General features: G+C 41.0%; 6 protein-coding genes, 1 long non-coding RNA gene and 4 other non-coding genes across 28 annotated transcripts; 9 read left to right on the top strand and 2 right to left on the bottom strand.

Annotated features, from left to right (window-relative positions):
• Window positions 1–21,094: 21,094 nt before the first annotated feature.
• On the bottom strand, window positions 21,095–31,399 carry SUMO1 (small ubiquitin like modifier 1). The gene is made up of 5 exons (XM_059853307.1): window positions 31,243–31,399; window positions 26,152–26,226; window positions 24,860–24,937; window positions 23,158–23,229; window positions 21,095–22,328 (listed from the first exon to the last, which is right to left on the bottom strand). The coding sequence occupies exons 1-5, from the start codon at window positions 31,252–31,254 to the stop codon at window positions 22,260–22,262; spliced, it is 306 nt and encodes a 101-aa protein (XP_059709290.1). The 5' UTR covers window positions 31,255–31,399; the 3' UTR covers window positions 21,095–22,259.
• A 4,046-nt stretch (window positions 31,400–35,445) lies between these two features.
• On the top strand, window positions 35,446–58,997 carry NOP58 (NOP58 ribonucleoprotein). Its single transcript, XM_059853306.1, has 15 exons — window positions 35,446–35,602; window positions 37,836–37,912; window positions 39,639–39,691; window positions 41,492–41,616; window positions 42,614–42,750; window positions 43,919–43,983; window positions 45,258–45,392; window positions 46,260–46,405; window positions 47,374–47,500; window positions 48,143–48,306; window positions 49,023–49,157; window positions 50,323–50,384; window positions 52,874–53,007; window positions 57,860–57,981; window positions 58,669–58,997. Exons 1-15 carry the CDS (start codon window positions 35,558–35,560, stop codon window positions 58,723–58,725), a joined length of 1,584 nt encoding a protein of 527 aa, XP_059709289.1. The 5' UTR covers window positions 35,446–35,557; the 3' UTR covers window positions 58,726–58,997.
• On the top strand, window positions 39,954–40,042 carry LOC132330756 (small nucleolar RNA SNORD70). The gene has a single exon (XR_009487414.1). It is a non-coding gene; the product is annotated as a small nucleolar RNA SNORD70 (small nucleolar RNA).
• LOC132330757 (small nucleolar RNA SNORD70) lies at window positions 44,567–44,654 on the top strand. Its single transcript, XR_009487415.1, has one exon. It is a non-coding gene; the product is annotated as a small nucleolar RNA SNORD70 (small nucleolar RNA).
• On the top strand, window positions 46,501–46,584 carry LOC132330754 (small nucleolar RNA SNORD11B). The gene has a single exon (XR_009487412.1). It is a non-coding gene; the product is annotated as a small nucleolar RNA SNORD11B (small nucleolar RNA).
• Window positions 47,668–47,752, top strand: LOC132330753 (small nucleolar RNA SNORD11). The gene has a single exon (XR_009487411.1). It is a non-coding gene; the product is annotated as a small nucleolar RNA SNORD11 (small nucleolar RNA).
• Window positions 58,998–83,774: 24,777 nt separating the features above from the next.
• On the top strand, window positions 83,775–189,126 carry BMPR2 (bone morphogenetic protein receptor type 2). Its single transcript, XM_059853303.1, has 13 exons — window positions 83,775–84,711; window positions 135,782–135,955; window positions 137,225–137,404; window positions 163,399–163,509; window positions 164,033–164,124; window positions 166,133–166,363; window positions 169,711–169,825; window positions 171,322–171,482; window positions 172,653–172,800; window positions 173,755–173,891; window positions 177,479–177,651; window positions 178,714–179,975; window positions 181,673–189,126. Exons 1-13 carry the CDS (start codon window positions 84,636–84,638, stop codon window positions 181,921–181,923), a joined length of 3,111 nt encoding a protein of 1,036 aa, XP_059709286.1. The 5' UTR covers window positions 83,775–84,635; the 3' UTR covers window positions 181,924–189,126.
• Window positions 189,127–198,927: 9,801 nt separating this feature from the next.
• On the top strand, window positions 198,928–227,372 carry FAM117B (family with sequence similarity 117 member B). Its single transcript, XM_059853302.1, has 8 exons — window positions 198,928–199,595; window positions 206,319–206,467; window positions 210,909–211,001; window positions 211,512–211,625; window positions 217,174–217,317; window positions 218,318–218,543; window positions 219,139–219,259; window positions 221,476–227,372. The coding sequence occupies exons 1-8, from the start codon at window positions 199,067–199,069 to the stop codon at window positions 221,792–221,794; spliced, it is 1,695 nt and encodes a 564-aa protein (XP_059709285.1). The 5' UTR covers window positions 198,928–199,066; the 3' UTR covers window positions 221,795–227,372.
• Window positions 227,373–241,047: 13,675 nt separating this feature from the next.
• On the top strand, window positions 241,048–243,822 carry LOC132330664 (uncharacterized). Its single transcript, XR_009487387.1, has 3 exons — window positions 241,048–241,251; window positions 242,248–242,454; window positions 243,228–243,822. It is a non-coding gene; the product is annotated as an uncharacterized LOC132330664 (long non-coding RNA).
• A 440-nt stretch (window positions 243,823–244,262) lies between these two features.
• Window positions 244,263–252,191, bottom strand: WDR12 (WD repeat domain 12). Its single transcript, XM_059853305.1, has 13 exons — window positions 252,035–252,191; window positions 251,859–251,953; window positions 250,755–250,849; window positions 250,008–250,114; window positions 249,060–249,175; window positions 248,467–248,621; window positions 247,753–247,798; window positions 247,477–247,562; window positions 247,170–247,310; window positions 246,953–247,058; window positions 246,031–246,163; window positions 245,432–245,504; window positions 244,263–244,730 (listed from the first exon to the last, which is right to left on the bottom strand). The coding sequence occupies exons 1-13, from the start codon at window positions 252,073–252,075 to the stop codon at window positions 244,653–244,655; spliced, it is 1,272 nt and encodes a 423-aa protein (XP_059709288.1). The 5' UTR covers window positions 252,076–252,191; the 3' UTR covers window positions 244,263–244,652.
• Window positions 252,192–252,293: 102 nt separating this feature from the next.
• On the top strand, window positions 252,294–286,726 carry CARF (calcium responsive transcription factor). 18 transcript variants are annotated; one of them, XR_009487378.1, is made up of 21 exons: window positions 252,351–252,712; window positions 255,992–256,113; window positions 257,642–257,914; window positions 258,884–259,004; window positions 261,042–261,171; window positions 261,557–261,641; window positions 265,553–265,742; window positions 267,935–268,055; window positions 268,946–269,089; window positions 269,514–269,747; window positions 270,142–270,304; window positions 271,316–271,391; window positions 273,352–273,482; window positions 274,482–274,848; window positions 275,310–276,014; window positions 279,578–279,709; window positions 280,322–280,364; window positions 281,660–281,698; window positions 282,212–282,265; window positions 283,303–283,466; window positions 283,583–286,726. XR_009487378.1 is itself a non-coding variant. In XM_059853304.1 (15 exons), the coding sequence occupies exons 3-15, from the start codon at window positions 257,705–257,707 to the stop codon at window positions 275,426–275,428; spliced, it is 2,091 nt and encodes a 696-aa protein (XP_059709287.1). In that variant the 5' UTR covers window positions 252,351–252,712; window positions 255,992–256,113; window positions 257,642–257,704; the 3' UTR covers window positions 275,429–278,496. The 18 variants fall into 18 exon arrangements, 1 of the variants encoding a protein (XP_059709287.1); XR_009487381.1 differs by having other exon boundaries at window positions 279,578–279,719; XR_009487374.1 differs by lacking the exons at window positions 252,351–252,712; window positions 281,660–281,698 and adding an exon at window positions 252,294–252,312.
• Window positions 286,727–287,260: the final 534 nt, after the last annotated feature.

The raw sequence follows: 287,260 nt of genomic DNA, 5'->3' as shown, positions 1-287,260 counted from the left end.
AATAGATATTTGAGCTATTTAAATAGCACCAAGGATAAAGGTCATGCCTCTGATGTGATTTATCTTCACAGGAACCCTACCAAATCTTGGAAACTACGGCCTTGGAGATAGGAGATTCTGGAGGCCGTATAGATAAGGGGCTGGTGTATTCAAACTACAGATAGCTTTTTCCAGAGTGTATTTAAATAGCTTAGAGCAAGGTCTTAGGTAAAAACAAACAAACAAAAAAACCCCACAAAACTTTCCAACAATGTGATATACTCTGGCAAGTGCCCATGAAGTTGCAGAGAATTCCTCTCACCTGTACTGGCTGACAGACTGCTGTTTTCCCAAGTACTACACAGCAAAGGAAATCAACAGTCAGGTCCTCCAGCAACCACTGTTTCATGGCAGCTGCAAGCTAGCCCAGCAAAACAAACAAAAGAATGGGTACAAAATAATAATAATAGTAGTAGTAATAATAAAAATCCTCCAACAGAGTAGCAAACTGGATCACTCAGATGTCAGTCAAACATAAGAACTGATGTGACTGAGAAAAGGGAGCAGGGAAAGCCTGGAGCTCCCCATAAATATCTCAAGGCACCAGTTCCTAAAGAGGGAGCAGAAATAGGCAACTCCAACACCACAACTGCACAACATCATGTAAACGTGTCAGCAGATAATTTGGTAAATGTTTTTTAAAAGTAGTGAAACCAGATAAACAGAGAGGAAAGCCAGTTTCTCCCTGAATTTCTGTGCACATTACTGTACACGTGTGGAAAAGCTGCTCACATGACTTTTTAAAGTTTGACCAGTCCTGTGAATTCTGCTACAAAAAAATCTAATTTTTGCTTCAAATTTACTCTATGAAACAGAACTCCATCTTGTGTAACAGACAGCAATAGCACAATTAAAAAATTCCACCTGAGGCCAACTCTGTTCAGCAGCCAGAGAGGAAGAGAACTAATTAAAACCATGTTCTCTAAAATCAGAAGTGGTTAGCTGCACATACCAAATAGAACATAGTATCTGTCACAGGCAACTGACCTCAAAACAGGGAAGGGAGGCAGGGAGGTGAATGTAGTTACAACAAAACACACAGTCTGAAGGAAAAAGTGATTTAAGAGCTACTAGAATCACCAGTATTTGTGTTTGGGTGAAAAGAACAGCAGATGTGGAGCTAAAGTAGATACTAAGGGCACATTCATGCAATCTTGGCAGAGATAAACTTGATGATATAATTGGGAGTTCTGCCTATTTTCTTTGGGATCAGTGTCTCAGTAATTTATTAAGCTCTGTTGACCAGTAAGTCCAGGTAGGAAGGATTTCAGATTAATTAACTACAGGTTTAAACCTGCAAAGGGGCATTCTGCATCTCAGAGACCACCTCACACCCATGCAGAAGGGGAGGTATCTTTTGAGAACAAACATGGAGGCCATTACTGACCAATTTTGAAATTTTCCCTGCATTGCCAAAATCTCTGTAGACTGCAGCAAGTACCATTTTTTCTTCTATGGTAGTCAGAAAGCTCTTGAATCATTAACATGGGAAAAACAGCATTGCTATTACTCCCAGACATTTCTTTCTTCACTTTTCAATGTTTTCTCTGTGCTATCTATCATTACCTTGTTCTCTCATTTTCCTTTTCATTAACAATTATCATTCAAAGGAGGAAATGTAGCACAGACTGAGAACTCATTCAGCATGAATGGACAGAGACATTTGTTCTAGCCACTTCAGCAGAGGATCAGGGTCAGGCTGCTTGCAAGACCCAGCCCAACAGTCTCCCTTCTTGGTCTTTGTGCAAGCCATTTAAGGTCAAGTATTTTTTCTTCCACACAGACACAACTTCAGTAGGGGGTCAATTCCTTTGCATAAAAGAAAGGGTTAACTATACTAACCCTGAAGCTCCTACCTGTAGCTACATATTCTTTGCATGAAGAGCAGATACTTCCTTTAGGTTTATCCTCACCACAGTTACAACACAGGAGACCATGAGCTCAAATATTTCATGATCACACCCATGCATACCACAGCTTTAAAAACACCACAGGCAGGGAAAAGCTGTGTGCACTACATCAGCTGGTCAAGGCACAGTTTGACTTGGATGAGAGCCTTCTCCCAGCATGACTGAAATAAAGGACATGGGGGTTTTTTCTGATCTTTTCTAGCTGCAAACTTGTGTTTGCAAACATCACACGCACCAGTCCCCAGCAATAACTAGTGTTGACTGCTTCACCACAGCCAGCCCATGAAGGGTTGACATTCAAGTCACATTTCTTCTCCTTTGGTCTTAGGGTGTTGGGAGTAAGAAGGAACTCCCACAGAAAGGGTCTCTGCAGTCAACAACCAGTGTGGACTCCAGGTACAGTTCCCCAGTGAGGATCCCAGCCCCCCATCAGATTGCTGTATCTTCTCTGCACACACATATGACAAACAAAGCAGCAATGCTGCTTTCAGCCTGCTTTAGTTCTCCAACTGGATGGAATAATTTTCACTTGTTTAACAATAGAGTTGGGAAAAAGACAATATTTCACTTCAGCATTAATGTGTTTGTGTTTCTTTTTACCATACAGAAGAGCAGAACCTGACAAAATAGATCCTTGTCAGGAAATGAGCCAGTTGAAAAGAAGTTGTGTGAAATTTAGCCTAATTCATGTGGCACCATTTGTTAGGTGCATGGACCTATAACTTGCTTCTCCTTCATTTTTCTTCTAGGAAACAAGAGTACTGATGCTGAATTCAGAGAGCCTCGAAGTCAGGATTGTCTCTCTCTGAGAGTTTCAGATTAATGCAGGATAAAGAGATTAAGGACTTTGGTTCTCTACTGCATTCCTCTGACATACCATGGATACCTGAGGCAGAACAACAAGGTAGCATCAATTCTGTGAAAGGTGCAAGATTTTCCATCAGTTCCAAAAGTTTATATGCAAACTGGCACATTTTCTAACTAATAAGGGTGAAGGAATTTACTTTGTAAGGTAAATTGATCAAGTACAGATTAGACTGAATTATAAGAGTTTTGTCTCCTATTCCCCTTTTCCCTCAAAACCAGATATTATCTTGAGGGTCATTGCTGCACTTTTCTTTCCGGGTTAAAAGAAAAAACAAACAATACCCCATCTTTCAAAGTTTCACCAACAGTCAGGTTTCCTTGCCAAATTTTCATTACAAGAACTGTGAGCAAACTGAGGGTTCTCCAGGTGCCTTACACCTTCCACTGATGGTTTCAAAACACAGCAAACTGCAGCACTACCAAAAAAAACCTGAACAAAACCCAGAGATTAGTGCCTATGTGTCCATCCTCCCTCGTTTATTCCTCTTCCATGTTCTCACTCTGATATTGCCTCATCAAGATATGCCAGCAAATGTGTTTACTTGAATGGGTTTGAGCTTAAAATTAACCAAGTAAAAAAGTAAAGCAAACCTCAAGTAAACCTCAATGTAACCTCATTGAAAAGCCATACGTACCTTTTGGCTGGGCAAAGGATGCAGTTATTTAGTGTCAGTTGCAAAACATTAATGAAAATAACTCTCAAAGAGTTCTACTGGAACCCTCTGATCTTATCTGTTACATTCTCAAAGCTTTATTGAGAGCTGATGTACAGGGACTTTTGAAACCATGCTATTTTTCTCCCTTCTGGAAGAGCAGAATCCCACTTATCTTCCTGGCCAAAGTCAGAACCCCACTGAACATCACCCTTAGTACTAGCACCTCTTCTCAACTAGTACTTCATATCAAGTACTAGTTGAGAGGAGGAAGTTCAGGTACAAGTTTGGAGGGCATTGGCTATTTGGCATTCACTCACCACACAAGCATTAAGCAGAATGTGATTTATTTTATTTTCAAAGCTGAATGAACTGCCATGAAGAAAAGCACCATTACTGTGTGCTAAAAATATCCAAGCACAGGGGGAGCACAGAGGAGTTGGTGCACTGTAATTCATATTCCAACATATTGCACACTAACTTTCCTGTACAGACAAGCCCTTAGACTAATAGGCACCTGGGAGTCTTCAAGTCTGAGTGCCCAATAAATAAAAAGCTTATTTTTTTTTTTTTTTACTAGTGCTCTGGAACCAAGCTCTGATGTCCCTACTCAGACAATGCTTCCATTGAAATCAAGTCTTGGTCTATTATTAAATACTATTCCTTTTTCAGCTGCAAGCTTTCCAGGTTAGAGGATAGGGATTTCATATCAAGTCAAATCGTTAATCTGTCCAAGGGAATTGTGCAGACATTTATTTTGATTTTATATAGGTACCTCGATACTGCTTGATTCAACAGACTTGTGCTGATGCCTGCTGAAGCAACTCCCTGCATATCCACCAACTTCCAACTCAGATGAAAAAAACAAAGCAAAACAAGCAAAAAAATTTCAAAGTTGATCTCCTTTTAAAAACTGTTCCAGACTCAGATTTGTTTGGGACAAAGTCAAGGACTATGTTCGAAAATTATTAACACAGCTTTCAATTCTATTCTCTCAAGCTATTAGAACACAGTGAACACTCAGAGCAGAAAATGGTGTGTGTTTGAAGGCTCCACTGCACTGAGTTCAAAGTACCTTGAGGCTCAGTTGTGTGAGCTGCTTCACCCAACCACAGCAATCTCCCATACTGACAGACAAGCTTGCGTAGAGCCCACTGAACTCAGTGAAACAGCCTGACAAGAAGTTAACTCGCTGCCAAAAGTTCACAACCTGATGTATCAGTTTCCCAATCCCAGTGAGCAGTCCTGTTTCAGCAGACCTGGCTACCCATAGCCAGGCACTTCCCAGAATGATCTGCAATTATCTGCAATTCTGCGCAGCTGCAGGGAAGTGACTGCAGAGGTGAGGCTTAGGCTAACAAAGCAGACCTGTCCAGCATCTGAGTGTTAGCTTAGCTGCAAGAAGCTGCTCAGATTTTGACACAAGAACTCCTTGAGTTACCCAGGCAGCACACAAAGGAAACAATCACATCCATGGTATTTTAACTTCCTGCTTTTTTAGAATGATGGGTCAATGACAAACATTTTCCTTCTAGGCAGTTCACTCATTTATAGTAGTGTTCATGGTAAGTTTGACAGCTTTATCTTTTCTCAGCTACTTACAGCTGTGACTCCATTACTTTGAAGTCAACTTGGATTTGGTTGGAATGAAGTGCAGACATCAGTGACTCAGGCTTAGCATGTCACCTGCATTTGTTATCTTGCAGTAGACAATTTAATCAATTATAGTTTTTTGTCTAGGCACCAGAACAAGACAAAAACGCTGATCAGCATTTCACTGGGTTGTTTCTTCACTGCTAGCAGGCCATTTAACATCTGATAGACCATATAAAAAGGTCTTCCCAGGGGCTTAGAGTGTTTGGGCTGTTCTTTTTATAGTGCAGAAGGTCATTAATGAGCAAGCAAAAGCAGTGTGGAAATAGCTAGACCAGTCTTGTTGAGTTAATAAGAAACTGTCATTCTGCTTCAGTACCTTCTCATTAAGCCTAGCAGTGTTCACGTCTAAGGAGACTGATGGTACAAATCTATTTTAATGCTCAATTTAATTCCTCAAGACTTGAATCAAAGAAAGTTTACTGCTCCCTCTTTTCCCTTGACTTTATCTGTTCAGCAATTTCTGAGAAAAAAAACCACATTATTTTCTTTTACAAATGCAGCTCAAAAGCTGAAATTTATATTTTTAAAAAGAGCTAGATGTACCTTGACTTTTCTGAACAGAAGAACAGTCACCACAAAACAAATTTTGTCCTCCTGCTCTCATAAAAGTCTATAAAGATAGACACCATATTATCATCCCATTCACATTTTAATGGAGTAGAATCTTAAAATAGCTTAGTTGTTGGATTTAAGTGTCACACAAATGAAATTCTCCACTGCTTAAATAGGATCAAGGAACAGATACCACCTATAATTGAGTAAGAAGGGCTCGTCATGCAATGACAACAATGAAATCAGAAAGCCACTTCTTGCTAAGAACAATAAAAGCTTTATTAAGTCCTTAACTACTCTCCTATGCCCCACTCAATTTTGGTGCTCTGACTAGAATCTTAACTGCATTTGCCTGCCTTTGTTGTTACCTTCTGCAGAGGATCAGTTACCTGCTGTTCAGAGCTTTTGCTGCCAGATCCATTTTCTCTTAAGCAGCTTTTACTGCTGTGATAACTGTTGCAAGGAACTGACTTAGCAGAAGCTCAGCATCACCCAGATGCCAAGACAATGCTGCTCAAATGCTTAAAATTATGCAACAGTGATCTTCATGTGACACTGAGGTTCCCCTCAGCCTGGTCATACAGCTCAGCTAAGCGAAGATGTGGGGTAAAACATAACATCCCTGCTGTCCAGTTGCTGATGCTTGGTCACTGTGGGCTCAGTCTGTTCCTACCATCAGCTCAGAAAGCCGTGCTGACACCAATGCAGCATTTGGTAACTTAGGCCTAGCTTTAGCCATATGGAAGTCCGAGAGAAGAGGGAAGGAACAGCTTAGAGGGAAGTTCATCAAAGGAAACTGATGGAAAAGAATCACATGTTCCCTTTTGTACTTTACGTGCACAAAACTTCCATGTGTGTATCAGGCCAGAACTGCTCACACTGAGCAAGGCGAGTTCTCTCCTGCTGTTTTGAACACTAAAGAAAACAGTCCAGTGCATTAGTGAGGGAATTTCACTCTCTTATCTGTTATTCTCCAGCATTTGTTAGCTAAAGCTCTTAACTCTCCTGACTACCCATTGCTCACACCAGGGAAGTTCCTAAAGCACACCTTTTCACACAGCATGGGTTTCATCTCATAGTTGATTTCTCTTTTCTGAACTCCACACATACAGAATTTCTTGTTAGTAAGCCTGTAACGACTGTACATCCCAGCTCTGAGAACTCCCTCCAGGGCTGTTTCCACAGAATTCATTTTTATGTTAGTTTCTTTTCCTTTTCTTCTCCTTACAACAACCTTCCAAGAAGTCCCTAGATCTTTCAAGGCAAAGCAGCACTTCCTACAGTGCAGATACTGTAGTAAGGACCTGAAGTTGCTGAAGATTTGAAACCTGAAATCATGAAGGTCATACAAAGGTGAGAAGCATTTAAAAGGCTTAAAAAGAGGTGAGAAAGATAAGGTGCATCCCAACACAGCAAAAATATTGCAGGATCTCAGTAATGTAAATAAACAGTTTTTACTATAGGCCATACTGGATTTGTGGGATGCTTTAGAAACCCACTGATCTGAGATAACGTCAGAGAACTCTCCCATTACTGTAACTTTCCATACATCCATTATTTGCTGTTGCAGATACAGAGCAGGACAACTACAGTCTTTTTCCCTCCCAACTACACATTTGCCAGAGGAGCACTGGTAATTTCCTCAGTACTAGTACTCTTGAAGGTAGTGCAGTTTCCAGGGAGAAGAAAAAGGATGATGTTAGTTAAATCTATAGTACATACCCCCCACTACCTCAAAGCAGGTTTTGGCTAGTTAGAATCATACCTAGCATTATCACAATCTACTCTGCACCTTTTCAAGGCACAGTGGTGACAGCATGAGACCACAGAAGCAGCAGCATGACTTGTAGAACTGACAGTAACTACCAAAAAAACTTGATCTGCATTTTTCTAGTGAGGAAGATTGGGATGGCAAAGCAGCAGAATTATAAGAGCAGTAAGACCTAAACATCCAGAGCAGCGAGCATACATGCTTTTATGTTCCTGATACTTTCTGAAGCTAGTCAGCTCTGTGAAAAAGCCATTTACATACTTACTACAATACAAAACAATAAGAAATAAAATGTGAAATATTAGTGAGAAATATAAAATATTAGAGAGAATTCACGCAAGGCTTAAGAGCTTCTGAAGGATCAAACAAGTGTGAAAAAAACCAACATTGTCTCAGGAAGTTTCCTCTTTGTGTTGTGGTTGTCATTGGAAAAAAAATACTCATCTTTAAAGTCTTCTCTCCATTTTGGTATTTTTATTACATAGCTTGCATTAAATAGGTTTGGCTTTTCTTAGCATATATTGTTGACCCTGATACCTGAAATTGTTCTCCTGAAGTCAGTACTCCATATGTAAAGAAGAAACTCTGTTTAGCAATATGCAATTTCCTTGCTCTTCCCTCTGCACTTTAACCTTTAGTGACAATCATAAGATATGTCAGCAAAATGCTGTTTTTCATACTGCCATCACTGCTTCTTTCTAGCTGTCTCATCAGGGCTGGCCTTAGGTTGTAGAGGGCTCTATGTGCCAGTATCACACACAAGCTGATACCTGACTCCTTCCTCAATTATCACTGAGTCAATAAAATCAGCCAGCATGGAGGGACTATGCAGGCGTTGCCTCCTTTCTGGAGAGAAAGATACTGGGGTTTTTCTCCCTCAGGCAAGAAATAAGAAGTGTGAGATGTGATTTGTGATGAAATTCAGAAGCACGCTAAACTTGCCTGGTTTCAGATTTCATTACCCCCACAGTAGAAGGGTTTGGCAAAGTAAGAAATTCTGCCAATTAAGAACACATAACATCAAGAATACAGGAAGCTTCCAGCATGCAGCAAGATGAGAAGTTTCAGCTTCAGTCAAGCTTTCTGTGGAGATTTATTCAGGCTTTGAAATCTTACAGGATTTTGCTTATGGACCATGAAGATGTCGAGCAACTACACATAAACAAAAGTAAACAGACCAATTTCAGCTTTGTAAATAGTCCTGGGCAACAGAACAGCTGGGAATGCTGTGTTCCTTGCAAGAGTCTTATGCCAAAAAGGACTGGTGCACACTCAGAAGGAAGCAGGATGATAGCAACTGCCCCACCTAAGGATGTGCCACTTTCAACGCTGCTGACTGACAATTTAAAGAACAGTTCATGTTGTTATGTTGAATTTGAACCCCAGCACATTTGACATCAGTTCCAAGACTCATAATTACATACTTGGAATCCATGTCTTTCTTTCTCTGCCCTTTCCTGACCAACATCCCATGGCACATGAGATTGCCCCCACAGTATAAATTCTTTTGAGGCAAGCTCTGCGCATACCTTGGGTGAGATATTAAAGCCTATGCACTGCAGGAAGTATAAAAACAGATGAGGCATGGATCTGGGCCTTTAATATTGGGTGATCCCTGTGCAAATTTGTCCAGATATTGTGGGGAGGTGGAGCAAGTTTTTAGAAAGCGAAGATCTTTCTCTACAAGAATTATCTCCTTTAAAATCCATGTGAGCCTTTAGAGTCACACACTTCAGCCTTGTGCCCTGGCAGCCAGTTGTACCATGAATGCAGCTTTCCATACATCCTTGAAACAATGGCTCTCTCTGCTGGTGCCTTAACATCCTGTACCACAGGCCAGCTCTGCAGGGAAAAGCACTGAATACCCCCAAGCAGAATGGCTTCTTTTTCAGGAAAAATCCTGCTCCTTCCTCTCTAGGACTGAAGCTCATTCTTTTATATAGGTTTCCCAAGTAGTGCCCTTAAAATATATATTAAGAGATATAATCTTCTTCTGCTAAAGAATTGCTTATTTCTACAGTTTACTTTACTCTTGTACTTTCAGCTAATCCTAGCAAGAAAACTGGGGCTTCATCAGGAAGAGACATAGATTGCTGTTTCTTGATCCCCTTCTCCTTTTTATTATTAATTTACTCAATAATTGAGGTATGATAATTGAAATCACAAGTGTTGATCCAGCAACTTCACACTGGCTCATGGAATTCATGCAAACTTGGATTTTAAATTTAAATAAACGACCTCTTTACTATTGCTGTCTTTTTAATTATCATATCATTTACAGGCTCAAGACTGGTTCAAAGCTTTGGAAGTACATCTGAACCTTAAATCTTCAATTCTAAAATATTACCCAAAAGCACCAAAAAGGAGGGGAATCCTATCATTCCCATCGCCATACTATTGTCAGTTTTGCCTCTAGTAAGTCTTTAATCTTACACCTTACTTAATCATTATTAAGATATATTAAATAATTCTCTTAACCATCCTATACACTGAAGAAAATTAAATTTGATGTGATTATCAAAAATCTGTAACTGAATTTGAATTTGCAACATCAAGTTCCAAATTTCTTTTGGGGTGAGAAAGTTAAACATAATCACTTTTTTTTTTCCTCCTTCTTTTTTTCTTTTTTGCCCAGCATCAAATTTAGAACTAGACTTACTCCCATCCAATGGTTTGGCTACTTCTTTACTGAGACCAATGGCACTGAACCACAGCTGCAGCAGAGATGAGCAGCAAAGAAAATTATTCTGCACAAATCTTAGTCTGGTCTAACTGGATCAAGAACTGATCTTCACTTTTACAGATTCAGACAAGCAAATGGACAGAAAACCTGAACGCAGTGTTGCACAAGTGGAAGCCTGCTTTGACCATAAAACAGACTTTAGTAAAAAGATAAAAGCTTATGCAGAGACAGAAAGTTTTTTCTATTTCACTTTCATTTCTGCAAACAAGATTCAGGTTTCTACTGCTTTTGTTTCTGTTCTAGTCAGGCATCTTAGCTTAGTTATTATCATAGTGCCTTAATTCAGTAAAGCATGTGAATGGAAATTCTCAACAATGGTACCCCACCAAGAGATGCCTCTGAGGGCCATGTTCCCAGTGAGAAGGGACAGGCATTGCCTCCTATTTCTACTGTCAGAGACAGATCTCCTGTTAAGAATTCTCAGATTAAAACACCTGACTGTGACAGCACCTAATTACTTCATAGGGCACTTTTGGAAGACCTCTTAAAACTAGGACTAAGGGGGAAAAAAAAAAGCGATGTACCATAGACTTATAGAATTGTTTAGGTTGAAAAAGAACATTAAGATCAATTAATGCAGCCAACGAGAACACTAACAAGTCCCTAACTAACACTAGCAAGTCCCCAAGCAAACCACGTCCCTAGGAGCCACATCTACATGCCCTAGGAGTGCTAACACTTTGTACAAAATCCTTACATTCAGGTCCACACCTCTCAGAATCAACTGCCTGCTCTAAACCAATTTACCTTAAGACAAGAATCATGGAATGGCTTGGATTGGGAGAAATGTTAAAGATCATGTAGTTCCAAGCCCCTTGCTAGGGACAGGGACACTTTCTATAGGATCAGATTACTTAGAGCACCATCCAATGTGGCCTTGAAGAGTTCCGTGGATGGGGCATCTGCAACTTCTCTGGGCCACCTGTTTCAGTGTGTCACCCTTACAGCAGAGAATTTCTTCCCAATATCAAATCCAAACCTACCCTCTTTCAGTTTAAAGCTATTACTCCTTATCCTATCACTACATGCCCTGTAAAAAGTCTCTTTCCCAATCTCTTGTAGGCCCCTTGAGGTACTGGAAGGTCTCCCCAGAGCCATTTCTGAGGAAGAAAAATAGAGCCTTTCCCTTTTCTGATGCTATTAATTAAAGAATACATCTTAGACCTATATTCAGGAAAACCAAACTGGGCATCCCAGAACATCCATACAGAACTTATTAAAGTGTGAAATGTCAATATTTGTAGCTTGATCTTCAGAGAAACTGAGCACTTGCTTCTGCTAAAGTGACTGAAAGCTATGGCTTCACATCTCCCCTAAACTAAAAATAAAAAGCACACTATGGGTTTCTAAAATATTTCAAGATCTTTGGATGACAACTATTACACAAATGAAACTGCAATTATTAAAATATTCACTATTACTAAATATGCAAAGAATCTGCCAATGATTCTTTGGATCTTCATTACAGTAAAAGAGTGAATGGAACTCAGTATTGAGGAGACAAGTGATCTCCAAAGAGAGTAGCTGCAACCTGATAAGCCATTACAATTACACAGGTTGTTCATTAGATGGCACTGACAAAGTATTCTGAAGAGTTTCAGGGCTTTCAGATGTGCAAAACACATTGAGAGGTTAAGGCGGAAGTAAAACAAAACCTCAGGATTTTTCTGCCCCTTCCTAAGCTTTTTCTTAAGTGGAATCAAGTCTAAATTTTGATTGTTTATTTTATTGCTACTCTCTCTGATCTTTAAGTTTTTTAAATGCAGGATGTAGAGCTTGAATCTGGAACAACACCTGAGATCTCCCAGTCATCAGGAAAGGCAGGAGACGTTTGGAATAAAAACAAGTAACTCTGAAAAGCAGTATATAAGGAGACTTACCACTAAACAGAGAGAACGAAACAAAATACTCAGTTGAGATCAGCTTTGATCTTGTAAATCCTATGGCAGCAAAACTTCCTGCCCCTTCCCCTCTAATGTCTTTGACTATTTATTACTCTTAAAAACTGGTTTCAGTCATGGTTCATACACCAATGGCAATACATGAAGTGCTGTCTGGCTTGTGGTACACATTCTGTTTGCTTTGTACCATCAGGATAAAGTTAAGGTGGCAAAACAATCACTCACTTGCAGAAATTGTACACAGTCGACTTTCAAGTGATGCATGTGCACACAGAAGTGCAGACACTACTGATTAATGGTAGAACAGCACTGTTCCTTACAACTCCTCCCAAGGGCCTGCAGCACTGAAAAAGCACAGCTGGAGGAGCAGAGGACGAGCCCTGTCTCAGAGCACATTCTGAGATGCCATCCTTTTCCCTCAGCTGTTGGTCTAAGGAGTGCTCTCAGGGGTAAAGTGGGCCAGGAGGTCTTGGTGCACAGTACACAGCCTCCCTGGTACCAGAAGGAGCTGCAGAAGCAGTTACACTGAGAGCAGGTAACAGCCAAAACAAAGAGCAACAACTCCCCGAGGGCAAACAGCAATTCTCCCCACAAATCAGTGGACATGGGTTTAGCTCAACATAAATCCTTAACTCTAATGTATACAGGAAAACAGTTTCCTTGATCTTTTCTTCAGCAATTCTACATCACTGGGAACACAAAGCAACCTGAGGTTCTCTTCATGGCTCAGGTTAAGTTTTCATGCAGGAATTTTAGACTCACCAGCACAGTGCTCATACAACAGTGGGCTGCAGCAGTTGTGCAAATCCTGAAGAGATGAATATTCTCTTAGCAGCAGCTCATAATGTGACTAACAAATTGGCACAACCATTTCAGCTTTTGCTGTTTGCAAGGATATAAATTGATACCATGTATCATAAGCACTTACAGTAAGATTAGCTAACAAGAAACTGACCTATTTGCATTTTGCTGAAGATTACTGCGTTACCCTTTCAGTTGTCTCAGTGGGAAATATAGCAAGGCATATCAAGGGTTAATGTGTTATAGTCAATTTCTTCAAAACCAATTGAAGGAGATGGTCCAACCCAATTTTATTTCTATGTTTTTGTTTGGTAGTTCCTTGCAAGATAAAAGACCAGGGAAAATTTTTGTACTCTGACATTATTTTGTATTTTTTGAGATTGGTAATCAACTGTTACTAAAACCGATTTCTTTATTATTAAGTCTCAAACAAGATATATCAAGCATTACAGTCAAAATTATTTCAACTACATTTACAGTAGTGGGAGAGGTGGGGTTTGTTTTTCTTTTTATTTTGTATCAAAAGTCAAGAATTACATATTGTATCAACAAGCAAAAAAATAGCTAAATCATTTTTTCTCTCCAGACCTCACCTGTAAACCAGAATACCCCTAAGCAGGAGTTCTAGAGCATGCACTTACAATAAATGTGGTTTGAGATTATTTAGGTGTGCCTGTGTGCATTAGGGTCATACCTGGAAGCAGAGTGTTGGATTTTGTTGAGCCTTGCACTGTAGGCAGCAGACTGTGAGAGATGGAGGAAGCTTGCACAGAGCTGTTAACCAGCAGCTCAGAGGCAGCACAAAGCTCACAATTCACCTGCCTCATCTTGCAGCTTCTCTCCACTGGATAGCATATCCTCCCACCATTTGTACCTAGTAGAGGTTGAGTTAATTGTAAACTTTTAATGTAGACAGACAGCCAAAAGCAGTCAAGCCTTTAGGAAAGCAGTCAATGCATCAGTAGTGTTGATTAGGCCAAGATCATGTGTTCCAGATTAATAGCTGTGTGCATCAAGGTCTTATTATTTTCTCCCCAGTTTTTCTGTCTGAAATCCACGACAGTCCTGATGATGCACCTTTTTTGACTGTAATAAATGAAACTTCAAAACCAGATTTCTGGTATATTTTATTAACTTAGGTGTAGCAAAAAACAGTAGAGGGACAGAAAGACCAAGAATATGCATTTTAAGAGTCACCAAGTTATACCATTGGGAAAATTATCTTACGAGATTTAGATGAAACCACAACACTTGGGTCCTATTTATGATTTGTTCTCACACTTACCTGCACTACAAAAAAATATTACATAAATATAAAAATCTTGACAGAAACGCCAGATTTACCTCTAGACTGAAATGTTCCCTGGAGGAACAATCACCACAGTATCTACAGCATTCCAGTTTTCCCTGGCTCAGGCCATCTTGCCTCCAAGACCCGCCCCAGCTGGCACCTCCCACACTGCAGCAGGCAGGAGCAGAGGGGCTGTGGAGATTACAAATGGTGCTTGCAGGTGCGGGCAGGGACATGTGCTGAAGAAACTCCCATGAAATGAGGATAAAAAAAAAAGAAAACAAAGACTTACCCAGTGTGTCCTTCCTGGCTGTGGCTACTGCAGCCCAGCAACTCTGCCACCATCATCCACCAGACAAAATGGCTGCTGCCTCCTCAGGGCACCTGTGCCCACACTGAGGGACAGCCGGGCTCCCTGACCTCACAGGTGCTGTCCCAGCCACACTGAGGGACAGCCGGGCTCCCTCCCCTCACAGGTCCTTTCCCAACTACACTGAGGGACAGCCGGGCTCCCCTCACAGGTGCTGTCCCAGCCACACCGAGGGACAGCCGGGCTCCCTCCCCTCACAGGTGCTGTCCCAGCCTCACTGAGGGACAGCCGGGCTTCCCTCACAGGTGCTGTCCCAGCCACACTGAGGGACAGCCGGGCTCCCTCCCCTCACAGGTGCTGTCCCAGCCACACTGGGACACCCGGGCTCCCTGTCCCCGCAGGTGCTGTCCCAGCCCCTCAGCACACCCCCACCCCTCCGCGAGGCTCCCCCTCAGAGGGGCAGCGGGGGCTCTGTCCCGGGGCAGGGCACTGAGGGCCCCCATCCCCGGCTCCCTCTCGGCTGATCCCACAGCCTCACAGCCGGCATCGCCCCGCACAAGACCTGCCCCATGCCAGAAAGAGCTCCCCAGCTGCCCCAGCTCATTTTTCACACTAAGCACAGGTGGTGTAGAGCCAAGCTCAGGTAACTCCAACTCTCCTTTACCCTCACTAGCAAGAGGATTTGTGTGGTTTTTCTATGTACTTCAGCATCACTCACACAGGCAGGTATGGCATTTTCCTCACACAGGTAACCATGGCTGTTTGCTTACCTGCCCCTATTTCATCCTCGCCTGCCAAATGGCCAAGGCAGAGGTGCTGGGAAGAGGTGTGGGAGGGAGCCTGGGAGCATGCAGAGCCCTCAGCCCACCCATCCCACTGCCCACTGAGTTGGGACCCCCAAAACCTGCAATTCCAGGACTGTAAATATCCAAGACCAGTCTCACAGAAAACCCGGAGCCCAGAAGCACTCCCCAATGCCTTCTTTAAAAGAGACACCACACAGCAAAGTAAAGCAGCTGTTCAGGTATGCATCTTAAATCTCTAAATCTCCTGGAAAAGTTTTCCTCAGCCCTAGTTTAGAACTGCAGAAATACAGGCTGTCAGTCGCTTTCCCATTTCACCACAGTGATCCTCTAGCTGACCATTCAGCTAACAGAGTTTTATGCTTTTTTATGCTTACCTCTTTCCTCAGTGTCCTCTTTTCTGGGGCATTAAACAAATTTAGGTTTTCAACCTATTGTACCTAGCTTACAGTGAGCTCATGAAGATGATATTCCACACTTTCCATAAAACACTAAACCCACTATTAAGTGTTTTGCCTGACAAAAACCTCAGGATGTGGTTATAAAGATCTTGTGGCAATGTAGGTTATTCCTTAATGATATAAGTATATTCTAATTAAAAAAAAAAAAAAAAGGCATTAAGAGCACTTTTGTTCTTTACCTCTGCTGACATAGCTTTAGGAAAAAACCCAAAACCAAACAAATACTTGAGGCAAAGCTCTGGGAAACCGATCAGTATCAGAAACAAGCTCTTGTGCAGTATAATTATCACATTTCTAATCGCCTTTTGAAATGTTCTGCTTACACAGACAGTGCGTTTGATTGACACCAGCTCGTCCTTCGCGTCCATCTGGTAATTTGTCATTGGAATGGCATTTCCCGGGAACAACAGCGACCTCCTCGGGTGGTCTCGAGGAGCTGCAGCCTACCTGGGAACGCCTGAAGGCATTTCCCGGGAAAACAGGCATCCCCGAGAACCCCAGCAGTAGAAGCAGCATGTTTGAATCACCTGTCTGAAAAGAAAGGCTTAATAACTTTTTGGTTTTTTAATTTAATTAGTGTCATGCCCTGCTTAACTTTATTTCAGGAAGAGCAAATAGGGATTCAAGTCAAACTGCTGGACTGAGAACACCAAGATGACTGGAAAATACCTTGAACCACACTCAGTGAGGTGGAAGACCTTTAGTTTTATTTTTCTTAACTTTCCATTCCCAAAATAAGGAGAATATTCCTTTGCTTCATGAACTTCCTTGATTTTCTTTGATGCTCCCTACTCTCAGTGTGAATACTCCTGCAAAAATAGCCCATTTTACTGTCATTCTGTTTACATTTAAATGTCAGCCAAGGCTTTCCATTGCCTCATTTATTGCATAGCCCGGGTTCTTGTTCTGGGTTTGTGTCCTTCTTACACTAAGATGCATTCCAGCTCTTTCTTACTGAACTTTCCTAACTCTTCCTATGTGCTCCTCCATCCCTTTTCTCCACATCTTTGTTCCATGTAAGCTACATACCCCTATCCTGTACTCCTCATGTCCTTCTCAAAAGCTTATGTGAAAAATGCAACACAGGTTTTTGCCCCTTACAAATAGTGTCAAGGAAAGTAGACAGCAATTTTTTTTTATATATTTCTGAACCAACCAGATATATGCTACACAACACTAATCAGCACCTCTTTTCCTTTTATTCTCAGTTCTCTCCCCTTCACTTTGGCAATTTGCTGAGCTCCTCTGGCTAGGATCTGCTCTTCTGGCAAGAATGCTCAGCAAACCCAAGGTTGCTATAGCAATTAATAATCATTTATGTTTCAGTTTACAGAAACAGAAACTAGAGGAGTAGAGGTGCCATGAGGAGGAGGTGGCAGCAAAGAAGTCACAATTAGAGAAAACAGCACAAGAACATATTTGGCAGCAGCAGGATTACCAAAGGAAGTTTCTGCAGTTCCAGAAGAAGCAACAGCTAGAAGAACAGGGAGCAGCAGATGGTCTCTAGAAAGACTAATGCTTACTTTAGCAGTAGATAGTTCATCAGAATGGATTATTTCTGGTAAAGACTTAGCCTGTGTGTCTGTCTGAAATTCCTGTGACACTACATCCCGAACCTGCAGTACCTAAGCTGTTACCATATCTGTTAAACAGATATGGCAACAACAGTCCTCTCTGTCACAGTCCCTGCAGCCTGAAAAAAGAGAAATTCCACAGCCTACCTACCCCACAGTGTGCAAGATTCCTGGCAATCACAACATTCATGCTACATCTGATCGCTTGTTTTCTCTCTGAAAGCCCAACTCCCAGCATCTACAGTTAAAAAAAAGAGATTCTAACAAATAGTTGCAGAGAAAGGCTTGAACAAAAATCCAATTACTAGTTAAGAAAAACTCATGTGAGAGTATTAAATGCTTGTAATGTCATTATTGTACAGTATTTTTTAATCTGTAACGGATAAAGTTATTTCCTAAATAGAAAGTATGTAAACAACCAATAGTTGTTGGTGATGTTTCTAAGAGGGACAAAAATGCAGACAAAAAGAAGGGGCAACATGGTTAGAGGAAGAGTGCCAGCAGCTGCTTGACATGGCAATAGAAGACCTGGAATTCAAAGGAAAAAACTGAGAAATTGTAACATATAAGGCTGAGGAGCAAACGAAGAAAGAGGAAGATGCTAGACTACCTCTAGAGGAAGCCAAAACACAAGCACAGCTTTTAAATTTAATCAGGTATGTAGCTATTAAGCAAAGAGTGAAGTGAATTTTTTCCCTCAGTTATATCAACACATCTTTACAGCTAGTGCCAGCCTATACAAAAATACCTCTGTAGTAGGAGTTCCATCAGTGCAGCTAGCACTGGAGAGCATCACTGGTACCTCAGGAGTTAAACTGCCATCAGTTCCAGCCCCAAGACACAACGCTCTTCTTTTACTATTTAACCAGTTTTTCAGTATTTCTCCAAATTGCACCAGCAATTGACATCCACATGTCTTCTCTAATGATTTTAGTCTTTATAACATATTACAGAAAGAAACCCAACTGCATTTCCCTGAACACCTGAAGTTATGGTTACCTTTACACAATCCACCAGAGCAGTCTCCAGAGCTTCCACAACTTTCTGCAGCACCTCAGAACACAGGAACTGGGGGGCAGTATAGTACACATTAAAACACTGCAAATTGTGTAACAGGCCTTCTAGGTCAACTTATGAGCCACAAAATTAAGCCAGGAGAAATTAATCCAGACAGACCTGAGGTGCCAAATAGATTCTTTGGTCCATTTTGTGTTAAGAGATAAAACAATGAAATCACCAGGTTACAAAAAGGTATGAAGACCTCAGTACTGACTTCAGGAGGAATTCTCCAAAACAGTAAGTTGCAGTAAACATGCTACTGTAAGGAGCAGCTAGATTTCAGATTCAGCAATAAAAAAACTACAGAGAAACCATAGCAAGGTAAGTTCTTATCTCCCTTATTAACCAGGTTATCATCTTTTTTTTTTTTTTTTTTTTTTTTTTTTTTTACTTCTCTGATACTTTCTAGAAAAGTGTACCACTTGTAGACTTGTAGATTCAATTCATGTTGCAGTTCCTGTAGTTTCCTGTGGAGAAGAGTTTTTGCAGTCTCTAAATTGGAGCTGAACCTCATTAGATATGTATGCATTAAGTACTGGTTCTAAAAGCAAACCAAAACCAGTCTAAACATCCAGCACAATTCCTACTGGTCTCTGTAGAGTGCTTCAGAGGTTGATTTTATCATTTAAGAAAATTTACCTGAACAGCAGTAATTTAAGTGTGCACACAGAAGATGCACAGCACAGGTCAACAAAAATATTTTAATACACTATTCTTAAATAATTTCCATTTAAATTAGGAAAAGCTAAAAACTACAGTAAACAACTGTAGCATTTCTAAAACAATACATAGCTAGTCAAAATTCGTGGCAGAATTTATGTTTTAGCATTATCTAATGTTAACTGAAGTCTAAATTCTGCTAAGATTTATGCATTTAACTTAAAAACATCCTAATTTTATCAAACTGGTGATCATGCAGACATGTTTATACTTAAGAGAATACACAAATCCTCTAGGCACAGCAGCTTTGAGAAAAAGCTGTTAAGACTGATGGTTTTGTGAAGTGCCTTTCAATAAAGCTTTTATACATCACCATAGTGAATACTAAATATACTGTCACAATTCAAAATAAAGTATTAGCTTCCACCTTCTATTCTATTAACTAACTCAGTGAAGATGAAGATGATTTTATTCTCCCAACACTTTTTTAAAGCAGTTAAAACCCAACCTTTTTCTAAGATACGAGTAAGCAAAGACAAAAATTGCAAGAGGAAAGATCTGTTTTTCTCCAACATATGAAATCCAACCTTATTTGCAGTTACAGCCTTTGAAACTGTAAGTGCTCTAAAACTTCCACTCTCGACCATGTTTTTAAAAAGAAATTCTTTGAAAAGGACTAGCTCTTTCAAAAAAAAAAAAAAAAAAAAAAGGAAAGAAAACAGAAAGGAAAAAAAGAGTCAAATCTAGCTTCTTGACTTCAAAACTCAGGTTGGTTTTACTTTAAAATTCAGATTTCAGCCTGTAATTCCAAAGAATTAACTTCTTCAGAAAGGGTACCAGTGGATCTGTAGCACATGTATCTTCTCAATTTGCACAGAGCTCTCAATAATAATCTTCGAGGCAGGGGACAGTTTTCCCCTTCTTACTGTTCTATCAAGTTCTATCAGCAAAGACATGACTTTAGACCAGCAGCTCTGTTAAGGCTCTTTGAGGCTTCACTACCAGTCTGAGAAAGAGGTCAAATCAATCAGTCACTGGTTCCACATCCACTCTATAAAGAGATGTATTTTAGGACAAGGTTACAGAACAAAAAGCAATCTTCGCCTTGAGCTTCATCCTACTGAAGCTGCCTTTTGCAGAAAACCCTCCTCCACAGTCTCAAGAGAACCAAATGCAGTGCTTCAGCTAGAAAGCTGATATAAATGAGCACAGAAAAACAGATTTTGAAGAGGAAAGTGAACAGCTAGAAGTGAAGACAGTCAGGGCAGCCACCAGAGTACTAGCATCAAACCCCAGGGATGTGGATTCAGTTCTCAGCTCTGCTTTCAGCTTCCACAGTGACCCCAGTAGCTGCATCTCAGTTCCTATTTTGCAGAAGAGAGATAATAGGAACTTGCCTACAAAAAAGGGCATTGTATCAATTTTAATTTAAAAGATGATCTGGTAATAGTAACAAGGTTGTTTTGTTTCTGGTATTCTGAAGCAACTGTATTTAGTATTTTAAAAAAGCAATAGGAGGTAAATGGAGAGAAGCCGTGTCGTTCTAAATCATTGTCGCAATCCCTCTTTCCTCAAGAGCTGAATTACATAAAATACTTTAAGAAAACCCCATATGCTGACATTTTGTAAACAAAAATTTTAATCTTTAAAAAATTGCTTAGTGCAACTATGCATACAAAATTATTACTAAATCAGGAACAGGACAACCACAAGCATGAAAGAAAATGCACTCTAGCTTTACAGCAAATGCCATTTTAAAAAAGTACTTAAAACCTGCTATTTTTTCCAAGTATGCCAGCATGTGTTTTTAATTGAAGCTGGCATTATATGGAACTTGATTTACCAAACAAGTCCTATTCATCTGCAAAAGAGGTGAAGCAGGGAGAGTAGTGAAATCTTCTCTTCACACTACTCTGCCCGTTATCTCCCACCTCAGCTTTCATACTAAGTAACAAGTTCTCAAACTGACCATTTATAACCTGCAGGTAGCTGGAACACGTAGACCCTGCTAATGATGCCCAATGAACTGTCATGACACTTCCATGTCATCAATCATAGATTATTTAATGGTACCATATCATATGAAATGTAGACATTAAAAGCCATCTTTATTTACTTCCAAGTTGCATTTTCAGTTTAAATTCTGTGCATGAAGTGAAGATTTACGTAACTGTATGTGAACAATCTCTTCCAAGAAAAGAAACAGCTAGTAGTCTCTAAGAGTCACCTGCAAAACAAGCAGATCAAGTATTTTATGAGAGCAAGTAGGAAAAAAAAAACTTTATGAGGTATATTTACAGAGCACAATTTTTTTCTGGCTTTAACTTATAGTCACAGGAAAAGCATACCCTAATTATAACTTCTAATGGTTTTGCTCATTTCCAATCGTTTGAAAAGAAAATGCAAGTTGTTTATAAAATTGGTTTTCTTGTTTATTTTAAATGAAGCTGGTACAGACAATGTCCATTCAAAACCCACGTCCCAGGCCAAAAGGTACAAACAAGCGTGTCAAAGTAACACCAGTTGGCTGCTGTGAACATTCTTGCACGGATACCTGCGCATACTAATTGCTATATGAGGTTAAAATGCTTCTGGGCTCTTCTGGTAATATTTAAAAATCATTAGGGTTTTCAATTTCACGTCTTCAGCAAAGCCATCTCTGGAGCAAGGAACAGATGACAACAGTTCCAGCTTTTCCATTTCCAACTCGTCGATCTTCCTCATTGGGCCATCAGCATAGTTTAAGCAAAATAGCTCTGAGTTATGGATACACAACTTCTCCACAGTTTAGTTCTCAGAAAAACTTCATCTCGCACTGAAAGTTATAGTCCAGGAGTGAGACAGTCACACATCAAAACTTCAGGGCAGATATGGAAGTCATTAAGAACACTTGCCCACCTGGCAGATCTTACAGCCTTCGTGCCTGAAATGCACGAACCCAGTGAACATACAAATGCATGTGAGTACATGTATTCCTAAAGGGGAGGGCAGAAGGGAAGAGGGGAGCAAGGTTGCAGCTGGATCACAGAAGTTCAGCACAATGAAAACAGAAACAATAGTGTATAATGAGCACGAGAATTCAAAATACCAGACGCTTGAAAGTAAACTCCCAGAGATGGGGTGCCAGTTTCAGTGTTGAACACCACATTACAAAAGAACTATTATTTAAAAATAAAAAAGGATTAAGGGGGAAGAAAATCAGAAGGATCTAAACTGTTGAGTGACCCCCCGTCTGTTCCTGATAAACTTCAATCACATCTTCCTCCTCCATCCCCAGCTGTGAGAACAGAGAAAAAAAACAGCAAATAATTGTTATTCATAATTGTATAAATCTGGTGTGATGAAATCAGAGCAGATCCTAGACAAATTATACAACACTTTGTTCCTCTGTCCTGTCATAATTCATCAAAGGGATGAAGGAAGTTTCAGTCTCCTCCTCACTAGACAATATTCACAATTTTTGGGCATTTTTCTTCAGACTTAAGTATTTGAGTCAAAGCAAAAGCATTACAGCAAAGACCCACCTGTGGAGCAGTCTGGAAGTTGCCAGCTTTACCTTTCTCTAAACCTCTTGTTTAGGGGGAACAAAGACATCACCAACATCATAGTGAATGCATCAGCTGTAGAGCCCCATGAATTACATCTACAGTGCACTACTAGCTCACAGTGCAGCTTAACACCTACACCTTGCAACTCAAAGCCTGTTTACAACTCTTCTCTCAGAGAGAGCAACTTGTTCAATTTCACAGTCAACAAGTTTGTCTGATATTTCCAGAAGGTCATTATTATGAGTTTCTTCCTGCTTTTTCATAACAATTGGTGGAAGTCACTGGACAGAAGTAACTGTTTTCTGTTTATTTACACTTTGATCTACTAAATGTGAACTAAATACACACTTATTCCAAAGTCATACTGAAGTTCAAGCTCAACAATGGGAAGATTCCCTTCGTGTTTTTCTCCCCTCTACCAAGCAGTGACTACACCCTCCTTTCTGGGGCATTACACACGGAGGTCCAAGCAGGCTCTTTCCGAACTGCCTATCTGCTGTACTAAAAGATCATAGTGAAAGAAATCTAGTCAAACTATATTTCTAGGAAGAAACTCACCTCCTTGGGGGTATGATTATCAGTAATTCTCTGACCCTCGAAGAGAAACCTGAGTGAATTCATTGGAACACCCTAAAAAGAGAAACATATGTATAAGAAAAAAATCCAACTTACTTAATCTTGTATGGATTTACAAGAAAAAAACATTTTAAATAAAAACAACACATGAAAATCATAAAAGAGTGTTAGTTCTTGTTACACAGGGAGCTCAGATATTCTGTTGTATTCAAGTAGACTACCAAGAAGTGACTCAAAAGTATGATAGTGCCAAAATGGATGTTTGTTCCAGAGTCTCACTGGAGTCATAGCTAAACAACTTGGAAGTTTACTTAGCTTTTTAAACTTGTCTTTATTTGTGAATTAAGTACTGACTATGCCCTCTCACAAGATATATTTACACAAGTATTTTTCTGAATAGCCAATCGGGCTTATTTAAGGATCCTAAGGCAACAGGAGAAACATGACGTTTACTTCATGAACTCCTGCCCTTGCTTTCCCTATCTTCTATGGCTACAGGAAGGAATCACAACCTTTACCATTATCAATTCTGCAAATGCTCAGTACTAGGAACAAGAAAGAGCAGAGCTGAGGGGAAGAAAAATGAACAGCATTCAAACAAGGGGAAACAAACACCCCAAAGGTAAACAGAGTTAAGTTAGTCTGTTGCACAACGTGCCCATTTCTGGCAGAACGTCATACTTCACATCAATAGATAAGGTAAACACCTCATCTTTTCCTCCTCTTGCAGGTTATGAGCAAAACAAACTCATGTGGAATATGACAATTTTATCACTTAGCTCTCAAATACTGCTTGCAAATAACTAGGCAGAAAATTTTCTCAGGTAAGGACAGATCTTCACACTGTGTCAACAATCCCTCTGGCCAATGTGGAAGAAATGTTGACAGTCCCTTTACCAGAGAAAGGCTACTTGACACCAAAAACTGCATTGACTGCTGCAAAGGAAATCACAGACCCTCCAGAATTCAGCTCAGGAGATAACAAGTGTGGTCATTCAAAGAATTATTTCTTTCTCTAAGAAAGAATTCCACACATGTATGTTCATTAGTCAGTAAAAATGCTGCATGAATTATTTCCAAGATGATTTAAAAAAAAATTCAGGTTTTAAAAATGAATCATAATTTTAACCATTTGGATTTGGCTACAAATATATCTGGTGTTTGATCTTCTTTCCTCCTACACCAGAAAGGCAGCAAAAAATAACATTTCATGAAAGAACACTTCAATGACAAGTTCAACTTGTCTCCAAGTATTAGGAAAAAGCCCCCAAAGTATTATTACTTATGATTATATCTCCTGAAGTGAACTCCAACACACTTAGCCAAGAAAAGGCCACACAAGGCATCTATCCCCAAAGCTGAGGGCAAACTAGGCCAGGGCTTCTGGAAATAGCAGCTGTGAATCCACAATATCTGCCACAGAATCTGGAAGTGAAGATATGTTTTTGTTCCGTAACAATTGTTACTATTTACCTACATACACAATTAATATTGCAGATTTCTTTAACTTAGAGTATAACTTCACAATTGTCTTACATAGGAGTACTTTTACTTGTTGAAAGTAATTAGGAGATCCATTACGTTTGTACCATCAGATACATCAAAAGTCTTTATTTGAAAGCACAGTGAGAAAGGTGGTTTGGGTTTTTATTTTCTTTTTAAAGAATGTCATTGTTTCACAAACCTGTCTTTGACAGTACGATTCTTTGAGTTTCTTGAGGTGTGTTGTCATTTTCACCTTGAAGTGAATTTCACTGCTGTCCTAAGGACAGAAAAGAAAAAAATTTACTCTCCTTATAGTAACTGCTAACTTTATCTCTTTTATTTTTAAACATTTCATTAGGTAAAAACTCATATAAAACTTAGACGAAACATGGAATGTGATTTAACTATCACCATGCATACCTTGGTGCATCATAACGTGAACCTCCAGGATGATTTATCAGTCACTAAATTCACTATGTACTTCCACAGGAAGCGCTTTTTACAAAAACAGATGGCATTGTATAGCCTTAGGCTCAACATGGAGGTTTTGGATTTCAAGTTACTAAAACCCATCCATGGTTCAGTCTGTGCTGCCATCTTTACCCAGATGATATGAAATACAAACATACATATGCAGGGAATTTCTGTTCTAAGAGTCTAAAGAGACAAGTTAAAGCTTGCACTTCAAAATATATATGAAACCTTGTTCAATTAAGAGTAATTATCTAGAAGTTAGGATACAGGCAGAGTTGGCAACACCAGACTAACCTAAGGAGAAATCTCAGGTCTTAATATTCTGCAGTCCTTCCCACTAGCCATAAGATGCAAGTAGCTGAAACTGTCAAAATGGCTACAGATAAAGCAGATTGCAAGAGGTTCTGTGCAAAAGGCATGAGGGCCACTTCCAGCTTTTCAGTGTGTTCTTGTAACTGCTGATTGGGCCAGCAAGAGGTAAGGTAGTTTCTGTTAGTCCTACTTCAAAGTCATCTGTCTCCACCCAACTGCAGCAAACACTACAACTCCAACAAACAATCCTAGCTGTCATCTGAGCTAGGGGTTCTTTGCTCAGAAGATGCCAAGATTCTCAACATTCACATTCCATTGCAGCCAGAATACAGACTTCTAATCCACCATTCATCTGGTTGCTACATCCACCAACAGGGCAGCCAACAATCCTTCCCCTATCCCTGAGAACGAAATCTGATCTCATGCCTAGGGGACTACACAAACTTTGAGGACCTGAATTTATCAAGTTTGCCACTTATTTCATTCATACCCTTGGATAAATTAATCCCTCAATACATCAAAAAAAAAAAAAAAAAAGCATACCAGAGTATACTAATAAACATTTCTGGCAACTGGAAGTACTTTATGGCAGAGGGGGATCCACACTGAAGAACTGAAGGTATCAACTTGCATTTGGTCATTTCTACCACACAAGAAGTCACACCTTCATCAAATGTCAACAAGCAATTACATAAAAAAACTCACCTGCCCAATGACTTTGAGTTTAATGTACTCCCCTTCTTTCTTATCTCCTAAGTCCTCAGCTGAAGGTTTTGCTTCCTGCAAGAAAAACATAAACCTGATCAGTTAAACGCTTCATTATTTTCACTGGACAGTATGGCAGCTGTCATCCTCTTTATTGCATGAAATCAGACTACTCAAGGCGTCTTCTTTCTTTCTCTCTGTGTGTGTGTGCACAAAAGTAACAGCAACACAGTATCATGAAAGGTTGTCTGCCTACCTGGGAGAAGTTTAATGAGAGAAAAGAAACACCATAAAGAACATAAGAAATGAGAAAAGAACCATTTGGAAATAGATGACATACAAAAATAAGTATAATTTTATACCTCTAACTCCTAGACAACAAACTGCAAAAAACCCACAAGAAGCATACTAAGAAGCTCAGATATTTGACAGAAAAAAGGAACATTGTCAGGAGAGTAAACAAAAAGTACTTGTAACACCCTATCGACTTAAAGGGAGAGAACCATCCAAACATTTTTCAACCCACTGCATCAAAGGTAGTCCTTATTTTCAAAAGGCTGGTCAGCTAGCTTCTTTTTATGACAACAAGAGCCTCCTTCTAACACGTTTAAGACCACAATACTTCAAAGTTTTAAAAGGTGCAGTTCCAAGCACTATAGTATTTTGATATCTTTCCAGGGTAAGAATTAACTGTACAGACAAGTTTGATTCAACAGCTTGAGCACTAAAGCTCATCAAAAGGGTTTAAGTGTTATACACTCTAAGACATTAATTAAGGACATCAGAGTTTTCATGTTGCCAGTTGATAGATTAAACAAGAGAGAAATCAGGTACTATTAACCCCATTCCTTGCCTGTCACTACATACCCTGCATCAGGCCTTTAGCTATGTTCCACTGCAGGACAAAGGGATTTTACACAGACATCAGGTCTAGAGGGTGCTCAATGAAGAATTGTTCCCAAGTAGTTATAACCACAGGTCTCCTGCTGATCATGATTGAAATCATCCTTTTATATTTTATTTCTTAACAGTGTAGACAAAATAAACAAAATATGTACAGGTGTCTACCACAGGCTCTCATCCCAAAAGGGACTTTTTGCTAAAAGTACAAAAACATCCTCTGTATGGTTGGACTTGAAATTTAGGATCAAGTGCCAAAAACATACAAAATACTAACCTTCTCTATTAAGTCCATCCAGATAGGTCTCTATCTCCAGATTAAAACCTTTTTAAGTTTTTCTACCTGCTCCCTAAAGAAGTTACACACACAACTTCTTTGAACATTAAAAGATCAGGGAAGGGCACAGGGCAAGTCAGCAAACACCCTTCCCATCTGTACCAGTCTCAATCTGGAGTAAAGAAAGAGAGGAAGTGTTCTTTCTATCAGTTTGACTCACTGCTTCAACCCAGATCAGTTCAGTTTCTACAATGGAAAGAAGTATGAGCCAGACTCCACCTGGTTTGAATAGCTTTTATTTTTTTAATACCCATCCAGGCACAACCTAAACTGCAGGGACTGATTCATCACCCTTCAAGCTCAAATCCAAAAACTCAACCCAGGCTTTCAAAAAGCCTGACATACACAGGCCTTCAAGCAAGTCACTTTAGAAGCATGACAGGAGTTCTTCACAGGTAACACAGTCAGATCACCTGTGTTCCCCAAAGCTTCCCCTAACACATTTGGACTCTAAACTTCTGGGACTAGTTGCAGGAATAGAAGCACACTGGTATTCACTCCTGATCAGAAAGAAAAACAAGAAGCTGCAACTTGTTCTGATAACTTACACAGCTGTTTTAATGTCTTTATGCAGCATTACTAACTTCTAGGAATCAGACCAAGATTAAGATCTCTACTGATCTGGTTTGTAGCTTCAAAACTACCTCCTGTTTCACTATTACTGTTCTTATTGAAAGAATTTCTAAGAACACTCTGTCCCTTTACATGACATTTCAGGTCAGTCACTGTCTAAATTTACTTTACAAATGGCATGACAGCATATTATCCCAGCAGTAGAGGTATTTGTAGTAGTCTTATAGTTCTGTAAATTGTAACAGATCTACCTACTCAGGCTTCCAAACTCAACCATCCTGTACAAGGTATTACTAATGATCATTGGTACTATGACAGCGCCTCTGGCCAATATGAGTGATACAACTGATTCATATTTGATTCCTACCCTCAAGGAAAGAGGGCTCTAGTATTAAAAACAAATAGGGAAAGCTCCAAACATTAGAATAAGCAGGAGGAATTGGAGTCTTCAAACCATAAAGATGCTTGTTTAAAGCCCCACAACCACTCAGACACAAAATAAGAGGAAAGAAAGCTGTAGCTTCAGGAGAAGAGAAATAATATCAAATTAAATAATAGAAGTGCCAATAATCAAAACTTTACATCAGGATACAAGACCCAGCAAGTCTGAAAATGCTCTCTGCAGCTTGTCAGTGAACTATACTGCTATTCAGAGCCAAACGGTTAAGGCAACACAAAAACACTTAGGAATAAAGAAAGGAAGGAGATTGCAAAGCTGTTAAAACCACTAGCATTCATTCACAAAAATCCTGGATCAGCAATTAGCAAGCAAGTCTCCAGACTTCTTGCCCTGTGAAAAGAACAGGGTACCTCATGAAACAGGACATAAAAAAGACCACCATACAAAGAGAACAGAAATACCACAACACTCCAATTTCTAACTCTTCATTAGATGCCTGAAGTTTTAAAGGCTTCATTGCAGTTTTCCTAAAGAGCACAAAATAAGGCTCCTAGCACTGTCCCACACTTATAGAAGGACCCTAAAAAGCACGCAAAGTTTCTTGGATGAAACACACTGGTATTGCTATTGCAACTAACAAAAACAAAACACACACAAAACAAACATCATGAGGCAACATATTGCAAGCTTCCTCCTCTAATTTTCAGAAGAGCTCAAACTTCAATGTCTAACCTTAAAAAAACAAACTCTATTCTCAGCATTTTAAAGAAAAATCATCAAAACCAAAATTACTAGAGGAACAGATGTACAACATACTTCCTAACAAAGCAAATAAACTTATATTTTTTACAGGAGTGGAAAACATACATACAAACTATAGCATTCTTTATTAGCAGTACATGAACAGAAAACATTTAGATTCAAGTAATGCAAAAAACAGCCTAAGACACTTGGAGGGAGGAGAAAACAATTTGTGTTTTGTTTCATTTTTGCTTAGATCCCACTAAGCAACCATGTGAGTTTTTTTTGTTTTTTGAAGTCTGCCCTTCTTTCAAGCATTTTTACTTATTATAAAAGTCAATTTCACGCTGAAAATAAAGTAACCCCTACTTTTACTGATGATAAATGACCCCGCTCTTAACTTAATTCCAGGGCCAAAAAGAACGATACTCTAAGCAATTCACAATTTTAGGTAATCCAGTTATTCGTGTAGGATTGATAAAGAGAGGAATGAGATTTACAGTGCTGCATAACCTTACATTATCCTTCTACTTAAACATCTGTTTAGCTCTTGTTGCACAGTCCCCCAGAAATGAATGACACAACATCTAACAGTGTTTGGCTTATCTATTAAAAATAAACAGCAGGCTCCTTATTCATCGATCTTTAAAATACATAGCCACAACAGGTTATCACATACATGGAATTTTACATGCTTCAAGCAGTCCCAAAGACAAAACACACATGTGTTTTAGCAGAACTTGCCTGGGGAAGGATTTACCTAACTAATGAAAGCTGCTATTTGTTAAAACACGCCTTGGTTTACATATGTAGACAACTACAGAGCAAGTCACGTGAACATCTGTCTATAAAATCTAGTTCAGAAATTGTTGGTGGGTTTGTTTGGCTTTTTTTAAAATGCAGTCACTTTCACGTATTTTGCTACAGGGGCAACGTGTCCTGCTCGGAGGCAGCAATCTCGGTGCTCCCAGCTGCCTCTCGCACAGGCACCGAGAGGCAGCAGCACCATTCATTGTCAGCTGCATTGTGCTGGGAAGTCGGGGGCGGGGAGGAAGACCACCAGCGCACACAGCGCTGGCTTCTTTTCACCGCTCATACTGCACCAAGGCTACTCCCCAAAGCAGACATGGTATGTACTAAGCTGAGCCTTGTCTCTGGGGACTTTTAATTTCCTGGCTGGCACCAGTACTATTCTTGACTTCACAGCACTACAAGAAACATTTGTAGGTACTAACATTATCACTTTGGGAAAAATCAAAGATAGGAAACAGTGCCCTATGACGACAATATAAAAAATATAAAAAATAAAGCAAAACAGAATACAAATTAAAACCGGAACGCTGTTTTAACTTTCCAGCGGCAGGTCACATAGCCTAAAGCAATAGTTGTAAGCAAAGCACTGTATACATGCCAGGCCAAGCAACCCAGGAACTTGCGGTACGAGCAACTATTTAAGTCCCCGGCTCAGAAGACAGAAATGACGGGGGCATAACGAGAATACTACGCGAAGCGAAGGCAGGACAGAGCCTTGATAAAGGACGGGGTGTTTAATACAGGCAAACAACGCTCAGCTGAGAAAGGAGGGGGAGAAAACCAGGCTTTCGCATTCCTAGGGCGAACAGAGGACCTGGCAAGCCTAGCCCAACCCGCACAAAGCCCGCTCCGGGGCAAAACCATCCTACCACACACCCGGGAAATGGAAAATGAAAGGAAACAACAGTTGTGCAACACAGCTCGCCCCTCGCTGCATTCCCGGGTTTCCAGGGCCGGGGCTGCCCCGGCGGCGATCCCGCTCCGTCCGGACGCCGCCCCGGCCCCCGAGTATCCCCGCCTGGAGCCCGACCGCGCTCCTCGCGAAACACCCCGAGGGAAGAGGAAAAAAGGATTAAAATGCACGGGGAGAGGGGCCCGAATCTGGCCGAGGTAGGAGATCGGCATCCATACAAACACACACACACTCCCCTGAGGGAACGTTCCCCCCGGTGCCCTCCGGGCGACCGCGACTCCGCTCTCCCCGGGCCGGGGCTGCCCCGCGGCGGCGGAGAGTGAGGGCGGGGGGGGGGCAGGCAGCTCCTCCCGCGCCCCCGGGGCCGCCGCGCCCACCGTGCCGTCCCCCCGCGGCCGGGACAGCTGCCCGTACCTGGTCAGACATGGCTCGGCCCCGTGTCGTGCGGCAGGCTCGGCTGGGCCGCTGCAGGCGCTCCGCTCCTTTCTCTGCCCGCAGCGCAAACACAGGGCCGCGGCACGGGCGGGATTTCCGGTGCGCCTGAGCTCACTTCCCTCCCGGGCCCCGCCTGCCGCCCCTCCCGGGCCTCGCACGGAGCTGCCGCCGCACCGGCTCCACCGAGGCCGCGGCGGAGAGGGGAAATCGCCGTTGGAAGAAGCGACGAACGTTAAGGGCACCGTGGTGATCGGAGCAGCTGGGGAGAGTCCAGCGGATGCCCCAGCGATGATGAAGGGGCTGGAGCATCGCTGTTCCTGAGGAGAGACTGCGGGAGCTGGGCCTGCTCGGTCTGAGGAGATTGTGAGGGGATCTCATGAATGCACAGAAATACCTCAAAGGCAGGTGCCAGGAGGATGGTGCCAGGCACTTCTCAGTGGTGCTCAGTGACAGAACCAAGAGAAATGGCCATAAACTAAAACATAATAAGCTCCACCTCAGCTTGAGAAAGAACTTACATTGAGGGTGGCAGAGCACTGGAACAGGCTGCCCAGGGAAGTCATGGAGTCTCCCTCTCTGGAGACATTCAAACCCCACCCGGACATGTTCCTGTGTCACTGTGACTCTGCCGTGGCAGGGGTTGGATTCGGCGCTCTCCAGAGATTCCTTCCAACCCTGACAATTCTGTGAAGTCACATAACCCCTTCCACAACAGCAGATCTTGGAGCAAAGGTCACTTTCATTCTGCCTACTCTAATATCTTGTTAAGGTTGTTACTAAGATGTCATAACAAAACTCACTTTTCTGTTTAGACACAGTGCAATTTTTTTTTAAAGTCATTGCAACCATGCAAACAATGGGATCTGCATGTATTAAGCAAATCTGCACCCAGACTTTAACAAATTTGCAAAGATACATCATTAAAACAGAACAGGTGCCCTGCTTTACATTGGCACAGCATGGCTGTTCAGAGGTCAACACAAGAAGTAACATCTGCCTAAACGATGACATTTAGGCTGCAAGCTGTTTGGACTATAGCATGGGGTCCTAACTTGTAGGGGGATACAGTGTGGGTAAATGAAGTTGGTATAGAAGGTAATCTTATCCCCCAATGAGTTGCAGCTGGACCAATTACTAAAGACTAGAAGCAGGCCTGATCTTAACAGGCCACACCTGTATCCAATAAGAGCAGTGGTATAAAAGAGTGGATTGGTGGGCTCTGGAGTCAGATGGCTGCTGCAAGGACCAGGAACAGTCAGTGCTTGGAGGAGCTGCCTGCCAGAAACATCGAGGAGGTAGGAAGCTCTGGTGGTATGAAATCCTTGCACTATAACAACGTTAGAACTCGTGCTAGCTAAGACAACACTAACATCCCCTCTCCAACTGCTCAGGCAACTCCTGCATGGCATGACTGCTGGCACAGGCATATGCTAAGCTCTAAGTGGCCAGCAAGTAGAAAAAAGCTCCACACATGAGAACTATAAAATAACATTAATGTAAAATCAATGAATCAACAGAATTTTGTTCAATTGAAATAGGAGATTGTTATCCTCATGCCACTACACAGAGTTTTAACTTTACGAGCTACCTTTGGGAAAGGGCAGAGTACATTCATTAGCTCTGGGCATTCATGAACACAAACAGCTCAATGCTCTGTGCCATGATCCCCTGTAATAACACCAAAACCAAAGCAGCTGCACTCTGTGCCTGCATTTCTGCTTGTCACTGAATGCCAAGTTACAAACACAGCTACACCAAGAGGTGCACTTTTACCAGCCAGTGGAACAATCAGTATCTAGACTCATGGGAATTAGTTTTAATCACAAGTGTTAAAACAATTCAGAATTAACAAGGGAAGGAAAAAATAAATAAAGAGGACCAAAACAAATGCTATACAGAGCTACAGAATGAAGATGATGTTTTTTAGGCAAGGCCAAGCAGTTAGAAAAGCCAAATATGTTCATGCCATGCCAAGCTCACAGTAAGAGCTCATTATGAGCTTAATAACAAACACAAAGCACCAAAATAAGCCATGCAAGGGCTCCACAACAACACACAATACTAACAAAATGGAAAATGACAAATATTCTATCCTGAACATTACTCCTTTTTATAAATTCTAAAGGAATTTTTAAAAACAGAGCCTTACTGTGCTAAGGCCAAAGCCTCAGACTCTGGCACAAATCCAGTTTTTTCCAGCAACCCCATAATAAAAGCTAACACTCACACAAGTCAGATTGCAGTTACCTATCCACATACATACCCATAAAGATACAGGGTTAGAATGTGCTCATCAGCATACACACTAACAGTAGCACCACCTATTCTTGACTCCCTTCTTATTCCATCAGTTGTGGCTGCATTAGCTCTTCAAGACACAAGCTAGATTTGTACAGGATCTTCAAAGTTAATCTCCACTGAGCCTGGGAAAACTGTGGATGTACAGCAGTAAAACTCACATTTTTCTTTTTTGACTGCTCCAATTCAACATAGAATGCACTTAAAGAGAAAACAACAAAAGCTGTTTTAAGAATACCAAACATACTTACACCAGCTTCTTCCCACAAAACCCAAAGTCAGCCTTGCGTTTGCACACACTGCTAATGGTACTTGCCCTAATAAATCTCACTGAATTCTCAGGTATTTTATGATGTCTCTTATTTCCCTATCTGCACTTAATCTCAGTCACCTGAAGCCAATGAAGTTCACCCGTGTTGACGGATTTCTCCAAAACTGCTGTACAGTTTAGGAGCCAGTAGCTGTAAGAGGTTTTTTTCCAAAGGTATTGGCCCACACGTACAGTGTGTGCAAAGCTGCTTCAGTCTGTCAGAAACAGATTTCTTAAAAAAGCAGACTTTAACCCAAGAACAATCTGTAATCTCATCATGCCAATTTGCTTGTCTGAGAGGGGTAAGTGCTAGCAAACAGGATGGATGCAGTGTTCTGGGGCAGCCAGCTAAGTAACAGCAGCTCTTACATAACAATGGTACTCTGCCAGCCAGGCCAGAAACAGTACTTTAAAACTAGGTGGAACTTGGAAATTCTCTACCACCTTGAACCTAATTTCTTTGTCAATATTATTGGTGGTGAAACTTTAAGAAAATTGGTTATGTAACGTAAAGTACCAAAGTCTTTCCTTTGAAAAAAAAAAAAAATATTTTCAGAAATATTCAAGTCAACAGATTTCTCTCACTGTTGGCTTTCCAGCACACTCCTTACATGGAGGAAACAAAGGCGTGCTGACTCATACAGATGTTTGCATAAAATGCAGCAATGAACGCCTGATATAAATCAAAACCCAAGCGTTTCTCGGAGCCTCTCTTCCTGCGGGCAGGAAAATCTCTGCCTGTTCTCAGCACCGATAACCCTGCCTGTGAAATAAATGGGGATTTCTAAGGGCAAGGAGCGGCGCTTTCCGCCTGCCTCCCACTGGCACGCAGCTGCTCGGCTTCTCAGCAGGACCGCGGCACAGAAGTAGGTCAGCCAGGCACCGCGCTGTGCACGCCCGGGCTGTGCCAAGGACAGAGCAGGAGGTGGCACAAATATCCGCCCCTGCGCCCCCGGCCCTGCCGTGCCCCGGACAGGACTGCCCCTGCCCCGGGGAGACCGCAGCAGCCTGGGGAAACACGCAGCGTTCAGAGCTCTTGGTTTATATGTGCAGAATGTCGGCCAAGCCAAGCTTTAAAACACACACACAATCGCACTCTGTCAACAATTCTTTACGTAAAGAAACTGGTTTTGGTACGATGAACTGTAGGTCAGGCCGCGGGAGCGAGAGCGAAGCGGGCAGAGAACGCAACTCGCCGTGTGCGGAGGGCCGGGGGAGCCGGCTGCACCCCGGCACCGCGGCCGGTCCGTCTCGGGGTCGCCGAGGGGGCCACCCGCTCACACCCGCTTCTGGATCCGTACGGGAAACTAAGTCTCCGGCACGGCCACCCGCGTCCCGGGGGACACCCCGCTTCCTATCTACGGCGGCCGACCCTGCCGCCAACTGCGGCACCCGGGGAAGCGAGGGCAGCTCTGGTGAGGTGCTACAGGGGCACCCCGGCGGCTCCCGCGTGTTTGTTCGTTTGGAGACTCGAACCCGCGGCGGGGCGGGGGACAGGCGGGGGCGCGGGCGCGGCCCCGCCACGTGGCTGGCGGGCGGATAGGCGGCCCCGCCGCTTCCGCTCCCCGAGCGCGCTCACTTCCGCTGCCGCAGCCGCTTCCCTTTCCGCTTCCGCCGCGCGGCGCGCGCGTGCTTGAGCGGGGTCCGGTGAGGCGGCGCACGTGGCGCCCCCCGCCCGCCGCAGCGATGCTGGTGCTGTTCGAGACCGCCGCCGGCTATGCCATCTTCAAGGTGAGCCGCGGGGCTGCGGCTCGGGGCGTGCTGCCTCTCGCCCGACGGGTCGCGGCCGCCGAGCTGCGGCGGAGCAGAAGGGAGGGCGAAGGGGGGCGCGTTGGGCCTACTGTGGAAATTACGGGGAAACACGGGCGGGGGTGAGAGTGAGGGAGGGACGGAGGGCCCCCGCATCCAGTGCGGCCCCTCGGGGGGGGGCAGGGCCGGGGGTGGGAGCAGAGGGGTCGCGTTGTGATCGAGGCCCCGGGGAAGGGGCTGCTGGAGGAGGCTGAAGGCGCTCGGCGGGCGGAAGGGGATCTCCTCGGTGCCTGCCAAGCGTCGCCTCTGGCCCTCGTTTGCCCCCCTCTACCGGCCCGGATTCGGTAGGAAGTTGTGCTCTCGTGGCCGTGCCCCTTTCGGCCTGTGCTGGGGGCAGCCGGGTTGGGGGGTGCTGACCCCTTTCTCATCCTGGCTGTGCCCTCGGGGCGGCTGTATCCGCAGAACCCCGCGGGTGCGTGAGGGGCGTGTGGGAGACGGGCAGCGCCTTCCCGGCCGTGCGGGGCCGCTGCCCTGGGCGTGCCCGAAAGCGGGAATGGCGGGGACCGTGCGGGTCCCCAGGATTCTCGTGTCCCGACCTCGCTCTCCCAGAGGGACAAGCAGACACCTTCCCGGGGATTTGCCAGCCTCCTGACCGGGTGGCTCAGGGCTGCAGCTCCCTGGGGCTTTGAGCAAGCCTAAACTAGAGTTGCTGCAGTGTCGTGCTCCTTTCTGGCTTTTCTTTTGCTCGAGTGTTGATTCATGTACAGTTTTACCGGCTTGGTCTTAGTTTGATCATAACATCCTTATTTTTTCCCCTCCAACTTAGTCTTGGGGTTTAACTTTTGTGATCATTAGTGCAGATGTGAAGAGAGGAAGGCTCTGGTTTCCTCTACCTTTGCCTGTAGCAGAATTGCACCCTTGCTGCTCTGTGGAGCACGATATTTCCTTCCTCTGCCGTGAAACCTTTTCTCCTCATTGGGGTGAAGCCATTCAGTTTAGGCAATATTTTGTTATAAATTTTAATATTGTAATTTCTGAAGGGAGGCTAGGTATGAAGCAAAGGTAGAAGGAGGGACATACAGAGAGAACTGCAGGGAGGTATCTGCAGAGGTGCTGCAGTGTTTGCTGCAGCTGTCAGCAGTTATCAATAGGCGTGTCATTTTTATACACTAACAGTCTTGATTTTAGCGTCTTTCATTTTTTTTTATGTGCCCATGTCTTTTTATAGAAGCTGAAAATTCTGTAGGTGTTGGTGTAGGAAAAATGAACTGCAGGAAAGAATCATCTGGCTGAGGAAAGGAGGAGTTGCCCCAAGGTTTTGCTGTGCCTCACAGTCATGTGGGATGTTAATTGCTAGGTTTATTTGCTCACCTACTAACTGAGTTTAAAAAAAAGACAACCTCCTTCAACCAGGGTTTAAAAATCTTCTAGGGAGCAAAATTTATAATCCTAGGAATGATTCCTGCACTGAGTTAAATTGCAATTGCGTTGCGTTTGCGATGTGGGGACAAAACCACAAGGTTATTGAGTGAGATGTAAAGAACAGTGTTGTAAAGATCTCGACTATTCTCTTGAGCCATTTTCTGAGAACTTGCCATGCACTCTGCATGTTGTGAAATGTTTATAGGCTCCAAGAGTGTAAGTGTTAATCTTGTGCTGCTTAAAAGCTGAGGGGGTTCCCTGTGTACAGAGATGGGATTAAGCCATTGCTGCCTCTTAGGTAATTGTTGGTGTGGTTGATGACCAAGCTGTGGTGATGACTGTTCTTTACAGGGATGTTTTCATTTTTGTTTGGGTTAGGTCTGATTAATGAAAATAACTTGGGGGATCACTGCTTTCTGTTAGATTTCCCAGGTGGTTTTTTTTTTTTTAAGCAGTGGTAAATTTGGGTTTGGGTCACTGTGGTTATGAGTGAGTCTTGTAGAGGAGGTGGAGCAAGCCCAGTTTTGATAAAGAAGAAGAGAGTTTTTGCTTTAATGTGCCGGGTCCAGGAGGACACAGCCATTATTGTAGAACTTCGGTAATTCAGATGAAAGTAAAAGTATTGCACTATTGTCTTGGTAGGGTAAAGCTGCTGAGAGAGAATGGTGAAAACAGAGATCACTGAAGTGACTCAGTGTTAACTACTGCAGAGTGGTTGGGTGCACTGTAAATGTTTCAGGTCTCCTGCGTGTAAGAACTAAATATAGTTGTGTGTTGTGGTTTTTTCCTGCAGGTTCTGAATGAGAGAAAGCTTCAAGAAGTTGACAGTCTGTGGAAAGAATTTGAAACTCCTGAAAAAGCAAACAAAATGTAAGCAGCTTTGTGTGGGGATAGCAGTGTGGCTTGTGGAAGGACATGGCTGCCTGTAGTTACACACAGCTGAGGTTCAGAATGAAGTACTGATTTTTGGGTTCCAGTATTGTAAAAGCTGTTGTGAGCTATTGTGAGCAGTGATAATGTGAAATTAGATACTCTGAGATGCTTACAATGAAATATCAAAGTGAAAGAAATATCTTACAGAATAATTAAGTAGCAGAAGTCATTACCATGTGTCACCAAAGCAGAAAAATTGAACAATATTTTAAGGTGATGTGGGTGCTTTGACAAGGACATCCAAGCTTGTAATGCTGGAAGTGTCAGTGAAATGACAGGGGTGTGTGCTCTCAGGAAATTATTTTGGGAAAAATAAAGCTTAATCCAGGTGGAACTAGGTAACTCACTGAATTGAGAGCTAGTGTTGTTGCCCATGCCAGCAGTGAGACTTAGCACCACTGCAGAGTTCACAGGGATTGCAGCATCCACTAATCAAGCTGGCCTTTCTAGCAAATTGCCCTAAAGCTGGGGACAGTGGTGGATTCCTTCCAAGTCTGTGTAGTGGTTTTATTGGAAGATTTCTAAGCAGCTTTATAATGGATGCATCCATTGTAATAACCAGATTATAATGGATGCATCTGAGCAAGCTGTGCATTTCATATTTATCCTGCTGTGTAGCAGTACTTAAAGCAGAGGCCAGAATATCCCACATCTTGCCTGTTTGTAATGTGGTTAATCTTGTCCTGGAAACATCATCTTGGGCACTAGGTATACAGGATGTGGCTCTTAATGGGATCTCTACTCTGATAAAAATAATTCCTCTTTTACCTTTCTGAAAAGGCATCAGTGTAAGCCTGAAGCTTTTGTTGGGATCTGCAAATGCTTAACTCAAGTATTCAGCTGTATCTGTGACCTTGCTTCCTTTGCTGATACTTGACTCACAAGCAGCAGTGGTTAATCAGAGCTGGATTAGTTAAATGCCTGTCCCTGACAAGGAATTTAGTGGATTGAGATAGCTTCTTAGCTGTAACTATATATCAACACCACAGGCTGTGTGAGGGGTAGAGGGAAGCTGTCTGACACAGGGTGGTTAAACACTCCTCGTATGATTCTTGGCTCTGGTCAGCGCTCAGGGCATTAAAGAAATTTTTGTTTTTTGTCTTAAGCTCGGCTCAGGACTTGTATTCTAGCATCTAATTACAGGGGAGGACTTGAGGATACATGGGCAATGAATCAGTTCAAATTTAAAGGCTTTGAAGATGTATTTGGTTGAAAAGCATGTTAAATCTGAGCTGTGCAGGCTCTGCATTCCACAGAGGCAGAACATTTCCTTTTGAAGATGAGTGGAAAGATGCTATCATCAGTCAATCAGGGTGCAATGTTGAAATTTAAATGGATGATGTCTGTCTTTAAATATGAACTACAAAGCAAAAGGAGGGGTTAGGTTTTCTGGTGATGTCGGTCCAAGAAATGCCAAATCAAAATTCCTTTGTTTTTTTTTTTTCCCCCTTCATAGAATTATTGTGGGACCGAGCTGAAACATCACACCAGACTCAGTTGGCCAGTTGGGTGCTCTCAGTCCTCTTTGAGGGTCTGAAAATTGATCTTTGCTCTCTTGAAGCCATTGGGAGTAGAGAGGAGCTGTAGTAGCAGAGGCAGGAAAAATGGTTCTAGCATGTGGTTTATGTACACTTGTTTACACACTTCTATTTTATGTCTGTAGAGTAAAGCTGAAACACTTTGAAAAATTTCAGGACACAACAGAAGCACTTGCTGGTGAGTTAACACTATTATTACAAAAAAAATCAAATCTCTATCATGCATTATTTCGCTCATTGCTTGCCTGTGTCCATGCTCTTTCTTTTCTTGGCTTTTAAATTACAGGTTTTTAAAAGTGAGCTGGTTTTGATGGTTATGAGGTCACCTATCCAGTCTCTAGTGCAATAAAGATGTAATAAAGTCTAGTTTTTTCCTTCAGTGCATATTTTTAAGCAGTTTACAAATGAGCACCCTATAAGTTGTGACTGACATGTGTAGTCTGTCTGTTGTCAATGATGGATTCTTGTTGAAGCTGAATATCACTGATTTGAGTCAACAATTCGTCACTACCACTGAGACAACAGACAGGTATTAAGAACATTCATTATTACAACCACCTGGGTTTTATGGATACATGTTGTGCCTGTTTCAGCCTAAGAAAGGTCTGTGTTCTCCTCAAATTCAGGAGTTTAAGCAAAATGGGAAGCCTTATATTCAATATTTTTTACGAATTCTGCACTTAAATGCTTGATGTGTGGCCTGATTTGAACAGAAGTGGTAGGAATTCTAGGCAATAATTCAGAAATGGTGTGACAATTACTGCTGAATGTGCTGTATGATTTAAGTAGGTGAGTGTTCCAGGTCACATTTATAATTAAAGATCAGCTCTTCATATTCTGATGCAGTAGGGATACCTTATGAAGGAAGCAAAGAAACAAGAATGGAAACACAGCCATCAAACATGAGATGCAAGTAAAAGAGCTGAGATTGAAGCTGCTGTACATTCCTCTCTGTGACATATTTTTTGGATTACATTGCTTTTGCATAGGTTTGGATTCAGTTCATGTATTCTTAGGCTGATTAAAAAAACCTCAGAAACATCCAACACCTTCTACTACTCTGCTTCAAGTAAGCTTATCTGTGAAACTGAGATCTTCAGACGACTTATGGCTCATTTATTTTGAAGGCAGGACTATGTATGTGACTGTTTCAAGGGGTTGGATGCTGTTGGCCAGCTTGCAGGGTAGAAAATTATCTGCATTGCAGAAGGGTTGAGAGGAAACTCAGCACAGCACTTTGATTTTACTCTTACATGTCATTAGGTTCTGGAAAGCAAAAATCACTAGCTGCTGCTCTGTTACTGTGGTGGAGATGTATCAGTCCCAGAAGTTCAGTGGAGCTCAGAGCTGACCCTCAGAGTTGTATAAGTGCCTGCTTAAAATATATTGTGTGGGATTGTAAAGCTTTTACAGATCTATTAATATTTAAGAATTAAGAACATCCTTTAAAGATTCTTCTGTCTGCATGCTGTATTAAAAGGGTCTGTCTGACTGTCCAGTTTGGCATCATTCCTGGGGCTTTAGATAGTACATTATCGTCACCAGAGAATGCAAATAAACCATTACTCAATTTAGGATATCATGGTTGCTGCCTAAGGGATCTGGCAAATGGTTGGTTAATTAAATTATACACTAAATATTCCCATATAACTTTGCCATTGGAAATGTTAAACATGTATCTAAAGCATATGGCATACTGTTTGTAGAGATCCTTTAACAAAATTGGCAAAAATAGAACTGAAAACATATGGAGAAAGGAGAGGCAACTGGGAGAAAGGTTTTTCATTTAGGCCTTCAGAGGAGGACGTGTATAATTTTCTTCTATTTTGATTTTTAGCTACTGCATGGTGAAGTAGTATTGCACTCAGACTAGAGCTACTGTGCACAGTTAAAATAAATAGATGAAGTTAGGAGTAATATTTTTACAGGTTTTAGGAGAGGAAAGAAATAGCATCTTTGGTCTTTTTGTTTTATACAGCATCCACAGCTCTTGTAGAAGGCAAGCTCAGCAAGAATTTGAAGAAGATTCTCAAGAAGATAGTGGCAAAAGATGCCCACGAGCAGTTGGCTGTGGCAGATGCCAAACTTGGAGGTGTCATAAAGGTGATAACTGATTTTGCTGTTTTTCCGTTTGTCTCATGCTACTGAAATGCTGCAGTCAGATTCCAGAGATTTTGCAGTTGCTAGCAATGGATTATGCTGCCAGTGTTTGCAGCATAGAGGATAGTCATAGTATGTGTACAGGGAAGATGTTGTCTTGAGAGCACAGGTCACTGGTATGGTAAGAATGCACTGAGGTCTTCAGGTTTGCTTGATTTCTCTCTTAAATATTGGTTAGAAACCCAGCAAGTAGAAAAATTAATTTTCTAATTATCCAGTCCAGAAAAAGAGTGGAGGGAGGAACCAACCAAAAAACCCAAGCCAGCCAGACACATATTCCTCACTAACAGATGCAGCAATAGTAGGGTGATGATTTATTGTCTTTCTGGGAGTGGGCATTGTTGTGCATTCCTCAGTGTGCAGGTAGCTGTGCACAGCTCTTGGTCCTTGCCTGCCCAGAGGAAGGAGGTTCAGTGAAAGTGGATTGCTTTTTCCAGTGTCTCCTAAGTGTCAAATACCAGTTTCCCATCTCATGTCCAATTGCTCCCCGTTCCACTGAACTTTGTTCTGACAACCTCCTCATGCTGTCTTAGGAGACTGTGGAGGGTGCAAAATGAGGGCTTCATGTTAAAGTGAATAATAGCAAGGACTTTAAACTAATTATTCACTGTTGTTCTCTGAAAAAGACACAATGCCCCTAACCCTCTACCTCTGAATTTTCTTTCTGTGACCAAACTGTTTCTAGTAAACTTCAAAATCCTGAATCTTAAGTTGAATGTTCTACATAGCATTAATTTTAAATCTGCTCTTCAAAGTGGAATGTTAACTGTGTGGGGAACTGGGCGTGTCACTACCTTGAACATCAAAAATGGATGAAACTTGTGTGATCACAGGATTGCAGTGGGAAAACCAGTTAAAATGATGTAAGGCTGCTGGAAGAAGGACTTCAGAGGAATGTTGTGTTATGCCTGACTTTGGACCATTGATTTCCACACTGCAGGAGAAGCTGAATTTGAGTTGTATACACAGCCCAATGGTTACAGAGCTGATGAGAGGAATTCGCTCACAGATTGAAGGGCTCATAACAGGCCTCCCTTCTCGAGAGATGGCAGCTATGTGCCTGGGTCTGGCACACAGGTGAGTTCCTACAACAGATCTCTCTCATCCTGTCTGCCCCTGGCTGTGCTGTGCTGCTTGAAGTGTTTCTGAGTATGTCGCATGGTCTCATACTCTGTAAGTCAAGATACTTCTGTATCTGAAATCTTGTTTTACAAAGGAAGGGCTTTCAGTTTGCACCCACCCTTTAGGGAAAGGCTTCATTTTCAGCCAAAGTGGAAGCTGGTAGCTTTCCTTTTCATGTTATATACATCAGGATATACTTCTGGACTGTGTCTGGAGCAGTCAAGGGAGTCATTTGAAGCTCCATTGCCACTAAGAGACAAGGTAGAGACCACAATTTGATGATTTATGCTAGAATAAATACCCATATAATAGATAATGCAAATGTTAAAGACAGGGTTGTTCTTCCCACCTTGTCCTTGCTGCTTTTTAGATTTATAGGAGTAGTAGTTAAATACCAAGTAGTTGGATCACCATGGGATCAAGCATCCATTAGTGAGTAACTTTTTAATCCATATTCTAACATGACCTTGTCCTGTCACAAGCCATTGGCAAGCTGGAGAAATGCTTTGCTGTAGCCAATTCCTTAAAAGTGTGTTTGCTTAGAAAATGGGCATTAATATTGAAAAAAGACTTTTAAAATGCAATTCTTCATTGATACCAAGTGTCTTTCACTGTAGATTACAGAGAAATTGTTAACATAACATTAAAGCCAGATGGTAATGGGCTTTCTCAGACAGTGAGAATCTGTTCCAGGAAGTTTCTTTTGTTGCTTCACATTAGTGTTGCTGGTATTTGCCCCTGGGAGGTGCAGTTTTGTGGATTGCTTCCAGCTGCTGCCCAACTGGAAGTGCTGTTGACAAAGACATTTTGTGGAGAACCATGCAGAAAAGCCAAAAGCCAATTAATTTCCTGCCACAGCATTCATGTTCAGTCTGCAGCAGGTGGTACAAATAACTTTCACTTTCACCCTGGTCACAGGGATGGGAGGGACTCATGTCAGGGCTGTTGTGGAGCTTGTGTCAGTGTGGCTTCTGGCCCCAGCTGAGAGCAGTCAGTGGCACAGAACTGAGCTTGGTTTCAATGAACCTGCGGACAACTGTATTCCTGTTAAAAAGGAACAGGTGGGGCATATTCTGCAACAGGATGTCAGGATGTTGATGAAACTGTGTTTGTGTCTCCTCAGCCTTTCCCGCTACAAGCTGAAATTCAGCCCAGACAAAGTAGATACCATGATTATCCAGGCAATTTGTAAGTATATTTAGAGCTTAAATTATTAATGGATTTGGCTTAGGGAAGCTGACTTCTTTACATTGACTAAAGAAAAGTATTGCTGTCAATTTCCTCCTAGGATGTCTTAGTAAATTGGGCACTGATGTTCATCTAGGCATAAAGTGTGTTTTCTCAATAGGGTTTTCCACAAGCAGAAACATTTTTAGGGCAATACAATAAACTGGCATGCACTTTTTCTTAGCATAGAAATCAGCTGAACTACAGGCAGTGTTAGTTCAGTCCTGTAAGGGCTTTCCTTCCCCACATGTCTCTCTTCTGAGTGGTGCTGTGAGAATGGGCCTCACAGGGTAGCATTTTCTGACCCATCATTTAGGTGGTGTTTTGCATAGAGGGCAGTGTAGGACTAGACTCCTACATTAGGTGTGTAAATCACACTCCAGTGTGTAATGCTGTCTCCTTGCTTTCTAAATGCAAAACAGACTGAAGTTGTTAAAGCAGCTAGGAAAGCCCATTCCTCATTTTTCCTTGAAGAGACACACATCATAATCTTCATGCTTGCTGTGAAGCAGTGGTGAGGAATCCTGTTTGGAATATTAATTCCCAGACTGTTGCCAATGATGAAACATAGTCAAACTGAAATTAATGATGTAATTCAGTTCCTTCATCACTACCACTGAGACAACAGATGGGAATGTTGGTTTTGCATTAGCAGGAAATATTTTAGCCTCAAGGCTGTCTAGCAATATAGACTGTAGGTGCTGTACTCTAATAAACTATAAATCTGCTTATTTGTCATATCGAGTAAATGGTGAGCCCTTTGGCTTTGTATTTGGTATATTTATGTTATAACAGCAACTAAAAGGCTTACTTTTTAAATTAAGTAATGGAATACCAGATCAGTTAGTTACCAGTAAAACACACTTTTTCCTCAAATTTGATTGGATGCCTGGATTTTACATCAACCTTGTGTGTAGCATTTTGGCTGACAAAGAGGAAGGAGAACTGGCTGCTGCGCTCCTTCTAGGGGAATGTGCTTAGGGAGTTTGTCCAAGATGGTCCCAGTGATAAAACTTTGGGGCCGCACTCACAGGAATTCCAACATTTCTGTAGTATTGTGCCTGGTATTACGCAGCTCTCTGAAAAGTTAAGACTTCTAGTGTAATTTGGTTTGTTCCAATATTTATGGAGTGAAATACTTCAGGTAATCTCCCTTTACGCTATTGGTTGGTTTGAGAGTATCACATTCTTTGGTTGCCCTTTTAGAAAAAGAACTCCATCCTTCTTTCTTTTAGCACTTCTTGATGACTTGGACAAAGAGCTGAACAACTACATCATGCGCTGCCGGGAATGGTACGGCTGGCACTTCCCTGAGCTGGGCAAAATCATCACAGACAACCTGACCTACTGCAAATGCGTGCGCAAAGTCGGTGAGCAGTGAGGGCAGCCCAGCCTGGGCATGGCAGTGGGCACAGCCTGAGTGGCACAGCTGTGGGACCCACTCTGCTCATCGCCCTGAGCAGTGCTGCCTTCAGCAGCAGGGTGGATGGGGCCAGCAGAAAAAGAGGGTGTGTTTGCATCTGGGTCTTGGTGCAATTTGCTATTTGAAAACTGAAGTGAAAGCTGATGCCACATCTCCAGCCAGTCCTTCATGGACCACCAGCATGTCTTAGAATCACAATTAGTCAGCAGACCAGTTTGGAAATCAGCTCCTAAAAAACTGATGTAAAGAAAAGTGTTGCCTGCCTGATGTTTTTGAAGAGAGCAGCTACTAGAATTACTTATAAGAGCAGGAAGAATGCTATATTTTGGACACATGCCTCACCTCTTGGGCTCATGTGCTTTGTATTGATTTATTTTTTGCTTAGTTGGTTTTTTGTAATAATGAAGTTTGTAGTCCAGAGGGAGACTTGGGGTTTTAAGAGAGCTTTTTTCCCCCTCAGCTGTAGAAACAATTAAATAGATTTGGTTAGTGGTAAGTGACTGCTTCCTGGAATTCTATTCTTCTAATATTGTCACTGAAGATTTTGCAGCAACCAGCTACTGAAAAGATGAAGTATGCAGTATGAGCTTTCTGGGTTTTTTTTCTAGTTTCAAATTTAATATTTCCAACCATTCCCAGTTGGTATAAACACAAAGTCAGAACACTGACATATATTTTAGGAATTTGGAATAGTGTGATGGCAGACTTGACTCACTGTTTTTATTTTGGCCTTTTATCTTCATCTGTTTCTGTGCTTTTTTTTGCTAGTTCATCTCGCCCCCAGCACAAACATGCTTTCATCTGTCCCCTACAGGAGACAGAAGCAATTTTGCTTCCACTGATGTTTCTGACATCCTACCAGAGGAGATTGAGGAGGATGTGAAGGCTGCCGCTGAGATTTCCATGGGGACAGAAGTATCAGAAGAAGACATAAACAACATCATCCATCTCTGTGATCAGGTATGTACACCTGAATGGATAGCAGTAGGACTATTTCAGCTCACAAGAGCCACTTCTGCTAAGGAGAGCTTTTCCCAGGGCAGTGCTAACTCTTGTGATGGCAGTGATGATTCCTGTGTTGTTGCTTTCCTGATGATCAGACGTGAGGGTGCACAGTCACTACCTCATCTGAGCCATCTCAGGCTGTTGATGTCTGCACAAGGTCTTCTGAAAGTGGCAGTCTTACTTTTGGGAGGAGTTTTGCTCTCATTGTACTTTCAAGAATTTGAGATAATAGCATTGTATAGCCTCTTTTTCTTCTGTCACTGTGGAAGCTAGGTGATAAACCCTAGGTTAAAAATGGACCACTGAAGCCCCAAAAGAATTAGGAGTTCTACCCTGCTCTCTTCTGGGCCGTGTGTGAACAAACACCCTCTGACTTCAGATCTGCCAGTTGGATCCCTTTGTGACTTTACCAGGAGTGGCAGGGTTAGGAGTTCCTGTTCTTGGTCTAGACCAGGCTGCTTTTTTATGTGCATTCTAATTCTGTCTATTTGTATGAAACAAGTAAAGACAATGTATCCCATTCAAGAGAATGGTGGCAAAGATTTATGTGAAAACTGAATATTCCAGGGTTTTGTCCTAAAGAAAATGTCCTTACTAAGTATTTCTGTTCTGCTTCTGTCTTTGGAATGTTGTCAGATTCTTTATCAGAAGTTTTGCCTTTTTTTTTTAATCAGGAATAAATAAGTTGCGTAAGGGAATAAGAAGAACAGATGTTCACAATATACTTTGTGGATGTAGCTCTGCTCTGGGAATATGCCCTGTATAAAACTTCCTGTAGTTCTGGCTCTTGGCTGTTTGCATTTTGCAATTTGTTAGTCTCCTACATTGGAATTCTCAGCTCTTCCTTGTGTCAGTATATTTATCTATTTCTATTTTTTGGTCGGCTGATACTGACTCCTGTAACCAAACTCTCTCTGTGCCAGGTGATCGAAATCTCAGAGTATCGGACACAGCTCTACGACTACCTGAAGAACAGAATGATGGCCATTGCTCCCAATCTCACTGTCATGGTGGGAGAGCTAGTGGGAGCAAGGCTCATTGCTCATGCAGGTGGGTTACAGTGACCAACATGAATGACTCTTAGGTGACCTCATCAGAGGTTTTCTCTGAGGAGCTGGTCAGCTAACGGCATTATGTAAGGCCTGGTGAACATATCGTGGTAAATGGGGTGAAGGCAGCACTTCAGGAATCTTGAGAATACCAGCATGAGCTTGGTAGTAGTCTGTGATGACAAAATCTCAGTTGGCCTGAATTCTTTTTGGAATATGAGGGCAACTTAAGTCACTACCTCTTCTGAGACACTTACTGAGCCTCCTGCTGATAGTTCAGTCACTTCTGAGGTATAAAACCAGCACTGAGCATTTATAGTCAGACTGGCTCAAGATAGCAGCCTTATTTCAGTTATCTGTGCTGCAGTTCTGTGATGAAATGTGCTTGCTGTCAGACTGTCAGGAGTGGGCATTATTCCAATGGAATATGTTTTATTGAATCAGCCTTCTCTCCTGATGCTCAGATCAAACCAAGACAGTTGAGGCATGAAAGACTGAAATGGTTTACCTGTCCTTCAGGAAATAAATGGAAAACAGCTCTTACGAAAACAGATGGATCTGAGCTTCTTACACTATTCAGAAGCAGGAATCTAGCCTAGCTGCTTCTCTGACAAATTACTCTTGCTGTGTCACCTCCTTCTAGGTTCCCTCCTGAACCTGGCAAAACACCCAGCTTCTACGGTTCAGTTACTGGGTGCTGAGAAGGCACTCTTCAGAGCACTGAAGACTAAAAGGGACACACCCAAGTTTGGCCTTATCTATCATGCCTCTCTGGTGGGACAAAGCAATACCAAAAATAAAGGAAAGGTAAGTTGCATAGTTCTTTGCTGGCTTGGCTTTTTCCAGGGCATTAATATCTTCAGCTTCATGATAGCTTGAGCTTCACAGTGAGGCTTTTCTGTGGCTTGCTTTACTGTATTGCTTTGGAACATGGAAAATACCACTGTCCTAGAAATCTTTGAATATTGTTCACTCCTGTTCAGAAAAAGGAATGGGGTTTGTCTGTTTGACATACCTGAGCAATAACAGGTGTATTCCAGATGAGTTTGGATTTAACACTGGCTTTCTCAAGGGGTATGTTACTACTTTCTTCTATGTGATAGTAAACTAAGGTGTTAAAGGCTTTAGTCTTGCCTGAAAATTGGACTCTTTTTGTACTGAAGTTAGTAACAGCTTGGTCTTAAAGCTTAGTCTTTCATAATGCAGGTGGATGAATATGTGTTTGAATTTTGGAGAAAGCTGGAAATGACACCTCAGACTAACCTGGTCTAAAGGTTGGGGTAGAGTAGAGTATGTATAACTGACTTGCTGTCTCAGAAGTTTCCTTCTATTTCTCAAGGAAGCAAGGTGTTACATTAACAGTATTTCAGTGTTGAAAGAATGAGACACTAATTACTTTTTGGACTAAACACTGCTAATAAATGGTTCTTTGTTCTTTTGTAGGTGGGTATGGTTTCCAGATCAGAGTGAATCATTGCCTTATGTTAATTCTTAGCATTTAATATTATTTTTGGCTTTTCCAGATTTCTCGAATGCTGGCAGCAAAGACTGCCTTGACTATTCGTTACGACGCCCTTGGAGAGAACACCAGTGCTGAAATGGGAGCTGAGAACAGACTAAAAGTAGAGACAAGACTGAGGCTTTTGGAAGAGAGAGGGGTAAGTCTCACAGAGAGCTGCATGAAGCTGTCATTCTTGTTCAGGGTGTGATTTCCTGACACTGCTTTTTGACTCTTCTCTTTCAGTAGCATGTCACTCTTACCCTGTAGTTTCTCCCAGCTTTGGCTGGAGTGGCCTGGTGTGTAAGTTGGCTGCAGGCATTTGTGTATCAGCTGTTCTTGTTTACAGGTTGTCTTTATTTGCCTTATACTGAAAAATCTTGATAGCGACCAAGATTAGTAAGATCATACCTTTACATTCACCCTATGAATTGCAAGGATAGGCTTATTACATCTGTACCTTAGAAGGAGTATTTATGTCAATATTTTTTCCACCCTGGTTCCTGGAATCTGGTGGTGCTTAGTCTTAGGGAGCTTTCTCTGTAGCTAAAGCAAGATGTTATTCTGCAAATTGCTGCACTGCCCTCCTACCACCTGATGCATATCCTGGCTCTCCACACCTGCTGTTCCATGTTGCCATCAGCACAGGGTTCTGGGAGAACAGAGACCCTTTCCTCTTTTAGGTGGCTGCTGCATGTGATCTTGTTAATGACAGCTAGGTTCAGCCTTCCAAGCTAGATCTGATGCCAGTGCTTTAGTAGTGGCATCACTAGAACAAAAATGAAAAACCCAGAAAAACCTGCCTGCTCTCTGTGGAAGGTAAAACTTCCCATCAGAACAAAGGCAAGGAGACATGTTAACACCAAAAGACAAACCAGTCACCTGACAAGTACACATTTCATTTAGTTTGGGGCCTGTGTTGTGGCTCTGAGGGTGGCTTTATGCCAGCTGTAGGGTGGTACCTGCCCTGACATGCAGTTACTCTTGCCAAAGGAAAAAAGTGCACAAATTTGAGCTGCTTTTGGGAATTTGGAGGTACAATGTTATGTCATGTTACTGTTGCATATTTGATCCAGTAGTAGATGTCCCTTTCTTGAATTAGGCCCTAGAAGAGCAGCATTAGGAAGGCCATTCTCACCTCAGCCTTCCTCACCTCAGTTACACTCCCTGTCACTACTCTACACTCAGGTGTAAAGCCAATGCAAGTACACAAGAGCTTGACCCATAATACAGTCTGTCTTTCCATGTCAAGAGCTGAACAACTTGTGTTGTGAATTCTTTTCCTTATGAGTAATTTGTTTTTCATATCTAAATTTTTCTTGTAGATAAGAAGAATAAGTGGCACTGGAAAAGCCTTGGCCAAGACAGACAAGTATCAAAACAAGAGGTGAATGGTTTTTCCTTTCAGCTTGCTGAATAAAAATAACTCTCCATGGTTTTATTTCTGAAAAGCTTTTTGGTTGTGGGCTGGGCTGACCTAAGATCCAGAAAACATTTTCTATGCTATTTAAACATTGATATTAGTTTTGTTGCTAATAAGAATTTCCTTTTTCCCAGATTTTCTAATAGTAAATTACTGACTTCATCAGATAACAAGTACTTTAAGTGCTACCAGCAGCACCCCAAAAAGCAGGGTGTTAATATATGGTAGCTTTATTTATTACAATTCCAAATTAAATAAATCAGAGAAAATCAGAGTATGAATTAGTTTCTTTGACATGGAAGCTGTCCTAGAGACCTACTTAGCCATCCTATTCTTAAAAAAAGGAAAAAAAAATAGACACCACTTGTTCTGAGCATAGCTTCATCTCCTTATTTAAGTCGTGCATGTAATAAGTAACATGTCTTAAGCAATAAATAAGGTGTTTATGTACTCTGGGCACTGTTAGAACAGTTTCTGGTGCCCAAAGTGACACTGTAAATTGCAACTGGGGCAGCTGAACATCTGAGGATTTGAACAAGGTATTATTAGTCTGTGCTGTGACATGTGGGTTTATTGCTTAATTTAGTTGCAGGCTTCTTGCTTAGCTTGCCCTGCTTATTTTGCTGAGCTTTTGGTGTAGAGAGGGCAAGAGCTCAGCAAAACCAGGTTTCAGTGCTCATTCTGTGAGGAAAAATTAGCACTGTTGCACCCATCTGCAGCCCCCAAACATCTTTCTGGAGTCTAGCTGTGACTTCTATTTCCATATGCTAGGCATTTCCAAGTGTAGTGATGGCTGTGATTTCTGGAGCAGCTTTTGCAGACAGTGTCAGTCAGTAAATGAAGCATCAGGGCATGTCAGGAAGCAGGAGCTGAGGGAGGAGGTTGTTAAAGAGACAACATAGATGCTGGGGTTTGACCTCTGGGAAGGAGGAATCAGGAACTCCTGCCAGGACATGTTTCTGCTGTTAGACATGCTTTGCAAACATGTCTAGGCTTGGGGAGAATCTGAAGATAATTCCTGGCTGTTTGGCATAGTCTGGCTACCTAAAAGGGAAGCTAACTCAGTACTTGTCAGATTGTCCTTGTAGTACAAAAATGGCAGTACTGCTGCATGGGCATGTTAGGCTAAAATAGTGTTTTAAGGAGATGGGCAAGAATCTTAGTCTTGCATGGAGCTATGGATTTTGTATGAATTAGCTAAATTAAAGTAATGTATCAGAAGTTAAATGCGAGTTAGTTTTTAGAGATGAGATTCAAGTGAAACATTTCTGTATGCTTTCCAAAAAATATGCAAGAGATGCTATATTTGTCTTATTTATGGTTTTGAGGTTTTGGTTTTTGGTTTTGTTTTTAATTAGCAGTATTATGACAATGACAAGGAAGCCAGTGAGCACTCACTTGGGTTTATATGAAGCAGAGTCCACTTTTTGCAAAAGGCTGCATAATCAATTTCTTTAAACCAATATGCAGTGTTAATACCCAGAAAAATAATTTCCCATGTTTAGAGGACGAGCTGATGGTACTATCTCCTGGCATTACACATGCTTCCCAGCCCAGTCACTCAGCTTCACTTGCTTTTATAACTTGTGCAAGGCATCTACTTCAGATTCCTATTTTAGAAAAGTTCAGATGTCCATTAGGTGGCTGGGGACAAAATATTTTAGACTTAGTGTATTAAAACTTCTTTTTTCTTCAGGAGGAATTCTCTTCTGAAGAAGAAGAGAGCTGCCTCATTGCTATTTGATGGTTCAGTTGCCCCTTACAAGTTCCACTTAAAGAGCACTGGATTTCAGGGTGGCTGGTTCTCTACAGCCTGTGGAGGAGTTTGGAACTGAACAAACGAGCATGCAATAACTGAGAAGAGGCAGTTTCAGACACAGATTAGATATTTTTGATTGTCCCATAAATTCAGTGATACAGGTGCTACAGCAATGAGCTGTAACATTACCCTGCCTTGTGAGTTTGCCCTCAGTGTAATGGTGGAGAGGCAGTGTAGAAAAAGCAGAAGTAAAGCTACTTCTAATGCTGTGTGTGTGTATTATTAGCCCTAGGGTACAGTTATGGGATAATATACCAAATCCAATGCACTAATACAGCAAGTGGTGGGGAGCTGTGTGCTTTTGACCATATGGCTATGCTGGATAGGCTTTCAGCACCAGAGAAATCAATGTAATGGGTAATTCAAGTGCTCTGTAGAGCCTTGAACAGGTATAAACCAGGACAGATCAGACAGTTGTACTTTGTGGGGTATCTCTTTCCTAGTCATGGTTACTGATAAAGGCTCTGTGTATTGGAGGGAGGGCCTCGCTACCTGTAGATGCTTTGTTAGCTGAGCAAGATTGATTTTCAGATATTCTGGGTAGGTTGTGTTGGAAAGTTTATGTTCCACTGCAGGGTCTTCCCTGAAGGTTTGCTCTTCTTAATACATAAACTGACTTTTTTCTTCATTACAGTGAAGTAAAAGTGTTTGACCCCTCTGGTGACTCAACGCTTCCTGTTGTTTCCAAGAAGCGCAAAATTCAGGAGGTGGATGAACAGGACACAGAGGTTGCAGTGAAAGCAAAGAAGTTCAAAGCAGAGATGAAAGGTTGGTTGCTGTACCTGTGCTGCTGCCATGTCCCTGTTTGTATTGTGCAGTTGGGCTTAGCAGTTACAGCCAGCCACAGTACCTGGGTATTCTCCTTGAGAACGGCAGTGTATTTTAAAAAGTGACTGACACCAGACTGCAGTCAATTTACAGGCAGTTGTAAATGTATAAGAACATTTAAAAACAAAACTCTATTCATATTCTTGCAGAATTTCTTGCTCAGCAGGTTTGTATTTAGTATCTTGAAGACAGAAAAGCTGCACTCTGTAAAACCAGAACTTGCCTTATTTTCTTTCAATAATACTCTTATTCTGTATAGATGTGTTTTCTGGCATTTCTCAACATATAAAAAGGTCAGACTTTGACTTGAAATGACACTTGGAAATTTCCATCTGAATTTACGTAATACGTGAACAATTGTTATTCTCTGGGGAGCTAAAACTGAACTATGTCCACAGTTGTTCTTTCCTTCTCTGATAAGTTACTGTATGAAGAAAGATTTTGAACTACAACTGCAAAATAATCTAGTTTAACATTATGGTTCATCTTAAGAAACATTCTGTTCTCACCAGGGTGTAACTTGGGAGGGGAAAAAATGGGGAAAAAGAAGATGACTTAAAGTCACTTCTGTGAGATCCAGAGCCAGATCTGGGCACGAACCACTCCTCTTTTGCCAACTACCTGTGCCTGCAGCAGGTGGGGGCTGTCAGGGCCTTCCCTTTCTGCCTTCTCTCCTGCTCTCTTCTGGGGGATCAGAGTGCAGATATGCTGGTTCCATGCCTCTTCACGCTCAGGTGATGGCAGGTGTGATCATTCCAGACACCACTTAGTCCATGGTGTGCATGTACATGGAGGAAGGAACGTGCAGGAATCTAAACATAGCTGAGAAGTAAAGTTACACTGGAGGGAAGGAGAATCCGTTTTGCTGTAAAGCTGAGATCTGTGCTCCACCTTGTTCTCTTATACTTAACATAATGAGAAAAGGACATGAGTACTTTAGAGGCTTGAACTTTGCCCATTTGCTTTTGGAGAATGTGGTTGTTCTCACAGCTACTGCTTTTGAACCAACTTCCCCTACTATAGCCAGAATTATTCCCTTGGGCTTCCCCTGCATTATCAAAGCAAGGGTTGGCATCTCACAGGCAGGAGCTCATTGCAGGTGAAGTATTACATTGCCTTCCAGCCTGCTCTTTTGTAGTTTGAGGAGGATATTTCAGTTCATAGTTATATCATTCAATGGTTGGTGCTTTTATACACAAACCTGCTTGTGTTTGCTTCATTTACTTGATTTCCAGATTTGGGGATTGGGTGGAGCTTAGCAGATATCCTTGAGTTGGAGGTGGTGTCCAGAATACTTGTGGACTACTGAAATCTGTGCTGTTTGGCTGCTTGTTTTACAAATTTCCCCAAACCTGAAGTACAGGCTTCAGATGTGTTGCTTTTCTTCCTTAAAAGATGGGTAATTCTTCAAATGTGTGGTTAATAGCTCCTGCTTTTTCCCAGTTCTTTCTATCAGCTGGATCCTTTTATTTGACTACCTGGGCATTAGTGCTAACTGTGCCAGTTGCTTCAGACTATAGAATAAATGTTTCCAGAGAGTTTATTTAACTTATGTCACCTCTATGCAGAATTAATCCCTTTAGCCTGTCCTCTTGTACCCTTGAAAATAGCATTGCCTCATGTTTGCAAATTATATTTGAGCACCCAGCATGGGTACACAGATTTTCCTGACACCTGCTAGACAGACCATAGCCTTGCTGTTTTGCAGCATGATTCTTCTGATTGCATAGTGTGCTAGTGAGGGCTTGGTGGTCCTAGAAGGTTGAGGAGTTCAGCAAGTCACATAACACACAGAAGGGTGCAGAGGATGTGCCAGCATTAAGATTTATATTGCACGTCCACTTGAATATGCATGTGAGCCTTGAATGTCTGCTGTTCTTGGCTCTGTTGTTTTTTTGCTGCAGTGCTCTATTCAGCTTTTGCCTGCTCAGAGATAACACATCCAGACAGTGTGTTGTGAAAGAAGTCTCTGCCTCCTCCTTCCCCATGCTGTTTGTGCAGCTGCATAAAAAATGGAGGTGGTGGGAAAAGTAGTCCCAGAAAAAAAGGCATTCTTCAGCAAGAAATTTTTGTTGTGCTTTTTACAATAGGAAGGTAAAGGACAGGAAGGAGTGGGAAGCTGCCACTGAAAAGTTCTGGTCAAACCATTGCTTTTAATATCTGTTGTAAAGAGGGGACAGTATTTTGCATTGTGCCAGCCTGAAGTGTAAATGTTATTGCAAGATGAGATGGGTGGTGGTTTCTGTCTCCCTGTTTGGGGTACATGAATGGCAGTACTTTGGGTGGGAACTGGCAGGGGGTTGAGGTGTAACTTCAAAACACATTCACCTTTTATACCTGTCAGGAAACCAGGTGGAAGGATTAGTGCCTGAAACAAGTTATAATCCACTTCAGGAGCTGTCTGTTAAAACCTGTTTTCATGTTGGTGAAGGGAAATAGGGCAATAGTGTTTTTGTGACTGTGGTCTCTGAAGCTGGATGTGGCCAAACAAATGCATACCACCACCAGTGTCCTCAGGGAAGCCTTCAGCTTGCATTTAGCATCAGGATGTAGGAGCAGTTAGTGACTTGGGAAGGTATCTCTTGAAAAGAGAACTATCTTCAGTTAGTGGTGTTAATGGAGTGAACCCTGCAAGATACAAAAGCAGCAGCTTGACAGGGTGTTCTTTACTGCTTGGCAGTGTGACTTCATTCTGTACACGTGGAGCATTGTCTGGAGGAGGGAGAGTACATCAGGCTTGTGTGTTAAAGCTTAGACAGAAATGGTGAGTGGAACTGCTGCAGGTGATGTCCAGCACTCCCAGGGCCATCAGTCAAACTGCTCCTCAGGGTGCTGCTCTCTGTGCCTCTGTGCCTGAGTCAGAGCTATTGGTTTTCTTGTCAGCTGCTGTGTGTCACAAAGAAACCCCCACTGGCCTTGAGTAACTTGGAAGTATTGCACCTAGAGGGAAAGGACCAGCACCTCTGGAGCCTTTATCCTCATTCTGGCTAGGTACAAATATGTGAAGTCTTTTGATGAGCTTTGCTAGAAGGCAATAGCTGAAATCTTCAGGGAGGGCTCTGCTGCTTGCTGTGAGAAGTGACAGTGCCTGTGAGCACCCAGTGCATCATCTGCACTGTAAATTGTGACAGGTTCCACTGCCTGGTGTGTCAGACTCGATGACATCTAGGGTAATAACAAGAAATTATTTTTTCAAGGTTATCACCCAACATTTTTCTTGGAAATGCATATCTTACCAATCCAGCTGAGTAAAAACATGTAGCATAATACTATCTGTATGCTCCTGTTACACAGTGTGGCTTTAATATAGTCTATGCTTATTTTTCAGCTACTTTCCCAGTGTCATACCTAGGGAGGTGAGGACACTTTTTTAATACCTGCTTTGAATGCCTTATGCTCACACACTGTTCTCTGTGAATTTTCTGGCAGAATCCACTCAAAGTTATATTTACCAGGTTTTTATCTAGAATCTTTTGCTGTTTTGCTTCTGGTATGTTTTTAAATGTCAGAAAACTGCATGTGTTGGCTGTATTCTTCTGTAGACATGTCCAGAAATTTTTACCCTGAAGCCAACTTTTTTTGTATAAAGGCAGAGTTTGAAGTGTTATTTTTGACTCATATAATCCTTCTTTTGGCTTGAGGAACTAAACTTGTGACAAAGTGCAGTGAGATGTTAGGAGGTTATGTGGTTTGGGTCTTTTTTTCCTAATTGAACTTGTTCTTTTTGTAACTGGTGAGTGATTGTTCTTGAAAATGAAACTGATTCTTTCCTGGGGAGACATATGGTGAGAAAATGACATCTCTGAGTCAAACCTCCAGTAGCAAAGATACATACCACAAACACCTCTGGTTTCAGCATCAATTTTGTAGCTACTGAAGGACAGTGGTTGCTACATTCAGAACTTAGTCATGAGTACTGTGTGAAACTTGGTATCCAGCACTGACTCAGCTGTGCAAATAAATTTAACTTGGGTATGCTCCAGTAACAGCCTGGCTGCTGCATAGGCTGTCAGCTTGGTAATGATTTTTGCCTGGTTTCTTTACCTTGAGATTCCTAAGACTGTGGGATGTATTCTAGGAAGTGAGTGGTAAATCACAGTTCCATTACCACTGTGATTAGATAGGGCAGCCGTTGATGAATTGTTCTGAAAAGTAACTGTAAGGTCATGAGTAAATCTTTCCCTGGGTTGACATTCCTCTCAGCTTATATAAATAATATTATAAATAATTCCTGTTGTCCAGGATAGGAAAGTGTTTCTGCATTAAATGCTTGAAGTTGCATTGAGATCCTTGTGTTTGCCAATCTAAACAGTAAAGGAAACTGATCTATCTGATCGTTAGCAAATTTCCAACATCAAGATGGAGAAATCAGTTGTGACCAAACTACTGCTGTCTAAATGTATTTCTAAGTGGGGATTTAAAGTCCTTTTACTGCTCCTGTGTTGCTGGTAAAAATACTTGCCAAACTGTGGACAGTCACTTTTCTGATGGAGTACTTGAAGGTAATTTGGCAAAAAAAAAAGAAAACATGCAAGGTTGTTTTAAACTGTGGGAGCAGCATATAGGAATAGCATGATGTGAACTCAGCAGGAGCTGGGAATAGTGCTGTCTGAACACTGACCCTGGTTTGAAGTAGTTGTATATTTTGGTTCTAGCAGGGAGTAGTTCTGCAGGTAAGTTAGCAGAGACAGTAAACAGGAGTCATTGCATCCTCTGATGTCTCTTAGCTTTTCCTTTTGCACTCTTAATAACTGACAACCTGCCTTTCATTTTTGTCCTTTCTGTGGTACAGAAGGGGCAGCTGTAGAAGACGGTGAACCTGTCAAAAAGAAGAAAAAGAAAAAGGATAAGGAAAAGCAAGCTGAAGAAGAGATGGTACTGAGTGAGGAGCTCCCCACCAGCCCCATAACTGAGGTGAGGCAGAATTGCACAGCTACCTGATCCTTTTTGGGAATATTCTCTCCAAAACATAGTGTGGAGTGAGGGGTGGGGAGAAATTCTTATTTGTATAATCCATGGCATGCAAATAGTTTTGCTCTAGTAAATTTATTTTGTGATATCCATCACTGTAATGTCCAAGGAGATTGGCATTGCAAACTAAGATCTGGAAAGTTTGTGACTGCAATGCCTCCATTCCCCTCCTGTCCTCTGCCCACTCCCAGCTCTAGTCTTCCCCCTCTTTGCATCTTTTCTAGTGGAAGAGCATCCCTTGGTGCCAATCCACAGGCATCTTTCTCCACTTTGGGACTTGTAGGGAGCAGAGGCTGTACCTGCTGATTTGATGCCTTCTAGCAACAGTAGAGCAGATGGGACCAAACCCAGCTTTTTGCTCAGTTCTGAAGTCCTGTTCTTAACCCAGGGTTGAATTTTGTGCCCTTTGTGTGTGTCACTGCAGGGCTGAGCTGTGACAGCGTGGCACAGCCTCCCTGGCCCTGTGAGCAGGAGTGCACTCAGCAGCTGAGGGAGGACACGGCTGGGGCTGTGCTCTGCGGAGCATGGCAGCTGGGGTGATGCTTGGGCTCTGAGCCCTGTTGCCTAGCTACACATGTTGCTTTGCTCCTCCCTTAGGCTTTGTTCATGGCAACATTTGTTTGTTTGCAGAATACAGAGAAAAAGAAGAAGAAGAAAAAGAAAATGAAAGACGAGGGTGAAGACTGATATGGAACAGGGGAAAACAGTGGTCCTTGGACAGCTGCTTTGGAGTAGCATTTATCTACATAATTTGTGGAGCCTCTTGCTGAAAACTAACTTCCCTGTGTTGCAAGAGGGCAAGGAGATGGGTTTGATAGCTGTCTTCTCCCTGGAACAGGATACCCTGGTGTCTCTGATAATTAGGAGGATTACTGGTTTCTTTTGTTTAAAAGCTCACAGTAGGTCCTCTTTTCACAACCAGTCTCCGCTGATAAGGAATAAAAACATTTTTATGGAGATTTTATGCCTCTGTCTTTTCACTTGTTTGCTGGCTTTTCTAGCCATTATTAGGACTATTTCTGAGATGTATTGTTTTAAATGACTGATCAGTTCTAAAGTTCCAAATGTGTAAATGTTCTGTTGCAGTTTATTCTCTAAAGATTTGAAAGGTTGTAATATCCTTACATTTTCTATAAAATGGATACAAATATCTGTGCATGATATCAAAGATGCTTTGAACAGTTGAGGTGTGTTACCAAGTATGCACTGTAGTTTTCTTGATAAAACCTTTTTAAGCAACTTCCAAGTGTTTTGGTTTGGCTGCACTGGCTAACAAAATGCAAATGCATGTTTTGAACAAATGTGAGGTAGCTTTCAAATTGCTTCATGGTGATTGTAGCAATTTCCCTTACTTGATTTAAAAACAAAACAAAGCAAGAACCAAACAAACCCTTGAAACTAACAAACAAAAATCCAAGAAAAAAACCCCCAAATCCCAACCAAGCCAAACCCAAGGCAAAATTACTTCAGCTATCTGATAATGAAGGAGAAAAGACAAGTGTTTTATTAGTAGCAGAAATCAGCCATTTGCTAATTCTGCCATTCTTGTGGGAATACAGATGCACTGAAGTAGCATCATGTGATCAAGACTCTAAAGCTCTTCTGGTGGAAAAGGAAGCTTTTTTTTAACTGTGCTTAGCACTCAATTCATTAATTGTTATGAAGGATTTTTTCCCCCCTCACGTGTTGTGGTAGAGTATTACCTGAGCAAAAATGAGTTTCTTTAGCTGAGTAACCTTTGGTAACTGCAGCCAGTGTAGCTGGGGGTTTTCTCTGGAATACTGGAGCTGCTTCCTGAGCAGCTCCTTGGTACTGAACTGCCCATGGCTCGTGGCCTGTAAGAGCAAGTGGATCCCTGATGAGATGGGTAACAAGTTACTAATGCACTGTTCTCTGTTCTACCAGGACCAAGAATATGAACTGCCTTTTTTTTTCCCTTAGGTAGGTTGCAGTGAGTTTAACTGCTGTAATTGAGGTTGCCTGGGTATACTGGGACCATTCCAGTTTATCTGCATTTTGCTAGACAAGTAAAATGAATCTAAGCTGAAATGTTTAAATGGGCAGCAAAGGTATTAAAAAGTATTCCTAATGAAATAGAAAAGTTGACTATTAGTGCCTTTAAGTTTTTTTATTGTAAATGCATTTTCAAACAGGAGTCCTACCAGACATAAAGTTCAGTTTCCTCTGAACTATTAATGTAGTTTCTTCTTCAAACGTATCAGATAAATTATGTATGTGCTGTTCAAGAAACTGTCGTGTATAATTCACCCTAATCAGAAAATTTATATGAACATCAGTTGCTAGTAGGTCTAATCAGTGGGATTGAAATGGAGAGGTTATTTTTACATGGCCATTTTTTCTTTCCTTTTGCTTATTCCTTTGATAACAAGGGAATGAGATTCACCTCTTTCCTTATAGAACACATTTTAGTGGTTTATCATTGCAAGCCAATGTCCAGTGCAGGCCAGCTTCCATATCCCAAGGCAGTCCATTGGAGCTCAGTCATATCTTTCCCTCTCCTGCTCCATGCTGGGAGTGTTGGATTTTAATACCCAATTAACTAGAGCTTCTACTTTATTCTTTTCAAAATGTCTGTGACCCAAAATACTGGGTGGAGAAGAGGAAGTAAGTTTGAAGTTTTTCAGTGCTGGATGGACCATACACTCATCTCCCTTTTAAGCAGCTAAAGGAATAAGTACTCTGGGTTCTGGTTTGAGCTGTTAAACTCCTCATCTTCAGAACAATGAGCTGCATATCCACAAGGGCTACAGCTGAAACATTGGTAAGTGTATTCAGCTCAAGTGCTGAAAATAAACAGTGGTGACAGACTGCAGTCACTGTAGGCCAGGTCACTGCATTTCAGGTTGCTTATCAGTTTAGGCTGGTAAGACTGGTTTCCTCACACATGGTTTTCCACAAATGAGGGTTTGGGCATTTATGTGCAGTCTTGTGTGACTTGTGGTGTTCACAGGGGTCCCAGGACGAGGGAAGAGATGAGAATGTCGACTGTTTTAGAAGGCTTGATTTATTATTTTATGATGTATATTATATTAAAACTATACTAAAAGAATAGAAGAAAGGATTTCTGCAGAAGGGTAAGCTAAGACTAGAAAAGAATGATAACAAAGGCTTGTGACTGACTGAGACAGTCTGTACAGCTGGGCTGGGATTGGCCATTAATTAGAAACAACCAGATGAGACCAATCCCAGATCCACCTGGTGCATTCCACAGCAGCAGATAAGAATTGTTTACATTTTGTTCCTGAGGCCTCTTAGCTTCTCAGGGGAAAAAATCCTAAGGAAAGGATTTTTCAGAAAATATCATAGCTACAGTCTTGCACCTTAAAATAATAATAAAGCCTACAGTTATAGCTGGGAAATACTGCAGCCTCTTTGCACAGAGAAGTGATTCTTACCTTAGAAGTGTGACAAGCCTTTAGTTAAGACCCAAACCTTTTATCTTTTTACAGTAGATTTGAGGCTTGTGTAGCCTCTCCTGTGAGGAGTAATTGTGCATCAAAGACATTTATGTAGAGCCTGAACCGTGGGTCACTAGTTTTTGTAAGGGAGGTGAGTCATCCAAAAATGGATCTTTTGTCTACTGATAAAGCAAAACCAAAATCTGAGAACTAAAGTTAGAGTAAAGATAGAGGGTTTGAGTATTTTGAATGCAGAAAGAAGAGTTGGCCAGACTGATGATGGCACTTAAAGCAAAACAGCAAGACCTGTAGAACAGAAGGATGTAAAATGATAGTATCTTTAGAGCATTTTACCAATAGGGGTTACTCTAAGCCAAAACTAGCAGTGGAAAATGGTTGATGAACTAGAGCTAGGCCTAGAAGAGGGTGCATGAGGGTGTTTCAAAGGGATGGTTGGCAGTTTAAAAGGGGTATAACATGACTTTTGAAAATGATTCTCATGTTGACTGAGAGCTGGAGGGGCAGGCATCCTTCCTTTACAGCCCACGAAGTTTTAATTCGTAGCTGACACTCCCCTGGCCTGAGCAGTCACAGTCCCTACCAGGGAAGGGGTTCCACACAGCCTCCACTTCACTGCCAGGCACACAACCAGCAGCCCAGCCTTCTGGGAGCTGCCAGGTGCTCATCTAGTGACAGTGCAGCCTTTCTGAGTGTGCTGGTGACAACATCTCGTGTTCCCTCTGAGGGGACCAGTTCTGTGAAGTACGTGGGCCTGGCAGCTTCTGGGCTGAGGTCCTGGAGATTTCCTACCTGTTTCTCCTTGTCATTCACACTGACCCAAAAGGAAAGCCATGCTGGCTGTCAGCTGCAAAGCACCTGGCAAAATTAGTGGTTTGGATTTTGGTGGAGGCTTTTTTTGGTTTGGTTGGGTTTTTGGGGTGGGTTTTTTTTTTTTTTTTTTTTTGGGCTGGGTTTTTTTAGTGGAGTTTTCTGCTTGTATTTTTCTTCTTTGGAACAGAGCAGCTGTGTGTTGTGCTCTCATCCCTGCTCTCCAGAATGGGCATCAGTGAGTGCAGGGCCTGCTCACTGCTTCTGCTGGGCACCCTCTCACCAGAGACATCCAGCTTTTTGGGTTGCTACTTAGCACCATGAAAACCCTTGTCAAGAAATGAGTGTTTTCTTCAGGCTGAGACTGTAGTCTTGGAAAACAGATGTTTGGAGATTTTGTTTGTTTGTTTATTGCCTGGGAATTTGCCTGGTAGCATTCCCTGTGGGTGAGGAGTTGTTTTCATGGGAACATTGGGGGGCACTGCAGCAGCCCCTCACCCCAGTGCCTAGAGGTCATGGATGCTCACTTCCTTTCAGTCTCCTGAGGCATCCTGCTTGCTCTAGCCATCCTGAGATTGTTCCTACCACCCACAGACACACATCCTCTGCATGCCTGCCCTGTGTCCATGCCTATGTGCAGCAGCTCTTGCTGGGCATCAGAGGCCAAGTAGAGGCACCCTGTTTTTCCCTGTCTCAGAATGAGATGGGCAGGCACTGTGTACCACTCCAGAGCCCTGCTGCTCTGCAGTGGAGTTCTCCAGAGCTATCCTGGGATTTTGTGTGTCCCTGCAGTGAGAGGTGCCTGGTGTAGAGACACAGCAGTAACTGCTCAGAGGTCACAAAGCCTGCCTACTGTGGGAGGGACAGAACCACTGGTGTTTTTCAGGTAAAACCTTCAGCTCACCCATCCCTCTCAAGCTATTTCTTCACATGGAAAATCCCACAAGTCGGCTTCCTGCTGTCTGTGCTGCATCCTGGTGCCTGTGTGGTCCTTCAGCAAGGCTTCACTTTCACTGGAAAAAATAATAATTTTATTATAAACTGTAGACAGCTTAGCAGTAGCTTCCTGTTTCTCAGGGAGAGGCACAGCAGCATGTTGTCTTTTGGAGCAGCTTAAAATTTGGAATAGAAATCTTGTCTGACTTGTCAGGTTCAGCCTCTGTGCCTTTCCAGCCCCAGGGTGTGATGTGCAGCCCTGGGCAGCAATCAGCCTTGCCCCCACAGAGCTGGTGATGCCCTGAGATGGAGGCTGCCTCTTCTGGCTAACATGGAGTGCTGTCAAATGCTCCATCCATGCTTGCATTTCCTTATGCTTAATTAGCCCCAGCTGGAAATCCAGGAGCTTCTGCAGTGAGTGCTTGTCCTCCAAGGGTCAGCCCTAGCTCTGAGCTTTCGTTTTCTTTTCATGTCCTTTGCACTTTGTTGCATTTCTTAAGCAAAAGTTATTCCTCTTACAGGGATGAGCATCCCTCTGTTCAGTGACTCCCAAGTTTTCAGCAGTATTAATCTACAACAGATTTTCTGATGTTTAATTTCTCATCCTAGTTACTGTCCAATGGAAACAGCAATTTTGTCTCTACAGACTTCAAGCAAAATACAGTGAGTGGCAGACAGTGATGTTCTTGTGCAAAATTTGTGAGGTACCCTGGACAGAAAGAATGGGGCAGGACAGAAATGCTAGGATGAAGAAGGGGGAAAGCTGGGCTGACTGTGTAAGCCAGGAAAGGGCTCAAAATATAAGGGGAATAAATTAGAACTCTTGTTTGGATCACATCCCATTGGACTTGCCACCTTTAATCTCTGATCTTCATATTCCACTCTTAAAAACTGAGATAATGCCTCCCAAATCCCACAAGTGTGCAGAGCTCTCATTATCGCATTATTTATGAAGCACTATAAGAGCTCTAAATAGGATGTGATGTAGAAGTGTTGGGAAGAAGAGGAAGGAAACCTGTCTGACAGCACAATGGCTGCGAGCAAGGTTGTCTTAGTCCATGATGAAATCTCTCTTGATAAAGCTCCAGCCGGTCCCAGGGCAGCCACACTGAGTTCCCACTTCTTCAAAAGGATCTAAAGCTCGCTGTGCCAAAACACAAACCATTTCCTTCTGCAGGGTGGCAATAAGGTTGCTTTTGTAGCAATGTGGAAGCACATTTTAAAATGACTTTTTAAAAACTGGTGTGGCACAGGTTGGGTGGGGGGCAGCACCAAAACATGAGCTCAGTCTTTAGTGCAGCTCTCTGCTGGAGGATCGGCAAGGTGACATAAAATGGAAGTTGCTGTGGATGGGAGGCAGGCTCCTGTTTAGACAGCTGTGAATGTAACACCATAACACTGCAGATAGAGATAAATGCATTATAATTACTAGTTGCTCAATCAGTGTATTGCAACGTGCTGAAGCAACCATGGGCAGTGCTGTGGCAGGGGAAGCTGCTTCCCCCCCATGGCCAGCCTGCCCGTGCCCACCTGGAACAGCAGAACAAGGTAAAAACCTTCCCCTTAGTACAATTCTCCACGGCTTTGCTCGGTTCACAGCGAGGAGGTGTGGGAAAGGAGGTGCCAAGGGGGGTGAGGAATGCCAAGAGAGAGCCCCTGTGCCCAGACCCAGCTATGCCACATGCAGTGAGGAGGGGAGGGGGTGTTTGGGCCTTTGCACCAGAGTGTGGGGCGCTTTCCTGTGAGACCCCTGTGCTGCCCCCTGTGCTCCTCAGATCAACCGAGGCTTCTCAGGCAGGACTGACATGGGGCCAAGCCCACTCATGGTCTCCCCAGGAGGCAGTTTCAGTGCAGGCAGCTCTTGTTCCTGCCTGACAGCCCAACCATGCAAATAGTGATACCCATCCATTAGAACCCCAGGGGGTAGCGTACTTCTAGAGTGTAGTGGTTAAATAAAACAACCAAAGATGTGGAAATCATTTCCAGCATGTTCTGGATGTGTGAAGCTGTCACAGGTATCCACAGTGTAAAAATAGAAATTCAAGTCCTAGGATCTGTACTGTAGCATCCTTTAGAAATGTCATCAAAAACAAATCAAAAGAAGGCAGCTTTGTCTAGACGCTTGTTTCCTAACACCAAATGCCAGGAGTTATTGCGCCTGTACCTTTCTGGAGACTTTCTGGCTGGGGAATGTTCTCTTTGCAGAGGAAATCCTTTTAACTTTCAGCAGTTCAAGACTCTAATTGGGTGAAATAATAGCTTGGCACTCCCCCAAGCAATATGATTTTTATCTTTTTTTGTTGTCTGCAAAAGCCTGACTTGTCCAATCCTATGAGTCACGGAGGGAATGTGGATGTCAGACTGCCCTTGTGTGCAGGGATGGGCTTCTGGTGAGACTGGCATGGGGTCCTTGGTCAGTGACCAGTGGGGATCTGAAATGTCCTCTACAGAACTGCCCCCCTCTGGCCTCACCTGGGCTGAAGATGTGGTGTTGATGATGTGCACGTTTTTAGGCATCTTCATTCCCATTGAGTTAATCAAAGGGGGTTTTTTGTTGGCTACTGCTCTGGTTTCTCCAGGTGACTCACAATAATTATGGATTCATGCTTTTTCTTTGCCAAACACGAACTATTCATTAGCTTCAGCTAGCATGTTTACATGTTTTTAGCTGAGACTTAGATTTTGATGGTTTATTTAGCTCAGAAATAAGCCTGATAGAATAAACACTGGAGCTTTGAACCTCTCAGGCTTTTGTTTCTGTACAGTGGATTAAACAAACTGAGTTACTTAGAGCAAGTCTCCTTCCCTTGTTCTGGAAAACGAAATGACCTTGACCCTCGGGCACAAAGCAGCAGCTGTGGCTTTCACTCTAAGTACCCTGCCATTCCCTGGGGTCCCTGGGGCTGTGCAACTGCCCACGGTGCTCTGGCACAGCTGTGGACCCTCTGGCCCAGTCCTGTCGCTACTGTGCTCCAGGTCCAGTGTGTGCCAGGAACCACAGCTCAGCCACTTGTGAGGACGAGGTGCTGGTTTAACTTGGACATGCATCAAGCCAAAAAGTGCAGCAGGAAGCTGTGTGGATTATCTTGGGTCTTATCGTGGGTCTTGTCTTGGGTCTTGTCTGGCTCACAGAGTTTATCATCAGTCAGTTGAATTCCAACAGGACTGAGCCAGTCCCAACCCCACAGCTCTTCCCTGTGCTCTCAGCAGGGCTCCTGTGGGGCTGCAGGTGCTGGTTTGAGCCTCCAGACTACAGAGAACCAAAACCACATGTGTAGTGCTGTTTCCCACTTCAACATGCAAAATTCAGCTGCCCCTGACCTGCCTGCCCTCACACCATCCTCACTGTCCAGCTGGAGACTCCATCCTCCTGTTGTTGTGGATTGGAGCAATGGAGAAAGGGCCATAAGATGGCAAACCAGGAAACTACGCTGAATAAAATATCTGTGGGACAGGTGGATGCAAAAGGCTGGGCTGCACAAGATGAGCTTGAGCTAAACTGGAACTAGGATTTCCCCTTGAATCCTTCATCTGTAAGGAAGTGGTGGGCCCCCATGGACCCTCTGTGAAGGTCCTTGTTCTCTCTGTACATCCACAGGACAGACTCAATGCAGGGCCTCACCCGTGGGTGCAATAGGAGGCTAAATCTGGAAAAACAACCAGGGATCCCAAACAAGCAAACGTGGCAGAGAGCTTGAGTGCTGTGCTTGGTTTGTGAGCAGCAGGGGCTGCAGGGCTGGCTCTGCTATTCTTGCTGTACTTCACCTGTCACCATTTGATCATCCTCCTCCAAATTGTGCCAACAAATGCTTCTCCTGCTGCCACTGGAATACTTACTAGGTGAGCAGCCCCACAACTTGTTTCCTAGGTAGGTTTTGTCACTGTGAGCAAAGCAGCCCCTGCTGCAGGTGGCCTCACAGGCAGTGTCCCAGCTGCTTGTTCAGGACAGTTTGCAGGCACCATGGGGTGTGGGTGGACTGTACCACCTCCTGCCAAGGTCCCTGGCACCCTGCCCCAGCACTGGCTGCCCCGGGAGGTGCAGAACACACAAGTGACTGGGGCGAGGGGGGTTCTTAATGCAGGACACGACTTGTGCTGTGCAACTTGTCTCAGTCTTACTGTGCCCTTCACTTTGTCTCCTGCTGCTGCTTCCCTTGGGGCGTTTTTTTCCTTCTCCTTTTGCCATCTTTACAGCTTGTTTTCCTTCCTGCATCTGCAAGGCTGCCTCCAACAAAGCCCTGGCAGACAATCTTATCTCGAAGCACAACCAGTCCTGCTCCTTTCACTAGGCTATGTGCCTGCTCAAACACTTGGCTGGAGCAAGGCCCGGGTGGGGAGCACGGCCCCTGGCAGGGGCACAGCAGAGCCAGGGAGGGCAGAGAGGGGCACTGCAGGGGCTGGGGGGCACACAGGCACTTGGAGAGGGTGGCAGGGAGGGCAGAGAGGGGCAATGCAGGGGCTGAGGGGTACACAGGCACTTGGAGAGGGTGGCAGGGAGGGCAGAGAGGGGCACTGCAGGGGCTGGGGGGTACACAGGCACTTGGAGAGGGTGGCAGGGAGGGCAGAGAGGGGCACTGCAGGGGCTGGGGGGTACACAGGCACTTGGAGAGGGTGGCAGGGAGGGCAGAGAGGGGCACTGCAGGGGCTGGGGGGTACACAGGCACTTGGAGAGGGTGGCAGGGAGGGCAGAGAGGGGCACTGCAGGGGCTGGGGGGTACACAGGTACCCGGAGAGGTTGGCTCTGCGTGTGCCATTTCTGAGGTGGACTGCTATTAATGAAATGGGTAGGAGAAATGACTGAGTCTATTTTTTTCCCCCTTGGCTTATTCACTTGATTTGAAAGCCTTTCCCCCACCCTGAGTTTGTAGGTTTAATATTTTGGTGATCAAAATGCTCTGGAGCATCTGTGGGAAAATGCCTCACACTTATTTTGGGGGAGAAGGCAGAATTGAGAACTGTCACTGCTTATGCCTTGCAGCAGATATTCCTGATAACTAGTGCACCTGAAACTATGAAAAAAGTGCAGATACAAATAGCAACAAAATTAATTAAAGAAAAGGAGCTGTTCCTTTTGCCTGACCACACCTTGCAAACCAGGAAATACTTTCTCTTATGTAGAAACAGGAAGACTCTGCTGTCCTGGCCAAGGTAGTCTGCAAGTCTCAGGTAATTTGCTTTGTTTATGTTGTTGGGGAAGGATGGTGAAGTCAGTGGAGCTACAAGTGAAAGTCTTCATTCTCCAAAGGTTTGTAAAAGCTTATTATCTCTTGAAAAATCAGTAGAAAACTGAGTTGCTGGATGCAGCATTTCATCTGGATCTAACTCTTACTGTGGCCAGTGGTGAGCTTTCTGTTTGCTTTGAAAGGCACTGGTAAATGGCCTCAGTCTTACAGGCAAACACTCAAGACACTTGTTCTGGAGTGAGGGTCAGAGCCTTGTTCAGGAACCAGGCATCTGTTCTATCAGACTGTTCACCTTTTGTTTCCAAAGTCCAACTGATGTGCATCATTTTGCCAATAAAAGAGGCTGAGAAGACCACTTTTATCAAAAGCTGTGCCTAAAGCACAAAGCAGGACTTGTAAATATTCCTTTGTACTAAATATCCTCCAATATGCTAGGCTGATTTTTTTCATTTATTGCTGCCTCCAGCCCTTTCTGACTGGCATTTCCTGGAGTCTCCTGGCAGCTTCCAGCAACAGGCAGTGAGAGCAGGCACATCAGCCCATCCTGGTGAAGGTTTTGCACAAGGCTTGAGTGGATGCCAGTGGTGGTGGCTGATCCTCCAAAGCCTGTGAGTCACAAGTGCAGGTCCTGTGAGCACTGGGGCCTGTGACAGTGTAACAACACAGTCCAAGTGTGCCTGTGCAATCTGAAGGTACAATCTAGGTGTCATCTAAAAGTAACTCCAGGCGTTAAGAAACAAGACTTGTTATGTCCCACACTGTACCATCAAGTAAAAAAAACAAACAGAGTGTTTTTTCAGGTAGCAGCCTCTGGGGTTTGGCTGACTCCTGGTATACACATTTGTAGGACCAGTTCATTTTCCTTTGTCTTAGCAGAATGTGTAGAAACTTAGGCTGATGATAGCTGAAATGCTGATTTATTCACATGAGTCTCCAAGCTGTCAGAAATACCAGCTAGCATGAGAGTTGAATAAATCACTGGAGCTCACAATTCTGACAGTTGAACAACTGCTGTTTGCTGAGGTCAAAGCTGCAAAAAAAGAGCTTAGAGTGCCTTTTTAACCTAAAAAAATATTCTGGACGTAGAATAACAGAATCTGTGCTTTCTCTGATTTCTCAATCAAATTTGCTCAACATGCAGCTTAAACATCTGGGCTTCCTTTGGCTGTCAGCTGTTGATTGCTATCCCCTCATGATGCTCTGACCTTCAGAAACTGCTGCAATGAACTGTTTTCCCTGCCCATAGTCAAGTTTCATGCCTGCAAAAGATGCAGGTCTTTCTTCTTTATTTTTAATTCACATCTCTTGTTTCTGGTCCCTGTGCTGTCAGCTCCATGGCAGAAACCACAGGAAATGCTGCCCTGTGAGGGCAAGTCCCTTGAAACAGCAAGTCCTGCCTTCATCTCCCCCTAATTAATGAATTCAGAAGGAGAGAGACAGGCCCATGGTGACCCTCGTGAGAGCCTATATCATCCACCCCTGCTCTCTGCTAGGGAAGGGTTTGGGCCAGCTTCATACAAGTTTTTGGTCAGACTGTCCAGTCAAGCAAAAAAATGAGTGTTCTTACTCTGGAAAGTAGTGCTCTGGAGTTGGATCTGACACAGCTCTGCTGTTGCATCACACAGGCACATCATCAATGCCCTTCAGCTGGGCTCTGGGAATCATCACAAGAGGATGACTACAGGAAAGAGAAGCCAGCTTGGTGATGTCTTCTTCTGGCAGCTACTTCTCTAAGATGGACCAAAGTCTGTGTGCTCTCTCAGGTGCTGTTTCTACAGGGAAGACAGTTTTGCTTGTCTTTCAAAGACCACAGTTAAAAGTGATTTTATGCTTTATGCAAAGGTGGATTTTTCCCATGAGCATGCTTATGAAAGGAAACAAAGAACCCAACACTCATCCTGGGAGCAGTCCCCTTATCCTAAGCCACTCTCCTGATGTGAGGGGGACAACCACAAGGCAAGGCCTGCTGTGCCCACAGGGCCACGTGGGCCACTGTCCCTGTGAAGGCACCCAAGGGAAAGGGGGGCAGGGACTCAAGGCTGTTCCTGTGTGGATGGGACATGCTTCCCATGCACCTGTGGGCTGGAGGAGACTGTCTGGCTCTGCACCTACCCACTGCACAGACTGCCCATCTTTGGTCTTTTTCCATTTACATGGGGATTAGTCATGCCAGGGCTTCAATGTTGCAACGTTGATGGTGTAATCCTGCCATGTCTTTGGTAACTCGGTGTCTTCTTGAACAAGATGGCAAAGTTTAATGTCTGATGTGAAAAGCAAAAATATCTATAAAGGTGAGTAATAAAGTCCTTCTGTATGAATTAATATGTCATAAAAAATGAGAATAGAAATGGTGCAGAGGGGATTTTGCTTTTTGATCTGTCATTGCAGACCACTTCCAACTGTGAATTTCTTGATAAACATTTAATATTCATACACAAACCCATTTTGACATGAAATCTTCAGGGATGCATAGTTCAAATACAGCAAAAACTGCATTTCTAAAAGAAAGTTAAACTCTTCCTGGTCCATGTACTTATTTTAGTCTTTCCAGATTTCTGTAAAACCAGTTGAGATACTGCAGAGACCCTGGTTCACTTTGGCTGGTGATCCAGCAGAACTGGGCAGTGACTTCAGTGGCAGTGACTCACTGAAGTCCCAGAGGATGAGATGCTGGAGGGAGCCAGTGGGGACTGTGGTTCTTGCAATTTGTGACAAACATCACAGGCAATGAGCAGCCACTGCTGGGGACAGCCCTACCCCCCATCATAGTCACCTGATGAGAAAAGCACGTGAGGGGTGAGGAGCAGGTGTCTGGCTCTGAGCAAACTGCAAGGGCTCCTGCAGAGCTGTGCCTCAGGCCCATCCCCATCAAACAAGGTGTAATTCCCCTTCTGAGGTGGCTCACTTTGACCTCTCTAGATTCATGCATCAAAAGCACAGCTAAAACTAAACATCACCTTTACTCAAGCTGCACAGGCTACGAAAAACACAGAATGCTTACTGTGGTTTGTTTTGTGTGGATCACATCCTGCTCTCTGAGTTTCTGTTAAACATCTCAAACACATTTTGGGGGATTTCCCTTCAGCCTTCACAGCATCCTTCATTTCTCGCCCTCTGGGGTCATCCTGCTGCTGTTGCACTATGGGAACATAAGAGCTTTGACCAAGTATTTGTGAAACTCCCTGCACCATAACAAACCTCCCTGAGCTTTGTCAGAGCCTGGATTGGTGCTCTGAGCAGGGGAGAACCTGAGGGGTATGCATGAGCACCAAGCCAGCCCAAGGCCTGCTGGGAGGAAGATGAGAGTCCTGCCAAGCTGAGAGGTGCTTTTGAAGGCTGCAGCTTCATCTGATAGGATTTCATAAAGCTAACATTTAAGGGTCAGATAATGAGATATCTTGCCTTCAGACATTGCATACACAAGCTGAGACAAAAGTGGCTTTAAGCCCCATCTATCCATCTATCTGATCCATCTGTTTGCCTTTTGCCAGCTGGCATGAAAGGTTCTTTTATCTAAAACTATTTCCAGCTATTTCTTCTCTCAGAATCTCTAAAGTGTTTGCATGATTTGAAAGAACTATTTCCAGGATTTTTGGCGGCACAGCATTCAAGCTTCAGATTTTACGACAGGTATTGGAGCACATTCCCTTGCTTTTGTAAGGGCTTTTACAGCAGGTCATCTGTCATGGGAAGGGTGTGTCTCCTGCTCCAAATATTCACTTTCTCATGTTATTTTTGATACCTCCTTAGCAATTGCAGGTTGGCAGCATATTACTCCTGGTAAGCCAAGTCCAAAGAAGGAGCAGGGAAGTTTCATGTGTATGATGATCCCCAACTGGAATGGGGAAAGCTTCTGGGAGGTGAGAGGTGTCTCATTGTGGCTGCATCTCTTTGGGACTTACTGGGCTCTGGGATTTGCAGATGCCCCATTTGAAACTACACAGAGTCCCCCAGGTCTGAAGCCCAGAGCTGCTGCTGAGCTCAGTACTGCCCAGGGAATGGGACAGGGGGAATCCTTTTGCTGTTCTTTTGAGCCTGCCACTGAGCCATTGGTAGTTTTTGTCCCAGATCAGCTATTTTTAAAAGACATTTTCATTGTTATTCAGCACATGGTGGGCAGCAATGATTGCTATGTTTCCTTATGGCAGTACCCAGGCCACTGTATGTTCAGTTTTTCAGGAGTAGCTTTGCTAGGTCCAAGTGGGAGGAACTGTGATGTGGATTGTACCTGACTTGTTTCAGGGAGCTTGAATAACATGTACTTGTCTTCATACCAAGCAGTCACAGTTCCCTAGTTCCCTCTTCCCTGCGCAGCAGCCACATAAGGGAGCAAATTCTGAAGGTTGGCCTGTCCCTCACAGTGATGCTGGATGGTGGCATAAAGCACAGGACTTCAGCTACCTGCTGGAGAAAATTTTGATGCCAGTCAAAGCTGTTGCCTGCTGTGTATTTCCAGCCAGCATAAAAAGGAAATCTTTGTTTTGTTGTGCTTTTTTTATTTTTTTTGGGGGGGGGGTGTTGTTTGTTTGGTTTGGTTTTTTTTTTTTTTTTCCCTAATGTAGCAATTTGTGGCCAAATCACAGGGTCTCGAGGGAGTATTCTTGGATGAAAAAATTACTTCAGGATTTGGCCTAACATAACTTTAAGATAAAAACTTTTATGTAATCACTAATTCACAGTCGCAGTTGCTTTGGCTTCTCTCATTATCATTCCTAAGTTATTCTTTTCATGCTGGGAGTTGGATTTTCCTGGCACTGCATCTGTTTTCAGCAATGTATACGCCACAATTGCTGACAACTAGGAGTTGGATCCCATGTTCCTCGACCCTGGCTGTAGCTTGTTTTTTCTGGCACCACTTCAAAGTCTCCCATCTGCACTTGTCTCCTGATGACCAGTGGCGGTCCTTCAGCTGTGTGAGAAGTGCCTGATGTTATCCTGTTGTTCTCGCACTCCTCCAGACCCATTTCTCAGCTGCACAGCCCTCTCCTGTTCCTAGATAGAGCCTTATCAGGGCCAGCCATGGCAATGCTCCCATCCCCTTCCAGCCCTCCCCTGTGGCCACTGGAAGGTCTGTTAGCTCTGTGCCTTTTAGCATAGCAGAAATGCTGCTCTGCTGCTTCTCTGGTTTCCTAGCCCTCTTTGCTTTTCTGTAGAAATGTTCCCCTGACTCTATTCAGTCTAGGCTCTGTAGGAGATCACCTCTGCACCCTCGTGTAGCTGCTGAGAGCCAGAAGGAGAGCTGGGTACTGGTGTCTCTACCTGCCTCTCATCTCCACTGGGCTATTTTTGTTCAAGCCTGGTGCTGGTTGCGCCGTATCCAGCTTACTCATAAGATGCTGCTATTCCTCTTAGCAGTATTTTGAATGAGTACAGCTGTTCTCTGCTTGAATTCCTCCTCCCCTGGCCTACCAGGAGCATGACTTTTTAAGGGATGTGTGCTGTTTGGTAACAAGCAGGTGCCCTTGCTCAGCTGGGAGGCTGGATATTTCTCTGGGCTTACTCTGTAGTTTGATGTGGGCACGGTGTACTTGACAGATTAACAGTGTGTTCATTCCTCCTCCACTGCTTGTCTGGGTTTGTTTATTTCTGTTATTCCTGTTATATTCAGTTTCATTTGTTATTTTTGGCTTTGTTTTCCAGGCCTCTCTCTCTACTTACTTTCGCTCAGGTTAAAGGAATCCTTCTTTGTGCTTTCTTAGTATTTTGAGGGAAAACTGAGGAGTGTTTTCTGCTTTTTAATTGTACCTCACCAGACAGGGCAGGCAGGAGCTTGCACATACATGTTCCTTCCCTGTCCTCATTCAGATGTCAACTGACTTTGATCTTCCTATACCTCCCAGCATGTGTTGAAGCTTTACTAGGCACTCAGGGTTTCCATTACCTCCACACCACAGCTGACATGATGTAGCAGTTTTCAGCCATCCCTCTTTTGCTGTCATCCACTGGGCGCCGCCAGGAAAGCGTTACCCCAGGCTGGGAAATTACTGGGAATGACTCCCTCCTGGAACCCAGCTCCCACCAGCAGCAACACTGGTGGTTAGGCACGTAGGCCTCCCTCAGTCAGGAGGGGAGCAGTGTCCCAGCCTGGCTGCATTTCATGGAAAGCCATTTTTCAGCTGATTTCCTTTCCTGCCTGCCAGTGCCCCACTGGTTTCCATGGTATTCGTGGTTGTGTAGGGGTGGCAATTTCAGTATCCTGGCAGCCTTCCAGGCTGCCTCTCCATAAAACCCTGTATGGTTTCAAACGTGTATGTATATATATAAGGTTTTTTTCTTATTTTTCCTTCATCCCACAGAGCTGCTGTGTGCTTTTAGGCAGTTAATCTATTCCATCCTTCGCTTATCTCACAGGCACAGTGTGAGGTTGTGCCCGTTCTTGCTGGCAAGTTGCTTTGAGGTTCCTCTGATGAAAGGTTTGCTGTAAAGGCAAAAAGTGATCAGAGCCATGTTATCGCTCTCACTTCCAGGGGCTCCTACAGAACATCCTACTGAAAGAATAACATGATCCCAATGGCCACAAGCTGATTCTTGGAGCTGAACTTAAATGGGCTGGCATTGCCTTCACTTCCATCCTATCACATAAGGGCTCCTTCCACATCTTCATCCATTTCTGAGAGCTGCTGTGGACTCTGTCGGTGGGTGTGAGCTCCCAGCCCAGCCACACATCTGCAACAGCAGTGCAGAAAAACATCAGAAAATCTTTCTTGTTACAGAGGAGATTCTGTCAATCCTGTTTTGTTTAAAAAAAAAACCAAAACAATCCAGGGCTTTGCTCTAAGCAATATTTGGAGTGAGCTGAGCACACATCTGGTCTCAGCTTCAAGCAGGCTTTCATAATGGTCTCTAGCCATAATAGTCTCATTTTTTGGAAGCGAGTCATTGCTGCTCTTCGGGTTGAATGAACTCTGATCAGGCGTGGACCTCAATGCGTCAGGGTGAAAAAACACCTCATGTCTGGGCTGTGGGAGGATGGAGGGGTTGGAGAGAGGGGGTGCTGTGCTTGGATACACACAGAATGGCCTCTGTTACACATAACTTGAGAAGAGTGATCAAATGGAGACCCTCTTGGCTAAAGATGGCAGGGCTGTGATTTGTGATTTTGGCTGTTGTGGGCTCTGTTTCATCCAATAGGATACATCTGGCAAAACAGGGGAGTACCAGATTGAAGGCCTTCTTTGTTGAGATGGATTTAATGGCCCTGAGTTGAAGGAAGATGGTCCTTGGTCTGCTAAAGGGAAAGGAGCTGTAAACTGCAACATATATTAACTATTTCTATCTGTAGAAACCACAGGAAGAGATAATCCAGTAGTAACAGCTGCCCCTGGAATTATTTGTGCACATGTTTGGCTCCAAAGCTTTTTACCCAGCTGGCTGGAGGTCACAGTGAGTACAGATAAGTATTTGCCAAACGCTAAGGAGAAGACAGGACAAGGTCAGAAGCTCTTCTGGTAGCAAGGCAGAGTATGTTTAGCAAATGCTGCTATCTCCTGAATTGGGGTGCGAGATTTCATCAACAAAATACGCAGGGGAGCTCTGAATACTAGTGGAGGGCAGGAAGAATGTGCTTTACAGTGTTTGGTTAAGCCAAGAGAAACTTGAGACTTGCTGTTTCCTTCTGAGTTGAGGACTATCTGCCAGCCTGTCCCAGGGACCTACTCCTGCAGATGAGCATTGTGAAACTTCCAAGTCAGTGTCCCTGTTAGTGTGGGTCATATTAGAGATCTGAGTTTAGCACCCTCCTTTCTGTTAAATCAAAATGCATTTTCATTTAAATCCATATTCAAACATAAACCCTCTCCTGTAACATTTTCTCTACTCCTTTCACTCCGCAGATCCTCTCTCTCCTGCCTACAACTTCCTCCCTCTTTCTGTTCAACATTTAGTTCAGGGTCCATGCTTCTCTTTGCCCTCATTTCACACCCCTTCCACCCTTCTGTTGCTGGGAATGTGAGAGCTTCAGCACTTATGAGAGCAGAGCTATAGGGGTGGTAGTTTTTCCTTTTGCTAAAGGCAACTTCTCCAAAGTTGAGGGGATGATTGAAAGTAAAAAAATACAAAAGCAAAACTGGCAAAAATGCTAGAGAGGGGAAACCCTGCTCGGACATTGATTTTACTCAGCTCAGAGGGATAGGAAGCAACTGTGCCCTCAATGTTAGCTGCAGGCCCCAGCAACCAGGATGGATGCTCGTGGCTGGAGTTGGTGTCCTGGCCTGTATGACTTCAAGGAGGTAGGGTTCCTGATGGATACTTTGGGGAAGCAGTTAGTTGGGTTCATGTTTCTAAATCAATCCATGAGAAGAAAGCAGGGTGTGCAGAGGTACTGACTCATTTCTTGATCTGAAGGAACAATCTTAGATAAAAATGTCTCAAAATTGTCAGGCAACAGATGTCATGTTACAGGCAGAAGCAGAAGGGATAGAAATCTCCTATTTGGTTTAGTAAAAGGTAGAATAATTTTACTTTTCTCTTGCTCCAGGTGATGTTTCCAGAACACTGGGCAGGCACACTCAGCAGCACCTTTCTCTGGAAGCTATGGATCTGAGAGTGGTCAGCCCTCTGACAGTGTCCTTGCAGTGGCAGCAAAATCTGAGTTAAAAGGGGCTTCAATTCAACTCTGTTTTTAATCTTTTTCACATTTGCAAGAGAAGGCAAAACCTGAAGAAGCTCTGCTGTTGAGCTCAAAGTCGATGCCTCCTTTCCTATTGCAAAGGGCAACAGTTCTAAAAAGTCAGAGCAAAAAGGGTTCCCTCCACACTGTCATTTGACAAGGAACAAATGCATGTTGTAGACACCATTTCTGTCCTTTAGATGAATGCCTGGCACTTGTCAAGCTGATGTGAAGTTCAAGGGTGGCCAGCAATGAGCACAAACAAAGCCTGCTTCCTCTGGACCCCCACCATGGAAAACTGAGTGCAGGTCTATCAGAGGCTTTCATTTTGTTCTCAGAGGGCATTTTTATTAGCTTCCTGATAGTATTGAGCTGATTGGAGAAATATTTTTATGTCAAATCCTAATTGTCTGCAAGAAATTAAAGACCAAAAAGGAAAGGGTGGCTTTTGGAAACCAACCTGACTTGCAGTGCTAACTCTCTTGTGTAGTGAGTAATTAGAAAAACACCAACCAACAACCGAAAAGAAAAAAATCCCAACAACCCAGAACCAGAAGGCAAAGGAAGGTAACAGTAGCAGAAGAGTGTTGGAGATTCCCTGAGCTCTGTTCCCAGCTGCCTGTCGTGAGTCTGAGAAGGCTCAGGTAGCTCTCAGGAATGAAACCCTGCAGGTCTGTGGTGATGACATACCCATCTGCTGCAGACCAGAGGATGATTCTGACACAGCTCATTACGTTTCTATTTCTGACTACGTCCATTGTTGGATTTAATGAATAAGTGATGTTTTGAACTGATAAAAACCCTGCAGCAAATTTCCTATTTTATGTTGTGATGAACAAGCCAAGAGATTCAGACAAGCTGTAAAAGGCCTTTAACATATGATTTCAGACTTAATTCAAAGTAGGAGGTGCTTCTCAGAGCTAACTTGAAAGTTTCTCTCACCTCCACCCCCAAAGTGGAGATAAGATTTCCACAGACTAAGCACTGTTATCTCTAAAACAAGGCAGCAGCTGCTACCAACACTGTTGGTAGTTCATTATCACAGGGAAATATAATGTATTATGAAATGTAAAAATGGTGATTAACCATTTCACTGCTAATCCTTTTAGAAACAAAATACTTCTTTTGTTTATCCCACAGTGTGCATCTTCCTCCTCCTTCTCCTTGCATACTCAAGGCTGACCTGTCCCACACCCACCTGCTTATGTTTCCAGGCTTGATCCTCACACATGATCCTTTGATCATGCAATTATGGGCTCCCCATAGGAAACCACTTGCTACACCAAAACCAGGGAATGTGAGACCAGCACAAAAAAAAATTTGAAACATCAAAATAGATCTTTCTGGGGACTGCCACAAGAGCGGTGCAATTAATTTTTGCATTCAATTTATTAAGAGTCTGTTATCAAAAGGTAAACAAAGCTGCCACAAAACTTCTCTTCTGATTTAGGATGTTGGTGTCAAAGACTGTCATGACTTCATTGCACAATTTGGTTCACCTTGTAGTAGATTACACAACAGCCTGGTAGAGTTAGAAACACTCAGGTCTGAAAACACTTACTAGTTCATACTCATAAATGTTTTGGGTTTTTTTTCAAAAGCTCAACAGTTGGTGCTCTTTTCTTTGCCTCAGAGACAAAGAAAAATGAAATCATAACAGCCCTCAGACAGATTTTTATGAGCCTAAAGGCCAAAAGTAATGTCTGGCACAGATTATTTAACTGGACTAAAGGGGAAATTAATTCCCTCTGAGGCAGGGAATTTGATTTACCATTTCCTTAAGGCTTTTGGTAGAATTGGGAGCACGAGAGCCTGGTCTGGTATGTGATGCCACAGGAGCTTTTGCCACTCTCACATCTTGGCAGGACAGGCTGACCATTGTGGATAGGGCTTTTCCTGCCTGACAGAAAGAACAGAAAGAAACAGACTTTACCCCATAAAGGACTTCTTTGGGATTTCTCTCAAGGCTTGGTGTCCCTCTCTCCCTTCTTTGTAGAATCTGTTTTCCCAAGATAATACCAAGCCCCAGAAAAGGAGCAAAACCCAACAGACAAGATCAAAGTGCTGCTGGTAGTTTGTAAAAAGGCTCTGAAGGACAGGGTGCCTTTCCCTATTCCCAAGGAAACATGTCCATGACCGAGGAAGGTACTTCTGTGTTCAGATTGCTTCTGAAGTCTCCAGAGGTTTCATCATTTTTCCTTATGCATATGTGCCTGCTTTCCTGTACATGTGGTCTTCCCACAGCCACCTTCCCTGCCCTGACTCTGAGGGGGTGTGTTAATGCCACCCTGCAGCAGCCAGGATGGGACACTGATGGGAAAATCCATATAAAACAAGGAACCAAACACTTCCAAAGGTAATGACGTCTGTGTGTGATTACTTGTTTGGCTGCACTGACTGAAGCTGTAGCTGCTAACTCAGCAGACTGTAAGTAGACACTATTGTCTTTTCTGTGAGTTCTGGCTGCAATTCAGGATGTTAATAATATCTAGAGAGCTACAGGAGGCTTGGATCCCATCTATCAGGAACCACCTCTCTCTCCACATACAGGAGCAAGACTGGGGTGATGATCCTGCTGACAGTTCCCTAGTTTAGCAATGAGTGCCAGGCATTTGTTGGGGAGATCTGTACCGAGTCCATTATTTATTGAGCTATCACTTAGGATCCAGAACGGGTGTATTTATTTGTAGGGAAGTCTGTAAAAATCCTGATGGCTGTTCTAACATAAGTTTATGCATCAGAGTCAATGCTAGGGGGATGCTTTCTTTTTAAATTAGGAACAAAATATCCCCTAAAAGCAGAATATCTGGACATGTTGTTGTATTCTTTCCCCAACACTTACAGCAGCACTGGGAGAACACCCCAGCCAAGCTGACAGGCAGCCAAATATAATTTATGGCTTGTTTTAAACTGATTTGTTGACTTCATGAAAGGCCCTGTCAAAAAGAACAGTCCCCTGAGTCCTAACAATGATAACAGTTATATTGCATCAGCGCTGAAAAACTCTTGGATAACAGTGAACCTACCCTGAGAAATCTTTTTAAAGTGCCTGAACATTGGATTTTCTTAAAAAAAATGAAACCCAAGCTATTGTTTCATAGTTCATGTCAGTTTTCCTAATTCTTTGTTCATCTTATTTTCCACTGATTGTAATACTCTCTTGGTAGCATGAAAACAGTTTCCCTTATTCCAGTTAATTAAAAATAAATATGTGTGTTGTTTAAAGGAGATGCTGCTAACAAGGACATGTTTAATTTCTCTTACGTGCAGTGGTATCAGCATGTTTGTGTCTGCATCAGTCTGAGCCAGAGTGGGACACTCCTGAGCCTCCTATCAGCTGCATTTCTCCTCCCTGTGCCTCACTGAAGCAAAGGGCAACCCCCACGTGCTGTTTGTGCCTGTGCTGTTCAGAGCTCCCTACCCAAGGGCAAGATGCACGTCCCCTGCTGCATCTGACCCTCATCTTGGGGAGCTTCCAGCCACCAGACCCTGGCTCCTCTGCCACTCTCCTCCTCGTCCTTGCCCCATGACTGTGCTGCTGGTGCAGCCTTGCCTCTGCCTGGCTGGGAGAACAGTGAACACAGCTGCAAAAAGCCATCTGCTTCCTAAGGCCTTTCCTCTTCATATTTTTTAACAGTCTTATCTCCACTAAGTTCAATAGTGTTGTTTCATTGGTCAGAGTTCTTGCTGGTGGAAATACAGTGCTTCAGTCAGAATATTGGCCTTTAAATCTTGGTAAATTTGATGTGTTTTCTCTTGTCTCCCCCCCATCTTTACCAGAACCTGCACCCCAGATTGACTGTCCTGCAGCTCTGCAATTTTTCATTATGCTGACTACTTTTCTGTAGGTCTTGCTTGGTGTTGCTGAATATTAGGAGAGCGAAATCCTAGCTTACAGATAAAACAATATCACAGGAAGAATTATAAATATGTTCTTGTCCAAGCACATAACAATGAGTGAGCCTGACTGTGACAGTTTGGATCCCTGGTTTCCTCCCACCACCGTGGGAAAAGGAAGCTGCTTCTGTGCTTAGACAGCAGCGATTGCTTTCCACGTCTGTCTGGGGGTCAGTCTCTCCTGGGCGCTGCCAGCTCCGGGGACACCGGGGTGCCGCAGGTCCTTCCCTGCAGTTCCTGCCCTGCAGCTCCTTCCCTGCAGCTCCTGCCCTGCAGTTCCTGCCCTGCAGCTCCTGCCCTGCAGCTCCTGCCCTGCAGTTCCTGCCCTGCAGCTCCTGCCCTGCCATCTGGCACCGGGGTGTGAGTGGGCTGGGCACAGCCACGCCGGGCCAGGGGGCACCCGGCCCTTGCAGAGAGCATCCGCAGGACTCAGCATAGCTTAGGGAAGCAGGGGAAATTCTTGCAAACTGCTGTGATTTTAAGTGTGTGAGATTAGTCCAAGGGGCTGATAGAAGCTCCAGGAAAGCAGATGCACAGCCTCCTGCCCTTCAGTTGGGTGTTCTCTTGATCAGGTTTGGGTTTTTCGTGAAACTAAAAGGAAATACTTGTATTAAAAATGGCATGTGTTTTTCCTTCATTTTAGGAAAACAGAACAAAATTCAAATCGTTTTGTGGAGATAAAAAAAGAAAAGTATTTTAAGGCAGAATATATGTTTTTGTACAATTTCTGGTGGAGAGGAACTAGTATTAATTGAGCCCAAACTAGACTTATTGAAACAAGTGAGACCTCTGTCATTTACTTCAGGCTGAGCAGGTTTTCATACACGTCATAAACAATTACAGTAATTTTCTTTAACCATCTAAACAGTGGCAGTGCTGTGCAACCCACATGGCAAGGCTCTTGTTTTCTCTGAACAAAGTAGATCTTGCTTCTTTTATTGGTAGGTACAGCTGGACAGAAGGTGTGTTGCATAGTTTGGTGTCTGTGGACCCAGAAAAGAACATTGGATTTTGGTGCTGCAAAAAAATATTCAGTGTTGGGGCTTTTTCCCTCTCTTGGAGGTGAAATTGTTCTAGCTGTTGAGGGGGGAGAGTTGGTGTTGGTGTTAAAAGCTTATTGTTAAAGGTTATTTCTTGACATTCACAATTCACAAATAACAGGAAGGATACTGTGGTTAATATGTGGTTGCAATTCTGGAAAGTGGCAATACAAACTACAATCTGTGATTCTATATTTTATTGTCTCACCAATATTCATGTTGGATCTGCATAGATTGGAAGTAAAAATATTGTAGGAAACTTTAAAAATATGTTATAACTATCAGTGTAAATTCACCTTGACCCTAGGAATGTCAAGCTATGACCCTGGCCAAAGCATCACAGTGATGAAAATCCTAGTACAATTTATTTAATAATTCTCTTGATGATCAAAGTATCAGATTACATCTATTTCATCCATTATGGCTTGTGAAGAAGAATGGAATTGTGCAGAAAGCTTTTATTACCACTAAAATTGTAACTCTGACTTGCAACTACACCATTTTATGTAGCAGCATTCAATATTTGGAGGTGTGGAATTGGATTTCTGAACTTTTAGTCCACTCTTGAAACTGGTATAGGAATTTTGGCACAGAGAAGCATTTCCCATAACCAAACCTTTGGTGGTGCTCAGATATGAAGGTGCCTGCGGTGTGCAGGGTGTTCTTAAGAACCTTTTTTTCTATGCAACAGCCAGTAAAACTTGCCTGAAAGAGCCCTCCTAGGCCAGAACATCAGACACTACGTTCCAGTCACAGCTCTCCCTTCAGCTGCTGCCCTCAATTTATCTCTTTGGTCCTGTGCAATACAGCAAAGGTTAAAGCATACAAACAGCTGAGTGAGCTCACTTTGTCTATGTTTTGAAATCATAAAATATCTTTAATTTGAGAGGTAGATAATGGTTTTACTTGAGAGAGTCATGTGGCTGAAGCCATATGAGCTGAATGGATTTCAGATCGGACATCAGGAAGAAATTCTTCAGAGAAAGAGGGATTAGCTATTGGGATGGACTGCCCAGGGAGGTAGTGGAGTCACCGTCCCTGGAGGTGTTTAAGGAAAGACTGGATGCGGCACCTAGCTGACAGGGTGGTGATCGGTCACAGGTTGGATTCCATGATCTCAGAGCTCTGTTCCAACCCAAGTGATCTTGTGTTTCCGACTTGCCCGGGCTCACCGCGGGAGAGCAGTAGGTGGCAGGGCCAGCGCTGCTCGGGGAGCTCACAGGGACAGAGATAACGGGGGCTTGAACCCGAGGACGAGGCAGAAGCTCCGGGTGTCTGACAGGCAGGCCGCCGAGTTCAAACATGACGCAATCTCGGAGACTGCTAAACATTTTTTTCTTGTTGTTACAGGCGGCTTTTTTGTGAATCCTGAGCTCACGCCTCCCTGCTGACAGCCTCCCTCACAGACAGCCTGCATGGGGTGGGGGGGCCGTTCGCGGCCTTCTCGGCAAGGTCTAGCGGGGCCTTCCCCTCCTCACGGAGCCGCCCCTCACCCGCAGCTCACACCGTGGCGGTGCCCTCGGCCCCGCGCCCCCTCCCTCAGCCGGCGGAGCTCCGCCCGGCCGCCCCGCTCTGCCTACCTGGAGCCACCTCGATGGTGCGGGGCGGAGCCGGGCGGCGGGGGCGGCGCGGCGGGACGGGCGCCCGGGCCGGCGGCTGCAGCGACTCCCCTTTGTGTCTGGAGCCGCCCGTGCTGTTGGGGCGGGCGGGCGAGAGGGGGCGCGGGCGGCGGAGCTTCGGCCCTCGCTCGGCTCCCGCCCGCAGCCGGCGGCGGGCAGGGGAAGGAGGCGGAGCGGCCCCTCGCCGGCGAGCCCGGCGCGGTGGGAGGAAGGCGCTGGCAGCACGGACGGACTGAGCGGAGACCGGCGTGAGGAGGCCGGGCTAGGCTGCCCGGCGCTGTGGAAACTCGGGGCGGGAGGCGGAGGACGGGAAGGGCCTTTGCCCGCGTAGAGCAGCCGGGTGCGCTCGCAGCTGGAGCCGCCGAGGAGGGGCCTCGCCGCCCCGGGCCCCACCTTTGTCGGGGTGGCCGGGGGTGGCGTCGGTGCTGCGGCGGGGGCCGGGGCAGCGCGGAGGAGCCCGCCCGGCGCGGGAGGCAGATGGGCCGGGATGCAGCCGTGAGAACAGGGGGCCTCGCCGCCGCCTTCCCCGGAGCGTGAGGCAGCGAGGAGGGGCGGCCAGAGGACAGAGACCTTTGCCGGGATGGGACGCGCCGCCTCCGTGAGCCCCTAGCTCGCTCTCCGTGCCCCGGCCGGCCCGCAGGGCCCGCGCTGACTGACACCGCTGTGGGCGCGTCTGGATATGTTCCCTTCCCAACCGGGCGCTTTCTTCGATGTCGTGAAGCTGCGTGGGAAATAGCCCGGTTCCCAGCGGGGTCGGGAGCGTGCCGCCGTCCTCCCCGGCGGGGGAGATGCCGCGGGGCTGGGAGGCAGAGCCAGGCGCTTCCCCCGTGTCCGCTGAGCGCTGCCGGCTCCCGAGGCATGAAGGCAGGCGGCTGTAATGGAGTAAGAGCGAAGACGGCTCCTCTCATCTGCCATTTGCCCTTCCAGACGGGATTGTAAACCGAGAGAGTTAAGGAAGGCTGTGCGAAAGCAGGAGGAATTTCCTCTCTTCGGGGTTTGGCTTTTTTTTTTTTTTTTTCTCCCCTTTTTTTTTTCTCCTGCCGGCTCGAACCGTGGCTTGCCCAGGTATGCCTGCCTCACTGCAGCACCTTGTGCTGGTGCTCCTGCTCTCCAGTGCCACCCTGCTGCTCGGCACTGCGGCTGGTGAGTAGCCACTGGGTGGAACGAACTGGCCATTTTGGCAGCGGGAAGGGGGTGGGGTCCGCTGGTATTTGGGCACATCTGTGCCTCCTTACAAAGTGGTGTGCATCTATTTCAGCGGCGAAGCCTGATAAAAGTTTTGAAATCGTGATACGTTGAGTGTCTCGGGGAATAAAATCTGCTTTATTGTGTAAATGAGCTCGACCTGCACTCAGTAAGAATGCTTTGCTTAGATCTGCATCTCTTGTCTAATAACTTACTTCAGTTTTGGAAATATATATAATCTTTTTGTTTTGCATACCTCGCCCTTTGTAAGGTAACGCAGGAATTTTTAATATATATTTTAATCGTCAGCAGAGCTGTGCCTGTTTCGCTGTGGGATCTTCGGGCACAGCCATTTTTAATTTTATCAGCATCGGTGCTTCTCGGGGCCTTACACATGTGCTGTAGTTTTGTAACAGAATTACTGTAATGTGTATTATTTTTTTCCCCTGGAGAGATCTGAAGCAAATATGGAGCTATTTCTTTTGTCACTTGTGATTATAGAACACAAAAAACGCTATTAAGGAATTCTGAAAGGTCTTGAAGGGTACTCTTTTTTTATAACAAGAAGTTGGAAGCAGAAACGCTAAGAGCATCCTTACTCATATATTTGGATGCTCTAGTCCTATTTTTAATTGTGTTCAGAAGCTCAGTGTTAGATAGTGCAGGGTGTTGGAAAAGAGATGTGTGTTGGTCTGGCATCCTTTGCTTTTCTGTCACGGTGACAGATTAACATGTTGGAGCCTTCGAGTGTAACCCAGCTTTGTTAGGCAGGAATACCGATTGTTCTTGCAGTATGCTTTTTCCAGCACTTTTGGAAGACTCCTGCGACTTTTGTGTCGTTTTATTCGATCCGGATCCAATCTGCAGTGCTTGCTTTTCTTCGTGATATTTTGTAATCTTCTGGATATAGTTCATAAGCAGATCTTCAGAGGAAAATTGCTGAATCTTGCTAAGATGACCCAACAAGCTGATGGTGGTTTCCATGTTATGTTTCAGTGAAGTCTTAAAATTAATTTGTCAAAGTTGAAGATACTTGGTGTCATTATTAGGAAAATCCTGTAAATTACACATGTTTAGGCACTTTCTACATCTCTCTGACTGGATACTCCCTGATTTTCTTGCTTCTGCTTACTAAGAGGTCTCTTTCAGGAAGATTCATAAATGAAAAGCTTGATGTTCCCTATATCATCCTGACCTTTGACTGCCATTATTTTAGATGGATGTCTGCAGCGTCTCTCTGTGGTCGTTTCTGAGGAGTGTTTTTGGTTTATTCCCCTCTTTTTTTTTCCCCCTGGGAGAAGGGACTTCTGAAGGTCAAAAATCTTGGTATTAAAGCACATATGAATCAAGAATGCTTAGCATCTCAACTTTTCTTTCAAATATATTTTTTTAAAAAGTGTAGCCTTTTTTTTGCCTTTGTGAAAACTTCAGTGAGTTGGTAATTTCTGTGCCCTGATGAAGAAGGGTTAGTGAAGGAGCAAGTAGAGATTTGTACCAGGCCAAGGGCTGGGCAGGTGCTGTAAGAGCCCATTTGCACGGTTTACCCAATTCACTTCAATTCTGACCTGGCAACAGCATTCCCAGTATTTCAGTTCTGCCTTGTTAAAAGGGTATTAACTATGCCAGCTTGGTCCGTTGGTTTGTGAATAGGAACCTGTTTTCCCATTGTGATTTATTTCTTAATTGTGAAATTTTAACAATTCACATTTAAAAAAAACTTGGTCATAATCCTCTGTAAAAGTAATTACATGGATGATTTGAGCTTTAGTTAAGGAAGCTAATGGCTGATTTTAAGTTTACACTGCATTTCAGAAAAAAAATGTCTATACATGGGGAAGCTACACTAATGTGTAATTCTGCCCTTTTATGTTCATGAAAGAGCCAACACTCTTTCTTCTCTTCCCCTCCCCCAAAGTATGAACTGTATGCTCCCATCAGAGTGAAAATGCTGCCTTTGTAGCTTTGAAACCCCTATTAATTCTTTCTTCTGATTAGTGAACAGATACTATATCTCAGCAGTGTATAGAATTGAGTGCCTATAAATGCAAAATCATGACATCAGAGGGAAAGTATTTTGATAACAGGTTTTTAAGTTTCTGTCTGGAGGAGAATATCTGGACCTCTCTGGGGAGAGCTCCACAAAGACCTGGGCTTAGTATGGACAGGAAAGGGATGATAAAATGATGAATAAAGAAGATGACACAAAAAAATCTTACTGTGGGGTTGTGAATGATAGTTCCACTCATAATCTGGAATATGAATGAAGCAAGACGGTGATTCTTCCTTCCCCTTTCTAATTGAAGATATAATAAAGAATTAGCTCTAGATGCAGAAATATTTGCTGATTATTAGGAGCAAAATATTACTGGCTTCCTCCATAAAATACAGATCTTAACAGTTATCTGATAAGTCTGCATTTAAATAATGTATTAGTCTTTGTAAAGAGAAATGCTTTAGTGAGGACATTTTACTGACAGCAGTCTTGGGTAGAGGTTTAAAAAGCAGTATTGGACAAAAATGGTTTGCAACACTTTGTTCTTTATTTTTCAAGTTATTTGAAATACTTATTTCTAAATCTTTTGTTTAGAACTGTGAGACATATTTATATATGTCTTTATATTGTAGAGGATTCTGGTGTGTTAATCATGAGGGTTTGTGCCTGAAGAGGTGGTTGGTGAACCTTTGAGCTGTTCCCCAGTATTGCAAAAGAATTTTGTTTGGGTGTTCTTATGGACCAGATATTAAAGATACAATCTTTCCTCATTTCACTTGCTTACGTTCTGTGATATGCAATACTGAACCACTTTTCCTTCTGCATACATGTCCAGGGTAGACAGCATTCCATTCTCTAATGTGTAAATTATTTGCAGAAAGTATAAGGTGAAAATTAAAGCAAACAGAATATCCTTTTATCTTTGGGAGTATTTTCATAATTCTGTATCTGTGCAGTTCAACAGGGCTGAAAAAATTAAAGCGTGAAAGGAATTGGATAGAGATTGAATTTTTTAAAATTATAATTTTAATTATTAATTAAAATGAGTGAACTGAAGCATCTTTATCTAATTCTGTCTTGCTCGTTTAAGTTACTTCAGTATCTCAACATAATTTGTCTGAAATGTGAATTGGGTGAAATGAGGAATAATCTCCTTTGGATATTCAACTCAGTTCGTCTAATTCAGTGTTTCAAATTAGCAACTGACCCTGTGTATCTTGCATATTACACAGTGGGGTTTTTTTAAATTTATGTGCACCCCAATTTCTACTTATTTACTAGAGCTACACCCATTGTTTATGTTTTTTTTTTCAAAAGTAACCTCAAAATTCTGTTTATTTTTCTGTTTGTGTTGGGAGTCATCTCAGAAATCTTAGCCTGGGAAAGGGGAGCCAGGCTGTTGGCTTGAGGTGCACACTGGTATGCCTGAAGGATAACCACAGCACAAGTGCAGCCTGGACACCAGGCTGGGCCTTCGTGGGCTGTGTGCTTGTGTAAAGAAATTGTGTAGCTGTGCAAGCTGTTCACCCTGCTGGGAAGAACCTTTTTTTCATTAGGTAAATCAGCCTCTGTGAGCCTCTGTGATATTTTTACTCAGCTGCTTCCAGTTCCCAAGCAGACTTCAGTACTGGGGTACTGCACTGTGCAGTGCTGGCACAGCCTGTGAGGAAATGGAAGCTGTGCTCATCTGGTGGCCAAGGAACCCAAATTTCAAGCCCTGAGACATTACACAGATACCATTTTCCTCTACCTTTCTCACTGGAGAGACAAGAAATTTATATTGGACTCTTCAGCAATGTTTTATTTCTAACAACAGAGTGCCTGGTACTGGAGCTGCATTGTGTTTGGACTCAGTCTGGCTGTGCTATGAATATGTGCTGTCACTTTCTGGGCAGAATATAACTTTATAGCCAGGGCTGTGAGCTGAGTGTAAAGTTTCATTTGGAACAAAATGTTTATGCCCTGAATAAAACAGGCTGGGTGATGATTTAGGTTGGGTAGGACTGGAATCTGTGCATAGCTTACAGGCAGTAACTATTAATTTTATTGAGATTGTAGACTCAGTGGAGCTACTAACTGCTTGATTTTGAATTTAAGAATAAGTGAAATACAGGAACTGTTCCCCAAAAGACTAACATTTTAGTATGCAAACTGATTTTCTACAGTGTGGATTTTATGGTGTTTTGTTTTGGGATTTTTTTGTGGGGTTTTTTTTGGTTGATTGTTTTTTACTTGTTTGTGTTTTTTGGTGGTGTAGCGTTTTTTCCCCTCTTATTTTTTTTCTGAAGTGTAAGTTCACAGAAGTATAAAGCTGGAAGTTGTTTCTCTGTTTCCTCCATGGCCTGGTTGTATAAGTATATAATGTATAAGATAATAATGTCTGTCTAACAGCTCTAAAATCTCCAGTGAAGAGGGATTTCGCAGCCTGTCTAGGTAGTCTGGCCTGTTACAGAACTTAATTATCATGTTTTTCATAATGCAACACTAGTAGATTTTTTTTTTGCCTCTTTTATCATGCAAGATTAAGATATGCCATAATTAATATGTGGCAATCCACCTGAAAATGTAGTGTAGTGTACATACACAGGCCATTGCTGGGGAATACCATTTTAGATAAGTTCCTGTGTTTAAGCTTAGTGTCTTGACCTTGGCTGCAGTAATTTGTGATGAAAACCTTGAGGTGGTCATCAGTGTTTTAAAATGCAGTTTTTTAGTTTTTAAAAATTTTGAGAACTGTGCTCTTCCCAGAATTTTGATTCCTGATGGTGCCTTCCTGCCTGGAGATGTCTGTTAATGTGTTAATTGCAGAGCTGGGAGCTGGGCTGAGCAGCTGGGAATCTGATAGGAGAGGTCAGTCAGGGGGTGTGGTGAGCAGGAAGAAAGGCTGGGACAGGAGAGATTTGAAAGGATGAAGGATTGGGTCTGGTTTGCTGTGGGATGAGAACCAAGGCGTATTAGACAGCCAGACAGAGATAGTGTCTGAACATTTGTCAGACTTCCTTGGAGAATGAGTGGAACGAGCCTTTTGCACTGGGAAGGGAGAGGAAGCATAGTTCTAGGTAGCAGTTCGGAAGATCTCTGTTCTTTCTTGTGAGAATGAATGAGACACACAGTCATTCAGACGATGCCTTTACCCTTCTCTTTTTCCCTCAGTCTTGTAAGTTTCGAAACCACGAGCTTTTGGGTGGTGGTGGTGGCATTTTGTTTCAAGTCACTGGGATGTGTCAGTTTTGTCAGTTGCCTTACTGAGTTTGCTTCGAATCGTGTGTTCTGTTTTGAACTGTAAATGTGTCTACCTTTTACATCTCTCAGTACTCTGTATTCTCTCTTTGGTTTATTCTGTGAGAGAAGGAAGGAAAACTGCATTATAGACCCAGAAGACTGACATCTGTGAACCCTTCTGTCTCCACCTCTAACTCTGTAATCTGCTAGCCAATTTCAACCATATGTGAAAGATGAGAAAAGTCTCAAGAGATTAATTTGCTACCATTTTCATGAAAAATTAGGAACTGAATAGAGGAATAGAGGAAAAATTTCCAAGGTAGAGGTTTTTCAAGGGAAAAGAGGAACGTAACTCAGCCCAGGATGTAAGTGTTGGTGCATACACTGCTCTGGACTATGCACAGAAGATTTTATTTTTTCCTGTTCGCTTGGCATGCTGTAGGAGATCTGGGGGAGAACGAGGGATCCCTCTGTGGGAGATGTGGGGAGTTGGCTAAGAAGTGTGGGAGAAGAGTCACATTTCTAGGCAGTTAGTTTGCTGCGTGTGGAACAACTGGTGTTTCTGAGACAATGTAGTAGCCAATTTTTTTGACTGAACTTGCAAAACAATGCCCAAATCATTTTACTGAATGCTTATCATCCATTTATGAACTTCACAGTGTGTATGAGTAACTTAAATGGTATGCATTGTTTTTCACACTTTGAAAACTGCCTTTAGCTGACTGTCCTGTGTATATTCTGTAGTTCAGATATCCCACACATCAGGTTTCCTTCTGATTTTCTTTTCAACAGTGCTGTAACTCAGGCTTTTCCAGTGATCCCTTTGAATGTTTTTTATACTTGCTTCAATCTGTGAAGTTCATGAAAAGTAGTTTTATTATTTGTTTAAGCAGGAGTAATGGGAAGGCATGTACTGTCACCTTCTGGGCTGGAGTAAGTGGCAGACAATGACATTGGCAGTGTACAGGGAACCTTGCATTACCTTGCCCACCTGCCACTAACAAGTCAGAAAAGAAGCTCTTACTATTATGTCCAGCCAAAAGCTGATATTTATGCTGCTGCTTCTACTATATATCCTTTGACTGTTTTGAGTTGTAAGCAGGATGGGTGTAAGAAAAGATGGGTAAGAGGCTTTTTTGGGTTTTTTTGGTGGTGGTGAGGTGGCTTTAAGTATGATCGTAGGTCACGTATGTTAATTGGGCTGCATAGTTTATACATTGGAGAATGCAGCACCTAATTAATATCAAAGTGTTGGGTGTTGGCAGTGTCATCTCAAGCTCCTCATTCTTGGCATGAAGTGCACTTCCCTCTTCATAAGTCACAAAGGTCAGGCTTACCTGGTGTGAGAAGCTTTAATGTAGTTCAGGGACAAGAGCAACTGACTAAACATGATCTACTGCTCTTGCTTTTCCCTTATGAGACTTCCTCAGTATGGTTTGGTTTCTGTTAAAAATAAAACATTTTATTTCTACAATTAAAGCAGCAGATACTTGATACAAGACTCCTAGACCATCCATGTTAAAGAACCTTAATTAGATTTTCCCAAGAATTAAAATTAATCCACAATCCTTTGTTAGACTTCACAAACTTGTATCAGGAAAAATAGTGGGTTGTGATACCATTAAAGCCATTTTCTCTAGTAGTGATTATATTAAATAAATGATCTCACAGCAGTATGCTTAGTTATCCACTGTAAAAAAATGCTTGCTTTTGTTAGTGTAGTGGTTCTGTTGTAGTCAGATTGTTGCTGAATGTACTTGAAAATTAGTCCTTCCTTCTGATGCTGTCCTTCAGAGAGAAGTCAGTAAAGCTGATTTCTTTGGGAGGGTTAGTGTTCCTATACCTTCCAAGCTGCAAAAATCTTGGTGTGGCCATATTTTTTGCAGAAGATAATGTGCTGTATGCTGTGAATTTTTGTCAGTCTTTTTATTTGTTTAAAACCTAAACACTAGAAATTATTTTTCTATATTTATTTGTAGAGAAGGGACTTAGTTGGAAATTAAGATTTTTCAAATTATTATCAGTTCCTAAATATAAATTTTTATATTTACCTGAGATATGAATGGTATGTAAAACCAATATAGTAAGGTGAAGAAAACGAAGGTTGTAGTCGGAAATTTGCAGCAGCTGTCTTTTTAGTTAGACAGTGGCCCTGCCATATATATGCAAAGCAGGCACTTAGCCCAGGAAGAAGCTTTCTGTATTAAAATAATTTCAGTTGCAATCAGAGAAGGATAAAAGAAACCCTGTAACGAAGTTCGTCTGGATGCCACCACGGTGTCGGTTTCTTATGTTTGCATGTTTGAAGTTCTTTTCCTTTATTTCTGGCTGAGGCGACGCAGGCCGGGGAGCTGCAGGCGGAGCAGCTGCCGGGACCGAAATAGCCGGGCGGGCCCGGCTGTAACCGGAGCCGGCCACGGTCCCGCTCCCCGCTCCCCTCCCGGGCTGCCGCAGCGCGACTCGGCTGCTGAGGAGTGGAAGAACTCGTTCCAGCCTTCTGTGCTATTCTTACTCGGCTCTGCAGGCAGGGATGAATGACTCAGTGAATTTAAATGAGTGAAAAAAAGATGTGGAAACAGTAGGATAAATCACTCCTCATGCCCGCTGCGGTGTTATTTGGATCTCTGTAAATCTTTTAATATAGAAAACATGCAAATTCTCAGTTCTAATGTGTATGACATGGATACAGTGAAGATGAGTTGTAAAACATACGTGTATACATGAGTGTGTGTGTGTGTCTGTGTGTATCCTTAGATACTCAGTATGGTACCAGAATTCTACCAGTATGTTCTGCTGTTAAAACCTAATATTTTAATATTAGCAAATTTACTGTTCTTAATTTCCAAAAAGTCCTCATAAATGGCTTATTTTGTGGGGTGGGTAAACTTTACACTTATTAATTACATCCAGATTCTATCAGGACCTGTTAAATAATTTTTCTTTTAGTTATGCTAAGATGAATCTGACCTAATTAAATTTTAGTTAAATTTAATCTGTAGTAGTTAATGCTGTTGCAGCAGAACACAATTATTTGGTCACAGTTTTTTTCTCATTGTTTTAGCCAAGAATTGCAAATCTAGTATTTTTCCTGATTTTTTTGCATACAGACTTAGAAATATCTAAAGTGGCAAATAGAGAGACTTTGTTGTCTTTTATTGTTTCCTGTCAGAGAAGTAGTAGCATTAAGGAAGCTGTCAGCAAAATTTAGCTTCCCTTATTTTAAGAAATAGTGGAATAGAATGTTTGTGTGCAAAACAACCCCCTAATTATTTTACTAATCTGTTTGTAGACCGTATAGCTACTTAAAACTGAAGATGTGGCCTTTGGGTTCAGGAATACACACTCTAAATGTGACATCACAGAGTAAATTAATTTTAAAAATGGGGAGAAGGGGGGTGGTTTAAAGTAAGGAACACCAGTGATACAGTAATGATATAACAACTCAACTTTGTGGTTTCACTTGGAGAATGTAAGAACATTTTTTTCTCATTTTGCAACGTGCAGGGGAAAAAAATCAGTGAGGTCCTAAGACAATTGAATAATAAGTGGTGCCGTAATATATGAGACTGGTAAGAATATTGTGAGCAGGAGTCACTTCACTGAGGAAATCTAGGGGCATTTAAGAGGGAATGTACTCAAAGGGATGTTGCATTGAGTTCTGTTGAGGAATGGAAGAGTTAAATGTGGAAACAACTATTCAGATGTTATGTACTTTAGAGTAGACATCAAAACAAAGTCTTTCATCTTGAAAAAGTGAAGGTCTGCAAATATTTTGAAGAAAGCAAATATTGCCAAAGTGATATCATGGCCAGCAACTTGATTTTCTTGACTGGTTTTGGAGAAGAGTGGGAGAAGAGTTAGCAAAAGAAGAGCTGAGCTGAGAACATAATAAGACATGCAGAAAAATAAAGAATGGGCTTTTAATGTGGTATAAACAAAACTAGGAACAGACTTGGGGATCCAATAACGAGGGAAGAAGATAGGTGGAAAAAAAAAGCTCTGCAGTTAATTAAGGTTCTCATTAAACACCAGGAGAGCCATTGTGAAGAAGAATGAATTGTGTGTAGCACCAGGGCAATGTGCATTGTCCTCTCACTCCTGCATGCCCTGTTTCAGAAGGAAGCTTGCACTGGCTAAGTGAGAAAGCATCTGAAATTGCCAGTAAATCCAGACTGTGCCCTAGAACTGTCTCTGAACTGCACTCTGTGTAGCCAATGCTCATGATCATAGCAGCAACAGGTTTTGGTTCGACCTGTACAGAAACAGATAAAAAGCAAAATTTTAAAGAACATTTTAAAAAAGCTTTTATGTGGCATATAATGCAAAAATTTACAGAACCTTTTTACAAAGAGACTGAATAATCCACAGTTGTACTAACTGAAATAAGAATTTGCTTAAAATCTCAACCTTTTAATGTTTTTGTCTTTTTGATTATGATTAATCTTCCGTAAATTTGTTGTCACATATTAGTGAAAACTAGTGCTTAATTGAAGTGACTGAAAGGCTATGGAGTTTTCCATAGAGTACCTGTGTTCTAGTGCTGCTTTACTTCAGCAAGGTGAGATACAGCTTTTCTTTGGTGCTGGTTTAATCTATTTGTTGTGCATATGGTATCTTTTCTGCCAAGTTCAAATCTTAAAATGTAGTTAAATCCATAGTTTTCAGACATCAGAATTCAGCATACATTTAACAATGCTGTTGTACATCACTTCCAGTCTTCCTGCAATATGTTCATGCATATAATGCAAAAGAAAAACCCAAAGACATCAACAGCCTTTAGACAGGCTTCTAATTGAAGATAAATCAAGATAATTCTACATACTGAACTTTTTTACTGTATCGACTAACTTGTCTTTTATATCTTTGCTGAGGGGGAAATGAACATTTATATGAATATTCTTTATTTAAATGGAAATTTAATAAGTAAGTCACTTTTCCCTTTTTGTGTTTATGTGATGCCAGTTCTGAGCCTCTCAATGTTGCTTTTTTTTTTTTGGTGTTTTTGTGTTCATGCTATAAGCTTAAACCCAGAATCACTTTGGGACAATGAAGTCCAGTACAGTTATATTCTATTTCCAGATGATTATTATATAAGATGCTGGTGTAATCCCCCAAGCCTTTTTAGTATTCCTGTGTTCTGAATACTTTATTCATTTGTAGGTAGTTCTTTGAACTTGACAGAGGTTTTGGAGATCAGGCATTTTATTGAGACTGCCAGGAAATACAGAGAGAAGTAAGCCTATTGCAATATCCTGGCTTCCCCAGATAAAACTAGACATCCTGGCTGGATGTTTACCAGTGTTATTACTGAAGAAGGTATTTGTGTCTTGATTCTTTCCTAGATTTGTCCATCCTTCTCCACCCTCGCTTTTGTTATTCTTTTTAGGATGGTTAGAATAAGCATGCCACGGATTTACCTTTGTTACTGACATGTGCTTTCAACATGTAACTGCAGCAGACTGGTGTAAAATGCAGGAGTGCCACAAACAAACAGTTATTGCATTTAGCTGAAATATTTAATAGCACGGGAGGATGACGTATGCGATGGAATGCGATAGTAAATTCCTTTGTGGCAATGACATAAAGCAGTTTGTTTCAGGGCTTCATTGATAACACTGAAGCTTGCTTCACTTCCCTGAGGTGTGGGAATACGAGGTGCAGAGGTAACTGCATTCCATCCAGTCTCAGTCTAGACAGGCACGAGAGCATCATTCATCCTGCAGCAAACAAGGCAGGCTAATCACCTTCTTAAAAGTGACCTTGCAGCTGAAGAATGTGCTGTGCTGGGCACGAAGGCAACTGGAGAGCTCAGTGCCATCACCAGCAGCACAGGTCCTGGAGCTCAGGGTCTCACCTGAAGGGATGTGGTCAGAATTGCAGAATGCTGGCTCCTCCTCATTTTATAGGGCTGGTGGTTTTTGAAAGAAATGGTTTAATGAATTGCTGTACAGTTAATTATGTTTGATTGAAGAAAAAGCTTATTATCTAGTTGAGGTGGGAGGAAGTTTGAAGTGCACTTGTATAGCAATAAGTATTAGAAAACACCAGTAGAAACTCAGCCCCCTTTAATTGAAGAGGTACAGAGCGAGCTTTGGGTTTTTCAAACAGCATTTACAGGAAAAGGGCTTTTTTTTATTGTATTTTATTTATGAAATTGGGTGGTGCCTACTTCTAAGGCATGACAAAATTAAAAGGTAAGTGTGATGTGGCCCAAAGTGAGCCCTGTTAAATATTTCTGCTGGATTTGGTAGCCTTATCTCTACACAGACACTACCAGAATTAGTTGGAGGGGACTTAGGAGTCGAAAAATATGGGAGCTATTGAGGAAAGTGTGGAAAGGAATTTTCAAGTTTTCTTGGTTATGTGAGGACAAACAGTTAATAGCAGATGCCCCTAATAGCACAGGAGGCAACAAAGAGTGAGGTGCACCAAAACAGCTTGAGGATCATTGTTAAGAACTCTTAACAAAGAGATGTAAAGGAAGAGAGTGATTTCAGATGGAAACTAGTTTGCCAACTGCTGTGCTTTGATTGACTCTGTGCATGTTCCTAACCTGTGGTAAGTGTTAAGACAGCTCTTGGAAAGAAGTTGTGAGTATGCAGATGCTGACTTGCTGTAGGATAAATTAAGTAAATTAACACTGTAGTTGCATATTTTATGTTATCTGGCTTTGTGGACATCCTTCCTTCTCCCTTGTCAATTGTTCTGCTTGAGCAGGAGATTGTAATCCTGCAGATTAAGATCCAAGTGGAGCTTTTAAAGACGGGAAGATGCAAATGTTTTTAGCTGAGAATGAGCACAGTTTTGTAGTTTTGTTTTCACTCACAAAATCAAAGTTACCTAAAACCAGAGCATTATAAATAAACATGAAACGAGTCATATAAACCCCTAAACTATCATTATAGCAACTATCTGACCTTAATTCAGATGCTTTGTGCATAACTATGATGGTTTTTATGAGGTGTTTCTCTGCAGGGTATTTGCCTCATTTGGTATTTGGTGAAAAAGGGGTAATTTCAAGGCCTTGCAGGGAATAGACTTTCACAGTTGCACACTTTCCTGCTTCTCTCTTCCCCATGGATGCTGTATCCTCCAGCTCAGAGGTGGTTCTTTATGTGTGCTTCTTTCTTGATACTATCTCTTCTTAAATTTCACTTACTGCCCTTATTTCAGTTATTGTAGAAAGACATTTTTATTTCCACTTGAACATTGCTGTTTTATGCATTTCTTCTCTTTAATGAAAAGAAACGAGTTGTATCATGTTACTAAAAAGAGATCTTTGATAAGTGCTCAGATCAACTGGGGTGCATAAAGGAAGTGCAAGAGACTGAAGTTTATTCTTCCCTAGAGGAATGCTTAGCTTCTCTGACTCTTCTGGTATGCTTTCAAAAAGTCAGGCTCCTTTATTTTTCTACTTTTTTTCTTGCAGAACACAAATCCTGAGCCTCCTAATTGACAGATGCACTGTGGATGTATAATTTGTTCTGGGGGAGATGCTGTTGGGGTGAGAGTAGAGGCAGTGTAGGACGGTCATTGCCTACCTAAACTTGGCTCAGTATAGCCCACAAGAGGTGGCTCACCTACTAAACTTCTTTTAAACATGCAGGAGCTTGAGTGAGTAATTAAGGAAGTGATTTCAGATATATATTTAAATAAGGCTTTCAGAAGAATCATAAGAAGCTTCGGTTAAGATCTGGGGAGAGGGGCAGTTAAGGTAAAATTGTGGGAAGGGCTATTTTAGTCCTTGAGGAATATATAGGTTCCATGCCACAGATTTCCAAACTGTTTCTCTCGTGGTGTATTTTATTAAAAGGTTCCAGGACTTTTGAGAGGCAAGCTGGTAATATAATTTGTCACTGCATAGACAAAAACCAAAATTATTCTCAGCATTGTAAACTCCTGTGTGGCAGGGGAAGGTGGGTGTGAGAGTTCAAAAAGAAAATGATCATGCTCTCTTGGAGATCTGTATCTGGTCATTAGTGTGATAGCGGATACCTTGTAGTTATGCTGGATTTATTTTGAATTTTCATCTTTGTGTTGGAATTGTATTGTGCAAGACTGATGAGATCAGTCTTGGGAAGTTAGCTTAGAACTGCTGTAGCCTTTGCTTGCTCTGCCCTTCCTATCCTTCCGGTTTTTATTCACCAAATGTACACAAATGTGAACACAAATACTGTCTTCGCCTCAAATGTCTCCATCTGAGGACAAAGACAGAGTTCCTTTCTCATGTCCCATACTTGGCATAGGGTAGCATTCATCTAGTTCTGTTAAGGACTGCAGAAGACTTGTTTTAGCAGTTCTGTCTGTCTCTTCAGATTCCTGTACTGGAGTTTAATTGTCCCAAGTACATATGATCCCACCAAGTAGCAGTGCTTGAGCAGCAAAATCACAGTCTGTAGTAGTTTGTGTGAGGTCTGCATCCCCTTGTACACTTATTTACACAGCAGCTTGAATCTGGATCCCCTGGCTGGCCTCAGGGCCCTACCTCTAATTCAAGCTTGCTATTTCTGTGTGGAACAGAAATAGATGCACTCAAAGGTAAAGTTGCCTGCTGCCCTTCAGGGCAGAAGTTGGTTTGGAAGCAGTATCTGGCTTTTGCTTTGAACCTGTGACAGTATGGAAGACAGTGCCTAGTTCCAAGCTGCAAGCCCTGATATTTTGTAAAAACAGCTGAGAGAAAAGGAAGTAGTAGTTATGGCTGCTGTGTAAGATGAAGAAAGGAAATGGGAGCCTCCCTTAAGTGCAGCCACTAAGAAGGATAGTTAAAAATAGCTTCTTTTCCCCTCTAAACAATTGTCTAAGTTACCATAAATCTTGTTTTTTCTTGGACCGTGGAGACAAGTCTCATTCCCTGGGTGCTGTGTTCTGAAACACCGGTTGTGTTTTGAGAACTTGCTCTGCACACATTGACTATTGCAGGACAGATGTTTAAAAGGAAAAAACAAACACTGAGGCCCAACTGTGATTGTAATGAGCAAAAGCATGACAGGACTTAAAAAATACATACATGGAGGAAGGGGGACCACAGTGAGATGAAGTATCTTGCTGTTGCTTAGTGTGCTACCAGCAAAGAGAGCACATACCTGGTCTGCTGCTTTGGAGTGCACTGTCATCCACTTCAGCATCTGTTCATTACAGTCCCAAACTGATGGATTCTTTGAGATTTAGCATGGTTGTGATAGCTTTGTACTAAGTAAAGCTGCTCTCAGAGAGAAAAGTTATGAAAAGTGGCAGCTTTATTGCAAAACATATTAGAGATGGCAATTATAAAAGGAAATTTTTGTTTTGGAAGGTTTAGAAATTAGTTTATTACTTTCTCACCGATGTTAACTGCTCTATTTTAGTTCTATACAAAAAGTTCAAAAGAGAAAACGCTGTCATTTCAAATGTATTTTGGAGTGTTTTACTTTGTGCCTTACCCTATTGCTGTTTGAATTCTGATTAGTTAAACTGATTTTTGATAATCATTCCTGACCACTACATTTTTTCAACTTGTTATGCCAAGCAAGCCATAGATTCCAAACATCTCTAGTTTTGTATCATCCACTCATGCTCTTTGTCTTTTTGATTGAGCTGCTTCTGAGATGTTTAATAAAACAGCTAAGAAACAAATGACTAAAGAGGTAGTGTGTACAATTGCCCAACTACTTAAATATATTTTAATGACTCAGCACAAAGTTTTTATTTGGTAGACACATGGTGGATGTTCCTTATTTTAGATGAAAGTGAATTTCTAATCTTGAGCTGCATCTAAATTAGCAGTTCCAAGTCTCTTTACTCTGACATGCTTTCACTGCTTTTCTTAGAAGCAGCAGGAAACTAGAATGTTCCCTGTGTAACTTATTTTCTTCCTTGTCTTTTGAGAGTGAATCTAGTTGGGGTTTTATATTACGAGAAAAACCACATTGTTGAGATGTGAACACATTGCTAAAATTTCATTACTTTCATTTCTTCTTTTTTTTTCATATTTGTGTATTTCCTTTGGGCTTTTTCACTTTTGTTTCTCTCTTCTGCCCAGTGTTCTTCAAGTGTCTGGTCTGCCTGTGTAGAAGAGAGAAGAGGTAATTTGAGCCTTAGCATTATCCTGTTATGGTGCTGGAATGCTTTGGTGTCTAATACTAGTACATGTGGAATTATTCTGAGTCCTGCTTTCTCTGTAGATACCAAGAAATTCCTAGACTCCAAGAACATTTAAATGAACAGATGAAACCCTAAGAGTGTTTGTGTTTCACCTTTTCTGAAACTATTAATTTTTTGCATCACAAGTAGTAAGTTTAGCATGAGGGAGTCCAGTGGGCTAGAGTCTGAGAATCAATAAAAGCAGATCCCATGGGTTTACTCAGATATTGCCAGCTTCTCAGTGCACTTTGGTGAATTTCAAGATACACATACTGTGGTGAAACTTTAATTTTTTTTAAATTAGTTTAATTAGGAGTAGTGGCTATTTTTTTTCTTGTAATCTTTTGACTTCCAATCCCTTCCTGTTTGTAACAACCCTTATTTTTTGTTAATTGTGAGCTTTGTAATTTTCTTAAGGCTTTTTCTGTATGTGAGAGAGAGAGCAAGCTCAGGATGATTGTGGTCTTAATTAAAATTATTGGCTTTGGAATTAGGAGACAACATTTTAAGTCATCTTTGGACAGTTGGAACTCTGAGCATCCAAATTCCAAAATGGACAATGTAGTGTTATTAGATTCTTGAATTAAAATTATTTAGTTGCCAAAGCTTACATTATGGCCACATGAAATCCATTATGAAAGTGGTCATGGCCACTGAGCTATAGTTTCTTTACTGTGGGAGAAACATTCTAACTAGGCACAGATTTCAAACTATATTAATGAAAAATACAAACTATATTAATGAAAAAGTACAGTAGAATTAAAAGTATCACAATCTTTTGTGGCATACAGATGAATGTGTGGTAGAGTATTGGTTAATAGATGGAAAGATAAGACATCTCTAACAGAAAAGGTTATTTCCATGATTTACTACTTGGAAGCACACGGAAATTTAGTGAGGTGCAAGAATGCTGATAACATAATTGGAGATTAACTTTCTTCTGTCTTGATTTTCCCCTGTGACTGAATGGCTGAAGCACCAAGTAGGCACTAGGCTAGTGTGAAGAATGAATCCTCTTCACAGGGGCCAGGGAATAAAGATCTGTTTAAGCATGTGGGGAAAAAGCCCCTATTTGAGTTAGTCACCAGAAAAGACTGGATAGAGAATTGTTCTTTGCTTAAAGTCTTTGTAGATTTCTTAGTAAATAAACTAAGGAGTAGATTTCTGATGATGACACATGCACACAGTTTGTGCATAATTATCTGTCTCTGCCATAGTATGGAAGTGTTCCTTCTTTCAGGATGGGTAATACTCACTTGGAGTATGTAGTCTTGTTGGTACTAAACAGGAATCTGCAGTGAACCAATTAAAAATACATGGTATCTTGCAATTTTTATTTGCTGATGTAATTCTCTAAATACTATGGAAAACAAATATGCAGTCATGCATCCAGAAACCCCAGTGAGAGCTTTCTGCTGTAAGGTTATGGAAGAAATTAATTTAAAAAGAGAAAAAAAAGCAACAAACTCAAAACTTCATATAGTGAAAACAAGATGTTATTAAAAAAATCTCTTGTTGTATGCTTTGAAATGAGCAGTTTATTTCCTACTGTTTGCTACAATAATATTTTTCTCCTAAGCACAACATTGTGATCAGAAACATAGAAAAAATGCCAGGGACCGAGAGGGTGAGCAGGGGAAAGGGAAGAATAAAAAAGCTGCTTCTACAAAGCAGAGTTGTTCTTTATTGGAGACCACAAGCATTTCCAGTCTTTCTTTTCTCTATGGCAGCTGCATCTTCTCCCTGGCTTTTGGCTTTTTCACTTGGTTTTGACCTCCCTTGCTTTTGTCTGCTTTTCTGAGCAGTGGCTCCAATGCTGCTTTTTCCACTGACCTGCCTTCTGCCTTTTCACTGTTTTCCACATACCAGCTTTCTTCATATTTTTGGGGGTTTTTTTTCTATTTTGTGTGTTTCCCTGGGAAGAACAAGATTAGAAGACGGGGTCATGCTTTTAGTTCCATCTTTACCAGAGTAGGTGCTTGGCTGCTGGATGAGGAGCTGAAGTTCACCTCAGCTTATTCATAAAGCACCAGATTTTTCTCTGCCTATAGAAGCAGCGTGTGCAACAATCCCATGTCCTAGAGAGACTAGAGCACGTCCAGTGCTGCTGGTCTGTGAAAAATTGAGTTTCCAAACTAACAGCCCCTTCTGAAGTTTTTCAGAGGCCTATAATTTTGGTATTTTGTCAAGAAAATGAGCAATCCTCTCTCTGTTCCCCTTCTGCTTCCCCACAAGAAAAAAAAAAAAACGCTCACCGCAAACCAACCAGGAGCCACACCCTTGGTATGAGGCAGCCCGTCTGCCACAACTTAAATTCAGCTTCTTCCACTTTTAGAATTTGTCAACAGAATACTTTAAAAAGGTATTTTAATATGGACTTCACAACCTATTTTTTCTGGTATTATGGCAGTCGTGACAGCATCATTTTAACAGAGTCTGTTTTTAACTTCTTGGTAGAAAAGTGCTTGCTGTATGAAATCTGTGGCCTCACTGATAGTTTGGTGAATGTATTAAGCTACTGAAAATGGAGTTCTTCTAAGATGTGTCAGATCCTTAATTACAGGCAGAATTCCAGGCTGGCTTATAATAAATGTAATTACTCCCTTCCCTCTCAATTTAAATTAAAAGTAAGTAAATATAAATAATGTCAATCCAACTGTCCCTCAATGATGTCCTCAACTGGCTAACATTGGAAAGGTGGCCAACCGTGCAATTAGTTTTTAGAAGAGGTCCTAAAACTTGAATTTCAGGTTATGTGTATGAACATACTGAGATGAAATAATGTGAAGATAAATGAGAACAGGAGTACTTGTTGTGGTGGTCAGTTTAACAAAACCGAATCATGATAAAAAGCCAGTGACAAAACAGACCTAGTGTGTTAATGTAAATATTTGTAACCTATTTGACCTGAATTACCACTGTCTTCCACTGTTTTGCAGTTTTGATGTGAACTTTCCTTCTGCTTGAATTTGTCTTGGAACATTATTAACAAATTCTAAAAAATATCAATTCAGTAGTCAGTAATTTCATGGAGAAATGAAATTTGCATGGAGAAATCTGTAACTGCTAGCAAAATCTTTTGAAGAAGACAGGCAAGCACTCCATTATCTAATGATGGAGAATTGGCATCACTGCTATTCTGCAGCTTGTCCCCACTCCTGGTGCTTCTCAAACAAGCTACCATCTGTAGAGGACAGTATTCTAGTGACTGCTCAAGCTTGTTTTCTGCTCTGTAAGCAGAAGAATGTGTATTCAGGTGAGCATTTTTAATGGACCTATTCACAAGAGCATAAAACTCTTCAGAGCTGCACATGCTCCAGTTTTTACAATCAGGCTCCCAAATAACAAAACCGTGTATCCCAATGGAAAGAAATTTTTGTGTTCTGTCTCTTGGAAGTCCCAGTGGCATAAACTGTGTGTCTGACAACTAGTTTTATGTATGAAAGATTGTTTTAGAGTCCTTTACAGGAGAAGTAACTATTGTCATGGTCCCTGTTGTGAAGACAGCGTTGTAATGGTTGTGCAGGTGTAGGTGAGCAGCTGGCTGGTGTGGTTGAGGTACCTTATCACACCCTCCATAGTTTGGAGAGCCTGCATGAGGCAGTGTAGTATTCTGATGGGGCCAGCAGGAGGTTTGATGTTTCCTAATTGACTCAAGACTGTTTTCTGTGGCCATGAAATATGTTGAATCTTAAAAGGAACATGAGAGACTGGTTGAAAGGTATAGGGGGGAATCAGTGTACAGTACCCCCTGCTTTAGTGTACAACAGGTGAAGCTTACTGTGGCTGTGTTGAAGTAGTTACCCTTCTTGGAGGGAATTTTTCATCCCCATCTTGATGAAACAGTCTTGGTGGCTCCTGCAGCAAGGGGAGACCTGCTCCAGGTGTGCCAGGCATTGCAGGTGATAGGGCACTGGCTGTTGGGGGATTCTGGTAAGTGCGTGTTTTGACACTCGTGTTTTAAATTCCCCAGTGCTGCAGTTCCAGTCACTGCTTATGATGAAATCATGTAACCAGTAAATTATTTACAGAGGCAAGGCTGCATTGGCAGAGGTGCCCTCATTGTGAAGTGAAAGCTCCCTAAAGCAATGAAACAATGTGAGTAGAATTGGAGCAGAATTTAAAGGAAGTAAAGATTGTGTGGCAGCCAGTCAGAAGGTCAGATGGGGTTTTCTGAAGTACTGGCTGGGTTTGTCTCTGTAATCTGATACTGCAGCCCTGGAAGTTTGTAGAGCTTTCTGGTTTTGTTTATAAGGTGACTAAAATGTGTGTTTGGCATAGCATCTTCTGATAAGCTACTATGGCTTTGCTGATCAAACACCTGTAAGGGATACACAGATCCTCTTCTCAGGTGTTGTTAGCAAGGCTGAGTGGACAAGGTCACTTCAGTTCAAGCTTGTTGAGAAGAGCATGCTGACCACTCTTGGTATGGCAGAAGTAGTATATTTAAAACAACAGCAACAAAACTACACTTCTTTCTCTCTACCCTGACTACAGCCTGACTGAGAACAGACTTGTTAGCAGATGGTAAACTCCTGTTGTGACCATCCAGCATGACTGCATCGGCCTCCCAGGTCCACAGCCTCGTCTGAACAGAGCATGGGACAGAGGCAGCTGGCTGTCTTGGATGGACATCAGGGAGGAATTCAGCAGAAATAAGCAGTTGGATTTTAAGGGAAATTTCAGAACATCTTACATTTCAGTATCTCATGGATTCTTGCTGCTTTCAAATATTGTTACTACAAACTTGAATTTACTATCTGTAGTACTATAGTTACAGGCTTTAGGTTATGTCAGCACATCTTTAAAAGCGGACTGTGGGAGTTTTTAGGTGTGTATTTGGTGTTAACTCCAATATAAAATATTAACCAATATTACAATATTTACTACTGTAACTTAATTGCCTAATTTTACAGTGTTTACAGTGATTATGGATATATGTTTTCAAAAGTTGTGTGGAACTGAGAAAAACGAGTTTTGAAGGTAGATTCCCCCCATACACACCCCCAATGGTCACTGAAGCTAGCAGACAAATTCTCTGAACCTTTGTAAATATTGTTCATAAATAGTAATAGATGTCTCATTTGTTTTTCTGATTCTTAACTAGTCCCTGTTAGGAATTGCTATTTCATTAGAAGCAAGCCATTATCCCACAGGAAATGGTTTTAGAGCTAATGTATACCACTGTAAGAATTTTTTTTTTGCCTTTCATGGTTCCTGTTTAAGGTAAGGCTAGATAGTAAATTTTTGAAGAGTTTTGAGTAAGTTACTCTTTTATGAATTAATTCTCTGTTGTTCTTAACAGCTGCAACTGAGCAGTGTTCATTGAACATACACAGAGGTAGTGCACCATAGCTAGAAGCACTTCAAATCCTTTCAGCTGCAGGTAGTCATATGGTGGGATGTACTCTGCATTTCAGTGCTTTGGAAATGTAATCTGTGTTACTGATGCTCTTAGAGCAGGTAGGACAGAGTGGAAACTTCAGGACTGGTATGTAAGCTAGGCAGCTGGAAGCAAAGGGTAATATTCACTTGTCATTAATTTGATGCAGAATGGTGCTTGCCAGAGTCAGTGCATTGGGATTTGCAAATGGTGCTACAGTGTCACCATTCATACAATTTTTGGTTTAGTGGGCAGTTGGTTACCTTGAAAATAGGTAACCCATGAGATAATAAGTTACTCTACAAAATACTAGCTGCACTTCTTTTATGTAGATAGTTTTATCAAGAATACATTTCTCTCTGCCTTATCCCTTCCCCTGCCATCCTTCTTCTCTTCTTTTTCATTTTGGGGCAAACAGAAATAATTTCTCTGTGGGGATGGTGTTTAATGTGTTTTTAAAGATGATGTATAAATTTGTAACTATGAATACCAAATTTGGGGGTTGCATGGCATTGCTTTTGAAGAAGTGTCTGCAATTAAGAGTTATTGGAGTTTGGTGAGTGAGTGTCCTTTGAGGTAGGGAGAGGCAGAGGGGTACTTGGAGTTCTTTGCTTACTTGTGTCCCATTTGTCTCATTCTGGCAAGAGCCTTCAGGAGCTGGGCAGGAGACTGAGGCTTCTGGAGCTGATGATATTTAGTCATCCTTCTCCAGCAGCAATCCATTAGGAAATCTCTCCCAGCTTCTCTCCTGCTCATAGCAATGTAGTTCTTCCTCTCCCTTGTACTCATCTGGAACCCCTCATTAAGCAGCTTAAAGTCTCTAACTGGCAGAAATTTAAGCAGTGTTTTTGTGGGGCTACTGACCTAGTTTTCTGCCAGACTGGTGAGTTACTGCAGCTCGTGGGGCTCCTGCTGTGGGTCAGCTCCAACACTTGTTAAATAGTGGGAGTGTGCAGTGCTTTTGTATTCTGCTTTGAAATTTTCAATGTTTCTGGCAATTATTCTGAGAAAGAAATTTAGCTCCGTCTGCTCACTATTTATTCAGGAATTTCGGGCTGTTGGATGGTGAAACACAGTCTGTGTATGTACTTAGATTCTGTGAGTGTCTGGATTTCTTAATAACTCACATCTATATCCCATTGTAAATCTAAATTTGAAGAGCCTATGGCACTTTCCTCTGGTGCAGAATGGTCTGTATTTCTTCTTTTATGTTATTGGAGCAAGGTTTCATAGCTAGCTATCTAAACTTACCCTTTATGTATCAGATAACACAATTCATGTCTGTTGGTGAAGCAGGACTCTTCTGCAGAGATGAGTGATTGTAACAACGTGAAATATTATAATGTCACAACAACACTTCAAACCTGAAATTTGCTGTAGAATTCTGTAGAAAAGTACAGTATTTATGTGCTGTACAAAACGGTTTACAAGCTGTCAGCAGTTAAATGCTTGATTATGAAAGATCTGGGTGATTACCTAGCAAAGTTCACAAGATACAAATTTTTAAGACTCTGTTGCTGTGTATTTTTTCTTCTAACAGCAAATCTTTGAACTTTTTTACCTGCAGATAGATTCACCTGCCTTCCAAGCTGAAAGGCTTGGAAGCTATTTGCCTGCTTATCTTTCCTTATTTTAGTAACCATTAACATAAAGGAAATTAAAAGGATGTTCTGAATAATCAAACACCTTTTTAATCTTCCATTATTATCAAAGTTCATTCTCATAAAACTACTTTAAGGTCATTTTTGTTGTGATACAGTGCAGTTGTCTTGTGTGATTAACCTGTCTTTATACATCACCTCTCTGAAACACTCCCTTTTCCCAGTGCCTTTGCCTTATCCTAGAGGAAGACCTGAGATGTTTGCATTGGACAAGTAGTCTTGAATTTCATGAATACTTGTTTGTAAGGAAAGGCAACATTTTTTATTATTTGCAACACTTGAAATTCCACAGTCCACTGGTATTTGTCCAGGAGTGAAGTTACTCAGGGTCAGCACAAAGAAGGAAGTGCCAGATTTACAGCTCAGAGATGGTTTGGAAATGTCCGTGTGGAGTAATTATTCACAGGAAGCTGTATGGGAATAGGAAGTCTGAAAAGCCAAAACTGATGAGTTACAAAATTTGGGGAGAATCCAGGCACCTGTGACTAGCAGGCTCATTGCTGATTTTGCTCTTCAACTTGAGTGATGGTTGCCCAACAATCTGCTCTTGATTTTGGGTATTTCAATGTGGACTTGTTTATTTTTATTTTAAAAAAAATCTGGTTTAAAATATTGTGGTAAATCTTTCAACTTTTTGCTTGGCTTCTAGAGGTTTCTAGAGGCTTGTTAGAGATGAGTATAAAATGGTTTTCAGGAAGGAAATGATGTTGTTAGTAAATAATCCAATTAAATTTTAATGCAGAGAATGTATGGGTGTCTGATTTCTCTGGGACAGAGACATCGATCATTCGTAGTTACTGAAATAATGAATGTTTTCTCTATAGTTTATTTAAAGGAATGTTCAGAGAACCTCTTTGCATATTCTATAAAAATATATGCAAATTGACTACCCAGAAGTCCATTCACTGAGCTATCAAAAATGTATGAAAGCACTTCAAAAACATTGAACCAAGCGATCCTGAAGTGTTATCAGTAACATAGGAGATTGTTTGCATTTCTCATTTCTTTACCAAGAAATTTGAAATTTCTTCATCAGCTGGTAGATGTACTTGGTAATAGGTTGCTGGGAAATAGATGATGTTACATTTTAGCTCCACAGAGGTCAAAGAATGCAGTGCAGTAGCATTTAGTGCTCAAAGGTTTAGTGTTTTACTGTTCTTTGTACAATTCTGTACTGTTAATTACTCGGTGAAGGATGAGGTTGCAGCTTAAACAAACTTCTGTAAAATTCCCATAAAGGCACCGTGACAAGTCAATGATTTTAAAAATAATTGCCCCATGATAAAGGTCTTGGTTTTAATTTGTGGATGTGTGGAAGGAATGACACAGTGGAATACTGAAACAATCAGACAACAACAGCAGTTTTTTAACATGCCTTCAGCCAGCACTGATGAGTACAAATTTCTATTTCAGTGATATGACCTCTGGCTCAAAAATACTGGCTTCTTTGCATTTGTAGAATTGTTGGATGTTGGGTTTGCTGTTGAAGGAAGCAGTGAAGTCTGGGGTGCAGTTCTGTGTGATTGAAGTTGGTCTGGACCTGGCAGGGACTGCCTCTGTAGGCTTCCCCCCACCAGTATGCACTGGTAGCCAGCTGGCCTTGCCTTCTCTTCCCTGCCAGCCCCAGGGCTTCAGTGAGCCCCTTGGGAGAGCAGGCTGCTCACAACTGACATCCCCCTGCTCCCAGCTTGTTCTTCCCCCAGAGCATCTCCAAACTGGTGCTCTGTGCAGTTCCAGGAGTGTCAGCTCTGCCTCAAGAGAAACAGCAAGTAGTGGAGAAGAGGCAAAATGGTGCTAATCCTGCTTCAGTGTGGATTGAGAGGCCTCAGGAGAGAGAGAGAGAGAGAATTATTCCTGGATTACTGAATAACAGGGTTGTCTGGAGTTATTGAGGCAGCCGATTAAGAGAAAAATCTGTCTCACCACTATTGGTCCATGGAGCATAAGAGACCCAGTAGTTCACTACTGGTGTATAAAAAACCACATAAAACAGTTTAAAACTGCATTGTCTCAATGAAACTCTTGGCTTAAGTGTTTATGTTTTGGGAACTTCTTGCTTGAGGAGAGAGAGTTTTTTTTTTTTTTTCTTCTGCTATTCCCTTTGATAGTTTACTTGATTTATAGGAGATGGAGGCCTGTTTTGGGGCTTGGCTATATTGTGCTTTTTAGTGATCTTTGGAGCAGACCTTTGCTGCAAGGAAAAAGGAACTGAATAACTCTGAGCTGGTTGTGTGTGATACACCGACTTCTGTTACCGTCTTTTGAATTTCTGCAGTGATTTTTTTTAACCTCTGTTTTTGTCACTGGGTAAATAGCGAGTGGTGTGAATGCTTAAGTGTTGGGGTTTTTCCCTTTTTTTTTTTTCCTTTTGTTTTATTTTAGAGCACCCATTTCTACTTGAGAAGCATTTCTTTGTGGTACTTCCCAGCCCTTATCTTTTGTTTCATGAGGGCCTCCCTAGAATGCTTAAATATGCTAATCCCTGGCAGAAGGAGGGTAAAGGCTTTATAAACTTTTAGGGTTTGTGAGCCTTTGGTTACTTAAGATAATGAGAAAATGTAAATAATAAAGAGATGTAAATGATGTGGATATTTTTGTCTAAAAATTACAGCGTGGATATAGCTGGCTTTTGAGAGACTTCTATGGTGGGAGAGACAGTAAGAGATGAGAGACATTGAAACAGAAAACTTGCAGGGCTCTGAGGAGCTGTTTCTAGCTCTGCTACCGTATCACGTTTGATGTCTTTTAAAATAATATTAAATAATATAAAACAAATTATTATAATATTAAAATAAATTATTGCTGTTCTGAAAACCTGCTTGTTTAAATAAATCATCAGTACCATTTTGCATAAACTTATGCTTAACCTATTTATAATTTAAATACTTCATACTGAAGAGTTGATTAGGACTGGGGTCTTTTTTTTCTTCTCCCATTTCATCTTGCTGTTTTGGATTATTTGGTGAAGTGATAGCTGCATTATGGACACAAGCTGTTACTGTGGGGTTCTGCATCGTGTTTGGATAGGCTGTAAGCCCAACACACAGAAGAATGTGCAATGTGTATATTGCTTGAGATTTTTAGAAAGTAATGTTCATTTCTGAAGAAAATACAGGATGGATACTTGATGTTAGCTCTATGGTTTTTAGAGATACTAACATTTGCAAGAAAAGAAGGATACAAAGGCCGTTGATTTTACCACTGTATTTATGATCTATTGCAAACTTGCTAAATACCAGGTTCAAAATCATGTTTTCCTGGGGCATGTACAGCAGAAAATTAACAAATCTTTGATGAAAAGCACAAAGTTAAGGATACATTTATTCTGCTGAATACTGGTCTTGAATGATAAGCCAAACAAAGACATTTATCTTGTGTTCATAATAAACAGCTTGGGTTTGCATAAAGTCAGACTTTTCTTGGTGCTTAATTGCTTTTTTATAAAGTAATACTTTATAATGGACTTTTACCCAATTGGATAATTCATTTTTTTATGTGACCTGGTAAACAAATGGTTTTGGTAGTCAGTTATGGACATTTTAAATGTCAGCTTTCATGTTCTAAGGCTATAATTGTCTATTCCAACTCTAGGGAAAGATGTAAATCTTACCAAGATTGAAGGAGGTCTTTGCTAGCAAAATGTTTTTTGCTGTTTTTAATACAAGCTGTTTCATGCCATTACCTTCCTGAAAAGAATATTGATTAATGGCATTAAAGGATATTGAGTTGCATTTAAAATTTTGAATTGCTTAACATCCATACATCCATATTTGCATTTTAGTTGGGTAAAGCCCATTGTTGCTTTTCTATGGAAGTTGTGATTTGATACAGTTGGTCTCTTTCTACAGACAGTTGGTAGATGTGCAGGATAGGACTGGATGATGAAAAGGAGAAATACTCATTTCAGATCTGTTGAAGAAAAATTTCTAGAGGTTTTTTTTTTTTCTTTTTTTACACAAAACGCTATAATCTCTGACTTAGAGAGCCCTAAACTGCTGCTGCTTAGAAACCAGAAAAGTGTACTGGAAAGTGTTGTATGTTTGTGTGTCTAACATCTGAAACTGGTCAGAACTGGAAATCATCCAAAAACATATGCAATGTAAGTGTTGGATTTCAAAAGTACTGTGCTCTGTTACTGGCACCAAGTGAATAGCTGGAGGGAAACTAATGTAACACCCTGAAACCTTTTCACACCCTGAGCAGTGAGCTTGCTGAAATGCCTTTTAACCAGCAGGGTGATCCTTGTAAATGATGTGCATTTGGTCATTGGGAAAAACCTTTTCTCTCACACTGGAAATAAAGGTCTTCTGATAATTTTGCCCATCCATTAAGAATGGCGAAAGGCCAATCTTGTGCATTTTCCCATTTCCTTGTTGAGCCTTGTGCAGGGGATTTGTGCTTGCACACCCGTGGTGGTAGAAATAAATCAGAAGTGTGGTTTTCCAAAGCACATAACTGCCTCCTGAAGGAGTCTGTGGAAGGGCAATGGCCTTAGTCTGAAGCTTCATCCTCACTGTGGTGTGTGTGCTTTGTCACCGCGTTGTCACGTAGGCACTGGTGCCATCCTGCCCGCGGTGGGGGAGGTCCAGTGTCCTCTCAGCTCCTTCCCTCTGCTGCTGCTGATCCTGCTGCTTTTCTGCTTCATTACCCTGATGTGGGCATTGTTGATGCCTTTTCACTCTGTCCCTCAGTCTGATTCAAAGGCTACTTTAGTGTATCTAAAGGAAAAGGTCTTTCACCTCCTTCTCTCTCAAAATACAGCCTACTTAGCAAATACTCCGTGGTGTGATTATGGAACCGTGTTCAGCTGCACTGTTACAAAGATTTAAATGGAATCCAGACTGAAATTGTAGTCCACTTTGGTGAGAAAACGATAAATGGAATAACAGGTTTTTCATGATAGCAGCTTGCTAAATTACAGGTTGCTGAAGAGCAAACATTTCCATCTCTTCCATCCTGTTAATTATGTAGAATCAGTGTCTCTTTTCAAATATTCTTACGTATAAATTCTTATTTTTGCATTTCACAGGCATTCATTTGTATGTATTTCATAGTCTGAATTAACAAAGTGAGAGCATGATGGCAGTTGCAACCCTTTCCTTCAATACCATATAGTGGATTGCTAATTAATTTTCAAATTAAGTGATAACTAATACACTAAATCATTATTTAGGCATAAAAATGGTTTTACATTTCAGCTGGGTTATGACCAATGTAGATATAATTTGTGATGAATGTGGGAATGGATTGTCATGAACCCAGCCAGTGCTTTGCCCCTCTTGGGCAGATGGACTCACCTGCTGTCTTCTAGAATCTTTTCTCTTGCACCCTTAATCTTCCTTATCTGTACTTTTTGTTTGCTGTGTGTATTTCCCACAGCCTGTGTGTGCTGTTACTGCCTTATTTAATGAAATGGTTCTCCTTAGCAGAGCTACCCAAGTGCAGTGCTTTACTGAGCAGCACGCTAGGAAATGCCTGTTGTAGGGAGCAATGTCTCGTTGCCAAGTGTCATCTGGAGAGACCTGCACGCCCTTCTTCCTCTCAGCAGTGGGGAGGCATTAGGTTTTATCTGTAGCTTTTATTACAACTTCACTTTGTGCTCATTAAAGCTCATCCACGTATTTTATTGGGTGCTGTCTCTTGCTGTTCCTTGTTCAGTGATACACGATCAAGCAGGAACCTTCTCCCTTACCTTTGGGAAAAGCTTCTTCCATTCTGGGTGGAGAGGGCTGGTCCTAACCTAGGATGTATTTGGTGTGTTCATTGGATACTACAAACAGAATGTCTGTGATGTAAGATTTGCAGAGTAAATGCCTTTGCTAAGCAGCGAGTATGTAATTTTTGTGTTTGAAACAAAAGGCTAGGGCTGAGAACTGCTTTCAGCACAAGATGGTAATGGGAGTAAACCTCCTAGGTGGTTTTTTCGAGCTTGGGCAGTGCTGGCATTGAGCCTGAGGAGATGGGATTCTTTGTTGGTTCACTGCTGGTGATTTTCAGAAGTTATACCCTTTTCAGACAGAACTTGGCTGCCAGTAGGATTTGAATGCATGTGTTCTTGCAGGAGGGTGTCCCTCCTGTGCACAAGTGATCTTTTTGAAAGGATGTGTTTTGGGCCTTTTTAGCAAGGATTTGGCTTATACCCTGTAATATGATAGTCAGTCAAACTCAAATTACAGTTTTAATAAAGTTTGCAAATTATTGTAGAGAAAAGTGGTATTTCTTTTCAAGTAAATAAACCCCTAAGCCAAACAAGAAAATCCTACTCCATAAATGGGTAACAGGCAGCACTTTCTGTGCACAGTTCATTGTATTGTGGCTAGTTTTGTTTTTTCACTTGAAACTTTATGTAGATCCACTGGGAAGCAGAGAAACTGTTCTCTATTGTATAGTTAGGTTCTATTGTAATATTTTTTGTTTTAAACCAAGCTTGTCAGTCAGAAAAGGAGATAATCTAAAATATGGATATGAAGCATTAAAATCACTGTCATTTAAAAAAATGTCTGAGTGAGCATTACATTCTTGAGCAAATTGAGTTAGTCTAGGTGACACTAATGTGTTACTGAGGTGTTTCCTTAGTTGATACTTGTTTAAAGCATTAATCTCCTGCTTTGTAGAATTTGGTTCCTGTTGTAGTTATGTTCCCTGTCAATGATGCTTAGAAAAGAAATCAGAACTTCTCTACTAATGAATTTTTTTCCCCTCAAATATTGAATACATAACAGAGTCTCTAGCACTTGAAGTTAGAAGAGTTAAAGGTTTCTTTTGCATCCCATGTTAAGTGACTTGAACAGCACTATATGTAAACTTTGTTAATTGTTTCAAGGTCTTAGCGCCCGCTTTTCTTGGAGCAGAGTTGAAGTGACATCGGATTAGCTCAGATGAAGTCCGGGCTATGCGATATTCTAGAATGTCTGTCTGTCTCTTTATTTTGGAAGAAAAAGCCCTGCTGTCAGGTCCCTGTGTGTTTGATGGGGGCTGTTCGTGGCGCTGGAGGCGTCTGCAGTGCCCGGGAGCTGCCAGGACCTCATTAAGCGCAGCTTGGAGCAGAGCCAGGCATTCAGGGCAGGGGAGCCTCAGCGCTTTCTCTCGCAGCGAAGAGAGGCAGCTCAGAAAGGGAGGGGAAGAAAGAAAAGACAGCTTCACCCATCAACTGCTGCGTTTTATTGTGCTGAAGGGGTTAGCTGAGTTCTTGGAAATAAACTCCGGGCCGTAACTTTTGCTGGCTCTTGTAAAAGTTGAATGTGGCCCCTCCTATCCCTGGCCTTTTGCCTTGGTGTTAGTGAGACACAATAGCTGGAACAGGACATTCAAAGGTTTTTCCCTGCTCTTGGTCCTGCTCTTGTTCTATACTCAAAATCAAATGAGAAATAATGTGTTAAAGATGTAAACATCGCCACCTTAGAAAAGTACAATATTGTTTTCACATGTCCCATTCTTTGCAATCTGTACATTATTTTTTTAAAAAAAGATTCAAATCCATTTTTTTAAACTGTGAATGATTAAAATAATACTTTCTATAAGGCATAACACTATTTTTTGGCTAATACTAAAAGTATATCCTCTGTATCAGTTATGGCAAAAGCTTCAGGTAATTTGTAACTTTTCTGAAATACTCAGTAATCGGGGGAACTGTTGTAAGAGGTCAAGAAAGAACACATTCTGAGAAGTTCTGCCTGATGGAAGGATTTTTAACTCTTATGCCATGTTTTCCCTTCTATATTGAACCTATGATTTTGATGTGGATAAGATTAAGACTTTCTATAAAACACAGTAGCTCTGAGCAGCACCAATAGAAAAAGCTTTTCATTTAAGTGCTCCCCTGCTGAATGTTTTGAACAACTAAGATGAAAAACTGTGCCCTGAGATGTCTGTGCAAAGGCAATCCAGAATAATTTAGTGTAGCTGAGCCATTGTCATGTGGATTGCTTTTAACAGTGGATTGGATGTGTGTTGCCTGATGTGTCTGGATCTCTCTTCTGTCTTTCTCTTTTATCCAGAAGTGCCCAGAAAGATTGCAGGGGGAGCAGGGGGGGGGGAAGCATGAAAATGAGTTACAACCTGCTGCCAGCCAGGGATGTCAGCTGTGAGAGGGACTGTTTGCTCGTGTTAGCTGACTTGTTTTGCAAATTTGAAGAAACAACTCTTTCCAGATTTTTTTTTTTTTTTTTTTTTTTAGAAATTACACTCCCCTCATCAGTTTAATAGTTTACTTAGGAAGATGATGGCATTCTTAGCACAGCTGGGGAAACCTCCTCTACCTGAAGAAATAAATGGTGGCTTTTGTTGATGGCTGTGCTGGCAAAGCTTATACAGTGCTGTTTTCTGTTTTGAGAACGGAACCTGATAATGAGTCAGAATATTCATAAAACGAACACATGGCCCCTCAGACTCCCCAGGACTTGTGATTTTGGCAAAACCCCTTTGTGGAGATGCAGTAGACAGACTGTCATGCAATTTACTGTTTGGCACCTGTATGTATAGTGTTGTAGACCAGGGAGCATGTCTTGAAGGTATTTGTTACTGTTTTTCAGACATTGGACTTACTTAAGCTTTAGGAAGTGCTATTGAACGAGATGAATTGTAGTAAAGGAGACTGTATGCTGGTGAAACGCTGCTGTTTGTACAGCTGCAGGTCAGTTAATAGAGACATAAAGAAGCAGGCCAGGATGGGGATCTGAATAGTCCTGTATTGTCTGAAAACTTAACAGGGTTGATTATGAGGGAGGGAAGCAGCCTGTCCCATACGGTGGTGTTAATCATTTTCTGGGAGCGGGGCAGTGCAAGGGGCAGTGCTGCTGAGTGGTTACAGTTAGCTTTAAACCAACATTTGTTTTACAATGCAGATAAGTTGTCTGAAAGAAAATGTACTTTTTTTTTTGTTTGCTTTTTCACAGGGATTTAGAATAACTGTAGGGATCGAACAAACTGGTGTGAAGTCAGTGCAGTGGTTGTCTTTTGCTAGTAAATCTTAGGTGTGTAGAGAGGAGTGGTCACTGAGTTGATACACAAGTATTGACATATAGTTGGTACTTGAGCCTCAGGGGAGTTGATTTACAGTTTCTCATAAAATACTGATTTAATTTTTAGGGGATGTAGCATCATAGAGAGAGGAGGATCTACCAGTGGCTATTACTTTCTGTAGACTTCTTTTTCAAGAAATGGCAGTTCTGCAAGTATTTAAAACAACACTGTCAAAAGCTAAAAAATATTGCAAATATTGCTGACCAAGCAGAAAACTCAGAGTTCCCCCCCCCCAGTTGGAAAAGATAAGTTGAACATTTACTATCTTAATAGTACACAGCTATTGATAATAGTATGCAGGAAAAGTGTAACTGACCACTGCAGCTTATTTGTTTAGTAATGTTAGAATGGGTGAAAACAAATGTAAAAATCCTCGCAGAAGCATTTGTTGTTAACTTTCCCCCCCTAAGCTGGACAATGACACATCTTTCACATCTGTCTCAAAATCTATCTATTTGCAAATTTAGAAGTTGTAGGTTCCCTTGACACAGTCTAAGTAATGCTGGATGTTTTTAGAGCCATATTTTGAGACATGGGAGCTCTATAGCCATAGATCCTGCATGCCATCTTTGTGCTTAAAAGTAGCTGAGATAGTTAGAAGGAAGTAATTTCATTGAAGTTTTACCTTTTTTTCCCCCCACAAAATATGCACAAGTGAGAGGTGATCTCCTTGAACTTGTTTAGCTCACCAAAAAAAAAAAAAGTTTTAAAGATTCTGAATAATTATGAGCAAAACCATTTTTTGTTAAAGTTAAGCAGACAAGTATATGTGGTGTTTTTCTGTGCCTTGATAGTGTGCCAGAAATGTGTAATCAAATTTGCATGTCTGGGTTTGCATTTAGTACCTAAAGCTCCATGTATGTAATTTAGAAAATATTTTTTGGTTAGGTAGTTGGTTTAAGAATTTAGAGAACCATTTAAGAAATGTTTTCTGTTGTTGTTGTTGTTGATGGTAGCTTCTCATCATTGCTTGCAGGTTAGATATGGGTACTGCTTGAACTTTTTCTCAGATCTCAACTGTATACATAAGAGATCCATCAGAAATTGTAGACACTCCCTCATTTATGATTTTAAAAATGAAAAATTATTGAACAGAAAGAATTTTAGTTACTACTTACACATTTGTCAAATGACAGTGGTAATTTAAACCTTTTTATTGTACTTCCCCCACTAGTGACTGTCAGACTCCTCATGCAATAGATGGATTTTGTAGGGACTCAGTCAACTGGCAGCTGAGGTTGTTTTGAGTGTTATGCCCAGGGCTCTAGAAGGGAGGTATAGATACCTGCTTAGTCTACTATTTTTCACATATGGCCTGCACAATATTAATTTCATGACCTGTATTTTTCTTTCCATTATTCATTCTTCTTTCAGAATGGGAATTAATACTGTCCCTATTCTCCCGTTCTTGAATTCTTTGAGAGGTGTGCCAAGGAAGCACAAATATTTGATGTCTGCTAAGAAATGTTTTTTCTTCCACTCATAAGAACCGAGCCATCTGTCAGCTCTAGCAGAAACTTGCAATAAGGACTATAGGCACTATTCTTTGGTGTGTTAACACTTGTTTTCACTGATGTGAACGGGAGGACACAGGGCTGACTCTCCAGGGCAGAAGGATGTTACCAGTACAGGACCATGCTGCCATTTGGAAATGGTGGCCTGCAAGCACCCTGTAGATGCTGGCATTGTGCCTGCTGTTAGCAGTGGTGAGTTACTCGTCTTTCTCAGCACCACAGTCCTGCCCAGGGCCTTCAGTTGGCACTGAAGGTACAATAAATATCACAAGTTCACCTTGCAACTGAGGGGCCACTTCCAAAAAATTGATTGGCCCAGAGCCTGGCGAATGCCTTGGTAATTATTTTTCAGACTAGGAGCCAAACCAGAGAATCTATCAGAATTTTCATTAATTCCACGTGGTTTTGGCAATGGGAATACAGTGGAGACCTAATGCCTTCTGATGGTATTCTAATTTTTACTTGAATATGATAATGGCAGTTACAGTTTGCACTGGCACCTGAAAGGATCTTTCGGTTTTTCTTGCTTCCATAACATTGAATTTTATGTGGAATGGTGGAACCAATGAACAAGATACACAATGTCTGTTATTCACCCCTGGATGGCTGCATAAAAAAGAAAAGCCAATGGTGCCTTTATTCCAGTCTTTTGTCTTTTCCTAGAGGTAATACAACCCTGGATCTGTTTGCAGTCTCCATAGTACTTTTTAAAAATTACTATTGCTGTTAGCTTTTTCTAAGATTTTGATTCAAGGATACACAACCTTTTCTGTAAATTGCTTCCAGGTAGTTAGGCAGAATTGGTTTGCAGCAGATGTAATGAAGTGTTACAAAATACCCTGAATGCAGCATGGTGAGTCCAAGAGCTGGGCTACCAGAGAAATCTCCTGTAAATGTGGAGTTCTGACCCTGCTGAAATATGTGGCAAAACTGCCTCTGACTTTAATGAGGTCAACCCTTGGGTTGTAAAGGGGCTCAAATAAATACCTTGCATAACTCTTTTCTTGTTCTAGTGGCATTTCCTGCAGACATTTGGGTGCAGATATTGATTGCTTTATTTCTTTACAGAAATGTGGAAATAGGTGAATTTATCCAAGTCTGTGTGGTCTTTGCAGGAGCAACTTCTGCAGCAGATGTCCCTGCTAGTCTTTGGAGGCTTTGTAGGAAAGAGAGGCTCCTTAGAAAAGCAAGATAGACATGGCATTTTGTTCCATCTGGAATCTGAGTGTCTTGCATCAAGGAAGTTTCAAGAGCTGCAGTTGCTATAGTGATGCTTGCAGTGATGCTTTTCAATACTTTTCTTTGAACACATATAAAAAGTAAAGCTTAAGAAAATAAAAAATTGTCAGCCTCAGATTCATTTAGCTTTAAATGGTGTCTGGAGTGGAATCTTTTAAGTCAATTTATGCATGTCAGGAAAACTGTATGAAACTAAAAGAATGTCTGCTCAGTTCATCCTACTGCCAAGTGTAACTTTTGGGTTTTGATAGACAAAACTCTTAATTCTTTTAAGATGCTGCTTGTGCCAGTGTAGGATTAATGTCAGTGTGTGCTTCAGCAGAAGGTGATGGGGGGTGTGTGTAGATCCCATAGGATTCAGATGTTTGTGCTGCTTTAAAAACAGACACTGCTGTGAGGAGCGTATGGCTGAGCTCAGGTTAAAACACAGCAAGACACTGCCTGTGCCTCTCCTTCCTCTTCCTCCCTGTTCCACTGCAGCTGGTCTTGGTTGGGAAGCTGTTTGCTCTGCTGAGAAGGAGCAGGGAGAAGAGAGACCTCTGCAGTGTTTCTCAGTTTCCACCCTGCCGTGGTATTTGCCTCTAACACTGCCATTTGGCACTTGACAGGAACTTCAGTACCGTTTAAGTATAGTGTAAATGGTTACATGTGTATGCTAAAAAGGGTATGGAAGTGAGAAACGTGGATTAGATCTGATGATGGGAAAACTTCTGCCAAACTGGGAGCGCTGTGTTTGCCAGAGGTCCTCTGAGAGCTGCTGTGCAGGGATTGAGTAGGAGGCACTTCTAAGTAATCTTTCCTTCAGCTGTAAAATCTCTTGTGCCTCCTTTTCTTTCCATTGGAGTAGTTCTGGTGCCACTCTCTAGCCAGCATGATTTCTTTGAACTCTGCAGAAATGAATATCCACGAGATCTTTACTACTTTTCTGTCACATTTGATTGGAAATTGTGAGTGAGCAATGTTTTATCATGGGCGGGAGAGGAGGACAGAGTCTGTAAAAAAGAACTTCTCTTGTCTTGGTATCTGGTTTCTCTAGGTTATGGAGCAGACACAGTGTTAAGAAAGAGACTCCTTTTTGTGTGGGTAGAAAGAAACCAGTGGGGGAAATCTCCTCTGCTGTCATTCTTCCTGCAGTGCTGTGTCCATCACTGCTGGGTGCGTGTGAGTGTGAGCTCCTGCTGGTCAGTTTGTGGGTTTGGCTGGCAGGCTCACCTGGGGTCACCAAGAAAATCCTCCACAGCAGGTACTTAGGGAAGATTTACCAGGGCCCAGAGGGGTCTCTGGAATGTCCTCACCTTCCCTCCCTCAGATTCTGGAGTTACATATGTTATCCCATAAAATGAGAGAACAAATTGCTTCTCCTGAGTAGGGATGTTGATAAGAACTTTGTGGTAACAGGCAACATGATAGTAACCAGGATGGATTTTATCTTTCTTATTTTAACATTTTTGATATTTATCTGGATGAAAGCCTGAGTTGGATCCTGTCTCAGTTTATTAATGATCAGAATAAAGACAGTGAAATGACTCAGGGCAAAAAGTACTGAAGTGTGGAGGCCAGGTCACAGGCTGAAGAATGCCAAAGACAGTCACAATGGAGCCATGTGTCAACTTAATGCATCTGTTAGTGTGGGGGTTTTGCTGCTGATAGTATTTTAATAGTTTAAAAAAGAGGAACTAATTTCTTCATTGTGAAATTATATTGTAGTAGGAATTAATATCTGCACAAGCTTGGATAAAATTATGTGAGAGTGATGGTGACTTGGCAGCTGTTCACAGGAACTGTGCTGTGTGGATAGAGTGACCTAGAAAAGATATAGTGGTGCTTAGGAGAGAAACTGGCAGCTGCTATCAAATGCATCAGGGGAGGAGCAGGCATGGAAATGATAAGCAGATTGCAAAAAAAATCAGTAGGGACTGAATGTGGTGGGATTTTGAGAGGTAAGGTGTAACGAGGTTAAGCATCAAGGGGAGGGAGGAATAGCAAGAGAGAACCTTACTGCTTCAGGGGTGCAGCAGGGAGGTGGAAAGGTGCATAATAATGACTTCTACCTGGAGTGTAAAACCTACCTGGAACTTTAAATGTCATGGGACAGATTCTGCACTCGCTGTTTCATTAGCTTTTAAAGTCCAAATACTACTATTACAGTGGTGGTATTTTTATGAGTAAGCTACTCAGTGTGTTCAGAAATTGCTGAAATTCATTGTACATATCTTGCCTGTGTTTTCAGGTACAAGTTAGTATTTTTCAAAGCTTGAGAATTGTTGTGTCCAGTTAACGTTTTTCTGTAGTATTGCAAATACCCTGAAACTTGACTTTCATGTACAGAAAAAAACAATTATTTTTGTTTAGAACTTTATTTGCATTTGTCTTTTGCTTCCTTGTTTGGCTTTGTATTGAACCAAGAGAGCTTCAGCTGAAAGGAATGGTGTCTTTCTGCTGCTTTTTTTCTGTAACTGGTGGTCACTGGTTTATTGTCAGATGGTAACAGTTGCATATTTCCTTTGCTGGACTTTCTTCACTTTCATTTGCTATTATTCTACAAAGATGACCTGGCCTGGATTTTTGTGTTTGTGTTTTGTGTTCTGTTCTCCGCTTCACAGAGAAGAGACTTATTTATTTGCCAACATTTTCATTATTTTAATTTCAGTTTAGTGTTGATACCTGTGTCATACATCCTCATGGTCCAGTGTTCTCAGAGAGCACTTACAACATACTAATTAGAGGCAGGGGGAAAGGATTAATGAAGCTGAGCATGAGTTCCTTTTATATTTCCTCTGAGATCCAGCTGATTCTGTTGTCAGGATCTTCTTCACTTTAATTTCTGTTAGTGTTTTCTGGTCCCTGACTAATACAGTGGCTGGGTAACATTAAACCCCACATCAATCAAATATTTCCTGTTTTCTTATCCTCATTGTCCTCAATGATGTGCAACTGTGATTTAGGAAAAAAAGGTGTAATGGAAAATAAAGAAGACAAAGGCAGTGAGGATGAACTTGTGTTTAGACCTTCTTAGACATCTTTACTTGGATGAAAGGGTAGGGAGGTGGATTTCAAGAGATTTTATGTAAGAGTGAAAAAAGCTTGCAAACCTGAGTGGTTTACCTTTCAGTATTATGGGATAGAGACAGCAGGCAAGATCTGGAGAGCAACCACGTTGTAAACAAAGAAGCTGAGGATAAAACTATGATAAGCTGCTTTTCTTTAACTACTCTGCCTTGTTCAGACAGAGCATTTAAAAACTCTGAGTGGCTGTTGTTTCATCTCTCCAACACAGGATGTTCAAAGACCTTTAAATCCCCAGAAGGTGAGGGAGAAAAGACAAGCTAGAGAAGAAGCAAGTAGCAAAGAATAATCTATTTAATCTAAAAGCTTTCTGGAAAGCTGTGCTTTGAATAACTGGTGCATATTTATACTTCTGTAGTTCCCCCTAGGCAGTCTGTACTCTTTTGACTGGCTGTGAAATTCTACCTTTGCCTTCCTCTTGTGAGATGCAGAAGCCATATCAATAGCTAGATACTGTGATCAAGATGATCCAGTTTGTCTCCCTGTACAGGAATATTAGGATTTAATATTTAATTTCAAATTACATAGACTAAAACCAGTCTTAGTCAAAGTAAACCATATGCAGCAAAAAGAATGCCATGTCCATACTTCTGATAGAGATACACAGCTCTCCTCTGAAAACATTCTTTTTTTTGCCAACTACCTGAGGGATGAAGTGAGTTGGTTAGTGTCAGCAGAAAACGAAATACTCTTCCTTTTTTATTTTTTGTAAGCAATGCTATAAACACATCAGCATCTCTTTAAATATGCTGAGTTCTGCTGCTTTCCTGTTTGGTAGTAGCTCAGTCTGCACTAAGAACAATAATTCTTTCTCACAGCCTTAGGGTGAGAAAAATATTTGGACATAACAAACTATTAGAGGACTATTTAATAGCAGGGACTTTTTTATTGGGAGCTCTTGGAAGTTTCTATTTCACAATTTTTTCTACATGTGAACTGAAAAGATACTTGAAAACCTTTTGAAGATAAGCCTGTAACTTTCAAATTGTTCAGTTTTTTCTCTTTCCATGATTTTATTCTAGCATGTATGAGGTGATAAGGTCTCATGATAAGAAGAATTTTGGCATAGGTTTAGTTTTTAGTGAGACTGGGGGAGAAGGCTGAAAAGTCAAACCTTCACTGCATGGCATCCTTAGCTCTGAATGGCAGTGTTTAGTAAGCCTCCAGTTCTTCATTTTGCCAGGTTTTACTGTAAATGTAGTTTATAAGGAAATTTTCAAAAACCTCACGCAATTCCTATTACATACGTTCCCTTTTTATGTATCATAAATAAAATAGCGAGTTATTATCACATTATCCTTCTGTACCCTTCTCTCTGGCAACAATGGAGTATTCCTGGAAGCACTTTCCAAGTAAGCTAGCTGTCTACAGTCTATGATAATCAGCTGTAATGGCACATAGGCAGCTGGTTTGCTAATCCTTTGATTGCAGTATTAGTTTGTCTCAGAGATTCTGAAAACCTGTCTGATCCTGTAAATGTGTTTAGTGAATATTTTAGAATAAATTATATCTTGCCTTAAGATTCTAAAACAAATATTCAGGTTATGAGTTGTGTTTTTTCTGGGTTTTTCCCTTTTGTGATACCCATGTTTATGTTTAAAGGAGAAAAAAAAAAGGTCTGTCATAAAACTGCTTAGCAAAATATTGAACTTAAATTCATTTAACACTGGAAGGATTTGTATTTTAATCATCAGAAATTGTCCTTATCTGGCTTATCACCCTGTCAAGTAATTCAGGCTCAGATCAGGATCTCTTATTTACAGAGAGATTGCAGTAAGTTTTCCTTTATACAAATCTGTTAATAGAAAACCTACTTTGTAGGTGAATATTGATTACTTAAAATATGCAGTAATCTGTACAACCATGTATTTTTTATAAAAAAGCATGAATAATGCGTGTGCAAACATGAGTATTTTTTTATGTTGCACTTGAATTTTCATAAATTAGAGCCAGTTTGCTAGGAAATAAGTACATGAGTTAATAAACCTGATCTGAATTTATTTCAAGCTGCTGTTTAAATGTTTGTTGCAAGTTATATTGCTTTCTAATGTTTCTACTCAAATTAAAGAGAAAAAAAATATCAGTTCATAGAATCAGAGGAATGTTAATGTTGGAAAAGGCCTCTGAGATTAACAATTCTCACCATTAACACAGCACCTCTGTGTTCACCACTAAACTGTGTCCCCAGTCATAAGTGAAAATGTTCTCAATAGAGGCTAACAAAGTGTTTGATCACAATTTTGTTTCTAAAGACACCAAATCAACTAAGTAATATTTTGTCAATGTCCCTGTAATAAATGTATGTAACACTTTGTGGTGTTGAAAGCCCAAAGTCTTTTTAAAAAGTGAAACCAGAGGAAACCAGCTCTTCACTGGTAAATTCTGCCATTGCAAAGCCTCTATGCTGTTGTGGTTTTTTGGTTGTCATAATGAGATCTGGCATTGTTCCTTCCTTACTAGTCCCAAATGCCAAGATGCTGTTTGTGCTTATTTCCTGCCTTTTAAGTAGGTCTGAATCAGAAGAAGTTCAAACTCTGCTGGACTGAAGTGCTGCTCTTGTCTGTGTCTGGTAGAGAGCTGCAGTGTGTGGGGCAGCCCCTGCAGTCTGGCTCTGTGCTCACTCCTGCAGCAGCTGGTTGGTGGATTAGGCTGGCTTGGGACCTGAAGAACCTGATGTTTTCTGCTCACTCTTCTGCTGTGTCTCGAGAGACGTTTTAAGCTGTGCTGCCTGAAGTATATGTGCAGGGTGAGGAGTTCAGATGGTCTTTTGAGCACAGCTCTAGCCATCATCCTCAGGTGTGTAATGCAAAATGTTAAGCAAATTGATCACAGTCCTTTCCTTGAGTGTCTATTTTGGGAGTGCCCTTTTCCGTGTTTCCTGTCATTAGCATCAACAGAGATAATTAAAAACAATCTTCTTCTGTTTTAATTTTTTTGTTTGTTTGTTTGTTTCCTTGTCTCCAGAAGTTTGTTTCCTTGGTGTGACGTGCTGTACTTCAGTACGTGAAAGGCAGTCCTTGAACCCAGTAACCTGGGCTTGTCTGCATGTACCAACCATGCCCTTTTTAGCTGCATACATTTAGAAATCAGAAGTTAATGAAGATCTTGTCTTGACTAGACACTGATTCTTTTTCTGACTATACAAAAATAGGCAAAAGTTTGCCTATATCACCTTCTTAGCCAGTGAAGTTGGTTTTGGTACAACAAGGATTTAAATGGAAAAATAATAAATGCATAAAGAAAATGTATGAGTTGATTTTACATAGTGCAGTGCTATGCCCATAAATTTCTAACAATTTAAGCACCATAACATCAAGAAATACATGAACAGTGACCTCTTTTCAATGGGCTGATAACCTTGAAGTCTAACAGAAGCAAAAGTCAATATTTTCTGGTTTTGACCAGTTCAACAAACACCAGAACTACCTTTAGCTGACAATTCTTTCCATTCCTGCTCTCACTTAAGGAACACAAAGTAGGGGTGTTTGAAGTAATTCCCAAGTTCCTGTAGCAGCCCACAATCTCTCACAGGTCCTTGATAGCCTGTCCTCTGCATGAGCTGCCTTTCACCTTGTGCTGGTCTTTCATGTTGACTGTGCTCTTGACTCAAGATAACAATGGTTTGTGGGGTATTCCATGGCATACTAAGAATGTCTTGAAGATAAAGACTTGAGATGTTTTTGAACTTAAACATATATTCAGTGAGGAATTTTGGAAAGGTGAGAAGCTTCAAACCCTGGTGAAGCATGTCTGGGTAGAAGCTAGTTTCTGCCTTTTGCTGCTCTTGTCATTTTCTTCAGGGTTTAAGATTTCAAAGCCAAAGAGACCATGCTTCTGTCTGAGGGCAAAATATGATTGTGATTCTGGAACTTAATTTCCTTGTAGCTTCGGGTCCAAGAATGTTTGCCAGTTTTTGAATGTTTCAGCACATTCACAGTAGCATATTCACAGCGTCCTGAAAATGTTTATAGGAAAAATTTTTATAATATGCTGTAAGGCACAGGCTGTATGGATTCTATCTTTCCCCAGATTTAAGGTACTGAAAAGTTCTCCAGAAAGTGTTTCAGTAATATCTGCAGTAGAAATGGCAGCCCAGCCAGGTAGAAAAGTGAGTGCATTACATGTGTTGGGGGATTACCAAGCAGTAGATCTTTTTTTAGAGGGAATGTAAAGCAGACTCTGAAATAAGCAATTTTGCTGTGGGAAGTCTGAGTTTGGGGGATAAATATCACATCATTAGTTTGCTTTTCTGTTGCTTTTGCTGCAGAGTTTCCTGTGTTATTCCATGCAAATACCTTACTTTGACAGCCCAGATAAACAAAAGCCAGACGCTCATACCCAGAAAAAATCCTGAACTCCAGTCTAGGGCAAAGATAAAGAATTCAGGCTTTTTCAGTTCCATGAATAGACACTGGCCACTGGAAAAGATTATGTGTGACTAAGGCTGTGGTGATTTCTATTCTGACATAATTGCTAAACAGTAACATGAACTTACTTTTTTTTTTTTTTTGAATGGAGACAGAGTCATTTAGGAAGTTAAAAATATATAAAAAAATAATTGGAAAAATGCTAGACTTGTTCAAATCCTGTAACTTAGTCACTCTTTGAGATTAAATGTAGACTGGGATTTTTCAGGGAGACCTTGAGAAGTTGGATGTCTAAAATCCTGTCGAGTCAGTGAAGGCCAGCTACTCCCTTTCCTGTGCTTTTCCAGAAATCTGGGTTTAAATGAACCCTGTGCAGGTTGGACTAATTCTTGAATGAAGTGGAAGGTATACTTAAAGCTGGTTTGCAAAATACATCTTGTTGAATTATTTTTTGCTGTACATTGTGAGTCTGTGAGTAGATTCTCTCTGAGGTGATTCAGCCTTGTGTAAAGACTTGAATTCCTGTTTGCTCGTGGAGTAAAATAAGCAAAAATCGTTTCATCTAGAGACAAGACAGTGCAAACTAGTCAGTGTGATTTGCAGCCCCAAGGATGCTTTTTGCCATGTGAATCCTCACAGAAAATCATAAATTTCAACTTTATTAATTTCATGGAAGCTCTAAGATTTTTTGAAACCAGCATTTGGAGTTGAGGGTAATTTTTTTATGCTTTGTCCTCCACTAATGTGTTTAGATTAGTAGATTAGATTCTCCTTTAAGTGAGTGTTAAACATATTCTATGATTTGACACTTTTATGCTATTTAATGGTTTAATCATGTTTTATGCTAATTTGCTTCTCCTTTGGAGTATTTGAGCTTAACAGCTTTTTCAGAAGACTTTTTGAATGTGCTTGGACCCTTGCATTTCCATATAGAACACACTGACTGGATTTTGCTTTAATACAAAATGAAAAGTTCTTGGAAATTACTCTAAATTGACGTCTGATGACAGAGATGAGTATTTTAAAGCTTAATGAAGTGAATGCTAAAATGCCATGACATTTTACTGTTTTTATAACACCGAGAAACCTGCTGCAGTCTCTTGCTCTAAAGCCTTCAGCTATTTCTGAAGTGCCAAGTTGTGTGATAAAATGTCATCAGTCCTGTGTAATCACTGCACTAAGATACTGTTACAGTTTATTTAACATGCCAGAGGGGTTTTTCAGAGTTAGCAGGTGATATATTTGGGAATTTCATATTGGTCAGATTGATAACCTTTCCCTACTACCTTTTTCTAACGTGCCTTTTGTTTTAATTCCGTCTTGTTAAAAATTAGTGGGACTTTAGCAGAGGGGGGAAAAGGATGGAAGGAGGAAACCTGCTGAACTAGACAGACTTACACACTTGGGACATTTGTTTTTATTGTATACTGGCTGAACACAGCTATACAACAGTGTTAAGGAAAATGCTGAGTCACTGGGAGAGGCAGATTCTTTTTCTTGTTTAATTATATACGTGGTGGAGGAGATATTGTAAGGTGGAGGAAGCTCTGATTAGTGGCCCCTGTAGTCAAAGGTCAACTTGTTATGGCTGTAGTGGAGACTTCAGGACACTTGGGTTTAATTCTGCAGTTTGTCCTTCTCTGACCCTGGCTGAGTCAATATCCTCCTTACAGATTCAGCTCGAATCTCTTCCCATATCAGCTGAAAAATGCTCATCCTCTTCATGTAAAGCAGTATTAACTGTTCAAATTCACTTGACATTCTTGAATTTTGCCCCAAAACACAGGTGTTTCTGGCTTTCTTGCCACCGTGTCTTGTTCTCTTACTAGACAGATAAGACTTTGCATCTGTGGTAATGTCTGGTTCTCATGAAGTCTGCACAGCAAGGTGGTCTGGTGGTCCTCAGAAACGTTTAGAAAGTTGTAGAAATAAGGCAGTGACATGGTTTATTGGCAGTAAACTCAGGTATTTTTTCATAAAATCTGGCAGCGTTTGGGATCTACATAATTCGTCAGCTGCTAGCAATAAATCTCTGCCATCCTGGTTCTTTGCTGCCTGGCTTCTCTTGCATAAGCTGGGTTCTTCTAAGGCAACACTCCTTTTGAGAGTGAATTGGGTAAAAGGAGAGCAAGGCCTTCAGTACAGAATTTGAGTTGACAATTTACTTTTTGGCCTCTCCATTCAAGGCTATTTACATTAATTCCAGTTAGTGAGATTGCTGCTATGGTGGATGCATCTGGTCAGAGGTATACAATACCAATGTAAGGCTCCAAGGGGGGCATGTGTTGGTAGCCAGGAGCCAGTGAGGTTGTGCCAGGAGGGGCAGCTGGTCCCAGAGGAAGCCATGGACTATGTACCAAAGTGGTCTGAGACAGCAGTGCCTGAGTGGAAAGCAAAATGTGAACCTTTTGCACAGCATGACCCAATGCAGTTGCCACATGATCTGGCTCTGTTGCACTTATTTAGTGCTAGCAGAGCACTGGTTCTTCAGAATGAAGCTGAAACACCAAGATAGCCAAGGACTGTTAAAGAAAACTCGACAGGAAAAGGCTCCACTGGTGTCTCCATTGCTGCTGGTAGCCTTGATCAGCCCACAACACTGTGTTAGAAAGTGAGCAAGGAAGGGAAACAGATTTCAAATATACTTGCTTCCTTGCAGGCTAGAGTGAGAAAGAAAGACCATGTATATCCATGTACAGAAAAAAGACACTTGAATTTTCTAGTCTGTTTCAAGGGCAAGGAACCTTGTAGTAAACATAAGTTATTTTGTCATCTGCATGTGCAGTCAATCACTTTGAAATGGGTATCAGTACAAGCATTCATTTTAGTTTTGGCACTAGTTCTCAGTCAAAGCCTGGCTCTGTGTAATTGCCAGCATTTGAAACTGTGATGTTAGTCAGCAAAAGCAGACAAAACCAAAATAATTTTCATCAACGAAGGCTAAGGACATGCAGTGTACATGGAACAGATTATTCCAGATTTTAACACCAAGTATAAACTGTAAAGGGTTTCTTGTCAAAATATATTTTACAGTATATCTTGAGGTACATATTATGTCCTGTAAAATAGTTAATGATTATGGTGATTTTTATTTCCCTCCTTTTCTTAGGAGGAGAGGAAAATATGTAAATTTACCACAGATGTAAATTTCTGAAGCATTTTTCTTTACTTTCCTGCCTCCTTCCTAGAAGTTCTGCTGTATTCTCATGTGCAAATTTCCATTATTTCATCTTCATGTCTTTAAAATATCAGTCCAGTGGTTGTGTAAAGCAATAGGCTGTGCAGCCTGCCTGACCAAACATTCCCAGGCTTTGTGTTGCACTGTGCTGCTCCTGACCTCCTGCTCAGAAACTCTCCAGGCCATTTCAGGTTGGTTTAGACCTTCATGTCCTCATGCCTAATCCTTAGGCAGGCGATTTATTTGTTTTTCTAACTAGTCAGTGCAGAGCCCTGCAGTTCAGTTGGTCAAACATGCTACAAAACAGAATACTGGAAGTATAAATATGTGGAAGATTACCAGTAGTTTAACTTTTTTTCCTCCCGCTCTAAGTTGGTATTGAGGGTGGTCTGTCTGGAGAAGCATGACTTCCTTCAAAAGACATCTGCTTATCATATATTTTAATGTAAGTGGATACACATTTAGAAATATTTGTAATAGAGCCTCTGAGGAGAAAAGGATAAAAAAAGCAACAAAGTATTTGCTAAGTGATGTTTTCTTCAAGATTCTATTTCTCTGTACATCACACGAGAATTCAGCTATCAGTATTTGAAAAGATTACTCAAAGGAGCTTCCTGGTGTGTACCTTCCTTTGAGTAGCATGTCTTCATGATGCAAACTGTCTCATAACCCTGTCTCGAGGGCAATGATGTTTCCCCCCATTGTGTAAATAAGAGAGTTCCACAGAAAGCTGACAGAGCCAGAATAAAACAGGTTTTGTGTCTATGGCTGTTCTGATGAAAATCTCACTAATTGAAAGGACAAGTTACAGAAAAAACCTCGATCTTTGAAAACAAATCTGTTGCAGCCTACTGAGATTTCCAGCTGAATGTGTGGTGGCCTGTATTTAAAGAAATTCCATTACAGGCAAACATGCTCAGAGACCTTTTTGGTTTTTTGCCTTTTTTTTTAAGTCATCACCTTTATGGACTTAAAGGCAGTTGGTGTCATTACCAACAAGGTACCCCTGTGTGTGGTCTGTGATGCCAGCAGGTCTGTTCCTGTAGATTGCGTGCAGGTTTGTCTTTAGGCTGTTCTCATTCTTTTATTTGTCACTGTTGAGTCACAAAATGTTTTGCCTGGCATTAATCATAAAGTGGCAAGTGTGTTATTTATCTTTAATTCCAATGATTAGACCATGGAGTAGCATTCAAGTAACATTTGAGTCCTTTTTTTTGTTCCTTTCCCCCTTGCTTTGCACTTGATGTGAATTCTGTGTGCTGCATTGAATAGATGCAAGGTCAGGAAGCTCCAGTTAAGTACTAATGGAAGCGACTTCCGATGCTATTAATGAAAATATGACTCATGTTCTAAGGATTTGCAGTTGGATTGCTGTAACTTTTGGCGTTTCTCTTTCATTGTTTTCAGTAGTTGTTTCCCTAGAACATGCAGTGATGGTGAAAGAATTACTATATTAAAAACAGCAGCGATGTATTCATTTGTTTAAACTCCTCCTGGTATGGATGAACGGTGTGTTAGTCGCATACAGCATTTCTGTCAGAGTAGATGCACTGGGAATTTTCTTCTGATCTTTGCTGTTCAGAAATGTCTTTAGTGGGGGAAAAAGGCAAATACTCAGATAGTAAACATCTCAGGGTGTTCTTGTAGTGAGCAGACAGAATTCACTTATCAGTGTGAATCAGTTCTCTGTTTCTGAGCAGCTGGAAATAACATCATTATTACAGGGAGAAAATACTGAAAAAAATCTATATAGCCTTTTTTCCTTGATAACATTCAGATTTTTTTTTTGTTGCTGACAGAAGAACTGACTAATTCTAAGATGGTAAATTGCATAAAAACCTGAGCTGTGTGCCAGAAGGAAATTCCTGAAGCCCTGGTCCTCTTCTTTGGGGCTGTATAGTGGTATGGGGGTGAACTCTACACCTCCAGACCACTGAGACAGTGAGCGTGAGCCACTGGATGGACTTGGGAAACAATGGGCAATTCCCAGTTCCTTTGTGATTCCAGGAAAGTAATTTATTGTAGTGTGTTTACCCATTCTTGGAAAATGACAGTAAGTTTTCACAGTCTGATTCAAGTGAAGTCTGTCACAAGTGCGTGTGGTGATCAGACTCACCAGTAGTGGCAGCCAAGCAGGAAAGCTGAGAACATTTAGTGTTTCTTAAGATGACTGCTTGGAGCACCCATATTCAATCCGAATGCCACTTATGTTTGTTTCTGAAACTGTGGAGAAAAGTGTATTTTTGTATACATAGAGATGTAAAATGGGCTGGAGAGCCACAGAACTCCTTTTGAAGTTTGGGTTTTTTTCTGGTTCATGATAGGGAGTTGAAGAACTTGCCATGCTCTTGTTGGCTTTTTCCTTGGGAGAACTTGTGGGAATGGTGCTTCCCTTCGTGACTTTGTTAGAAATCTCTGCAGGATGAGAGAACAGAAGCTTGAGTTCATTTTATTGTTTCTATTTAAGTATTTTGACATAGTTTGTCTGGTATGCAAATACAAGAGGAATGGAAAATTGACATTTCATTATAAATCCTTCATAATTTCTTGTTCAAGTTTTACTTTTTGTCCTCTTCAGTGTCATCCTATGTGTTGCTTCTACAGTTTCTCCAGTAGCAAATTTTTCAGTGGTGTATGACATGTAGGCATTCAGTTGCCATTTATTTATTTCAAAATCTCTCATGAAATTTCATTAAAGGGTTAATTAGAAAAGATCTGAATGTGTAATGAGTTCAATGTGATGAACAGAGTTTGCTATGAAATTACCTTATAAAGGTAAATTTGGGGTTTTAAAGGATGGCTTCAGCCATGCAGCAGGTGTCCTATGAAACCTATGCTGCCACTTTGGTGCTAGGTCTTGGTTGTGTTTGTGTGCTGGGACATTTCATGTCTGGGCAGATACACTGCATTGCTTGAGCTGTAATTGGCTTCTGCATTTTGCTGACTTGAGGATACCCTGCTGGTGCAGGGTCTGTGAAATCTGCAAGGAGAAAGGGCACTGTACAGTGAACTGCTCATGGCTCCCTAGTATCTGGGGAGCACACATGTCTGCAGGGACTTTGCCCTTCATGTTTCTGACAGGTAGCAAATGAACTGGATGTATCAAAAAAAGTGGTTCAGCAGCCTCAGTCTTCATAAGCCAAGTTATTTATTTTAATTGCTCTTGTTGTTTAATGAAGATCTTAACATTAACGTATTTCCTCGGGTCTGTTTGGATCTATTTGAACTGAAGACAAGCAAGAGAATCCAGTAGTTCTAGTCTTACCCTTCCATCTTGCCTGCCTTGGAGACAAAAAAGAGCAAGTAGCCCAGATGAGAAGTAATTTTTGTGTCTTGTTTGCTGCACATTGGAGACATGCAAGAATTGCAGAATTGTTGAGGTTGAGAGGAACCTCTGAAGGTCGTCTGGTCCAACTCCTTGCTGAGGCAGGGTCACCTAGAGCCAGCTGCCTGGGACCATATCTAGACAGTTTTCAACTATGTCCAGGCATGGAGAAGCAGCTTGGGAACTGTTTCCAGCTAAGTTGCTACAGAGTGTGTTAGTGGCTGCCCTGAAGCACTGCAGGTGCACAGCTCCCAAGGGACAGGGAGATGTGTTTCAGCTCTGCATGCACACTGCATACCTGCTGCCTTCCTTGATGACTGAAAACTGACAAACAACGTCATCCCTGTGGAACATGTGGAAATCCAAATGAGCAATGGTAGTTCACCTTGAAGAGTAAGATTTCTGTTGAAATAGGTCAGCTTTTATAAAGAGGCAGTCTAGCACTTTTGTGTGGTTTTTGTAGTGGTACTTTGTAGTACTTACTTCCTTTGGGCAAGGTTTAAGGCATACAAGCATACTCACCTAGGCTAGAGGCTGCTTTCAAGACCTGACCTAGAAGTATTCCAGTACTAAAAGGTTTTGAATCTGACTAGGTTCCACTTCCTGGAGGAAAAAAATCCCAGAGCAGGAATGTACTGAAATCACGAGCAGTAACTGAAGCAGCTCATCTATTCTGTTGTTCTCCAAGATGATTTCTGTACATCTGAATGCCCTACCCAATTTTCTTCGGCATTACAACTTCAACAATGAACACATAGAGGCCATAGAGAAAAATAAAGTAGCTTTTGTTCCATGTCCCCTGCTCTCCAGATGTTCCATGCCATCAGGGAAGGGGCAGGGGTCAGCAGAGTATTGCAGTGGGTACTGCTCCCACAGGGGCCGTGCTTCTCTGAGTTATAATCGAAGCAGGAATGTGCAGTGATCAGCATGAAAACTCTAGTTGTTGGATGAGTAACCTTTATTTTTTTTGCTGGAAAAGTTTCCCACTGAGATCATCTGACATTAAATTGTGTCAAGTTCACTTGTATTTTTATTACTTTGCAAGAAAATTGATAGACACTCAGGTTGCTAGCTCTGTGTTGTGTTTTCTCATGCTTTCCCCATGCTCCCCTCTGCAGATATTCTTATAGGCCAATGCAGTCTTTTTAAATCAGAAAAGCCTTTGGTAGTTACTTTTATTTTCTGTAGTACATGTGTGGTTGGACAGCATCTAGCATGACTCTTAACAACTTCTCTTGTTGTGAGTATCTTCTCATGTTCTTACCTCTCAATCTTGATCCTAGGAGTTTTATAGAACGATTAGGCAACATGAAAAGTAAGCAATTAAAGCTGTCTCAGTCAGTGGTGCACAGACATGATACATGTCATTATTTTTTGTCTGAGTCCAAGGCAAACTCAAAAGGTTTTGGTTTGTTTTGGTCTTTTTTCTTCTTCTATTAGTTCATGGGTTCAAAGATTTTTTTTTTTTTAACATATTGAGGTATTATTAAAGTGGACTTTCCTGGAATTACTTTTCTTTTTAAATAAGGAAACCAGATTTGTGTGGCTGTTTCATAAATTCTGTTCTTTTAAATCAATTTTTCACAAAGGCAAGTTATGAAAGGGCTTATCTTGCAGCAATTTGAGCATTTTGTAAACAACCAGATCTTGGATGGCCTTAGCCCCACTCAGCTCTCAGATGCAAGAGGTTTTAAAACCTTTTTACTGTCCCTCAGAGCAGATGTGTCCTATTTCACAAGGCGGTATACTTTTGTCCCATTGTGTCTTGAAAATTATAATTGTGATAGTTTTTTCTTCTTTGACTTTTCAAAAAGTGAGTCAGAAGCAGTTTCCTTACAGCAGTGGGGTGCTGTCCTTTCATACGTTGTCTCTTGGCCAGTCCCATGTCATGGAGCAGAGAATGCAGGACAGATGCTTCACGCCTGGCATACTCAGCTGTTCTGAGAATAAAGCTGCAGCGTGCAACTGGCAAGTTCTGCTGCAGGCAGCATGTGCTGGCTGTTCATGTGTGACCTTTTTGTACTCAGTAACTTGACCAACTCTGCTCAGAGAGATTTTTTAAAAAATTGGATATGAAATTTAGGTGACTGACTTTCTGACCAGGGTTCAGAGAGGTGGGTGAGCAGCATGGACTGCCAGCCAGGTTCTTAGAGTGATTGAATTACACTGCCTTAAGAAGTTGATCTCTCCTCAGCTGAGAGTTTTGCCCCCACTGAGCTGACATGCAGCTCAACTGATCACACGTGCTCTACCAGACCAGTAGAAAAATCAGCTAAGTTGTGCTCTTTTAATTACTGCTGCCACACCATAAACTGGGAAACACTGACAGAATGCTGGCCTGAATAGTGCAGCAATCCATAGCTGTCTCAGCATAAAAGAATTACAAATCTTGACTGCTAATGACTAGTAATAGCCTTAAAAGTGAGACACATGTATCCAAGTCTCTTGGTTTTTCTTACCCAATCACCCCAGCTGGTGACACAGTGAAGCAGTGTTCTTGCAGTCAGTCTGCCTTGCTGAAACATGGCTTCTTTGGGGCCAGTGCTGAAGAATGATCAAAGAAATAAACCATCTGTGAGAAGATATTTTATACAGTACCTTTAATAATTTACAATTACATATGCTGTAATTTTACTTGAGGTTCAAAAATCTCTTTTACTCAAAAGACCAATCTGCTTCATCTTGCATCTTTTTGCTGCCAGTGCTTTGGGAGTTAAAGAACTCGATGAAGTCTAGTTGTTGAAAAATGTACTACAGATTCTTACTGTGAGTGGATGTTTGCTGAGCTGTGCTTCTGAATAGCATCTAAGTGCCTTGCAGTTACTCATCTAGCTTTTTTTGAATGTATCTTTTCAGAAGACCTTAATAATCTCTTTAATAAAGTTAATATTTTATGCATGGAATCACTGACAAAAATTATTTTTCTTTCTTTGGCTGAAGCTACCCAGAGTGAGGAGCGGCTGTGTGCCTTTAAAGACCCGTATCAGCAGGACCATGGCATCAGTGAGAGCCGAATCTCCCAGGAGAATGGCACAATTTTGTGCATGAAAGGTAGTACCTGCTATGGACTTTGGGAAAAAACAAGAGAAGGAGACATCCATCTTGTAAAACAAGGTATGTAGCAGTTCGGTTTCAGTGCAGTAGTTTTGTTACTTATTTCCCTTCTTTGTGATCTAGCCAGCTCATACAAAGCTGCACAGCTGCAGAACTAGACTTCTTGCACATTGTTGAAATGCAGCATTTTAAACTCCCATTTAACTATTTTAAATGTGAACAGAAAGTTTGTTTGAAGTTAATGACTTCTAAAAGAGACCAAAGACATCAGTGTACAGTTGAAAGAAGAAGCATTCAAATTTCTTGCTACATAGGATGTCAGAGGAAGATGGCTTTCTTGAATTTCAGTATATGTATTGATGTAATGATACCTTTAACAGTGTCTTATTAAGTAAAAAGTATATTCATATTGATTGGATGTTTGTTTACAAAGAAAATTGCAGCTATAGTTCAGATATCAGCACTGTAATTCAGTGCTGTTCTGTGGGGAGAATGAAGGTAGGAGGTGTGGAGGGCCTTGCAGTTTCTGGAGATACATTTTGATTGTGATTCTCAGGGAATCTGCTCTTTGTTACTTGAATGCAAGTTAATGTAGTGTAATTCTGAATGAAAATGCAGCTGGTATTTACAGATAGCCTGTGGAGTTGTAGTCCATGATTCCTGTTTGATCTGGCAATCTGCTGAAGGGAGCAGCTTGGCTCCTCACCTCTGCCCCACTGCTGCCCCTTTCCCTTCCAGGTATTTGTGAATAAATGACATTTAACTGCTGTTGACCATGCTTGGGAATGAAAAGTTGCTGCAGGGACAAAGAACCTGGTATGAACCAGGCAATGAGTTGTGGTCCTATAGAAAAGTCCAGTGATGCTGACAATGAGGAAAGGCAGAATTTTGAAAATTATGCAAGAAGCACCAAGCTGTAGATGCAGTCTTGTGGCCTAAGGAAGGGATTAGGTCACAATTCATTTAGTCTGTGGACCAGAAAATGATGATATGGTCTGTGGTATCAGAGAGATGAGGAATAGCATATTTCTGCTTAGAAGGCTCAGAAAAGCAGGTTTTATCATAGTAAGGCAACAGCTGGACATTGACCTTCATCCCTGCACACATTTTCTCCTTGGCTATGGGGAGCTCTAAAAGAAATTCTTCAGGTTTTGGTTTAAAAGATGGCAGTGAAGTCAGACAAGCAAATTATGATAACTGTTTTTACCCCTCTCTGTAATGTTTAATCAGGTCTTGTATGGATTTCTGTAGGTGTGCTTATCCAGTCAGTAGAATTAATTTTATGCTTACTTGAAAAAAAAAAAAAAAGTCATTTGCTTCTTTTTGCAGGTTGCTGGTCTCATATAGGAGACCCCCAGGAGTGTCACTTTGAAGAGTGCATAGTTACAACCACCCCTTCCTTGATTCAGAATGGAACATATCGCTTCTGCTGCTGTAGTACAGACCTGTGTAATGTCAACTTCACAGAAAACTTCCCACCTCCTGACCCTACTGATACAACACCTTACAGTAAGTCAGATGGTTGTGTTTGTCTTGTCATGGTATAAAGATTTTAGGGAAAGAACCTTCTTTTTGTGCTACTGTTAAATGTGAAACCTGTGACCTTTCTGTGTCACAGAGGTGGCAAACAGAGCAGAGCTTTCCCCTAGGAAGTTTGTCACACTCATATTCCACATTGCTCCACAAAGAAATGCTTACAAGAGGATTGTTTGTATTGGCAACTGCTGAATACAGATAATATTTTTCAAAATGGTCTCTGATCTTGTGTGTTTTGCTATTTGGATGCTCAACCTCATAAGCCTGTGGAGGTATTCAGAAGATTGATGACTTCTGTTGAGAGGAGGCCAGTGGTTTCATTAACACTGTGGTACCTTTGGAAAGTTTGGCATGTCTGTTCAGTCATGAATCACAGGTAGTTTTGAGTGATGGAACTGGTCTTGTATCAGAAGTTCTCTCCAACAGTCTCTGAAATCTGGCTTCTTTCTTTTGCATTTCTCTGGTAAGGGCTAACTTTGACTTAATGTTCAAAGAATACTAGTTTGAGCAATGTAATTTTCTTTTCAGCTATTTATTATCAAATCATACAGATCCAAATCAAGGGATCAGACCACTTAACCTGGTATGACAGAAGCACCATCATAATTAGCAGGTACACTGTTGTGCTGTGTTCCAAAAGTTAAGAACCTGTAAAGAAGCTGAGTTAGTGGCCTAATCCAAACATTTGGATGGCCTTTTCTAAATGAGAATTGTGAAAGGGAACTTGAATAAAGTTAGGTATGTAAATGGAGGCACAACTGTTCTGTATGTCAAGAGTTCTCTATCAGTGGAAAGTATTTTGTGAGATGAAGGTGTATAATTGGATAGCATTTACAGCTGTAGAATGCAAAAAGAATAGTTTGTGTTTAGGAATGATAGTATTTGAATAAACTTCAGTGTGAAGATGCTGATATTTATCACTGGTGCTTTCAAAAATGGCTGTAGGGTCTGGTATTTGTAAGGAAGTTGGATCAAAATGAGGGTTTGGTTTGGCATGCTAAAAAGCAGTGGTCTTCAACTTGCAAAATGTGTAGAGTATGAATGGGTAAAGAAGTTTGTAAAACATTTGGTTGACAGTGCTGTTTGTAGAACCAGTAAACAGTCACCATTGGAATCAGTTTCACTGTACAGTGCAGAAGAGACTCTGCTTGACTTTGGTAAGAGTCAGATTGGGCTCCCCAAATGTATCTGGAGTTAGTATTGTGCAGGGAAATCAGACAGGAGGAAAAACAGCTGTAAAGGTAATTCCTTGTCCCTTTCTGTCCCCCCAAAAACAGGAAGACCAGGTTCTTACCAAATGACTCGTGCTTGTTCTTCTCAAAGGATAAATTAATTCAGCTGTTGAGTGATAAGATCTTCAAATAATTTTAAATGGAATTTTTGATACTGAAAGATCTATCTTGACTTGCAAAGGGGTGGAGGGGATGGGGTGATTAAATCTGTAACACAGTCCTTAATTCACCCAGCTGTAATTGAGTGCTGCAGCATACATTTCTACTGACTCAAACTGCTTTGTGTTATTGTGTCACCTTCCATTTTCATAATAGGCAAATTTGGCTTTAGGCATAAGCACAAGCAAAGGAGCTTGCTTCAGAGCCCAGTTGTCTGTCTGCTTTGACTGGGTTAAGAGCTGGAGATGGGCCATTCCAGCAGCAAGGATGGCCTCATTTGCCACTCTGGTGTTTTATCTGTGAAGCTCTACCATTGCTGCATCTGACAGAGATGGGGCTGCTCCTGGCTGTTCATATCCAGCACTCTGGTAGCACTGTGGAAGTACAGGATACTTGAGAGAGCTGCAGGGGTGAAAAAGCAGGGAGGCTGCAGCACACAGACCCCTGCACTGTTTCTGACCCACATTCCAGGTGGTGGAGTGTTCATGGTCTCTCAGCTCCTTCCAGAACCCATTTTTGTGCTATAAGATGATATTTTGGCATGTTAAGTGCAGAATTCTTACTTTGGCAAGGTTGAGTCTTTATAGAATTGTTGGGAAGCTTTGTATTAGCTACTGGATACCTTTCTTGGGCACTCATCCAGCCTTTCTGCTGTAGTTGACAGAATGCTGTAAGGACATTAGCAAGGTTAGCTGCACAGGCTGTGGCAATCTGTGTTTCCATACCTTTTAGATTGTTAAATTGAACAGGTCACAGTCACATGGGAAATCTTCTGCAGAAGGTTATTTCACTGTTGCATGTGAACTGTAAGAGCATTGTTTCTCATCTGTATTTTTGATAAATAAAGTTCTTGAATGGCCCAAAGTAAGGTGTGAGACCTCCTAGAACTGAACTTATGATCCTGGAAATGTTGAAGTGAAGGTGACTGGTGTCCAGTTATGTGAAGCCTGAATTAATACAATTATTAATTTAGCCAACAGTTAACTAAGTATTTGTAAATGGTTTTTTTTCTCATTTCCAGTAAAATCATACAGATCCTGCAATGACAAGCAGAAATTCAGCTGTAGTTTAAAAACTAATGGAACCCAGAGACCTTGCTGATGACCCTAATCAATTTAAAGCTGAATTTTTAAGGAAAATTGCAGTTGTTCTTTTAAAGATGTTTCCTTGCAGCTTCATGAAGGAACTGTGGAAACAGCAGAATACTGTTAGGCCCTTGAGCTAAATCCACCCAGAAAAAGAATGGAATAAAACAATTACTTTATACAATCTTTTGGTTGCCATTTTTTTATGATACTGAGCAGTGGTGTGTTGAAAGATTCAGCTAGACCATAAATGATTCAAGAAGACAAAATTAACTTAAGATATGTGTTAGATATATCAAATTATCTTTGTTGTAACATATAGCAATTAGAAAAATTAAGTGTAACATTTAAGATAATGTCAATGTTGTTTTTAGGATGTCAAAACTTTATCTCACAACTGTATCTGTGTAGAACAGAACAGCTTGTTGGGTTTTTTTAATTTATGTTTGATTAGGATATAAATACATGTAATCCAACCTGTCCTGTAACAAAATTTTTATAAACATCAAGTATAAGATTGAGGACAAACAGGTTCTTGAAGCCTGAAATTTAATCCTTACTGCTTCCTAATGTGCAGCTGGTAATTTAAAGCAATCATGCATCTGAGTAGTCATAATATTCATCTCTTCTATCTCAGAGATAATCCAGGCGGATTTGAGTAGCTGTTGGTTGCTAATCCCTCCAGCTAGAATTTTGCAAATTCTATAGGATGGGTGATAGTGTAGAAGCCACAGTCTGGAGGTATTCAGAAGGCAGAGATGAAGATAGCTGTTTCCTGATGCCAGGAGAAGTGGTGGTTGGAGCATGGTGTCTGCTTCCCATTTCAAGATTTGCCTGTGGAGTTTGGAGCTGCTCAAATGCAGACATTCAGAAACCACTCATCCTCTACCTTTAACTTGCACTTTTGCAAGACAAGGGAAAAATCTGCTTTCTTCTTCAGTGATAAATCTCTCATGGATAGATTCACTGTTCTTCCATCTTATATTTTCAGCCAGAATACTCATATTCCCCTTAACCCTATCTAAAAGGGGTCAACTGTGGCTTCCTGGGTCAATGTTTTGAGATGTGTTTACTTCATTGGCCTTGTCAAATATTTAGTTTGACATGCTAAATATCTGCCTGTTATGACTACACAATGCTTCCTAAATTCTGAGACTGTTTTGAAGACAAATTTATTAGTTCCTCAATCATTCATAATAGCCAGTTAAATAGAAATTAGGTAGCTAAAGACTTAAATGATCTCTCTTGTTGGTCATAGATCTATTGCTGTAATGAAACATTCACATTAAAATAACATCAAGATGAAAGAGCAATTTTTAATTATTTTTTCCCTCAAGGCTGCTTCCTGGTGCTGCAAATAAATTAATGTAGCAGCAACTGAGTGTTAAGAATGTATTTTTCTATGACAGGTGATGTATTTGTGTGATAGGTGGAAAAAATCCCTGGCAGCAACAGTTGAGCAGTTACTGGTCCATGTGGTTGAATATTATATAGGGCTTTCATCTCATAACAGCAAATGGTGGCTGCAATTTTTAGAGGATTTAGGAAACCTCTGTTAAATAAGAGCACTGAGTTGTGGATAGAAAGAGACCACCTCACACAGTCAAGGATGTTATTCTGCACTCTGAAATACTGATAACAGGCTTATCTTTCCAGTGTAACATTCTTGCCTCTCTTTGCCAGCCTTCTTGCTCTGTGTATGAAATAGGTGGTAAAGGTCTGTCTTGAAGTGCTCATGGAATTGTGTGAAAACTTAGACAAAAGCTACCATTAAAAAAAAAAAGGTAATTGCAGATGTATGTGGCTGGGACAGGTTAATGATGGTAGTAATGAGACAGTTTTCATTTAACTGTTGTTTTGAGAGGCAGCAGTTAGACTCATGTAGCTGTGGGCACGTGGCCCAAGCTAACTCCCACTGAAGCTGAATTAGATCATGTCAGGCTAATTTTGGAAAGTTCTAACCCTGCTCACTCTCAGTTGTCTTGAACTGCTTTTTCTGGAGAGCAGCATCTGATGTTAATTTATAATTGAAGTGCATTTGCTTCAGCGGGGTTGCAGCCCCTGAGCAGCTAAGTTTGTAGCTGATGTTTAAGCTGGTTGTTAATTTCTGATCTGCCTAATCTAAATAACCACTCTGGAAATAAACTTTTTCCTTCATGTGCATTATTCTTTTTGTTTTCAGGTGATTTAGATGTAAAGAGGAAATGACAAACCTTTGCAAGGTGGCAGATCTCAGGTTCTAAAAGATGAAGTGATCTACACAAGGATTAAAACTTGTACCCCTGAAATGATTGGGAGTCAGTGGGCACCTCTTCCTTCAGTGAGGAGGCATTCCATGTCATTAGTGCACCTTCACTGTGTTATGAGGCAGGGGAGGAAATAGTAAGACACTAATTAAGAGCCTAAATATCTCCTAAAACCAGAAATTTACTTGGAGACAGCTAAGCATTTGATGCAGGAGGATGGTACTGTGCCTCTGAGGAAGTTGCTTTAGGGTGCTGTAGCAAATGAAGTTGCTGGGCTGCTGAAGGAGATACAGGTGAATGTGCATGGAGATTGCTTAGGATGTGTCTCTCTAAAGAGATTGGATGTGGAGCAGCTGATGGAGGGGGGAAATGAAATGCAGGGCTTTTTTAAACAATTTCTTAATATACTGACTTCATTATGAAATACTTGGATTTTTAGCCAGCTGTTAACAATTGTGTATTTGCCTGAACCTTCAGTTGCCTTTCTAAAATTCAGTGCTTAGTGTGGGGCAATTTTTGCTGTTTATTTGGTTACAGGAAATTAATTAACAGTGGAGGGGGCTGTGACACTGGGTACACATTGCTACAAATGCTTAGTGATAAGATTTCAGAGCCATGGGCTAATTAAGGCTGTGTCTTGTCTCATTGCAACTGAAGGAAAAGTGAGGGTGTTGTGGGTTAGGGTAGGGGAGAAAGAGTAGAAGTGACAGTTTTTGCAGGAGGCACAGTATTAAAGCAATTGCTATAGAAGGTTATTTAGAAATTCAAGTGAAAGCCTTAACTTCTGTAGAACCAGTGCAATGTGTTGCAAATCTCTCAAGATAACTGGTAATGCTCGTTGAGTAACTTCAGTTTCCCATTAAAACTGAATCTATCAAAAGCAGAATCTCTTAAAGGTTGTTGGTAGCAGCACTTAACTGTTCTGACTTCTAAGACATCATAGTCTCCTGAGATTAAATTTGAATCTTTACTGAATTTAAAAGTAAAGCTTTGATGTGAAATTGGAGTCTTGCATATGAAATGTTAGCTATGAAGGCAAAACATACATAATCAGAAAACTGTATGTGTAAATTTTTTCTCTTGCAGAAACATTTAATCAGGAAGTTGAAATTGAAGTGTTTTACTTGCACTGACATTGAAACGTTTTGGAAATGTTTTTAAATTTCTGCTATGCACCAAACCCACAAAATGCTGAAAACCATGTTAAAAGAGCAAACATGTTTGTTTGAAAAAGCAGAAACATTTCAAATATTATTTTTACAAAAGCACCAATAACCCAAAACCCAAACACTTTTTTTTTTCCCTTTTATGAGTATGTTCCTTACTGCTTTGTCAGCCTCCCGTTGGAGCACACTTGGTGGGAAAGGGAACTGCAGGAATTAGTAGTGTGTTATGACCTGGAGGGCCAAGAGCAAGGATCTTCAGCAAAGTTCTCTTAAAAATATGCTGGAATCTAAAAAGGGCTTTTTTGGGGTGCAAGGTGGGATTTTTTCTGTATCTTGACATTGCAATATAGTGTGTTTGTGAAGTGCTAGAGCTGTATTTGTGCTTTGTTTCAGAGGGCTAAACATGTTTTTCTTGAGTCCTTAGAGATTTCAATTCTTCCAGTACATGTGAGCATAACTTCTAGATCACTCATTTGATACAATTGTCTGATTTGCATCTTTGTCACCCTTGAAGTGGCCTGCTTGTTTCTAGTACTCCACAGCAAATATTTTATTCATATTTAAGATCTAAAATTAAGAAAGGAAACACAAATTTTTTGTAATGTAATCACTGGTTTTGCCATCTTCAGTAATAGTGAAAATGTGCATTTTAAGTTAACCAGTATCTGTAAATAAGTAATTCACAGTCTTGTATCATGTCCAGTTCCTGAGGCACTAATTTGCATCTCAGCTGGAAGTTACTTGCTTATGTTTTATGCACTTCTAAGAGTTTAAAGATCTGCAAATATCTTTGGGTAATACAAACATAGTAAAGATACTGTTTCCATTTACTGGGAATGCTGTGTACTGTCAGACTTTTATGTTGTTGTATGATACATTCAGTGTCATCATTAGCTGATACCTTTTGTGACAGAGTGCATTGGGGCTTTATTGTGAATGCCTTACAGACACAAGGTAAAAGTAGATAAGGCTCCTAGGAATGATACTCTTTCAGAATGCACTAGAGGAAAGCTGGACTGTAAATAATAAAGGTAGGAGATAAGGAATTGTTTCACCTCATCTCAAGGCAAAGTGGAGAATAGACAAGGGTGCTATACTTTTTATGTCTTTATTCACATGCTGCAACACGAGTGTAATACATGTATGCAATATCTTCATTATTCTAAACAAACCCTGCACTGCTGCTTAACACAAATAATTTGAGAAATAGGTAGGAGCTCTCTGGAAGGCAGATTGATGTATCAGTGCACTTTTGGGTGACATAGATCAACAGGCTTTCCAATGCTGATAGGCTTCAGTAACTATTCCTCAAATATTTTAAAGCTGGGTGCTGTAAGTTTTAATATTTCAGTGGGAGTTAAGACTACACCTCTGTGGAAGCATTTCTCCTTTAAAACTTGTGAATTTTGTTTAGGTAACTCTGCTCAACAAAGCATACTCACTGAATTAGCCAAGATGGTGTACATTGAAGTCATTGCCAAACAAAATGGAAACACTGTTTATGTTTTGTGGATGTTCTGCTTGTCCGTGTCCCTGTGCTTTTTCAAATGTTTATTTTCACGTTGGCTGTGTTGATCTCCTGCTTTCCCTGTCTTGTCATGCTAAAGGCTCCTTGCACTGAGCTGGAATGGCAGAAATGGCTGTGCACAGGCTGCTCTGTGGCTCCAGCTCCTGACAGAGGGCATTAGCTTCAAAGTCCTGCACTTGTGTCTCCCTGGGCAGCCTGGAGCTGCTGGGCTTTCTGTGAACACTGCTTCTCATAACCCCCTTTGTCCTGCCCTGTTACCCACAGAGCATTGCTCAGGATTTTGAGCATGGCTCTGCTCTGGTTTTCTTGAACAATTTTGCAATGAATGGAGTTAAGATTACAAGGCACAAGAGCTCTGTGAAGTTTGATTATAAAGCACTGCTAGGTGTTGCCAGCTACTACTAATAAATTCCTACCCTCTGCCCAGCACAGTAATAGTCTTTGTCCTCAGACTACTGGCATAGTAAGAGGCAGACTTGGGACTGGAGCTGTTAAGTGCAAAACAGAAGATCACTTATAAATATTGGGTCATTTGGTGTTCAGTGCTATTAGGCTCATCTGTGTAGAACAGTGTTTAGATCATGGAAAACTTTTCATGTCTTTTTCTTGCTCCTTAATTAGACATTTTCAGTAAGCCTCACTTGTTTCTGCACTATGTACTAGTTTGCTGACAAAAATCTGATTCTCTGACATGGTTTTGAAATGGATACAATTTATAAAGAAAGCTTTAGGTTCTTGGCATTTGATTTACTCTTAAAATAATCTCTTAGCCCAGCTGCTTTTCAGTCTTACCTGAGTTGCAGCTATAGCTCAGCACAATGCCTCAGAGGAGACTGAAAGTCCAGACAGACACTTAAAATATGTTGGCCCTTCAAAGTTGGTCATTTATCATGTTTCCTTATTGAGCCATTTTTGATGTTTTTTTTCTTTATCTGAAAAATAATGGGGTCCAGAAAATCCAGTACATTACTTAACATTGATTTCTGGCTCCTTTCCTTATACAGCATTCATTGTATCTTCAGAGAGAATGCTAATAACCTTTCAATCTGGCACAATCCTAGGAGCTCTAGGTAAATAAAGCATTCTGTTTTTAACAGTGTGATGTAGTTTCTAAGGACACTTGAGTTACTTTTAGACAGCAAACCTGGAGTTCTGTAGCTTAGCTGCCAGGTGGCTCCTGTAGAGCAGAGGCTGGTGCAGAGCAGGCTGTGGGTGGAGATGGCAGCATTGCCCCCAAACCAGGGAGCAGAGGCTGCAGGCAGCCCTGTGCTGGGTTGGATCTGGCTTGCTGCAGCCAGAGCCTGAACTTGAGACTCTGCTGTCTTTGTATATATGCACTAAGAAACTCTTCTTTGTGGATTTGATTTCTTTCACAACTGTGCTGGTGGACCATCTTCTGTTGGGAGTATAAAAAGGGTTGGGAGCTATACTTGATAGAAGCTATGGGTTGTCTCTTTCCCTTCATCCTTTCATCATATCAGACAAAATCTTTGCATGTGGATGGATATTGGGGATCAGTGTTTTAAATTAGTTTTCCTTACAAGGAAAGGCTTGCATCCTTCTTATTAGAAGAGTGAATGGCAAATCAGCCAAGTGCCTCAAGTGTTTGGACTGTGGACGTGTGACTAACTCTGGAATTCTGAATGTGAAATTTCCTAACTGGGCATCTAGCTCCTGACATATGTCATCCTGGCTATAGATATCTCCATTATTCCTAAAGAACTGAAATGTCAGGGCTGTTTTGAAGTTGCCTGAGGTGTTGTGTTGCTTTTCTGGCTAACAGAACACACGTGCTTGGAAAACAGAGTTCCTAGAGCATGCAGGGGAGCCAGCAGAGTGCAGGAAGCACTGCATCCGTGTGCTCCTGATCACCTTACCCCTGATTGTACACCAATGGCAGGCTGTTTCAAAGCTGGGATTTCTAAGGTGGAATAACTCCTATTGGTGCTGTCCAAGTGGAAGATGATGGCAGTGTATTCACTAAAATCTTGGTGAGAGTCCTGTGGATGTAATTGTACTTAAACAGGCATTCAAGTTGATACCAAAGTCTGTTTACATTTGTGTTGGCTGTATAATGAAGAAAGCTTACTGTGACTAATAGGTCAGACTAGGGTGTGGTGAGTTCCTGAAAAAGTTCTGGGGAGACCTAAATGAAGTTATAAAGAATAGAGTTCCTCAATCCATAACTACTTTTGTATACCAATACTGAGTATTTCTTTGTGTCTTTTTATTTTATCATGGTATTTTGTGGTGTTACTTTTCTTAGTCATGCTGCAGTTTTGTTTTCTTTCTCTGATAGGTTTGGGAATGTTCCTTCCTTCCTTATGTATTGAATTAGCTGTTGCTGATGTATACCATTCACTATTATTATTTTTGCTGGTTTGTATTTAATAAATAAATGACTGGTGAGGTGTTGCTGTGGACATTAATACATAAGCATTAGTGTTGTGTCTGTTTTTGTCTGTGACACAGACCTTATTTCCCTTGTTGCAATTCTTATTAGGATTGAATTTTGTGGTAGGAGATCTGATTTTTCACATCAGTTGTTAGAGGTTTGCAGGGTTTTTTTTGTTTGTTTTTTAGCTTCCATGTTTTCAATATCAGAATAGGTATTGATCTTTTGAAAAACCAAATATCAGATTTATTTAGACGGTCCATACATTGCTTTCTCAGAAGTCCTGGTTTGTTTATTAGTGTTTTATTTTTGGGATACTAAGATGTCTTGTTCTGTAACACATTTCTTAATTTGAAAGAAATCAATATATTAATTAGCCTTAAAATATAACATCTTGAGTTTCACCCTATTTCAGTTTGTGTACTGTACTTCCATGCAGAATCAATTAATGGAAAAACATTTGCTGTATAGATATGCCTGAAGGGGAAAGTTAGGAATTCAGTCTTTAAGGGCAAGGACTGTTCTGAAAGAGGGAAGTGTGAAGATTTTCCATTACCTTTGCTTTTTTTTTTTTTTAAATTGTGCTTTAGCTTTTTTCTCGTGTTTTGAAGCAGAAAGATTTGTAATTTTCTGAGATGTGAGGAAGGACTTCTTTTTCTAAGACATTAATATCAAGCTGCAGTGAGATAGGAGTTTGTGATCCAGTTCTTTTAAATTCCTTTGTGATTCCAGTGAGGTGGACTCAAATGTTTAATCACTACAGTTTTATGCATTTTTTTTGAAAGGTTGAGCCTACAAAATACTGCATATATGTTTCTTGGCATTATTATTTCCTAAAAGCTTCTGGAGTACCTGTGAATGATATTATACAGCTTTTGACTTTGGCCTGGATTTTTGCCTTCCCTCGGCCTGGTGGCATGAGGCTCATGTAGGATCTGCTTGCAGGTCTGTAAGTATTTTCTGAGACCAGCAAAAAATTCCTTGTTTCAGGCATTGGTATTGACTTAAAGCTATATATAATTGGAGCAAGGGTGTAAGGTATCCTTGCATCCTGTGTGAAAACACTTCTCACTTTCATAATGCTAGAACAGGAAATACAAGTGTTGGAGCTATAGCAGTGAAAGTGATTTGTTTTTTTCCCTTTATGCCAAATAAAAATATTTCTTTTTCTCTAATTTCTTTTTCTCTTTGAGTTGTGGTTCAGTGCCCTGTCTGTCGATTTGCTCACAAGCTGATGTGTCTGTCTGAAGGAATACACTGCTGATACGTGCTCTAAACAGCTGAACCAACTATATGGAGCCACTGTGATCATTTTTGCTTGGTTGTAGCTCTATTTCTCCTACTAAAGCATTAAGCTGTTCTAAAAGTAGTGATGCAGGTAGAAATTGAGCTTTAAACCCCAATCAATTAGTACTAGTGTAATAAAACAGAAGCAGAGTTTTTATGTATGTATTCCTTTGACCTGGGGGGTTTTCCTATTTAAGAAAACTAAAACCAATATAATGTGTGCATAAAAACTTCAAAAAGAAGCAAAACCCAAATCCACCCCTTGCTCCCCAATAGAAAAACCAGACAAAATAACCCCCAAGCAACCCCCACATTCACACCAACATGAACTCCTGACAGGGTAGACGTTCAAACTGCAGCAAATACAAATTGGTTATAATCAAACCGTGGCTCTGTTTTTCTCCATTTCTGTTCTCTGAGGATATAATTGCAGTGACTAAGGCAAGATGGATGATGCTGAGCCTCAGTGAATTGCACTGAGCAGTGTTCTTCCTTTGGATGCAGGTCCAGACACTGCTGTTTCACAGTGCTGTGGGAAAGCAAGAGAACTTGGTGAAAACTTACTGCAAATTAAGGCATGGAAAGCCAGAGAAATCAATGACAGATGAACATTTAGAAAATATTTTAACTGGTTTTTTTGAGAAGCTTTTTCAATGAGTCTGAGGAGTAACTTGAGTTTCTCTGCCTGTATCAGCAGGGTCAGCAGAGCCATCCTGCCCTTGTTACCTGCAGGTGGGGCTGGGCTGTGCCCCCACCGTGGGTTTGGGTGGGCAGAGCCCTGCTCACCCCTGTGGGAGACACTCCAGGCTGCAGAGCCATTCAGAGCATCTCTGGAGCAAACTGAAGCTGTGTGTGGGTGAAATGAGTACAGGCTGCAGGCAGGAGCATTGCACACACTCCTCTGAGCACTGTCCCCAGGCACAGGGACACAGAGCCCAGGGAGCTGTAGGCTGTCCCTGGCCAGCTTTGGAGGGTTAAATAGGAGACTTCTGTCTGGCACGAAGAGAATAGTTAGTGAGTGAGAGCAGTGGGAGGGAGTGCATCAAGGAAAAGGTTTGAAACTAATTTGAGATTTCAGTGTATAGCTCAGGTGTGCTAACATTACTTTTCCTTTTTTTTTCTACATTTAAGTGTTATTTTCAGGAAGGTTAATAGGTTTGGGTTTTTTGGGGAGGAAGCTTTTTTTTTGTTTGTTTGGCATGCTTTTGTTTTTATTATTTCAATTAAAACTGAAAACAGCAAGCTCTTTTGTGGAGGGGAAAATTTTCATAGTAGTCTTGAAATGTTAAATACCTGTGATGAAAACAATAATAATTAAATATTGCTAAGGGAGGGGAAACTCATAAATTGTAAATCCTTGATTTCACTAGATATTCCAGAATAGACCAAGCAAATTAAGGTACTACAGATACCAGTCTGAGCAGGTTCTCCCAGCTCTGCTGAGCTTGATCCTACACTGAGCTGGTGTGTAACATTATAGTCTGTAGTAGACTACTCAGAGCAGGGAGTGGAGGTGAGCACAGTCCTACCTTTGAGAAGACTCTGGCTGTGTGGTCACTGTGCCATGATTGCTGTGGAGCAGAAGTTTCCTGTTGTATAAGGGGACACAGCACTGAGTATTTGATTAACTAAAATCATGTGTCACCTGAATGTTCATCACATGTTCATTTTATGCCTGCACACTTACGTGTGAGTTGGTAGGTGGGCATAAGCAGGTCAATTTAGAGCTTTTTCTAGTTTTTTCTACCTGTTTAAGAATTGAAATTGCCACTTTTTAGGCATTTATAGTGCTTAGGCCAAACCTGATGAGTAGGCTAGCACATCTGATGCCAGAAGCATGACATGAATTTCTTGCACTCTCTTGGTAATCATTGTAATGGGTTATGTCTTATTCCCAGAAGTGCTGTTGGCACAATGCTGGCCTGTGTTATGATAGAGCCCTTGCAATGAGATTGGAAGGCAGGCTTTTCCATTCTTTCTAGATGGTTTTGGAATGAAACAGTTACCAGGTAGGTGCAGGTTTTTCTGAGAAGCAGATATGTCCTTGCAAATGCCATCAACTTCTGCCTGTAATGGAGCTATCTTTTGATTGTTTGGTAGAAATGTGGTTAAGAATTTGACAACCTCATACCTTTTTGCAGTGAGCTGGGCTCCTGACAGGCCTTTCCAGGTGTTGAAAGCTTTCAGGAAATGGCAGCTTAGAAAGAAAAGTAGAAAGTGTGTTGTGTAAGCATCATGGAACTCACAGAACACATGGATTTTCTTTTTTAAACAATAGATTGGGAACCAGAACTCTTGTCTAAAACAATAAGGCAGTATCTGCTCAGAGGCATAACTGGTGTGATTACCTGTGAGTTGTTAGAAGGAATAAGCAAGGAAAAAAAGGAAAAAAAACACCCCAGCTATGAAATCATAGTTAAGGCTGAAAACATGAAGTTGATTTGCAATCATAAATCCTAATTTTTGTCCTGGTTACGTATTTTCACTTTGAGGAGGCTTAGAGAGTTGCATATTCCTAAATCTAGACTAGTGATTGAGGGTGTCTTAAATTTCGAGTGACCAAACAAGGATATGTTAAAAGTGTCTTCAGTGAAGTGTAAAGTGCTTTGATGGTGACCTGTTGGGAACCAGAAGAACCATTTGAAAACCTTGCCTGTGACTGCATATATTTTGGGATGTGTTAAAGTGGGAACACCTGTCAGAAAGGAGTCTGTCACAAGTTTAATTTTGGTTTTTTTGTTTTGCAAAAAAAAAGATTTCTACTTGCTTAATGGGACTTGAGGTTTTTGCCTTTCATTTAATAGGATTTCATGGTACGGTCAGGATTTGAGTAAATTTGATTGACAGAAGACTTCTTTATATTCATTTTTTAAAAGGCTCCTTTTTCCATTCTAATTTCTACAGTATCTGTGTAAATAAGTGTCTTGTGAAGGTACCTGGTTTAGACTTACAGTTTAATTGTACAGCATCATTAAAACAGCTGAAGCAAATACTCAGGGCTGTGACCAGTTCAGGGATTCATTTAAGAAAGTTTTTATTACATGGAAAATATGTTTAAAGTAGAAGAGTTACAGAAGCCATATCATTCAATATGTTTTATTCAGTCTGTGAAATCCATCTAGCAATCATGCAGATTCCAACATCGTTTGCAAGTCATTTCCATAGGATTATGAAATGTCTCCTCATGACCTATTCAGATTTGTGTTGAAATATTTATTCCTGGTTTGAAACAAGTTTGTTACTGTAGGGCAGACAGAACATGTTATACAAGTGAAGTCAGCTGTAACACGAATTGATAGCTTTGATGCCAGCCTTTGTACTTGATGGATGTATATTTATTTTGGCAGGGATGTTGCCTTAGATATGGTCCTTCCTCCCCTCCCATGGGGCTGCCCCAGCTCAGCAGAGCCGTGGCTGTGCAGCACAGCTGTCGGGCACCTCTGGGCTGGAACAGCACCTGGGAGTAGGAGGCAAGGGATGCCTGAGCTGGCACTTGTGCTGCAAGAGCTGAACATCAAAAGATGTCTGTATTTCATCTGAAATCAAGTACTTAGATCTGTAGAGGGATTTTGCATAAGTGCAAACTAAGGATCGCTATTTATCATTATTGCCTTTTTCATCTTCATGCTGTTTTAAAGTAATCAGAATAACCTTTGAAGTTAGGGGAGGTACTGTTTTTCCCATTATATAACTAACTAACATGAAGCACTAAGAAGTAACCTACCTAAAATTAGGCTGTTCTGTGTCAGAGCCAGAAACACAATCTAAGTTTCTCTTTGTTTTATATTTCAAGTTCTGGAAATTTTTTCTTTCCTTTAGGAAAAGAAAATGCATTTACACATATCTAAGGTGCACTTGTGTGCCCTCAGACAAGATGCAGTTTTCTGTTTGAAGAAGGTCACTGCAGCTGGTGCCTTGGAAACAGAAGCTGTGTGGCAGAGGAGACTATTGATTTTGCTGGGGTCCTTGGGAGGTTAAAGCCTTTCTCCTCTCTGGGCCTCTCAGTGTGTCAGCTCCTGCCCTGCCACCACCTCCTCCTCACCGCCTTGTCAGGTTCCCACAGCCTTTTCTGTCCTTTATTTCCTTCTGCTTGAGGATGTCCCCAAATAGCTGCATCTCCTATCTGTGAAGTGTCTTTGAGAGAGAGGTTCTTCCTTCCTGAAAGCCATCTGAATCTCCATTTAAGCAAGGACAGTAGAGGGAAATAGCCCTTGCTAAGGCCTCTCAGCTGGGAAGGAGAGGTGTCTTTCAGCAGGAACCAGGAGAGGCTCAGCTGCTCAGGGCAAGCAGTGTCCTCAGGGATGGCCTGTGCTGGGTGGGACCGAGTGAGGAACAGGACTGAGACTCTGAGATGCTGATGCAGACTGAGCGGGACTGCCAGTGGTCCTGGGGAAGAGAAGGGGAGGTGCTGTTCACACCTTCTGCAGGCACCCTGGAGTGAGGTAGGAGGGGAATTCTGTCTGATCCCAACTTTCTGCTTCATTGCTCAGTTCCTCCTAATAACCATTTCATCTGGGACACACCTGCTGAGACCAGCCAGTACAATGCTAGAGCATAGAGAAATGTAATGATTATTTTCATCTTAAAATTATAGAAGACTTCTAAAATATTTTTGAAGTCCTAGAAAAAACACTTGCTGAAGTTAGAAATTGTATGGCCAGGTAGAGAAGATGATTGGGGGAAATAAGCGAGTAAGTAGGTAGGATTAATGGGAAAGCAGGACATGTACCTTCATGTTACATTCTCCTTCTGAACCATGATAGCAAGAGCTAGAGCAGATGTGTACCTTTTGGCAAAATACAGGCATTGTCTGAATTTGTATTAGCCAGACAAACACAATCTTTTACTAACTGTGAATGTTTCTAAAATATCAGACAGTTTTAACTCTCAACTCTGTAGTGTCGGCCTTCAAATTTAAATTCACAAAACCTGTTATGTACAAGAATGTACCCTCTACAGAGTTGTACTAGAAGTATAGAAATATGTTCTTGAATTAAAGAGAGTAGGAGAAGTTAAGTTTTAGTACTAAAATACTTGGTGCACTTGGGGATTACACTTGAGGATTACAATATTAAGCTGATTTAGGGTATTACATCTGGAATACCAGCACATAAACCAAATGTATAAGGAAAGATTTTGTCAGAACTCATTCTTACCCTGTTTGTATTGATCTCGGGCTTCTACTTGAAACAGGTTGGTTGCCTAAAATTGTGCTATAATTCAGATTTCATTGCATGCTTAGGGAAATGTTTTGGAATAAACACCCTGTATAATCACATTCTTTAAATCAGTTCATTCTTCATTGCCTGTTGCTGAGGTTGGCAAGAAAAAAGAACTATTGCAGAAAGCCAGTGAGAGGTGTGCAGCTCTGCTGACAGGCCAGGAGTGCTCTGTGTTCCATCTCAGTGCCGTGCCTGGGAACAGAGGCACTGCCACTCCCTGGGGTGTGCCCAGCAGGAACCTGCTGGGACAGGCCCAGCATCCCACACTGCCTGTGCTTGGCTCGCCTTCCCAGCCAGGAGAGGGCTGCCAAGGGGGGGCTGGCTTCCTCTAGGAGCAGGGGTAGCAGGACTGCCTGGTAGACAGCTTTATTGGGCTCCAGCACTCTTGAAGAGATGAAAAATGCAGCACAAGGGATCTGAGCTGCCTTTTCTGTTGGATCTGAGGGGTTGGTTGTTAGCTCATCCGTATAAAAACAGGCGTTTCAGTGTTTTGATGTAATTTTTTGGGCTCTATTTTTGGTGCCTGGGAACATTACAGACATGGAATATGTGGCTATTGAGCCTGTTGGAATTAAAATAACTTCAAATATCTTTAAAGAGGCTTTCTGAAGCACTGATTTTTTTTCCATTGCAGCACATGTAATTTTTGATCCAGTGCATTACAGAGGCTGGAAGTGTACCATATGTTAAAGCTGGTGTTACCATTTGGTTTGATAAGCAGGAAGTCCTGTTGGTCCAAGATGAATATAAGGGGATAATGTAAATGTTGTTTTCAGCCTTTTTATTAAAAAACATTTTTCTGACTTTTGTTCCAATATGGAAGTTGTCTGCAGTATGTTAAGTGCTCAAATTAGCTTTCCATTTAGCTTGAAGGTAAGGTTGAGGTGTACTCAAAAACAGTTTGACTATAGAAGCAAGATACTTCTTTTATCTCTCTAGTAATCAAATATTTATTGGTATATAGGGAACTTCAGAAAGATTAACCTAGATTTAGTTTTGTGTTAGGATTGCTATTTATTTTACATACATCATGATTATAAGGTTCTATTCAGTAGTGTTAGAAATTATACTGAAGATCCCTGAACTCCCAGAAGAAAAGGCAGGAAGAGAAGTTTTGTTGGGTTTTGATGAACTCATGAATTTCTTCTGCACACATGTGACAAGCTGCTAATTCACCTCTCTGTATCTAGTCATCAAAGAAAGAGCACTTAGGGATTTCATAACCCACTCTCCTGCCAAAGACATTACCACTCGTGCTTCATTTTTGATTTTGATGTATCACAGCAATCTTCAGCGTTCCAAATGATCAAAAAAGACCCATCTGAACTCCCCAGCCTGGCTCCAGATTGGGAGCTTGGTGGCAGCCAGTACACCAGAGGACAGAGGAGGGGAGTTCTCTTGAAGTCTCTGAGACTGCCTGGCTGCAGGGACAGTGAGGGAGTCCTCCTTTTAGAGACAAAGCTTACATCCAGGTTGCATTTTCCAGCAACAGATTTTTGAAGAGAGATCTGCCTACTGAAACTCTGCCACCACGGATGACTGACTTCCAGCTAGAGCAGGATTCCTCTGGAGCACATTATGGGAAATAAATTTTACAGCCCAAGCTGTATGATGTTTTGAGGCTTTCACTGAGGAGGCAGATGGATCTGTGATAAATGAGTGCCAGGTTTTGATGTTACTGCAAGTCTCATGAGAGACTGGTGCTTCCTGACATCCAGGTTCCACACAGTGATGTGATTATGTGAAAAGTGCATTAAAATTTTAGCTCTCCTGGTGTGGAGAAAAATATGATAAGATGTGTCATAAAGGGCACCTTATGACAATAAGTATATAAAATTTTATATAAAAAGTTAAAATCAGTCAAATATGATGATGCTGAGTGCAAAGTGGAAACATATTTGTGACTGTCTAAATCTTTTCTTCAAACACTGTAATGATTGGAAGCAAGTGCAAATTATCTGTTTCATCTAAGCCAATAGACTAGAAACCAGAGACTGGCTGTTAAGTCCAGGGAAAACATCCATTTTCAGTTATGAAAGAAAACTGCCTTAGGGTTATGGATTGGCAAGATTATTCTGTTAAAGAATGTTGCACCATCTCCCACAAAAAATACAGTTCCCATTGTGTTTTCCATCTGTGTGTGCACTGTGCTCTGTCCTCTCCTATAGAAATTATTTTGCTAACTTCTTTATGCCTTCAAATGCCTCCAAAATTGTATGTGAAAGAGTAGTTCCTTACCTTAACTTTGGTTAAAGTATTGAAGGTGGTCGTGTTGATAACATTTTATAGTCCTACTACAAAATTTGGACATGGATCTTAATTTTATTAATAATTTGTCAAATGCCTACAGAAAGATGTAACCTTACCTCTTATGCATGGGATCATAAAACAGAATTAGGGTAACAGTTGTTTGAAAACATGCACCTATAAAAGCTTACGTCAATAGCAGAAGTTGTTAGGAAATGCTATTTTTTTTGCTTTCATCATTCTCAGCTATACATAGATTTAATAGAAAATTGGGAACAGCTCCTGCTGGAGTTTATTGGAAATGTCTGTAGACCATATTTTAAAGGTATTCCAACCTTGTAACTCCAACTTAACTAAAAATATAGGTTTAAATGCTTTTAATTAAATCTTTGTAGATGGGACTCTTGTTTTCATTAGATAATAATCTGACCTCTGTCCCTGGTATCTAAAAGGCTACTAACATATTTTTTTGTTAAAATTTTGTACTTTTTTTTCCCCTTACATGTTTTGTTCCCTGCACTGAAGGAATTTAGGATTTACATAAAACAATTTGGGCTGTTCTGGCACAGTGCTTATATCAGAGGCTTTCTTGTCACTTGCTCTAATGTGATGAAGACTGTACTCTCTTGCTGCAGGACAGTGGATCAGGAATGAAGCAATGGTCACTTGGTCAGAAAGAAATGTTGATTCCTGTCCAGAAAGGAGGAGAGGAAAAAAGACCTTATGAAGTGTTTTGGTTTGGTTGGAATGTGCTGCTAGAATGCAGTAGGGGATGCCTGTTTTACTAGTTGTGGAGAATTCCGTGGACATGTTTGATACAAGCTTTGTGTAGACAAAACAGATAAAAAGATTATAATGGAAGTCTGTGAGCCCTTGGAAAAGATTGCTAATTGCATCTTTTTTCAAAGGATCGAGATCTTATCAATGTCATGAAAATTGTGAAAAGAAGTGTGACTTTAAAAAGCTTGAATTAAATATACTTGAAAGGCCTCTTTCTGATCTGCAGAGCATATTTGCAGTTATCTGCAGCTGAAGGCCACATTGCCCCCACCCTGCAGCCTTCCATCTCGCTCTGTGCTGGTGACAGAACCAAAAGCTTTCCCTCTTCCTTCTGATCTCATCCTCGCTATCACTGAGATTCCTTAATGGAAGAGCAACTTCTGCACCAGATTGGCCATGAACATATTGAATCTATCACATCAAAGACATAGTTGTAGGATGGCGTGAAGACTCAGCTTCTTTTCAAAGTGATCTGTATGGGCAGATCTTTTGAATCCCTGTGTAATTTCACTGACTTTGATCAGAGTCCATACAGCTGTAGTTGTTTTGAACAATCAGATGTTACTGTTGTGCTGTGAAGGTTAAAGGATGGTGTTTTCCTTATTTGTTAAGACTAATGTTGCTACTTATGTGTGATATGGCAAATTAAAGAAACATTAATATTTTGGTACCAATGGGCTTTAGGATCACTTTGCTTTTGATACATAGCTACCAGAAATTCTGTGGGAACATAGGTAATTACTTTTAAAACTGGTTTTGATTATATAGAATAATTGTATGTTTGTCTAAAATGTTTTTATACAATGCTTCTCTAAACTTAAATACACACATATATTTTCTTGAATTATTTACTAGTGTGTGGCAGATACACAGCTGTGAGTCATTTACATGAAGAGCAGGCAGATTTCTGAAAATGGAATGAAAAGCTTTAATAGCAATATAGAGATCTGGTTGAAATTTATGTGCAAATGACCTTTATTATATGATCACCACCATATGTAAATATATAGCATTGAAACAGCATTCCAAAGCCCAAGGTTTCATATTCAGATATTAGAAGGAAGCAATGTCATTGCTTGCACGGTTTCAAGGCTGTATCCTTTTGTGTGTTTGTGTTGGGATACAGCCTTTAATTACACAATCAAATTTTCCCCCTTGGGATTCCTAGTTTTTCAACTTGGTTAACACTTAGTGCCTCTTCTCATGGCTGTCTTTAGGTGTCTCATCATAATAGTGACCTCTCTGGTGTCCCAGGGAGCTCTCTGGCCATTGCAGTGTAGCACCTTGGTATAGGGTTAGAGAGAAGGTTTCTGGACAGCTTTCAGCTGCCATAGGGAAGAGACTATCCTTCCTTCTCATTTCCCATTCCATTTGCTTCATACCCTCTCGTTTCAGTAACAGTGCTGGGGAAACAGTGTGTTGTATGGTGAAGTAGGAAATAGGAGAACTTGCCTGGGTTCCTCACAGTTCATCATCCAGGCTGGATTATTTCACTTCCAAGAGCACAGACGTGGGTGCTTGACCTGCTGCTATAGTGCTGGCAGTGGTGGGTTAGTTGGTGCTTTTTCCAGAGCAGCCTCCTGGCTGCAGGGCTCACAGTATTTGCTGAAGGGGAAGGAAGATAGAAGAATGGTGCATCCCCTTTCTGGCTCCCAGGAAGGAGTTCTGTATGTTTACAGACTCATTTGCCATTGGCTCTTGTTACCTGGTTTTGTCTCAGTTTTCTCTTATTTCTCACAACTTTCTTTGGTCATAGGATAAATGCTAATTTTGAATTATGGAAACAGGAAGCCTACAAAAGAGGCTTTAATTTTTGAAAGTTAAATTAGAGAGAAATAAAAAGTTTGTTCAAGCATGGGTGCAGATTGGAATACCTTTTGCATTAATTAATATTACAAGCTTATGTTTATAGTGGAGAAGTTACTTTGAAGAAAAACCATTGTTCTTCCTGATGCCATTAGCACTGGCAGTATTCTTCATTGTATGTCATTCCTGGGGAAGGTTAGGAAGGCTGCAGTTTGACAGCTTCCATGTGTGGCAGTATGGAAACCTCATCCAAAAACCTGGATTCATCAAAGATACTGTATAAGTGCTTGGAAACTCTTATGGCAGTAATGTCTGAGAAAAGGGAGAGAAGTGCTTAATGTGGTAGAAGTGCCTGCAGGGAGTGTCCCAAGTGCAGGGCTGGGTTCAGCCAGATGACTCACTTCCAACTGAATACTGGAAGCATTCCTCTTCATGGTTTGCTCTGAAATACATTGCCAATTATTTGTGTGTACCTTCTCCATACACAGGAGCTGTTGTACTCGGGTTTTGGAGCCTGAAAACAAGCCCTTTATTGATGGTGAGGTCAGGACACTTCTGGGAATGGTGGCTTGTTGGTTACCAGCTGCTCCCCAGCCAGAAGGAGGTTGTCCTTCTGTTTTGATGAGTTGTGCTTTGTTTCTTTTTCTTACTTTAAAGAAAAAAAATTTACACTTTTTGCCCTGATATTTCTTAGTGATGGGATTGGTGGACTGTAAGAATTACTGGCAAAATGTTTCAAGACAGAAGTGTGTACATGCTGGGTGTGTTCCACATGGAATCTTTGCACTGCTGCTGGTAGAGTCAGTAGATCTGTGAGCAGTGCTCCCCTTCCCTTTCCAATGGGATAAGAAATTGGCTTTTAAGGTTGTTTGGGCCTTACAGTGGTTTCCATTGGTTTCAGTTTTTTCTTGTGGCACATTTGGTGCAGATCAGGGAGCCTAAGTTGAAGTTGGAAATAAAAGCCTCACTTAAAAGTAGCAGTGAAACAAGCACCTGCATTAGCCTTCTTTTCAGTTTCAGTAACCTGTGTAGGAGAGAGCTCTGACAAGATCTTCAGTGTACAATTGTAGGTAGAATTTAGCTTAGCAGCCAACTCCTTAATGATTGGATTTTCTGGAGTCTGCAGCTAATTCTGCTCTTTATGGCATTGCTTTTTTTATGCAGTACATTGGTTTGGGAATAATACTGAGATACCAGCACTCCCAGTCTGAGATTTGAAAACAGTGGTTTTGAATCAGTTGATATTTGTCACTATGTACCCAAATATCAGTAATGATTCCAAAAATTCAAATGAGATTATTGAGGGGTTGTTAGACATGTTTAAAGTGAGTTTGTACAATGGCATGATGAAGAAATACTGAAGCTGTGGGGCACGTGTCTGGTCCTGTAAATAAACCTGAAAAGCAGAATCTACTGATTGGAGGGAGGGGTTGTCAACAGCTGAAGACCAACCAAGTGTTAGTTCAGAAAAATGTAATATCAAATCATGGCTTTCATAAAGAATGTCCTAATCATGATGAGTCATGGTTGTTTTCACCCAGTCCATAAATTCATGGACAAAAGCATGAAAAGTAACTTCTGTACTTGTGCATTTTACATCCTTGTTTTGAAAGTGCCTTGCTTAAAGGTTAATGATTACTTTTATTGACCTACATTGATGTGTCTTTTGGTGAGTTAGTTAAAACAATATCTCCAAATAATACCAAGAGAAATGTGACTCTTGTGCATATGTATATAAAAAACGTGTATGAATTACTTAGAAGTATATAAAAGCAAATGTGAACCTCTCCATATGCCTTGAGAGGTCCTGTATGATTCTTAGCTAGGCCTTTAAGGGTGAGTATGGTGTAAAAGACTAAAGATTAAATATATCCAGGGAAGGATTAATAAAAGCAGTGAGTTAATAAGAGTTCTGTTAAGTTTTGGAAGGTTTTGAAACTGGGTTGATAAGTGACATAACCTTTTTTGTTCTCTTTAAGAAAGATTGATAATCTGACAACATCCAAAGTAATTGTTTTACAAAGCAGATAGAGGGTTGATAGAAATAACACTTTTGGGGGGGAGGGAGGGATTGTCTGGGCCTTTTGTCATGGCAGGGTTTTTGTGCTTTCCTTTTAGTGTACATTTACAAGCAAAAGACAGTAAAGTTGTCCTTGCTGGGAAATGACTGACTGTCACACAGCATTTTACTCACTCATGCTGGTTTGAGCTGCATGTTATCCCTCCATTGAGATGCTCACTTACCCTTACTAAGAAATTTGTGTTTATTCTTAAATTTATTAATATTGCTCATCACCCTGACAGTAGTAACTTGCACTGTAGGACTGATTTGGCTGTCGGAATGTTGACAGTTTTATTTTTAAATATTTGTAGGAATTGATAATTAGTTCAAGATATGCCAATCTAAAATTCTTATGAAACAACTCTGCTTAAAAAAAATTCAAACTTTCTTTCCTCTGGAAGGCCAAGGAGGTCTCTGAGGTTACCTGCTGGCTGCACAGCTACCCACTAAACAGAAAAAGGCTGCAGAGGGGATGGTCCATCAAGGAAGGAGAGAGAAATGATCCTTTTTCTCTGTGTGTTTTTCAGCTGCTCATGGGAGCAAAATGCTGTCCTGAGATTTTCTGGTATCTCTTCAGCCTGCAGAATGTCAACATTCACAGGTTTCTAAGGGGAGTGTGCCAAGGCAGCCAGAGCTGTGGAGGAACGTGTTGCTCAGGATGCCCTTGAACTGCAAAATCCCATTCCAGGGTAGAGGAGGGCCCTCCTGATGGAGGCATGTTGTTAAGCCTTTGATTATACAGAAAACTAAAGAAGAGCAATCAAACTCGAGCACCAGATATCATCTGGCACACCGTGGGGGAAATGATTGCTGGTTATTTGGCAGTGGGAAGGTTGCAAGTGGCAGTGCTCTAGTTGTGCAGTCAAGGAAAATTCAGCTGGGATTATAACCCAAGGGTCAGTCTCTCAAAGCCTGCTAGTCCTTAGTAATCCTTAGGCAGCTAGGCACTGTCTTGAACTGATGCAAAACCCGCCACATTTAATATATATTTTAAAAGATAACCCAATAAAATGTAAATTCCATTCATAAAAATATGAAAGTCAAAACTGCCATTTCCCTGCCAGCAGTTACTCATCTGCTTGCACTTGTCATGTTTCATATAGCTTTGTATAATGCAACAGTTTCCTTTATGATGTTGTGGCTTTCAATATACATGTATGCCTCTGTTTTGAATACATAATTTAGATGACAATTGTAATGTGTATCTTTTAATCTCCTCACTACAGAAGTCACAGCTCATATTCCACATTAGTGTTCTATGGCAATAACTGATTTTCATCAAAACCAGTAGTGATGGTATTTCTTTTGACAGAACAAATGTTAATTTGATGGTATGGTGATTTATCACAAGCTCTGTTTTATTTAAGGGGAGTATCAGATATGAGCTGCGTGTTGGTTTTGATAGATGTTTTTTCACATACTTCTGTCACAGCTGAAATTCTCTCTGGCATTTTATTTTACCAGCTTTTCATTATTTCCCCTTCCGTTGTGGTTATGTAAAAAGGACAGTTGTTGTCTTTTAAATTTGCTTTTCCTTCTTATATGGTTCTCTTGTGTATGTCCATACTTGGAATATGAAGTAGTGAATCATGCTGAATTTCTTTTAAATGCAATTCAAGAAAAGCGAATTTGTCAGTTTATTCAGCTAGTATAGATTGGGATAAATTGTATTTCAGTCTCACCTAAAAGTTTATTCAATGTTTAAGTCTTGTGTGCATTTTATATTTTGTGGTTTTAGCGTAGTTAGGTCTCATTACAGTCTTTTAAGGAGTACTTTTTGCAGTATGTAAGACATGTTTAAACACAGTTCCCAAACTTGGTTTGGAAGCCAAAGTAAATGAGGTCTTGTAGCGCCACATTCCAGTGATTCTGACACCAGAAGAGTATCTGCACTAAACATTTTTTTGTATCAAAGTGGCTGGATTTTTACATGCCTGCAAGGAGCAAGACTGGACTCTGACATGGAGGAACGTTTCAAGGCACTAACAAATGTTTTCAGGAAATCTTTTTTCCTGTCTGGGAAAATAGAAAACCCAACCAAGAAAACCTGAAAAAGCAAGATACTCATTTTGATAAAAAGTCAAATGATATTTTACACAGACTCAATAAAAATAGTTTAATTTAATTTTGTTTAGTTTTTTATTTTTGTCTCAGGTTTCCTGCTTCAGTCTGTAGAGATACTTACTTCTGTCTTTTTGTCTATTAAGAATTATGCCAAAAATTATCTGAGCACTTATACAAATCAAAACCCCAAAGTATTTTGAGGTATTTGCTTAAGTGGACTTACGTATGTTTTAGGTATTTGAGTGAATGTGAAACATTCAATTTTCATCATATTTGCAGCCCAGTTTGCAAACTCGTGAGATTTTTGTCCTGGGAAAAACAACAAAAAAACCTTGTGAAGGTGACAAACCTGATTCATACCAGGAAACTGGATTAAGGCACAGATAACAGATGAGGACTGCATCAGCTTGGCCTTGTATGGCTGTGCTGAGCTTTGCCAGCTAGAAAGAAGAGTCACTTTCTGCTGTCAGTGCCTCTCGCTCCAGGGCAGGGGAAGCCTGGCCAGAGGTGCTGATGAATGTGTGCCCAGCTAGTTTTGGGCTGATCAACTCTTTTGCCATCCCTAGATTTTGAGGGGAAAAGGATATGGGATGTTTGACAATCCAGAGTACATTTTTCTTCTCATTGTTTTGTAGTGTCAACTCTTTCAAATTTGCAGTTGAAGAGTCCTCATCTTGTTTGCTTTCAGATTCTTCTCATTCTTTTCATCGAGATGAGACCATCGTTATTGCCCTGGCTTCTGTGTCTGTGCTGGCTGTTCTGATAGCTGCTCTGTTCTTTGGATACAGGATGCTTGCAGGTAGGGCTTGGCAATATTTTTGGCTTTGTTTTTTTTTTTTTTTCCACTGTTTATTTGGCTATTGCTCAAAGTTATACTTAGGTCATCTGTTCTCCCCAGCTCCTATTATATGCTTGTACATAATGCTGCTCCCCTTTCTCCTCTCTGACATTTTATGGTGATATCCCTTTTATAACAGTCTGGAGAGAGTTATGACTTCTCTAAGCTGGCATTTTGGGACCCATTTTTCTTCTACAAATTCTCTCCTCAGCACAGCTTAAGTGAGGTGGTGAACATGCTTTACAGTTATTGTCAGTGACTTTGAATTATCAAAATAGTTGTGTAGCACTGTCTGTAGTTTGTAGCTTATCAGCACCTTCACTGCTCATTTTGCTGACTTTGAGAAGATTTTACAGGCCTCTTTTTTACTTATTTCATCCTTGCCTACAATATGTAATTCTGCCAGGTCCCAGGTAAGTTGCATTTTTTTCACTTGGAGCATGTCCAGAAAGGAAACTGATTCCCTCCTCACCCTCTTCCCCAGGAGACCGTAAACAAGGTTTGCACAGTATGAACATGATGGAGGCAGCAGCATCAGAGCCCTCATTGGATCTGGATAATCTAAAGTTGTTAGAGGTAAATATTCAACTCAGTTATTAATCTTAATTTTTATTCAGTGTAATGCTTGTGGTCATGTCCCAGGCATGGTTACAGAAGTCAGTGTATCAGTGGTCCTGTAATATTTTCTTCTAAATCACACCTTCAGGAAGAAATTAAAAAAGGGGTTGCTGCAGGTACATTTTGTCTAATTTTGTTTGTAATGTTGTTGGCATTAGCTAGACCGTGTTTTACCTTGAGAACAAAAAAAGAAACACTGGGAAGTAGTGGGGAAAATTAGAAGGTGCTACATTTCAGCCTTGCATCAAAAGATCCATCTGTTTTGCTTGACACTGCTTGCTTTTAATACAGTGTCCTACTGTAGGAATTTGAAATTCCTTAGTAACACTCTTGGAAAATAGAATTTACTGCAGATAGGGCAGGATATTTCAGTAGTGGTGCATTTCTGTGTAGTCATTCCTGTGTGGGGCACTATCCAGCTCCATGGCAACTGGAGGCCAACCAGAGCTTTCTGCTCAGCTTGGTGTTAGATGTATCATCACAAAACTGCAAAATGTTATGCTTCCAGTTGGTATGCTCAGTGGAACATATGGAATTTTAAAAACCTTTTAGCCAGGAAAAAAATGAGTAGAACGACTGAGATGCAGAGTGGTGCTTTTCTTCTTTTTCCCAGTAGAAGCCCCACCTAGAGATGCAGACTGCAGACATGAGCTGCTCTAATGGTGACAGCACTGAGCAGCAAAGAGCTTTGGGTGTCTTCTGATACCAAAAAAGTACTTGAGGCAGAGTTTAGGGGAGTCTAGCAGTGTGTGTTGTACAAGTGTGCAAAGCACTTGTACTGATAATGCAGTCTTAGAGAAAGCAGTGACTTTCTCTGAGTCTGAAACTTGGCAGAGAGAAATGCTATGGTGTCTTCTGTCCTGCTTCTTGTATCCTAAGGAGCTGACCCCTTGCCTCTAGTCACAGGGTCTTGTAGGGCAAATGTTTTAACCTGTGCTTGCCTTTTGACATCTCTGTGGGTAGATTACATTCCACATTCATTCCTTGAACTGATTTCCTCCTGCTTTGCAACCCAGTGATATCAAAGGACTGAGAAACAGCAAGTTTCTCAATTAAATGATACTTTATTTTTGAAAACTCTCCTGTAAGACAATATTATAATCTTTAGAAGAATTACTTTTGTTATCCCTTCTGTTTTATCTTCCTTCTCTATTTGTAAGTATTTTAAAAGTTTAAAAAATGGCTCATGAAATCCTTACAGTTTCATGTATGGGTCTTCCTGAAAATTATTTTAAATAGGTGCCTAAATTCTTACATAGTTGGAATTTTCTGAGCTTTAGAAATCAGGGCTCTTCCTGAAGGCAGTCCTGCATTTTGGTTTAGAGTAGAGATCACTTCTTTCTTCTGCAGTTACTATGGAGATGTGAAAGGCCATTCTTGAAGACTGTCTGATCTAGTGGGGGCTAGAATAAACATTCACAGGTAGTCAGGAATTAATTACTTACTTCTGTTAAAATCTGTTTACCTCTTTTGGCTTCTATTTTGCACTACAAATGCATATTTTGTTATTACTAAACTGAAAGATACAGCTTATAAACTGTCTTAAACCTCAAATGTTTCCCTTAAAGTCTGTGATTTCTGGAGTGAAACAAAATTGATCACATGAAAGCTACAAATCTTTAGTTTAGTAGGCAAAAGTTGTAAGAGAATTAGCAGCACAAAACACGTGTGTTTTATTGATTCTGTATATAAAAGTACTGAATAGATTATTTATGATATATGTACTGGATATTCCAGTTATAAATCAATTTAGCAAAGCCTATGTTGGCTTGTGCTGAGGTTTCTAACTCCAAAATAGCCTCTATGAAAGCATTCTAATTCTGGTTTTCATTACAAAATACTGGCTATTTTCTCTGTATTGTAGCATAAGTCAGGATAAAAGTTGGCATACAATTCTTGTAGAGTGAAAACTCAGGTTTTGTCTTCATCTATTATTTTGTGAACCCGTTCTTTCTGTTTTTTGCAGCTGATTGGCCGGGGGCGGTACGGAGCGGTGTATAAAGGTTCCCTGGATGAACGTCCTGTTGCTGTGAAAGTCTTTTCCTTTGCTAACCGGCAGAACTTTGTCAATGAGAGGAACATTTACAGGATTCCCCTGATGGAGCACGAGAACATCGCCCGCTTCATCGTGGGGGATGAGAGATTCACTGCAGACGGCCGGATGGAATATTTATTGGTGATGGAATATTACCCCAATGTAAGTGCTTCAGAGAAATCAGTTGGGTTGGTTAAGAATCCTAAGAATAGCCACATGAGAAGGATGTGCTTTAGGTTTGGTGGTGCCTCTTGCACAGTAATGTAAAAATAATCCAGATCAATGGCAGTTTTAATGGATTTTATTGTGGGTTACTGTAATACCTTTTTAGACTTCCTGGTTAGTGCTACCAAATGTAGTCTTACAAATTCCTAGCTCTGGAGTATTTGCTCTTGGTTTTTTAGTCAATTTTGTCTTTATTCAATGACAGAATTTGAAGAGTTGTTTTTACTTAAAAGTAATCTAAGAAATTTAAAACTCCTTAATATTAAGACATTATCTCTGTCTTATGACATCGCTCAATAGCTGTGAATAGTGGGGTTTTTTACAGTGAAATGTAATAGACACAAGATTGTTGTCAAACTAGTTTATGGTACTATAAATCATGGTGCCTTTGTATCCTGTTTTCTTCTTTAAAGCTTTCTGTGGCATATACTGATGGTGTAGGACATGTCTTAAGAAGGCAGCCTTACTTTCCAGAACCATATCTTCAAATCTCCTCAGCTAACTGAAGGCTTGTATTTTTTAAATCCATGGGTTAGGGTACTTCATCCTCTGTGTGTGTACACACAGAAACAGAAACATTTAGAAAATACACAGTATAAATGTGAATAGCTTTCCTGAAAAATCATGAAATGCAGGTGGGGGATATATGTATGAAAACGCAAGAAATGGTGTCACAATTTATCTTGGGTTTGTTTGTTTTTTTTTTTTGCCTGTGTGTGGGAAAGAGCCTTAGTTATTCAATGAAATAATTTTCTTTAACAAGCTTTTTCGTCTCAAGTAAGCAAACTCGTATTTCCTGCAGGGTGTGAAGGGAATGGCTGAAGCCTGATCTTTTATGGAGGCAGTAGGACAACAGCTGCTTATTTGAATGGCAGAAAGGAGCAGAACAGTGCTACACAGCAGTCATGATGGCCTGTCTTAGGGCTTTTTAGGCTCTGTGTGTATGCTTGTATTGCAAGTTAAATGCACCCACATAAATCCATACCTTAAACATGGGTGTGTACTTACACACTTATGCACTGTATACAAACTTAAGGCAACAAAGCACAAATATAAAAAGAGTGTCTTGACTGAAACTTCTAAGTGAGAACACACTCAATCATGTCAGCTTGTAAGACAGGCATCTAAGAAGAGATTGCAGAAACTGGAAGGGACCATGAAAAAGGTCAGTTGTGCCCATACCAGATGGACAGTGGCAAAGCATGTGATTCTGACAAAACTGGCATGTTTTCATGTAATCAAACGAAAGTTAAGTAAAATCAAGTGAGTATTGTGCTCCTAGGAGGGCACAGCATAACTGTCTTCACAGGTGATCTGGTTTTGCTGTTATCTTGAATGAAAGGATTTTCAGTTGAAAATGTAATTTGATTGACAATTGTGTCTTCTTGCTGATGTAAATAGGCTCTGTTAATGACCTGATTAAATGTACAGATGAAGCTTATGACTTCATATTATCAGATTCCTTCCCAATGTGGTATTAAGAACAGCAAGATTAGTCTAAAATCAATCCACTGGTTGTTTGGGAGTCATTGGAAAAAGTGCACAGCAAGTGTAATTAATGCACAGTGTGATCTGTATTTGAGTGAGCAGATGTTCTGTTGTATGTGGAGTTAACAGCAGAAAAGGAAGCCTGCTGTGGCAGCCCTGCTAGAAGGGAATTCCAGTGTTCAAACTGGAGCCATAAATCTGATTTCAATAAGGACTAACCAATACAAGATGTGCTGATGAAATATTCCCCATCCAAAACATCGTTCTCCCTCATAACACTTTCCTTCCTGAAAATAAGAACACACAAACCAGGGCATTTTCACACGGAAAATTGTTCTTGGTGTTACCTTGGTGAAAGCAAGACAGCTAGGTTTGAGCCAGGTTGTGTTTTTATCCAAACATGCCTGCAGACTGAAGGAAACAGGCAAGTGAAAGGAATGGTGTGTGCATTTCTCAATCAGCATGCTGCTCTGATGGGACTCTGAGGTGTAGCAGGTCAGTAAGGGAGTCAGTTGTGAGGTGTGACGTGGAAGGAAAAATGTAATAGCCACAGAATTATCACCCCAGTAGTCAGATACTCTTGCCCCTTTAGAACAACAGAAAAATTGTTCTAAAACACAAATAGAATCTCTGATTGTTAAAAATATCACTTTTATCAAAAGTTATAGTCAGAACAAATGTCCCCAGTTTAATGTGTAACTTGTGACTCTGACAAGATAGTCTTAAATACAAATATCTCTCTCTCTAAACCTTGACTGAAACTTTTCCTGGTTATCATTTAACTTCACTAAAAGCATAAAATCACAGACTTCAGCTAGCTTAAAAAACATCTGGTGGTGGGCAGGCTCTGCAGCAGAAAGATCTTGAAGTTGGTTTAATGCAGTGAATATTTCCCAGTCACCTCACAACAGTCCTGTGGCCTCCATGAGAATGGCTTGGAATCTCAACCCACAAAGCCAAGAAAAAAAACCAAGCTGATGACATTTCGAGGCTAATAAGAGGGCTTATATTTCTTAAAAAGCTGTAAAAAACAAGGAAAAAATGTGAAATTCCTGTCAGGAATTAGGCAGATTACTTGCACTTTATGCTGGAGTATTTAGTTTGTTTAACCTAAGTGTATAATCATTGGGGACTGTGCATGGAAGGTGTCACAGTTTGCAGTGTCTGGCTCTTGTTCTGGATGGCAGTCTCAGCTTCTAGACTATCTCAATATCATAATGGACACACTTCCTTCTGTTTTTCTTAGAGATCTCATGACAAATCACTAGAAGATCCCTCATTTTACACATCTAACTTCACTTTCAAGACAAGGGGAACGTGACATTCTTTTTTTTCCATGTTTCTTCAGTGCATGTGGACTCACTCCTATTTGGAATTGCCTTTGGGGTGTTTTTGTTTTGATACATAAATAGATTATAGCCAGACCTGTAAGAGATGTTGAGTATTCTGTAAGTGATAATGGTCAAAGCCCACATTTTAGAAACCCAAGCTGTTATGTCAGCAGTTACCTTTGTTCTGTTCTACAACAAGACTTTCATAATTAATATAATTTTTTCTAGAGGCAGTCCCTCTTATTTTGTGATAAAATTCCTATTCCACTTTAGAGAAATGAAATGGGAGCGCTGGAGTTTAATGAAATTTCAGTCAAATATTGTGATTTAAAACACGTGGATAAACACGTAAGCAGGTTATAAGCTGTGGATAAAACTGCGTCTCCAAAAGATTTTGAGTTATTCTACTGGGCAATGATTTTAATCTGTGGTTTTTGTTTTGTCTTTTTCTGGGGTTCTTTTTAGGGCTCTCTGTGCAAATATTTGAGTCTGCACACGAGTGACTGGGTGAGCTCCTGTCGTTTGGCTCACTCGATAACTCGGGGCTTGGCGTACCTGCACACGGAGCTGCCTCGAGGAGGTAAGGCCAGGAGGGGATGCAGAGGTCTCAGTACATTCTTCTTCCTGTCAGGTCATAGAGTCCAGCCTTGCTTTTATCCTGCTGTGAGAAGGAATTGATGAATGCCAATAGAGATTGCTCAGAACTTCTGCTCTGTTCCCTCCTTGGGACCAGTGCTGTGGGCTCTGTGGCCCTTGTGTGCCAGCCCTGGGTCCGAGGTGGGAGAGGCAGGAGGAGGCAGAGCTGTGCAGTGCTGCTCTACCATGGCAACAGATTTATAGCTGAAGAGCTGAAGCACTGGCTGCTTCTCTGGCAGAGGGTAAACAGATGAGGTGTTGTCTGTTTTTGCAGATTAGAATCAAATCACCAAAGCAATTTGTAGTTTGTGTGTGAACTGTATACTATAAAAATTAAATATTCGAACCCCACTGTAGTTTTATTTATCACATCTCTGGATTTTTCTGGTACTTTATTACTGGCTGTGGCAATGTATTGATTGGGATCTATCTATGGCTGTGTGCATGCTACACCCAGTATTTCAGCAGCTGAAGTATTGTAATTATAAAGGAGATATTCTGAGATCTATCAGGCTGCAGAATATGGCCTGGCACTGAAGTGTTAGGGTTTTGGCAGTAAATAAAAGGCTGGTTTCGTTATATCTACATTAAGATGCTAATGTTTGGATTAAAATTTCAAACTATATATCTCAAATGTTAAGAATGAGCACTAGCAAAGAATGACAACTGAAGATGCTGTTAAAAGTGCTGAAAGTACCCAAATCAGTATTCCTGTGTGCCATTGAAACTGCAGCTATCATCTTAACTTCATCATTTTGAGATGTGCAGAGAGGTGTGTCCATTAGCAACCAGAAAATGTGTAAGCTTTCCATCATAAAGGAGAGACAGCCACAGACTGTGAATGCTAGGAAGGAACACATGGAGTAGAATAAATTCCACACTAAAATGAATTCTGTACTGCTGGCTGCTTTGCTAACTAAATAAAAAAAAAATAGGAACAACTGAGATTATTCTTTGGAAAAGGTCAGATCTGTTGCAGGATGAACATGTTCAGACTCTCTGGAATAATATTGTCTGCATACCTTCTGAATAAGTGCTAATGGTAATTCCAATTGTAATGTAAATTACTGGTGCTGCATTTGACACAGGAGCGTGGAAGTGACAGAGTGTTTGGAATGGCTGTTAGGGCTGTGGCAGCAGGTCTGTGTTTGGGTGTACAATGTCTCCACTGCCACAGTCGTGCTGAAATGTCCCTTGGGAAGAAGAGTGTTGGTGAACATTAGAACTGTGTATGGCAGTAGCCTCGTATAGATGCAGTGGAACTCTGGGTGCCAGTCAGCTTCCTCTGGAGCTCATTGTAAAGAAACAAAAACATCAGCTTTCTAAAAAATAAGTTGATTCTCTTTTCATAATATCTGAGCAGACATAACGAGGTTCTCTCATTCTGCCAAGCAGTAGAATTGCTCAGATGGTAACAAGCCCTTGTGTGTGTCCAAACAGAGCATTACAAACCTGCAATATCCCATCGGGACCTGAACAGCCGCAATGTGCTGGTCAAGAACGATGGCACGTGTGTCATCAGCGATTTTGGGCTCTCCATGAAGCTCACTGGGAACAGACTGGTACGGCCGGGTGAGGAAGACAATGCAGCCATTAGTGAGGTGAGTGCCAAGGTTGGATGAACGTTCAGGTGGTACAGTTTCTGTAATGGGAATGACTGCAGTGTGGGTGAGAAGGGGCTGGAGCCTCCACGGGCAGAAACTGGTTTTATTCTCAGAATACTCATCACAAACCTGCCATTTTGAAAGGCAGTAGATTGGCAGACTGAAGGTTCTGTGCAGATTGGCAGACTGAAGGTTCTGTGCAGATTGGCAGACTGAAGGTTCTGTGTGAGCTATGAGAAGACACAAGGTAAGTTTGGTTGCCACATTCTCTGGGATTACCTGGTACAGGTCCCTTCGGTTTTGTACTGCAAATGGTAACTGAAGACCAAACATTCTTTGGGTTTGTTTTTAATTTTTGGTTTTGGTGTTAATTTTTCTGAAATGGTGACATACCACATTCTGCATCTCCTGCTTGACATCTAATACAGGCTACTGAAATACAGTGAGGCTGTTTAAATACTGAGTGCCTGATAGTTCAGTGTAGTTGTTATCCATGCTTTTACAGAAAAACTTCATATGTCATTCAAAGAACATGCTACACAGTGCTAATCACTCTCCCCTATAAATCAAGGGCTAAATTGAAAATACCTCATGCAGAAGAGCTCCATCTAGATCTTTCCATACTGATCAAAGAAACAGGGAAACTGCTGGTTAAAATGCAGGGATGTGGAATAGTTCTGTGACAAAATACTGTCCTACAAATACTGATGAGTAAGTGCTCTAATCTAACACATGTTCTAGTGAAAATGGATAGGTATTTTCCAAGACTGTTAATAACCTTTGACTGTGGAAGTTGTAGGGTGGAACCTTGCTGACAGTCCAGGAATAGAGAACAAGTTTCTTATTCAGCAGGATCCTCTTCCTTTATGATACATACCTTGGTGTTTAACAGAGCAGCTTGGGAAAAGAAACACTTAAGCTATATCATATTTCATTTGAGAAGGTTAAGTAAGGGACAAAATAATTTTGTTTTGGTACATACAAAGCAGGGACAGAGTTGGGGAAGGGTTTTGTTATGACTGGACTGGTAAGAATCTAGAAACTGAGAACATTGATTAGGAGCGAGGTGTGTTTTCCTTAACTGTAGAGAATACCAGAATAAGGCACTAAAAAACTTCATTGAATTTGGAAATTCCTTCCTGATGTGCAGCTTGGATGTTTCCCCAGGTGGGTACGATCCGCTATATGGCCCCAGAAGTGCTTGAAGGAGCAGTGAACTTGAGGGACTGTGAATCTGCTTTGAAACAAGTAGATATGTATGCTCTGGGCCTGATCTACTGGGAGATATTCATGAGATGTACAGACCTCTTCCCAGGTAAGGAGAAGAACTGCAGGAAACCCTGACAGAAGGAAGTGGCACCAGCACCCACAGCTGCTGCTGAGCCCGAGCTTTTGAAAGTGCAGAAGGGAAGCGGCTCCTCGGTTGCTTCTGCCATTGAGTCGGTGCCATCTAGTGTTCGAGGTGGTGCTTGTCAGGACGGTGCAGCTGGGGCCAGGTGTGCTTCCTGCCCAAAGGCTCCGTGCCACCTGTTCAGGCCGTTCAGGTGCCATTTGAGCGTTATTATTGTTGTTATTATTGCTGTCCAGAGTTTAAAAACACCGAGAGTTAGGCTGATGGCAAAGGCAGTGTTTCCAGTTCTGAGAACTGATAGAAGTGCTTGAAGTGTCTTTCAGACTTTTCACCATGGAAAAAATGCTGTGACTTAATGTAGCCTTTAGTCAGTTGTGCTTTTATTTATGATAGGACATTGAAAATTTAGGGAAATCCTCCCTACCTGTAACATAAACAAAAAGGAAGTAGACTTTAAAAACTTTAAAAATGTTAGATTGTGCCACATGCACCATCTTCTGCCCAAGCTACAGCATATAGAATGGATCTGAAATGCAGCATACTGTCTGCAGTCAAACAGCTGCACTCTGTGTGCAGAGGCTTGTAATCCTGCTGGGCTTCCCCCCGAATGAAGTACATGAACATGATCAGTCAGTGGCATTTCACAGAGAGTCGGTGTCATCTTCAGGCTCCAAGACATCCCAAGTGTGCCACTGAGCCAGCACAGTCTCAGGATGCTGCCTTTGAAAGGCTGCTGCACAGCACTTAATTCATTTGCAGTTAATTCAGCTTTTTTTGGAAGTTTGACTTTGGGGAAAGTGGGGAACATCTCGATAGACAGCAACTTTGATAATGCCTTTCATCAGCTGAAAGCCTTTGCTCTGCCTTTTAATCTGTGATTGATTTTTTTTTTTTTTCCTTTCTTTCTTTTGCTAACAGGGGAATCTGTGCCAGAGTACCAGATGGCTTTCCAGACTGAAGTCGGAAACCATCCCACTTTTGAAGATATGCAAGTCTTGGTGTCTAGAGAGAAGCAAAGACCAAAATTCCCTGAAGCATGGAAGGAGAACAGCCTGGTGAGAGAGAATATTCTCAAAGAAACAGTGATTTAACCAGCTTTAGGGTGTACTCATTTCTTAGAAGCAATTTTTTAGATTTGGGGGTTTTTCCCTCTTTGTTAATATTTAAGAATTGAGAGCTGTTTCTGCATGGACTTCTTAAATACTGAATTCAGTTTTTAAAAGTTATTGACATGACAGCCAGATTTCTTTTAAGGAAAAATACTGTTATTGTTGTGGTTGTTGCTGCATGCTGCAGTGTGATACTCCGAAGATAACCTGTTACATTAATTTTGGACATTGTCTGTAGCATTGTGCATGAAGTGCCCATGTGTTCTCTGTGTGCTGAATGAGAAACCCAAAGCCATTTTTTGCCTTTGACATCTTATAAACTAATAAAACTGAACTAGGATACCAGCTAAAATAGCTGGCAAAAACATCAATATACTCTTCCAAAACTAAAATTGGTAAATGTTGTAATAAACTTTTTTGAACTTATATAGACCTCAGGATTTGCAGAGGCTAAAGCTTCTAGAAATAATTTCATTTTAACTACATAAAAGATTTTATATGGCTTCATTTGATCTGCAATTTTTTTTTCAAGACTATAAACATTATAACATTGCTTGTTGTTTTGAGTGAGTGTAGCTATGGCTTAGAGCCTTGCTGCTGTGGGCCCACAAGTTGGAACAAGTCAGCTGAACTCTGGTGAGAGTCTGAGCTTGCTTTCATCTGCAGCAAAGTTCAGGCAATGTGAATCCCCTTGGCTTAGAGGGGGCTGTTTGTCCTTTATTGCCAGCAAAGTGCAGTGTGAACAGTGACTGGGTTCCACCTGATCCAAGGTAACAAAGCTGAATACTGAGAATGGTGTGCTTGGCTGTTATTTAGAAAGATACTTGTTGTTATTCCCATGTTGAAAGGATGCCCTTCAATCTTCAGAGACTTTGGTGGTTGATAAGTTTGTAGCTGCTGTGCAGACAAGCAGGAGCCCAAGGCCTCACCTGGTGCTGGTGCTTGTGAATAGGTAGGAGCCTGCTCTCTGAGAGGAGCATAGCCTGCAGTGGTGCACTGCAGTAAAACATGTTGGAACCCAGCTGAGCTTCCAAGAGAGGTGCTTTGTTACACCCCTTTGGCCACCCAATCTCAGGGGCAAAGGGGGAAGAGGAAAAAAGAGAGATCAGTGCACTAACTATGTAGGAAATCAAACAACAGCTGTTTTAACTATAGCCATGTTGGCAAATGCAGGGTTGGAAGAACCAAGCTTGACAGCTGTTTCTGAAGACAGTGAAACAGTTCAAGGTTTGTTTTGTTTTGCAGGCTGCCATTTTAAATGTTAATTATGTTCTAGCAAGCTGATAGACTCCAGCATTATTAGATGATCCCCATATTTAAAATGCCTAGCACATTCTTTGTGGTGTTACTAGTTTTGTGTTCTGTATAATCAAAATGGTGATGATAGCTCCAGCTTTAAGAATTGATCTACACCATTGCTTTAAGAGAAAAGAAGAATAATCACAGGTGTCAAGCAACTTCCTCCACCCTGTGCCAGCCTAGGATACTATCTGAATGAGCACTCTAGGGTAGATTGTGTAGAAAATTAAGCTCCAGATAACCTCACTGTAGACCCACATCCTAACCTCCTGTATCTTATGCATGGGATAAAAGACTCTTTTCCATTATTTAAAGCTCTGCTGTTATGTTGGGTTGTAACACTTTCATGCAAATTCATCTATGAAAAAAATGCATTTGTCCTTTTCATTTGAGAAATACAGATAAAAATAATTTTTTTTTGTTTTTTCATCACACAATTAAGGTACTCAAAACATGTGGAATCCTCATTTGTGATTACCTATGCAGTCTTAGTCTGCTTCTGGAAGCATCTATGAATGTTACAGACCTTGATTAGCAGCATTGTTTTTCATAGTATAGAGCAACAACCTGAGCAGAGAATGTACACAAAAGAATTAAGAGGCTTTAAACTGTGTTAAGATGTTGCTATATTCTTGTCTCACTTGCCAAAGTGGGGCCACACTTGACTTCAGAGGTCAGCACTGAAGGATATTAACAGAATAATAGAATCATGCAGATTTCTGGTCCCTTCCATCTTTTTGATGAGTGCTGGTACTTGTAAATAGTTCATTTTAGCATAGTTGTCTTTCAACCTGAAATTCATAGAAAACACATAATTGTGGTAAATGTGACACTGAAGAACTCCAGGGTTGATAACTGTCTGTACAATCACTGCTGTGTCCTTTGAGGATCCTTAACACATCAGAAGGAAAGGATCTGCTACAGGACGGAGTTTTCAATTAAACACTGGTTGAATTTGCTGCTGATGAAACCTGTAGAGAGAGTCTTGCAAAGAGGAAAGGCAGGAGATTAGAGTGTCCACTGACTTATTCTAAATGGTGACAAAACCAAGTCCTAAAAGCTGAATGAAGGCATTGTGGGAGAGAAAATTGAGCCAGTACCCTGACTCGTGTCCCTCAGCAAGGGGAGGGTATTGGCTTATCCCCCGTGTGATCTGCTGTGGGAAGGGAGATGAAAGGTTTGCTTGTGGGGGAGCTCATCCCCACCTGTGCAGCCAGAGCTGCATCACCAAGCAGCAGGGATTGCCAGATGCAGGCCATGCCAGGAGCTCACTCTGTGGGCGAGGAGCTCTTGGCTCAGACTCAGAGCTGGTCCTGGCTTCCACTGCCAGAAGGGCACAAGGCAGTTCTGGCACACAGACAGTCAGCAGGACTGACTGGATGCCTTAGTGCCCAGCTGGGACTCTACACAGGCCTCAGTGCTGGAGAGGTTAGAGCTGGGCTTTGATGTGAGCTGTGCTGGCAACCCAGATCCTCTCCATGGCCATAGGCTGGCAGCAGGGGCCCAGAAATGTCTGCCTGGCTTTTGTACTCCAGATGGAGCGCAGACAGAAGTGTTCGCTGCTCGTCGTTTCCGTTCTTTCCTCTCCAGTTCCCAGAACATATGGCAGCACCTTTTGGAGGTCTTGAGCTCTAATCCTGGCTGTGCAGCTCATCCCACAGTGTGATGCCAGGAGCACGTGTGTGTTTCTGTTTCTCCACCTGTAAAACAAGTGCAACACAAATCTCCTCCCATGGCGCAGACAAATTCATCGATACTAACGAGACGTGTGGATGTCACTGTGGTAAACAGGAAGACAAGGGTGATGAAGTGAGCACAGCTGTTATTTGCACACAGTGCAGGGGAGCAAGGCAGTGACCATTAGCAGAACTGTGAGAATAACCATGGCAGCATTTCCAATATCAGCAGTCCTTAGTGCACAGCTCTCATAAGGCCAGGGGAGTGAGCAGAGCACGCATCCATCAGGGGGCTGGCTGCAGGTTGTACAGACATTGGTGGATGTAGCTTTTGCTAGGTGTCTTCCCACTCGATGTGTGTATGTGAGGCGTGGTGATATTAAATTGCACAGTGCTAGTATTAGGTTAAATTAGCTTAGAATGAAATTGTGGATCTTCTGTTTCTCTCTTTCACCAGCTTGTGACTGCTTTCAGGCATGCAGAATGCTGCCATAGAACAGTAAATTAGAAGCACAGTGTAAAGGTAAAATAATTAAAAGGGGTTTTGTCTCCTGGCAGGCTGTGAGGTCACTTAAAGAAACAATTGAAGACTGCTGGGATCAAGACGCAGAAGCTCGACTAACAGCACAGTGTGCTGAGGAGAGAATGGCAGAGCTCATGATGATCTGGGAGAGAAACAAATCAGTTAGTCCAACAGTCAATCCTATGTCAACTGCCATGCAAAATGAGAGGTAAGAGGAGAGCACATTTGGGTTTAGTCAGCAGGAAATGCCCAGTGCAGCGCTCGGCTCACTCCAGCTTGCTGCACCCATTAAGTGATGCGTGTTACATGACCTGGTCTGCCTGTGGGTATTGCATGGCATAATCCCAATTGCTTGTGTTCTTAAGATCTCCTGTGTGTCCCCAGAATTCAGGCACCTTTTATGTATACAACTGTATTTCTCACAGAGGGGCCCTTTAAACTGAGCTTAGGCAAACTGTCTCAGCAGGCTTGCCATGATGGGAAGTGACAGAGTGAATTGTCTTTAAGTACACTTGCTGAATGATGCATCAAACTTCTGTTTAAAGTGTCCTGCTAAAAACTGTGAATTTGCAGTCAGTATGAGTTCAGGAAATTACCAAGTCTCAAACCTGTAGTTTTTCAGTTAACAAAGTGCAGGGCCATTGTTTAAGTTGTTGTTATTCTGACCTCAGCAAGAGAAGTGCTGCATGTTCTTTCCTTATATATGATCCAGAGGGAATGAGAATTTGCAGAACTGACTTTAGTGCTTAATAGTATACTCTAGAAATCCAGATTTGAGAGAAGAATAACGTTGCTGTATATGACACTGTTCATTGTCATGAAAAAAATATTATGTTCAAATCATAAAATACCTAAATTGTCAAAATAGTAGTGTTTTCATGGGTTAGGAGCTTGTGACATTTTCCCAGAATCTCTTTCTTGTTTTAGTCTTTTGCATTTTTCTTGACCTTCTTCAGCATCACTTCCTGCATCTAGAGCAGAACCTTAGCAGTACTTTGCCAGCTGGACAAACAGCATATTGGACAAATAGAACATTACTGTTCTCCTAGGAAATAACATCCCTGATGAAATTTTGCCCTAGTAAAACCAATTTTCTTATCCCCAGCACTTTTCGAGGAAGTTGCTGAAATACCTCAGTTTGTATTGTATCTATCCTTAGTTAATGCATGAAAATAAATAGAAAGACAAGCAGCTCTCTCAAATGAGAGGTGTTACAGTATGAGGTGATTTTTCCATATACGACCTTAATACCCCTTATTTTTTTTTAAAGGAATCTGTCACATCATAGACGCGTATCAAAGATAAGGCCGTATCCAGATTATTCTTCCTCTTCCTACATTGAAGATTCAATCCACCACACTGACAGCATAGTAAAGAACATTTCTTCTGAACATTCAATGTCCACGACGCCGTTGACTTCAGGGGAAAAGAATAGAAATTCCATTAACTACGAGCGGCAGCAAGCACAAGCTCGCATCCCTAGTCCCGAGACAAGCGTCACCACGTTGTCCACCACCAATACAGCTGGCCTCACTCCCAGCACGGGCATGACCACCATATCCGAAATGCCTTACTCGGATGAGACAAACTTACACACCACAAACGTCATGCAGCCGGGGGGGCCCACCCCTGTTTGTCTGCAGCTAACAGAGGAGGACTTGGAGACAAATAAATTGGATCCAAAAGAAGTGGATAAGAACCTGAAAGAAAGCTCTGATGAGAACCTGATGGAACATTCTCTTAAGCAGTTTAGTGGGCCAGATCCGCTGAGCAGCACTAGTTCCAGCTTGCTTTATCCACTGATAAAACTTGCAGTAGAGGTGACAGGGCAGCAGGACTTCACACAAGCTACCAACGGTCAGGCGTGTTTGATTCCGGACGTCCCATCTGCTCAGGTCTATCCTCTCCCCAAGCAGCAGAACCTTCCCAAGAGGCCTACCAGCCTCCCTCTAAACACCAAAAATTCAACAAAGGAGCCGCGGTTAAAATTTGGCGGCAAGCACAAATCCAACTTGAAGCAAGTGGAAACGGGCGTTGCCAAGATGAACACCATCAACGCTGCAGAGCCCCACGTGGTGACAGTCACCATGAACGGGGTGGCCGGGAGGAGCCACGGCATGAACTCTCACGCTGGCACAGCCCAGTACGCCAACGGCGCGGTGCCCTCCGGCCAGAGCGGCGGCTCGGTAGCGCAGAGGGCCCAGGAAATGCTTCAGAACCAGTTCAGCGGCGAGGACAGTCGGCTCAATATCAACTCCAGTCCCGACGAGCACGAGCCCTTGCTGAGGCGGGAGCAGCAGGTTGGGCACGATGAAGGGGTTCTGGACCGCCTGGTGGACAGGAGGGAGCGACCGCTGGACAGCGGGCGAACGAACGCCAACAACAACAACAGCAATCCGTGTCCAGAGCCTGCTGCAGCCGCTGCCCAGAACGTCGTGAGAAATCCCGGGCAGGCCCAGAGCAGAAGAGCACAGAGGCCCAATTCGCTGGATCTGTCTGCCACGAGTAGTTTGGATAGCAGTAGTATGCAGTGTAAGTGCCTGCAGGGCTGAGCCGTTTCCCTGACACCTCTCTACCTAATAACTGCATATATCTGCTTGAACAGACATTATTTCCCTCTCCCCTTTCTCCTCAAAGCATGCTCATTAAATCTCACATGCGTGTAATTTCCCTCAGCACAGCTTCAGTCTTTTTGATCAAGTCCTGTCTTCATCATTTCCAGTATATTAAATCACTATCATCCTTCCACACACACAGAATAAAAAATCTGTCTCTAACCCATCCACTCTGTCTCTAGGTTAACTTTCATTATTCCTTGCAAGGCTCCTACCTTTGGTAGCTGCAAAGCATATTGGAAAAGTGTCCTTTTCTTTCTGCGGGGGCACTTTAAACCTTTTTTTCCTTACTTTTCCTCATTCTTTCAAGAGTAGCTGTCTCTAAGATGCATTGATTAAAATAATTTATTTTAGTAGCTACTTATATGCTTCATGATTTTAAAGCAACTGATTTTACTGGATTAGCCCAGCCTAAATGGAGGGTCTGGCATTTTCTGTTTTGCTGTCCTAGCTCCAACAATTAGAGCAATTCTTCATTGGTTTGCCATGTACATAAAAATTAATCTAAGTAATTAGAGAAGGAATTGATTTTAATAGTTTATTTCAGAATAACTTCCTTGAGGGTTTTATGGCCAGAGGTCCAAGAGGTTACAATGGAGCTCTCCTTTTTACAGTAAGAATGTAATCATGTAGTTGTAGTTAAATTAGGTACATCCTCTGGATTTGAGCCTGTTTGAGCTATTGGAAAGATCTCCTGGTGTGCATTTTAAAGAAAATATATTTCCAGAAGTCACTCTAGTCTTGAAAGGTGCTTGCAAATCTCATGACTGTGTTTAGGAAGATGCTGTGATACTAGTGGAGTAAACTGGGATGCCAGGCATCTTTGGAAATAAAAGGTTCAAAACCAAACGAGAACATACCTTTCAAGAAATGTAGTTGAATATTCAGCAATGGAATGTTTAAGCCTTCCTTTTAAGTAGCAAACCTTAAATTTTGTCTTAACATGTTGATGTGAGTTGAAATCTTAACAAGATAAAGAAAAAATATTATTGCAGTGACTTTCTTTAATTGAAGGTTAAGTTAAAAGAAGGGGTTGTGTAAAGTTTTTTTAACAATTAGACTTCAACTGCAGAAGTTTTATCACAGTTAAAGTTGGGGTTGCCAGTTTTACAACCCAGCATTCCAAATCCTGACTAAATGTCTTAACAGAGAATGGACTATTTTGTTTTCAGGTGAGATGCTTTGCCAGGTGGAGTAGGATTAGGAGTAACATTGCAGTATTTAAGTTTTAGCCTTTGCTGCCCTATAGTAGCAGTGTTCTTTTGTACCTCCCATAGCAGGTAATATAAGCTACTATGATTGCAAAAACCCTTCAAATGTCAAATGCTGATTCTCCTGTTTGATGCCAGTGTGTACTCCAGGTAACACAAATTACTTCACTGAAGCAATTTCTGACAGAGAACAGAATCTGAGCCCTTGTTTCAGTGGCAGCTGTTGTGGTTGATACACCTGCCATGCCTCTGCCCCACAGTTGCCCCTGTGTTTATAGATTTTGTTCTTTTTTTTTTCTGTTTCACACAAGTAACAACCCTGGACTCCAGTCTAATCTCACCTTCCTCGTAATGCTATTTTCTGTTTTGTTTTCTTTTGGTTTGTTTTTTTTTTTCCCTTCAGTAGGTGACTCCTCCCAGGATGGCAAATCAGGCTCAGGAGAGAAGATCAAGAAGCGTGTGAAAACTCCCTACTCGCTCAAGCGGTGGCGTCCGTCCACGTGGGTCATCTCCACGGAGCCGCTGCCCTGCGAGGTCAACAACAACGGCAGCGAGGCGGCCGTGCCCCCCAAATCCAGCACTGCTGTGTACCTCGCTGAGGGGGGCACTGCCACCACCATGGTCTCGAAGGACGCAGGGGTGAACTGCCTGTGAAGTGCTTCAAAAGCCGACCTTTGTTTTGCGTTGTTTGAAACAAACCTGCAGAAGACATTTGAAAAAAAAAAAAAACTGCTTTCTCCTCCTGTCAGCAACCCCTACCAAGGACTCGCTTTAAATAGATTTCAGCTATGCAGAAAATTTTTAGCTTATGCTTCCATATTTTTTTATTTTGTTTTATTTTTTGAACGTTTTTGCACTTTTATTTAGTATCGCTAAAGTTAAGTCTGTCTGTTTTGACCACGGAATATATATATGTGTATCAAAGATGTGGTCTCAAAATATTTTTTTAAAAAAAAAGTAACAAAAAAAAGTATTGCTGATAATCAGTTTGGACCAGTTTCTTAAGGTCACTAAGAGCATAAGCAGACTATAAGACAGGTTTGACTGCAGTGGTGTCTCGTAACCATGTTTTGATTTCTGTGCACAAGCTAGTCTGTATATTTCTATGTTACAAACGTATTCTCTTTTGAACCCCTTATTTTCCTTGTGTCATGTTGAAATGTGCAATAGTCTGTAGTTCACAGTAGGCTTTATTGAAAAGTGTGTTTCTAAAACTGCCACATGTTCCCGTTTTTGTATTTGTTAATTTTTCCTTGACAGTTGAGCAGTCAGCCGGTCATGACAGTGAACTTTGCACATCGTAGCCAGCTTGAAGCAGCTGCCAATATCACATTGTGCTCAGAGGTGATGATGCATGAATTTTCCCCAACTTGAAAGGGCTTTAAAAAAGGAACAAAAAAAAAAAAAAATCTGAGCTCTGTACCTTTCTTTTGATCCTCCCTAATCAAAATGTGTTTCCTTTATAGTAGTAGATGCCAGCCTGTGAAGCTGAGTAACAAAATGTTGAACAAATGTAAGGAGACAGTGTCAGCCATTTTTTCCGTTTTATTTTGTGTGCAGTTTCACCCCCTGTATTTATGTAAAACCTTATTTAGATCACTAATGATGTACATTGCAAAATACATTTTATTCACAAATATTAATAATTGTCATACTTAAAAGCTTGAGTGAAGATAGGTTGTGAACGTATTTTGTTTACACAGAGAAGAAAAAAAACCATCGATCTTACTTGGCACAAAACAGTTTGGTGATGAGTCACAAGTCTTTCCTGATTTACCTCCTTACAGACTGGATGGGGTAAAAATGAGCCTGATTACTTATGCAGGTAGGTGCACCCTAATTGATTGTTGTTGCCAAGTTGAAACTTGTCCTCCCTTCAGAGTTCTTAGATGCCCTCATCCATCTTGTTAAAGTTTATTGCATGCTTTTAAAAATCATGGGTGTTTGTGGGGGAGGGTTGGGGATTTTTTTTCCCCTCTGCTTAGTCCCTTCTTTCAGTTTGTATGCACATTGATTTTAGCTGTCAGTGAATGTGAATGTAATATGTATTGAGATAAATTGATTATTCACTATCTCAAGTAAACCCTTCCCTCTTTTGGAATGATTGGTTTTACTGTCTACTGAAAGAAAATAATTTTCTTATTAGTTAGAACCTCCTTCCACCTAAGAAATAGCCTTCCACCTGAGAAGCATTCTTTCCAATTGGAAACACTTCAGTAAAAACTATTTGGATATAAAAAGGTGTAACACATCAGTCTTTGGTAACAAGCAAAGATTTATCACTTCATCTGAAAACTGGTGATGTTCAAAGAAAGAAAATCAATTCAGTCAGCCTGCCAGACTCCTGTGGCAGGATACTGGCAGCAAACAATTGCCTCCCCCAGCCTGTCTCCTTTCAGCTGACTGAAGCAGATGCTCTCTGCTTTTAAGCTCATTTGTTTCCTTGCTGTTTTACCATTTTTCCCCCCTGAGGTAAACTTTGCCAACCCCGTTCTTCTCTATCTGCTGAGACAGCTAATCTAATACATGCCTTGCTTACGTATGATTCTTGCTGTTCCCCAAAATTCCTGGCTTGTTCTTGGTTGCTATGATTTTCTCTCGTAAAACTTCTTAACATTTCTTAGATTCTCCTGTATATCTCCAAGAGATAGCACTATAATGCAGACTTTGAGTAAGTGTAGTTGTAGAAACACAAGCCACAAGGCACATTTTGAGCTCCCTATGTTCTTTAAGCACCAATTCAAATAGTACCTCTCATCTCTGAGGCATAATTATGCTTTCCCCCTGGATAATACAGTTATATCACCCCTTTTTAAAAACACAGCCTTCTTCTGGTTTGACTTTTCATTCACTCTCTGGCTTCCCATCTGCTGCAGTCTCACGTCCCAGATGTTGAAAAGCTGCCAGTTGCTCAGCTGGGTTTCAAGACCTGAATCAGAATTTCTGGCATTCTATTCATATTGCTCCCTGGGCTCTCTTCTCCTCTGGCCTCCTGGGAGTCTCCATTTGGAGGGCTTGGTGGTGTTTTTTGGTGAGCACTGATTGTGGTCTTGAGGATTCTTCACTCCTGTCCCGATGACTTTTCTTTGCCTTGCGTGGATCATCCATCAGCATTTCAGAATGTGGGCTGAAAACAATGTTTAGGACTCTTACTAAGTCACACTACTCTGGGGAGAGAAAAATGACTTCTCTGACTGCTGCTTCTTTCTGCTGAGACAGAATTGCACCAGTCTTTTAGCCTTTCTTTGCAGGCCATGCCTTTTATAAGAAATCCAACTTTTTTGTGATCAATGCAATCAAAATAACTTTAATACCAGATGAAGATGTTGTTCTGCAGTTTTCCTTCAACATTCTTAAACAATACTTTTTTTCTTTCCTTTGTCTATTTCTGTTACTTGCTGGAGGGCCTTTGGAATTAATTATAATTAGTAGCAAGATTGGCTGTGCAGTCTACCAGGGATAAATATAATTTGTAACATGATAGAAAAATGTACTTTATCAGGAAATACCCTATAGATTAAACAGTTAAAATCTATTCTTTTTTAAAGGTCAGTCAAAGCAAACTCTGAAGAAGGTACCAAAATACTGTAATTCTGCACAGCTAGATTAAATCAGGTTAGGAGTTTGGTTTTAATGTTTAATTTAGTAATGCCATTTTTTTCCTCACAGCACATAATCCAGTGTCCATAGAATACTATCTCTGTAAGTTAAATGAAATTGAATTTTCATGCTGCAGGGAATCGTCCTTAACCAAACAAAATAAATGTAAGAGAAAGAATTCTACAAATCCAACACAGGGATGGTTGTTGTTGTACAATAAACAAGGAAAGCAAATGTGATTTATTTCCTTGTGAGTTATGGTTTTGCTTATTTGATTTTGAAAAAAAAGAAAGTTCTGAAAGTTGATAATTTTCTATCAATTTCTCATGTATATTACAGACAAGATAAACACAGCAAAATTAAAACAGAATGGTAGTGTAAATACCTATTAATTGTGCCACTGTCCAATAGGCAATAGTAGAATATTTGTTGCATAATTTATAATGGAGAATTCAAGTAAAATGATAGAGGAAGCAGTTTTGATGTTTGTGTGTATAAGACAGAATCCACCATCCTGCTGGGTGTTGGAAATGGTTTGCTAGCAGAAGGCAGGGCAGTTGTTTAGGTTAGTGCATTGTCTCTTGTTTGTTTCCTGTAATAGACATACCAACATAACGTGGTTTTTTGAGTTCTAACCCTTTGAACAGACGTGCCTCATAGTCTTCTAAAATTGCTATTTGCAGGTCAGATTATCTGCAACACTTCCCTGGATTTGCTTCTTATGCTTTACAGCTGGATGTGCTAGCCAATTAGTATTACCAAGGCCTTTCTTGGAACTCCAGATGCACTCACACTGCACAGCTGTTTCAGAAACAACATTTCCCTTCTTGTTTTGCTTTCTTAGTGTCACTCGTTTGTCTCTAGTTTTCATATAGAAAATTACCTGATTTTCAAAGGCAACGCATTTTGATTTTTTTTCAGTGCACTGGGCACAAAACAATGCAAGGTAGATGCTGGCAATTTTCAGGAAACAAGCAGCAAAAAACTCCCACCTCATAAATATGTTCAGAAAGTTCACATCCTCCTAACTGTCAGCTTTCTCTAAAAGAAATCTGGAATCCTACCTGCCTCAGAGAGGAGAATAAGGAAGTTCTTTAATTGTATGAAATAAATTATTGGCCCCAAACTTAATAGTAATGAATACTTACTTAATGAATACTTACTTAAAAATACATATGTATACATTGTATATGGCCTAGTTCCAGTGTTCAGTGCATTTTGCTCTAATGATATTCCGTTTTTAAATGTTAAAAAATATCCACTAATACAACATTACCGTGTTGATGTTCAGATTGTTATTTTCTTTAAATGAAAAACACAAAAGTTCCCAACCATTCTTCCATGGAAATGTTTACTGTGGACATTTCTTCCCTAATTAGGGTGAATTTTAAAATTGCCAGATTTAGTCTATACATTAGAAATTAATTATGCTGTAATTTTTACTTGTATAAAAATGATGGCTGGTCCCATTGCTGAAATAGGCTGGGTTTAAGCCATAAAAATAATAATTGCCAAGCACAGTAGCATATAAATAACCTGATATCTAATTGGAAGGTTTGTAGCAGCTCATCAAAGTAAAATGAAATTGGATTGATCAGTCTTTGAAAGATCATAGACTGGGCAACTTAATATTTTGCATAAATTGGGATTATTTGAACTTTTCTGTCTGGTCTCCCAGTACCCATTTTAACAGGTGACTTTATTAACCTTATTTTTAAAACATGCTTACTAATTTTTGTTCAACCTCAAGCCTTTCTTCAGTGAAAAAAACTATATATACTGCAGTGAAGCCAGATATATATATATTTTTATGTAAACTCTGTGTGTATTTAGATGCATATGTATGTTGTGTGTAAGTTCCAGGATTAAATTCTGTGAGTTACAGCATCAGATGGTAGCACTGGTAGAAAGTATAATGTGGGGGGGTTTTTCAAATGCCATTTTAAAATTGTCTGTAGTGCATCACAGTAAAGCTGGGATCAGACTGTGACACACAGTCCAGTAGTTCAGGATCTCCTGTGACAGACTTGTCACTGATTGTTTGGGTGGAATGGATTTATGAGAGAGAGAGAGAGAGAAACCTGGGAATGCACATGACAAGCTTTATCTGAAGCTGAGTAATTTAAGATACCTCTCTCCAAGATGAAAAAATAACCCAAAACACTTAAAAGATGATAATTTTTACAAGGCTTTTTTATGTAGTAGCTATAGTTATAGGTGTGGTTGCCATTTAAACATAGTATTTTAGTCCATTAAATCCAATTACATTTTAGGCTTCTATATTGTCATATGAAACTGTAGCTATAGAAATACATCCCTTTTTGATCTCATCCATCCCCCAAGTAGGTTCAGTTTTGACATAAAAGAGTAGCAAATCAGATTTCTCATTTGGGGTTTCTTCTGTACTGAGTAAAATTGGAGGCAGAACTTGCATTTCTGCAAGAACAGATTGGTGCTCCTGCAAATCCAAATGGGTGTTTTGTTCAGCACCTGTGTTCCCGAGGGAATGGGCACCTCAAGGGCTCATGGCTGAGCCCAGTGCTCTTGGAATCCAGCACGAGTCTGCCTTTGGTAGTGGGCAGAGGAGGGGATGGGATGGGTTCTGCTGGCCCTGCTGTGAAAGGTTTCTGGGGAGGATTAGCCCTGGGAAAGCTGCTGTGGAATGTGGGACTGCAGGGGCAGCCCTGGCTCTGGGTGTTGCAGTTGGGGGATTCAGGCTGTGGAGCTGGGTCAGCACAGGCCAGCTGTGGCTTTGTCAAGAAGTGGAACTGCATTGGGGGAGTGGGAGTGGAAGGTTCAAGATAAATCCTCATTTACACCAAGGCCCTTTAATGTTGATCTGGGCTCCATGCAGCTCTGTGTTAGCAGTGCATTATTAGTACAAGTTACTTCTCATGGCCATTTCTGTTTGGTTCACTGTGGTTTAACATACACGTGTGCATAATAAGCAGGAACTAGTTGGAGTTATGCTAATTCTTAGCTCAATCATCAGCTCTTTTCAAAGCCTATTGCTGTTTTCATCAGCAATTGTTTAAATTTGCAAGTCATTCAGCTGGTTAACTTCAAGGCATACACCATGCTTCCACAGCACAGGAAGGAAGGATTTCTTCCCAGTCCTTACAGGCTTCTGCAGATGTATCACTGGAGCGTGTCCATCGTGGCACAGCATCTCACCTGGTAACTTTTAATGCAGAAATAATTAGCCTTTATAACTTTCTAGTTCCAAGGTCTCCCAAACCTCCACTTTTGTAGCCCATTCACTTGTTTTTAAGACAGAAAACATGTGTGAGGTTTATTTCTAGAGCACTTGATTCACTTTCTTTTTTTGTGCTTCAGAACTGTATCATGAAGTTTTACACTTCAGTCTTGTTTATTCAGAAAACAGTTAATGTTTCTGGTCTTTGTAGTTTGTAAGAAGTCACAAGAACAAACAGGCAAGTCCAAGTTATAGCTGACTCATTTGTCACTTTTGAATTTCCTGATTGGTGACTCTTCTCTCTCTTTCACACTGTTGAAACGTATTTAAAATGGTTTGTATGTGTATGTTTCTTGTCTGCTTTTTGTCTCTAGAGGAAAGCGTGCTCTATTCACATTTATATAAGCTGGAATAATGTTTTACAATCGCTGTTGATTATTTTCCCCCCCAAATGCAGTATAAGAGGAAAATAAACATGGCAAGAATGAATTTTTAGGGTTTGGTCTTCTGTAAAGGCTGAAGTAAGAAGATGTGAAACTGCCATTTTCCTTATGAAAGACTGTAAAGAGAGCATTTACTTTCTGAGCGAGCTTTTCTGGGGGAAGAGGGGGAGAAATCCTAGAATATGGAGTCTCATCAGAACCCTTTTGTTAACGGGTATTTTCAGTTTTCCTCTCAAACGACTGAGGAAATATCATGTATGAATTTATAAATAATTGCTTTCAGTTATTTCTTTTGTATAAGCTGCGCAATACCCTTGCTATGCTGTATAAGTTGTGTTTCATGGAACAGTGTGAGTATGAAATAAAAAGCTAATTTTTGGTTTTTAATCATCTGTGGATGCCACTATGAAAGCTGACATTGTTAAAGCCACTACAGAGTTTTCTATGAATACTTGTAAGAATTGCTTTGTTATATATAAACCTAAATAAAGAGATTGTATTGATACAGAGACATTGGATAAGAACATTTAAAAGGCTGTTCTTTAGGCCTGAGAGAAAAGGCTTGCTGTAAAAATGGTGCATTATTCCATTTATTAAAGATCATATTAATGACAAAAAGCATGGTCTTTTGTTGGTGGTTCATATCATTATTGGCCACGAGTACTAACATGCTCCAGGAATGAGAGGAAGAGGAAACCCCCCCTTGCAGCTGTGTGGGTTGGTTGGTTGGTTGGAGGATAAGGAATTCCTTGATTGCTAAGGGCTAAATAGGACTTCCAAGCACCTTTGGCATGACCAGGTTCCACCCTCCTTGTTCCCAGGTTGTCCTGTGCATTAGGAATCTGGGGCTTGCCCTTGCTGGGGTAGTGCAGTGCCTCTGCTCCCCTCTGCCCCCTTTCTCACAGGCCAGCCAGGTCAGGTGCTTGGAGCTGAACAAGGTTTTGCAGACATTTCAGAGCAGCAGGCCTTGCATGACCTCTTGTCACACTTTGTCTGCTTGCTAAGTGTAAAAGAAGAAAAACAGAAAAAGAAAACAGGAGAAAGGGGTATTAAATGAAATGCTTTTCTCCTTCAGTTTTAGTTGGCACTTGGGGATGACAGCCAGGCATGTGGAGGAGGACAGCACTTTCCCCTCCCCATGAAGAGACAATATCCTGGCATTCTTACAAGCAGAAGCTTTCCTAGCCCAGAGCTACTGTCCTATCCAACAGAACTGGAGAAGATGGAGTAAGTTCTAGTGGAAGGATGCTGCAAATTTCCACTGACTGACACTTTTCCACTATACACAGGTTGGTGGCATCCATTCTGCAGCTTGGATGTTGTTTTATCTTTTCTCCTCAGTTATTGTTAATTTATTTTTCTCTATCCAAGTGATGATTTTTGCAAGCAAATAAGTGATGCTAGTCTTTGACCAAAGAACTAACTCAAAAATTCAAAGAAAGAAGGGAGACAGAATGAGGAGCTTCATTTCTTGCAGACATAAATAAGGAGGAAACAACAAACTGTGGCAAGTAGTGTATGGTTGAGTATCTGCCTGTATGGCAAATCATCTCAGCCCCACAAGTGAACCTAGAAACCTTTGGCTACAGAAAAGGACTGTGGCAGGCCTTGCTTTCCCTGGAAGCAGGAAGGACACTGGGAGTGGAGGCCAGTGTGACCAAAGTAGCTGTGTCCCCAAAAGCAATTCTCACTTTTGGCTTGGCTGACAGTAAGAGCAGCCAAGTCCTGCCCTACCCCAGCAGGTGTGGCTGAGCCTTATCCCCAGGGCATCTGAGAAGCCTGACTCAGCCCTGCAGGAACAGAGTGTGAATGGTGAATTTTACTGATAGATTTTTCTTTGGGTGCATGAGCCACTTGCCCTTGTGAAAGTCTCCTCATGATTTCCCTGTGTGACCTCATACACTCACCTCTGCCAGCTCTCCCCTGCAGAAATGACCACTTTTATTTGCTTTTGGTTTGCTAATGGGAATTGAAAGTAAAACAACAATAATTATATTCCCCTTTGTTCCAGAGCAGTGATGCAGCTGCAGAACATACTTTGTGGAACACAGCCATGTCAGTCTTCTATTTGTTTCCATTCAGGGCTCTTTCCCTATTTACTTCTTGCTAATTCTGATGTTATGGAAATTCTCCATGTGCGGGAGATTATACACATCTGCTCACTGCCATGACCCAAACCACATTCTATTGGATAAGAAGGTTAATTTTCCCCAGGCAGGAAAGCTCAACTATACCAAAATATTTGTATAAATTCAGCCTTTCATGTTAACCTGAAACCTTGTCATTCTCCATCCAGGGAAGACCTGGAATGTTTTGATTCCTGGAATTTAAATGGCACATTTGGGTATTCTGCTTTTATGTCAGGGGATCTTCTTTCAGCTCTCAGTACCATGGGGAAAGTCTGTGAGAAATCCACAAATGGTGATCTGAGCTGAAGTCATGCTTTGGGGATCACTGATGCCTCTTTTACAATGAGGCTGCCTGAGGACAGCTGGTCTGTGGGAGGTGATTAAGGAAAGCAAGTCTGTATTTACTATGCAGTGTCTGAGCAAATGGCATTTCCAGACAGGGCTCACATGAGCACTGGAAAAATGTTAAGGATGCAAATATTGAGAAATGTTGGAAACAACTGATGCAGGTGCATTTCAATTCACAGGACAGGAGCTTTCCAGCACCCTCTACCACGGTCCATCAAGTCCTTTTGAGAACAAGGACATACAGTCAGTAGAGAGCAGGCAGGTGGCTTGGGCAGATAATGGACAAAAGCCAGTGGGCAGCACCTCGAGTACACGAGGTGGATTTGAGGAAGGAGAAAGCATGAAGGGAGGCTAGGGAGACTTGTTTCAGGCATCAGCAACACTGTAGAACTCAGCATTTGTCTTTGGCCCAATTTCTTTGTTGTTGCTGCCAAGTGCTAACAGGAAAGGATAGTGTGAGGCGTTGTGATAAAGAGGGTACAGAGGTTGTACAGCTCGTTTTACCCATGCCACTTAGTGTAACAGGCCTGCAAGAAGATCTTAGGAAAGGTACAGGCCTTTTGCTTTCCCCTGTCACCTACTGCAGCCTTTGTTTGGGAGAAGTTCATGCCACAAGCTATCAGATTTCCTAATCAGAATGACAAGAAATACAGCTTTCTTAAGCTACTTTTGTGCACAAGGGACTGTGCCTGGGGAGGGAGATTGGCTTGTGCTCTGTTCCTGGTTTTGTTCCTGACAGCTTGTGTGCTTTGCAGGTGACTGGTATTTTGCCAGTCTGCTGTAATATTGAAATTACACCTGTTTTCTCCAACCCCTTCCCTTTCTCTCCCTTTGTCTTCCTTCCTCTTTCCTCTTATTGGAAAGGTAATAATTGATCCTTGCATATATGTTGTAAAGAGTAACTTCCAGCACCTCCAGGTCTCTGGATTGGTTAAAAAATCAGATCTGGCACAACTCACTGTGGCAGGGCATAGGTCTGACTAGCCCAGGAGGTAGGCATTGCTGATGCACACATCAGCTGTTTGATGCAGCCAATGTGTGTGGATGACCAGAGAATTTCCTGCAGGATTGATCTCTGCTGAGGTGGAAACACTTTACTGGGAACCTGTATATTTTTTGCCAATCCAAGAATTTTCTTGCAGGACCAATAACAATTCTGAATCAGGCCTTGGAAGTGGCTGGCTTAAAATCACGATTAAGCAGGCTAACTTTATTTATTGTTTGTTTCTGGAAAACCAGAATGCAACTAAATCATGTGTTTGAGCTTCACCCTGTGATCATGAGGGATGGAAATGTGCTTTTAAGGCACAGACAAGCAGAAGTTCCCATCCATTTACATAAGCTGTGAACTGAGACTGAGACTGACATGAGAAGTATTTGCAGCCAGGCAGAAGCAAGCAGCAGTGTCAAGAAGACTTGATCTGGGCACTGTGTTAACCCCAGCTCAGCTGCCAGCCACAGGAAGGGCTCACAGGTTCTCCTGTGGCAAACCAACCGCCTCGGGAATCCTTCCCCTGTCCTGGGCTGAGGTGCAGGAGGCAGGCAGAGGAACTGGACTCTGCTGGGGAGGTGGGGGAGGGAAGCAGGAGGAAGGGCAGAGTAGTTTCAGGATGAGCCCTTGGTGGGATGCCAGCTGGAAGAGCTGTGGCTCCGTGCTGGCGTGTGGCAGAGCTCAGAACAGCTCTTGCAGGCTGAGCTCTTGCTCAGCGTGCAGCCATGAGGCAGGTGCCCCTCCTTGGGGGAGGTGGGACAGCTCAGGACAGCTCGGGGTGGGCCTCACGGAGAAGAGACACCCTGCAGGCTCACCATGATGGAGCACCAGCTTAGCCATGCCAGCCACAACTGCTGGAGATGTCTGCCTGCTCGTGCTGAGCAGAACCAGCCTGACACCTTGGCTGAGCACTTGGCTGTGAACAGCAGCAGAGCTGGGGCTTTCCCACCTGTGCTTTCTTCCTCTCCAAGATGACATCCTCTCTCTCAGTGATGGCTCTCTGGCTCTCCTGGAGGCACTCAGGCTGAACGGGAGATGCAGTGCATGAGGACAGGATGGTACCACAGAGACAAATTGATGTCTGGTTCAGATGTGACCAAACAAGTTAAAAGCTCCCCTGCCGCCCATGGCTGAGTGCAAGGGAGGATTCAGGACTCTGCTTGATCCATTCTTTCCCAGTAAGTGTTTTCCCAAATTGGAGAAGCACATGCTCATGCTTCATCACACGCTCTGCTCAAGTTGATGACTTTAACTGCAGAGCTAGTATATGTCTGTGGAGAGAGAAGAAAAATCATTTTGTCACTGCCTCTCGATGCATGAATAAACCCTGCCAACATGCTTTCCACCAACTCTTTACCTTTTCTAAATGTTATATGAACAAGTAGAAGCAAAATAAGATTTTAGGCCTGAATCAGAAAGAGTGAATTCTCTTCTCTTAAGTGTCAGTAGTTCCATGCCTATTCATCACTTACACAGGATGTTCATCATCCTACAACATGGTCATAAAACCTACAGTATTGAAGTATTGTCACTTGCCAAATTAATTTATAGTGTCAACATTTGAAACAAATATTTTATAGTGTGTAATTCCATTGTCCTCACAGTACAGAAATTGTGCTGGTGCCTTGCCAGAGCAATCAGTGTTTAATGTTTGTAAATGAAGAATTTCTTCTGTAATTTGCACATGTTCTTCTAACATGAGACTGTAAATACAGAAATGCATTACATGTCTAAACACAACACAAATACAGACAAATCTATTATATTTGCAAGCTCTGTAAATATGAACTAAAAATGCTAAGTTAAATTCCTTACTTCCTAAAAGGTAGGAAAGTTTTATTATTGAATGGGAAGAATTGTGCCAATTATCATTCAGCATCCTGTAGGGTACCTGGGGGAGATTATACTGACCCTTGTTTAAGTGAACTAGGCCACTTCTCCCAGTGTTACTGACAAAAAGAGTCTGGGATGTGGTGGACAACATGTTTTTCCTGCTGCTTATTCTCTTCCTTCATCCCCATTCAAGAAGAGTTTCAGGTCCCATCACTGAAGAAAGTGAGACTCCAGTTGCTCCTTCAGCAGCTGGACACTCACCATAGGGTTATTGTTTAGTGCTGCTGCTGACTTGCATGGCCCATGCTCAGAAAACAGATCTGCATGCATGGAAAAACATGTCACATGTAGGTGAGCTTGGCACTGGCTTCTAAAGGAATTAACCTCGTGCTTCTCCCAGGTAATTACGTGTGCCAGGAATGTGCAGTGAGAGCATCTCCCAAGCCTGCATGTAAGTGTTGCATTGAGAACTAAGTTTCTTTGTCAAAAATGTGTTACCTTAATGCCAGTGAGGCACTGAAGCCTCTGAATGTTATTTCTGTGACAACTTTTCTTAAAGATTGTACCTTATAAAATGTGACAGAAGTGCATTTTGCGTTTTTCTTATTGCGGGGAGTTTGATTTATGTCCAAGGTCCCATCTGTTGTTTTTTATTGTTTTAATCTTAATACCTTATTTCAATCTGTTTGCCTTCTCAAATCTCCATAGTTATTCTGGAATATTAACTAGGCTCTTACAGGTTTTGCATGAAGCAAATTCTATTATATTTGTCCTATTTTTTAAATGTCTTTTTCTCCGGTTGATGTTCAACACCCACATAAACAAGCAAAACAAACTCATTCTGCAGGAGAGAGACAAGAAATGTGATGAAATATCCTGAGGCATAATCCAATGTTTAGATTAGACTCCCAGAATCTTTTAGTCTTTCAACCTTCAATATTGCTTACATTAACTGTAGGTTTAAAAAACCAATTTCAGGCAGTAGATTGCCCTCGACATGTGCTGCTTTGCATTTGTTTAATTTTGGAACAAGACAATAGCATATTTGAAGCTGCTTGAAGTACAGTCATTTTCTGTAAAGTTTACTATTACAATTATTTTAACAGAAGATTTATCATAGATATTATTATGAGCCATGAGCAGTACTACTCACACATTTTCAGTCTGTAGTACCAGAAAACTCCCTAGGTATTATCTGTTTTATTAGCTATACAGCAGCATTTGGTCCTCTCAGCTTAGTTAAACCTCTTTGACTCTTGTTTCTCTTCTTTTCCTTTGGTGTTAGCAGTTGAACAATTCCCTGACTTGTTTACATCCCTGCTTTCAGCAGGTTCCAGATTTGTTCATGCAGCTCTGTGTGTTTGATCAGTCTGCCCTTGAGGGCATTCAATATGCTTCAGCCTTTGGATTGATTTGTTTGTATCTGCAGCATTTACCACAGGCTGTATTTTAAGGAAGAGCCAACAGCTTGCACATAAGGGGCTGCTGCCATACCTAGGCTTCATCTCTAAAAGGCAGATGCACACATTGCTGGTAGAAGGCTCACAGCCTCTGTGGTGATGAGGAGTTTCATTCCTGTTTTTTGGATCACTGTTGGCACCATTACATTGGGTGTTATGGCCAGAGTTAGAGTGTCATGGATCTGAAGAAACCCCAGCCTAGAGGTTCCACATGAAACCATAAGAAATGTGTTGCTTAGAGGTGGCTTGGACAGCATTTGGCAAAGTGTGCAGGCAGAAAGGGAGGTGACAGCTGAAAGAAGCCCAGAGCCTGAGAGGTGTGAATTGCAAGGAGAGTCTGGGGGATCCAAATCCAAGTCATTTGGGGCTGGGGTTTCATTTGGGGCTGGGGTTTTGTTTTGAGGGTTTGGGTTATTTTGTAATTGAAAACAAGTTTCAAAACTATTTTCAAGTTCATAATCCTGCTTTAGCTCTTTCCATTATTTCCATAAGGTGTAGGAGTAAGATCCTGTTGTAACACATTTGTTGCAGTTTAAACAAATGAATGTAAGAAGTACACGGTGTTTGAGTAGGTCTGAGTACATGACTTTACATGTCAAGCTCTCACGTCTGCTGCGTGCGAAGCAACACAACTGATGATGAGCAGTGCACATGAATGCTTTGCTTTATATTCTCACAGCTACTCTGTGGAGCAGTGTCAGCTCTGCAGTGTGACAATAATGTGGGAAGTACTATCTATAATTGTAACAGGTATCTTCTGCCATCAAAGTCGTGACTTGGCTCCATAGCATGCAGCGTGAAAATAAATATGAATCAGTACCTGTCACTCTGGCCTCTTCAAAACAGTAACAGGAATAAAAATGCTAGCAGAATATTTTGTGCTTTAGAAGTATCTTCATGGCCCACTGCTTGCAAGTATTGGGAGATACTGCTTCCTAATATTTCTGAAGAGTGTAAACTGGGATGAAAGTCTGCTGCACAGCTGTACAGGCACCGGGAGTGGGTGCTGTCACAGTGGGAAGAACTGCGTCTTCTGCTCTTGACTGAAAACTGTAGCAGAGAAGTGAAACAAATGCTGCATAAATTACCCTTCTTTAGGATAACTGCAGTGTTCTGGGCTGCTGTTGTGGTTTAACCTGTCAGGCAGCTGACAGGTTAACCCCACACAGCTGCTCTCTCACTTGCTCTTTCCCAGTGGGTGGGGGAAGTGAACTGAGGGGGAAAAAAATGAAAATTTGTGGGTTAAGATACCATTCGATAGGGCATATGATGATGATAATAGATATGAATATAGTAGATATTACATATATATAAAATATAGATAGCAATAATAGAATAATACAGAAAGCAAGCGGTGCAGACTGCGGTTGCCCAGCCAGTCCCTGAGCAGCAGCCCCAGCCTGCTTTCCCCCTCATTCACGTGCTGAGCTTGCTGCTGTGGGGTGCAGAACATCCCATTGTCCCGTTGGGGTCAGCTGTCCTGCCTGTGACCCCAGCTTCTTGTGCCCCCCAGCCTCCTTGCTGGTGAGACTAGGTGAGAAGCTGAAAAGTCCAGGTTTCCCCTGGTTCTTTCTGCCAGCAGCTCCAGGTAGGGCTATTCTCTAGCTGTGGTGTTTTACTAGTTGGTGAAAACATAGCTGTTATTTGTTGATTACATCCCTTGGGTTCTGACGATGTCATCTTGCCATTTAGTTCCTAAAAACTTGTTCTCCTTGTGTCTTGACCTGGCTTTGTGTTATGGCAAAACTGGCTTTCAGAAGGATTCAAACTATTTTCTTCCCCTTCTCAAAAATTTATTCTGCTGTGTTGCCCCACAGATGAGTCACAGAAACTACCAAAGGACAAAGCAGCAGACAGGTTCCATTTGTTTCTCTGGACATGCTGGGTGCTGGTTTTCTACCTCCTGGGGGTTTACCTGTGGAGAGCTTTAAAGCTGAGGTTCTGTTTTTCAATATGTACATGGAGTCACTGAGGGAATGACAAGATCTGTTCATCCCCAGTGATGCAGTACACAGCTTGTACTGTTCTCTGCCTCTCACCCATTCCCAGCGAGGGGAACACTGTCTCACAAATATTTCAATAATTATGGGTAATCTGGGATTTTGATGCCTTGCCACATTGTACCAGCAGTGCTGGTGATGGCCACAGGAAAATGACTGGGAAATGTCCCTGTGTGTAATTTTCAAGGTAACAAGTAAATTGCAGAGTTGGAGGAAGGGATACAATAGGGCTGATGGTGATCTGCCGGGCTCCTGGTGCCTTCTCTCGCCAGCCACTTTCAGGAGTAGCACAGGGTAACTCTTAATACTGGGCACAGCCTTTTGCAGAAGGTTTTGATTGACCCCTACAGCTCTCTTTCAGGCCCTATTACTAGCATTTACAGTACCCGTGAGAGAGCATAATGCCTTTCAAAATAAAAGTAATTAATCCAGAACGCAAGAGCTTACTTGACAACCTCATCACTACATCTGTCCTGTTCTCTTTTGCCAGTCTGATTCCTCACAAACAGCTCTCGACTCTAATAAGAGCTTTACCCTCCAAGGCTTTGGGTAGGCCAGTATCCAGGCATCCCTTAGAAGGACCAGTGTCTTGGTTTTCAGGTTTAACTTGTCAGCCACAAGGATGGAGCTCTTCAAAGGGGAATTAGGGATTTTTGAGTGAAGCGGGCTTCAATCAGAAACAGCAAAGGAGAGTGGAAAAAAAGAAACCCAAGCACAACCAAGATGAATAGAGACCAATATGTAAGTTGCTGTCACACCATTTGTATCATATCAATGCTTTTCAATTGCAACATGCAACTTGTTGGAGCAGTATTGAAAAGAATTTGTGTAAGTACTGGTAGTTCAGAAGGCATTTGCAATAAAGACAGAAAAAAGGTTTACTGATTCTCATGTTGAGGGTACGAACGTATATTTACCTTGCATCTAAATAAGCAAACACATGAACTAAGGCCTGTTCCATGCATTCATTCACTGCTGTGGTGTATAAATTCAGTTAAGAGGATACCAGCAGTTAACAAATATTATTAAAAGATTACAATGAAGATGGAACTAATCTGGCCTAACGGAGGAGAGTAAACACAGCAGTTAAGGGAAAAGAGGGTCAAGTCTGCCTGGATATTGCCCACGTCTCTGGTGCCATCATCGGTAACACCGAGCTGGTGGCAAAGCGATTGGATAAACCGCTGTGGAGCCCCGTCCCCTCCTGGAGCGCACCTCGGGCTAGGAATGATGGACTAGGGATAATGGTCCCTCAGAACAGGACCGAGAGGAGGGGAAGCCGCCGCCAGCTCGCAGCTCTGCCCGTGGCGGCGGCGGCCCGGCGTGAGGGGGAGGCGTGAGGGGGAGTCGGGAGCGCGCCCCGTTCCCGCCGGGGCCGCCCCGCCGCACGCGCGGGGGGGAGCGCGAGGCCCCGCCGCCGCCCGCGTGCGGCTCTTTAAGCGCTGCCCCCGCCCCGCGCCCCCCCCCCCGGACCCCCGCGCGGGCTCGGCCACTCAGGCGCGCGCCCCGCAGCCAATGGGCGCGCCGTAGTTGCGCGAGCTGAGCGGCGCCGCACCCAATGGGAGGGCGCGGTGGGCGGGGCGCGCGGCCGGGGCACTATTGTTGATGAGGCGCACGGAGGCTGCGGGTGCCGCGGCGCGGAGGGCACGGGAGCGGGACGGGAACCAGGACGGGGCTGTGGCGGCCGCAGCCGCCACCTGAGGCGTCGGACCCCGCGAGCTGCGGCCCGCGCCTCGCACCCTTCCCTCTCTTCCCCGCCTCAGGCCGCCTTCCGCGAGCCCCGGCTCCCGACGGACAATGTCCCACCAGCGCGTGAGGCGCGGCGGTTCCCCGACCCCCGCCACCACCCTGGCGGGGGGAGGCGGCGCGGCGGCGGCGGGCGGCGGAGCAGCGGGAGCGAGCAGCCGCCTCCAGCCCATGCGGGCCACGGTGCCCTTCCAGCTCAAGCAGCAGCAGCAGCAACAACATGGCAGCCCCACGAGGAGCGGTGGCGGCCCGGGAGCGGGGCTCCCACGCGCGGCACCCCCCGGCAGCGGCGGGCGCGGCGGCACCGCCACGGCCCCGCCGGGGGGAGCGGGCAGCGGCGGCGGCGCCGCCTCTTCGCGGGGCAGCCCCACGCGTGGCCATGGCGGGGCGCGGGGCAGCCCCCCGCGGCACCACCACCTGCCGCCCCCGCCGCCGCCACCGGGCAGCGGGGCCTCGCCCTGCTCCTCGCCGGTGCCTCCGCTGCCGGAGGGCAGGGTCCGGCACCACCACCGGCGGCAGTCGCCGGAGCCGGGCAGGAGCTCCCCAGAGAGGAAGAGTCCCAGCTCCCCCGTCTGCAAAGGTGAGCGACGGGGGGTCCGGGCCAGCGGCGAAGGGCACGTCCCGGCCGGGCGCGGGGTGCAGGGCTGGGGCCGGCGGTGCCTTCGAGCGTGCCGTGCCCCGGGGCAGAGGTAGGGACGGGGCTGTGCCCGGGCTGGTGCTCGCCCTGCCCCTTCTCTGGCCGGCGGCAGGGCTTGCCGGGTGTGTGTGCGTGGAAGGGCTCGTTGCTTTTGTTGCTGCTCTGTTGCGCCCTGGCTTTCAGAAGAGGAATAGAGAGCCAAGCGTGCCATGTGGGGGTTGTGACCGCTTCTGTAGTACCGCGAGTACTGCCTCGGATTCAGGAGGGTAGATGTACTTAAGGTGCTTGGGCACAAACTTAAGGTGAATTTGGTGTTTGGGGGCTGTTGTGGAGCCTTTACATTTACCGTTTCTGCACACCTCGTGCCAGATGGTGTATGTGGTTGTTATCCAAACAGTGTCCCTAAGCTTGTAATTAATGATCTAACTAGTGCTGTAGGCATGGCACATAGGTGTAGAACCAAAGTATTCAATGTCTCTCTTAGTAGTTGCTTTCAGCATGAAACCTGCAGAAGGACGTGTGTACTTGAGAGTGATGACAAGCTTGTGCTACAGTGAAGATAGAAAATAGCGTGGCAATAGCATACGTGTTGTAACAAACTCCATTTTAACTTCTTGAATAATTAAATCTTAGTGGGAATGCTTGACTATAAGTAATATATGGCATCAGGCTGAGGATAATAGAGGCTGACATATGTAAGTCCCTTTTATTTTTGGGTTAAAAGTTTGCTCAGAAATGCATCAGTGAGGTTTTGTATTCATGTTCTCAGATCTGTTACGTTTAAGATACCAAAGCTTGCAGCTACTCATTTCCATGAAATTGCCTGTGGTAATCTAAAGAGTAAAGCTGACTAATATGCAGAAGTGTACATGTGGAAATCTAGGACTAGCCCTCCCCTTTAACACTTCTGCTTCTCCTAATACTCCTCCCCCTTTCTAAAATAATGATTGTAGCCAGACTACCACGTTGGGTTTCTCCTTTTTTCCTGTCCTGGCTTTTGAGGAGTAGTACTGCCAAATGAGACAATCATAACCAGTTGGTACAAGATGACTGTGTGCCTCCTAGTCTGCCAGTGTAAGAGAGGACTGATAAGGTTCTGAGTTAGATTTTCCACTTTCCAGATAAGAGTAATGAGGGTTTTATTAAGGCTGTAATATATTAAAGGCTTTGGATCGAGGAACGTGTGTATTCTTCATTTGAGATTCTTGTTAATCAGTAACCTGAAAGACTTTATCCATATCACAGAATCCTGTCTTTTTCCTGTGAACTTCATGAAACTCTTGCTTAAGATACAATCTGCTGGCCTGGAGAATGAGGAAGAGTGTGGTTAGCCTTGAGGTCCAGGTTCAAAAACTGTTTGTAAAGGCATGTGTCAGACCAGTTAGGGTGGAAGAATTGCACTGTCTTTTAGTCACTGTGGAGAAGCCTGTTGAAACCATGCTGGCCTCTCTACTGCTTTGAAGAATTAACATGTATAAGGAAAGAAGTCATTTTATCACTCTACTGTGTTAAGATAACTCCACTAGCTTTTTACAAGATGTGTGAAAACAGAAGAGTGGTGTCCATTTAATTGCTTCCACATGTTCCAGTTCCTGAGCAGTACTTGTACTGGCCCCAAATGCAAGCTAAACCTCTTTCCTATTGCTTAACATTTGTGTGGTGTAGTCTAGTGCTTGGTAGAAGCTGAGTTAACTTCAGGTTTTTTCCTCATCTAAATGAGTAAACAGTGTTAGCTGAGAACATGGAGGTGGAACTTTTTTTACCAGTGAGGCAATGGTTGTGCAGACACACAGGACACTTGAGGATATTGGTGAGAATCACTTGGGCTTTTCTGTTTCTTGCTTTCGGTTAATGATGGCTTTTGTTCATTCCTACAGCTGCAGGCGTATTTCTTTAGATAAAAATGAACCTTGAGGTTAGACAAATGATAGCTTTTTTACTGAGCTTAGATACTGGTTGTATCTAAATATAAGTTGTATGCTTCAGACTCAGTTTTAAATATTTCAGATTTTCTTTCCTGGAAAACAGTTGAATAGTTTTGAACTTAGTTTTCATGAATCTGCTTTACACTTGAGAGCCCTAACTTGTGACTTTACAAATGTGACTTCTGTGGGTTTTGGGTGTGGTTTTTGGAGGGTCTTTTTAGCCCTTGTTTTCTGATCTGAATTGCAATTAAATGTTGGAAATACTCAACTGAATTTTCTGTTGATTATGGGATAATTACAAGTGGAAGATTGTGTCCTATAATTTCTAGTTTTCCTTGCTTTTCTTGCCACTTATCTCCCTCCTAAATATGACCAGAAACCTAGATCTTGCTACTACCTGTTTTTCATCTTTTACTTTGTCTTTCTGCAGTCTTTAGCACTTCTTTCCCAGAATTCAGCTTCCAGTTGCCTGTTAATGTGTTCTGCCCTTCCCATCACTGGTGAGGCCTCACTTCTACAGTGCAATCTCTGTCCTGCAATCTCCAGTTTTGGTTCAGTTTTCCCGTATGCCTCTTCAGCTGTCAGCAAGCCTCCCATTAGAGGCCATTGTTTTGACCTACTACTACACTGCTGTTACATGACCTAGTGCTTACACATTTCTCTATCTTCATTGGTTTTGCCTTGGTTTATTCGCTGAGTAAAGATCTAATGGGATCTTGTTATTTGTGTCCTTATATGAAACACGTCTTGGAGGAGTTGGGCTGCTCAGCTGCAAGACTGTTACAGTGTACCCGGCTGAGTAAACAAGAAGGTCAAGACCAGAGCCATAGCAGTAGTTTACTTTCAGGTGCCTTGAGGTAGTGACAGAGTTCTTTGCTAGGTGCTGGGCTTTCTGTTATATTCCAGTTGACTGTACTCAGTCTGAAAATTAAGGAGAAAAATTGGTTAGTTTTATTTGGAGGAAAACTTAATTATTTTGTTTATTGAAGGGTAATATTAAAACCTACTTGTGTAGCTGCAGACCTGTCAACCTTAATGACCAAGGTTTTGCAGTAGTTTTGAAAGATATCACTGTAGGATAAGAGAGAAGACTTTGTGTACCATTGCATTCCTGCTCTGCTTATCTAAGCTGTTTGACAAATGGTAGGAGTAAAGAAAGTGAATTCATTTTTGCAGCATCATACTGTACGTTTCTTGTGGCAAGCACTTTAGGGAAGTGCACTTATTTGGATTTAAAAAATATTATCATTTCGTAGCGTTAAGTAGCTTGAACATCTTGGGCTTTCTGAGGTTTGGTTTTGTAAAACACCACTAATTCTGTTATTCTTCTACAGTGGAACAATTACTAGTGAATAGCTCTCTTTAAATTTATGCAAGATTATCTTCTGAAGGGAGTATACACAGTTGGGTGGTGTGTCTGTTCTTAGTGCACTGAGTCTGTTCAGTTCTTATAATGAAACATGAAAAGCAGGTGAAGCCCCAGAAATCAGTTGCAGTTCTGGAAAATATGACTGTGCCAGCTGTGTATGGGAGAGATCCCATGAATGTCCTTTCTGGGGAAAAGCCTGACCAAAACAGAACAGAAAGGTCAGCTGTATGCCTCGATGCCAGAGGAGCTAGTTGGGTCCCACCTCTTCTCACTACTTTGGGTAGTCCACTTGTATAAAAAAAGCCTCAAGTGGAACTGTCAGGGAATTTGTGAGTTCAGTAGCATCCTGGGCTTTTCTGCTGCTTGTTTTCTCACAGTATGTGTTAGACTATGTTTCTTTGGTTTCTTTCATACCTTTCAATTAGTTATTGGTAAGCATCTCTATTTGTTCAGTTTTGTTCTTCAGTCCCACTGTTACAGTACCTGAACTTATGCTGCCTTTGGAGGTGCCTTTACTCTGCAAGAGGTGGTGTCACCTGATGATACCAGGTCACCTGTAGCAACTTCTGTTGGTCACCTGTACAGCAGTGACTGGTGAAAAGGTGGCAGCTTGCTTGTTATATCCCCACATGATGGACTTCATTGATCTGTGCTCTGTATGTTGGTTTTGTTCTATTAATTTGCTTTGCTTGAGACTGGATTGCAGAAATATTTTAATTTCTAAATAAATCCATACTAGTGGTGGATGGATAGGAGGGTTGATATTTTTCACAAATACTGGTTTAAAGAGATAATCAGGCCAATTAAAAGAGATCTAATATTTAAGAAGCGTCTATTTGATGAAACAGCTCCATTGTTTTTCATCAGCCACAGCTGTTGTAACTGTTATCTCTATGGAGGCAGATCTCTTGTTATGTAGGTCACATCAAGGAAAAATAGCAGCTGAACACTTGCTTCAAGTATTGTAGGGGAAAGTGCAATGAAAACATTGTGTATGTTCCCATTGAAATGTTTTGAAACAGTAAGAATTGTGTAGTAGATTTTGAATTTGTATAAAGACAGGTTACAAAGGTGGAAAAGTAAAAACATATCCAAACATCATTCCCCCATCTAAATAGAAATAATTTGAAAACAGAATTTTTTAAATGGGTTTTTAAATCAGAGGAAAAGAGTATTTACAGGCTTTGTGCCTTGAAATGAGCAGTTTCCCTTGAACTTAAATAGTAAACAGGCTCTTCAGTTCTCATTCTCTCTGTTCATCAAAATAGTCTTCCAGTTGCTTTTTGTTTTGCTTGTGGCAGGGAGGAGAGGGTAATAGATTCTGCCTGTCCAGTTTTGAAGCTGTCTGCTGCAGTGGCTTTTGCAGATGATGTGGCTGACTACGTACACTTCCTGATTTATAATTTTTTTTTCACATCCTTTCTGTTTCCCCTTGGTAAGAAGAGAGAAGCTTCTTGAAGAGGAAGAATAATAACTGAGAAGAAAAAAAACCCAGGGAGGATATGGCAGCTAATTCTAAGACAAATAACATATTTGATTTAACTTTGGAAGCCGGTGTAATTTTTAAGGAATGGGATGTTGCGTTAGCATGCCACATTGTCCTATAGTACACACAAAGGGAATAGTTTTGAAGTCATCTGATACAGACCCTTCAGTGTGCTGTGTGGTGGTAATAGTAGTCAGAGAATTTCTTTGATACAGGAGGCGTCTTAAGTGCAAACTCCAAAACATGTTTGCTGGTACACCCTGAGAGCAAATGTGCTATGAGTAAGGTTGTATCATTGTTGGTACTTGTAGAAATAATAACGGAGATGAGGTTTCCTGACTGCTTTGTGTGAGTGTGGCTGATTATAGTGCCAGCAATTGTTTCCTTATAGTTGAATTGAAATATTTCCCACATTTTTAGTGTGTACATTTCTAATAAATTTGAATGAGGCTATTTAGTGTAGAATGTCACTAGACTTGGGTTCTGTCCACTCCACTGAAATCTATACCTAACAGGTTTTATTAGTATTTCTCATATGTATTTTTGGTAGATTGCAACAGCTTAGAAATTGAAATTTGGACTTTTGGTGTCAGTGGTTTTATTTTCTGACTTGCACTCAGACACTAATCAGGCACAGTTTTCTTTGCCTGTAAATGAGTTTATGTATAATACAAATACTTCTGGTGCATGTATAATACAAATACTTTTAGTGCAGAATTAATGCTAAGGCACAGCAAGAGAGGACAGATGACTGAGTTTTTCCAGTGCCCTTTTATAAAGCTTCCATCTGATTTCTGAATCATGCTTTCTGTATTGCAGCCATGTATTTTAGGACTTTCTATTAATTATAGGTAAGATTAATGCACAATTATTTCATATATAATTAAAATTCTTTTTGTGGGGAGTAGATGAGATGATGGTAAGCTTAGCTCATTGTGATCTCAGGATTTGCATTTTTCATCTCAAAATGTGTGAACACGTATGTATATCTAAACCCCGGGTCTTTGCTGCTTATCAGTCTCTTAAATTTACCAACCTCAGTTACTGATCTGAGGAAACTTTCTTCAGTGTTTGTTCTTCATAGCTTGTGGTGTAGTCTTTTACTGACACTTTACTTAAGACATCATTGACAGATGAGATTAGATACAAATTTTTATTTTTAACAGTAGTCTTCCTTCTCATATTAGTTCCAATGGTTGTTGTATTTAACCTTTTTTAGTAAGTATTCCTCCTAGTATTGAAATTGTTCTGAAATAGGATGCCAGTATATACACTACAGATAAGGTGTTGCAGAAGATACAGCACCAGGCAAATATGAATGTAGTTACCAAGTAGCATGTAAAGGGAGGAGATGCTCAGTTAGCTTGTAAAATGTAAATCATTACCATATCAAAGCTGACTTCTGAATCTGTGGGTTATGTCTTATGTCATGTGCTGGGTGGTTAAAACATGCAGGTTTATAGTGTCCCCTGAAATAAAGTAGGTGAAGGGCTGGTGGGAAGAACTGTAAGCTCAGCATTAAACTGAAGAAATTCAAGTCAGTTTTTCTTCATTAACCTTTATTTATGTGTAAACATAGCTGGTTTTATTTCTTCTACACCTTCATCATTTAAGAGACAAATGACTATTAGACTTTTAAAGGAGTAAACAGTGGTGTGTAAGCACTAATGGAACATTTGTGACATAAGAATGTTTTTAAGGAAACCATAAAAACAGATTTCAAGCTTATTCAAACAGAATAAAGCCTGGAAAAGCAAACTTAATTTCCATATTCAAAGTGTCTTGTTGTGTACGTAATAACATAGTTCCAGTTTGATGTGATTTCTTGTAGACTATTTAAATGGATCTCTTAAGTTCTTTGTAATCAAATATTCTTGCTCTAACAGACAAATCAAGACCACCTTCATCAAGCCCTTCCAGTATTGTTCGCCGCACCTCTTCACTGGATACGCTCGCTGCTCCATACCTCGCTGGACAGTGGCCTCGGGATAATCATGGACAAGCTGCTCCCTGTATGAGAGACAAAGCCACACAGGTAGGACAGAGTTTTATTCCTTTGGAGCACTTAAGTGTGAAGACAGGATTTAAATGTAAGAAGCTTTTCCCTTTAAAACATTCACTTTAGCTTTCTTGCTCACAAGTTCCTATTCACTTTCAAATTGCAGGAATCCTACCTTTACCATTGCATGTGTGAATTATTTGCATTCTTTAAGTAAAGGCTGAGAACTGTAGTATCTTTTAGGTGTTCCACTTCCTTCTTGCCTCAGGAAAACAGTACTGCATTGTACATCTGTATTTCTATTGTTCTTACAGGGTGCAGTACACTTGATAGCGCTGGAATTAAGTATTGTTTACTTTAGATTTATACAGAGAACTTAGTGGGGTATCCTTATATATATGTCTGTCTCCAGCTCTTCATCCTCTCTTTGTCAAAGCCCCATAATGTTCACCTGTGTTTTGTGCACCAAGTATAGAATTATATGCATTGAAGAGCTGCCTCCTTGAACCATGAATGGTGTTGAAATCTAGCTCAAATGGAAAGTGTTAAAAAAAACATGTGATTTGCCTATAAACATCACCTGCTTAACCAAATTTCACAAGCTCTAAAGGTTCAGTCCCGTGCCACCTGTAAAAACAGAGCCAACAAACAATTGAATGAAATCCCTATTCCTGGAACATGCTTTCAACAAGAAGTCTCCACTAATTCCAAAGAACATAAGCAGAATATAGTTGGAAGAAGACCTCATAGCATATGGGACATCCTTGTGTTTGAACTTCTGTTAGGTTTGGTAACAGTAGGAAAAAAGTGTCCATATAGTTTTCGGTGTTTAAGAATGTGTAGGGTGTTGAGCAGATGAGATCTGCAGTGTTCCTGTGGGGCCTTTTTGACATCCATAGCCTTTTGTGGGAAGGACCACAATTCAAAGAGCAGATCAGTGGAGAAGGAAGGTGTTTTGCAGGGAAATATGTTCATGTGGATAAGGTGGAATTAGGAGTTGGTGAAGAAGAAAGGACTTGAGGAACAAGTTTTCTCTGCAGGAGAAAGGACTTGAAACATGGTTAGTAGACAGGGTGAAAAAAGTAAGCAAATTGAAGTAAGAGGAGGAGAATGAAGAAAGGTCTGTGATATGAGTGGCTGTTTGTGCCTAGCTATTAAAAGGCATCATTGAAGGGCAGAACTAAACCCATATGTGTGTCCTAACAATTTATTTTCTTATTTGATTCCTTAGAATAATACTTTTTACAAAATAATTGTTTCTGTACCGTTGCCAAAGTGTTTGCTAAGTTCAGCTGATCTCATTCAGATTAGTTTTGATATATTCTGAATCATGGTTGGGCTTTTATAATCTGTATTTGCCAGATATTGTCCTTTTTGGCTTGCGTTTTGCTTTTGGCCTTTTCTTCCAATTCTGACACATCTAACTGCTGTGGTAGTGGGGCTTTTGTAGAGGAAATGTATTTGAAAGGTTAATGGGAAGACTGTAAAGAGCATTAGATGTTTCTGCAGAATGAGTACATTTAGTGGTGATTTATGGTAGTGTATTTTTGAGAGAACCAGAATGATCAGTTTGCACTTCCTAATTTAGAATTTATCAAACCAGTAGAAAGTTTAGGGCTACAGACATACATCTGTATGTCCAAAGCTGATGTTGATGTGACACTGATGAGGTATTACTGCTTTTAGTCTTCCTGAGAGCAGCCAGCGGAGCTAGGGACAAGTTTAAAATGTGACTTACAATGGTTAGTTTCCCAAGATAATACAAGATGCCCATTTGTACTGTTCAGCTTTTCTGAAAATGTCATATCTGGATGAAGATTCTCTGGTGAGACACTCTGGTTCCAGTGTGTGTAACTTCAGATTTCACAAAGTCTGACAAGAAATGAATGTGTTCTGATTCTGAGAACAGGAATTTAATTGGCAATGTTATAAAAGGCTTCAAGTTGAGTAAGCAGGGTATCTTGATTGTGTGGAGTTATGGCACAGGGAGTAGAGTCATTGAGGAAGCAGACTGGGAAGAGATGGCTTTTAGTGACACACTGCATCTTGCAGGCCTTTCTAGAGATGGTGATGGCTGAGAGCTGAGTAAGAGACCCCAGGTCATGCAGAGACTGTCTCTGTCAGACTCCTCCTGCAACTGAGGATTTTGATGAAGCCTGTCTATAAAACTAGACTGAATTGTGTACATGAAGAATAGTTGTTGGATGATGAATAGGTGTATTATTGAGCATCCAAGGGTCTGGCTAGAATTCATACCTGCACTTAAGTGCTCATAAAACAGGTGTTAATAATCTTGTCTTTTTTGCTTTGAATGAAACATGTTTGTCTTAGCAGTTAAAATGAGACAATTACTTTGTATTTCTTAAATTAGTAAATAATTCATTTTGACTGGAAAGTTTTTGCCTCTTAAGACTTTTTTTTTCTGAAATGTTCTACTGTCAGTAATAAATTCAGCCTTAAACTAATTTCTTTGTAATTCTAGAAAGCAGGGAGGATGTTGTGCATGGTAACAACTAATAAGCAAGTATTAGTACTTAAAGAAACCAGAGAAATATAAATCCCACTTTGCCTATTGGTTATTTGGTCTATTTCTTAATAATAAATATAATAATCAAAATTTGGGGAATAAATAGGAGAAGATTTGCTAAAATAGTTTGCATTTCTGTTTTGATATACGGGTTTCCTATAGTTGAATCTGAAAAGATTTCTAACTATTTGTTTTGAGGATGAGCTTCAAAGCAACTTTAATGCTTTAAAATGAATCAGATATTAATTTGTTAGATAATTCTTGAATCTTGAGTCAAAGTCTTGAATATAAATTAAAGGCAAAGACTAATTAGAGTGTTAATTATTCTCCTGTAGGCAAGTGTAATGGTTGTGCTGAGTTGGGAAGCTAGAATTAGTAGCTAAAGCTTACTGCTCCAGGAGTTAGAGGGTAGGATGATACTCCTGACTGACATTTGAGAATTGATTAGAGAAAGATTGGTACTTGGGAATGGGGGTTATCAATTATTCTATTTTATGATAAAGATCAGTGAGTGCTTTTCTAGAAAAACAGATTGTAATAGATTCTGATTTTGCTATGATATAGGAATTTCAAAGCAACCCTATTAACTTTATTACTCAGATTTGTCCTAGTTAGTTTTTGATTTGGAATGATGAAGATTAAAAAGTACTGATAATGGAGGTTTCATTTATATGAAATTTGTGTCTGTAAATGAAACTGGTGGGGTTGCAACCTGTATATTTGGAGTTGAGGCTCCATATTCCCTGCAAAATAGGGATTAATACCACAAAAGACTTGAGTTTCTGATACAAGTCTTTCCTAGCTGGGCTAGGAAAGGTCAGCATGTGGCTTCTGCAAGCTGTTAGTCTCATGTGTAAGACAACCATGGCACACTGGAGATGTAAAAACTTTGAAGCAATCAAAGTTCTCTATAGGAGAAAGTGACATATCCAGAAAATGAGGTTAGCTAGATCACCACTGTGTGCTAAGAACTGCTTGGTGGCAAGAGTGAATTTCAAGGAATTCGCTGTCTCTTTCAGTGTGTAAAATGCTTCCAGAAATTCTTCCCCTTGCTTCATTAGGTTCTTCCCCTTACTTCCTGTGACTGCTCAGAGATTCCTGATAGATGCTACTGTCTTCTTAGAGCCCTTCCAGTTCACTGTGTTTGAAGACATTCCTGGAGGTGGCTAGGTGGGAATACAAACTGCCCATAAAGCATGCAGTATTATCACAGGCTTGCCTGTGGATTTTCTTATGTGAGATGCAGTGTCTTAATGATACTTTGCATTTCTCAAAACTCCTTCATCACCATGTTTGTGAGATTTTTTTGTTAAGCACTAATGGCTCTGTTGGTTCAGTGAAACCAGCTTAATATTACCAGCTTAGTATTCTGCTTGGCCTGGAGCAACTGTGAACCTGGAACCCTTTGAGGCATTAATAAATTTATTCCCTGCTTTGCAATAGCTCTAGTGGTGCTTATATGCCTTGCTTTCCTTTTTCTCATTCTTGAGAGCAAGAAGGTGATTTTGAAGCTGTGCTGGTGCAGGCTTCCACAGCATTTACACCAAGCCACCCTTGCTAATGCTTCAGAAATAACAAGGTCAGCATCTGTGCAGGAAATGAAATCCACCATCTCCCCCCAGTTCAGCACCCTCACAGTGGTTCTTCAGAGCTCTGTAGCAGCCTGTGGTACATCTGGCTGTGAGTACTGCCTTATGCTCAGTCATTTGGAAGGGAAACTAGCACATCCCTATATTACACTAGGTCTGAAAGTTTGGGGTTTTTTATTTATATAGTTTCACTCTGTTTTTTGGTACTTCACCTGTGAGAAAAGCTTCTAGTTGGTTACTGTTCACTTTCAGTTCTGAATCTAGCAGATCTTAAATGTTCTCTTTTCTAATTTGTCTCAAAATATTCTGCCAGAAAGTAGCAATTACCTTTTTTAATTAGTCCTGTAATCATCTTCTACAGACAGAAAGTGCCTGGGCTGAGGAATATTTAGAAAAGAAGAGAAGCTCACACAAACGTTCATCATCATGGGGCAGCAATGAACAGCTCAAGGAGGTCAGAAATTACTTGAGAACTTTAGATTAAATGTTTTTTTGGTATGCATGTTATCATAATGCTTCAGGAAGGCAGGAGTATTTTACTACTTTGTTTAATTATACAGATGGCGGGCTTGGTTAAAAATATGAAATTGCTTTTCATTTGCTATTTAATTAATATAAAAATGCAGGTCAATTAATATTTTCAATCTGAATGTGTGGGAAAGAAAATGTTAAATGTGAGTGACATTCTTTTATCAAAGAGGGAAATAACAGCAGTGACCTCACTACTTTCAAATTCTATGTATTTCAAGTTCTTTCACTAAACCTCTAGAGGTGTCTTCTGAGTGTTGGCTGAACTGCTAGCTAGCATACTAGGTTTGCATGAACGAGTATATTCTAGTGCTGGCAGTAATTATGAATGTTATGGGAGTACATAATTTTAACTAAGTGATGGAATAAATGGGTGAAATTACCTGTGTACCTAAATACACCCGTTGAACTCTGATGTGAATTTTTCCTTTGTTAGATTGCAAAATTGCGTCAACAGCTGCAGAGAAGCAAACACAGCAGCAGGCATCATCGGGACAAGGAAAGGCAGTCTCCTTTTCATGGCAGCCATGCAGCCATTAACCACAGTCAGGTAAGGCTGAGTGCTTTTACCTGTATTGGGGAGCTAATACTACTTTCAGATCCTTTCAAGGCTGTGATTTGTCTTAGAGGGAACTTAGAAATACCACAGATTCCTAAATATGTTGTAGCTATAGGTGAGTTCTCTGAAATAGAGCTTTTCCTTTAGGCTGCTTGAGTGAATGGGGGCCCAGATCTTTTTGTTACTTGGGTGAGCTGGCTTTGAACTCCCACTTTCAAATAATTTCAGGTAGTTAAATATGTCCTTGAAGTAAGGTTTTTAAAGTGCATTCTTCTGGTTCCACAAAAGGATGACAGATAAGTTAAATCTAAAACTACAGGCCATCTTCCTCACTACATGTTGCTGTGACAGTTATGACTTTGCACAGAGAGTATGGCATGGAGAAAACTGCTGCTAAAACTGTCTACTCAGATAAAAGGTAGCTTTTCTGAGCTCATTTTGTTGTCTTGCCGAACACTCATCTAATACTGTGATGAGATTCAGAGAGCTTACCTGAAAAAGGCTCCTCCATGAGATCATTTAATTGTTTACACACTTCATAACATCATTCAGCTTTTTTAAGATTGTCTTTTTTTTTCCCATTTATCATGCCTTGAGACTTAAAGTAATAATCCTTTTTACAAAAATTGTGATGGTTAGGCCACCACACGTTCTGTGTGCAGTTTCAGTTTTATTTCAAGGCTTCTAATGAGGTTAGGTTGACAGAGGTGTAATATTTTTAGCTCAATTGATAGCAGGCGTAAAAAAATAACAGGCTTTCAAAAACACAGATCATTTTTCAAGTGTGTTTTTGTTGAGTAACTAAGAAAACCAGTAGAAAAGTTTGGTGATTTTTTTTTTTTTTCAGAAAGAGTTTTTTTTCTCTCCCTACTGATATCTCATGACTGTACATTTGATACACAAAATTTTTTTTAACAATTATAAAAAGAACAAATCCCTCACAATAGCCTTGGCAAGGCAATGTATGAAATGTTCTTTCAATGTTTTGAAAGAAACTAGGAAGCTGTCAGTGTTGTGAATTGAGAAAGTTGTTCAGCTGTGAAACTTCTCTGAAAATCTAATTACATTCCCAATTACTCCTGAAATGCCATTAATTGTTCCAACAAATATCATAATCTGACAACACTTAATAAAAATTTTCATTTCTGTCATTCTGTCCTTCTGGAAATAATTTAGGTCAGGTTCTTTCATTCTTTCTTTCAAAGTCAGGTGGTGTCTGAGTGAATGTGTTCTACTTCAAGAATGAAAATAAGAACAACAGAGTAGAAGAAATTCAAAACACTCTATTTTCTTAACTCCTACTTTGTATAAAAGTCATGAGCACCTTTTGTCTCAGACCCTAACTTCTTATCCCTGCTGTAGGACATTTAGTGCAGTCATGACTTTTCAGGATTTGTGTGCCTCTTGAATTCAGTTTGTTGGCAGTTTGAATTGTCTGCTACTGGAAATAGTTAGAAATTTTTTTTTAGAATTACATTTTTTGACATAACAATTCAGGAATTACTGAACTGTGGGTGCAGTGTACTGTGCTGCTGATTTTACTGACTGTTCAAGTCAGTCCAAAAATTATTGAACAGACAACTAACCCAATCCCTTTCTCAGGGGTTTTGAGAAAGTTCATGAAAATCAAAATACAAAATTTGTCAAATTTTGGGTTTAAAAAACTGAACCAAAACAAAAGACAGATCAGCACTGGAAAATTACATGCATTTTAATAGGTTTGCTTGGCATTCTACAAACCTGGGCACAGATGATCTTATTGAGTTTTAATTTCAAAAATGACCAACAATACTGCTATTCTGAAAAATACCTCCCCAAATTATCTATATAACTTTTTAAACATTATAGTTTTATTATTTTCTTTCTGGTAAGGATGTCTTTACATTCTGCCAAATCTTATAGCACATGAATAAAATATTGTGCAATGGATAATTAGTTTTTGGGCTTGTGAAACAAACTATAAAATATAAATTGAAGCAAAGCAGCTTTTCCAGGACTGTTACAAAACAAAACATTGTTTTTCTTGGTGAATTTTGTGCCAGCTGTGTCAAGCTGCATGCAAAGGGAAAAAGTTAAAGAAGGATTCAAAGAGTAAGTGATGCGTTTAGATTAATGGCATTTAGCAGCTGTTTTTTAACTCAGTGAAAATCTGTAACTGTAGTCATCAAGGGCAAAGTTCCTGTGTTTTCTCCTTCTTTTTTTGAGAACTGCTAAAGTAGAATTTCTGGCAGCAGCTCTGTTCCTTCAGGGTTTGTGGGAAGGACTGTGTGGAAAGTAGAATTTAGTAATTAGAATATTTAGAATTTTTTTTTCACATTCCTAGCTTGAAGGAAACTTTTGTGTTTCTTGACTCTAAAGGGTCATGTAAAGATTTCTGAGCTAAAGGAGTTGGATTCCTGACAAGATGAGAAAAATTATTAGGAAATTGTGTCAGTAGTTCCTTCACAGAGACCAGGTAAACTCTGTTTAACATTTGGAAAATGGCATTCTCTTCTAGTTAAAAGAAATTTTAGTGGATTTATTTCCTCTTTCCTTCCCTACTTAAACTTTTCTGGAATTCTTGAATTATAGCAACATTTTTAGTAGTTCTTGCTAGCTAAGCTTCTAATTGGTCGTTTACTTGTACTTCTTTCTAATATGATTTTTGAGTGAAGAAAAAAATCCACACCATCTCTATAGAATAAGCTTGTTAGCTGTTCCTGGCCCTTGGCTCACAATCAGGAAATAGTTGGGGAGGATCAAGTCCTTGCTGTTGACTACATTTTTTTTTCAGAATGAATTATTGGTTTTTTGTTTGTGTGTTTTTCTCATTATGCAGGAAATGTTCCTTTCTGTCTCTCTTTAACTGGAAGAGGAGTTTGCAGAAAGGTCATAACCTACTCAGGTGATCTCAGGATGCTTCTGAGAACATTTTGAGTTAATTGCATGGTACTAAATCTGTGAACGGGAGTCAAAACAATGGGATCTTTTTATATTCTCAGTGTTGGTATAAGGAAGAAACTAGAATTGAGGCTAGAACTGAAAACAGATGGAAGAATAAATGGATTATTTTTTTCCAACGTGATGGTTTTTTCCTCAGTGCACTTGGCTGATTCTACATTTTTTCTTGGCACTCTGAACCATCAAGGCCCCTGCTCCTTTAATTTTCCTAGCAACCCTGTGTCCCCCATGTCTGACCAATTGATTGATACTGACATCAAGTGCATGCAGTTCACAGTGTTGGGGACTTGGGGTTTTTGGTGTCACTCCTACCAGCTCACCAGGTGGAACATTTCATTTTTTGAGTAGAATTACCATGATCCATTCAACCTAGAGATGGCTTGATGTAAAAGCATCACAAGTCCTGAGATTCTGTTTAAAGTTTTGTTACTTGTGAAAAATTGGAAGAGCTTAGAGGGTTTTTCTTGAAATACCTGTGAACAATTTAGCTTTGTCATCACCCCTTTTTCCTACCTCATGAGTGTATGCCATACCTGTAAGTTTCAGAACTGAAAAGTCTGTGCCAGTGTGTTACAGTGTGAGCACAGTAATTATCCTGTGGTTGGCACTTTGCCTCCTTGTAAGCATTCCTGGGTATTCACATGAGTAGTCCAGAGCTGGAAGCCCATTCCTGCATGTCCATGCAGACCTCTGTGAAGGCAGTATTTTTAATGAAGTTTCTTGTTTTGAGGCTGATTTTTCCACCCATGTCACGATACCTCCTTCCTCTCCACCCTCTAGCACCCTGGGCTAAGAAATCATCCTCAGTCAGGTACAGAATATTATTTTTCTTGGAAGTGAAACATGCTGTACTGAACTACATTGAACTCTACTGAATCTACTTTGAGCTCTTCAAATAGTAGCATGAACCTAAGAATTTTTGTGGTAGGCAATTATATTTAAAGGTGCAGAATTCCCACATTTTGCTAATGGATGCTGAAATCTTAAAGCATACTTGTGTTCTACTTTTTAACAAGCTCAGTTTGTCCTAAGAATGCCTGAACTTGTGCTGATATATTTATATTGTAACTGCATATCAACCTGTATTAGTTTACTGGATTGTTGATCCAAGGCCTTGCTTGGAGCAGAATTAGCAGGGTTGCTTTCTCAGACTTTTTTGCGCTCTTCTCCAGTGGTTTTTTCATCTTCAGGCAAGACTTTAGAAACTCTTTACAAGTTTGGCCACTATGAGACTGTTTCGTTTTTGTTGACAGAAACAGTGACAAGCATTTCCTGAACAGAAAAGCTTTTGTAGTTCTTGTGCAAGTCTTTTTTAAGATGTTTGGTTTTTGGTTTTTTTTTATGGCTAACCTAATGTTTCAGGAAAGCAGAACCAACATAATTCATGAGTTCTGCTGCTGCTGCAGAGATTCGTGATTGTGACAAGAAGTCTCCATTATGATCTGTGCTTAAAATGTCTTGTGTGCATTAATTTTTCTGAGGTAGATTTTCTGCCAGACAAGCTTGGTGTGGTTTTTGAGAATGTACACAGGAAATTAAAATGCTTTGGTGTCTATGTAGTCTTGTTACTAAAGGAAAAATTAAAATGAAACCCCCTCACAAAAATAGACTTTGAAGACCAGATTCATTAGAGGCTTGGCTCTCAATCATGGCACACTAGGCCACAGAGTCCAGGAATTTTACATGGGAATTCTTCTGTGACTTAAGTGTGTTGTGCTGTTCTTTGAGTTGAACTAAATGTTTGCAGAAAGTATTATATTACCTGTAGTACACCACTGCTTAATGAGTACAGAATCTTCTAGTATTCTGTAGGTAGACTTTTTTCACAGGAGGGCAGATGCTAGTGGAGAGACTGGGAAATCTCAAGAAGTTGTGGTGTGCCAAAGGGAGCTCTGGGAAATTTCAATAATGTGTTTTGTAAGAATTAAGTTTTTGTGCATAATTTGAAACACTGGATTTTTAAACTGTTAATCTTCCTTCTGAAGCAACTAAGTATTAACATTTGGGTTTGGGATTTTATTCTTTATGTGGAAGTCTCCCTAAGCTATTTTGTCAGTGTTTCATTCTGTTTCATTAATACAGTTAATACATTTGTCTTAATTTTTAATATAGTGCAATCTTGCATGTGTGGAATAATTTTCCTTCTGCATGTATCATGTTATTGCAGGTGGTCGCAAATTTCCATTAAAATATCATTTTAATGTGGTTACCATCCAACAATGAGTGATTTGACATTGTGGCATAGCTCACTTTAGGAGGAGTATGAATGTATTTTAAAGGCTTCAGAATTACTTCCATTTAAATGTTTACTGTTTCATTTTCACTTGTAAAGCTATGTCAAGCTAGAGGCAGACCATATCAAGGCTGATTTTAGACTAGGTTATGTAGCTTTTCCTGCTAGAAATTGGATTTGAAACAAAATTCAGGATGTCTGCCTTCAGATCAAGCATCCTTTTGAACACAATCACTATGGTTTAGTGTAAATCCTTGATGCTGCAGTGTGCATGTGTTCTGTTTCAAGGGTCACTTTTGGGTAGAAAAAGTAACTTTGTATTGTAAATAAATCTACATTGTTTTCTTATTGTCTCTGGTTCTTTAGGCTCACATCCCAAAGAGTGCTCTCGTCCCTGTGATACCTATTACCAAATCAACGGGGTCACGGTTCCGAAACAGTGTAGAAGGATTGAATCAGGAGATTGAGATAATAATTAAGGAGACAGGAGACAAAGAGGAACAACTTGTTGTATGTATCTGCCACCATGTTTGCTCTATATAATTATTTTTGTTTTGCTTTGAGATCATAAACTTTATTTTGCACCATTTTTAAATTAAATTTGTCTGGAATTAATTTTAATTATATTTTTATTTATTGTTTTCTTTAAGGTAAGTTGCAAAGTCACTTGGAAAGCAAAAGGAATGAAAGAGTTAAAGCTTGAATCTGAACCTTTTCCTCTAAATAAGAAATCTCAGTAAAACAGGGAAAAGCAACATGTCTGTTTTGAGAGTTTTTGTAGTAAGTCTTTTTTGCCCATGCTGAACTATCCCCATCCTAGGTGAACCATAATTTGCCCATTTTTAATGTTCATTTTATTTTAATGGTTTTTAGAGGTGAATTTAGTAATAAGGTATCGGAAATATAGACTGTGAAAATGATTAAGGAACCAGAATGTCTTTGATATGAAGAGAAGCTGAGAGAGATTGGAGTGTGTTCAGCCTTGAGGAGAGACAGCTCTGGGGATCTTATCAATGTGCATAAACATCTCATGTGCAGAAATGGACAGAGCTGGTCTCTTTTCAGTAGTGCCCAGTGATGGGGAAAGGAGCAGTGGGCATAAATTTAAAAATCTTAGGGTTTTGTTGGTTGTTTGTTTGTTTTTTCAAATGTGTGAGGGTTTCTGAAGCCCAGAGAAGTTGTGGAATCATTGTCTGTCGAGATATTAAAAACTTTGACAGAGTCCTGGATACGCTGTTCTACCTGAGTCTGCTTGAGCAGAGATGTTAAACTTGATAATCTCAAGAGGTTCCTTCCAGCCTCAGGAATTCTGTAATGATGAGAAATCTTAGAAATTGTTGTCCTTAGTTTCTGAACCTGACATTTTAGTTTCTTTTGAAGTTGCATGTAGCTAATAAAATTTTCTTCCTCAATTGGTTTTATGAAACCCAAAAAGACCCTCACTGTTACTGGATTTAAAGAAACTGCTATCCAGACAAGAGCAGCTGTCTGATACCTTTAATTTCAACAGCCTCAAGATATTCCAGACGGGCACCGTGCCCCGCCCCCGCTGGTGCAGCGCAGCAGCAGCACTCGCAGCATTGACACCCAAACACCCGGTGGGGCAGACAAGGGCAGCAACAACAGCAGCCGCTCCCAGTCGGTGTCTCCAACCTCCTTTCTCACCATCTGTAATGAGGGCAGTGAGGAAAGCCCGTGTTCTGCAGATGATCTGCTTGGTGATTCCAGAGATAAAGGTACCGTGTCGCTTTAAAAGTTCAACAGTGCTGAACTTGTGCGATGTGCAGAACTGCATCAGTAAATCCTGCATCCAGTAGTCCTGGTGCTTGTGTTGGGTATTTTTTATGATCTTGGCAAAAATCTGCAACCTTATAGCAATTCATAGACATACCCATAATAGTTCAAGTGTTTAGAGTTTATTTAATTATTCTTTTTTCATCTGGAATCTTTTGAGAGCTCCTAGGAGAATTTTATAATTCAACATAAACCTGTTCAGTTTTTTATAGTATATGGCTTCTGCCCATTTTTTGGGTAGATGGTGACAGTACAGAACCATAGATTTAGGTTTGCAGTTAAAAACTGAAAATGCCCAGGAATGATCAGATATTGCAGAGGAGCCTGAAAATGTTATAAGAAGAAACAGAAAGAAGGAAAGAAATTGAGATAAGAAAGCTTATTTGCAAATGAAGGCTTTGAAGGCAAATGAAAATGTTTTTGAATTTCATAACATTGGTAATGAAGTGGCTTTAAATTCAGGGGGCATTTAAAGGTAGCTCTTGTGGTTTTTTATAGTGTGTCACATTTGCATAATGAGAAACTCTGTTCCTGCAGAAAATGGGAATAATTCTCCCTTGCCAAAATACGCTACCTCGCCAAAACCCAACAACAGCTACATGTTCAAGCGTGAACCTCCTGAGGGCTGTGAAAAGGTGAAAGTCTTTGAGGAAAACTTGTAAGTTCATTTTTGCTACATAAGACATAACATCTAAGAATCAGATTAATTATTGCTTTATTGATTTTGTGTCAGATTGAAGTTATTAGTCCAGTTGCTAAAGGTGTGCTAACAACCTGATCTCTGTTTTTTGGTGTGACTGTATATTGGCATATTGGTATATATTTTTTACTGCTGAAATTTAGTGTTAAAATCTTGAGTGATGTTTTTAAAAAACCAGCTTAATTTGAGAAAAGTCTTTTACCTGGCAGATAGTGGGAGAAGAACTCAAATAATCAGATTGGGGGAGAGGTAATAACAGGCTGTAACATCAGCTAATGTGTGTCACAGCTTGACAGGCATATCCAGTAATCTAGACTCTGGGGACCGTATTCTTTTCAGCTAAAGCAATGTAGTTGTGAAACTTCTAGTGACAGAGGAGTGAACTTGACCCTGAGTATTTGATGCTTTGATTATTCTGGAAAAGCCAACTTTTGTGATTTGGGAATATTCTAGGAGGTTATATTATTATTATTTCAGTGTAGTTTTTATACCCTTATGTCACTTGTACACTAGAATCTTAACCTACAGTTAAAAATTCCATCTTGTCACAAGGAGTATAGATTGGTTACAATTCTCTAATATTATCTCAAGAATGCCATCCAGTATAAATGTTAGTTAAAAAGAAAATGAGCTTGGCTGACCTGTGCAAATGGATTTGACAGGTCTCTACAGCCTGTCTCATGGCAATGTGGGAAGGGTTACAGTAACTGAAGTTACCTGTGTGTATTACACTGTAAACTATGTCACTGACAGATGGATAGTTAGTATTCACTGCCTACAGGAACATACTCTATTGCAGTTTGACTCAGGTTCACATTTCTTTTCGGAAGTCCTCTCTGCATAACTGTAGGACTGTTCTGCTGTAGAGTGAAACAGACTTCTGCAGAAGTTTCTACATAGCCATGGCAGTCCTCAGACACTGCAGTTTGATGAAAAAACATCTTTTCACATCTGTTACTTGAATTCCATGTGAATGTGGAACACACGAGTGTAACTATTTTAAGCTCAACCTTTGTTTAATGTAATTTCTATTTGAAAATCCTATACAAGATTTTCATTTGGGAAGAAAATTTACAAGTGAGGTTGAATTTTCTGGACACTGGGGAGAATCAGCTATCAGGGAAATGTACCCTATCTTATGAGCAGTATTTCTTTTCACAGTAAAGTATCTCTACAAAAATTCACTGGAAGATTGGCTTGCTTGGCTTAGCAAAACAAAGACAGAAGTGAACATGGCTCTTTTACAAGCACAAGGAAGGGAGGGAGAGGTTATAGGCTAAAGGACAATGCTGGCAACAACAAAAAGTGAATAAAAATTTCTGGTGGCTATTTTCAAGCAGTAAAGAGAGAATTTAAAGCAGATTTCTATAGTTCTGTCTTGAAGTAGACTTTGGCTACTGTAAAGCTACTGTAAGTAGCTTTACATTGCAGTGTTAGAACACAGAAGGCATTCCTAAGCTATCCATGATTTCCATTCCAGCTCTGTTTTTCTTAAAGCATGTCTTGGGCTGAGTTCTATGCTGAGATGGCAGAAGTGCAAGTCAGGATCTAAATTTGTGTTCCACACTTCCTTCCCAGATTATAAGCACTTGATGAGGAAAACTACATTTTACTCTCTGCATTGAGTTTTTAGTAAGTTTGGGGTCATCTTCTGTGGAGAGTCAGGGCACACCTCATGCAAAGAAGGCAAAAGTATAGAAAATGGGAACCCCAGATGATTATGAACTCCTTTGAGATATGCAGTATTAGGATCATTGCTATGCCAGCTTTCTTTCACAGGGCTTGCTGTATAAATAGTGTCTGTATGTGGGGCAGAACTGGTTGGGTTGTGAAAGTTTCTGGAGAACATGATTGAAAATGATTTCTCATATAATGAATGTGCTAATTCATGGATAGGGTTTGTGATCCAGCATGAAGTTGGTTTGGAAACCAACTTGGGTTTGGAAACAGCCTGCCCTAAGAACATGCTGTTAGTTGCAGCACGTTTAAACAAGCGGTTTAAACCCATCTTGTCATTTGCTGTGTGCTGTGAGTGTCACTAAGGCATTATTGAGTAGCTGAAATACTTCAAATTGAAACCTCGACTTGTTTCTGATGATGTGTTCAGTAATACATCCCTGCCATTGGCAGAATTTGATTGTTCCATAAAACTATTGTGTGTATTTTATTTCTAGGCCAAAGCCATTGCACGAAATTCCAGCCTTCTATTGCCCTGACAAGAACAAAGTGAATTTCATTCCGAAAAGTGGCTCTGCTTTCTGTCTTGTCAGCATCCTCAAGCCACTTCTTCCCACACAGGATCTCACACTTAAGGGCACTACACACAGCCTGACTGTCTCCTCCAGCATGACGCCTGGTTTGTTACAGCCCATTTCTGTGGCCTCCTTGACTACAAACACAGATCAAGACAGGATCTCTCGTGGAACAAGTACAGTAATACCACAGACCTCTCTGCTCCAGCAGTCAGGATGTATTGAGGAAGCTGAAGAATAATTTAGATTGTCTTGACATTTTTCTGGGCAACTACTGGGAAAAAAATGGAACCAGTTGACCGGACGCTTCTGATCACACACACGCATTGTTTTAACAATTTATGGCACTGCCATAATCAAACCATTTGTATAATTGACAGTTTGTAGCACATTGAGAAGTTCAGGAGGATGCAGCAGCTGATATGTTGTTGTACACTTTCTGCTTTTGAAGACTCTGGTTCTGTTTCTCTTCTGCTTTTTTTAAACACTGGTGAAAACAAAGACTATCATAATACTTTCCCATTTAAAGGACCAGTTGTTGTGATGGTGTGTGTCCTCTGACTTTTTTCCCCCCACTAAAACAAGTCTCAAGACCAGCCAGCTGATCCCATTTACCATTGTAATCTGCAGAGGGAGGGGCAATCAGATGGTTTTGCAAGATGTCTTTTGTATGAAAATGTGTATTTTGTAACAAAATTTTGCCTTTCTGGTTTGTAGCAGATGGTGTTTCCTGGTGGTGATCCCCCTACCCTTTTTTTTTTTTTTTTTTCCCTTTGGTAGGGAAGGATTTTTTTATACTTGGCCGGCTTACAGCTGATGGGACCAAAGGATTGCTGAACTATTGTGGCAGTCTCAAATGATGTGACCTTGCTGAACAGCTTCAGACCTAAACCAAGCAAAACAACTTAATACGTTTGAAACTTTTGAAACAGAAGAGTATGCAAAAACAGTGTTAGTGTATTGTGTAAATTTTTTTGATATCAAAAATTTGTGCTTCTGGTAAGTCACATTCTTAAAATTCCTTCCTTCACAGAATTCCTACTAGTGTTGGTTTATTGGCTGGAAAATTGCATTTTAAAGCACTTGCCCTGCTATTGTTCTATTTGTCCATAGAATTTTTGTGCAGATGTAGGGAAAAAAACCATATTATCCTCTTACTCAGTGTTCTTTCTTCCAGAAAATACTTGGCTCTTACAGGCTTGCTTAGATCCTTATGAGTCAGCCTGAATCATTAATCACTCTTGGTACAAATTTGCTCTGACATGACTCATCACTGTATTATAGACCCTGGCCACATAATACTGAAATACCTGTGCATGGTTTCCTCCCTTTTGTCATAGTGGTGTTTGTGTGTCCGTTGAAGGTGATGGTTTGTCAGGCATGATATCTGTTATGCAGAAGTTTACAGCAGCAGATGTGTTCTCTCTTTTTGACTAGCAGCTTAGGCTGGCATGTAAAACAGGACTTTTTGATACTTGGTTTGTCCTGATAATGTGGCAGTTAATGGTTGCTTTGAAATTACAATGAAAGGCAAAAATGGGGGGTCGGGGGGGAAGGCAACTGCAAACAGAAACTGTTCAGGAACTTCACTGAGGTTTCTCATGTGTTCCTGGAGTGCATTACCTGGGTTTGAGTCAATACAATTATAGATATGCAGAAAGCTCCAATGACCTGAATACCAGTGTCATAGTCATTTATAAAACAAATTAATCTTGTACCTCTTTAGCAGAGTTAGATTCAGTAATTTCAAAGTAAATGTCATTGTGGACAGTCTCTGGGTCTGATTATTGGTCTGTTACATGCAAGCAGGTCTCACTGGCTTGCATATACACAACTTCCATTGACATAGTTTCCATGGATCAGTTGTATTCTCAGGTCTCCTCCTAATGGCAACTATTTAAAGATGATACTGCAAATATAGCTGTCTTGTTCAGTGCTTAATATGATGAATTTGCTTGCAAACATTTTGATTTAGGGAAAAAATCCCTGCATATGTGTGCAGATAATAATCATAATTTTGATGCATATTTGCTGTTCCTTTATGTCCTGTATTAGCAACTATGACTGCAGTGTACTTCATTCAGCAAGTAAGTGTAAATTATGCTAGAATGGGCAAGTTCTCTATTTATAGTATTTTTAAAATGTTATGCAAAAAAGTCAGTAAATTAAAGTTGTACCAGGAGGTATGAAAGTATTTCACCTGTTAAATTAGCAAACAAGAATAATTTAGCTTACCATCTATCTTCCCATGAAAATGGACAGGATTGTTTTGAAGTAACAGTTTAAATTTGCACTGACATTGTCAGTCACCTGGAGTTGTTGAGGAACAGAGCTTTAAAAATAAGCAGATTTGTGCATCAAACTTGTGTAATTTTGCCAGCTGATAGTTCTTTTCTAGGCTTTGTGAATATTAATTTCTTCCTTCTGAAACACTACAGTGCAATTTGAAGTCTGAAATTTACTGCTTTAGATCGGTTTGTTTAAACCTGGTGTGACTGCTCCGGATCATATTCAGGTGAAGGAAGTGCTTTTAAGTCTGTTTTCTATTTCTGTAACAGTAGCATGTAAAGAAGGTCATTGTTGCCAAACTGCCTAGTGCTTTATTAGGAGATCTTAACTGAATGGTTAAGAACCATTAAGAAGGGCTAAAGTTAACGAAGAGCCTTTATTACAGCCTTGACACTTAACTGACTTCACCAAGATGCATTCTGATGTTTGTTTTCATCACATTGTGACTCTCCCAAACAGCAGTGGGCTTTCTTACCGTGGGACTTTCTTTTGCACCTGTTCTTGTAGGACTTGAGTATCTCTCTGGTAGTTTACCTTGTATGTTATTGGACGATGTACTGTACAAATTAGTGAGCTGCTCTGATAAAAACCAAATGTAAATGTGTGAAGTTTTTGCTTTTTATAAAAGAACAGCATTCAGGACAACATTCAGTCTTTTTTATATGCAGGACAACTCTACTATTCCTGTGGCAGCTCAAGTTTATTACGAATCCACACTCAAGACTCAGAGTTAAGAAAATATGACAGCTCTTGTTCTCAGACCAGCTTTGTTGTGTGCAGACAAAAATGAGCCTTAAATTTTTTATGTGCTGTCTTGTGCCATAGCATTACTGTTAGCTGAAGTATTTAAATCGATTTGCAAATAGCTTTGAGAGTGCATGGAGCTTTTTAAAAATTCTTTTATGTATAGAGTGGGATCTTCATTTTTGGAGGGAGCTGACCTGTGCATTTCACAAGCACAGTTTTACTGAAAGAGTTCAAATTCTTTTGGCTTACTTAAAATCCTAACTATGCATAGACCTAGTCAGTTCCCTGATTGCCTACTTTGTAGCTTAAGAGAAAGTAAAGGTCTTTTTATGCACAACTTGATGCATTTGATATTCTTGTTTTCTTGGTGTGCTACACTTCTAGCCACACTTAAAGGCTGGTGGTTGTGTTCAATAACACTGGGAGTTGATTTTGAGATATACTAAATGATGTTACTCCAGTTGTAAATTCTGTTTAAATCACAAGGAAGGAGTTCATTGTGACAAAGTCCATGGTTGGACAGTTGTGATTATTAGAATTGTTTTTTCAAAAACTCAAGGCACAGGAGAAGAGGGCTCCTTTGTAAAGTTTGACCTGCATCAGCTATTCTTTCCTTGCTTGGTGCCATAATCCTGTAGCATTTAAGTACTTGGTAAAGTAACAGACAGTGCTTAAGTACATATATCTTGAAAGAAATTCTTGTTTTCAGGTATGTATCCCAAGTGAGCAAAAAAGGGAGGGAAAATTAAGTGTTGCTTACTGTGGTAGTAAATGATTGCTGTGTTTGACTTACGTAAAGCAATAGCAGCTCTTATAAAGTATGTTTAGTCTCAGGGCTATTTTTTGATTTGTTCTAAAATACAATTTCCTGGAATTCAGAGTCTGAGACTGTTGAAAAACACTGAGGCTGAGTTTTTTGGGAAGAAGGAAACAAAGTCATATCCATTAACCTTTCCTCTGCCTCAGGCCAAACTTCTTGTTGCTTATTAAGAGAATTCAGTGGTACCACAGTAATTCCCTGCTGAAGTATTATCTGTACTCTCTCCCTGCCATCTCTAAAATGCTGACTGATGTCTTCACAGAAATTCAGTGCCAGTGATGTCCATATTTCCTTGCTAAATGTTTCCTTGCTGAGTACTTGACAGCTTCTCCATCAAGCTGAGAGGGCAAAGGAGGAAGCATAGGAAGTCAACAGAGACTTGCAGTTACAGAGATCATTCCTGCATGGTGACTTCTTGGGTATCTTGATTTCCATTTGACTTACTGTGTGCATGCACACAGGTCTGTTGCTTTAATTTGTGTGGCTGGAGGCAGAGCTGGTATTTTTAAGAACCTTTTATTATTTTTTTTCCTATGTACAGACTTGCAGAGCTGTTCTCTTCCAGAACTGATGCACACTTAAATGTATCTCCAGAGCAAAGCTTGTGTGTTGTTCTTACTTGTCCTCGTGAGATTAATATAACCTGCAAAAAGGAAATAAAAGCACCCAAACACTTGAACATCAGGACTGTGCTTTCTCCATATAATTCCATAGTTCAGGTGTGTGCCCTTCATCAGATGACTTAGAGCCAGGTTGATATATATGTTAAACCAAAAATGTTTGTTCTTAGGAAAGGCAATAGAAGGTAAGCCCTTCATTACCCAGGGAGGTGAAAAGCACTGGGGAAGAATTGGTTTTATGTGATCAAAGAGTTCTTTTAGAATTGTTTTTCTGAATATGGGTATACAGGAAAACAAAGTTACCAATCACTGCAAGATGTACCTGTGTATTTTCTTGATGTGAGTTTGTGAGCATTCAGCATCTCTGAAAATCAGTTCCACTCTTAGCGTTCTGTTTATACAAAGAATGACTTTGATGCATTATTTGGAAACTGTTACTTTGCACATCAAGTGGGGGGACAATGTTAACTACTCACAAGTGTTCTGTGACATTCCAGTCCTGTACCCCAGCTGAACTACAGTGGTCTCTTTCTGAATGCTCCAAACAGAAATGGAGTCCTGTTACTGCTTGCTTGGTTTCATTGCATGTCATCAGTAAATACCTAAGGTATGGTCTTTTGTTTAATAGTTCTTCATTGGGATTTGTATTTGACTACAGATACTTCTGTAGTGTTGATAGATCTGTCTGAATAGCAGAAGAGGACTTGGCCTGATAACACTGCAAATTAACATTTATTACACAAACTTTTGGAACAACTCTCTGGAAAAATCTACTAAGCTTAAAAAAGAAAACAAACCCCATCATCCATCCTAATTGTCCATGTACTGATAGTTAAGAACATAGCTTGGCTTCATTCTAAATTATTTCTTATATTGAAATGTGCAATTTTTGAGGGTAGCAGTCAAGGGGTGTTCAAAACTGCCATTAGATTTGCCTTTGTATGAAATTGGCTGACATGTTTTCCTCTGTTACACTGTGATAACTTGTGGAGATGTTCTTGCTTATGTTGTACTGATAGGTTACTTGTTGCATGTAAAGCAATTTTTGTAAGCAAGAGGAATTCCAGGGATGTTCTGTAAAAAAGGGCCTATTCTGAGGTGATGTACACTGTTGTAAAACTGGAGCAGCTCAACTAATTTCAATGGAATTCTTGATTTACACTAGTCTTTTTGCTATGTGTAGTTATGCCAGTACAATTTTGCACAATGTTATTTGAATATTGCGTTCTGACTTGTGAACTGTTTCTACTGAGAACAGTGAAAATTTTACAAACTGCAATAGCGGAATGTTTTTGGCCTTTTTTTTTGTTGTTTTTGCCTAAAATAAAAAGTTGTCACTTGAAGCTATGGGCTAATCTTGGATTTATTTTTAGTAGCAAGGGGTTTTTCTGTTTGCACAGTCTGGAGATTTGCCTGAGCATTTGCCCTGAGGGTAGTGGGCATTTACTACAAATAAAGCACTTTTTAAACCCTTTTGGAAGAAAATCATCAGAATGGAAATATTTGTTTAATTCATACCCTCATTCCTCCAGTGCATCCTGGAGAACAATCCTGAAAATTCTGCCTTTCCCTGTCTTCATCTGCAGTAAGTTTGGTCAGTTCCTGAGGACACTACAATTCCACCATTAGGGGAAGGTGCATCAAGTCCTGGATTTTGGAAACGGAAGGATTCAGCATGTGTTCTCCTTGGAGTGAAGGTGTGAGAGCAGGACTGAGGACAAGCCCTGGATTCCTGCTGGTAGGCTCATTCTGCTGTTCAGTAGAATGCAATTGCTGAAGCCTACCTGAGGAGGCACATAGGCTGATTGTTGAAATAGTTTCATGTTCTACATTTGTCTGTTTACTCCAAACAAGCATCTTTCTTCATGAGGAGAATTTGGAGCCAAAACTTCGTTAAACTAGAAGTGGTAAAGTAGATAAATTATTGGGTTTGGGGATTTTGCTAGCTCTTATATTAAATTTTGGTCTAATTTGCCTAAAAGGCTTGGAGCAATTCCCCTTCTGGAAAATCATTGTCAGCTATATTTCATTTCAGAATGGAGAAGCAGATTTCTTGGAATCTTGAAGAATTGAAGGATTACTAGTGTGTGGCCCTCAAGGCAGGGCTAGCTTGTGATTTTCCAGTGGTGGAAATGTTTGGGACAGTAAATATGACATCAACATCAAGTTCCCATTATTGTGCATTTCACAAGGAGAGACCATGGGTCAGTTTGCATCCAAACAGGAAACTGCTTGGCTGAAATGTACAACAATAATTCACAGACAATGAGGTCTGGAGTATTTGGTGCTTTCTCAAATTTTAGTCTTTTTCACCTGTTCAGTTGTCTCTGGATGTTTGCCTGTCTCCAGATGAACAGGATCTGATTCTTTATTAAATAGGCTTTGACCTCATTCTCCATTAAACTATTTCTTCACCACTGATTACAAATCTAGTATTTCTGGTTTTGTGCATGTAAGGATGATTTTACTGTAAATATGTCTGGTGTTCAAAATACCTTCACACCTTGCATTACATATAGGAAAACTGCCAGAGACATTAAGATGCTGATGAAGATCATCTGTGAAGAGAAAGAGAATGGAAAGAGCATCTCTGTGGTGAGCAGTGACCATCTTCCAGTTTTTGATTCACTGTTTTCATTATAAGCACTTATGTTCCTCAGTTAAATAGCTGCTCTTTTTTATTTTTCTTCAGATTGTAAGAGATAATCAGGCAGGAGACTGCTAGGAGGATTTCTCAGGTATCTCAGTTTTTTCTTGGGATTAGATCTGACTGCATAGCAAATTACTGTAGAAGTTGTAAGCCAAATTTATCATATTTGCTTGCTGTACTTTTCCTGGCTCTTCACTCAGCATTTGGAAAATGTGTAAGATAGTCATCCCACCCAGACTTCCAAACTTTTGATATGCTGCTGTCTGACACTATTTCATCTGTATACAGCATTTACAGAAGCACTGTTCATTGCCAGCCACGACCTGGTTAAGTGCTGTGTAGTGCAGACATAAGTTAGACTAGGATGGAGGAGATAATTTAGGTGAAGCTCTCCCACACCTGAAATTGGCTGGATTCATCACCACTGCATGTACTTTTGTTCAAGTCTTACTCCTGCCAAACAAGCCTGATTCACCTCCTCCTGCCCTGTCTGTTTACAGAACTGTTGTTCCATGTAACCTGGGCTGTGGCCTTGTAACTGATGCTTGTATTGATGGAGGAGCACGGCCGTGGTCAATAGCAATTTCACACTGTGGTGGCATTGCTTGTAGTAAAGAAAAGATTCAGTAGTAGATTAAAACCTCATTACTGCAAGCCAAGTAGAACACTGTTCATTAATTCCTACACTTATGAGCATGGGGATGTAACTGCTGTGATTAAGCTGTTGATTAAGAAACTATTTGCACAGTTTGTTGTGGATGCCTTTTCCAACTACAGATGTGTAGCTGACCACTGTAAACACTAATTTCACTGTTGATGGAAGTGGTTTTTAGGGAGGTTTCTCTGTTTTCTCCCAGTGGGTGTCCACTGCAAGTAGCTGAACAGCAAGCACTGCCAGAATTAATCTGGCTGTGTGTGTCAGGCAGGCAGCAGGTAAGAGTGTGTTCTCTTTGCCCTTCATCTTTCCAAATCTCTGAAGTTAATTACAAGTTAGAACTTGACCTACAACATCTTGTACTGGACAAATTAACAAAGAAGGTACATCCTGGCCTAGCCCAAATATTTTGTGTGGCTTTTGCAAGATTTTAATCATTTCTGAAAAATATTTTTCTATATACAGGGCTCATAAAAGCACTGCTCAGCTGCAAGATGTAGTCAGGTGCTGTGTAGAGTAGATGAAGGGCTACAGCAGAATTTGGTTTATGATTTGCAGTTTTGCAAAGCTGCCTGTGTTTGCTGTAGTGAATACAGTTAACATCAGCTGGGACCCCACAAACTAGGCTGAGCAGTCACATAATTGAGTTACTTCTCTCTTGAGATGAAGTTTTTGTTTCTATTTCCTGTTTAAATAGAGAAGTTTGGTCTAGGGTTGTTCTGGGGGTTTTTTTTAGACATTCTCAACATTTTGTGAATTGTAGATATTTAATTCTTCTTTAAGAGGTTGTTTTATAGCATGTTCCTGCAGTTTCAATGGAACAATTTCATTTCCTCACACAAAAAATGACCTTTTTGTGATGATTTTTCATTCAAGTTGTAAGCAATGTCTTCAGCCCATAAAGTTACCTTCAGGTTTCAAGGAGATGTTTGCTAAGTTCCAAAATTTCTTGCAATAGGACTGCAGGGACCTGTCCTTACTCCAAGAGTAGGATGGATGGCAGCATTCTCCTGCTGTGACAGCTGCCATCCCAAATCACCCATATCCATCCACACAGTAAGGCAAACCCATGGGAAGCAGCAGGTCCCAGAGCCCAGGAGTCAGAGGTTGATTCTGATCTTAGGCTGTGATCTCTGGGCAGCATCACTTGCAGCCACTTAAGAAGCATGGTTTCACAAACGTGTGTTCAGTTGCATTGCTTGTTTAAAGCTGCATTGCCTACATATCTGTTCTTTTCTTCCATAGCACTTCCAGTGGTTCCATAAATCTCTTTGTACAGCCACAACCCCAGTCAAAACAGCTTTTAAAACCCACTGCTGTGCAATCAGAAATGGCAGGATCAGAAAGGCAAGAGCAGCTAGAGTCTGCATAAACTAAAAAAAAATCTTCAAACTCTGTCCTGCAGTGTGATTATCCATGGTCTTGGCCTTACTGGAACCCACAGAGGGTTGATTTTGGTGCTGCAGGAAGTTAATGGCAAGTTTAGGCAGAGGCATTTCATGGGCAAATTCATAAAAGGGCTGCATCCTGGCCTAGTCTGGATGGGTGTTTCATGTGTTTCTTTGGCAATATCAAGGCTTCTACCATGCCTCATTTTTGGCATACCACAAATGTATTATAAGTGCAGGAGAAACAATGCAAAGCCTGTGCTCAGTCTCACCCTTGTTGCCAAAGAAGGGCCTGTGAAATTGCAGACAGCAGAACAATTCCAAAGCTTTGAAAATGCCCAGAGAAGCTGTGGATGCCCCATCCCTGGAAGTCAGATTGGACAGGGCATTGAACAGCCTTGTCTCATGAAAGGTGTCCCTGCCCCTGCAGGGGGGTTGGATCAAGATTGTCTTTAAGGTCCCTTCCAGCCAAAGCTGTTACATGATTCTATGAAAAACCAAAATTTATGGCTTTCTCCGTGTTGGGAAATTATACCATTGTCACATCCACTTTTATGTCCCAAATACAGTTTTGCTGTCTCAGGTGTGAGTTGTAAGCATGTGATTTCCTTGAAGATAGAACAATTAAAAAGAATCCTTTGTATGCCCTGGAGTATTTTCCTGGAACTACTATTTGCCTTGTAACCCCAGGGAATTTATTTTTAGATGGCCATGGGATAAAAAATAATTAGCTAGATCTAGTTCCCCCCCCCTTTTTATCCTCTGTGATGCATCACAAATCAAATCTTATCTGCATTGAGCCATACCAGCTTAATAGGCTTTCAAACAGCTCCAATATGTCCCAAACCCAAGGTGTTAGAGACTGATTTTTCTCTTAAAACTCATAGTAGGCTCTTTTAATGCTGTTCTTCTTGGAATTTAATGTTCACCATCACACCAGATGATGGTCTGTGTCTGTAGCAGGATGTTAAACCCTTTTGTAAAAGTAAAATGAAATGAGTCTGTTTTAAAGACCACTGTAGTAAAATACTGTCAATATCTGCCCGTAGGATAACTGCCTAAACATTAAGCAGTTCACTGAATATCCAGTGGCATCTAGATTTGAAAGGAGATCCAGATCTGCAAAAATACTTAACTGTGTTGATACAGTTATGATACTATTCTAGAGAGCTAGAAAAAAAGATAATGCTTGTTGTTAAATACAATCAGACCTTTTTAAATAATAAAATATTTAAATTGACCTCAGGATATATCTGAAGACAAAAAGTATGTTCTTGTCTCAACAAACTAAAAGTGCTGGCCTAACTTGAGTTGATTGGTCCATGCAATGAAGTGGTAGACTGAGCTACTTTACATACTGAATGCAACTCAAAAAATGTTTCAGATCACTAAGAACTGAGATCCTAAAAAAGTACAAACTTGGTGTTTCTTATAAAAAGTATTTCATAATCCAATAGAACGAAATCTGCTGGAACGTTTTCTCCATCCTTCAGCCTGAGTTCCATTACATGAGACTGGGTGCAGCCAGTGTGAAATGCTATTTGATAGGAGTGTTTATGTTACTTTTTTCCCCTTCTCTTGCTGGAACATTTTCTGGCAGTAGTGGGCTTAGAGCATACAAAGTAAAGAACAAATTCTCTCCCTGAACCAAGAGTGTGGTACTGCTGGCCAACATTGTAGTGTAGTGCTTGCACTGGGAAGTGCCAAATGTGATTAACCTCTCAGAGTGAAAAATGAGTTTGTGGGAGCCTAAAATATCCATAGGACAAGACATCATATGTTGATTCATTTTTCTATTGCAAATTCAGATGTTATCACTTTTGCTAAAAACTTTTTGAGAAGTAGTGAATTGGATGTCAACTACAAGATTAAGATGCTGTAAAATATGAGCTATTGGATTCAGTGCAAGGCACAGGCTACCCTGTGGTGACTCAGTTATAATAAATTAGTACTTATTCTAGTTGTTTGAATTTTGAGCAGCTTAAGGAAATAATGCATCAGCTATTATTCCTTTCTGATTTTATTGTAGTGCTGAACACTACATACTTTACATTATAAAACATGCTTTACAAGACCTATGATTATTGAAAGAATAAGAGATGGTGGTCCTTACTTTTTTGGGGGGGCTGAATTACTGATGAAGAACACTAGAACTGTATTTATTGCATACAAGACAATTGCACCTAAATTTTAAAATGAAAATAATTTTTCGTGGATTTACGGGAAAGTCTACAAGAATTCAGTTTAATCTACTCAGCCCAAGTCTATTTCTGATGCTTATTTTCTTTGTCTAGCAAAAGCAACTTGGCTGAGTAGTTTAAAATGCATGTTTGAAGAGTGTGCATTCAAACTATGAAATTCTAGATCCAATACTTAATGTATTTTCACTTTTCTGGCTACTCTTCAATCTGTATGAATCAGGATTTAGTCAGGTATCCAGATTCTCAGAATATTAACCTGATATATTGGGAATTAACTAATTGTATTCTTTCAATTTTCTAGTTGCCAAAACACACCAGAATTTTACTTCCTTTAGTTTTCTAGTTGTCTTCTCTCTTGCAAAACTTAGCAATGTGTAAAGTAGGACAGTGGGATGTAATAAACTTATTCATATAACTCTATCATAACCTACTTTCAAGATGAAAAATTAATTTCTATAAGTAGTAAAGTTTTCATTTGGTTGCTGTAGATTTCAACTGGCATTTCTTAAATGAGTGCATGTTCTCATTTGAAAGTCCAGCATCTGCAGAAATTTTTTCATGCCTTGGAGTAACTGATTCTGCAGGTGGCATGGAAGTTTGTTGGCCACTATAGGAGGGCAGAGCAAAACTTTTCCTCTCTGTAGATGTGTTTGGACATCTGAAGCTGTGGATGGATTGATTCATCCTAACACTGCATGTGGCTAATGTATTAATGAGCCAGCTGTTCCTCTCTTTTGCAGGAGATTATCATGCACGTGCCTCTGACTGGGGAACATTTGAAAATGTGTACTGCTGTCTTAGGCTGGGTGACTCCTGGTCTTTCAGGCTGAAACACTCCCTCATCCTTTTCTTCTTGCAGAGCTTTGCATTGAAAATATTCATGTTGCTGTTATCATGTTTCAGTACAGAATGGTTGGGTTTTTCAAACCATCTCAGCTAGAGGAGAGAAATGATGGTTGATATAGAATCACAGAATAAGCTGAGTTGGAAGGGACCACAAGGATCACTGAGTCCCACTCCTGGCCCTGCACAGCACCATCCCCAAGAGTCACACCCTGTGCCTGAGAGCATTGTCCAAATGCTTCCTAAGCTCTGTCAGACTTGGTGCTGGGACCACTTCTCTGGGGAGCCCATTCCAGTGCCCAAGCACATTCTGGATGAAGAATCTTTTTCTAATATCCAATCTAAAACCTCCCCTGACCCAACTTCAGGCCATTCCCTCTGGTCCTGTCACTGGTCACCAGCAAGAAGAGATCAGTGCCTGCCCCTCCTCTTCCCCTCACAAGGAAGTTGTGACTGCAGTGAGGTCTCCTCCAGGCTGAACAGACCAAGTGACCCCAAACCACTGATGCTTCTGCAGGTACTTCCAGGTGCTGTCTAGATCAGCCCTAGGATATATATTTAGGCTGATCTCATGGAAAAGCTGTTCCAGCTACCTCTCTTCTGAAGAATAATAGTAAGAAATGTCAAAAAATGGTTTTGAGTACAGGTGTTACAGGCATTTTTTTCTTGGGTTTTTGGGGGTTTTTTTAAACCATTTTCTGGGCTTAAATCTGAGAATCATTAGTCTTGCATATCTGCACATTGTTTCTTCATTGAACTTCTGTATTCTGAATTTCTGGAATAACTTCTAAATAGAAGTAGGCCTGAGATTTTGAGCTCTCTTTCAGTTTTTTCAATACTGCCAGAAGGACTGAAAATTAAAGCCAGGAGGCCAGAAGAAATTCTCAGATATGTGGGCATGGGTGGGTCAGCTCCATCATAATTTGTGAAATAATTGTATGAAAGTTAGATGACAAAGTATTTGGAGTAGTATTGTTTAAAGGTTACATCATTCTTGCAAAAATTGGGTGTTTTATTTCAGAAAGTTCCTTTATAAAGGATAAAGAGACATTTGACTTTGAGTCTCCATTGTTTGTAATATCCTCTTTCAGCATGAAAATATTTTCCGTTCCCATCAGTTTTGTCTTTTTTTTTAAATTTGGCAAACACGACTATTTTTCCTGAACTGTGAGTAGAATGAAAAATCGTTATTTTTGTTGGCTTGCAGGCATTGCAGCTTCCCCTCCAATAAGACTGGCAGATTTATTTTTAGAGTCCTTGTCCCAGTACATTTTACACAGTTATTTAATGAAAATGGATTAGACAAGCCTAAGGAATAGGTTTAGTTTGGGCCTTGCTTGCAAGATTTGAGGGTGAGCTGCATGTGACAGAGAATGGGTTCTTTCTGTCTGTGAGTATGCAGGAAGTTTTACTCCATGGTTACACAGCTATCTTCTCAGTGCTCTTGGCTGTCTCCATCTCCCTCTAATCCAGCTCCAAAGGGACTACTTCTGACATTCCAAACTGCTGAGCAGCTTTCCGACAGCTGCTATTGAAATCTGAATAAAAACAAAACTGTTTTCTTTCCCTTCCCCCCAAAGTGGGGTCAGGTGAAAATGGAGCCAATTTCTTGTGTGTGCCAACTCTGCCCCAGTGCTGCATCACCAGTGCTGGGCTGGTCAGCTCTGATATGCTTCAAGGACAGACTGAGAGTTGGGCTTGCACTTAGAGAGGACAAACAAGTCCTAAGGGCTGGAGATGTGAGCCCTGGAGGGACTGCTTGGCACTGTGGGTGAGTGGCCCAGGATAAAGAGCAATCATTTGTGACCCCATTACCTTGGTCCTGGACCTTTCAACTCTACGATTCAATCTGCAGGGAAACTATCTTAGGTGTTTCAAGGGTTTAATAATCTAAGTGTTAACTTTCCTGTTCCTGGTGATTCAGTTAGCTGGGTAAAATATTAGACACGCTGTAAAATGTGGGTTCAGAACATGAAAAAGAAATAACATGAAAGACTGCAAGTTGAAGATTAGAAATTAGTCTTTTTTTAGTTGAGGGCTTTTTTTCAAGAATTCTGGGAAGCAGCTATTTCCTTTCTAATGAAACATGTACAGAATGTTTATGATTCTTCTAGAGTGCAGTTTATTTTTTGTGCTTGTTGCTTACTGATATTTCTGGAAATGTCATCTTTCTCCTCTCCACATTCTTCACTGGGGTTGCTTAAGGGAGACTTCTCTAATGGCTAGGAAAAAATCTTTCTTGAGAAAGAAAGAACACAATGACCTCTTGTTCCATCTCTCCAATTTATTGATTCTTCCAGTGCACAATGTATAATGATGATGTTCTCTCAAGTTTCTGCTTGTAAAAATAGTTTCAATAATGTGTTTAGAAACTGTTACAGAAATTCTGGTTGTACTTCATAACACTGGGACTGTTTGATTTCCTCAGGAAGATGATGGTATGCCAAAATTTTGGTCACACTTAAGAAGATTCCATTTTCTAAGTTACAATGCTGTACAGCCATGTACTAATTTCATCTGATTTCTTAATTCCATAAAAATACTTTTATAGGTGGAATTTTATTAAACAATATGGCCAGAGAGATTTAAAAGAGGAAAAAGTGAGGGTGAAGGAGAATAAATGTTCTGCTTTTCTGTATACATTGGCAAATGACCATGGGGAATGACCTTGAGTGTGCTGAATTCATCAGCCTCCTTTTCTGAAACTTCAGATCTGTAAGAAAGCCTCTCTTAGTGTAAAAGAAATTTGCCTGCTTGCAAAAGAATTTTACAGATGGGAATCTACAGGCTGTTCAGGGCCTTTGGACATGAGCTCAATCAGTTTACAGAATCACAGGTGAAGAATTCATTGAACTAGTTTAAAGCTGGCTGCTATTTGCATTTTGTTTAATTGTGTGGTTCTACTGTATGTAGACCTCAAACAGTTGGCTTCCTATTCAATTAACTTTTTAAAAAAGCTTCATCCCAAGCTTGAAAAATACAATTCAATTTTATAGCCACTTCTTCATAAGGCTTCACATATTTTAAAATTGAAAAGCTCACTACTGAGAATGCAGCTCTCATGTCCAGGTACTTGTGCTGGTAGTTTTTTGGATTAGAAGGATAATTGGAATATTTGGGGGTGGATAAGTGCAGAAACTATTTGCTTGGAGGAAGACAAGGAATTAGGGCTTAGTCTTTCCCTGTGCTGCTTCCCAGAAGGCTCTGCAGAATTCTTCCTATTTTATATTTTTGGTTGAAGAAGAAGTTTAAATTCTGAAGTTGAATTTGCTCTCTTTCATTGAAAAAGATGAGTAAAGTATGCAAGACTGCAGTTCAGGAGAGGTCATTCCCACAGACAGGCAGACAAAGGCATCAGGTCCATACCTTCCATGGGAAGATGCACACTCAAATCATGGGGAATTGACAAGGGCAGGTGAGCAGGAGGGGTCTGGATAGAGCAGATACCTGATAGGCTGGCAGGAAATGTGACAACAGGTACAGTCACTGCCTTAAAGCAGGTTCACCTTCCAGCCTGTGCCCCTTCAGCTTCTCAAACTCAGGTTTGGTAGCCCTTCCTTCCATCTGCGTCTAAACCTGTGGAAGGTGGAACATGCAAAGGCTAAAGAAAATCAGTCTTTGACTCTTACTCTACAGTATACTACCTGCAACTGTTTCTAGTTAGAGAATCTGTGAATTTAAAACAACTAAGTCCCAGCCCTACAGATTTCTATTCTTATGAGGTTTTTTGTACTTATGTGATGTAATCATGTCTATTGTGCAGACATTGACCAGCAATTGGAGAAAAATGTATAACCACTGGATAGTGATTATAACCTCTTCAATTCCTGAAAGGGAAAACTGAGGAGTGAAGGTAATCTTTTACAGTAACCTAGCAGTAGATGTGCAGGTTTGGCTTAGATCCATTTTATTTTGCAGAATCTTGTGGGGATTGGGAGACGTGGGCCATGCAATGCAAGCAAGGCCAGGTTGTTACACTAATCACAGTATTTATAGTTCTCCAAGTTCTGTACAGACTTTTCCACTCAGACCCCTTTGCCCCTGTTCCCGTAGCAACACAATCTTTTTGGTTTCCAAGTTCCTGTTACATCTTCCACACTTAACTGTGCACTTTGCATATAATCACTCTGTCACCCTGGAGGAGAGTGTTTCAGGCAGAAAGGAAAGTTTTCCTTTGCCCTTTTGTTTGCTCAGAAAAAGCACTTAAGGAGTAACTGCTGGAGGAACAGAAGATGGAGGAGAGGCTTCTGGAAGGCAATTGTCTAAATGGGTAACAAAGTCATTGCAAGGTTTCTTTTATGGTGACTTGTTCATGGTGGTAAGCACATTCTTCAGTTTTAATAACAAATATAGAGAACAGCAGGGGATTGTTCTCCAGCTGTAGAGGGGATTTGTTCAGTTTTATTTTGTTTGCTGAGCTCACTTTTGAGATACAATAAGTACTTCAGTGTGTATTTTAGCTACTGATGACATGTCTTTGCATCCACTTAAATCACAGTGAGCTAGCTGGCTACCAATACTTCTTGCAGTGTGGATGGTACTTGGATGAGTGAATGTTTACATTTTGGAATTCTCATTTTGCTTGCTCTTGTCAGGAATACAGCTTCTAGGATTCATCTTTCATTCACAGCCTTGCTTCTCTCTATTCTGTGCCAGAGAGCATCAAATATTGCAGTTTTATGGCAGAATGTTGGTAGTTCCTCCCAAAGGTGAAGCAAAGGCCAATGTGAATGTAAAAGATGTAAAAATATAAAAATATGCAAGAGCACAAGTGAGCAGAATGTTTTGAGGAAATATGGGAGAAATGGACTGACAGTAACTACAAAATAGTAAAAATTACCTTTAAGTCACAGCAGCCTAGAGACTGGAAAGCTGAAATAGGGAAACTGTAGTCTCCTCATCTCCTCATCTTTGCTGAGTTCATGCTGGACTCTCTGGTGCCAGTACTGTCCTAAACAGCTGTTGTTTTGATTCCTCTGTTTAGATAGATGGGATTAGAAGGGGAGAAAAACCATCATCTCCTCCCCCTCACCATTCTGTCCAAAGCTTAGTTACTATGAAGACAAATCTTCTTTATTTCCTGTCAGAAAAGGCTTCACTGACATGGAGTATTTGATTTTTTGGAGATGGGTTCTGACTTAGTTTTCAGCTACATTAAGATACAAGATCTAATTATTGTAAATTGCACACAGGTAGGCTGCATGTAAGCTTCTCTGAAAATCTGTATTTATGCCATGGATTTGGGCAGGCTTCACTGTATTAACTGACATGCTCTGGAATTAGAGCAGGTTAGCTGAAACCAGGATCTGTTTAAATTTGTGCTGTTTAGATCTAGGAAACACTTTGTTTAGCATTGTAGCTGCAGGAGAAAAGTACTGTGCTCTGAGAAGCAGCAGAGAATATGCATTGGATGTCTCTGTATACTCTGAAACCCAAAGGCAAAACATTATGATTGTTAAATCCATTATTCTTTTGTATCCTGTGCTTATATCAAGAGGACCATTTGCATGTTGATGTAAGATGGAAACTTTTGTGTAACATCAAAAGTAGTCTTGTTTTCTACTCTAAGTATTAAAAACCTACTGCTAGCAAATTCTAACAGCTCATCCTATGCTCAGAATCTACCAAAATAACAAACTACCAATCTGAGACCTGAGAGATAGGATCTCTCCAGTGGAACTCAGGGAAATTCTATCAGATTTTGACTTTTTTTTTTTGAGATCAAAAAGTTTTTGCAGATTTGCACAAATCTTTTCACACTTGGGCTAAAGTTTATGCAACACCTGAGAGGAAAAGAACGAGAGAGAGATGGAAATTTGTGCTCTTTAAATTAGAAAACAAATTAGTGGCTTTTAACAGGGAACATTAGAAAACAAATTTGTTGTGAATCCCAAGCATCATAGTATGAATCATAGTATGAACAACACTTCCCACTAATGCACAGCCATGCCACACCTTTCAGACTTTGCTTCAGTCTGTGTTCTGAGCAGATGGCTCTGGGTGTCCACATCCACTGCTCAATCAGCACTGTGCCTAAGGCTTGGAATGACACAGATAAGGAATTTGTCACCCGGTGGCCTTCAATGCTGCAAGTGTTTTAAAAAAGGAGAGTGTGGCTTATTTGGTGTTGTCACCCTCCTGATCTCCAAACAAGCCCACATGACAAAGATTTCTCAGTGTTACTGCCAAACTCTGTGCTAACACTTTGGTTACTGAAGCAAACTCAAACCTGCTAAGCTGTTCCACCAAATGTGTGTGCAGGGATGTGTTCACAGATATGCTGGTGACACCAGTGAGAGGGGAAAACAGCTTAAGATTGCCTTCCTCTCTGGTGCTGAACAGCTTCAGAAAACAATAATGTCATTCTATCACTTGATACCATTTTTTGGGTTTTTCAAATGATACAGGCAACTGAGGGTGCCCTGTTGAGAGTAACTAGTACTTGTCATTGGCTGGGAGAATGAGCCATTTTCATGTATGTGTATTCCAACTATCCATTCATACTGACTCTCTTCGTGGTCCATAGGTTTATCACTGATTTGGTACCCAGCTCTGCATCAGATATTACCACATAATCATCTTCATTCTTTGGTGAATGAATCTATTACCAGTATTTCTTCTGTGCTTTGTCTGGTATTTTTTGCCCTGTCTTGGGAGCAGAAATCCATGAGAGATTTCTGGTTTGTGCATGTGTGTATAACAGACTTGAATAGTTTTCAAGAACTGGGATAGAGAGAGAGGAATGAATTCACTGAGCATTTCCTGAAGGCTCTTCCAAGGGATTTCAGCTGTCTTTCACATGCAGTTTAGAACAGCTGTGGACTGACTGAAGATCAGTACTTCCCTATTCTAAATTTATAAGCCATAGACAGTAGCAAGTGTGATGGGGGGACTTTTGGATTAGCAATATAGATTATTGGGATGTTTTGCTATAACTGGCTTATCATGTTTCTCTGTACAGCTTTTTGTGAGTTCTGGTTTGCATTCAGAGGTAATTTCAAGCATTTAAAGAAATTCCTTTGCCTAAATTATACATTATAGGCTGAAAGTATAAGTACTAATCACAGAGCATTTATTTCAGTGTTTATTTAGTTCCACTGTGTTTTTCTCCCGAGATCCCCTGTTGGTCACAGGCTGCTAGCTGTCCAATGGAATAGATTGCAAAGACATGGAAAATCAACATTTTGAAGTTTCAAGTATAAATACTGAAATTGCTACAGAAATTTACATTTTTGTGGTTTGAGTTATGTTTTCAGCATTCCCCACAGTACATGTCTTGATTTGGATGGCTTGATAGACTCATCCAGACTGAGCAGCTGTCTTTCCTAGACCAGACTTAGCCAACTTCTCACTGGCAGCTGAAAAGCCACTTATTTCATGCAATTTACAGGACAACTTTAACTGGTTTTCATGACAACTAATTTCAACCCAAGTTTTGCCTGTAATTTGAGATCTCTGCCAATGAGCTTACATCAAACAAAATTGGTGAGTCAAAGTTGATGGGACTTGTTTTGGCATATAAATTGCAATGTAAGCTACTACAATTTGTCATTAGCCAATGAAGTGTCTGTGCAGGTCGCTGTAGCCTTGTGCTTCTCAAAGTCGAGCAGGGTGTTAATCCATAAACTGCATTTACCCCTGGACTGGGGTGTGTCAGGGCCAGCTTGGCAGCCCTGTTCTGAAAGAGAGTGGAAATCTGAAGTGTGTTGACCTAGTTCTCATTAAGTTTTATTCTGATAAAACCTTTTGCCTTCTCCACAGCAAGGGAAAGAGCACATGGTGAAAATTCAGAGAGGTCATGGAACAGATCAGCCTAAATCTTGTTTGGGACTTTTGGTTTTGTTTGGAGGGGTTGTTTGCTTTTTTTAAGAATCATGTTCATCATCACACAATTTTGGAGATAATTTTGTAAAAATTCTGCAATTCCTCAAGTTATAGCCACATTTAATAGGACTTAAATTAACATAGGAGTGTAACAAAAGTGTGTTTTTCCTTTGGGGAATTTGTGCATGTGCCTATCTAGTGCTTTCTGTTGCAGAAATGTCAGAAAATTCAGGGGATTACCTTACATCTTAGGAGTTTTCATTAGAAGTGTATTCCTTTGTCTTTGTGCTTCCTTCCCATCTCAGTGAAACACTTTTGTTTAAATTGCAGAAGTCACTTTAAGCAGATGTGGTTGGATCTGTTTCCTAAGGTATGCATGCTAAAATCTAGAGGAGTATGTTGAGTTTATCCTGGAAATTTATCAGCCTGTACAAAAGCAATTAAAACTTCACTAAGTTTATCTTCACTAAGGACAAACCTCCCCCCAGGCTCTGTAGGTTGAAAGGGGCAGGCAGAGCAGTGCTGGCTGGAGATCTGCATTGTTGGCCCAAACTCCTGTGTCCACATTATCCACACACACCCGTTCAGGTTTGTGTCCCTGGAATATTTACTTAATGTTTCCTTCCCCCTTCCCTTGTTTTTAATTCAATCTTGCAGTTGAGAGAAGACAGATTAAAAAAACCAAATGCCAACAAGAGAGAAAAACCAGTGCTCTGCCAAGGCTGGCTGTAGGAAAGGGATGGCAGCCATCCAGAAGCAAAGACGAAATTCTCAAAGCAAGAAGAAAGCTGAAAGAACCAGCTGGGTAAAAGGAAACACATGGAGAGAAAATGCAAATGTGACACTAAGCCAGGGACCAAGCAGGTGAAACCTTTTCTTGAGCTAATGCTTTTAATGTGTCAGTGCATGGTGGTGTTTGCACCTGTGCTGGTGGCCAGGTGTCAGTGCAGAATGAAAAGATAGAAATAGAACAATGTGTATTGCACAGCCTCTCAAAAACAAACCAACCCCCACCTCCCATCAATAAAAAACCAAACGTAGGTCAGTCTTGCAGTAGCTGGTTATTGTCTTTATTCCCCTCCCTTGCAGAATCACTTTTATTTTTAAGCAGAATTGGCAGTTAGTACATAAAAATTCTTTACGGTTTTGTATTATGCTACTAGGGCACTGGGAATATGCAGAAATGGATTTTAGAGGATGAAAGAAGTATTTTTTGTGAGTCACCATCAGCACCTTGACTCTCAATTACCATGTTTTTGACTCAGTTCTGCAGTTTTAAAATCAACTTATGTTGATCACTGTAATTTCACATGATTATTTTAAAAGGAAGGACTGCATGTTCAAAAGTTTTATTAAAACATTTTATTTAAGATTACAGGTTATTGAAAGAACTGTCAGCCAAATGTAAAATGTCTTGGTTTCAGGATAATTTATGGACAGTGGTAATACAGATATATTCCAAAAATACATTGTACTGGTATCACTTCATGTTAATATGGTTTACTTAGTTCCTTCTTTGGCTGCTCCTTTGCCCCAGTACTTTTCCAGACAAGAGGGGGGTATAAAAATGCTCCTGCTTTTCACTCTGCTCTATCAAAACCTACCTTTTTAGATACATTCTATGTATTTTTTTACAGGTAACAATACATCTGATGGATTCAATGAAACTAAAACAACCAATGCCACTGGGTTTGCTTGAGTCTAATATTAGTCTAAGAGAAGCTGACACTTCAGGTAATATGATCTTTTTTAAGAAGTGTTTTGTAAATCTTTCTGGGAAGGCAAGAAAACCATGTTAAGCTTATTTACCTTGCTTAAATGAGTCTTTAGACATAGGCATATAAGTTGTTAGTTGCAGTACTTCACTTGCAGAGCAAAGGGATTAGAGATACTTCCCCTGTCCTTTGCCATTTTCACCAGTTTTGCTCTTTGCTATTTCTTAAAACTCCTTACTCAGAACTATATCTGAAGTATATATATGTCTGTATTATGAACCTGGAGGTCAGAGTTCCCATTCTTCAAAGAAAAATTATTAATTTAAGCATTTGACTTGTTAGTGCTGTACAGGTGTTACACCAATTGAAAACAAAGACGTTGAGGATATTCAAGTGAGGTCTCCAGAGTTTATCAGTGTGCTGGTTGAACATCACATGTATGTAATCTAACAAGATGCAGCAATGTTTTTTCATTTGAATGCTGAACTCAAATCAAAATCACCAGCAGAGAAATTGAGCATGTTTGAATAGTGCTTATTCTCTATCAACCTAAAAGCTATTGCAAGTTTTTGCATCTGTTCTTTGTAAGAACAAATTACTTCTACTTCTGCCTTCTCTGTGTGATCCACCACTGTTCCTACACATCCTTAGGTCCAAGACACCACATTAGTGGTACTGCAGCACAAGTACTGTGTTGCAAGGCTGGCATTCTTATAATCTACAACCCTAATTTATGGGCCACTAAAATATGGAATATTTCATTTGCCAATAAATCCGTCAAGTTCCTGAATATCATCATATAAATGTATGCTATTTATACTACACACATACCAAGTCTTCATCCTAGAAAGAAGCCTGGTTTCTTAATTAAGGACTAAATCATAAGAACTGCCAACAGCCAGTCTGAGAGGAGAGCTGAAATCTCATTTTTATCTGAAATGACACACTAAACCAATGAACTGTTGATAAAAGCTTTATTTTTTTCCCAACATAAAGCAGGTAAACTCAAAAAATAATTTAGTCATTGAGTAGTTTTTCTGTAAGTATCAGTGAACAGTTTTCTTCTTATTAAAAGGGCTATACAAATAGTAATTCAAAAGATGTTAATTCAAAGCCATCCAAAAGGGAGGAAATGACCTTTGCTTTGTTTCACATGAATCCCATTTGGGCTTTGCTATTTTTCTGTGACAAATATGGATATGAGTTACCAATAGAAAATCAGGAACAGCTCTCTGAGCAACAAACTCCTCCTTTCTTCAGAAGATAGTTGTGTGGAGATGCTAAAAGAGAGCAACTGCTGCAAAAATCTTTGTTTTAAAAAAAAAAAAGTCTTCTGGGTGTTGACCTTCATGCCCCAACATCAGAGGCTGTAGCTGGGTATCTGTAGCAATACAGTTTGTTGTCTGCTCCTCCACTCAGTAACAACTGATGAGAGAAGGAAACTGTGATTAATATCAGAACTAGGCAAAATAAGTACACAAAAGTAAAGGACTCAATTTTTCTTTCCTTTATAAAAAGCAGCAGTGAATAATGAACTGTTAATGCATGACTAAATCCCAGAATCAGAGTGCAGAAGCAACTTTGTCTCTTACTCTCCTCTTAAAATTAGAAGTGAAACTTGTGTAGGAAAGCTGCTAAAGCTTTTCCTGACTTTTACAGTGAACAGGAGCCACACTGAGAATTTTGAACGTTTACAGAATGAGGGTTTTTGGTAATTTTAAATATGTGTGTACCACTGCAGCAGCAGAACAGCTTGCTCTAGAGGATTATACAGTTTCCCCTTCTGCATGTGCTGACTGCCACACCCCAGCTTTACTTGGTGCAGAAGGCTGCATGTGTTCTCTGAGTATGGTGCAGTGCTGTTCTCATCTCTCCTTGTCTGGAATATCACTACAATGCTCAGTTCAAGCCACAGAGCTACTGCTCCCACCCTTCCCCTTTGCAGAGTGTGGGGACATGCTGCAGTGCCTGGGACATCACCACCCAGACATCAAACACAGCACAGCTACAGCTGCCTGTTCTCTTCTAGCTTGAAGCATAAGGAGATAACAGTCCATGACTGCCCTCAGCTCTGTTCCTCAACATCATGCATATAAATCAAAGTAACTTGCTCTTCAGAGTCTTACCCCTGCTTCTGTCCAGTCCACACACAAAACCTTGTCTTCGTGAGCAGCCAAGTCATACAGAGGAGCTTTGCAACTGGTAAAAAACAGGTTTGAAGTTATGTGAGCAATCACAGACAACAACTGCTCCCAGGGAGAGAAACTATCCCAATGCTACCAAACAGATGTGATCAAGCAGTTATAAACACTTTGAGAGAGTACAGACATTGACCATCTGTGATGCTTCCTCTGCTTTCCCCAGAGCCAATCACATCAGTATTATCCTCTCCTACATCCCCAAAGAGGAAAGCAGCAATATTTTTCATCTGCTTGCAAACAACTTTGAGACTGAAATTCAATCACTTGTTGGGAAGAATTTATTACAGCTTCCTTCTTCCATGTGTAGATGCTGCTCCACAGCATATGCTTTCCAGCCCTGTGGTAAACTACAAGCATTTTTCTCCCTTTTATTATATGGTTGACTTCCCAAACCTGGAGGGTTTTCACAAATGCCACAGGTGTTTCCACTGAATGTCTCAGACTGCTTTTGCTATTTCCTGAGGGGTAGCTCACCCTGTAAGCTTACATGCCTTTGCACAGCAACAAACAGAGGTTTATTTTACCTCCTTGTGTCCCAAAGCTTCACAATGTTGTCCAGAGAACCAGAGATCAGCTGGTGCTCGTGGGTAGGTGACCACTTCACAGATGTCACCCAGCCTGTGTGAGAAGTCAGAGACAGGAGAACCAAGGAGCCATCTGAATGGAAAGAGGAAAAAACACAGACATCACCAGATGCTGAAACCAGCACTTGGAAGATGTGTACAAAATCCAGTGCAATTGCAGTTCAAGTTAGGTGTTAAGTGAACTCTAAATACTAAAGTGAACAAAAAGGTAAGCCACACAAGTTTTGGGGAAGAAATAAACACAAAGAAACAAACCAAACCAAACAAAAAATTTACTACAATTTACTATTTACTATTTGTGGCCTTCCAGTACCTGAAGAGAGCCTACAAAAAGAAATGTGTTCAAGGCCAGGCTGCGTGGGGCTCTAAGCAATCTGCTCTGGTGGAAGGAGTCCCTGCCCAGGGCAGGACCATTGGAACTAGATGATCTTTAAGGTCCTTTCCAACACAGACCATTCTATGAAATGTGTCTATGAAAATAAATCTGATAGGCTCAGTCATAATATCTGTAATTCCATCTGTTTACAAAATATGGTACCATGTCCAAGTGACTACTGTTTCACTTTAATGGTTATCAGACCAGCCTCAGTCTGAACCTTACAATAAAAAATCCATTCTGCAACTGCACAGTTGAACATTCTTTAGTAAGTTTAAAAAAAAAAATAATTTCTAAATTATTAGGTAAGACATTAAAGCAAGTATTGCACCAGAATACAGAAAATAGAGGTGAGCTTTGTATTTAAGAAAAGCCCCCAAGTGGCTGGTTTCAAGCAGAGGGACCAGAAAAGTTTGAGATGTCTCTTGACAGGACAAAGTTCTGATTCTGAGGAACATCTTTGAGACCATGCATGTTGAAGCTCACCTTTGCTGCGAGGATCCCATAGTCTAATATGTCTGTCAGTGCTCCCCGATGCAAGACGGCGACACAGGGGTGAGTACGAGACAGAATTAAACACTTTGTTTCCTGTCTGTCAGGAAAGAAAATAGTAACTAAGACAGGAGCTACTATTTTACACAGCTTTTTCTTTTTCTCTGAGCTGGACTCAGCTGAACCTACAGCCAGAGCATAACGATCTCACCAAAGTTGACTTGAGATCTCCAGTCTCAGCATCCCAGAGTTTAATGGTGTGGTCCCATGATGCACTGCAAATTTCTTCAGCATCTGACCACAGCACAGAGGAGATGGCTTCTGTGTGGCCAGAGAGGGTTGCCAGGGGAGTCTAGAATTTAATGGGGACAGATTTGACTAAGTTAACAAACAAATAAAAGAGTCTGATTATCCTGAGACATACCAGCAGTTTTAAAGTCACCTTTAGCAAAGCAAAATTATTTGTTGTGGCTACACTTCTAAAGAAAAATCCTGGACAAACCCAGAGCTCATCTTACCCTTGTAAGTCCAAGCTGTTCTGTTTTCTGCTTTTTCCGTGGTCTGTTAGCTGCTTCTTCCATTTCATCCTCTTCATCTGTAGGTACTGGGACAGAAGACAGGCAGACTTGAGCCACAGATTTTTGAATTTCATCTCCATGTAAGTAATTAAGCAAATCCCCACATTTATGGTGCCTACAGCCATCATGCAGCTGATAACAAGATCTGAAACTGTGTAGTTAACCAAACCAGTAACTCAGCACAATGATGTATAACCTTACAAACTTACATCTTACCTGCAGACCAGATCTTTAACATCTTATCCCAAGAGCCACTGCAGAACTGTATGAACAGAAACACTTTGTTAAATGTCGATCCAGATAGACCTTGGAAGAGAGACCTGCTTGAAAAATGGGTTTTAACACAAAAATAACAGTGCTGGGCTCCTAAAAGCTTCCCCCCCCCCCCCCGACCCAGAATGTTTGGCATACATCAAATTATTCTTTTTACTTAATTTGTAGGAAAAATATCTACAAAATACCTATTTCCTTCAGCACCAAAAGTTTGACTTTAAACTGTCTGATATTGAGTCAAGCTGGGAGCAGTGACTCCACCTTTGGTGGGAGTGCTCATAACTGTTGAATTCCTGGGTGAAGGGAAAGAACCTCTTCACCACCTGCTTTTTCCAAGAACTCTGGAATTTTTTTTCCCACCAAAACCACCACAAAAATTTAGGTCAAATTTGAAAGTAGTTAATTATCATGCATTTAAAGTAAAATACACTTTAAATTTTAACTTGTTTTCTAAACTAAATGATTTTGTGATTCTACAGCTTAGCATTGATGTAACTCTCCTAATTCTCATAACCACCACTTATAACAAGACTGGAAAATTATCACTGTGTCATAAAATCATGATGATGAATACACATGCAAGGACAAAACCAGGATATTTGAGGTACAGGCTGCTAAATTCCAAAACTCAAAGGTTTCTCTCCAGAAGTCACTCACTTTGGTTCTTGTACAATCAACAGCCACGGACTCGACACTGCCAGCGTGGCCCCTGCAGCAGTGAAGGGCTTTCACTTTGTTTTTCTCCACGTTCCACTCCCAGAGCAGGACAGTTTGGTCCATGGAAGCACTGAGTAACAGGCACGATAAACTATCTGAGGAAGAAAAAAGTTACACTCATGCCCAACTCAGCTTTCCAAAGTCTTTATAAATAATTATTCTGATCCTAGAAGAAATAGCAGACAGACAGAAACTTATACGTGCTTCAGTTTACATCAGGTTACCCTGCAAGTACAGTTACTATAACTACAAATACACCAGTATTTGCTAATGGAGACTGCAGGGTGGATAGACAACAACCATCTTAAAGTAACTATTACTTAATAGTTACTTAAAGTAACTATTCATTATTGTCAAAGGACTATTTTCTGCACACCACGACTTAATTTCTTACACCACTGACAGAGATTGAAATAATTACATGTAGACAATTAAATATTCATAGTTTAGGAATGCTAACATTTCTCCCCCAGTAAATCAAACTACCCCCCAGTAAATCAAACTACCACTATTCCCCTGCTATATGTACTGACCTTGCTTCACCCACGCCACATCCTTCACTACTTCTGTGTGCCCAGCTATTGTGGTGATGGATTTTCCTTCCACTGACCAGATCCGAGCAGTCTGGTCGTAGCAGCCAGTTAATATCCTACAGGGGACAGCATTGGAAACATCTTTGTCTTTAAGACCAACAAATGTTTTGATGAAATAAAGCCTCAACCAGAAACTTGGCAAAACTATTAGCAGAGTAAGTGGTTTAAAAGAAATAGCTTGAAAGAGGAAAAAATATCTTTTTGCTAGAGAGCAAAGCTTCATTAAAGCCTTGCAACTGGGAGGCCAAGAGTACAGGCTAGAAAGACAAGCAGTGAGAGTACTGCATGTTCTGCTTGATGGGACTTACGATCCCTTATATAATTTACATAATTCAAAACTCATTTTGTTAGTTTTAGTATGTTGCCAGAGGTTCTCAAAGTATTTTCAAATCTCTATTTAATATATGAACACTACCAAGCTCATTGGGAAATGAATGTGAAAATTCAGTAGAAAAAGGCAATTATGCCTCTGGCTTTTTTTCTGGAAAATCTCTGCAGAAAGGAATGCTATTCTGTTTGTTGCTGATGGGTGTCATGTTGGAAGTCAAGGGTTTAAGCAAAAAAGAGTAATGAGGAAGACTTGTTTTCCTTTAAGAAAAAGGATACTAAACAGCATTTGTTCATTTGTATAAACAATATCTCAAATTCAGTGCCTCTAGCTGTTTTCTACCTGTGTTAAAGTCACTGTTGTGACAGCATAACAACTGAACTGCTTACAAAAGCAAGTAGCTGACTGACCTGTCACGTTAAAAAAAAAAAAAAAATAAAGCAAAGAGGGGAAAAAAAAACCCATCCAAGGGATTATTAAAGAGAAAATACCACTCTATTTGATACCAGGGAGGAACGTGAATAAGCAAGACAAAACTTAGAACTGGCTTAGTGTGGTACCATTCTTCAGTAGCTTGAACAGAACTGATCCAGTCATCGTGGAAGATGCATTCTTCTGGCTGAGGGGCCATGTACTTCTCCACATACTCTATTTCCACCACTTCTTCCTGAGCTCACAGACAAAATATTATTTAGTGATGTAGCACGGTTTTGGTTTTTTTAATCACCAACAGTAAAATTTAACTGTAGTGTGGCACAAATATATCAAGTTTACTGAGCAAAGTTTGTGGTATCCAAGTCCTTCGCCACATCAGCAAAGCAAAAGTATTTAGAAAAAAAGTGTGAATGACATTGCTTTCCATCTTTTTATCAAATTAATATTAATAGCAAGCTGGAAGCAAAAGCAAGTGATTTCATCTTCTTACATTCCTCTTCTTCTATATTTAGTAATACAAAACTGGTGTCTAAAACACTACAACATTTTCTAGAGGTGATATTAAACATTCCCATTATTCCCCACCATAAGAGACAGAAATGTATTAATGATGAACTGAGTAAAAGAAGAATTTCCCCTTTGAACTCTACACAGACAACAGATTGGATAACATTCCTTGCACTGCTCTGTCTGTAGTCTCTAATCACCGCCGTTCATAATGGATTTAAAAATACAGGGAATTCTCACAGGAAAGAAATGAAACTGAGCAAGGAAATCTACCCAGCCAAGAGCGTAATATCTAAATCAGATTGAAGTAAACTGGCTAAATATGTTCTACTGTCCAAGAAGGAGAGACATGGAGTATGACTTACTGTGGAAATGTTTTCCATTTCCATGTGTGTGAGCAGCGGCAATCGCAAGAACTGGCCATTGATAAGGAAGTCAAATTCCACATACTTGTGATCCGCTGAAACAAATGGGGAAAAATCAATGGTCAGGTGTCACTGTTTATTTGATACCATCGAGAATGGCCTAATTTCGTGAATGGTTCAGGAAATGGAGCCGGGAAGAGTTTAAAAAAGACCCAAACATAAACAACCCCCAAAATAAATGATAACAAGAACAAAACCCCCAACCAATTAGTTTCTTCTCCCAGTTTTATGTGGGCAGCCCATTACTTCCACTGGATTATTTAAGGTAAGAGAAAGGAAAATTTGCTGTTGGTGTTCAAAGAGTTGTTTGCCTCTTATTGTATTTTCTCTGTAACTCTGCGTAATCAAACCCCAGCAGTGCTTCCTGACTGTTCTGCAGGGATTTTGCCACTTGTTACCACCAGCTAGGGCCCTGTATTTGTGGCAGCAGTAGGAAAATCCTAAGAACTTTTGGTTCATGTTTCTCCCTTTGTAATGGCACAAATGACAAAGGCTCTGCATTTTGGCAGAAGCACTGCACTGTGGACCAGTTTTCTGTTCAAGATTGTTTGCAATGTCACGGGTTGAAAGCAACTTGCAAAAGGTTCAAGAAGCAGGCTATAATAGCGCTGACCCAGCTTCTTATAGAAAATGGGATTTTCCAACAACATCAGACATGTGTCTTTCCCAGATCAGCTTTCAAGTCAGTCGGCCCATTTCAGCACCGACAGAATAGCAGAGGTTTTCTTAAAGCCCGTTATAAAAACGAAACCTCTGGTTTCATTAGTTCTGATTTTGGGCAACATTTCCATTCCCATCTGCTGTGGCAGCCTGGCCTGTGCTGCCGGGCACACACAGCATTCCAGTGGTCCATTTCTCCTGGGAATGCCCAGCAGCGCCGGTACCCGCAGCGTTTCAGATCAAGTTCCAGGAGCGCCTCACCGGAGGCAGCCAGGCCAAAGCGGCGGGGCAGGACCGGCTCGGTCGGCTGTGACAGCCCGCTCGGGACCGGGCCCGGCCTGGGGAACGCCGGGCTCCAGGGGCCGCCCCGGCCGCGGGACCTACCGTGCGCCGCCGCCAGCAGCTTGTTGATGAGGTGGCTGAGGTCGGTGGTCTCGGAGGTCGCGGGCACCGAGAAGGGCGCATCCTCCACGGCGAACCTGCGGGCACAGCGCTCCGTTACCGCCTCTGCGTCACCCGCTCCCGAACCCACCCCCGGCCCGGGAGGGGAGGCCGCTCACCTGCGGTTCTCGGTGCGGAACCGCGCCGTGAGCTGCGCCATGGCCGCCGCTGTCGCCGACACCGGCACGGACCACGTGTGGCGGCGCGCCCCGGCCGAGCCCCCCCGCGGGACCGCGCGCCGCCCGCGTGCCGCGCGCCCGCCGCGCTCCCGAGAGGCCGCGCGCCGCCGCTTTCCCGGCGCACCCCGCGCGCCCCCGCCCCGCTCCGCGCTGAGGGCGGGCGCGCGTGCGCGGAGCGGCGGCGCGCATGGCGGCGGGGCTGCGGGAGCCGAGCCCAGGTGGAGTAACGCGGCTCCGGCATCTCCCCCCGGGCCGCCGCGACGGGGCCCCGGCCGGTGTTTCCCGCCGCTCCCGCCGCGGGGCTGTGGCGCCGAGGGGTGTGACGGGTGCGGGCTGAGGCGCCCTCCGCTCTCCTCAGGGCTGGGGCGCGGGGGGCGCGTCCCGGGGTCCCTGTCAGGTGCGGGGCGGCTCCTGGGGCCGCTCCTGAGCGCGGCCGGCCGCGCTGCCGGGCCGTGCCCGGGCGGGGCAGTGCCCCGTGTGCCGCCCGGGGTCGCTGGAGCGGTGGTCTCTGCTTGGAGTCGCTCGGGTTGTGTTTCTCCGCACGTCAAGCGACACACCCACAATAAATTGCCTACTAGAAGTAATAAACGCAACGCGCGGTGGACTTAAAAAGAAGCTGTAAGTGAGTTTGGTGCTCTGGGAGAAGGCTGCTTGTGTGAGGACATGCTGTGTGCTTGCGCTGTTTATAAAAATTTTTCCTCCACCTTTTTGACAGTCGTTCGTGGCCTCTGGGGAGCAGCTGGGGTTTCCCTGAGCGGTGACTCGGTTTTGGAGCGGGCGGGTGTTGGGTGTTTGCTGTTTCCTGAGGCTCTGAAATCTCATCTGTTTCTTAAATATACTTGACAGATCTAACGTTGTTTGTCAGCGAAATTGACGCAGTTGCATTTTCCAGTTATTGGCGTTGTCTACCAAAAACTGACTTGAGAAACGTTTTAAGTGTCAGTCCCAAGAACTTCTCTGTATTCTTGACAGCATCTGCCTCCTCTTCCATGGTAGAGATAATGCTAAATCTCAAACCTGGTACAAGTTGACAAAGCTAATTGGAATTCCTTTACTGGGGAGTATCACGATGCCCTGATTTCCTCCCTGATATGTTTTACTGTAATTCATACCCTTGTGAATTGGTGCCACTGTGAACGGTTGTAGGGAAATGCCCTCATAGGGAGCTTGTTCAGACAGCAAGTTTTGATTGCTGTAAGCTATGCAGTTATCTGAAGTCTTCTTATAAAATCTCTACAACATCTTGCAGAAAACTCAAAAGAGTTTGTTGTTGAAGCATTCAATTGTATGTATTTTCTGTTAAATATAATCAACACCCTGCATACAGTGCTCATGATGGTTATCATGTTTGCTTGTGTTAGCAGTTTCTGTGGCTGCTTGCTGTCTTTGTAGAGGTGAACCAGGGACAGCAATGGCCATAGATTTCCCTTTACTTGAGAAAAGTGCTTCCTAAATGGAAGCAGGCTGAAGGAAATAGACCTGTGGCATTAAAATACACTAACCCATGTGTTGGAAATGGCCTTGGAATGCTGAACTCGGGAAGCAGCCTATAAAGTGGTGGGGGTGGAGTTGTGCTGAGGCTAAAGCTGAGGCACGGAGATCTGCCTGTGTGCTTTGAGGATGCAGCTCTTGTTCCCACTGTACACTAACATTAAACTTCCACATTTCTCCTTCAGCCAGCTGTTAAATGTGTGATACCCTGGTGTTACAGTGGGAATTTTTGTGGTGCTCACTTAATGTTTAGGAAGAGATACTTACATGTTATTTACACGTTCCTGACAAAATATCCGTACACTTATGTGTACATAAATATACAGGATTTAACTATCCTGTTTGGGGAATTGGTCAGCAATATTTATACAACCATAAGATCTATTAACTGTGCATGTACTTGTACACCTCTGTAGAAGCATATTTCTTTTAAGAAAAAAATATTAATCTCTGTGGTTGCACACAAGCACTTAGGTTAACAAAACCTGGATGGTTAAACCATGAAGTTGATTTTCCAAGTGATTTGTGTGCCAGTGATTTGCCTGGGTTACAACAGTGATTAGATAAAATCATGGGGCAGAATTGTACCACGGGGATTATTTTAAACACAAATATAAAACTTGAGGTATTTCGGGGCTGCTTATGAAAGGAAGCTGGATAAATATGGCTGTGTATTTACCTTACTGCTGGATTTTTTCCCTGGGCTTTGTTATTAACTATTGTTGGATACAGGATGTTGGGCTGCTGGGGTCATTGGTCTGTCCCGATAGAGCTGTCCTTGTGCTCTGTTGCTGGGTTCCAGCATGCTCAGAGTCCGTGTTATCAGTATCTGGAACAAACTCCGTTTATCTCAAAGAACGAAATGTGCTGCTTTTGCAAAACTGTGTCTCTTCTTTACATCTTTGAACTTAGAGGAAATGGCTGAGTGATGATGAAATCATCTTTTTTTTTTTTTTTTCCATTTGCTGCTATGATGCTTCAGACATTTAACTGAAACATCTTATAATTGTTCTCAGATCCAAAGCTCGAAAATATTTGGTAAACATGAGGAACCTTCATTTGGAACTTGGTCTGGAGTGTCATCACTTGAAAATTGAGTGGAAAAATAAATCTGCTTTAGATTAAAGTATTAATATATTGAGCATATGAGCTGCTTAACTTCTCAATGTTGTTTGTATCAGCAGGATGCTTTATTCAGCTTCAAAAGCCAAGGAGATGTGGATTTACTTTGCCTTTGTGTCCTTTATACCTTTGCAAAGCAGAATAAATCTGTGCTTTAAGAGTTGTACAGTTCTTTTGAAGTTACTCTCTAGCCTGTTACAGTCTCCTTGCAAAAGCTGTAAGCAGTTGAAATACCACAGCCAAGAAGGTCCATCTTGAGGAATTTACTTGCGTGGTGTGGTGAAGAAGATACAGCTGGTAGGAGTCATGTGCTAATATAATGCAGCCTGTCTTTAAAATTAAATACTGAAGGGAAAAATCGTGACCACCCTTCCCCCTCCTTCACCCCAAACTACAGGAGTTGGGTTTTCTTCTATTCAGTTGGGTATGTTGTGTGTGTGCAGTCTTATATATGTAAACTCTTGTTAGGTAGGGGCCAAGTTAATTGTGATTTTGTCCTGCTGCTTCTGAATGTTTGGGATTGGTCGCTGCTTTAAAGGGTGTGCTGTGTGCATGAGAGCATTGCCCTGTGGATGTGGCAATTCACTGTCCAATTTTACCTGTCTCTTTGAAGGTTTGTCATGGGCAGCTGAGTATCTTGAAGCTTCCTTTGGGATAGGAGGTAGATCTCTGAACTGCTGGGAACTCTGTCTTTTTGTCATTTACCACATGATTAATGCCAAATTTTGTTTTACCTATCTGGTGCTTTTTCTGCCCAAAGCATACCACTGTAGACTAACAACAGTAATTTTATTTCTTTTATATGCTGTCTTATAAGTCTTTAAACCAAATTGATTTACTTCAAGATGTCTGCATGACAGAGTTGCATAATGCAAATTCTGTCTGGTGATGATGGAAGAAGGTGACTAATGTATTTATAAAGCACTGCTGGCATGTGCTTAAATATCAAGTGTTCTCTGGATGTGTGTGGTTGTTAGTTCAGTGCTTTTGGACATATTCAGATGAAAATCGTGGGAGGGTGTATGTGTGTTTTCTATCTGTGTATGCAATGACAAATCAAGCAAATTGTCTCATATAAAAGGCTAAGCTGTACTCCTGGAGCAACACACTGGAATTTTTCTGCAGTGAGTAATAATGTGATAAGGAGGCAAGGATTTCTTGAGAACTTTGCTGTTATTTTGCAACAGCATTAGAACTTGTAGCACTAAATTTGTAAGACCTGAAGACAACACCTGCAGCAATCTCCTGGCGGAAGGCTAAAATGAACTTTTATAACCTTTTCAGGTGACCTTGTAATGAAAGAGAGTGGAGCTGACCATGATATTGCTATGGAAGGATCTAAGGATTTGTTCATAGGCAGCTGTAATGGTACAGGAGAGTCAGAAACAAATGATCAGATTTTTCAGGTGAGATATGAATGCTTTGTCCTTGTAGATGCTTCTTTCACATCCACTCTGATGAGTTTGAAATATGCTATTTTCAATGCAGGGGTTTTTTCTTGTCTTTAGAGTAATACATTGTGTCTTTTAAGAATGTGCATCCTTCCCTTGGATTCCTGTGCTGTTCAGTTTTGAGCTGATGAATATCCAGATGTTACATGTATTGACAGCCTTCAGTGATTATGTCCTGCTATGGTGCTGAAGAAATGCATGTTTTATTTTGTTAGCCCTTTAAAAAAAAAATGCTTTATGACATGCATTGGAGTAGGAGAGGTTCAGAACAGGTGAAAATGAGGTGGCATTGCTTAGTGACCAAATGTGACAAATCAAGAGTCTGGGGACACAGGACACCTGTGTATGTATTGAGGGAGAGGAGTCTTTCAGGTATTTTTTATCAAGTATTGCCAGATCTTCTTATTTGGGGAGATTTCTGTGCATGAATCCTCCTCTGCAGCATGTTTTTCTGACATAAAATGTCATTTAGGCAGTGATTTACTTGTGTGCTTATGGTCTTTGCACAATGTCTTTAACACAACAGGTGCCACTTGTTTGGTGCTGCTTTTCTGGTGTAGTTCACCATAGACAGTTTCAGCACAGTAGATTTATACCTGCAGAATTTTTGATGGGGTTATTTAGATAAAATCTGGCTTTAGATAAAATTTAGAAACATTTTTCCTCATTCTTTCATTTGTAGTGTATTATTTTTTGTTGAAAAAAGGTCAGAGTTTTTTGTGCAGTTGCTGCAAGAGGTAGAACAGATTGCAGACCTTCTTGCATTGGCCAAATGATACCTTGACTTTTTATTGTGCATATGGACTGCCTATTTTTCCATTATTTTTACATGCTTAATATTTGTGTTGCCAGAGTTTCAACAAGACAAGTATTTGTGCCTATGCTCTTAAATTTAATGAAAATGGTGTGTACTCTAAGACTTCAGTTCTGCAAACTTGATGAAGATGCACTCTGTTTTTTTAAGATTTTGAAACTCTGATTTTTGACCTTATGCTAGACAATTCTTGGCCTTGAATTGGAGATTGTGTTGCTTGTATTTCTTCTGTGGTAAAAAATTTTTAAAATGTAGAGATTTTTTTTTTCTTCATAGCTAAATGCATGTATGGAAAGGCCAAGTGGAAAAGTATCTAGGATTTCTTCTGAAATCAAATCAAGCTGGTGAATATTGTACAGTTTTGTTTTTGGTATGTCTTCTCAGTTTCTGGGCAGACTTGAGGTGTTTAAAGTGGAACGTGGGGTTTTGGGGAGCAGATTTTGAGCAAAAGGGATTTTATTTTGTCTTAGTAAAGAGACTTTGTTCTAGAAAGCAGGAATATGAATAATTTTCAGCATGGAAATAGAAAACAAAAGTAGAACTGCTAGTGTTAGCCTCATGATCCAGAAGGAGAGGAGCTCCTCTAAGTATACAGTATAGCACACTGGTTTTAAATGTCCTTTTCTCTTTCTTGTTTTCTTTTTTCTTTTTTTTTTTTTCCCTTCTTAGAAGTTGTTGCTGCTGCTCCAAGTACATTTTACTGTTTTTCCTCTGTGAAAGCAAGTAACGTGCATGGATTCCAGGGATCTCTTGTTTGGCCAGAGCGACTCTCCCCCAGCCCTGCCCATCACAGTCCCCCTCTCGGGCAGTCCTCCGGCATCGGCCGTGCCGGCGCGGCCGCCCCAGCCACGCTCGCACTCTGCCGAGGAATTCCAGCTGGCAGAGCAACCCAGGCAGCCCCTGTGCGAGCTGCAGCCCCTGGGAGGGCCCAGCGCACCCATGGTGAGTGTGTCTGCAGACAGGCCTGGGGCTGCGCTCACAGATGAGGGAGCTCTTTGAAGAACTCTCTTACTGGTGGTTTGTTGTAGCAACAGCTGATTCAGACTTTATATCTAGCAACAAGGTGGAACTTTTCAGTGGTACAGTTCATGCTCCAGTTGCCCTTCTTCAGGTAGGCAAATCCTGTCTGCAGCCATTACTAATTTTAAACTGTCTTTGTCAGTATCGAGCCTGGATGCTGCCGTGTGATAAGATCTTGTATTCTACTGCTGCTGCTTTCTCTACATCCTCTGGATAAATCTCTGGTTTTTTGGGGGGAATCAGAACATTAGCAGTAAGCTAAGTCATTATGTTTCACCTTTCCCCAGCCCTCAATTAATTTTCTTAAAATGTTGCTTTGTTGTAAAAAAGGTAACTCTCACCCAGAGTCCTGTGAAATTATGTCCTGTGTAAAGGAGCTGTTAAATTTTTTCAGAATCCCAGGTTATTTAATTTGTATTGTTTTTTAAGCCCTGGAGCTTTTTTTCTCTCTGCTTTTGCATGAAATGCTGCCCATAGAGGACAGTTTCTTAGAAGTAAAGCTCACAATTTTTGTGTTACTATTCGTTCTGCTAGTCCATGAATGGAGTTTCAGCAAATCCAACTATGAATGGCTTTCAGGTGTTTGTGTGTAATAATAGAGTTGTCAGTTTCAAATAAATGTGTAATTCATTGTAGAATCAGGTAAAATACTGGGGTTTTTTCTTTCTTTTTTTTCTTTAATTAAAGGCCTGTTTTAAAGTGGGAAAATAATTTTAAGAAATTGACAATAAAGAGACAGCATGACTGGGTTAGATTATTACCAGAACAGTAAATATACAGGTCCCAGCTCTAAGCAAAATATTTCCTGTTCTGGTAATAATCAAACCTAGTCATGCTGCGTGATCACCATACGAACTAGAGCCATTCATCCTTCTGTATGACTGCTTACAGATGATTGTTGCTAGCCAGTCAGAAAATGGACAGGTGCTGCATGTCATTCCTTCTGCCCAGCCAGGAGTGACCCAAGTGATTATTCCTCCAGGTCAGCTTCTGGATGTGACCAGCACACAGGGTGAGTTTAACCTGTAGGACTTGAGGGTTTGTGCTCCTGTGACTGAGCTCCATGCTCTTTTTTAAGCACCTTGTTTCCTTTCCTTAGTTATAAGACAAAATGCACCCTGAACCTGCTTTCTGATTGTGAATCTGGTGCCTCACACACCACATTTTCTGTTGGGCAAAAGCATAATGAAAGCTTATGAGAGCTATTATGCCCCCTTTCTGAAGGGTATGTGATGGGTAGATTAACATATAAAGCACAGAGTTGTTTCTTGCCTTATTTAGCTTTAATAAGGATATTTGTGTCATCAGCTGTACTATTGGCTTCAAATTTTCAGTACTTGTTTACTTCATTGTGAGTGAAGTAGTTAATTCCTGTAGCACAGACAGGCCAGAAGAACATTAAATCTTCTGTTCCAGAGATCACTGGTGATGATGCATCTTCTGTGAAGCCAGGAATGAATCATTTAGGTAGAAATTCAGTTCCCAGTCAAGGAAAATAAGATGTAACTTTCCATTCATTGGGATGTGTTAGTTGTCACATTTTAAGCATGTGCTGAGATACACAACTGGAAGCCAAATTTTCAGGTTTTCTCTAGAAAATGGACATACTGAAATCTGAAAGCATTGATTATTTATCTGCAATCCTTGCTGGATGGCAAAACGCTGTGTACTAGGTTGCATTCACAGAGTGAGACTGAGAATGAGGTGGTCACATTTTGTTAAACTCTCAAATGTTTTTTAAACTGTTTTTTCCTTCTCTATAAAGTTCTCAGGATTTGAGCACTGGTTAAGTGTTCCTGTGGAATGATAGCTCAGAATAAGAATAGAGTCCTGGTGCTGGGTGGACAGAAGAAAGATTTGGGGCTCAAGTAGTGATCTAGCTCTTTTCACTTAGGGTTGCAATATGTTTCCCTGACCTTGCATTTAAAGACTTGTCCCTACCCTAATGTTCAACCTTCCCTGTCTCCACTTTTGCAGGGGTAAAACCAGGTTTGGTTACAGCAGAGTCTTACTCTACTTTAAAGCTGACTGGAAGGCTTTAGTTACAAAATAACTGCTGCTACTCTTAGTAAGCACTAATTGAACACTAGATAGGAGTTCTGCATTTCAATTTTAGACAGTTGGGAAGACTTGCCAGCAGTTTACTGTGGAGGTAAAAGAGAAAGGAGAGTGGCCTGTCAGCTCCTGAGTTTCACTTGTCTGCACTTGGTGGTAATGCACAGAACAGTGCAGACTTCAGAGCAGTCTGTAGTGTCTTAAGGGAACATCTCTGCAGGAAGAACCAGTGCTTTGAGCCAGAGTGGTGTTAATCCAAGTGCACACTTAGGAATCTTCTTATGGAGCTTTGTGTGGATCCATTTCTCTACTGTGTCAATAGCTTACCACTCTCTCTGGGTGAGGGAAAGAAGCTTTCATAACTGAAGGGCAAAAATCCCTCATCTAAAGAGACCTCATGTGTTTATGTTGAGACCAAAATATTGAACATCTGCTTTCACAGTTTTCCATTATGTTTTTGTTTAACTGTACACACAGGCTTCAGTCTAAGAGCAGTTTTTGGCTTGTGGATTACCAAGAAAGGCTGAAGCATTTGTTCTAGCAGCATGTCAGATTCAATTACAAGAGGCCTGTTTTTCTTGTTTAAGTGTTCTTTTCTAAGTACTAAGCAGTATCATTACCTCATTTTTTCTTGTTTTAAAAGCAACCAGTATGTGACTTGCAGCTCAACCAAATACTTGTGCAATCCTATATGGATTCCTGAAAGCAGAGTAATTTGCAAATTGCTCTGATTATTTGCCTTGTTGTGGAAGGATTCATAAGTAGTAGCACAATTACCATAGTCCTTAAACATAAGCAGCCTTATCAAGTGTATCTTCATATGTGTGCCAGGAGTTTGAGCACTGATTCACAACTATTAGACTACTTTATCACCTATAAAACTTCTTTCCTACATCAAAAGACTTGCTTTAACAACCCACAAAGTTTGATCATAGCTTGCTTTTCCCCATTCTACATTCAGTTATTAACCAGGAAGCTGCTTTTTTTTGTAAAGATATTTCAGAAGAGAAGTGTAGTGATGGGAACCTGCAGACTGTGGTGGTGGCTTCCATAGCAGACAGTGCAAGCAGTTACATTCTACATCCACAGGCATCTCTCACTGTATCCAGAAAAACAACCACCAGGTAGGTCAGGGGTTAAAGGGATGAGCAATCACTCTCATCCACTGTTAGCGCTGCCTTTTTTTCTTGCAGTTTGTTTTTGCAATGGTTATCACAAAATTCCCATGGAAAAAAGGTTATGAACACACAGTGTACTGAATGTTTGGAGGACTTGAATGTAAAAACCAGTGGGGTTTTTTAATACTTTTACTCACTGTAAATTACTTTAACAATAAAATAGAATATGAAAATGAAAACCACAGGTTTTTACAGCATGTTGATACAATATCCATTGTTCGATCATATGCTCTAGGGTTATACATAATACACTGATTTGATTTTGCCTGTAATTTAGACTAAGTTGTTGCATTTCTGAATGTCTGGATAGACTTGTATATTTTTTTTTCAGGGTAGTGGAAGATTCTTTTCCCACCCCTCTTCAGCCATTGCCACTAAATACGCCTGCATGGGCACGCCGTCTCAGGAACTGTGAGGTGGGCCACAAAGAATTCTGACTTAATGTTTTATCACCTAGCTCTGAGATAGTGTTCCTAATCCTTGAAAGGAATAATTCATAGCTGTAGAAGTGTTCAAGCTTCTTGGTATATAGCACTGGTACTGCTAGCACAGTTAAACACATATAATGCTGTGCAATCCCTCTCTGTTTTGAGAATTTTAGAATAACTGACCATCAACTGCTCCTGAATTAAAAGAAGTGCTGCTGAAAACCTGATACCTTGTAGTGCTGGGAAGAGCTATTATGTGCCATGTTAGAGTTTGCTGTTGAATGACAGTGTAAACTTTGCTGACTTCTGCAACTGATCATGTGTTTTGTGTTATCACATAGAAATCAAAATCCATGTGATTGGCCAGTGTCAAGTCTGAGACTTAATGCACCCTAATATCAATATTTCACTAGGGATTCCTATTTTAGATATTATTGCTGATTTTTATTTTTTGTCACAGCAAGTTAGGCTACTTGTGCTTGTTTCCTCTTCTTTTAGAAAATACTGTGTCTTTATGTTCTGTGATGGCTTTTGACTTAAACAGAACTCTTCCTTTTTTTCCATATTGTTAGATGTTTGCAGAACTGTCCTGATGACTTGGATGCTATCAGCAGCTAGAATGCATCATAAGTCCCTTAACAGGAAGGGAGGGGAGGTGGGAAGTTTCTTGAAAGATCAGCTACCCCTTCCTCCTGCTGCCAGACTCTTCCTGACAGATGTTTATTTTACTTTCTCTTAATACTTTTTAAAAGGATAGCTCATACTCTGCAGCTGCCTAATCTCTTTAGATATCTCTACCGTTTTTTTTCTATTGGCTTGGCCACTGATAACTGGAAGTTGCAGTTTGAGGGACCTAGAAATTTAATTTCTTTCTGTATCTGCCTAGAAACAATTTTAAAATTAAATATATTCATCTATTAATTTTGTGTTATGCCATTTATTTAACACAGTGGTACCGTCCACTCTTATGTCCACATAAATGTTAAGAAGTCAGAAAGTTCTTAGCATGAATTCTTCCATGGTGGAGTTACCATTTTTATAGAATCAGTTGCTTAATTCAGTTGGCCAGTTAGTTCATAAAGTTCACTGTGTTTTTATCACTTTGTGGTAGATTCTTTCCTGTATGTGGTTTATCTGAATCATTTATTATTGGTATCACAGTATCAGAGGACTTAGGACCTGCTTTGTCTCTCTATTACAAGAAATGTCACCTGCCGTGTTTAAAATTCACAGTGACATTTATAGAAAAGTTATTATTTTTAAAGAAAAGGAAATAGAAATAATGTCTATTTGAACATGTTCTGAGGACACAAACATCTCCCTCTGCTGTTCAGCAGAACTGTTGCCCGTATGCATTAATCCTCCCCGATCCACCAGAGAGTGCTGGGATGTATTGTACCTTTTTTTGGGCACAGACTAGAGACACTGGGATTTTGAGGTGTCAATTATCTTTCAGGTGTCAAAATGTTTTGTTACTAGTAACAGAATTTAAGGGTCCTACTGAAATTTGGAGAACCAGTTTGGAGAGGTGCTGATAAATACGTCAGCTCACAACTCCACTCTTTGAGTTGCCTGCCAGAATTGAAACAATCTTAGAACAGTATCACAGTCTCTGTGACTCACACAAGGTGTCAGCAGGTGAAGCCACTGCACTCCAAAGGCCAGGGACTCCTTTGGCAGTTGGTACTGTGGGCAAACACAGAGCAGTAAAAGCTGGCTGCCTTGAAATGTTCAGCTTACACTTGCTGTGTCTGGACTGCAAAGTGCCTCTGGAGCCCTGCTTCCGTGAGTTTCCTCAAGGAAAACTGCAGTCTTGATGTGTGTACTTTAGGGTTGGCTTTTATGCACTTTGCAGTGGCAAGGCCAGGGGAGAAAGAAGGAATCACTCAGTTTTTGGGCTTGAGCCTTGGAGTTAAAGGGCTGAAGAATATGTGATTACTTCAAGGTAATGACATTGTTATAGAGTTAATTTAAACAGTTCCTTTCAGTAACTTATGTTTAGTTTTCAGTGGTCTGATCAGAATGCATTTCCTTCATGTATCAGCCTACTGAAATTAAATGTAATTTAAAACTGCATTAATTAACTATACAAAATTAATTTATCTGTCTGAAAAAAGAAGCCTTGTTTGTCCATTTTTTTCCTACTTGCGAAGCCTGTAGAAAGCAGGGATCTTACATGCTGTATGGTTTTCTTCTTGTCCTTCTCCTCCCCTTCCACCAATTTAGGGAAGATTATCTAAGCTTGTGCACAAGGAAAGCCAGAATAGGAGAGAGTTCCTTATCTGTTTTTGCTACTTTTCTGGCACAACGATTTTGTCAGAATTCTCATCTCTCTAGAATAAAGTCAATGACCTATTTTTAGTGACAGGTATAAGATATGGGAAAAAAACCCAGCTGGTTTTGCAGCATTTATTATGTGCAGTGGTGTTGTAATCCCTCATCTGAAAGGCAACATCCTTGACTTCTGGAAAGAAAGAAGTTCTGGTACTTCTCAGGCTACTTTGCTTCTCCTGAATTTTTCAGATCTAGTTTTGTTCAGAAGTATTATTTATAACTTCTAGCTAAACAATTGCCAATGTCTCTTGCTCCCACAGCTGTGGGAGTGCAGCCTGTGCAGACGTGGTTAGCTGCTGCAGCAGGGCCTGCAGAGCAGTGAGCTCTGAGGTGTGAACAGCTCGTGTCCCAGTGACTCACCCCCAGTGCACACACAGCTAGCTCTCAGTGCCTGGCCTTGTGCTAGCAGCAGCACTGTGCTGGCCCAGTTCATTCACAAGGTCTTCATGGGTTCATTGTTGACTTTAGGCCTTGCTAACCACAGACATTCTGTTTTTCTTATGAGCGTGAGGCAGGTTTTAAGCAGTTGTTGCTAAGGTATCTGTTGATAATCTTGGAGAGACTCTGTTGCTCTTTTGCTGTCAGTATTAATTAAACATCTGGCTGTTCTGTCAGTGAAGGTGGCAAAACAAATCTATCAGACCTTAGTACTCATTCACCATGTGTTTGTCCCACAGATAGACTTTTAGACTGAGCTGGCAAACTACTCTGGCTGTTACAGCTGCTTGGCCAGCCTGACCCTCAGCTGCATATGAGCAGAAGCAAGTGTTGCATTCTGAGTTTGGATGAAAAGTTCTCTTCTCTGTTCCAGTAATTTTGTAGCTTGCTGGCTGGCCTTGGCAGACTAGCACCAGCTGTGATGGAACTGAGTAGCTGGAGTAGCAAATACTGAGTAACTGGATAACTTCTTTGAGTCAAGTTAGATGCAGTTTTTGTGGAGTTGCCCAGACATTAGCAGAGTTAATGAAACCATCGTCAGTTTGCACATGGCAAATCTGGTATAGTAAGTTTCTGTGAAATGCTGAGAATCAAGAGTGCCTCGAAGGTTGGGAGGGATGTTGTGTGAGACATCCAGTTCAAAGTTAGTGCACTGAGTAGGTGAGACAGTTGACTGGTGGTATGGGCAGTTGCATTCTGCTCCAGCTCAGTGTAGTGTGTGTTGCAGTAGATGCAGAGACAATTATGGGCAGTCAAGTGAAAAACTTCATCTAATACTAATTTGTCTAGTCAGTGACTGCAACTGAAGTGTGTGTTGGGGGTAAACCACAGGTGTGAAGTTGTCCTCTGGAAATCAGAGTTGACAGTGACTGTTACCTTTTTAGGGGCTCTTGGTGTTCTTAGGTTCTTGAATGACTGACAAACTCCTGACCTTAATGGGTACTGCTCTTCTGTTAGATCCTATGATAAATCTCTTTATGAGGATACTACTGTGGGGACAAAAACCATGGAATGCCAAAAATCTGGGCCTATGTTCTCACCTGCCAGAGTCCCTGACTGCTTTCCTGAGTAGTGTTCAGCAGTCAGAGGGGTGAATAATGCTCTAATTTCCCGTCCTTTCCACGCAGAGAATTGGGGACTCGTACCGCGGCTATTGCGTGAGCGAGGCCGAGCTAGAGAGCGTCCTGGCGCTCCACAAGCAGCAGACACAGAGCGTGTGGGGCACGCGCCAGTCGCCGAGCCCGGCCAAACCCGCCACACGCTTGATGTGGAAATCTCAGTATGTCCCATATGATGGGATCCCCTTTGTCAATGCAGGTAACTAACTTTCATTTTAATAACTGCTTTCAAAATTTCGACGTCAGCTCCCAGCTGGCCACCAAGAAGAATCTTTATGTTGTTCCTTAGTTCTGATAAGATCAAGACGTAAACATAAAAAAAGGAGCAGCTTGCACACTGCTGTGAGAGTCTGAAGAAGCTTGTTTCCTTTTTTATGTTTTGCTGTGATTATTTCCTTTTGTCCTCTAGAGATTAGCTAAGTACCATTTCATGAGAGTTCTTGTGATGAGGTCTTTAGGGAGAGGTCCCATCTGCTCTATTAGGACCTGAAAGTTCTCGTAAGGGTAAGAGCTTGTTTGATTATTCTTGCCTAACTTGAAGATCTTTAGAGGAGCTTGTTCCACAGGAGTCAATAAACTATTTAAATTGCAAACCTTAAAGTAACAAATAAATAAATTCAAAATGCCAAACAAACAAGCAAGACAAACATCAACTGACCTCAGCAGAGAGACTTTTGATGTTTGGGGTTCTTTTTGAAATGTTCATGCAGACTTCACAGCTTGATAATTACATGTTTAGCTCATGCAGTACATATGTGAAATTGCCAAGAGTTTAATTTGGCTATAAAATGAACGGGCTTTACTTGCTACATAGAGAAAATGAGTGACAGGAATGTAAGTTATGTTTGGGGTTTTTTCTTCTTTTTTTCCCTGAAAGTTACTGAAAAAGGGAAATGTTAGCACCAGTTTTAAAGCTTCAGCCGTAAACTGCGAGATAAAAGAAAACTAAGAATAAAATCAAAGCAGCTTACCCTTTTTTCCCCCAGCATGCATATGAGACCTCTTTTAGTTTTATCTAGATCATTTGGTATCTTATGGAAACACATTATGTTGCTGTTATGTAATACTTCAGAAGTTTCTGGGTATATCACTTGTGGCATAGGCAGCTCCTTGCCTGCACACTTGAGTACACAAACTATAAATAAAAGATAACTAAACACGATGTGGAAGAAATTTGGAAGATGTTCCTTTCTTGACCACTTTAATGCTTTGCTCGTCGATCCCTTTTGTTAGGGGTCTGACTGGAAGAAGTCACTTAATTTGAGTTTAGAGCAAAGCAATATTTGTTTGAGCCTGTCTGATTCTGTATGGGTGTGCTGTGCTGAAACTGTTATTTAGCAGCTAAGATTTCTTAACTGCAGGGCTGAGCTTTTATGGGACAGCATGGTCTGAAGTGTTGATTTAAGCCAAGAGGCTGGAAATGTCTGCTGACCTTGTCTCATGGTTTGACCCCAGCTGGAAATCACCACAGAACTGCTCACTCATTCCCCCAGTGGGATGGGGAGAGAATTGGAAAGGTAGAATTCAGAAAACTCATGGGCTGAGATAGGAACTGTTAAAAAGTAAAGGAAAATCCACACACACAGACAAAGCAAAGTAAGGAATTAATTCACAAGTTCCCATCCCCAGGACAGCATTTGTAACGGTTACTTGGGAAGACAAACACTCTAACTTTGAATGTTCCCCCCCCTTCCTCCTGCTTCCCTCAGCTCTATATGCTGCACAGGATGCCTTATGACATGGAATATGACTTTGGTCATTTTGAATCAGCTGTCCCAGCTGTGTCCTGTCCCAATTTCTTGTGTCCCTCAGCCTCCTCATTGGTGGCATGGGGTGGGATGAGAGGCAGAAAAGACCTTGACTGTGTAAGCCCTGCTCTGCAGTAACTAAACACCTCTGTGTTATCAGCACTGTTTCCAGCACAAATCCAGAGCTCAGCTTCACACTGGCTACTATGAAGAAACTCTATCCCATCCAAAACCATCACACCTTTGATTTCAGCAGGGGATTTGCTCCGTTGTTTTGGGGGTTCTGCTTTTTATGTTTATTACCAGTATTGTGCTCCTTTGGTAGCTTGCAAGACTTCTCATCTTGTGAAGTATTGGTGCTCACCAGGGCAAAGTCCAATATTTTGCCCTCACATATGTTGAGGAGTGCTGTGAGGTGTAATAAGTTTGAGAAATGGTTTAAAGTGCTCTGTGTTCTTTCATGCTGGAAGAGAAGCATTTGCATTGTATTTGCTTGCTATACCTGAGGGTTCTGCCTTCTGAAGAAGAGTCTGGTGGCAAACAGAAATGACTGCTTCAGAGCTCTTATCTCTTCTGTAGTTAGTATTTTATTGTAATGAATTAAGTGGTTGCTTGAACAGAGTGCATTCCTTTCTGTTTTCAGGAAGCAGAGCCATTGTAATGGAGTGCCAATATGGGCCAAGGAGGAAAGGATTTCAGCCCAAAAAAGCTGGTGAGCAGGAAAGCACCTCTAGCCAGCTGTACAAAGCCACTTGTCCAGCAAGGTAAGAATTATACATACAGCTGTAAGAGTGACTGAGCATCCTAAGAAAGCATTCTTTCTGTGAGCCATGACAGAGCACTGGTTTGGGATGGTAGCTGATACTCACTGTAGCTCTTTTGCTTTATCTCCTTGATAACTTGAGGTTGATACTCAGTTAAAGGTAAGGAGGAAATGCTGTCCTGTCTGACTGAATAGGGCTGAAATTTGATAGGTTCCCTGAAGGCAAAGTAGCAGTACATCACTCTATGAAATACAACTGGGATTCATTATCTACCTGAGCATTCACAAGTTATTTTTGGCTATTTCTGCTTCTAAAACTTTGTCATCTTATTTGTTGTTTCTTCTTCAGGCCTTTAATTGCACTGATATCAGTCAGTCATCCTAATTTAGCACATGTCCTGTGTGCTGAAGGAGTCACAGTTCTTCCTGTTCACTGGGGATTTTCTCCTTCTTCAACACTAATGTTTTTTTTCCTCACCCTTGAGCATTCTCCTGGGTGCTTGTTCAGTTTTTACTGAGCTAAGAGTGTGTTTGATGATAGTTGCAGCTGGGTCTGTATGTGCTCAATTCTGCATAGCTGGGTGAACTGCAGACTGTTCACAACTGGTGTTGTGCTTTTACTTTAGTGAGGGACGAGGGCTTTTGTTGAGGAGTAAAATCACCTGGCTGAGTGGCTTCCAGACCAGAACAGAAGTGTGTCTGTCTGCACCCATATCTATTAATGTATCCTTAAGAACTTTGCAGTTCTTTTAGAGACTCCTCACACCTGACATCACTCTGCCTGAACTTTTTCTATATGAATGCCTGATATGAAGTAAGTGGGATTTTTGCCTTTCCCTTCCCAAGGACAAAGTATACTGATGGAGAATTTTTTTTATTCCTCCTTGGAAGGATCTATATTAAAAAGGTCCAAAAGTTTCCAGAATACAGGGTTCCTACTGACCCTAAAATTGACAAGAAAATCATAAGAATGGAGCAGGAGAAAGCATTCAACATGCTGAAGAAGAACTTGATAGATGCTGGTGGTGTCCTCAGGTGAAACTTCCACTTTTTTCTTTATTTTCACAAATGAAGCGGAAAAGAGCAGTATTTTACTTGATTTTTTTTTTTTTACTTAGTCACTTATTAATAGTAAAAAAATCCACAATGTCAGTAAGACTTCTGTAGCAGTGAAGTATTAATTTGGTAAATGTGTTAAGCACTAAGCTATGGAACTTCAGCAGGTGTATCCATGCAGGGTATTGATAGAAATAGTTGTGTTGTTTTAGGGTTGATCTAGTTTGTTTTGCATTGAAAGGTATGAGAGGGCCCTGAGTTCTGAAAGACATCTTCTTGCTCAGGGGCTGTAAAAACTTGTCACACTGACTAGGTTGTTGGTATCCTCAGACTGTTCCCCCAAGACACTAATTTATTGCCTTTGTTTGAGAATTGTGTGTATAACCTCTCTCCTTCTTGTTAGGTGGTATGTACAGTTACCTACTCAGCAAGCCCACCAATATCATGAAATGGAAACTTCCTGTCTCCCTCCTTCACCATCCCATCTTTCTGTGTCTTCTCCTGAGGAGGAGGAGGAGGTCATTAGAGATGAGAACAGTACTCTGCCTTCTCGACTTCATCCTCAGGTGGCAGACAAGATCCGAGAACTGGTGTCTCAGGGAGTAGAGCAGGTCTATGCAGTGAGGAAGCAGCTAAGGTACAGAACTGTCTGCAGTGCTCTCAGTCCATAGTGCTAGATCTACTTTTGTATTTGATTAATTTGGTTTGCAGCTAAAGGACAGGGCTGGTGCATCACTAAATCTAATTCCCAGATGTTATGAGTCTGTTTTTCCCAGCTTTTGGTATCTTTTCATATCATTGTAGATAGCCACTAAGGGCTGCTGTACTCTTTAAAGTTACTTGAATAAATGGGGGTCTTAAATTCCAAATTCTGTAGCTGATAACACAAAGAACTGGCTCAGTAGATCATCTAGCTTGCTTTTGTCTTGTCATTGCAACAAGGGGAGGGAGAAGGTAGCAGGGTCTCTTAACAGCGGGAAATCGTGGAATATATTTAAGTATGGTAATAAATGTTCTTTAACATATGACAGAAAGTATGTGGAAAGAGAATTGTTCACACCTGATGAAGTGCCAGAAAGACATAACCTGTCCTTCTTCCCCACTGTGAATGACATCAAGAACCACATTCATGAAGTGCAGAAGTCCCTAAGGAATGGAGAGATGGTGTATAATTCCGAAAGTATCCCAGCAACGGTATGTTGGCCTTCATGTATCTTTTTGATTTTTGGACTTAAATACTGGAAATCTTAATTTTTACCACTTAGCTTCCAAATTTCATCCAAAATTTTCTGTGTCTTTATATTTGCAGCAGCAATATTTTCAGTGGAATCTGAGGCTGAGTAGGACTGGATTAAATGTGAATAAAACCTTCTGACCTTATTCAGTATTTATCTTGTCAGCCTTAGATTGCTGTTAGTTGGTTGACAAATTATACCATATTAGCACGTCTTGATGACTGTGTGAACTGGAAGCCATTGGTATAGAAAAATTGACATGTGGCATAAAATGTTATTCATGGCTTTGTCACTGTCTATGTTTTGAAGAAGTTACTACTGCTTTTCAGTAGCTGAAAAAAATGGAGACGAAGTGTGTCTCAGTTGCCATCCTAGTTGGGACTTAATAAACATTTTGAATGTGTAAATAGTAATAAATGCACTTTATAGTAAAAATAAATGCAGTGGGGCTGGAGTTGAATCTTCCAAATGCTCACTAACTCTTAAATCTCGTCCCTTAATTTTCTTCCATGTATTGAGTAATAAAGGGTACACAGTGATCCTAGTTTTCCCAGTTATGAGACTAACTGCTAGGAAAGGGCTGATTTAAAATCAGCTTTGACAAACAGTACTGTTAAATCATGCTATGTCATCAGTCTTTTCCCTCTCCCTACACTGGTGTAGTCCAGGTGAGTGAGTGTGCTTGTTAGTTAGCCAAATGATTTGACTATTTTCTGTTTTAAAGTCTATTAAACTGTTATGAGCAGATGGAGCAGATAATCTTCCTGATACACACTGCATGTTTAAAAATCTTTTACAGTACTTTTTTTTTGTGAATCAAGAGGTCCTAAAATGTATAATTATAAAAAAAAAGTAAGAAAATGTAGTTTTAGACACTGCTTTCTTATCAGTCCTGTATTGAGCTTGTGTTCCTGACAGGAACAAGACAAGCTTGCACCCTTTCTGAGAACTGAGTTCTTTTTCCTTTCAGTTGCAATGGACCACAGACAGTGGGAATGTCCTCACAGAAACAGTGACGGTTGCGTTTTCCTCATCACCTTCAGATGGTAGGACTGCATGGATAACCTGTGTCTCCAAATGTCTTTTATTAGCTATGTCATGAACAGAAGTTCATTTTCCTTCCCAGAAGGTTGCTGTCATGTCCTGTCACTCAGGTGAACTTAAGAAGGATTATTTTGCTATAACTATTTTGGTTTACTTTTTTTGTATTTGACTGCATGTGTGGAAAAATACGTGTAGTCATGATGTTTTTGACAGAAGTATTAAAATTAAAAATTTGGCTTTTATTTACCATCTTCAAGCAAACAAAAAATTTAATGGGATGGTTGTCAGGAAAGAACATTTTTCATTGGATGAAGGTGCTGATAATTCCTCTTTAGAGAGAATTAAGTTACTACTGAACAGATATGTCTGTCAGCGGACACAATACTAGGATCCAGCAGGGTACTTGAGTTTCCAGGGCATTTGTGCTTCACATATCTTTAAACATCTTGCTGAAAGGGACTTCAATGCACATTGAGACTCCTGCTTCTCAAAAGTTACTGTTCCAGTGCTAGGATCAGGCACTAAACAGCAAGCATTGTATTTCTGTTGTTGGAATCGAAAGCAGTCTTTTCCATTTTTCCTTGATGCTTAGAACAGAAACAGAAACATGGGTGTTAAATGGCAGCAGGGCTGAGAGATGTGTTTCTTCAGTTCTTTGTTGTGTAACTTCTTTATTAATGTGGCACCCAAGTATCATCTCTTCCCAGTGCTTGTTGATCTACAAAGTGTTAAACTTCTTCCCGGTCTGTTGCAAAACTTGAGTGTAGGTATGGTAGACTTCTCTATAAACTTATGCATTCTTGGTTGAAGGACTGTTTTTTTGAAGATGTTATGCTGTTTTTCCTTTGTTGAAACTGGGTTCCTACTACTATTACTTCAAAACATGTACTAAGACAAAATACAGGTGTTTGTAACTAGATCTACTTGCTACCCAAATAGTTAGAATTACACTTAGCCTAAGATGTTCTGTTGGATTATGGTGGCTGGTAATACATTTAAATTAGATTATTCTGCCCTTCCCACCCTTTGTTTCAAGAATATTTTGTCTAGTGTAACACCAAAATAACTTTTCCTCATGTTTGTAGATGCTTTCCCCATCCTCTGTGTAATAGGTTTGATGTGAAACCCATCAGAGCTATGCCTGGCTTTTAGCGGGGATGTGATTGAAACTGAGGTGGAAGAGCCTAATTGTGTGCACAGGTTCAGATCATGCTGCAGACTTTACACATGTTTTTCATCTCAGTAGCAGAGCCAGCTGATTTCCCCATTTAACCCAAACATGGTGGTGGGTACATTTTGTTCTAGACAGCTGATAGAGAAGTCTACAGGGAGCAAAGGGGCACTGGCCACTGTTGTCATGGTCAGGGTTTACTTGTGTCAACAGTTATCCTGTGGTTCTTGCCTGAAGAAGTCCTGATGTGTTTGTGTCCCTTTCCCCTTAGGTCAGGGAGTAATATGGGCCAATTTCTTATTTGTTGTAGCAGGAAATATAAACCCCCAGAGGTTTGGCTCATTGCATGAGTTCTCCTCAATGACTTGGGGAACCTGATTTATGTGAAGCAGTTCCATCTACAGCAGTGCATTTACTACTAAAAAAAAGCTCTGTTTTTATTTGGGATTTTTAAACTTACTTTGGCTGTTGCTGTGATGGATTCATTTGAACTGAACAGTGTAGGGTGCAATTACTTTGCTCTCAAGAACAGATTTATTTGTGCTTCTGATTTTTGCTCTGTACAGATACATACAAACTTCCTGCAGTATTGTCTTTTTGTCATACCCAGTCTTCTTTCTTTAGCATCCAAGTTCTGCAAAGAAAACAGCATATATGTGTATATATATATATGTCTTCTGTATATCTGTATTGAGATTGAAGGGAGTTTGTTTGGTTCACAGGGGAGGCTTTTATTAAACAGGTAGAAGAGATTTGTCATAACTGTCTGCTTCCTCACTTTGGCACCATAGGGAGCTCAGGAGTGGAGTCAGTCATCACCAAAGCAGTATCCAACCAGAGCGGGGAGTCCTTGATACCAGAAACAGCTCAGCTGCTGTCTTCACTCTCTTCACTTCAGCCCAAGATATTTGCACAGCTTCAGGTACAGTCAAGTCATTTACAGAACATCAAACATGCTGTGCTGGAAGTGCTGGAGGCGAGCTGAGAACAGCACGTTCCCTCTCAGCGGATCCCAAACGTAGCTGGGTAACACGCACTTGGAAGTAGCTGTCAGCTCTTACTCTGGTTGCTCTTGCATGTCACAATTAGCATATAGCTGTGGTGCAGGGGATCCCACTACCATCTTTTGACACTTTGAAGTTAGGGTCTCTTGTGAAGACAAAACCAGGAGGATAAAAGCAGTGGATTCCTACCTCAAACCAAGTACCCGTTCATTTTCCACACGGTCCAGTCATTTCATAATGAAAATGCTGCAAAACTGCAGGGAGATAGGGCAGTCTTGTTTATTCCTTTTAAATCCTTCTCCAGCCTCTCAAGAAAATATCTTAAAATCCTGAAACTGCTCCTAGCTCAGAGCTGTAAACTTGCAGGTTGAAAGGCCTAAGAGGGAGGGATAAGAATGTCATGCTAAAAGAGCTTCTTCTAAAGCTCATCTCCCTTCAAAGCTGGCTCTCTTATCCCTCTTCCTTAACTGCTTTGAAAATCTGCCTTCGTATTTCCTGAACCCCAACAAAATGCGCGATCTTTTCCCTAGAAATACAATCTGTAGTAAGATTCTGTTCTACTTGCTGTTTCTTTTTTTTCTGAGGACAGCCTGACTCCATCTCACATCATTTTATTTAAAGTGCGCTTAGCTTGTAGTACCCACCTCTTGTGGGAATGGGCAGTACTGGGGAATGATCTGAAACTGAACATCAATCCAAAATTAGAACTTTATGTTCAGAAGCAATCTTCTAAATGCTGCTGGATTCCATTGTCCTAGTTGTTTTCAAGTACATTTTGAGCCTAGAGCTGCTGTGATTGACTGATCAGAAGAGTTAATGAGTAGGAAGTCAGAAGCCACCTAGACAATACATGCTGTTAAATGCAAACTCCTGCTGTAAATACTGCTAGGTTGGTACTTCTGCCTTCTCTTTCACAGGGATTGCAGCTGCAGTCAGCATTTACCTCGACAAATGGATCAACAGCCCTGCTAGCTGTAAATAACCATTCCCCTCCCAGCCCTGCAGGTCTCCTGGATTCCCTGGGGGGTGCAATAGGCAGCCATTCTCTAGCACTTATTCAGGGGCACAGTCTGCAAGCAGGTGCTGGCCTGACACAGGACAATGCTGCTGTGCCTGCTTTTGGGGCTCTGCCTGCCTCTGATCAGAGTCTGGTTGCCATGGGCCAGCTGGTACCAGCTGAAGGGGTGGATGACTCCAGAAGCCTGGAAGGAGGAGTGCAGCAGATTCTCTTGGGAGATGTGCAGACTATCCCAGTAAGGATTGTGGACAACCAGCCAGCACTTAGTAAGTTGTAGTTTTCTCAATAATATGTCAATATTAGAATAGTGTATTTTGTTCTGTGTGTCTTGAAGAAAGGAGATAAATGTGTTGATAGTGGGGAACTCTAAGACAGACTTCTTTCAGACAATTCTAATTAGTTTTTTTATTTTTCTGTGGGAAAGGGGAAAGATGTTTTTTGTGAATGGGATTTTATATCTCCAAACTTTTTTTTTTTTTATAAATTGGTTTAAATATTGTTACTTGAGGGGAGCTTTACTGGAGTAAATTCATGTCATTTTGCAATGTTTTAGAGCACAGTAGGTGACATAACTGGCTATTAAGCTAAAAAGCAGTAAACTTCATATATTCCTTAACTATTAGCTTGAGTACCTGAAATATTTTTCTTTTAAATGCACAGTTATTGGGGCTGAAGCATTGCCAATGGAGTTTGAACTTCAGTGTTTGATTTTTGTTTTGTTTTTAAGGTGAAGAAAATACAGAGAATGTTGTTACTTGTGTGAGTCAAGTTAAACAAGAACCAAGAGAAAAAGCATTGTCTATGGAAACAGATAAAACCAGAGACTACCACAGTTCCTCACCATAGTTCTTCGCCTTCACCTGTGAAGCCTGGAAGGATTTTCAAATTGGAGAACTCTAAATGGCTTGGAAGGAAAGGCAGGTGCTCTCAAAGTACTGCCATTCTTTTTTAGTTGTGTATGACATTCAGACTAAGCATATTTTAGAGTACTTCTGACCGAAGGCTGTTTTGGTTTGACTGATGGGGCTCACTGCCAACTCCAGGTCATTCCGTTGCCCCGTGGAACACCACCCCTCTCTTCTGTTTCAAGTTTTGAGTAATTTGGATTCTATCCAAATGGCCCATTTTGTTAATTGTTTCTGAAGGTCTTCCACAATTTAATTCCTTAGCTTTAGAATGTGGATCACAATGCTGGGTTCACATTTTCTGCTTGAGACCCTTGACTTTTATTGTACTACAGAGACCGTAGAATCTGTCAGCCCCAAGATCACAGAATCCAACAGCAAAGTGGATCAGTATGGCAATGGTTTTGTGACAAAAGGAAGGTCCAGGATGCTAAACTTCAAAGTGATAAAGGACATGGATGCTTAAGAAAATGCAGCTTTGACCTGATCATAATGTTAATGGTGTGAAGATCAAGGACAGGAGAAAGGTGAGGTTTCCAGGTGAATGTAAGGTTGTATGATAAAGAAAAGTGTGTGAATTGTAACAGTGAATGTTTTTGACTTGACATCTTTGAACTTCAGTTCTGGCTTTATAATGAGGTTCATTGATGCATGCAGCCTTCCTTTGCAGTGGTACTGTAATTGCAGTTGGTCATAACAACTAAATGTAGGAGTCTTTCTCATGGAAAATGATTGATGCTGCCATTTCAGCTTATCTACCTCTTGCTTTGTGCACTTGAAGCTATCAGCTCAGACAAATGTGATTTAAGCTGCTGTTGTTTGGTATGTAGGGCTTGTGGACACATTCCTAACAAAGAGAAGCCCAAGAAAACAAAGGAAGTAATCAAAGCAATATGTCCAAGTATGCTGTCACCACAACATTCAGAAAATAAACAAATCTTTTTCAAAAGTGACATATTCTAAGATTTATGTGGTCCATACAATTAAAATAATTACCAGGAATCTTTAGAAAATTAAATGTGATAAAAAGTAAGGTTTAGTAATATTTGAGTTAAAGCCGTAGTAAGTGACAAGCACGGAGCTGTGTAATGTGTGACAGACATTTAGAAAAAAAAATCACACCTACAAATAACTTGGAATCAATTTAAAGTCGTAAATGAAGTGAAACTGAAAACAACATGGACATCAAGTTAAGCAATTGCATTGTTTGCTTCAGGTGTTGAATTCCTAGAGCAACATTCAGAGTTGTTTGTATACAGCAATAGGAGCCTTTCTGTTATTAGTTCCTGCTAAGTAGTTGAGATCATAAAATAGGGGTTTTTTCTGCATGCTGTGGAAGAATTGAGTGTGAGGACTTCTCTCTTTTTCAGACTTGAAAACAAACAAAGAACCCTTGGAAAATTATTAGTTCATTTATGTAGAGAAGAAAGTGTTGTGAATATTATATGAACCAAAATATTAACATTTTAAAATTGTTACTTTACCTTACATTCAAGCATTCACAAACATCTCCTAAACAGTGGCCATTTAAAATTATTTTTTCAATTTATTTTGAGTATTTAAAGCTAAACCTTTCAAAAGCCTTACATTGAACTTGAGTTCCAAATGCCTTTATGTGCAAAATCTGTTAGGTGCTATATCTTAGCCTTAACATATATTAACTTCTCTGAGGTTAACTAACATTGTAAACACTTTTTGTTTAAAGCTGATGTTTCTGGGTTAGGTCCCATTAGAATTTTCCAACAGGATTATGCTCTTATTAAATAAGCAGTATTTTACTATGCAAGTACATTAAAAAAAAAATCTCTTTGGAGCCTCTAGTATTTAGTATCTACAATGACTTGTTTTATGGTATGCTTTACTCATTCCTGGGAAGGAAAAATCCCACAAGATTCTCCTGTGGCATTTATTTATTTGGTTGGTGTTTCTAATCTTGCTTTATTTGTTTGTTGGTTGGTTTTTTTGGTAGGTTGTTTTGCTAATTGTCAAAATATCTCCCAGATGGATGTTGTCTGCTGCAGTGTTAGTTCTGGAGCACTCAGTCAGCAGTCCCCTTTTCTTACCCAGCTCAAAAACTGCACACCAGAATGGGTACCTCCTTCCATGCTGCTGTGTTCAGTCATTCCATCATGGCCAGCTTTTCTTTACCTTTAAACTATTGCATTCCAGCCTATATTCTCTTTCTCTATATTGCTCTTTTTTTTGAGAATTTTTCCTCATTGTTGAGAATCCTTCTTTTCAAAAGAATTAATTACAGCTGAAGATTACCAGCAAGAGGTTATTTCCATTTTAGTTCTCTTCAAAGCAGACAATACATTTGTGATTGGAGTCACAGCTTAAGGAAAGTCAAGTTATATTTCCATCAGTTCTTACTTAGCTCCCTCATTAACAGTTCTGGTTTTTGCACAGTTCTTTCCACAGTCTCATCCTGTGCTGCACAGTATTTCTGATGGTATTTCTGGTTTTGACCTAGTGCTCACAGCTGGAGAAAACACTCTTTTAGTCCATCTTGAATTGCAGGTTCTGAAATTAATTTTGTATTCTATCCTGATTTGCATGGTACTCTGAAAGCAATAGAGGAAAAAGTTGGAAGATTTTAAAGAAGCAATAAAGAATTAGTTGTTTTTAAAAGCTGAGGATTAGACTTGCAATTCTGTTATTATTCTGTTTATTGGAAAATTTATTTTAATTTATTCTTGAGTCAATACTCATATTTTTGTCTTCAGTTTTCTTCATTTTCACAGAATTTCAGTTCTTTTTATCTTTGTATCTACGTATCTTCCAGATACATGTTTCAGTTTATTACTGTGTTGTTTATTTTCATTTAATGTAATCATTCTTTTTCAAAGTGTGTTTTACATTTGTTTTGTGCATTTTGCTGGAGGAGGAATATGAACTCTCCTTCATGTCCACTCTCTATATTTGATTTAATGCCTTTGTTCACTGATATCCACCTATATTTTACAGAGAAGACTGTTATGTATCTGAAAAAAATCAGAAGTAAATGCTGCCACGTGTAATGGTTAAAGTTGTTTAAATAGAATACTCAAGGCTGATTTTTCAGAGTAATCTATGTAGCTTGATACAAAGTACTTGGTTATTACATTGTGTTGGAATTGCAGATGTTTACTTTTTCTTGTGGTTGTTGTGTGCAAGCACTTATTTTGAAAACCTAGAATTCCTGACCTTCAACAGTACTGTAAATGAACAACTGATTCTCCAGTTATCCTTGTTGTTGGTTGTCTGTAAGAGTGATTGGTTGCTTTACAAGAAGAGATGTGCTTCTGTATGTTCATGCAAAGATAACCTTTTGGTAGAATGTAGAGAAGGTGTAAAAAGACACACATTTATAGCTCTCATTCAAGGCTGGAGGCCTCTTGGATGGAAACCAGCACTGGTAATGAGTGCTTTTTGTGGTACAAAATTATTGCAGTTTCCACAAAATTTATAGGCACAAATGTCTGTGTATGTATGTGTATTTTTTTTCTATAGTACCTTAATGTATAATATTCCTATTCAAATGTAAACTACTTGTCCTTTTAAAGTACTGGTCTATTTTGTGGCTATGGGGGCTCGTGGGGAGAAATGCAAGAGCTCTTTCAGGGCAGTGGATTTTAGGGATGATGGAATACAAGTAAGACAGCTTCAGGGAGAAGCTTCAGGTGGAAAAACTTCTTCAGGTTGAAGAAGTTCCTGAAAAGCAAGGATCCTGCTGGAGGGCTGATGGGGGCTGTGCCTGGGAGGTTTTGGGGTTGAGAGCCCAAGAGTGCAATGCAGTATCCATGGTCCTCTCTATGCCAGTAGTGGATAGTGTGAGTTCATGGTAAGAATTTAAAGGTATGAAGAGAAGGGTAGCCTGCCCTGCCCTTAAAAACAGAAAAGCTGCTTGAGTTTTGGTGAGACCAGAGGCAGATAAATGACTCCTCATAATCTGAGGTGCACATTCTTAGCTTCTGATATGGAGAAGAAACACCTCTTAGAGCTTCAGCCCAGGGCTGTAGGCTCTTTTTCTTTACCTGTTACCAAGGAAAACAAACCCTTTCTTTCCACCTGAATTAACCTGCTGCTTTTCTCATCCCCCTGACTGCAGCTCAGTATCTGCCCAAATGTCTCTTTCTTCACACTTATTAAGGCTTCCGCAGAAATCCCATGTCCTCAGGCCCTCCAATTCTCAGTGTTTCACTGTTGGACTGTTGAAGGAGCTGCTGAGTTCACTGCACAGGTAAACACTGGTGAGCTTTGCCCCATCAGTTTTTCTCCCTCCTTCCCCACAATCCTAAGTTCCTTTAAATGCCATTAAGGTTTTTTACTTGCTTGCATAGGGGTTTATCATCATTAGTGGGATGAGTATGAAGGAGCCCTGTTTCACAGACCATTTACATTCACAGCAACTGAAAAGATTTGATAAAACAAGGAGGAAAGGATGGGTTCTGCCAGCTGTTAGGGCTGGCCTCTTTCATACCACTTGAACTCCTAATTCTGGCTGTGGATAGTAGATGCCTGTTAAGTAGTCTGTCTGTTGGCAAAAGTGCCATTTTCTCCCTTAACCCTATTCAAGCAGATAGGTTCTCAGATGTTTAGATAGGAAGAATCTGTTCCATAAGGGATAGAGGGTGTGATACAGCTGAGGATGGTGCTGGGGAAAGTTACTGCTCTTTATGGATCTCTGATGGGAAAATCATCTTTGATCTGCCTTGCCTTTCTGAACAAAGCTCTCGTAGGAATAGACTTCAGAGCCTATCCCATCAGTAACAATTATCTTCTCCCCAAAACAATGCACCTCATTAATGAATGAAACAAGTGTTGTGTAAAACAGGTGGTGTTAATTTTTTAGGTCAGAAGCTATCCAGCTGGCCTATCCAACAGCAGCAGCTAAGGTATGATTTGGGGGGGAAAGGAGGGAAGAGCAAATAACAGGAGTGTGTGTGCATGCCTTTTTTTTTTCCAGCATGAGTTCTTACATCTTAGTATCCCATTCCATTTCTGATGCACATGACAAATGGCATGTTTATTTTCTGAAGGGATTTGAAGTGTTTTCTGGAGAGTCTTCAATAAATAGTACTGCTGTATCATACAAACTACTGGTACATGTTTGCCAACCAGGACCCCATCCTGTTCATGTACAGAAGGGGTTTTAAAAGCATGGAAAGCTTTACTAAGAGTGTCCTTGTCCTAAGGAGTCTTCCCTGGACAGGAAAATAGGAGCTGTGGGAGTAATTCTCATCAGTAACCTATTAGCCTCTGATAGATAAAAGAAACCTTGCAAAAAAGTATGTATACAATAGCCCCTCACACAAGTTACCTTTGGATAATTAGTAGTTTTAAAATACATACACATACATATATAGATGTATGTACCTCAAACTAAAATGGAGACATGACTATAGTTGTTTGCACATAGTTCTTTAATACCATTTAATTACACTTATCTGTTGTTAAATGCTGCAGATTTTAGGGCACATGTAATCAGATCTTTTAATGTAGGTAATTGGAATTAATGTTTTTACTACAACCATCCTTCACTCTCTGCAGTGTGGCTCAGTTGGTCATTTGGCATGTACTGGCTTCTGTTAATGACATTCTGCCTGTTTAAACAAGAGCATGCTGTTCTAAGCAAATTAAATTTCTCACTCTTCCTGATCTTTTTTCTAACAGGGATTGATATGGTTCATCATGAAAACCTGTTTGTAGTATAGTGCTTTCATAAGAGTTGATTTCTGGGTCTTCACTAGGAAGGAACCAGAGAGCAAAAGCTTACATACTATTGGATCTGCCATTTGGACATTTGTCTAATTTGTCTGGATTTCTATAGCAGGACAGTGTCAATACAGTATAAGCTCCCACTAAAATACTGAAAACATTTCAACACTCTCCCTTGGTCAAGTGTTGACAGTTCGGTGGCTTGAGGAAAGATCATAGGAATATTTCTGCTCTTTGGAGAACAGTTTCTGTCTGTAGATACTATTTAACACATAATTGGGTGTGGTAATCAAATGGCAGTAGGAGAGCCAGAAGCAGAGAAGTGTGTGTTGGCAGATCAGTGAGAGAGGGAGTTCAGTGCCAGTGTCCTTGTGCCAGACTAACATTCCCTGTGCTAGTCCTGAAAGCAGCCTTGACAAAGAGTGCTTGTCTTTGTGCTGACATAGCTGTTCTTTCTGCTTGCCCACTCAAGAAGCTCTCCAAGCCTTCAAGGAACATGGAGAGCATGAAGGTGTGTAAGATCTTATGAGAGGACCTTCAGGAATGAAACAGAGGAGATTAAAGTTTGATGACATTACTTCTATGTAATGAACTTTCTTTGGTGGGAGGAAGAGGATTTCCCAATAGAGAATAAAAATAAATCATCCTTTTGAGATTATTAGTATTATTGCTGACTCTCTCTGGTCTACTCAACAAAATGCCTAGTGTTTGGACAGATCTCAATGTTTTTATGGTGTGTTCCCAAAATGTTAATGAATACTTGTTCATACATTGCCATGTTTGCATGACATCCTGAAACTGTAAGCCAGTGGCATCTCCTTGATCTTTTTATTGTCTCTGTGCATTTTATTAAAGTAAATGAAAGCTTGTTTTATAAAGAAACAGCAGACAGCTTTTATCCAGAGTCCTTTCAGATATACACTTTTTACAGAGTAAGCTTTAACTTAATAATGTTGTATATTTCTAACCCTTTAATAACCTGAAATAATCAAAGTCCTTTCACTTTCTTTTTCTTTTTATCCAGAACATGAAGCATTCCAAACTACCCGTCAAAACCACCATGCTCAGAGCCTGCAAGGTTTGACACTTTTCTTCCTCTGTAGGTGATCTTCCATCTGTGCTGTGTTCAGTGTCTTGCATCACCAGAATCCATAGTTAAGAGCTATCCCATCACATGAGGGCACTTTTTCATATTCATGATCTACCTGGTCACTTGACAGCAAGCATGTCACTAACAATATCTGCAAGCCACCTTTTGCTGATTAATATCTGTCACATCAGTTCTAGATGTGGCAAATTTTCTTTGTGCATGAAATTTGCATTAATTTAGTGATACCAGTGGTGTCAAAAATAGGTCTCATGAACTGAGAGCCTTCTGTTGTGAGTTTGATCTTAATCTGAGCTCTCTCTGAGCTAGGGAAAAAATCTGAGGCCATGCCCCTGTGTTCTGCAGTGCTTGTTGAGCAGAAGAAAAACCTCCCAGCTCCCAAGAACAGCAGCATTTGTGTTTCTGCCTGATGTAAATCTGCTGATATTAATCTCTTGAAGGATGGCTCATGGAATTCTGCTTTCCAGCTTAAGGGATTTTGAAGCCTCTGTGTATGAAATCTTGGTGGAAAATGTACAGAGAGTTGGGAGTGCCTAGAACAGTGACCCTCAAAGTGTCCTTAATTTAGAAATATGAGCTGGTAGAAGGAATAAGCAACTGAAGAATATCATGGAAAGTAGACATTCTTGCTCTTTACATAGCATTGCCCTTACACAATACTTTTTCTTAAATATGTTCCTTAAAAACACTGGTCAGCAGTGAGAAGAAAACAAATCTCAATTTCTCCCCACAGCCAGCTTACAGTTTAACAATGCTTCTGCAAATTAATCACAAGCTGGGCCTAAAAATCTATCCTAGATCTAAGTTCAGGTTTGCTTTGTCAGGTCACTGTTAAGTTACATAAATTTAACTTTTTTGCATAGCTGTTTCTTTTAAAGCTACAATTAAATGTGAGACAGAATTGGACATTTTGTTTCTAACAGAGGACACTTCAGTTGTCAGAAGTGTGCAGGTGTTTCCCCCTTGTCTTCCACTTTTATCTCTTAGTTAATTTGCTGTTTTCTCAGGATCACTTACCTCTGAGAGTACTCCAGATAACTGTCAAGAGACCAGAGCAGAGAACAGAAGAGGAAGACAAGTTTGCAAAAAACTCCCCGCAGGAGGTAGAAAGCTCTCAGAGTTACAGCTGAAGATTGCAATTTCTTATGGCTGAAATGGCTCACTTTAGATGGTAAATGTTTTTTTAATATACTGCTTTTTAATTGTTGATTTTGTTACTATTTATGCTCTGAGCTCACACCTAATAAAAGTTAGAATGGTAATTGTGTATTTTGCTTTTATCTTCAGTGTGCTGGTTATCTTCTGAAAGCAAACTGGTCTGATAACTCCATGGTTTTGGCTGTTGACAAAGCTGTTATCACATCTGAGGTGTTCTGTACATGGAAGGAGATGGAGGAAGTGGGAACCTTCTTGACCTGACTTCTACTGAGAACTGATGATCTGTGGAAAGAGGGCTTTACTGGTTTAAAATCAATATCCTCACAATAATTTCTTGGTTGTACAGGTTTTTCATGTCAGGTGCTAGTGCATCTCTAACTTTGCACATAATACAAGCCATAAAATTACCTCTCACTGGCCTAGCCATGTTTTTTGTTGTCTCCTACCACTGTACTCATTGCTTTCTGGGACTGGGGAAATTGTTTTAACATGTTCTGGTTTTCCACTTTTCTGCCTTTTTCCTGTTGCCTCTTTCTCATACCCAGAGATGCACAGAAACAAATTTCTCATTTTAAAAAAATTCTCTATCCTCAGTTTCCCACATTTTGGGGTTTTGTTTTTGCTTTATTGTGCTGGAGTTTGATTTCTTACATGATTGAGATGTAAGATATCATTGCATTTTGTTTAAGGAGTGGGAAATACTGGGGTAAGCTCCACTGCCCCCTTCACTCCAGAAGTCCTTAGAGAAAGCACCTGCTACAGGTTCTGCTCCTGCACCTGCATCTCCACACAGGTCAGCACAAATGCAGAGCTGTGCTGATGACAGCAGTGTCTTGCACTTTATGCACCAGCACCTTATCAGTACAAAGTTACTGCTGTGAGTCCAGATCAGTCTGTGGGTCTGCCCCACTGTGTCCCCACAAATACAGTGGGGCACAACTTGAAAGGGAGCAGAGGAGATGGCCAGGAAGTTCTTAATGTTCAACTTGGAGTTTGTGCTTCTGTGTTGAGTTCAGGTGCCCTGGAGCGGGTCGCCCTGTGCAGGACACAGCTGGTTCCAGGCAGCTCTGCAATGGACCCAGCACAGGACACAGCTGAGCACATCAGTGAAGCTGGGGCACCTCTGTGGAGGTGTCTGTAAGGAAGGGAAAATGCTGCATGGCAGAGAGGAGTGAGCAAGGAGGTGAAAGAGTCCTCTCAGCACCGAGAGAAGGAGAGGGAGGAATTGCTTCAGGTGCCAGAAGCAGGTGTGTTCCCTGCAGACCACAGAGGATTACATGCCAGAGCAGGTGCAGATTTTTCTGAAGGAACTGCAGTCCATGGAGAGGAGCCATGCTAGAACAGGTTTCTGCTGAAGGACTGCTGCCTGTGGAGAGGACCATGATGGAGCAACAGAAAGGAGCTGTTACAGACTGCAATGCCCACATTCCTCTTTGCCTTGTGCTGCCTTGGACAAGGGGAGACAGAGAAGCTGGGGGTTCAAAGTGTGAAGTTGAGTCTGAGGAAAGAGAGCAACAGGAAGGGAACGTGCTGTTTTGATTTGCTTTTGTTTCTCAGTGATTTAATCCATTTTAATTGGCAATAAATTAGCTTTCCTTTATTGATTCAAATATTGAAATTTACATCTGGATGCAAGTCATGGTGGAAAATCCTGATGTCTCTTTGATCACTGCAAGTTACTATTGCCTTTAATTTTTTAAGTAATCAAATTTTTATTTTTAAGAATTCATTTTTTGTGAAGGAAGTAGGGCACCTTGTCTGAATCAGCAAATGCATTTCTGGATGTATTCTGCTTAGGCCTTTCAAGTTCAGCATACTAACTTCACTAGAGTAGATCTCAGGTGGAGAGTTAACTCAGGAACGTGTCTAATCCCTTACATTTCAGCTGGAAAACAATACCAGACATATTTTTACAGGTTGGAGCATGAGAGAGTCATTCTGAGGAGAGGATGCTGCAGCAGTAGATTCTACTTTATCTACTTTAGTAAGCTGTTCTTACAGGTACTAAGGGTGTGGCATCTTCCTAGTGTTATGTCTAGCAGTGCTTCAGAATGGGGCAAAGTTTGTGGTGAGTGGCATCTTTGGTGAAAATGCTGTTAACTCTGGGAAAAGAAATAAGCAGAGTTTGGCAATGAGATTTATAATCTTGTGCTTTCCAGAGATTATTTTCCTGATTAAGAAGGAAAGTTCCTTTAGAGGGTAAGTTTATATGTAACTTCTTACACCACCTTTGGAAAATACCTGGCAGTGGACACCAAGGGTACCTAGACAGGGTACTGGGTGACGTGACACACTCACTGCTTTATAATGGGGGCACTGGAATATAAAATTGATGGATAGCTTCCTAACATTAGCTAAATTAATCTTTTCATCCTCTCTCTTCACATTTCACTATAAAGGGAAGAGTCTGTTAAGGGAATATGGTGAATTGGTAGTTGTTCATAAAAGTGTTTATGAACAGTTGGATGAAAAGGACTTCTTTGATAATGAATTAGATGAGCTTCAGAAAGAATTGTACTGTCATTGTATTTTCTTCCAATTGTATCACTCACTATTGATTATTGTCTCACTGTTTATTTGGTGTATAATTTATTTGTTAAGCTTTTCTGGCCATGTCAGGGCCATAGATGTAATACATATGGCAATTCTCGTTTTAAGTTTTATAAAAGGGAAAGGAATTCTTCATTTTTTATTTAGCCACCAGCTGCTCTGGAAAAGTCCATTATTATCCATGTTCTATGGCTACCAAAAATATTTTGTGCTGAGTATTCCGTAAACTTGAGATTTTTCCTTGGATCAGGCAAAGTGAATTTAACATCTTAAAAAAAAAAACAAACAAAAAACCCCAGACTACTCTGGAACCAAATCTAGCATCTTCAGGAGCTATGACCTAGGGTTCATCAGTTGCAATTGTAAAAAGATTGATGTTTTCATAGTGAAATGTTTTTATTCATCTAGTTTAATCTATGAACAAAAGTGTCTCCGTTCCTCTTATTTCAGACTTCTGAACTCCTTTGCAAAATGACAGAGCACTAGTGAGATTAGCTAATAACTGCAAAAATGGAAAATATTTCACTGGGGACAGGTGCTAACAAAATGTACCATAAAGGCAGCCAGCATAATTAACATTAGCAAGGTAAGATCTTTCACAGATTAACTACAGGCTAATACCTTTGGTGGTACACTGATGTTTATTCTGATCTTGCAAACAACAATAATGTTTATGAGCCTTTGCAGAAAGAACTGGGAAATAAAGCACTTTCTAAAATGCCACTCTGTGATGGTTTTGGTTTCTGTTGGCTTTGTCAGGCTTTTATTTGGTGTTCATTCCTTTGTGTATGCATTGTAGGTTCTGATTTATCTGATCTCTTATGTAGAGTAAGTTAAAATAAGTTAATAATTAATACTTAGTGCATAAGACACAAGTACTTAATGGCAAAATATGATATTTCATATATTTTCTAACAAATAGCAGAAGTTGCATATTCTTGATAATTATCAGGAGACATTTGAGAGAGACTTCACAAGCTGTTATTTGCTCTTTTTGTCTGTGTTTCAGAGTTGATGAATTCCCATTTCTTTGAGAGCTGTCAGGAGGTTTTAGCAATGAAATTACTATTTTGAAATGAACTGTAGATTCCTAACTGCAGTTTAAATGGCTTCAAGTAGGGAAACCAGGTTTATATTTAATTTTGAATGCCCAGAATTTCCATTTTCTTTCCAAAAAGAAGAGACACTGGAGCCACCTCTGCACTCTTTTTGGGCATAATGTTACAAAGATCAACAAGGTTTCCAGAGAAGTTTGAC

Source organism: Haemorhous mexicanus, chromosome 8 (assembly GCF_027477595.1).
Source record: "Haemorhous mexicanus isolate bHaeMex1 chromosome 8, bHaeMex1.pri, whole genome shotgun sequence".
NCBI lineage: Eukaryota > Metazoa > Chordata > Aves > Passeriformes > Fringillidae > Haemorhous > Haemorhous mexicanus.
Note: the sequence above shows the minus strand (reverse complement) of the source record. Positions and strands in the feature narration are given on the sequence as shown.

Coding starts and splice junctions, on each gene's coding strand:
- SUMO1 (XM_059853307.1), bottom strand. Junction 24,938..26,151: donor AACTCAAAGTCATTGGGCAG/GTGAGTTTTTTT, acceptor TTCTGTCCTTAG/GACAGCAGTGAAATTCACTT. Junction 22,329..23,157: donor ATAATCATACCCCCAAGGAG/GTGAGTTTCTTC, acceptor CTGTTCTCACAG/CTGGGGATGGAGGAGGAAGA.
- NOP58 (XM_059853306.1), top strand. CDS start 35,558: ATGCTGGTGCTGTTCGAGACCGCCGCCGGCTATGCCATCTTCAAG. Junction 39,692..41,491: donor CACAACAGAAGCACTTGCTG/GTGAGTTAACAC, acceptor TGTTTTATACAG/CATCCACAGCTCTTGTAGAA. Junction 43,984..45,257: donor CATGATTATCCAGGCAATTT/GTAAGTATATTT, acceptor TCTTTCTTTTAG/CACTTCTTGATGACTTGGAC.
- BMPR2 (XM_059853303.1), top strand. CDS start 84,636: ATGCCTGCCTCACTGCAGCACCTTGTGCTGGTGCTCCTGCTCTCCAGT. Junction 135,956..137,224: donor CATCCATCTTGTAAAACAAG/GTATGTAGCAGT, acceptor TTCTTTTTGCAG/GTTGCTGGTCTCATATAGGA. Junction 164,125..166,132: donor ATAATCTAAAGTTGTTAGAG/GTAAATATTCAA, acceptor TGTTTTTTGCAG/CTGATTGGCCGGGGGCGGTA.
- FAM117B (XM_059853302.1), top strand. CDS start 199,067: ATGTCCCACCAGCGCGTGAGGCGCGGCGGTTCCCCGACCCCCGCCACC. Junction 211,002..211,511: donor GCAATGAACAGCTCAAGGAG/GTCAGAAATTAC, acceptor TTCCTTTGTTAG/ATTGCAAAATTGCGTCAACA. Junction 218,544..219,138: donor TGGTGATTCCAGAGATAAAG/GTACCGTGTCGC, acceptor CTGTTCCTGCAG/AAAATGGGAATAATTCTCCC.
- WDR12 (XM_059853305.1), bottom strand. CDS start 252,075: ATGGCGCAGCTCACGGCGCGGTTCCGCACCGAGAACCGCAG. Junction 251,954..252,034: donor TTCCGCACCGAGAACCGCAG/GTGAGCGGCCTC, acceptor CTGTGCCCGCAG/GTTCGCCGTGGAGGATGCGC. Junction 246,164..246,952: donor ATGGGATCCTCGCAGCAAAG/GTGAGCTTCAAC, acceptor CTTTCCATTCAG/ATGGCTCCTTGGTTCTCCTG.
- CARF (XM_059853304.1), top strand. CDS start 257,705: ATGGATTCCAGGGATCTCTTGTTTGGCCAGAGCGACTCTCCCCCAGCC. Junction 268,056..268,945: donor AAAGCCACTTGTCCAGCAAG/GTAAGAATTATA, acceptor CCTCCTTGGAAG/GATCTATATTAAAAAGGTCC. Junction 273,483..274,481: donor AGATATTTGCACAGCTTCAG/GTACAGTCAAGT, acceptor TCTCTTTCACAG/GGATTGCAGCTGCAGTCAGC.